We start from the raw sequence: 288,358 nt of genomic DNA, 5'->3' as shown, positions 1-288,358 counted from the left end.
AAGAAACTAAAAGCTATTTACACCACCAGCCTCTCCTCAGTATTTTTCTTATTTTATAAATTTTTAAGAGGAAAGTTTAATTGCACCTTCAGGAATGATGCAAGCATTTTGGTCAGAGTAAATTCGACACATCACAACAGAATCAGGTCCAGAAATTGCCAAAAAAGCATTGAACTGAACTGGCAAGGTCACCCAGCAGTATATGATCTTATTACCTTGACCATATAGCCAAGTTTATTCAACATTAGCATTTTATACACAGAAATTCTGGTTCTTCCTGCACCCACAGCTTATATATGTTTATACAAACCACAGAACATTCAGTAGCATCTAGGCTTTTCAGTATAGAGCTCAGCTATGAGAACATGACTTTGATTTCTGAATCACTAATGGGGGATTTATATCATGTAACTTTAGCTATTTAAAACTGAGACCTTTCACTTAAAGATGCACATCATCATCAGTAGGGAGATAGGTATGTCACAATATAAATTAATTACATTTATCAATCTTTTTCAAGATGAGTGATTACACAGCTGCCTGTTTCTCTCAACTTGACACTAGATGACAATTTACTCTAGTCATCTACCTTCTAAATGCTTGGTAAGGATAAAAGCATCATCCCACCATCATAAGATTTCATAAACCCTATTTAAAACCTAAAATGTAACACACAGACTGTACATACTGGGAAATAGTTAGGCAGGATGGTATCTATACTTGTTTTTTTTCTTAAACTAGGCTTTTTAAACGGTATCTTTTTTACTCTCCTAGGGAAAACTATGCAAAGTAACTACAGTAAATACTGGTTTTGATGAACAAGCTTTTCCACTACAAAGACAAAAAAAAGTAGGACCATATTTCACTCCTTGAAAAGGTTAGCAAACTATTTCCTAAAGTGGTTTCCTTGGGGCTCTCCAAAACAACTGGGCCAGCTCTATGCAGAAACAATGCACAGAAGATATAAGGGGACTGGAATCTTTTGAACCAGCAGCTGTGCTACCTGCGGCTCTCCATAACAAGCAGACCAATTCCATGTGGAAACAGAATGAGCACAAGATATAAAAAGATCAGAATTGTTTGAACCAACAGCTGTGCTACCTGCAGCAGTTAATCTTTTCTGGCAATCTGTTAGAGACACACATTCCTCAGGCTAAGAGGACTAAGAGGCTTTTGCTGACTGCTGTTCCTCTGAGAAAAGCTAAGTCCAATTCCCCCTTCATATTACTGGAACAGTTAAATAGTGGACTCATATATGTATTAGGGGGAAAAAAGTCACTTTCATTTCCTTTCTTGGAAAGGACATTTTTGATCAGTTGCTTTGAATAAGCAACTTTGAACTGGCAGCTCATTTCTTAAAGCAATTTTACTTAAACTAAATGGTAAAAATGTAAAACCTTTTACTATGAAGAAGCTAGAATTGTGTAAGTTGAAATATATTTAATAATAGTCAGGCATAGGCAAAAGAGTATACTCTCCTATGGACCCAATATCTGCAGTGAAGACAAAATACTTTTTTGTACTATTACATATAAATTAAAGTTTATCTTACATTTATCTGCCCTTTAAAATACTATGATGTCCTTGGGCTTTTTTTTTTTTTCTTTTATTCTTTTGAGTACTGTCTCTCTTTTACTTTCATTTGAATAAAACAGCTATATGTCCCTACAATACTTGCCTTCTTTTTTCCTAAGACTCTTATTTCTCCATTTATTCTTTTTCATAGTTTAAGAAGCATATTTTGCATTATGAATAATGATGTAATGCTTCTATTTCTAGCTTTTCTTTTTTTTCAGTTACACAATTTTATCAAATGTTTTGTTGATTACAAGAGGAATATTTTATATTTGATTTGCATTCTAGACATCACTTGTTCAGTCACAGAGCAGAGTAGCTGTCTGGCCACATTTCTTTCAATAACTTTTGAGAAATAGAATAAGGGAAAAGAGAACATTTCCCCCTAAAGTTAAAAAAAAAAAAAAAAAAAAAAAAAAAAAAAAGGGGGGGGAATGGAGGGAAATAATTTTTACATTTGTAATTATCCAAAAAACAGACAAAAAAAGCTCCAGCCCTTGGGCTTTGGGAGCAAGCACAGAGTTATAAATTACCCTTATGATAAATTTCTAGGCTTTCAATCTTCAGTCAGCCCTCAATCACAATGGGAAGCTCTGCTGCTGCTTTCCATTTATGTTCCTCCCAAAAGAAGGGGAGTAAATGAGCAACAAAATAGTGTAACAGTAAGAAATGCACTTTGTGTGTGCCAGTTAAACATCCTGCCCAAGTTCTGTACCTGCCTTTACTCCTCCTTCTGAACAACAGTAAGAAAGTGGAGATGCCTGCAGGCATCAGGGAGCCCATGTATCCTGTAAGATGTATCTTCATCCTAGCAGGTTTCCTGCAGTAGGGGCAGGCACGAAGGCAAAAACAATTATAATTTATTTGTTTTCCATATTTGATATTTCAAAGCCTGTGAAGGCTGTTCTGGAAGAATGAAAAGGAACAGCATATCCTATTCTAAGCATTCTGTGATTATGGCATATTAATTTACTTTCAAGTTCAAAACCAGGTTTTTAAGAGCCACATAGTTCTTAAAAAGAAGCAACCATGAGTTTGTTACATAAGGGTGCCATCAATTAGTCTTTGATGACATAAAAAACTCTTTATTTCTGATTACCTCTCTATCCCATATTTCACTTTCTTCATGTAACAGTGTCAAAGGCTTTCCCAATGCTACAAAACCAAATAACTTTATTGACTTAACACCAAAAAAATCCCCAAACCTTGTCCTAGGTTCTCTCTCTATAACTTTATAAATGCACACCTTTATCCATGTTTCAGTTTTTAGAGAGTACAGTTGTAGTGGCTACTATACGTGAGCTCATGGAAATAATTTGAGATCTATTTATACAAAAGTCCTTATTATATTCATATATATGTCATTTTCTAAATACTTCAGTAAAGAAAACACTGAAGTTGTAAGATGAAAGCCTGTCTAAGCTTTGTTCAAGGAAGGTACATCATTATTGAAGACAAAAATTTCAACCTTTCAATGCAATAAAATCTGTGTTCATTTTGGTCTTGACAGTGTTCTAAAGGACTGTAGCCTAATTTAAACCATTACACAGCCTGCTTTTCCTGGAGCATGAAGTTCAGACACGCTCTATATACTGAAAAAAGCCAGAAGAAATACCAGGGGTTTGTGCCATATGGAAGGATACCAAAGGCTGTTTCAGGTAATTTTTCTCTAGTGTTGAAAATAGAGATCTATATTTGGTATTTAGAAGTTAAATTCTAGATGGATAATAACTTTCTCATTGAAGGACTTTTGGGATATTTTCACTGAGGTGGATTAAGGATAAAAGTGGAAGGAAGTTTTGATAGGATTTGAAGAAACAACATGCATTTTCAAATACCATCCAGTTCTCAAGAATTCAGATGAATCCTCCCATCTTTTGACAACTCTTATGAAACATAGTACAAATATCTCAGAATCTGCATCTTTTTCCAGAAGATCATGTCCCACATTTCTCAGTGTACATTAACATAATTAACATAAATTCTCATAATTACCACATAGGGAAACTCAATCCTCTTCAAGACTAACAAACTAACATGCACCCAAGTAATATGGTGTAATTCTTGTTTCAAATCAGTTTCCAAAAAATACACTAATGAGCATAGTTATTCTTCAATAAGAAGAAAATGACATTTTTATACCCAAGAACTCAGTTTAAAACTCAAAAATAGCACTGTCTCTTGAAGAAATAAGCCATGGATGAAGAATTCCTAAATGTATTATTTATGTATTCTGGATATGAATAATGCTCTGAGCAATCTGATCAAGTTGAAGATATCCCTTCAGGACAGGGGGATTGAAATAGGTGATCTTTAAAAAGTTCTTTCTAACTCATACTATTATATTTCTTTATACTGCATACTGTGTTTTATATTCCATATGGGGAAAGGCTGAGTAATAATATAGGATGCTTAAGTTAAAAGAGATGACTGAGGCTTTAGGAGACAGTGAGAAACTGTTAAAACCTGACTCACTTGCTGTCTCATCAGTTTAAAAAGACATATTGAATGAAATACAGCAGATTCAAAACAAAAACCACCAAAAAGAAAAGTGACTCATACAGCTTCTAGCTATGCTTATGCTATCCACTCATAGCATACTTTGGGTAATAAAACTTCAGATGTATTCAAAGGAAGACCAGTGGATGAAAATTCACTGGAGGTTGCTAATCCTACAGGAAAACTAGAACACCAAGTCTCCTTGAAAATAAATTGTTACAGTCTTGAAAAATGTATTTCCCAAACATCCCCCTTTCTAAGGATAATAGCATCCTCATGCTAGTATATTGTTAGTTTAACATAGAAGTGACTTTTTGGAAAGTCCTAGATGTAACATTCAGTCTCTAGGCAAAAGTTCAGAATTCTTGTAAAAAATATCAGAACACAGAGTTGTAGAAAACTCCAGATGTGACAAAAATATTCAGTAGCACTGCTGTTCAGTAGGTGCTCCCAACACAAGTAGAATAAAAATGCCCTGGGTATTCCAGTGCACCACAGGCTGAACATAAGCCAGCTGTGTGGTGTGGCAGAGGACAAAAGCATTTTGGATGAATTAGAGCCTTTTCAGCAGTTTAAAGAAGGTGACCTTTCACCTTCCCTGGTGAGACACATTTGGAGTGCTGGGTCCAGATCCGGGCTCCCCAAGAAAGGGAGACTTGGATTTACCAGAATGAGCTCAGCAAAGGGTCATGATTAAGGAACTATGGAATGTGTCTTATGAGGAGAGGCTATGAGTGCTGGGAATGTTTAGTCTAGAGAAGAGAAAACACAGGAAGATCTTACTAATGGAAGGAGGCAAAGAAGATGGATCCAGAGTTTTCTCAGTGGGTCTGCTACAGAACAAGAGGAAATTATTAAATTTAGAAACACAGCAAATGGTTCTGAGCATAGGAGGGTACAGCTTTTATTGTGAGCATGGCCAAATTTTGGAAGAGGTTGTTAGGACAGGTTGTAAAATTTCCATCCCTATACATATTCAAAACCCAAACAGAGACCTGAGCAGACCTTCATCTGAGCTGTGGGTTTGGGCTGAACAGTCTCCAGAGATCCCTTCCAAACTCAGCCATTCTGTGAGTCTAGGACTACAGTCTATTAGTAAAAGCAAATCAGTACTTAACAAATTTCATAGATACACACACACACACACACAAAATCCAAGTGCCTGGAATGAAAATATTAACAAATCCTTAATTAGTGTTTTTCTTTTTAATGATATTACTGGTGGGATATGTACCACAATTTAGATTATATTTCAGTTCCCATAGAACAGAAACAACAAATTAGGCCATCTGACACCAGATAATAAATCTGGAAAGAAAGTCAACAACATGTGGGATGAACTGTGATGATAATGTTGAGCTATTTTTTTTTCCTTAGGGAAAAAAGGTTATACAAGACTTAGCTATGCAAACCAAATAGCAGTGAGAGAAATGACAAAAATATACATATTTATTTTTCAGACAAAAATTTATATACATGAGTGTGTAAGACTGTTATGTCTTGTGTTCAATAAAAATATGCAGTATTAGGATGAAAAATATCCAAACATTTGCAATTTTCCAGGTAAGTCTGATTTAAATGATAATTAAAAATTCAGAGATCTAATCAATTCCTCATTTCAGATGAAACATCAAACCTTAGTTCTGTCCATAGACAACAAAATGGTGGTACTCTGACAGATTTTTCCAGTCATGCATTTGTTCTGTTTCCCAAATGCCAAGAATGCTCAATATGCTCAAAATATGATATTTTGGAAGTTTACAAGGCTCTGATTTTTGTGTGTTGGATCAGACATCAAACCAGCATTTAGATGGAACATATGCCATTTTCCTAAGAAATCAGAAGCATTTATTATGTGTACTCACTGTCCTGGGAATGGAGACTGGTCTGTTTTGGAGTAAATTTATGTTTTATATACATGCAGCTTTGCAAGCTTAGCATGCTAAAAGAGCACAGTCTTATTTCTTTGCAACAAAGTAAGCACAAATACTCCAGAGGAAGCCCAAAGTGAGAATGTTTACTGAGCTCAATGTTCTGTTTTATTTAATTATAGAGTAACAGAATCACAGAATTGCTAAGGCAGGCACCTATCTAGGTCACCTTGCCAAACTGGTCTGCTCAAGCAGGACTGTGTAGAGCTGGTCACACCACCAAATCCAGGTGGCTTTTGAGCACCTTCAGAGATGGAGACTCCATAACCTTCCTGAACAGTCTGTTTCAGTGCTTTACCACCCTAGCAGTAATTTTTTTCTTATTTTTAATTGTAATTTTATGCAATTTACTGGAATTTCTCTACTAGCACCCATCAGGTATTTAAATACATTGAAAAGATTCCCCTCAGCCTTCCCTTTTCCAATACAAACAAGTCCAGCTCTCTCAGCCTATTCCTACATGCTTCAAATCCTTAATCATCTTCATATCTGGAGTATGAGAGATTTGCTCTACATTTATACCTACTGAGCTGAAGATGAAACAATTTTCATGTTTCCATATACTAAAATTATTAATGTAGGAATCAAAGATAGTGTGCTCTCACTACCATCACTGTCACTGAACACATTTCAAGGGCTGAGAGAACTTTCTCCTCTGTTTGAAATAAGAGACAGACCCATCTACTCTAATTTCAGGACATTTATCTCAGACTGGCCAGATAATTACATCTAGATGAGAATTATGTATCTAAACATAATGGGGCTTGAAATTTCAGGCAGACTTCCTTTTTGGGGTTTTTTAGGATTCCTGGTGTTTAGTTCATAGTTTTCTGCTCTGCTCACTAGAAGAGCTAAATACTCACTCTACTCACATACTACAAGGAATACAATTTCTGACATAAGAATCTGAATTCTGTATTAGGGTTGAGGCAATGAGAAATTAAATACTGCTTTAGCCAGTTAAAAAATAATTAAGTCTTTTTGGATGAGACTTCTAGCACCTTTAGAGTCTAAAATAGCTGAAGAAAAAAGTGAAGTGACCATTTTACTGAAAAGATCAACAGTTCACCAATATGTGAATTTGCAGAAAATAAGCAAGTATATTTACCATAGTGCATGTGTAAAGGAAAACAAGCACAACCCCTCATACCATGAAAGAGTTAAATGACATGTTACTACCTATAAATATTGACTGAGACAATCCCTTTCATTTTTATTTGGGTTAAATAAGATCGAATTTTCTTCACAGCTTATATTCAATGTTTTCAGTGAAAAAATGCACGTTTTATACAAGTTCTTTATCAAACCATATTCCTATTTACTAGGGAAGTATTTTATTAATCTGTTTGCAAAAGTCAGTCATTTCAATAGGAAGAATATATTAAGTTCAAAAAGAATAAACCTTCTTTAGTATGAGAACAAAGCCTTCATCCTCACAGACATAGAGATATTCAGTAGAGATACATGCATTTGCTTCAGCATTTTGTTTGACAAAAGCATGCTTCATTATTTGCATTAGATTCACTTAAAACTTTCAACATACTTCTCCTTTATCTTTCAGCTACTTTCATGTTTCCATTAGCTTTATATATTCTTATTTGGGATGGATAATGGGAAGCAAAACAGTTATGGGATGGCACCCAACAATCAGCTAAGCTGGGTCTTACATTTTTTCAGATAATCTCTTTATCTCTCACATACAGCAGCTACACTAGACTCTGCTGCAGTTTTCACCTTGTGCTGAACAAGATGCTTAAAGTTTTGAGACTCAGTGGAACTTGCTGCGAAGGAGGAGCACCAGATTTTTACAGAAAATATTCAAGGTTTAAAATGGAAAAGTACTTTGAAGGAAAACTGAACCACCAGCACTTAGGAAAAGGTATTAAAAGGCTTGTTTCAAACAATTAATTTTATTTTCCCTTATTTCTTACTTCTACCTGTGATTAAAGGTGAAAAAGCAGAATTACATACAGCAGCTAATATGATTTCGACAATTTGTATAAAATAACAATGGACTAAAATTATTATTGTTAGATTAAGTTTTGTAAATATTTATGGTGGTTTAGCACCGAGTATTAATTAAACTCTGGGTAAATTACATTCTTCCTTGCAATCAGAGCATTAGCCACTGCTTATATTTTACTGTTTATGTCATGCCCAGATCATACACCCTCCATATGAATGATTGAACCTCTTCAGCTCATTGGTTTACTGCTGTCTTACTCTCTCTTTCCTAATGATAGATACTCTACTGGACATGAGGCAGAATTATATTTTTTAGAAAAATGTTGAAAATTTAAAAGAAGAGAGGAATCAAACTGAAATTCAGTCACAGAGTTTTTCTTCTTCATGGAAGAAGAAAAAGTCAGAGTGCAATGGATTGTAAAAGCTTGAGTTATTACTTCGAGCAATTTAATTTCTGAAAGGCACTGCAGTGTTTTAAGAATCACTTAAAATAATTTTAAAAGGATTTAAGAATTCCTCTATCATTTACTTTGATTAACACTCACTACTTCTTTAGATGCTATCACTGAATTGCTGCCATTACTATTGAACTAAAACACGGATTAGCATATTTCACTTTATTATAGTAAAATTATAACAATTTCAAAAATGGAGCATTTTAATTTAGTCTCTTTAAAAATACTCATGTGGTTATGCTCATGTAGATTAAAAAAAATTACTGTATTTAATTTATACATAATTTCTTACACACAAAAAGATCCCAGAACCTGAAAAATATGCTAGGTGCTTTCAAATTTTTAGACATAATGATATCTTATTCAAATCAGTGAAATTGGACATTTAAGTCATCTTCAGTTTTGGAATTCATAATGGCACATAACCCATTTCTCAGTTTTTTACATAATTTTATCATAAGCAAATATCCCACTTATATGGTAGTTTTCATTGTGGAAGTTCTCAAGCTAGGCTTACACTAGAAATCCAGTGACCATGTGCCTGGCCTGCAATTGTTGGGTTACAACTCAAAGCAGAGGTATTCACTGGGGGAGTGAGATATTTTACATCATAATTTAGAGTCACTTGAATGAAATCATGCCCTACCATTATCTCATCAGTAAAACCATGTCAACCTTCAAGATATTCTCACATTGTAACTTACTTCTAACTTTGCAGAGTTTTGAAATCATATCTGTGCCTGATATTATGTGCTACAAAAAAGTAACAGCAATACAAAAAATATTTTCATAACAGTAATTTAAGTGATGACTTAAATAGATTTTCAATGTTCTTTCTGTACTAATTGACTTCCAAATTAACCATGCTTTGCTTGGCATTAACCAAGTTTTGACTCAAACTGTAATAATTTATTGCAGTAGAAATTCTAGACATTAGTTTAAAATACATGTGTACAAAATTAGGAAAGTAATAAAAATGTGTAAATAAAACTTAATTTGTTTCCTGCAGATCTTAGATATAACACATTACTCCTGATTTGAGATTTGATATTTGATGATTTGAGATATAATTTTCCATACATAGATTTTCAGAAAAAAATATTTGTTCCATAACTTCAGTAGCCTCTCTTCTAGCTGTAAAATGTGTATTCTTTTATTATCTCCTGTTCAGCTTTCATTTGGCTATCATCATGTATAACTAGGACATATCTGCAGTGATAAAAGCCCATTAGCCACCAGAAGACATGGAATAGATGCAATTATTACTAATGATATAAATGCCACCTAGAATTTCTAAGCATTGTTCACTTCTTTCTAAAGGAAGTTTGAATTAATCTCCAGTTTAAAAATATTGAATTTTACGCTGAGCTATAAAATCATTTTTCAATTAATCATGTTTATTTGGTCTTCTCTAGATTTCTATAAAAAGGGGGGTTTGTGGGGAATGAGATCTGAGGCTTCCAAAACCAGTTCATAGTTATGTGGCTGATGCCAATATTAGGATTTTGGGTTTTTTTTTTTTTTTTGCTTTTGGATTATTTTATCTGTTCCATTGAATGTCAACAAGAGGCTTCTTAGGACAGAATAAAATTATGCTCATACTCATGTGAATAAACACACAAGTACTGTACTAAGACACCTGTGCATTATCCTTTCTTCTTTACATTGTGAGATGCAAAATAGTTGAGAGCATTGACCTCAGCAATGAGGCAAAGAGTAAACAAAAGGACAACTGAGGGAAAAAATATCCAAGGAAACAACAAAGCAAATTAAGGCATCTGTGCAGAGAAAAGAACACATGAATGAAAAGTGCATTTTTGAAGGTACTTATCTAAAATAAGGCATGTGGCAGGAGTCTAAACTTGAGCAAGTGCATAAAGTAGGTGTTATGAGATTGTCACTACCCATTATGTTTAACAGCACAACACATATAACATTCAATATAAAAGAAGTGTTCATATGGTAAAACCATTTAATTGTGAATTGTTGCTTTTCTCCCCACATAAAAAAATCAATTATTTTTTTCTTTTGATTACCAGTAAATTTCCTTATGATTGAGGCAAATGTGTTTCATATGTTGTTTATTGCAATTATTAGCCCAGAATAATCCAAACTTAAGTAAAATAATGGCCTCGGTGTCACTGCTACTGACATAGTAACTGTTTAAAATTGAACTGCAGTAGAAGCAGAGAACAATGGCCAAAATTCAGAAAAACAGATACTTACAAAAGAAGCTTCTAAGAATTTTGCCATAAGAAACTCATAAGAATTTTCAGAGATACAGTAACAGGAATCTGTCTTAAGGCCAAATAAAGTGCTGTTCGTAGTATCCGTGTAACAGCAACATTGGTGATTCCTTTTCTCTTTTCAAAAATCCACACAATTATCTAAATCACTAGCAATCAATTTGCAAGCACATTACCAACAAAACTAGCATCTAATCTTTATTAGTCCAATGATTTATGTATGTTAATTTGCTTTATTTTGCAAGCCATTATTTTCACAAATCACTTCTCACAGTTGGAAATGAATGATTTGTAACGTATATTTAAACTGGAACAATATACTTTTGTCATATTCTGAAATATTTATTAATAAATTTATAAAACATGTATTAGCTCATCATCACTATCTTTTTGTTTTTCTCTTTGCTAGATAAGCCTAGAGGGGAGGATTTAATATCAGGATCTGTTCATAAATTGTCCTAATCCTAAATGAACATATCCTCTCCAAATATTTACAAAATCTAGACAGGTTCTTCAGATCTGATCCAACTTTTACAGAAAGAGCTTCTTAAAAATTCTATGTGTAGACATACATTCTCCCTGACTCTTTTTATACATCTAGCTCTATGTACAAAAGTGTCTGCAGAAGGTGGACTGCAGTGGTGAGCAGATGATTTCAGCTGCTCTGTCCTTATGAGGAAAACAAGTTAAAATGGATGATAGATATCTTACTGTTAAGCTCATTTTTCAGGCTGGCAGTCATCCTGTCCTGTTAAGAAAGATAAATTTTATTGCCTTTTTTCAAGATTATACCTAACAATGATGATGACGGTTTTTGTTTTGTTGAATTGTTTTAGGCTCTGAAATCTTGTTTAGGTTATTTTATGTCACATATCTTGGTATTCATCTACCCTTTTTTATTACTGAAATACTTATATAATCTAAATACAGCAAGGCCCATTATCACACATACTGCACAAAGATAGTAAAATGTCACCTTTCAAATTTCTGACACAGGAAAAAAGGATTAGAAGTACTGAACATGTAGGTTAAGAGAAAGTACAAAAAGATATAGCAACAGACATAATGAGATAAACCAGAGGCAGAAATGAGTGGAGGTTGTTTACCACATATTTTTCACATTAAAACATGTTGATTCATTAAACCTGAAATTGCTATCAGAACAGATAGATTTAGACCAATACAGAAGCTCAATAATTTTTATTTGGAAAGAATGGAATTAAAATTATAGTAATTAAACATTTCCATAATATTCTGATGTACCAAACATATTAATAAATGACAATATTTGTCCACCTAGCATTGCACAATACCAATGACCACAGTGCATTTTGTGCATGTAAGTTATTTGGCTGAATATTCTGCATTTCGTAATTGAAAAGGTATCTGAAGCAGAGGAAGGTTGTCACAAGGATAAGATATTAAAGGTAAAGAAACCCAGGATAAGATTAAGGTTCAGCTTCATTTGCCAGAGTGGTTCACAGAAATGTCCTTTCTGTGTGATCAGATGAAAAGGGTACAGGTCAAATGTGTATGCCTCTGAAAGCAAAAAGAAATAGTCATGGAATGGATGTACTTAGTGTCAATTGTCTATTCTTCACTGTGTAAATAGGCAGGCAGCACTGTTCAAGTGGAAGGTGATTCTGGTACTTCTTTTTTAACACAGTACTTTTATACAATGTAGACAGTTTTTCGACAAAAAGAAAAGATACTGCCTGTTACTACTGCCACTGTATTTCAAAGTCATGGTCATAGCCTGAAAACTAAAAAGTTAGAGACCAGCTCAGTCAATATTTACTTCCATCATTTTGTGCTTTTGAAAATTTCATTAGGAGATCATATATCTAAAAGTTTTGTGATATTTTGAAAACCTTCTTGGCTTTTTATAACTTCCATAGTCATGTAAGCTGTCACACCATCTGCTGTCCAGTACAATGTCTTTCAACAATTCAACACAGAATCTGTTTTAGTCTTGTCTCCAACAGTATTATCCAAAGAAATTGAGTGTCATGAAAAATTCTAGTACAATGAAAGTGTCCCAAAAAAGGAATCCATTAATAGGTCTTTTAAAGAAATCATTCTAGTCCAAAAACAATAAGGTATTTCATACTACCATACAGGGGATGCAACTATTCTTAGATCTTCTTAAGATGAAAAAAGTCCACTGGGACACCTGAAAATTTCCTCCTAAACCAGTGGTGATGATGTTTAAAACAGCCCTGCCAAACCCTGGCCTTGCTAGACAGTCAGAGAAATCTGTATGAACTTTTAAGTCTTCAACATTTAAGACTGAAAGAACATGGATATGAGCAACACATCTTGCTAGCAAAAAGAGTAACATAAGAGGTTTTTTCATGCTAAAACAGTTAAAAATCTTTCTTCCTACAGTATCAGTGTGGCAGTATCTGACTTCTCTGATTAGGGATAAAATACTTTATCCGAATTATAAGAAAAAATATTTTAATACTCAGTTTTAAAATTCAAAACCACCTGACATCCATTCCTTCAGGTATCAGCATTGCCCTTTGAGTCATTCATATTGATGAAAACTGAAATTATATCGATACATGAATATTCTCTTTTTATTACTTCTGGGCATTTTGTAGTAGGTTTGATCTGTGCTTACTCTGAATGTTAAAAAACCTTCGAAAACCTTGAATCCTATGATCTGCCATAATACCAAACTAACTTTCCAGTGGTAAAACATTTTATTTTCCTGACTGTATGATCAAAAAGCCTTGTGGTGTGCCTTGCATGCCATCTTCCTTTCAAAGACTCTCTTGTTAAATCAAAGATAGAGTTCTTAGTTTTCATTTGTGATGTAATTTTTCTTAAATAATGTAACATAAATTTGTACTGGGTTTCTTTTCTCAATCAGTCAATCAATGTCATCAATGATAAGGACAGCTGCAGAGGATTCTATTTAGTAATGTCTCTCAAGTTCAGATAAATTTTCTGATTGTATAAAGGTAAATAATTGGTGAGATAAAAGAAAATAAATTGATAAAAGATTTATTTTTTCTCAATTCCATTTTAGTAGATGGCACTAAATACTGGTATTTAGCTGTGCTTTCATATGAAGACAAAAGGATTTCTGAAGGAAATATAGCATGTGAGAAAGATGAATGAAACATTTTAAAGCCCTTTCTCCTCATACAAATAATTTAAAATACTGGCAAGTTTGAACATGAAGACTAAAAAAAGATGAGAACATTTTTATCTTCAGAATAAAACATAATGCAACATCTAGTTTGAACTATTAAGTTAAAAGTTCTCTAACTCAGAAGAGTACTTGGAAACACACAAAATGGAATACTTGCAAATAGTTTTAAAGAAGAAATGCATGTGTTGGAAATTCAAAGTTCACCTAAAAGTGCATTAAAAAAAAACTTCCATTAGAGTCATCATCTTTTCCTTAGCCCAATAAATTCCTTGAACAGGCAACGATTACTTAAGTTACTGACTTGTGACATGAATTGCAGAGTTCTTAAGGAAGAAAAAATAATTCTGAAATCATCCTTCCTTTAGGGGGTGTTTCTTTTATGTAAACTATATTCCTTAATAGACTCATTAATATAATTTCATTTAAAACATAAAATTCAATCCTACCTTCTTTATTAGTAGCAACAGTAATTTACATAGGACCACTTACATTATGAAATGTATATATATAAAACGAAATACCATTCATTATAAAGTGAAAAGGTAAGAAAATTATTATAAGTTCATATTGTCCAATGTTTAATTTGCAATTCTTACCATTGCTAATTGAATTGCTAGTGCTGTTTTCAGCACCAAATTCAAAATTAACTTAGTACTTACACATCTAATCTAAATAATTTAAAAATACCTTAAAATCAAGTTTATAGTAATTATGCCACAAAAAAAAAAGATTTTGAGGTTGTTCTCACTTTCATGATTATTCTGATAAAAATACAGATCATTGAAATTATATATCCTTTTGATTGTATTCTACAGAACTACTCTATTATGAGTTAAATTCAATGCAATAGCTTGTTACAAAATTTCTCAGGGTAAACTTCTCTATCTAACTGGATATTTCACTTTTTTTCCCCCTTTGCACTTGCTGTTTTATTTCACATCACTTCTTTTGACGTTTAAAGCTTAAATGATAAAATTTAAAGAACGTGGGAACTAGAGAAACAGGTTTGCAACCTGAAACATTGCATCATGCTTTCAAAGATCCCCATAACTACAACTCTAGAAACCCAATGGAAAAAAAACACCCATGTTTAAAATTTTTATATCAACAGAAATTACCTGAAACGTTATTATTGTCTTCTTAGGGTTACAAAATCAAACCATTTCAAAGGAAATAAAAAGAGAAAGAAGATCTACACAGGTCATTGTTACAGAACAATAAAATAGAAATAAATAGCTGTCATTTGTGTATTGAGGTGTTGTAAAAAAAAGATAATTTTTACAGATATCAGTGTTGAAAATTGTCTTTGTATAAGTTTTCTGTCTTTTGATAAAAACTAATTTTTAAAAAGCCATGAAAATAAAATTCCTGTTTAATCAGTAAGGGAAAATGTCATCCTAACTAATAACTTTTTTCCTTCTCTTAAGTGCAAGTAGATGAAAACTGAGCTGAAACATTGAGTGAGCCTGTGATGGATGGAGAGCTGATGTGTAATTTTGTCTGTGAGATGTTTGTTGTGTGAATTATTGAGCTAGTCTGAAAAAAAAAACTCCAAGGAAAAATGCACATGGAAAAAAGAGTCATGTGAGAATGCTACTTCCAAGAAAATTTTTAATGTCTGTTAAATGGCAAATAGTCTTCTTGTGCCAAAGTTGGTGAAGGGTCGGGAGCAGAAGTCTCATGAGGAGTGGCTGAGGAAGCTAAGGTTGTTTAATCTGGAGAAAAGGAGACTGAGGTGAGAACCTTATCCCTCTCTACAACTAGCTGCAGACAGGTGGGAGCCAATCTCTTCTCCTGAGTAAAATAAACACATTGTGAGGGAACAACTTCAAGCTGCAGCAGGAGATGCTGAGATTGAATATTAGGAAAAATTTCTTCACAGAAAGGACAGTCAAGTATTGAACAGGCTGCCCAGGGAAAGTGGGAAACTTTAAAAAGTTAGAAGATGTGCAGATGTGGTGCTTTGGGAAATGGCTTAGTGGTGGACTTGGCAGTGCCAGGTGAACAGATGGACTTGGTGGCCTTAAAGGTATTTTCCAGCCTAAATAACTCCACGATTCTATGAACTTAAAACCTCTCTATGGACCAGATACACCATGGAGAAGGCACATATGCTGTTGTATACACACAAAACTAAATCACACAGTCTTGGTGACATCATGAACAAGTTGCAAGCAACATCTTGATAATTTTAGAGATTAGCTTTTATACTGGTTGGAGGATAGATTAGAAATGCTACAGACAGCTGTGAAGGAGACCTGTGTTATACTCAGAGCTGCACAAAAGCAGTGCAGGTTCACCAAAACAGAAAAAAACATCTGAATTTCTTTAGAGGAATAATCAGCACATAAACACAGTGAAGATGTACAAAAACAACCAGACTCAGAGATACTTGGAAAAAGAAGAAGAGTATAAGAAAAACAGCACCTACACACAATAACTGGGATTACAATAAAAAAAAATTGAATACAGCCTTATCTTTGAATCATCACATTTATTTGATTTCTCACAGGTTCAGTGACTCTAGTGGCACATTTTTTACTTACTTGAATAAGAGTTGAAATTCCCAAGGTGATTTCAAATATGTCTTATTACAATGGTGTCATAGAATCAAAATTTGTACCTCAAAACACCACAGCTACCAAGGTATGGTTTTAAGACATATTTTTCCTCTACAGGAAAGAAGTAAGATCCATGTGTCACTTAAATTATGAATTTATTACCTGATTTTCTCAAACTGTCCACAGAGGGAGCCTGTACATATTTTCAATTATGTTGAATTATAATGCCAAAGGTTTATATTGCATGCATAGAAGAATAAACAGGTTGTGGAGGTACCAGAAACACAGAGCTTCTGCAAAGCTTTTTTGGTTTAAAATTTTATTACCTGATCTTCTCAAACTGCCCAACAGTGAAATTGCTAAACAAAACAGTTCCTAATTCTTAGTTCCTAAGTGCTGCTTTGCATTTAGTAATGACTTTATCTCACTTACAAGCCTCACTCTTGTAGGGATTTTTAAAGACAATATACCAAATTCCTCTGTTTCAAACTTTGTCCTATATGTAGAAGTGGATATGCTCAGTCATTAACCAACTGTGAAGACAGAGGAGCAAAAATTAATTATGTCAGACTGCATTTAGGATTCTACACTCTTTACAGCAACGGTAAGTACAAACTCTTGAGTTACAGTTTTTTTGCATGAAAAAGATAAACTATGTTGACTGAAACTCTGTGAAAAACATTTCTCCCAAACACATGCCAGGTTTTAAGCTGAAGCATTTTTACAGACTGGTTATGAATTTCTACAAAAGAGGTTTTTAACATGGACATCCTGGCATACTTGAGGCTAGCAGAGCTGGTTGGACCTGCTATATTATGGTTTTAAATTAAAATTTTATTACTTCATGTTACTAGAGATGAATCAACTGGACATGCACAATAACATGGGCACATTTGGGGTATTAGTCAGAAACACAGAAGTTGTAAACCGATTGTATTTATTGAGAATTATAAAAAATGGGAATACTGCTGTGTCTTTATATACCAATTGCAACTTATATTGCTTATAATTAATAAGTAATTACTGTCACTTAATATAATGTGCTATTGCAGGGATACAGCACAATCACTTTTCTTCATTAATATCTTTTGTTGTGTACTTCAGAAGTAACTTCTGTGAGAAATTCTGTCTGCTAAATTAAGTAAATCAATTAAGAGATTACTTAATATGACCTCTTAAATTTTTTGGAAAAGAATTATTCAATTAGAAACCACTAATACATGAAACAACTTAAAATCAGTTCTTTCTGATTTGTTTTAATATTTTGATTTGTTTTAATATTTTGACTTACAATAGATTAGTCATTAGCAATTAACTCAAACAGCTTCGTTCATTCATTCTCAAATTGACACAGTGAGGTGGATTTTAAAGGATTTACAGATACAATTTCTAATCCTATGAAAATATGCTTCAGCTTTGCCACAGTTACACAGTTTACTCTTCATTTACAGATCTTAGACCTTCTTAAGGCCCCAAACCAGTTGCACAAGCCAGGCCTAGGGGTTCAGTTCTCTATACATTCATTATGGTGATCCAGTCAAACTGACTGCCTTTGGAGATATTTGGCCAATCTGTGACCAGGTTGAACAATTCTCTTAAAGTGATTTTAACAGTAAGAACAGCATACTTGCTACAGGTTTTAAAACTATAAATCATTCAATATATTCTGTCTTACCTCAAGGCTTAATCTCTGCTGATACTGATGTTGAAACAGCAGGCACCTCAGTCTGTTCCTCTTCAGCAATGCACTCCTTTCACTTGTGATACTGTTATTCTGAGTGGTTCTTTAACCTCCTATGGTCAAGAACCTTCTCCTATCCTTCCTTACTCTTAAATCACAAATGCTTTCTGAAGGGTTATTCATCAGTTTAGAACAAATTTATTCACATGGTAAAACATCTCAGTCACCAGATAAATTAGTGTTGCAAATCTACTGCAGGCTACTGGATAAGCCAGTTTTTAAACATTGCAATTAAACTAAATAAAAAGTGCAATTTGTTAAGGCTGCATCAGCACTAAGTTAGTTTTGTGCAGTAAATCCTACCACTCAAATAATAAATGTTCAGTTTTGAAGTAAGAATGACCAAGGACACAGAACATCACTTAAACAGAGATAATCTGGGTTTCTGGATGTGTAGTCTTCTTTTTCCTGTTGTTTCTCTTCTTATTGGGAAACAATCCTACCTAAACTTTTTCATGGCTAAAATAGCATTTTCCCTTGATAAATTTTTGAACTAATCACATTAGCTCTTTTTCTTTGCCAGTGTTTCTGGAATTATATTAAATAAGGGGAAAAGCTTCAATAGATGACACTGAATATAATCCTCCAAACCAGTCCTCACTAAATCATAGTTTAACATTGAGAATATTTTTCTATCTTCCCTATTCACTCACAAGTTCAGGGTTACAGGTTTGAATTCATGCTGGGAGAGCAGGGAACTAAAATTCAGTATAGGGAAAGGCTATATATTGTAGGCTATCATAGCAGAAATGTTGAAACACAATTTGAATTTTTTTAGGAAAAGACGGTCTTTACTGAATTTTTGCTGGATAAAAATCAGGCACTTGTTAACCAAGATGGTTTCCAAATTATAGAAAGAAGAAAGAAACAGTGGCTGTAGTTCAAAGTGCTGACTAAAGCACCTAGGTAGCTGAGAAATAAAATAAAAAAAAGATACCATTCATTCTCAGTTTAGTTATTGGCTTAACAAAATTAATACTGGTGGCACTGGCACATGATCAGCATCAAAACCAAACATAGAAGTTTCATGTTTATGCCAAAATTCACTATTTTCTTAGCTAATGGCACGAACAATGTTACTGAAACTGATAGAAATATTTTTTATCAAATAGCTATGCTATTCTGTGTCTGGAAACCAGCTGATCAACGTCTTTCTTGCACCCAAAACTCGTTAAAGGCCTCCAGAAGTGAACTGACAGGTAGAGTGCAGAGGAGGATAACCTCTGGATCTGGAGGATAACTTTCCTGGGTCTCCTAGTGCTGACCTGCATGTTCTTGACCTTTGTTCAGGGCACAGTGCAGGCTGATGCCCAGCTTTCCATCACCAGCACCTCCCCAAGCTCTTCTCAGCAGTGCAGCTCAAAGGTCCCAGCCTAAAACACTGTAGGAATCCCTTCCTTCACAAGTGCAAGATTTGGTGTTTATCCTTGATGAATTCCAGGAGGTTCCTGTTGGCCCACCTGCCTTCTGAATAGCTGCTCTCAAGTGGTCCTTCCACTTTGGTGTCACCTGCAAACTTGATGAAATACACTCCATAAGCTGCTTCAGCTCAGATTCCTGCAGACTGAGTTGGGCTGCCTTATTCCCTTTCCTGACCAAGCCACAGACACTCAGGTGATAAAGTTAAATATTTACAGTGAATAAGCATTTGTTTATTTGTTGCTTACAGCACCTTTTGGGAGATGTTGCTTTGTTTTATGTCTTCTTTAAAAACAGCTAAAAAACCAAACAAAAAGTAAAATCTGAGAGCGACATTTCAATTAAGTACAAAGGCTCAGCTTATTTTTTTTTTTCAGTTTCTACTGGCAGCAGCAATGCTCCTACTGTCATTTTAAAATCCAAAGAAGCCATCTGCTCTCCAAATACACACAAAGTAAAGCCCAAGATTTTAAAAGTATAAATGAAACAACAGAGATTATAATTGTTCTTCAGGTTTAAAATGGTAATGAGCATAATCCATGAGATTTTACAACACGTCTTATACAAAGCAGAAAAAATAATATTATGAAAGGACTGTCCTTGTGTTACATTCCAAGGAGACTGTATTCATTCATTAAATTCAAATTTTTGGAAGTTGCAAATAATTCTGAAAACTCTTTGCACCCTGTTTCTGTTTAATCAAACAGCTACTTTTAAAATATAACAATGTACTCATATTTTAAATAATGTTTTAAGGGGGGTGCAATAATTTGAGGCTCCTTTTAATAAAGTGTTTGTCAGGTTTTTGTCATGGTTCTGATTATGGCTAACTGATCTATTGAGGGCATGATAAACATATGTATATCCATGCACAATTTCACATTATTCAAACCACAATAATCCCAGATCAGTTCAAATGGCAGTAGCTACTTTTTGAAGGACATATAACTGACCATATGACCTTTAAGCTTTAATCCATATTTGACCAACATTCTTAAGTCTCCTGAATTGTAATAACACTGCTTTGCCAACCATACACCATAATTTACATAAACTAAGAATTGTTGCATGAATCATAAGCAATATTTTTCATTGATCTTAATTCTTCTGTTCTTGAAAGCCATGGCAAAACAATTGACTCAAATGAGAGTGTAGGAGGTCTCAGTCCTTGATTATGAGTCTGAATACCTTTCCAGTTTTATACATTCCTTGAGGTGTAGATCTGTTGATCTACCCTCGTTTCTCTACTGCCTCAGACTAGCTATGAAAATAATTAAACTGAGAATGTATATCTAGAAGACCAAGCAAACAGAATGCATCCCTGCATCACTGTTATAAAACATTGTTGGGGGCACGTAGTGCTGAAATGTTAGTCACCTAAAATGAAGTGTGATAATTCATGCCTAATAAGTTCTGACTCAGGAGTCTTGGCTTGTGGTTCTTAGAGTTCCTGAACCAGTCTTATCAGAATTAAAAAAAAACAAAACAAACAAACAAACAAACAAAAAAACCCACACCAAAACAAACATTAAAAAAAAAAACCCAACCAACCCACCAACCAACCAACCAAAACTTCTTGGAAAATTAGCAGACATTTATCTTTAGAGAGGGCATAATAGCCAGTAGGAAAAATGCATACAGTGGAATTTTTATAATTTTCCAAAGAGGTTTTAGAAGCTCCAGCCTCTAGTCTTTCCTGAACTCAGCTGTGTCCTTGATCTACTTTTAACGTGGTTATGATTTTTCTGGAGTAGAGCTTGCTATGTCAATTTACTGGAGCAAATGGTCCTTCTGTTTCCCTGTGAGATTTCTATACCTCAAAGCAATTTGTCCTCCAACTTATTTTGAACTGTCTCATTTTTCTACTACATTGTCATTGATTTGAGTTTCACGTTTCATGAAGAACCATTTGCTTTTCTTGTAGGAAAGTTTTTCTTTAGAGTTCTTTTGTGGCTTTACTCTCCTGCTGCATAGTTCAAAGTGTTTTCTTCTTCTCAAAGTAGAAAAAATTTAGGTCTTCAGCTGATAAGTTTTGGACTATCACCACACAACTGGTTTTTTACCTTCTCTACTGATGGCAGTCTGCTAAATTGGTAATTTACCCTATGTCTTGCATCATCCTGAAATGCATTTATTTCAGAATTGAAAACCATGCTGTCTCTTTTACTTCACTCAAAGTGATAATTAGATTGCTATTAGAATATATTTTCAAAATTGTTTTAATTTTTATACACTAGAAATTGAGATGATGAATACCTTAATAAATGGTGCACAAAGAAGAATGACCATATCCCTAGCAAACTCAAATATATTTCATTTTCATAGTATTAATTTTGCAAAAGCAGGGATTGTGATTTTCAGTCATGCATAGCAATAAAAAAATGTAATTTTCTTTGTTTAGCTAAGTATCTAGTGAAGGCATTTCAAATAATTTGAAGAATGGGAAAATTTTTTAGTTGTTCCCACTAGATGAGCTTTATATTTTTCCTAATTTTTCATTTTCTTTACTAAAAATGTAAGTTTCATGCCACTTGTGAACCACTCCTGAGTGTATCTTCTTTTTCCCAGGTGACCCTAGAGCTTTCTTTAGCTAAGATCAGGAAGCAATTGCAGTTATGACATTGAAGGCCAATTGTGATTAATAAATAGGCACCCAGCTGGCCTTTGGATCCTAGTCAGAATGCTAGAAACTGAGGGGAGCAGACAAGCAGTTGTGAGAATGGCAGAAGAGAAGGAAGGGATCCTGGGCTTCCTCACTCACCAAGCAACAGAAAATTGAGGTTAGATCCTCACCCCAGGTACAGCTTTCCCAGATGAAAAGAGCATCCACTGCCCTTCCAGAAAATTTCAGATTCTGTAAACAGAGTTTAAACAGAAAAAGATTGAAGCTGAACACTGCTCTGATCCCATCATCATGATAGTTTAAATTTTGTAGAAGGGAGGAGTTTTGAAAACCAAAGTCCACAAAGAACCCAAAGTATTTCAGGCTTGGAGGACAACAGCGAATGGCTTTCTAGAATTTGCATTTTGCAAATGCAATGTAGGACAATGTAGGGTAAAGTCAGTGGCAATTCCATCACAGCAAAGAGGAATTTTTAATGAAAAAACATTGCAAAAGTTTATTTAAAACTTGTTAGCCTAAATGCAAATGGCACACAGCTTAATTTTCAGTGATGGCTGCACACAACCTGGAGTAAGGTTGTTGTGGCAATATTACTACTGAATAGTACAATATAATAAAAGACCAGGGATTGGAAGGTAAACAATTAAAACACAGATCTGACTACAGCCAGTGTTCAAAGACAGAGCAAGTCTGGACACATCTAAGCTAGTGTTAGACACTCTACTGAGGCACTGAAGTTAGATATACAGCAGCCCAAGTATTCTCTGTGGCTGCTGAAGAGATGTAAATGTCTTTAGAGGACACTTAAAAAACTCCTGAGATTTAACTTTCCTTTCAGAACACCCATTTCTTTGCAATGGAAATAGAAACAGCCTTGGGCAAGTGAGCTCCTAATTTCATATTCATGATTGTCTGCCTAAAATAGGGAGATTTATAATCAGTCAAGGATTGTATTTGTTAAAAAAATTGTTGATGTAACTCGGGGAAAAAAAACCCAAAAAACAATTTATACTACAATGTTTTATACACAGTCTTCTATTCCTGAGTGGTCTCGTGAGGAGAAAATAATTAAAATATTTGAGGAAGGAAACAAAAAATGCTTTCTATGTGAAGGAGTAATTCTCACCAATATGGTGAGAATGTCTTCTGTGATGAAAGTGCAAGCTAAATAAACTTATATTGAGGGAAAAAAAGAATGCCTACAGGAAAAGAAAGAAAAAAGAAAAGAAAAGAAAAGAAAAGAAAAGAAAAGAAAAGAAAAGAAAAGAAAAGAAAAGAAAAGAAAAGAAAAGAAAAGAAAAGAAAAGAAAAGAAAAGAAAAGGAAAAGAAAAGAAAAGAAAAGAAAAGAAAAGAAAAGAAAAGAAAAGAAAAGAAAAGAAAAGAAAAGAAAAGAAAAGAAAAGAAAAGAAAAGAAAAGAAAAGAAAAGAAAAGAAAAGAAAAGAAAAGAAAAGAAAAGAAAAGAAAAGAAAAGAAAAGAAAAGAAAAGAAAAGAAAAGAAAAGAAAAGAAAAGAAAAGAAAAGAAAAGAAAAGAAAAGAAAAGAAAAGAAAAGAAAAGAAAAGAAAAGAAAAGAAAAGAAAAGAAAAGAAAAGAAAAGAAAAGAAAAGAAAAGAAAAGAAAAGAAAAGAAAAGAAAAGAAAAGAAAAGAAAAGAAAAGAAAAGAAAAGAAAAGAAAAGAAAAGAAAAGAAAAGAAAAGAAAAGAAAAGAAAAGAAAAGAAGAAAAGAAAAGAAAAAAAAGAAAAGAAAAGAGAAAAGAAAAGAAAAGAAAAGAAAAGAAAAAAACTGATTTTCAACTTATATGAAATGTATTCAAATTATGTCAATAAAAAACTTTTTCTAAGTCTTAAAAAGGAACACCTTTAGGTGATTGAAATACAGAAAAACATCTGTGTTCAATATTTGTAGATATCAAAATTATTAGAGAAAGGGAGCACATTTTTGCACATTCGTGAGATCAGTCTGTTTATTGTGCTGTGCTCAGTAATTCCAATAAAAAATGGAACAATATAAATTTGTTAAAGTCTAGCTAGACAGGAAATATAGGCTATTATTAGCTGAAGTATTTTCAGGTAAAGACAAATCAGATTTATTATTGTATTAGTGTTAGTAAGATAGTGAAAAGTAAAGCTAGACAAGGTTGTTCGTGCACTAGTAGAAATATTCCCATGCAGTATTTCTGACTTAATACAAATGTCATCAAACCAAGTATTGTTTAAATCAATTAGGTGGTGATAGAGACTTTCAGTAACATTTTTTAAAAGTAATATTTTATTTATAGAAAAAAAAAAATAAAAAGAACACAGAGATTTTAAATCCTTACCCAAAGTGGACAGTATCACTTTGAAAACTGCAACACAGTTTATCACACATGTCAGAAATGCAGACCAAATGGAGCACAAAAAACACACATGGAAGAGGGAACATTGTACCTTAGAGAATAAACCTCAGAGACAGAAAATTGTTCCTCTTGGCTGGAGAAAAACAATTGATAAAGCCTAGACTAGTATTTCTACTTCCTTAAACTAGCCTTTCTAAGATTTGTGGGTAATCTGTCAAATCCATTTTCACCAGAGATGGCATAACCATCAAGATAACATTTGACAGTGGAATATAATTTCCTGCACATTAATTGTAAGAGTTGTGTTTTAAACACAACACAGATAGTGACATAATTTGAAAAGGAGCAAAGCATAAATTTGATACATATTTAAGATTACACCACCATGAAAGAGCTCTGATAAAAATGAGTTGCCACCTTCTGAAAATACGTTTGCTGTAAATTAAACAGTACTATCCTTTTTGAAATGATGGACAGAGATGGAGAACCCTGCTTCCCTGATTAGGGTGTGTGGATATTACCAGAAACTCCTAAAATTATATAAATGTTTGCAATGGAAAGTTACAGATCTAGACAGGGTATTAGAATCACAGAATGGTGTGGGTTGGAAGAGATTTTTAAATGTTCCAATCCCCCTGCCATGGACACAGAATCTTTCACAAGACAAGGTTTCTCAAAATTCTGTCCATCTTGACCTTGAACCCTTCCAGAATCGTGGCATCTACAGATTCTCTGGGCAACTTGTTCCAGTGTCTCACCATGCTCATTATAGCAAATATGTTCCAACATAAACCTACCCTCTTTTAGTTTAAAACCCTTACCTCTTGTCCTCCCACTGCAGCCCATGGAAAACATCTTCCTCTTTCCTTTAAGTTCCCTTTATTTATTGAAACACTCCTATAAGATCTGCTGTCCACAATCACCTCCCTGTTTTTCATATGTTTCAACATGTCTTTCAGAGGATCTGTTTCATGATCTTACCATGCAGAGAGGTAAGACTGACTTGGAGTTTCAAATATTATGCCATTAATAGAAGATAATTTTATTCTCATGAATGGCAGCAGCTAATGTAAATAATTTTAAAAGAACATGCAAGTTACTTACACTGAAAAAATACAAACCAAGAAACCTCTGTAAAATGTGCAGAGATTCCACTGACAGATTTATGCTTCATCTGTTTCTTTGTAATATTAATTTGTAGTTTTACCTGAATGCTAATTCTGTGACAGCATAATCATTCTCTATTTGCAGAAGATTAAAGTCTTGTACTATCTAGTGCAGAAATTCAACAAAAAGTTGCTACAGTAGAGTATAATTGTGGTTGGATGATCTTTTTGGTAGCTTCAGAAATGCTTTAAAAGTTTATTTATTCCACATAAGGAGTCTTGAGTGATGGCTTCTGTTTTGTGCTTCATCAATGCTTGGCTGAACTTAAAACTTTCAGAATGTTCAGTGTAATATTCAAAAGTAGCTTTGATGCAGTTTTGGATCAGAAGCTTTGATGCTTAACTGTCAGCAGAAGATTCTCTCAAAGTTAAGCCATTATCATAAAACATTGCTAGAAAACCTTAAACAAAAAGAAAAAAATCTTAAAAGTTTATATATAATATATAAACCTTACTATATTTTACAATATGTGTATGTGTACATTCTAGTGATTTGTGTTTCTTGATACTAAGAAAATATATAGCAAATGAATATGGATACGAAGAGGAACATACACATACATATATATGCATGTGTGAATCAGAATTTGGGTCTATAGAGGTAATCTTTCACATAGTGACTACTACATAGTATGAAAATATTCATCAATGTACAACATTGATGTGAAAATTTTCCATAAAATAAAAATCCCTAGTTTCGATCTTACTTTCCACTGAGAGAAAATAGTACATTCAGCATTCATTGGGCATAGTAGAGGTTTTTAAGTAACATGTTAACAAAATTAACTCTATTCATAATTTGGTTTTAATATTTTTAATGATTTTATTAACGAAAATATAATTTCAAATAATGCAGTGTCTCTGTCACTAGATTATTATGGAATTCTCTTCAACATAGTGATGTTTGAATGACAGAATCAAGTAGCATTCCTGCCAAAATAAATAGCCAATTTGGAGAACATACAAAAAGTTGAAAATTGTAGACATAACCTGAAGTATGAATGAAGAAACTGAGGACAGATTTCCTGAGTGAACTGTTACAGTTAATGGCCAGTATTGTACCTAAGTAGTTTTCATTTCATCATTTCATTTCATCCTCTAACCAATCCATCAAATTCAATTATAGATTATTGAGCTCCAGTTAGTTTATATCTAGACATTTTTAAAGTGGATCTGAGGAGGGCCAGTGAAAGTACACAGGCAGCAGATGGTTTGGGGCAGAATCCATTAAAATGTTTACAGGTTTCAGACAGCTCTAATTACTGTAACATCATGGAGCATAAAATAAAATATAGGATTGCAAAGGGAAATTATTACTGACAAAAAACTTGGCATCAACTCTTATTTAATTGTGGTCAAGGTCTTATAAAAAAAGTTATTCTGATTAAAGGAACAACATAAAAAGAGGCAATGAAAAAATAATATTTAGGTTGCAATTATCAAGTATAACAAATGTATTTTCTAGTCTATCTACTAAAAGCACAAATGAGCATTTCATAATTGTAATTATTGCAATTATTAAAAAAACAAAACAAAAACAAAAACAATGCCTCCCAAAACCACCAACATTTAATGCAAAAAGTTGTTATTTGAAGACTCACTAATGTCTGTAAATGCACTTCCAATACCCCTTGTACCATCAGATACAATTCCACATCCAACTATCATACTCTTTTTACCAAGTTCTTCTAAAAAACTTAATCCATAAATCTAATCTGATTTGTGAAAAAGTATCTGTTAATTTTTAAATATCTGTTTTCTGAGAGTATAAGCATGTCATTCTATTTCTGAGGGAGGATTGTTGATCTGTTCTTTATGGTCAGCTAACATTTTTTAGTGAATTTGTCATTCATTGTTCACAAATTGGTCTGTAAACTCTTCACCACCTGTAAAATGAGTCTTCATTACACCACCTTCAGGTCTCACAAGATTATCTCAAGATAAACCTGTTCCTGATAGTTGAGTAGTTCTGCCTTTAATCCTGTAACTTCATGAATGTTATGTTTGTTAAGTCTGTACCCAGACTTTGTGAAGTCTGTACCCACATCTCTTGTATCACTTACCTGAAAGTATTGAAAACTCTCACAGCTGATTTTTGTGAAATGTTGATGATGTCCCTCTTTCCATTCACAGGGTCTCCATAATAATTGTGTGCTCTGTGTCATCTCTCCCAGATCTTGGTTGTTCCAGCTACTGACAACTTCTCTGGTCACTTGGCAAACATCTATCTATTCACAATGCCTACCAACACTTAGTGACATTTCATAACATGTCTTCTCATCAAAAGTTGCACAGTCAGGTTGAAAACAAGAACAAGAACTGCAATGCATTTGTAACTCTATCCCAGTGATAAGAACAAAAGCTTGTGCTAAAGCCTGAGTTTTCAAAGTATTCCTTAACATAAGCCTTCTAATATCAGAGACTTTCTCTGCCAATTATTGGTTAATAATTATTTTCTCATCTGAGATAAGATGAAAGAATTTCTAATCTAACAAACTGAGGTGTGACTACTGAATAAGACATCAATCTCTTGCTGTTGCTGAAATATACACTGGTTTTATGCTGTGCCAGAAAGTCGGGGGGAATTATATTTCTGATGTTTTTCTAAGAAAAAACTGTCTGATGATGCTTTGCTTGAGCCAGGAAAAAGGAGGGAAAAAAAAAAAAGTGCAAATTTTAAAAATCCTCAATATATCTATTTCTTTGAGGTAGTTATATAGCTAGATTCAATTTTTACCTTCCAATGAGTATTTTAGCAAAAGAGCAAATTATAATTTGGTTTGAAAAAATATATGGTTGGGAAACAACCTGCTGCATCTTATTCTTGAGGGATATTACTTAATATCTTCCAACACTTCAAGTTCTTTTGTGTATGTGGTGCTTGTATGTAATTTCAGATATTGATTCTATGTCATTATCTGACCTAGTAAATAAATCCTAGTGTATCCTGGATTAAAGACTAGACTTTTTCAGGGACCAAGCTTTTTATGTTGGTCTAGGACACACATAGTAAAGCCTACAATTATTTTGATAAGTCTTCAGATATCAGAGTGTCCAAGTTATTTAGTAGTACTGTCTAATGCAAAACTTTTAATATTTGGCCTTTTTATAATATATTTATTGATATTTTTAGATTACTTTAGACAATATGAATACGTTTATTAAATTATTAAAGGCATCTCTAACAATGTTACAATGTGCACCATCAAGTATTAATTTTAAAAGTTTTCATGGAAAATTGGTATACCCTTTTTGCCTGAACCTTATCCCTCTAAAATAATATATTAATTTATAAATGAGCATTAACAGTAGTTTAATCTTCACATACTGTACTAAAATTGAATCATCCCTGGGGAGATTTTTTTTAATATTTGCTGAACTGGAATATAGTAAGATTCATTCAAAGCATAAAAGATTTTCAGTAAATGGCAACCAATTAAAAATGTTTGTATGCATCAAAATGCAATAGTCTTTCCTGCTGTCTGTAGAGAAAAATTTTCCTACCAAAATTTAAATTTTTTATGAATGATGAGTGTGGGAGTCTGCCAAATATGAATCAACTTTTGTTCTCCCAGCTTTTAATAGAAGATGTAAACTGAGCATTCCAACTCAAAGATTGGAAGATATCAGAATTAGGATCATAAGAATGGAAGAATTTTATATGATTCTTGTCCTTATCATGGTCTATTCCTTGATAATAACAAAGAAGTATAATCATAGGTCAATTCCCAGCAACTTTTAGCAAGCTTAAGGCACAGTGTTTAATAATGACTCTGAAGGAGGTTGGGTAAGATCACAGATATCTGTTCTCTTTAAATCCTTGAAACATTCTGTCAAGACTGTCATTTCTGGAACATGGAGAGGAAAATCCAAATGCAGTGTTTCAGGGCAAAGCAAACAAAAATTCTCTAAGGAAGTTAAACATATTTGTCACCCACAAGCAATATCAGAATGCCTATTCCATAATTACACAATGTTTATTTCTAACTCATGTTATGAATTTAATTTAGCATTATAAAGAAATAAGAACTCCAGAAGATTCAATAACAAAACAACAACAACAACAACAACAACAACAACAACAACAACAACAACAACAACAACAAAAAAAAAAAAAAAAACCAAACAAAAAAACAGAGAAAAACTCTATTGGCTTAACAGAAAGAATGTCAGAGTCTTGTTATTAATCTAGAACAAATATTATTGCATAGGAAAACAGAAATGAAATTTTTTCAAGAAAATGGAAGTATTGATATGGTCAAATACAACTTCTGTCTCCAGAAGGATCAGTTTCTAACTAGATAGAGTGGAAGTATAAAATGTTTTTATTATTCTTGAGAATGTTATTTTCTGCTTTGGCCAGATGTATTTTTCTTATTCAAAATCATAAGCACGTATAAAGAATATGTAAAATGTGGGTTTCTCAAATTAGAGGAACGAATTAGAATATAGAAAAAGTTGATGGTGCCCTCTGCAGACACACAGGCTTAGAAGATTCACAAAAATTCTATTTACTGAGAAAATTGTTAGTCTTTTTCATTGTTGGTTTGGTTTGGCTGGTTTTTTTCTTGTTTTTTAGTTTATGGATAGCCCTGGCTGATTTGGGACTGTTAAGAGGTCTGAAATAACAAAGCACACAAACAAGTATCAGTGTCAGGATGGAGCTGGTAACATAAAAAGAAACGGGAATAAATTGCCTGGAATGCACTGAACTGAAAAGAACTGTTGAGACCCAATGTCATGGGAGTATACAAAAACAAACTCATATTCAGATAACAAATACAAGCAAAAGGTATTTTGCTATGAAGAGCAGTGGCTAAAACTAGCAGAGAGCAGGGTGAGTACGGCGATGCTCCGAGGAGAGCTGACCCCCATCAGGTGTATTGTCCCTGCATGGCCAAGGATCTGACCCAAAGCACACACACTGCAGGACTCTCATTCCAGGGTACAAAGAAGAGTTTCAGTGCACACAGAGGGCTCCCAGGTCAGTAAGAGGTGTCCAGGAGAAGACAGTAGCTCAGCCAGGGACAGAGAGGGGCTCTTGGCCTTGTGAAGTGTCTGTGGTGCCATCCCAGACCCAAGCAGAGTTTTCCTGTCACAGACCCACTGCCAGGAGGAAAAGCACACAAAGGGGAGAGGGGACAGGATGGTGTGCTCCTGCCACACCTAATGCCATGTCTATTCTGAATCACTTAAATAGTTTATATCCTTAAATGTATCTAAGACCCACTGTGTACAACTGGAGTCTCTTTGGAGTTAAGGGTATGGTCAAGTGTTTTGCTGAATTGAGGTCTAAAGAAGCAGAAAATTTTATTTGCCATGTAAATCCATTAAACTAAAGGAGAACAACACGTGTTGGGTGGAATTAATAACAATAAATCCAACCCCATTTTCCCATTGATGTTACTCTGTCCACAGTTTATTGTTCTGGGCACAAGCAAGAAGTCCTTTCAGGAACACCATTACATGTTTTAGCAAACTCCTCTTGCAGTATTACATTCCCATCTGTTCTACTTTCTGTCCCCAATCCAGGCACTCATTCTTTCCTGTTGCCAATAGTTCTGATTTTCTCAAGTCTACCACTGTCCCATCAATGACATGGCAAATTTTTCAGGATTAAATGGCAATGAGAAGTAGCCTTTAATTTTCATCTAATAACTGTTCTTCCATGACTCATCCTTCAAAATTTCCACTGAATGGAGAGACTCTGGAGCCAGTTTGTGTCAAGACTTAGCAAGGCTGTGCCAAAAAGCATGACACTGGAATCACAGGATAGATCTTACTTCAACAGTCATATATGAAAGAGTGTAATGGAAGCAACATCCTGGAACTGATAAAGAACTGCAGTTACAGAGATGTAAGATGAGAAGTGTTGTTGGGTGACTCAAGAAGCAGCCTGGGATTTGTAGAAATAAGAAATCCTCAAGGAGAACATTAAAAGGACTTTTCCAGCTACCTGAGGTTGAAAGGCAGAGCAAATGGAAAAAGCAGTCATGGTTGTAAGAGAAAGTGTGAGAAGAAAAGCAAGTGAAGACAGGAAGGAAAATGCTTTTCCAAAAGGTGTTAGGATTAGGTTTGTGGATTTGGCTTTTTTGTTGTGTTTTTCTGTTGTTTAGCTTTGAAGGATCATTGAAATAATTTGTATGCATATAGGTGAATTAGATCTTTGCTTTGATACTTCTCTGAATCATAAAAAATATAACCAAAAATCCATCAGGCTTTGTAACCAGAAGCAGTAGAAAAGGAAACCTCCTTTGAATAGATAGAGGCATAAAAGCCTTGTTAAACATTTGAAATCATACCTCAAGCAGAACCCCAGGGACCATCTTCTCATAAATGAGAAGGTTCCCTACTCTTTAGGGAAATTTAAATGCTCTCCTAGAAAAGATTACCATTTCCCAGGTCCAGTCAGTTCCTAGTGTGCAGAATGTTTTAACTTCTGTGGTGAGTGAAGCTGTTGGTCTGAAATATCTTTTCAAAGTAAGGAATGTGCCCTGTTGGAATTGAGGAGGCTATTTTCTTGTAGAAGACAGATGGAAAGAGACAGTAAGAGATTCCTAACATGAGCCTATAAAGCCTACTTCCTTCCTTTGGCCACTTGTCCAAATAAACAATTTGGAAATAAATTTTAAAATAAATTCAAGTTAATTGTGAGACTATATAGTCAGCATGCATCATTACAATTTGTTTTTTTTCTTTGGAGGATTCAAGCTACTAGAAACGTTAGCAACTTCTTAGCTTCAGATGGATGTTGACACTGTCATGTGAGCATCAGTAAGGAAAAAAAAAATCAAGGAATTGTAAATATTGTTTTTCAGTACCTCAGTTGCTAACTGGGCTGGACTTACTCTGAAACACAGAGTATTAAAGATCTATAATTGCTAATAATAGTGTCATGCCTTCTATGAGAGGAAGTCATGGAAGTTTGTCAAGGTTTTATGGTTCAATTGTTGTATAATGAATATAGAATTATATGGGACTTCAATGATTGCATTCTTTGCTGAAAGACCTAATAATGAGATCCAAAATAGTTGAAAAACTATGTTCTCTTAATCTGATAAAATTGTAAAGGGTTTTTTAAATTATAAAATGTCTTTTAGCATTTTTTTCTGTCACCATCTCATAAGAATACTGTAATCATTACCAATATTCCATTTTATAGATTAGTTTAATTCACCTGAAGGTAAACAATTACACTCAGCTAAAATTCACATTCTTTTAAGAATTTAGACTATATTAACATGGAATAAAGCATTTCAGACTAAATGACAATTTTAATCAATCTTGATGGCAGATTACTCTTGGCAGCTTCCTGCTTGGAATCTGATCTATTGTTTCTTAATTCACAGGCTTCTGTGAAGAATGCAGCATATTTACATAGAAAATCCATTGCAGTCTTGGATCTGCCAATATTTCAGGTATCAAAGATTAATTAAGATATGGTAGTGATTAGAAGTTTACACTGGATATAAACACACTTTGGTAGAGATACAATTATAAAAGAGAGAGCTCACCCTCCCCTACAGATTTCTAATCTTCTATTATGAAATATCCACATCAACATGTAGAACATATAAAGTGGCTTAATACAGGAAACTTACTGTAAGTGTCTCCAAATGGAAAATCTGGTAGGTTTGTTTGTTCACTCCCCACCCCCAACCCTCCACCCACTTCCATTTTTTTTTTTTCTTTTTTTTTTCTTTTGTAAGGGATTTGGCACACTTCACAGACTGTTTCTATTACAGAAGGAGAGATAAATGAAATTATAGTAGTTGTTGTTACATAGAAGAATAAATTACTTTTATAGTTTAAATTAATGATCGATCTTCAAGGCTCAAAACAGACATAGAAAAAGGAGATATTTTTGCTTCAGAAAAGAAAGCCACATTTTTAGCCACTTTTAGCCAATCTTACATCTAACATCTTACAAACAGATGTTAGAAATCCTGTCCTGCTTCTTGCAAAGTTAGACAAGTATTAACAATAAACTCAAAAGAGTGATTTTCTGACTGGGTTATGAAATTTTGTTTGTTTCCTTGGTGAGGAAAAGCCATGGAGTCAGTCCTGACTCTGAAAATGTCTGAACATTAGAGAAGGCAGTCCCAGCTGTTGTCCCATTATTTTCTACTGGCCACCATTAGACAATCTTCTTAGCTTTTTATCTTATGAAGACTCTCTGTTTCAATCCCAATCTTAAACACTTACCTCTCTTTTCACACATTCTGTAGGAGACTCAAAGCATTTTATTTTTAAGATATCATATGAATTAGTATCATTGCAATTTGATAATTTTATAAATATAAATATTTTACCAGTTTTGCTTTGTCTTCCTCTGGTTTTAAACAAATTCCCAAACAATGACATAAAGGTAATTTGGATATACAATGAGATATCACTAGGCTGCATAGAAAGTAGATGCAAAGAGACTTCATTATTATTTAATTGATTATGTTTAGGCTTGTGCATGCACTTGCAGCCTACACATGAAAAAACACATAACCCATTTATTCTGTCCTTCCCAAGCAGATTTAGCAGTGTTTTATTCTGCTCAATAGCCTGTGTAGCCCTGCAGCACTCACACTGACCCAGTTCAGACTCTCCCTAGTTATAGTGAGAAGCAATTTCTCTGCTGTGCTTCAGCTGTAGACAGCAACCAGACAGTAAAAATATCTAAAAAAAAAGTTCAATTTATTGTATTAGTGACTTGAATTTACCTCAGCTGACAGAACAGAAACACAATCAAATGGTGGGCAAATTCCTTCTCTGCCTTAAGGAGAACATAATAATGAAAGGTCACTTAGTAATCTCATAATCAGAAGTTTTACATGATCATGTCAACAGAGGAATGACAAAAGCCATTACATCCCCCTTTCCTTTCTATTCTTTCAATATATCCTGCAGAGATAAAAGGTACTTATCAGAATCCTTCTATAATGTCAGAGTGCTGATACCTCTGCAGAGCAAGAGCATTCTTAGTACACTTAGCACACTTTTATAAATCCAGTATAACAGTGATTTTAAAAATAAACAATGCTTAATAAACCTGTACTCTCCCTAAGTTAAGCTTATTTCTGGTGTTATACTGTTTCTATTTACATACAAACTTAAAAATCTTGCAAGGATTGAAGGATTCTTGCCCAGTGTTTAGACATTGGGGATATGGCCACTGTTGACTGTAAGTTGTTTAGTTTCTCAATAGATACTCTCTAGATGTATCATCCAGCTATCACAGGTGTTTGCAGGCAGCCTGAAAGTGTCTGTCAAACTGTCCCCTTACCCTTCATGCACTTCTAATACTCAGTAAATGTCTTCCTTTATCACAGGAAAGAAATCCATTGCCACTGCATGACCTTGCCACAGACAGAATATCCTTGACTGCTTTTATGTTAAAAACAGCCTTGCAAGACTAGGTCCCCACATACTCACAGAATCCTTTTTCCTAGGCACCTGGGCACCTGCTTGTATGCAGGCTGAATTACCCCCAAGACCACTGCTACAAAAAGTGCATTGTAAAGATGTGATACAAATCAAGCACCTTCTTTTGGTCATGTCACAAATTGCTTTGAAGGAGATAGGAAATAATTTTGAGGGTATGCAGTTCCTTTAGCAAGCTAGCAAATTTTAAAAGAAAATCAGCAAAAAACAAAACATACAAATGTCATTCCTTTCTTTCTAGCTAGAAAATCAAATTAGTTAGTTTATCATCAAAATTCTTTCAACAAGGTGAAGCCATACTTGATCTTGACTGTTCATATGGGACATAAACAGCTAAATTGCCTTTGCACAATTTTTCATTCTTTAATCCTCTTTCTCCCAGCTAAGCAGTCTTTCTTGTATTACTTTCCCCAATAATGGCAGCAGTATTTCCTAGTGAATATTTTCTAACAGAGTTGGAATTGCTGGGAATCTTAGTGACAAATTCCTCAAGTCTCAAAAAATCCCAGTTAGATTACATAATTTCATGTGGTTATGTAGTGAAATGCTCACTCTGAGACTGCTTTCACCAGTGATGTTCCATCACCAAGCCAATTCCAGCAACCCCATTGCAGTCTACTACCATAACCACATCCCACTACCCAAGCAGGCACCCTGATTGTGGCCTCTCCTGGCAGACAATGGAGATCTCTGCAACTGAACAGTGAGCTCACTGACAAATACAAGTCAATAAAACTGCTTGTAGCCAACCATCTAGGTCAGTGGCTGTACTCAGTTCTGTCAAGTTACTGTCCAAGACCAGTAAAGCAAATATAAATGAAGTTATTAGTGACTCAAGTGAAACCTTACTGTTATTCTAGGGGGAAAAATATGCTTAATGCATTGAAACTGCCACCTCCTTCTCTACTTGGGATTTTAGTTCAATGTTGTATTAAATAAATTACACCATTTTGTCCTTTTGAAGTTGCTGCTGTGAAGAGTTTTTTTATTTCTTCCAAATGAGTCAGTCTCTTTAAACCTTTCCTCTGCCTTTATGTTCCCTACTTCTCTATATATTATTCACATATTGGATTAAGTTTTGCACACCTTATGCATAGTTTATTACCATATATGATTCAAGTGCATCAACTACTTTCTGGTTTTTTAAGGCAACAAGATCTTACATTCTGTCTCTATATCAACTCTCACTTTTTACTGAAGTTACCGTTTTCATTTAGATGGAAGGGCAAATTTTTTTGGCATCAAATTTAAATGGTAAAGTCACAGTACTGAAGAGGTGAAAAATATAGTAAATGTTGCAATAACCCTCATAGCTAGAGCTTCATGTAAATGAGGCATTTGCAGAAATTGAAGTCAATTTCAAGGGAGTGCCATTTGTTCTAACTTCCATGTTAGGAACTGGCAAAGAATATAGGAGGCTACTGCTTTTAAGCCAGACCATTAAAGACAGCCTAAGAGCTTCTTTCATCATTTCTGCATTTGACCTCTGCCTGGTGTTTTATAAGATCACTGCCAAAATTCGAGCAATATGAGAAGAAATATTTGTTCACAGCAGGAAAATGAGTTTAGGCTTCTCTAGTTAAACAAAATATTATGAAAGAGCAAGCATTGAAAACTCATTGCTTTGGGAGTCATTCACTATCCATCAGTGATATTTGTTTACAAATATTTATATTTGAGAGAAAAAATAAATATAAATACCTTTGAAATAAACAAATTATTGACAAGAAATGAAATAGTACTGTTTCTGGGGATATAAAGAGAGGTGATAAGGACGTTAGCCATTTTTATTCTGAGTTTCCTGAACATAGTTCTGTCTATTTTTTACTATTCTGAAAGCTTTTGAAGTACATAACAGTGAGTTCCAATGAGTTGGAACCTACTGTTTCACCATTTTGTACTTCTTTTTTTCTTGTCTTCTACCACAGGGCCAGTATTTTTTGGCTTTGAGAAAATATACAGTGTTCAATCATTTTCCATGACAAAGGCAAAATTTCCATTACTTTGCTAATGCCAAAAAGCCACTGGTGAAAAGGAAAATAGTGTATGCACAGGTGCAGCATTAGAGAGGAAAAAAAAAAAATAACTCAAGCAGTGTGCAGATGTGTTCTGAATGTTAATAAATGGATTTGCCTGTGTGTGTCAAGACATCCACACAACCACTGCTGTTATGCAAATTGACAACTACAGAATAGAGAAAAGCCACTCCTGGTTTTGATTATACACACCTTCATGTGGGTACACATGGAAGAAATAGGTTATTTTGCTTCACAGAAGGATTTTAAAAGTCTAACCAAAGTCTCCATTAAAAAAACCCTAAAGTTAAAACCATATATTCCATATGTGCTCTATGCTGTTCTCAACAGCCTGTAGATTTCTTCTGCAAGTTATAATTGGAGACAGCAGAGTACAAGACATATGTGATATAAGTATGTTGGCATTTGCTTCTACTTTTAGGTTTAAGCAAGATTAATTTGGACATGATAACTGACTGCATGACAGAGCTCATATTATTTTCCTACCTTATCTCTTTTTTCATCTGTATGGTAGGGAATGATGCTACCCCTTCCTACAAGGATACTTTGGTATTAGAAGGAACATATTCTTCATGAAGCATGACTGACATGGGATTGCAGCAAAGAAATACTAGGCACACCATGCACTATTACAGTGGAGCAGCCTCAGGACCTACTGAGAGTTTGGATTTCTAGAAACTATCATAATCTAAATACAGTATTTATTAACACAATGTTGGAGGATTTGGTCTTTAAGTGTAAAAACAGTGGCATTAAGAGACTTTAAAAAAATTTCTTGAGCCAAGTCTAATTTCATGTCAAAATGATGGGAATTTATCTCATCTATTGTTAGGTGTCTGTATTCTAAGCCTATTATACTAGCCCTCCTTTAGGCCATGATGAGAGTAGGCACATTTAGGGCACAAAGTCTCTAGCCTGTATTAGTCAAATGAGCTGTGCCTTGAGGTGTCTGCAGGATAAATAAATTCAGATAAACTCCATTTCATCAGACAAAAACACCAAATGAGATTAAGCACTAAATATAGTACTAGAAGAAGCAGATGCTAAAAACTCTCTGGAAGGGATCCTGTGCAGCTGGATTCCATGGTTCTCTAGACTGTGGTATTAGAATTCCAGCCTTACTCCTGTCCTGAATCACATGGTGTGTCATTCCAGCTACCTCTCCTCATGGCACAGAATCAGTTCTGTGGGAAGGAGAAGCAGAAGGTGAGTTCCATGAGTAATCTGAAAGTTGGCCTCCTAAATTTCAGGGTCAGTTCTCTGCTACTTGTTTCTTCGTGCACCTCACAATTTCACAATTACTATAGCCAGTGTTTCTATTATTTATTCTCTCTTATCCTTTCTTCCCTGACTATGAATAGCAGATCAATCTGTGCATTGCCCCTTAGACTATGCAGTACCTGTGTGGAGAACCTGACATTCACCAGAAATCTTCTGGGTCCCCTATGTCTTGTTCTGTTGCCCTTCCAAAAGACATCAGGATGAGCAAGTGTCCCCTGTGTCCCCGATTCCTCCACCCCCATTCCCCAAGAGCAAACAATTTCTGTTTTTTAAAGACCATCTGATTTTTCATCTTGATCAAGTGACCTGAAGCAAACTTTCAGCACATTGTCAACATTCATATCTTGACCCAAAAGAGAAGTATGTTTTATTAGGGAAAAGGTACAGCAATAATAATTCCAAACGAATGATCTCAGCTTTTTGAAAATGTTTACTGTGATTTATTAGATGATATACAAGGCTGCACAGCAAAAAATCTGGAATCTGCGCCCTGCTAGCAATTCACTTGCTGTTTGACCTTGAAAAGCTATTTTGCATACCTGTCTTTAACTTCACGATAAGAACAACATTTCCTCTTTGCTTTCAATTTAAAACAGCACTCAGAAAATCTGACTTACTGTATTTTAATATTGTATATTATACGGAAGCAGCAGTCTTTCTAAAAATTTGAAGGAGCTGTGTGCAGTGAACATTTTAAAAGCTATATTTTTTAGAGTACATTTTGTTCATTTTAAGCTTAAGTGATTACAAAATGTTTGCAAATTTGTGTTCCTGGAGTCTCTTTAGTAAATATGCTTACATCTTTTCAGACCATAAAACTCCTTCTGGCTGCTAAATTAGCAGAATCCTAAAGGAGTACAGAAAAATATTTTCTTTCAAAGGCTTGCCTGGAGTTTATCAAATATACATTTTATTCCTCTGTGAGTGGCAAATTTAACAAATGCCAGTTTATTAACAGGTGGAGTATGTGTGGGATATAGATGTTTCTTTGTTCTGTTTTCTCATTAAATTCTGCATTAGGAAACAAATACAGGTATTTTCTATATATCATCTTGTATATACATATAGACATTTGGATCTTCATCATGAATCAAGGTAAACAACAAAGGCTATGAGATGCATTAATGAAGGAAGCTGAAATCTCAGTTCAACAGTGCAGCAGCAAGCAACAGCAAAATTCTACTTAGTACATGAGAAAAGGTGAAAATAAAGATTAGCCAAGTTATGTCAGACAGAAGAAACTACAATGATTAAATACAAATAATAAAACTTTGTAATATACTATAAAATAATAAACTATTCTACATGTAATATTATTGAAAAACAGTATTTGAAATAATTACCTCTTGATAATCAGATGCCAGTATATCAAGAAATTGTCACTTCATTTCCCTTAATTGTTCCTTTGCCCTTTGCACTTTTGCATATTCTCTAGGTTTTTATGGTTTCTATTAGGTTTAAAGTAAATATTTGATCAGAAAGCAAATAATATTATTATCTGACTACCTTCCTTCCTCCATTCAAAATTCTGCCCAGATAGCTGATTTTAGCTCATTAACTCTAGAACCTGACATCACATTTACTTCATGTATAGAACATATGGGAGAGATCTTTAAGTTAGATCTTTAAGTAACATGATATTTGCAGAAGATTGTGAACATATTTTGAAGGATTCCTCTTTCTCTTATCCAATAGTTACAATCACTTTCATAGAGACATTATTTACTTAAATTCTCTCCTGAGAGTCTCTCCTGCTATTTTCATAAAGTCATTTATTTCTCCAGAAAGTAAGTTAGGACAAAACTAAGTTTAAATATATAAATATATTAATAGGGTCTGAGTACTGAGGGTACTGGCTGATTACATTGTGGAGTCACTCCTGATAGTTTCTGAACAGTGATGACTGGGGAGGATCTCAAAGAGATGAAATGCCATTCCTATCTTCAAGAATAGCAAGGAGGAAGAACTGGAGAACTGCAGACTAGTCAGCCTCACCTCTAGCTGAGATGATGATGGACAAATCCTTCTGAGCAGCATTTCCAAACACACGCAGGACAGAGTGATTCTTCATGGTTATGAACACAAGTCATTTTGTTATGGTTATGAACACAAGACATTAGCCTTCTACAATGTGGTGACTAACTTTGTGAATTGGAGAGTAGTGGATGTTGTTTACTTTGACTTTACTAAGGTTTTTAACACTGTCTCACATAACATTCTCTTGGACAAGGTGATGAAACACAGGTTATTTGAGTGCACAGTGGAGTGATTGACATTTGGGCTGAATGGCTAAGTCCACTGGATTTTAACCAGTGGCACAAAATCCAGTTGGAAGAAAACCAGTAGTAGTGTACCCCAAGGATTGACACTGGGGCCAATGATGTTCAACTTCTTCATTGATGACCTGGATGACAGGACACTGTATAGCCTCAACTAGTTTGCAGGTGGTCCTCCCCCTTCACTGTACACTTCCCCCAGTCCCACCCCCAGCAGCACTGAGAAAGAAAACAGAAAGGAGAGGAACAAGCAAGTTCATGATTCAAGATAAAAACAGTGATTTCATACCTGGAATATTGCATCCAGATATGGGGTCCTCAGCACAAGAAGGACAGACCTGTTGGAGCAAGTCCAGAGGAAGGTCACAAAGATGGTCAGAGGGATGGAGCACCTCTCCAATGAAGACAGGCTGAGAAATCTGAGGAGGTTCAACCTGGACAAGAGAAGGTTCCAGGGAGATCACATTGTGGCCTTCCAGTACTTAAAGGGATCTTATAATAAGGAGGGAGGGACTTTTTATATAAACATAGTGATAGACAAGAGAAAATGGTTTTAGGCAAAAAAAATTTAAAAGAATTAGATTAGATGCTAGGAGTAAGTTATATACACAGAGGGTGGTGAGGAACTGGAACAGATTGCCCCATCCCTGGAAGAGTTCAAGAGCAATTGGATGGGGCTCTGAGCAACTTGATCTAGTAGGTAGTGTCCCTGTCCATGGCCAGGGTGGGTTGCAACAAGATGATATTTAGGGTGTCTTCTAACACATCATGATTCTGTGATTTGTAGTGAAGAAGAAGCTAAGTACATGTATCAGACCTTTCTGTGCTACTGCTTAAGGGTGGCTTTGTGCTCTTTTGTGTACCTCCCATAAACTTTTCTAAATTGTACTTCAATACCAAAACTCATGTTAAATGAATCAAAATATCTGTTATTTACTGATGTGTATTTGGAAGATGAAGTTGCCAGAGTAAGGATCCATAAGGACAAACTCATTCTAGATCTTATCTTCACCAAAAAAAAAAAAATAAATCAGTGTTAAGAGGCCAGTTTGCTCTATTCAGCATAAATGAGACCACAATGTATATCCTTCTATTTTACTACTCACATATTGTGAGTCTTGAGCATAATAAGACTGTCATTCCCTAAAACATAAAACTGTGATAGAACTAATATTCTCCTCCTTTTATAGATATGCTGGTGTGCTGTACGCCTATTGAGCTACACTTATAAAAGTAATGGTTCAGAGGTAGCATGTTTAGCCTTCATCTTATTCAAATAATGGCCACTATCAAACAATTTTCAGGCTAGCTACCTTATTGGTCTTTTCTGCTAGGTCTGCTATTATGGTCTCATATATCAAAAAAAAAAGAAAAATGGTAATAATATTGCAACACCAGTAAACTCTTCCCTAGGTCCATACTAATTTATTTCTTGAGAGAATGTTTTATTCATTTAGATAAATTACATAAAAATGCAATTTTATCTTCCTAGAATATTGAGAAATTGTATTTTCAGATTCCTTAACAGTATTGCATTTTAGTTCCTTGATGATCTGAATTTCATTAATCATTTTCCTAAACTCTGTATGTATTGTGGACTCTTGGTTTCTACTCAGTCATATCCCTTAGTTAATTTTGTTTGTTCGTGTTACAAGGACTTTGCAGAGCTCTGAAGCAGTAATAGGTAAAATCAGGAGACTCATTCAGCTGGTAAGCTGTCAGTCTGTCATAACTTGAATATTGATTTTGGGGGGTTGGTGACATTCCCTAGATGTATGTGTCAAGTTTGTTGACAGAGAGCTCTATACTTAATTGAATGTGATGTCTGTATGTGAAGTGATGAAGTGTGTCAGTGATGTATATTCTCTTCCTCCCCTCCCCTTCAGCCCCTTACAATGCACTCAATGGAGTATTATGAAATTCCACACTGCTCTTGCAAAGCTTTATTTAACTTCATAAATTGAAAAGCTGGGTCTGCTCTAACATGATTTCCTCACAGGTATGTCTTCATTGGCTTGTGAGACAACAAACAAGTCCTGCCCTTTTAAAGTCTCATTCAGTTCTCCTGAATGTTTATGTAAAAGATAAAGGTGGCTTGAGACTCACCTTTTATGCCACTTTTATGAGTGGCATAAAACCTATAGGAAATATATGTTTACCTCAGTGTTCCTAAATCACAGATAATCATCTTACAAACCATTCCATACTTGCCTGTTTAAAGTATGAGAAAGGAATGAGAAGCCAGGGCACATTCTCTCTTTAGATATTATCATATTTGACCCTGCAGAACAATTTAGGTATCTTTCAGCAATACTCTTTTCTGATGATTATTTTGACTTTTACTCATCTAAGTGGACTGTCATTCTTAACCATGAAAGGCAGAAAGAGAACAGTAGCTCATAAAGCTGGTGGAATATTCCTGGCTTGTGTCTAGTCTTCCTTGCCTCAAATAATGAATAAATGTTTTTTAAACTATGTTGTCAGATTTCAATTTATCTTCCTGTATATCAGATTTGCCTCTCACAGATTTCAGAGATTAGATTTTTTGCAAAATGAATGCTTTGTTATATTTAATAAAATATAAATGTACATTTGCAGATATATGCAAAGGGAAATTATGATGCTGCAATAACCTATTAAATAAGAGAATATATGTATCAGAATAATATATCTCTATCTGGAAATGAAGAATAGGCACAGCAGGCAGGTGCAACTCATTGCTTTGGACAGCAATTAATATCCTTTCACAACCCAGGAAAATGTATCATGTTCCAACAGAGAGAAACAAGGACAGAGGGAACCAAATGACTTACAGAGAGCAATGAAGGTAAGGAAAGGAATTATGTTCCCATCATGCAAAAGAAGGAAGTGGTTGAACCCTGCTCCAGCAGAACTGAATCAGCACAAGTCAAAACCAGTCTTCAACAGCTCAGTGAGTGGGGTTAGGAAATGGAAGAGAATATGAGAACACCTCTAAATTAATAATGAAATTCCACAAGGCAGTGGAGCCACCTGTCCAGCAGCATGAATTTCCATTTTCAAAGTTCTTATAGCTGTAAGAGCCCATCAGTATAGCCATCAGAGAATTTTCATTTTATTGGTACACTGAAATGGGAAAGGAATCTTCCTGAAAACAGGAAGAAGTCACAATGTTGGTGGACCTAGCCAAAATATACTACAATGTGAAAAACAATAGCTCTTTAATTCTTTAATACTAATCTGGTGTCTGAAGCTTTGTGTTTAATCCTCTTCAAATCCAAATATAATTTTCTTTCTCAAAATCTGCATTAGAATCTAGGTTTGTTCAGCAAAGGAAGTTTGAGTCAGAGTCATTTTGTATTAATGACTTTTCCTTTCTCTGTGTCTACACTAAAATATTGGTACCTATACTCACATAAGAATTTTTAATTGAGTGCTTAATAAACAGGTGAATTCAACTTTCTGTTGAAAAACAAATGCAAATATTTAACATAGTGAGTGAAAGAATAAACTGCAAGAATTCTTTATTTGATCTGAGTTTGAAAAGACAAAACTTACCTTATTATACCCTTGCTGGCTGAATTCTGAGGGATTACAACTGACAGGCAATAACATTGGCTGAAATTTCTGTGCTGGAGGCTGCACCAACTCTCTGAAGAAAATATACTGTTTAAAAAAAAAAAAAAGATAGCAATTGTACTAGGAATCCAAATAGGCTTTCTAAAATCTCTCTGCTTTAAAGAGAGTCTGACATTTAAAAATCTAACTGCTTTACAAAGTCACATATTTTCTGATGTGTTTAAGTACTTTATGTGTTCAGTAAATGTCATAATGCCATAAATTCTCTTTGCAGAGACCTGCAATATTTTTTCTGTTATCAAGAGGGACCACACTGTTGTGCAACCAGTGCTGTGTTCTGCTGAGCACTGGAAATCTGGAGTAGATTGGCCTGGAAAAATTCAAAACTAATTGTTTGGAATTTAGGACTCACTGAATGTTTAGACCTCAAGTAACAGGGCAAAAAGAAATTTTCAGGTTATACAAATCTTTGTCTTTTTACCTAGTTAATAATTTTGAAAAGCATATCAATCTTTTAAAAATAAATTTGATGTGGAATTTTTTGGCATCTTGGTATTTTCATCACATGACTAAACCAAGAATGTTGCTAAGCAACCTTCTGCAGCCAGGGGAAAGCACAGGCAATCTGAACACAAGATTTATGGTGGTGACTATAATACCAGGAAAAAAATAACAAAATATCTGAAAACCTCCATTGTTTTTTAACCCTTTGAGCTAAACATCAATAATTTACTCTTTCCAAATCAAGAGTCATTTAGAGAAATGTTGCAGCCACACAACTTTTGACATAAATTTCAGGGAACATAAAAGGGTAAATAATTTTTTATATGGTGCTATTGCAGCCTTGAAGTATTTCTGCTCAGTGTTGCTATGGTATTTACAGAAGCTTTTGAACATGAGGATCCTCCTCAGCTAAATGAGGGAGCAGGTAGAAACCTACTTGCTTCTTCTTGAAGTGGTGATGGTGAAAACGAGGATGTGGCAGGTCAGCAGGGCTGAGTGGAGGGTGGCAGCAGGCACAGAGCCCTGGCTGTGCCCTGGGGCTGGGGACAAGGGCTGGCAGCAGCCAGCAGAGCTCTGACCAGCCCAGAGAGCAAGGTCACCTGGAACAGTCCTGCTGCTGGCAAACAGCCCCCTGCACTGAGAGACTGCTGCAGCACAAGCATCAGGCTATGGGTTTGTGATGGGACAAGGTTAGTTTAAATCTCCATTTAAACAGCTGCCCAGATCCATTTTCAAGTCCAAATTTACCCATCATAAACAATGGTAAAACACCACCACATATTCAGATGTGTGCCACCCTGGGCTGAGCATGCTGGAGTAGGATCTGGCTCCTGGAGGCTGAATACATGAAACAAACATGCCAATACAGCACCCACCCCCGGACCTGCAGGCTGGCTTTTCTGGGAGCTGCCCTGTGCTTTGAATTACAGCAGCCTACAAGAATTACACATGGAAACTCAGCTCATGGGATCCAGATCCTTTCATATTGCATCATCCACAGGGCAGGCAACCAGATCCTGTGCAGACTTGGATGGTGGGTTTCCTAGCACTCTAATAATAATATATGTTAATAATAAGACCCTAGGTTCATAATTAACTGAAATTCAATTTACAATAGTGTGAAAAACAGAAGACAAAACAATTGACAGTCAATGAGTGTCAGAGACAGATAAATGAAGCTTGTGAAACAGTGGCCTGAATAGATTAAAACCATTTGAAATTTTAAATAAAATAAATTTCTGCTGCTGATTTTTAATCTTGCTGTCTACAAAAAAATGAAAAATATGTGCATTTTCATTATACATGTACAGGTTTGCAACATTATTTTATTCTCTTTTATGAAATAACTAACACTACAAATTTTGGTAATGACTCAAAAATGTCATCACATCTTGTTAATATTAGTCTGTAGTGAATCTATGAGATACATTTATATGTTCCCATCATTTCCTTGAATTTCCATTGTATCTCTATTTGTTGGTAATTTGGTTGGGTTGGAAGTGACCTGAAATATCCTCTAGTTTCAACCCCCCTGCCTTGGGATGGACACCTCTCACTAGATCACATTGCTCACACCCCATCCAGCCCAGCCTTGAACACTGCCAGGGATGGCACATCCACAGCTTATCTGGGAAACCTGTTCCAGTGCCTCACCATATCCATAGTAAACAATTTTTTCCTAGCATCTAATCTAAATCTACGCTCTCAGTTTGAAGCCATTGCTTCTTGCCCTGTCACTACTTGTCCTTGTAAAAGGATCCTCTCCAAGTTTCTAATTTGCTTTCCATTGGAAATATGCCTTTATTTTCCATAAATATTTTCCATAATTTCCATTTTTAAATATCTAAATTTCTGCAGATCTCTGATGCAAATCAGATGTTTATCCATCTCATGATTACTTTAAAAACAAAGCCCTGTTACTCAGAAAGAGAAGTTAGCTTCATGTTTACTGGGGATGCTCAGTTCAACCTATAACTTCTGAATGAACTTTAGAATACTTTGAATAAATCTGTAAAAGAGTGCTGATGACAAGAGAGCCCTTGCCCTGCTTCCCACTTGTACTGCACCTCACTTCACAGGCCAGATTCTCCCATGAAGTATCTCTGCTTTGTGAAAGACCAAACTACTTTCAATTTCAAGTAGATGAATGCCTAACAAAAGTTAATTAATTTGACCTCAGAAAACCATTGTTTGAGAGAGAAATGCTCCTGAAAACTACCATACAAAGAGAATGTGCTACTTTCTCAAGGTTGTTTGCAGAGTCAGTGACAAGGACAAGAACTGCTACCTCTACATCTCCTGTTGCTGCTGTCTCCAAGATCTGTCACTTCTCCTATGCACTTCAGTGTTTCAGGCAGAACATGTTCTGTCACAGGTCTACCTGAGGTAACCTAAGAGCTAGCAGTTATTTATACAAAGAAATATTATTCCCCTTCTACATGTTGGAGAAATTATTGAGGTGAATTCATTTGCCCAAGTTCTGTAAGGACCTCAGTGACTGAAGAGAAAAAACAAATTTTCTCCCCCCTTATGTGTCTAAATCCAATACTCCACTCTCAGCCACAAAGCACAACTTGCTAAAATGGTATCAGGTCTGTTCAAGAAAAAAATCACCTGGAGGCATACACAGAGGCTTGTTTATAATCATCAGGGACTGGGAGGGAGATCACTAACCCAGCTCTGTACACAGAAACCTGAAAGATAAGAGAGAGCACAGGCATCATATCTGCTCTCAAGGCTGCTTGGTTCTTTAGAGACCTCATTCTGCAGGCTGCCAAGAGGACATCTGGCAAGCTGGGGTCACCTCAGCTTAGCTCCCAGCAGTGTGGTAAATCAGATCCTGTCTATGTACCACAATACAACCTCTCATTTGGAAGAAAAATCTATGCTTAATAATCTATCAAGATGAAGGAAACACTGCAAAGGGAATGCAGCCCTCTGTGCCTGTGAGAGCTGACAGTTCAGCTGGCAGCACAAGTAGATCTAGGAGTGAAGTACACTAGTCCTGCATTCATCTCCCTGAGTGATGATTCTAAAACCTATTTTGCCACCAGTGAGTGTTATTTCTCTGCTGACTGGAGAATCAAAGAAAAAAGGATGATAACACTATAATAATCAGCAACTTTTTTCTTCCCATAAGAGGCTGAGGGTGAACTTTAAGCAGAGTTTTTAACAATGCTTCCATTCTACTGAGTGAAACCCTGACTTTTCTTGCAACCATAAGTGTTCTTGCTGCTGAATTCAGTGGAACTAAGATTTCCCCCATGATTGTTTAATTGTGACAACAAGCACTAGTATGTGCACTTCCAAGAGCTTACTTCTCAGTGCTGGTTTTTCTTAAAATATGTAATGCTTAAGGAGAAATCAGCCCTTTAGAAAATACAGCTAAAGAAGACTACAAAGTTCAAATTGATAAAAGCCTTCTGGCATTTGGATTTGCAATATGTTAAATTTGATTGCAAACTGCAGGGATCAGGAGCTAAAAATGCCAGGGTAAATTCAGTGACAGCTATCTTGTACCCTGAGTCTTAATATCTAATTTCTGTAAATGGTAATAAAGCATTAGAGTTTCTTACTTAACAGAGTTGTACATCTACATGCCAGGGTCAGGTTGTCCAGTTCCCTGCTGGTTTGAAGGGAAGCTGATCTTTGCTGATCATCAAGTGGAGTGAATAAGCATCAGGATTTCTGGCATGCAAAGTAGGGGTTGCAATTTTAAAAAGCAGCAGAATCAAGAAATAATCATAAGTAATGTTCATAAACCTTTTAGGAAAGTTCTACTATGCAAAGAACAACTGGTATTAGAAACAGACCCCTTATCTCTGGAAAACACATTTGTTAGGCTTATAAACAAGATATAAATTATGTATACCCTTGCTGCTGTGACAAAATACAACAAATACATTAAAAAAACATTTCATTAAATTTTAAATAAATTGAAGTTTTAAGTCATGAGGAGATTGTTTCTTTCAAGAAGGCTTTTTTTATATAACTTTGTTTTATCCTTATATGGCAAAAGTTGCTGCCAACTCCTTCAGAAAAAAATATTGCCATTAATGCTGTAAAAAAGAAAAAATAATGACTCATATAGCCACCAGGATATTTTTTTTCCAGTGAAAAAGATTAATGGCCCTCTACCCTGGCCATTACATGGTGTTAGAACAGTAAATTAGAAAAGCAGTCACCAAAATTTTTGAATTTGAAAAATAAAATGTACTTCCCAACAGCACTCAAAGACATTTCAGTCTTCATGATTTTACCAACAGGCTAGAAGGTTGGTTTCTTTTTCCCTCCAAAACACTTCAGTTTTCCTAATTGCTGCTGTAACTCAGCTAGGATAAACCACTTTCCTTCTGTATAATTTAAATCTTATATGACAGTGATATTCAGGTAGTATAAAACTTTATAATTATTTTTTTTCTTTTGGCCGATCTTTCTGTGCTTCCCCTTTTCTCCTCATGTTTATAACTTCTTTCCATCCTCCATATTCTATATCACTCCCTCCAAATCAGAGAAAATTCTCTTCTCTGCCTCTCTTTTTCAGAAAACAAAGACTTAGAGGAAAGTTACAAAAAACAGTAGTGGAAAAACTTGTCTCCAGTGACAGCTTTTGCAAAGAAACCCCAGGTAGTACAGTATACAATATTGCTAGTAATAACTCCTACAAAACCTGTTTAATTTGGGAGGAAAGAAGGCATTAAGTGGATTTTTGCACATTTTGCATGTTACATCGGTTAACATATCATTTTCCTGACAAATTAGGTGCATTTGTGAAAGGTCAGAGGTTCTGGATTGCAGCAAACTGAGGCTGTTTGGATCTTCTGTTCTGACAGATTCCATAGCAGCTGGAGCAAAGTAGGGTAACTAGTTCTGTTATAAAAATATAATAGATCCAAACCATGCTTTCAAATACACAGTAGCTTTATCCATTTAATCTTTTTCACTCCAAAGCAGAACCTTTCAAAGTAAGAAAAAATATTTTTAGGACCATTCAATTGAGTCAAATGCTTCCTCTACATCAAAGTATAATCAATGTTTCATGCTTCTTGTTGTTTCAGTGGTCATATGTACAGCTGAGAAAGGCTAAATACAGTGCTCAAAGTCCTTTGTCATAAAGCTGGAATGAAATTCCCTTCAAAAGAGATTTTCAAATCCACTAAGAGTTGGCCTAACACTTTTTTGACTGAGGCAAATAGACACTGCAGGTGTAGGGTCTCACAGGCAGTTCAGGCTGCTAGGCTGAAGGAAGCCATGGGAGAATTCAGCACTCAGATTGCAGAAAAGTAGTCTCAAGAGATATACCAAAATAAAAAATCCCAGTGATTAAATTAGAAATGCTTATTTGGCAGAAGCATGTCTAAGCACTGTTGATACAGTTCAGAAAGGAAATGTTTTGACCAGGGCAAGTGAGTGTTCCTGTGTGATCCTATGTGAATAACAAGAGTTATGGCTAAAATAAGGTGTTCCCTCAGTACTGCAGAAATCCCTGCTGAGTGCTACAGGGGAGGGAGACTGAGACCCATTTTCTAAGGTAGAGACCATTGCCTTGTTTCAGAAATCAGCAAAAAGATGGTTCATTTTTATTTCTCCAAATAAACTTTAATATTGAGCAGAGGTAATTTGATGCAGTTGCTTGGGTTTATTAACAAAGATGGACTAAAATGTGTAAATTGTTGAGTTTTAGACAGCTCAGTTCAATGCTGTTTCACTCTAATATTCAGAATAGCTAATCTGCAATTTTTACTACTTAAGTGAAGGTTTTCTGACACTTTTCTTGAAAGTAGAATTAGATTTCAAACAAAAGGAAACTGTTAATTTGAAAATTTTGAAGGAGTGGTGTGGAATAATAATTCCAGTTCTTTCCAACTGTTTTACCTGTAGTTAAAGAAAAATATTTTTCTAAGAATTACAAGGAATCTGGAATTTTCAACAATGTTCACTCACTAACAAACAGAAATCCTATGGAACACTGAATGTTCCTTTAAATGTGAAACTCACATAAAAATGTCATTTTTTTCTCCTGGTCTGGAAAAAGAAAAATTATAGAGCAGTTCTAATTTTACAAATTTCTACCTGTGAGAGTATGCAGAATGACCTCCCATCTCTCTGACAACCTTCAGACATTAACAACTCTAACTAGAAAATCTACTTTGAAATGACATTGTGCAGTTCTTCTACGCTGAAATGCAACACACAGGTTTCACTGAAGCATTCTTGACTTAGAGTCATAACATGGAACAATGAATATTGCTTAAATTATTTATTTAGGACAAAAACATAAGGAGAAAACAGACTTTATACCAACAGCACAGAAAGAAGCAGTCAACCAAGAACACAACCAAAACCATAAAACAAGCCTAAAATGTCTAAAGGGGATGGATGGATTTCCTGCAAAGTCTCACAGACTGCAGTTTTCCTTGATTTAGAAAATTATAAACTTATTTCTGCATAAATGAGAGAGAGAGAGAGAGATAAAACCCTCTGGAAACTTATTTTCTTGCTCATCCATCATTCTCAAGTATTGAATACTTTTAAAACCTTTCTTGACATGCCAATATTTGAGCAAAGATTTTAGTATCATTGGAGACAGAAAAAAACATCATTGGGATTTTCCACTGCAAGCCTACAGGTTCTTACCTTCAGCCACCATTAATCTCTGTACCATGGATATTTAGTGGCATAGGTTTTTAACCATCTCAGTTTTTTTTAACTTGCAGAAACACAGTAATTTTTCTTCTATCAATAGTGAGAAAAAAATGTTTCCAGTGTGTGTTTCTATATATATTTTTTTTTCACATTCTATAAAACCTCCTTTCCTTCACATCTGGTGAGGTATAAACTTTATTTTTCATTAACAGATCACTTCTGGGAGTGCTCAGATTGAACCTGCAGCATTTACTTGTCCCAGAGCTTTCCCCTCCCTCCAATATAAATCTAGTTGCAGTGGTAAAATGCTAAAATCTCACACCATTTTAAATCTAATTTCTTTCAACTTCCAAGTAATCTGCAGGTATTCAGACAGAACATATTTCCAATTATCAATTTCAAGTGTTCTAAGTTTATATATATTTTTAAAATTTTTGTTTACTTCATATATTTTTCTATACTCTAGATCTTACTCTGCAATGCAAGTACAGAGAGACAAACAGAAGAGTTTTATTTGTCTGTTAGACAAATAGAAGAGTATTATTTATCATTTGAAAAGAAAATAACCCAATAATATATTGGAACAAGATAGTCTGATTGTAATTTTGGTAATTTTTTAGTATTAATATTTAATTTTTCCTATTTCCAAAACCCTAATCAATTTAATATCTCCCTCAAGATCTTGTGCATGTGCATGAAGTATGAGCTAAGAAACCATGAACTAATTAGAATCTTACAATCTTATTGGCAAATTCCAATTCAGTCTAAACCCTAGTAAATTAGGATCATATGAAATAGGAATCATATTTCCAGTTAACTGTTGTTATCTCTCTGATAAATTAATTTTCAAAGGAGAATAAGATTACTTTTTCCCCATTTTACAGGTTGTTTAACTTCTTAGATGCAAGATAAGGAAAATGGATTATCATAGAACAGTCTGGTTTGGAAGGGAACTTTAAAGATCATCTCATTTCAACCCACATGCCATGGGCAGGGACACCTTCCACCACACAATGTTGCTCAAATCTCCATCCTACCTGAACCTGAACTCATTCAGGGGTGAGGCACTACTTTGTGCAATGTCTCAGTGCTGGACCACAATCAAAGTAAAGAATTTCTTCCTATTATCTAATCTAAACCTACCCTCTTTCAGTTTAAAAGTATTACCTTTAACAATACCTGAAGAACATTCCCTCTGGATCCTTCCAGTAGGCCCCCTTTAGGTACTGGGAGGCTGCTGGAAAGTGTCTCCAGAGCCTTCCCTTCTTCAGCCCTCTCTTCTTCAGCCCCAGCTCTCTCAGCCTGTCCTCAAAGGAGAGGTGCTCCATCCCTCTGACCATCCTCATGACCCTCCTCTGGACTTGCTTGTACAGATCCATGTCCTCCTAAGGTGGAATCCTCAGAATTGGATAAAGTATTCCATGGGGATCACACAAGAGCTGGGGAGAGGGGAAGAATCACATCTCTCAAACTGATGCCACAATTCTGATGCAGTCCAGAACAGGACTGGCTGCATATTGTGCACATTCCCAACTCATATTTTGGTTTTTATCTACCAACATTCCCAAGTCCTTTCTGTAGGGTTGCTTTCAATCCACTCACTGACCAGCCTCTATCCATGTTTGAGCTGCCCTGGCCCTTGCAGGACCTTGCCTGAGTTGAACTTCATGAGGTTTGTATGGTCTCACCTCTCTTCCATGTCAATGTCCCTGTGGATGGCATCCCATCTCTACAGAACAGCTGGAAGTGCACTTGACCCCACTGTCTATATCCCTGACAAAGGTGTTAAATGACACTGGTCCCAACACTGACCTGTCAGCAGGATGCTTATCACTGCTCTCTGACATTGAGCCACTGACCACAACACTCTGAGTGTGACCATTCAGCCAATTCCTTACCCACCAAGCTATTCATCTTTCAAATCCACATCAATTTCAACATAAGGGTGTCGAACAGGACCGTGTCAAATGCTGGGAGCATGTCAAATGCATTTTCAAATCTATTTTCCACCAACCCTACTGTTACTGTAACCCTGAGATTGCCAGGCATCATCTGCCCTTAGAGAAGCAGTGTTGGCTATCAACAATCACCTCTCTATTTTCCATGTGCCTTAGCATATTTTCCAGGAATATCTTCTCCATTATCTTGCAAAGAACAGAAGTGGGACTGACTAGCCTGTATTTCCCTGGATGTTCCTTTTTTTTTCTTTTTAAAACTGGGGGTTGTGTTTTCTTTACCAGTCACTGAGAAGTTCACCAGTCTGTCATCACTTTTTAAATATGATGGATAGTAGCTGTGCAGCTTCATCTGTCATAAAAACCATGACAGGTTGTCATTTGGGGTTCATGACCTGGATGAATCAAGCCACTCCTTTGGTTTCTCTCCTGTCCTGTGTCTATAGAAGAGTTGCCATTGCAGCCCTTATTGACTTGTTCTGGCAGATGTCAAGACCAGTTATATAGAAAAGAATATAAAACTATGACACATAATCTAATATGCAATCATATCATTCAAAGAGGTTCTTCTCTGATCACATATTTCAAGATATTATTTTACACTAATGTTAAATCTTGTGTATTTTACACTTTTAATAGCCAGTGACAATGTTTCTATTATCCTCACACTTGTAAGCTAAAAGCAAGCCATTAATACTCAGTAGTTTGTTTACTAAAAGAATTTATTTAATTTCAGGTTATTTTTAATGACTTTAAAAAGTAAGTTCACCTCTCTCTAGTAATTTTTCTCGATCTGTATTGGTTTAAATACACTCTTTGTCTTCAGCCAAACAATACTGCATGACTCAGTACAAATTATTAATTATCCTGCAGGAAAATAATTTAATGTGTAATATATTCTACTTTGTTGATATTGTATATAGATAACATATAGCTAAAAGATAAAGTTATATCTTAATTGCTCTGTATTATTCATTACTCCACAAAGTTTCTTCTTATCTGAAAAGACACAGCTGTGTGTATATTGCCCTCATCACCGAGGCACCTTGTTAATTTTGCAGCCAGAGACACTGAAATATACCAAAGATGAGAACTGCTCCAGTTCTCTCACAATGTTGTGGTATAAGACTTGGAATTCCCAAAATAATAAAATTACTCTATAATAAATTTTTTCCCTTTCTAGGCATTCTTTCAAAAGTCTCTTTGGTCTCCTCTCTTCCAGAAGAAAACTACATGACATATTTAGAAACTGAGGTAGTAATGAGAAAAATTGAGATATCATATGATTTTCTAAGATCTGTAATTTCAGAAATATCTATCTCATATTGGCCCAGGTCTCACCAGTAGCATTACACTTCTGTTAAATAACTAACTCTGAAATTATAACCCATTTCCTGGAAATGTGAGCTCCCTTTTTTGAGCACTAAATTGCCATAAATATGATGTCTCTATGACTTATGAGTAACAAAATTATGTAGCTCCAATATTTTCTTTAATATTTCCCAAAAATCTGCTTAGTCACAGGCAACATGTATAAAGGAGAGCTTCAGTAAAAGTTGTCATTTCATATTTATCTTTCTTTTAGCACATTGGTGCTGATTGCTAATCACTGTATTATTTCGGGCTTTTTCTGTGGCAAAAATTCATTCACACCTTCCCAGTCTAATTTTAGGATTTTTTTTCTTTTTAATGTTTGTACCTCTTTGAATTTTCTCACCAGTATATTAGTCTTCTTTTGAAACACTGTTAAACAAATATGCTGCTTGAATTTTTTTTTTATTTACAACTTTTCCTGTTTACTGTTGACCCTGATATGATACAGTGCATTTTCAAAGAGAGGATATATTATTCATCCAAACAGAAGAAGCTATGCTGTGTACATAAAAATAAGAAAGTCTTTTTGACACTTCATGAATACCTCTCATTTTACAAGATATTCAAAAGACACAAAAAAAGATCAATGAAAAAGAAAGAAAACACTGATGTCAAGTTTTGAATTGAAAGTGGCTACACCCTCTTTATATCTTAGAAATCCCTCCTGACAATACTCTACACACTAACATTGCTGAACACACAAGCCTACAGTGAAAGCACTGGGGACAGGTGGTGTTGGACTATTTCTCTGAAAAATTAGCTCACAAAAGGGAGGACCACATAGAAATGGTCTGCCTTAGCTATTTAAGAGCTCACACTCTCTTGTAAAGGTCCATCTATCATTATTCATTTGAAGTGGATTTGTATTTGATTATACAGTGCTCCAAATATTATCGAAGAAAAAGAAAGAAATAGGATAATGAAAGAAAGAAAGACCAAAAGAAAGAAATGCTTTGGGTTTAAAAATCACATTCTGAATTGAATTGTATAGGCTTCCATGTCTTTTAAAAATTACACAATGTAAAGTAGCATTCTGGCATGCAGATTGAGAATAGATAAAGGGAAAAGAAAAAGAATTATGTTAGACTGGAAAAAACTGAGTTGTATTATTTCTTCTTAGCATTAAGAATGCTGTAAAAGAAATATAAGGTTTAATAAATGCCTTGTCCAGTTTAGTGCACTTTGTAGTGCTGAAAGGAACAGAAAATGTGTAAACCAATTGCTTCTTTAGAGTGGATGTATATAGGTTTCTGAAATATTTCCTTTACCATTTTTAAAGTATTTAATAAAAATTAGTTCCCTTTTTCCATATGTTTATAGTGTCTTTTTAATCTGTTTGAGCAAACAGGAAACTTGGTGCAAGGAAGGTAAGGATATCACATCAAATTTGTTTTATAGTTATGGCATGGGATCATTGACTTTCTAAGCATTTGGCTTTCTTCTACCTGCCATGGATTCTGGGCTTATCTGGAGAAGATTTCATTCTGCCTTGATGAGGATTTTAAATGGAAAGCCCTAAATAGAGTGAATGCCACTGAATATTCAGTTGTTTGCTGTGTGTCCTTTTATGAATTTACGACGCTTGAATTCTATAACAGAGCCCTGAAAAACAACATTCTAGTTCACAGGAATATAAAAATCATTAGTGTTTTGAGTTAGGCTGAGGACACAAACAAAATACCTTGACTAGAAGAAAACTATAATACCCAAACAATAAAAATTTCCCAGAAGTTTGATTACAAAAAAACACCAAACTTATTGACTAAAGTCAAAATAGGAAGCATTTGGACATCTTCCACTGAAGTAACTTCACAGCATTCATTTTGTTATTTCTTCTTTTTCAGTCTTGCTGGGGAGTAACAAAGTAATTACTCATCTGTTAAAAAATCCAGGCAAAAAGGAGGAGTATGTTTCTCTATTTTAACATAACTTTATGAAAGCAATATTATTTCATATATGGCCAAGTTTCTTCTCATTTTCCTGCAATGCTTCTGTGTACCATAATCCAAACAGCAGCAGCAAAAAAATAAAAGCCAGGTAAAATAGGGGCATGTGTTTGCAATAACACAAAACTGAGCAAACACACCTATCATAGAAGTCTCCTTTTTTTAGCTTTGACTCTACTAAATTTGAAATTCAGCAGATCACAATCCATGCAACCCTTACACAAAGCACCAAATAACCCCAGTTTTAAACTTAGTTCCAGCTTTACATTCTTGTACATGCCTTTATTGAGGCTAACTAATAACAGAGGTGGTGGATAGAGAGAATCTTTGTCAGAAAAATAAGAGGGAAAAAAAAAAGAGAAAGAAGAAAGTCTTTTTCCTTAATCAGCCCCTCTTCTTCTCTGTAGGGATGTTCAAACAGTTAAGAGAGCACCTGCTGTTCATGGGGGGAGGAACATTTGTTCTGCCAAAGGAAGTATTTTGCATAAAGCCTTGTGGATCAAGAGTGGCACCCAGTGGCTGATGCTTTTCCACAGGAATGCAGTTCCAGAGGCTGCTCTTCCCTGACCTCCTGTCTAACGTGCCTTCCACAGGGAAGGAATAGCTCTGAAGACAGCCTGGTTTAATAGAATTAAGCCAAATATTGTTTGGTAGGTTTCTATTTTCTTCTAATAAAGTATTTTAATATTCTGAGCAGCATGCAATGCATGATGTTTTCAAATAGCAGTTTTATATAGGTTTTAGGCAGACTTTTGCTAGTTAGTGCTAAAAATAACCCAGCCAATGTGAAAGAAGAATGATAAAGTCAACGTGAGAGAAAAATTAGGCAATTAATAAAACCAAAATGGCATCTTGGGATAATACTGTGAAAGCATGTAAGTTTAAGCAGTGCTTACATGTAACACAGTGTTATACTAATGTTAATTAATAATATATTATTATCATAATATTAATAATGCAGCAAGATTCCATTATATAAAAGTATGCATACCCATTACTTCTGTAAGAAATTATCTATATGGTTGCACTCACATTTCTTCCTCTGAAGCTCTGATGAAGCCAGTGAATCAACACAAAAGACTGCAGATTCTTCCAGACACAACCTGTGTTTTAAGATTTGTAGGCAGGATTAACTTAAATAGAAAGAAAAGAAAAATTTACTGTATTTAAATTTATGCTTTTCTTTCAAAGTGCTGCAGTACAGTTAACTAAAGGGTGTTCCCTTATTGTTTGTGAGGGAACAAATAATATCTAAATTACTTGTCCTTCAGGGTAATCATTACAAGGATTTTTCCCTGCCTGATGTTGTGGATAGGAGTATTGCTTGCTATGTGACAACACAGCCTATTTTATTTAATTTAATTCTCACTGCAGAACTAGTGAGTTATATATAAATATATATGTATATATATACAGACACACACACAAATCACTATATAACTACACAGATAAACATATCTTACTCTCCCTGGGTCATTTGTTATCCAAATAAGATAAACACTATCCTGTTCAGACTGCTAAACAGCATTTGTTGAATTACTGCCTTCATATGCAATTAGGTAGTGTTACACTGATGGGAAAGAATAAAAATTGTAACTGAAAATCTGCAGTGAAAAAGAACAGAAACTTAGAACTTAAGGTGGAAAAAACAAGTAAGACTGCTCCTGAAAGATACAAACTGCAGAGCAGGTGGCCTAATCCTCAGATAAATTAGGTTTCCTAAAAAATGCAGGTGCATTTGAAAACTGAAAAAAAAAAAAAAAACCAACAAAAAAAAACAACAAAAAAAAAAACAACAAAAAAAAAACACAACCCAATCAATAAACAACCTCACTTTTTTCTTCTAATGATATCTTTGTTGATAAGCTGATGCTAAGGAAAGCTTTTCAATAGGTTTTCTGACATTTTCCTACAAAGATTCTCTTCTAATTGTATTTTCAAATTCAGCCACACAGATTTTTTGGAATTTTGAGTTCGGTTTGTTGGTTGTTTGGTTGTTTGGTTGTTTTTTTAGAAAACAGTATAATACTCTGTTCCAAATGATGTGTTAACTAGTTAAAACAACATTTTTTTTTACATACCAGAAAGATGAAAAATGCTGTCTGCCTCTAGCAGTCTACCTCTTGTCTCTCTCCAAAACAGTTTTGGAGGTACCACTGCTTTCTGTGAAGCAGATTCCTGTGTTCTGGCTGAGAATCCTAAAATGTAGAGTTGCCTGCATATTTTGTATTCCTTCTTTTCAAAAGTAGGAACACAGATACAGCTAGGCAGCCTAACAAAATCTCCAAATTCCTTCTACCAAAAATTACCTGCAAGAGCTCAAAATCCATTACAGCTTGACAGATTATAAGGAAAGAATCCTATGGTGTGGATATAAGGTTAAATTCTAAATTATACATGATTTGTTAATAAAAACTTTTAAAAGTATGCATATATATATATGTATGTATTACAAAATGCTTTCTACAAAAAGGCTTGTTGCTTTCATACTTAAGACTTCAAGAAACAAAAGAGTTGATGGTGTTACCATTCCAAGGAGACATTCTCCTCCAAGCATTCTCTGCACTGCCCTTCTACCTGCCAAAGACAGTCTGATTAACACTTCCCTCTGGGAATCATTTCTGCCAGACCAACATTCTGCTTTATCAGCTCCTTTGTAGCTTAGTGAAACAGCATCCATGACCTTCTGAAACCTCCTTGACCTTATATTAGACTCCTCCATGGCTGAGAAATGTGATCACTTCTTCCAAAAGAATATTTGACAGCTATATTCAGTCACCCCAGAAACACTGTTGTCCCAGTTATCACCAGCAAATAAAAATCTAGCAGCTAGGTGGTATTTGATATAAACAAAGCACTTGCCCACGGCAAATTCCCTCAGCAGACTAAAATAGGAAAGGTTTACATTTCAGCTCATAACCTCTCACATCAGAAAAATTACCCTTTATACAAATATAAATGGCAAACGATGAATGAGGCTCATTATAGGTTTTAGAAGAAGGAAAGATGTAAAAGTAATAAACAACCAGAACAGGATAGTTCAGGATGACTTGACCTTATATTATGCTTGCCATGTTTCAGCAAATGAAGGCCATCAGAGAATGTTTGAGGATCAGGAGAAATTATTTTACTCCCTTTGGAAAAGATGTTTTTTATAACAAGGACATGGGCATTTTCATTTACACTTTTATTTGTGCTATGTCTATTACAGGCAAGTTTTTAATGAACTGACAAAGTTATTGCAATTAACACTGTTCCACACCAGCTACATGGGAGAAACTCACTCCAGACCAAGGAATTGCATTTCACAGTCTCATTTCACAATAGCTATCAGTTCATGCAATTTTTAGGGAGGCATTATTATATACTGAGATATCTTGGATTTCCCATCCCCCTCTTAACTAATCTCACTACTCACAATTCAGACATTTTACCACTGCTATTAAGTATCATTTAACCATTCCAGTTTGATACAGGTGAGCAAATTATATGCTAGAAGTAACCTCAAAATGCCATGCATTAAGTAAAAACAAGCAGTTTTTAATTGAAAGTCACATGGACCTTAACCTTATATCCTCTTCCAGTCTTCAACTTAAACACACAGGTTCTTTGTCCACTGCACTTGCACATGGTAAAGGCACTTTATAGTCCTCACCAAGAAGCCTCAGGTGCTGTTGATTTTTTTGCCAGATGACTGAGTCCTTCATAAAACATTATTTGATGTCTCTTCCTTTTGGGTGGCATCCCTGGAGCAGACACACTGCTGTTATCCAGTGGCAGCCCTTTCACTGTGACTATTTCTCCCTTTGCCTGCCAGCCAGGTACCAGTCTCCACCATCTGGCAATTGCATCACTACAAAACACAGTGTTGTTCACTAAACCCTCCTTCTGCAACAAGGGAAGCAAGCATAAAAAAAACCAGAGAGCACTTCAGAACTCCAGTAAAAAGTATTTATACTTTAGAGCAAGCAAATCCTCTCCTGGCCTCTTGGTCAGTCATAATTTTTCTGCAGCCCTCCAGCCAAGTTAATCCATGTCCTGTAGCTTGTTCTATTCAAAAATTTAAAAAATTAAAAAAAAGTCAGTCTATGGCTGTAAATTAAGACTTAAATATTTTTATGACATGCATGATTTTAAGGAAGTACTCAATGCCTGGAAGGTGTTGTAGTCATGATTAAATTATAGGTGAGATAGAAAAAGCAACACTCACAGATTAATTAATTGCTTCTCAAATATAGTAGTCCTCATGCCCTGATGACAAAACAGAAAACTCAGGAGACTGACTGGCAAATCAATGATAGCTTACAATTGCATTCTTTTACTCTTATCCCAGAAAACCAGTAGGCTCAATATTTTTCAGCTTCCATTACATTTCAGAATAAATTGGAAGAGAGAAATTTGATATTCTACATGGAACAATAACTTATTCAAGCATTCCAATTTTTTGTTTCTACATAGAGCAAACTTTCCACAATAGCTTCTGCTCTGAATTTTTAATTTATATTTTTAATTTAGTTTTCTGTAGGCTCCTTTGCATTGACACATTGTGATTCAGCTGAGCCCAAGTTCACAGTGTTGAATAAGCCTCCCAAGCAAGCTAAAGAATTTTTATGTCTTAGATCCAGTTGAATAGGTTGCTGCATTAAAACCATTGACGTGTGTGAACTAAACCTTACTCACTGTTAGTGTTGGGATAAAATATTCAAGACCATAAAATCTGTCCTCAGAAACTCTGGAACCTGCTTTAGCATTAAAGGTATTATCTACACATACCATAAAATAAATGATGCATGTCTATTCCTACAATATATAAATATACCTATATATTTAATATAAATTCCTTACCAAAACAAAAAAATTACTGTGACAGTCTATATCAGGAACATGAAGGTAAAATCTTTATTTCAGCATCACAACAAATTAATATTTTAACTGGCACACTGATATAAAAAGGATGCCTTTAGAAAAATTAGAATATATATTAAATACCTAGAGCATATCACAGCTGCTACACAGTCATACTGTTGCTTACTTACATTTCAGTAGAAACAATAACATGCAGGAAGATCCTGTCTTTACCAGTAGTTTTTGCTTCAACCAAAGGCCCCTATTGAGAAGGAAGACAAAAAAAACGGAAACATTTGAGTTCCCACAACAACACCTTCAGAAAAGTTATTTTGTATGCTCTGTATTTTCACTTACTCATTCCAATTTCATTTATTTTTTGAAAGATATAGTCCCATCTAATGCTAAACAAGGTAAAGGCTCTGCAACTCCAAAATCAAAGCAGAAAGGAATTTTGGATGTAGCCCCCTTCCTTTTTGGAGTCTAGTGAAGGCAAAGAAAGCATCTTCTGTTTGCATTGACAAGAATGAAATCTGACCTAAGGCTAGTTTCAGAAACACAAGAGCTGTTGATTTTAGCAAGGACAGAGTTTTATCCACCCCTTAGTATTTCAAGCTGCTAGGAGTTTTCACCTGCATATTTACACAAAATATCAATGATCACTGGACTTTTGGAGCAAGCTACAAGTTACAGAAAACATCTAAACTTCAGAAGATAAACTTGACAAGCCTGAGAGAGATTAACATTTTTAGTAACAGCACAGTTCTGGTTGGGCTGTTACCACAGAGTTTGGAAAACACTGAGTTAAGGAGGTTCAACATGTTGCTGATAGTTTTCTACAGCTTTCCACATAAACATGCAGTTTAATCAGTCTGAGCTCATATTTATATCTTCTGCTACATCATGTTCATTCATTCTATAAATTGCAGAAGTTTAAATAATACCACACTCTTTAAAAAAGAAAAAAAAAAAGAGATATAATTATTTGCATGATTACTTTGCTTGCTATAAACTTTAGAATTCTGTCCTCTGGAATTTTAAGGGAAGTATTAGATTTTTCTTCTAACACAACGAATTTAAGATGCAAAATGGATTTTAATTTTTGTTCTCAAGTGTTCTGAAACCTATCCAGCACTGGTCCCAGAGGAGTGGAGAGATGTACATTTGAAGTGTGTGATTCCCAGCTCTCATCTGAGCTTTTTCAGCTTCTTCCTTCTTCTACTACATATGAGAGATCTTCATCTGTATTTTGATGTTAATTTTAGAAGACAACTAAAACAGCCAGGCTGGCAATGGGTGTTCCATCTTATCCGCTTTCCTTCATATAGCGAGGAGAAAACTTTGGAAGAGACAGCTGACTTTTCCTTTCCAAGCATTTCCTTTAAAAGTTTTTGATTGCTGGGCCTGCTGATGCTGCAGATTTTTTTTACAGCATGGCAGCCATTAAAAGGAAGAGAAAACTGTCAGTACTGTTTTTTCCACTAAGGTGCAAACAGCTGAGCCAAACTGAAATTCTATCAGATAAAGTGAAAATTGTGAGACAACCAGGATGTACCTGTACTATGCTTAGTTTTTTTTGTTTCCCAATATACTTTGAGTTAAATATTAATTTTCAGGAAAAGGTAACCTGCACCATAAAATAGAGCTTAAAAAACAAAACAAAACAAAACAAAAAAAAAAAAACAAAAAAAAAACAAAACAAAAAAAAAAAAAAAAAAAAAAAAGAAAGAAAGAACAAGCTATTATCAACTGTGACTGAGTGAAACTAAATGCCAGAGAGCTTAATAGCAGTGCAGTGGTCACAGAAGCCTGGTGTTTAAAAATTAATTTCTAGTTTGAAGCTGTTAGTGCCAGTGCCAAGAGCATACAAAGTACATTTGTTCATCACCAGAGCTAGTTTCAGAGTAGAAAACTCAAGAGAAAGACAATGAGGCCTCTCCAGTTTCTAAAATAGATCTGGGAAATGTTTAAAATCTCCAGGCAATGAAAAATAGATTTCCACAAAAGAATAGCTAAAGGGCAAATTAGAGAAATATTTTGTCACATTTTATATGCCTATAAACTTGTCTACTTCACAAATTATGGCCTCCTATTAATTTGATAAAAAGCTAATCAGATGTTAGTTTTCTCTGAAATAGATATTTAGGGAACATGTTCTGCTCTCTCCACTCCCACTTGAAAGAAAATAGATGCTTATTAGACCATTGACTTCTTAAAACAGAAACAAATATTATACCACTTTTCATGCTATAAGTGAAAAGAGAAACAGATTTGCAGATTCAATAACTGAGTTGTAAATACATTGATGCAGCTACTCACAAGCAGGGCAGGAAGGTTTCATTGTACCCATCCAAGATGTCACCACAGGCATTGAGATGAAGCACTTTGTACTTTCATCTGTGAACACAGCAAACCTGAAATTCCTGAACAACCCTGACAGCTCCTGGCCAGCAGTTCTAATATTTTAACAGAGATATTGAGAATGTGGTGTTTTATCTATCCTGCTGCACTGCCAGCATTTCAGTGAATGAAAGGGGTGACCTAATGAGATAACATTTCACACTGCAGGAGCACCAAAAAAAAAGCAAGTAAGCACATTTTGGAATTATGAAAGCCAAGACTGTTCTAAAGACCAGCTTTTGATGGTTGATAGCATTCTTTCTGTATGAGAAGAGGATGAAAATAATTTTTGCTTTCAGAACAACAGGAAATTATTCATAGTAAACAAAATCTGTGCTGTGTTCAGTTCAGTAAACAAAGATTTATTTATGTCAAAATGCTTATTATTTTGACCTACTCACAGGCAGACAAAAAACATTTTTTGGATTCAGTTGTTTGGTACTCTGTATTCAGGGCATATAAGTGGTCATCTAATACTTAGAGATTGTTTCTCTTCCTTGATTGGTTGGTTGTTTTTAAATGGAAAAATATATTAATCTTTTTACTGCAGAAATACTTATTTGCATGCAAATACATGTCTCTATAAGTAGAGTAGCTATTCTCCAAAAATCCATTGGAACAATAAGGCATTCACATGAATATTTGTAAATAGTAAATAAAAAAAGGGGAAGGAATGTGGTGAAACATGACAGCTCTTCAGAATATAAATTTATGCTTTCCAGCATCTAGACAAAATAATTCAGTTCATCTGATTATCCACTGCATGTACTTTGCTGAGCCATTTACATTTGTGCAAAGCAGGAGCAATGTAGGAATTACCCACTGGCAGACTTGGCTCACCATTCTCATTCCAGTTGTTCTTTTTATGCATCCAGTTTTCCAAGCAATGGTGGGAGAGAGCCGTGCCCCAAATGACTGGCTGCAGCAAGTAATGTTTCATGTGATTTTACAGCACAGCTAGAAATACCAGTTCAGAGTTTAATCTTAAAGTAGCAACAAAATATGAATTTAATTAATAATGGTATTGATAATGAGCTTTCAGCCTAGCTGTCGGCAACATAACAAGGGCTATGGCTGGCAGCTGAAGTTAGATAAACACAGCATTTTAATCAGGTACCCATTTTATCTGTGAGGGGAAATAATTAGAACATGTTGCACAGGTTCCTCTTGGCAACTTAAAAATCAAGATACTATTTTCTTTCTTTGCAGGTGAAAAGTTGAGGATGTCCTATGGCCTATACTCTGAAACTAAATCATCACACTAAATGTTTCTAGTCACTTATTCAAAAAGTCCTTCAAACAGTTACTGGCTTTGCCTTCTGCTAACTACCAGAGCTATTGAAGTTGTAGTGCTGCTGGAATTGTCACAGCTTAAAACCCAAGAGAAATAAAGACTTCAAATAAGAGGAGATTTTTCTGAAAAGGTTAAGTGAAAAGGGGAAACAGGATTAAGGAGACAATATTAGGGTAACATAAACTATTCTACAGGTTGAAATAGGTATGATACATTCTGAGACTGAAGTTAGGAATAGTCATTCTGAGCTTAATTTATTATTCATTTTTATTAACATATTTATTATGCTTGAAAGGAAAAAGGAGGTCTGTACCTTGTCTGTGAAATAGACAAGATTTTGCCAAGTATAAGAAAAACAGAAAATAAAATTATGCCAAAGGTTATATTTTTCCTACTGTGCCTGATGAACACTCTGCAAACTCCAAAATCTGTTCCAGATGTGTCCTGTGTTAAGTGTGTAACAATGTCACAAATAAAGAAAATAAGCATCTTTTCTATTCATTAGTTAGAAAACAGTACCTTCATCTCAGTTTTAGCAGTACAACTTTAATAAAAAGGACAAAGTAGGGCAAAGAAGTGCCAATTCTTTTCTGTACTCACTGCATCAAGGTTTAGTGCACAGGCTGAGGAGAGCACAGATACTTATTAAAGATGCTGACTGTGGCATAAAAGCTAATTACAGTATTGTGCCTCCCTTTATAACAAACAATTCTACTTCCCTATATTAGTTTGAGGTGACTCAAAGTCTTCAATTAGAATTCTCAGGGTTTCTCACATAGGCAAACACTGCAGGATTTGAACAAGTGGATATGCTTACTGCTCATATTGCATACTGCTAACTGTAATTATAGTATTTATGAGTTTAAACCTTAATGACAACAAATGCAGTAGCTACCCTGCTTTTGTACTTGAGATGTCATTTTTAGTTTTTCCTCAAATGCTGTATTAAAATGCATTCAGAGGGTAAAAGAGTGAAGTATTTTCCCTTCCCTCTCTCCATTTTTCTCTATTCAGCTCAGGTATTGGGGTTCTTGGAGAGACATTCATGGAAGTGGAAGGACTGATGCAAACCCTTAAATATTTGTTAAATCTTTCCTGAAAATAAATTAATAAATGAAAAGGAATTGTTTGCAGCAATTTTACCTCTCTCAAGATCTGAACGACGTTTGTGGAAACTGGTGACTGACTACAACCTCTGCTAAAAGAGAAGAATCTATAACCAAGAAGGGCTAGGATTTTGTGAAGAACAAGACTGTCTCACTAATCTCCTAGCACTTTGTGAGCAGGTAATTAAATGCATGGATAAGAAGGATTCAGAGAACATAAAGTATTTGGATCTTTCAGAAACGCTTGAGAAGGTTCAACACTAAAACCTTAGACAGGAACAAAGCTGCCACAAACAGAGTCTTGGAAGGTGGGAGACATTTTATGAGATGACAGCTGATGTAAAGAAAGAAAACAAAGGGTAAAGATTTAATAGATTTTGTCTAGGATACAGAAGAACCACAAGTGATGAGGGATGACTTTGGGTACTGTCTTGGTTGTCTAAAGAGCTGAAAGATGCAGACTAGAGGAGTCATTGCTTTAGCAGGCTGGTGTCCTGTACAGCTGTCCTCTAATAGCTTATTGTCTTTTTTCAGTACTTAGGGTATTTGCATTTATTGCAGAACAGAAAATACATGAGGTAAAAATTAGAAAGAAATTGTATGAAGTGCTACAACAAATTAAAGTCCAGATCTGAATCAGCAATGGGCCCCTATCTAAACATGGGCATGTGCAAGTTGTGCCTTCCAGAGGGCATCCCATGGTAGAGACAGCTCAGCCTACTTTAATTAGAATATCTCTGAGCAGTTTTCAACATTATTCATAATCTCTGTTATTTTGTCTAGGAGTTTGCTTTATTCCTAATATTGCATCCATGAGAGAGGAATATCCATTTTCTGTTGGCTTTATGTTTTGTTGTGTTGGCTTTGTTTTAAGCATCATGTTTTATCCTCCAGCAGCAGTTTAGTAAGGCCTATTACATTCTGACAGTTTGAAACATGAAGCTGTGACAATAAGGTGCTGCTGTAGTGAAAATAGCCATTTCTACCAAAGGAACAGCAACATATTTAATGGTGAAAGGGGAAATGTAGTACAATACATTTTTGCCCCTCTTTTGTTTCTGTGAATGTTATCTCCTTTTTAATTAATTCCTTCTTGTTCTTTTCATAATTTCACAGTTCTGTAGGCCCCATTGAGCAGAGTAACTCAAGCATGTGCATGAACCCTGAGAACAGCCCCACACACAGCAGCAGTGAGGGATGACTGGATGTGGTGTGGCACTACTGAGGTAATCCTGAGAGGCAGCCCCAGTATTGGGAGCTGCAGATTCCACATGTTTTAGGGAATACCTTAATGAAAGGATCACTTCAACAGACACATTTCCAATTTGTCTGAGATTATTACTCCAAGGACTACACAAGTTCACGTGTTTAAAGTATTCATAAATCTCTGACCTCTTTATCTCATAAACTTCCTTTATCTCCTATTCTGCAACATTATTTAGCTAGTTTTTTGGGGAGAGAGAACTTGCTATATTCCTGTTTGTTTTTTTTTAATTTGCCAAATAACTTCATAATGGTATTAGCATGAAGCAGAATTTTAAGAAGTTCTGTGAACATTTTCATTGCTCCTTCTGCAGAATTCCTTTGCCATTTGTTTCCCACCTTTCCTTGCTCCATTTTTGCCCAGGTATCTTGGACAACATGGTCAGACACCTTCAGCAGAGGGACAAGCAATGAGAGTTTTTCCCTGCCCCACTGTGAAATGATGTCCTGCCAGAAGGTCTCTACTATCAAGATGAGTGAATCCAGGGCTGCAGCCACAGCCTGAATGGATCTGCAGCAGCTCTTTACTGTGGAGGTTGTCTGCTCAGTGATATTATCACCCTTACATAAATGTACCTCCAGCAGCTTGGTAGTGCTGTCATGGTCCTCACAGGAATATATAATCTGGTATGTTCTCAATTTGCAATGAGCCTTTTCAGTTAAAAGGAAATTTGAATTCCTGGAGATCTGAGATTGACATCCTATAGCACTAAACAGGAGCATCTTTTGTTCCTGAAAGCTCTGAGAAACAGAAAAGTTATACACAGGGCATGAAAAATAAATAGAAACCCAGAATATTTATGAATATTTTAGATATATGATTTATATACACAATAGTGTTTGAAAGCAAAAAAAATCAAGTACATGATTTATAAAGATAATTTTCCTGCAATTCTTTAGGATTTTTATGATTCTTTGTTTTGCACTTCAATAGATTATTTTGCTTTGTCATGACTATCAACGGATCAAAACTTTTGCTAAAATATTTTAATTTAAATGGGTGTATTTACAATTATTATATCATATTAATATTCCAGTAGGCATAAAATTTTCACTAAATAATATTGAATAATTAAGGAGAAATACATTATTAATCAGATAGGAACAGTTTCATACAATATAAAATGCTATTGTGCTAAGTCTGTGTTTTTAATATCTGTTACAGAAACTTCAAGTTGATATTGGTAAATTACTTTCTGCCATATAGACCAAGGAAATTTTAATTGCAAATTGTAGAGATATTGAGGACTATTGTAGAGACAGAGAGGACATTATCTAGTTTTGTAAATATGAAAATTAACATCAGTCTTGTTTATTCCTCACTCAAAAAAAAAAAAAAATAAAATAAAAAGGAGGAGGTTTAAAGGTTTAAAGTACCTGAAGATAGTAAAATCTAACTTTTCTACTTACTGTACTTAGATTAGTAAGTTGTCTACTTACTGTAACATCTCACAATTCCCTTTGGATCACTGCCCAAATGGATACCTTATCAAGTAATTCATTATGTATAAATGCTATTCTTTGTTATATGCCTTGTGATATTCTTCAGAAAAAGCCTGAAATAAGTATTATGGGAGACCCTGTCAGTGATTATGAAGAGATCATATTCTGAAATGAGGGTAACTGAGACTCCCAAAAATAGTCTGTTGATGTAGAATTTCACAGTTTGAATTTTCTGTGGAGCCTCCTGGTTTCTCTTCATAAATGTTTAAGGAATAGTCTTTGATAATGCTCTCACACAGAGACTTTTATTTCCTTTTTTGGCCCTTTTCTTGAAAAGAAATCTTATGAACAGCAAGCAAATCTAATCAAAGGTGAAGTTCCATCTACGTATTAACCTTGTACCTTCAGGAAATTAACTTCCTGTGATATCATTGTTCCTTTCCCTCACACCTGCACACATTTTCGATCTTGTTTTCCAGGTCTGACTCTGTTGACAGAGGAGTCCCAGAGTCTCAAAGGCTTTTTCCAAACTTGAGGACCCACATACCTGAGCACAGCCCAGCTGGCCCTGCAGTGGCCACAGGGGATCCTCTTCCCAAGGGTGGAGGAAAACTGCACTGCAAAGAGCAGCAGGTGGCTGACTGGTGATTCAGTGGGATGGGCCAAAGAACAGCAGCAGGATCTGGAGATAACAGCAGAGGGAATCAGTAAGAAAGTTAAATATATTGTGGATCTAGAGAGAGACAGATATATCATGAGGGGAGGTGGAACACCTGCCATAAATGCACGACTAGCACACATAAAGTGGATATTTGTACAGATTCTAGTTATTCTCAAAATTTCAGTTAGCATTCCTAACTGTCATGATCTTTGATACACTCAAAAGGCAGAGAATTAGATGCCTGAAATAACATAAATACCAGAAAACTAGTCAGTGCAGGGTAGTGCCAGCAGTCCATCTCTAGGAGAATTCTAGCCTCAAAAACCCTGAGATGCACAGTAGAAGTGGAGAAGTGGCTGCATAAACATGCTGAGGTCTCTTGACAAAGAAATATAATGAGGTTATGGGCCTGGCTGTGAGATAGGAGATAGGCAGTGATTCTTTCTATAGCAATATTCTGCAAACCCTTGGATGCCACCACTGGAATCTGAAGTGACCTGGCAAAAAGTGCTTCTTACTGGCCAAATTTAAAATGTTAGAAACAGCTGTTCATCAGAAATCCTGATGCTGTGTGTAGCTCCAGCACCACAGGAAAGCAGCACAAAGGTATCTCAGTTGAGGTCTGGAAGAGTGGTGATACAAATAATTTTATTTGCCATTCATTTTTGCCTGAAAAGAGGATAATCCAAATTACTCTACACCCTAGAGGGAGTCAAACCTTCTACTTAAAGGTAAACAACATTGACAGCAATAACAAAACTGCAGAGGTAATTATAACTCAATACAGAAAAGCATTTGAGTAAAGATATTAAAAAGCAAAGTGGACTTTGTGTGTTCTGAGTTACACAAGTACTGACATAATTACTCACTCACAATAAAAGATCCCTAAAAATGTTCATGAAGATGGCAGATATTTTAGGGCTCATTGATTTCTCTGCTTTGTAAAAGATAGAATTCTACTTAAAATTCTAATTCTTTCAGTAAAGTATTTGATCAAGCAGATACAGAAAAAATGTACCTAAGCAGCACATAATAAAACATTTTTGGTCTGTATTTCACACAAAACCTTTTGTCTTTTTTTTTCAAGTTAGTTTAACCAGTCATAAATTCTGTTTTGAAACACGTATTTTTACAACATTCTGAGACTGCTATTTACAACATGAAACATCTTTAGCAGGAATTGCATAGCTACACTAGGATTTATATTACAATATTTTAGCACTTAGATTATTGGATTGTGTCTGTAGGGAAAGGGAATGGTTTTCATGAATATGTTTTTTTTTTGTTTGGGTTTTGTATCTTTTATTAATTTCTTTTTGTTGTTTTACTTTACTGGTAGAAGCCAGGAGATACTGTTCGTCTTGCATTTAAGGAAACATGAGTCAAATTTCTCAAGGTAGAATAAATACATGAAAAATATATAAAGAATCCTGAAAATACTTGGACTATGATGGAAATAAATCTGATATAAACAATAACAAATGATTAAACTTTATTTAAAGTATCATTTAAATCTATAGATACGTTATCTATTTTCTTATTCGTCTTAATTTTTTATATTTCCATTGAACTATTAAATACCACACACATAAACTTTTCAAAAACATAACAGCAGGTGGAAATACAGCAACAATCAAAATAAATATGCTCATTGGCATTGAAAAAAATAGTTATGTTAGTTAAATACACTTGGGAATATTATTTTCTCTTACAGCAAGATTATAATTTTACTTTAATCCCTATAGATACTTTAAAATTTACAGAAAGTCCAGGGCTATATTGCCATACAAATGGGAATATTCTTGATAGATTGGGTTACAAAGTGTAAAATTGACTGCAGAGAAAATCCTGAAGATTTTTGCAGCGAGTGAGTCCTGGTGCAGGGGTGCGGGGGAATCATGGAAGTGTTTCTAATATGGCATTTGCAGGTGCTGAAATGTTATTACTAAGCTACCAGCTGCTTTGAGGAGTCAGATGTTAAAAATTCATTTCTGGTATCAGAGGATCCACCACTGAAACAAGGTAAGAAAGAATTTGTATGCGAGTGGCTTCAGTTTCTGCAGAAAACTTTTGCACATCATGAATCCTGAAAGGCTCCTTATTAGGATTCATTTGTAGATAAATGAACATGCTTTGCATGAAATCCAAACAGAAACTCAAGTGAAAAAGCTGCTTTTTAAAAGCCTGGAAGCAATTTCACAGACCTTGCAATGCAGCAGTTTCCAAATAATTTATTTAAATCTCTGACTGTAAGTCCCTTTTTTTCTAATTATGAATTGGAAACTCTGGTTTTCAGCACGTCCTGGTACTGCTGTGCTGAACCTGATAAACCATTCAGTATGAAATTATCATGAAACAAGAGAATACTGAATAAAATCTCAAATCAGTGGGAACAGAATAACCTCAGGTGTTGGAAAAGGACTCCACAATCGCTCCTTTCTCAGAGGCTACCTGCACTCTGCCAGGTCTGTAACTTGGTGTTTTAGCATCTAGCTAAATAAGCTGTAAGTGCAGGAGGAACCATGATCTCCTGCTGCTCCTGGCATTGTATGGTATTGAGCAAAAGAAGAAAAAAATGAAGGTCCCCACTCTGGCATAATAAATATATTTTAACATTAAATATTCAAGCAGCCTCAATGAAAACAAGAGATTACAGAAGAATAAACCACATTAATAAGCTTATCTATATGTTTACCTGTTCAACATAAGGGCATCAAAGAACAGGGATTTGTCATCTTAGCATGTAAGATCAGTGGGATACAGGCTCACTCCTCCAAGGAAGGACATTCTTGCTGGTGGTGGCACCTCAGCCTGGACCACAGGTGTCCATCAGCCTGGGGGAATTCAGCCCTAGTTGCCCAGTGTGGAGTCCAGGCACTGGCAGGGGGAGCAAAGTTCCACAAAGACAGTTTGTTCTTAGGTGTATCCTTCTGATACAGCTGAAGGGACAATTGGAAAAGGCCTTTGCTCACACCACACATTCATGTAAATTATATCTTCACATTGTGCCATGACACACCCTGCATTCATTCTCATACTACTGATTAGTCTTTTCACACTTTGTTTCCATTCCTGGTTTATTCTAACTGTAGAAAATATAGCACACCTCCTGGTGGTACAGATTAAACTGAAACAATTTATTTTCACTCTCACCATACTCCTCCTGGGCATATATAAAGTAGAAGTCAAAATCAGGTCCCTGGTTAGGCCAATGTGTACACTTCAGCCACCTTTGGGGAAACCAGGGCTTCATTCCAAAGGTCTGCATTCTGACTTCAGTTGCCTTTCGTCTCTGAAAACTAGGTTATAGTAAAAGTAAACTAGGTTATAGTTAAAGTAAATAATTCTTTTTACTTAACTGTTTCTTGAGAAGAATGCAGACAATGTCTGTATTTTCTCAGTGTGGTGTTCTGTCTGTATGGTTGATATAACACTGGTTACTACAAACATGCAGGTTACACCTTGCAGGGGAAAAAATATTCTAAGTTTGCATCAAGTCTCTGATTCTCAACCTTTCTCCTTCCCACAAACACCAATGCACTTACATGCCAGCACAGGTATCAATTTATTTCAAGCTGTAATTTGAAGGACCAGTTCACACTGCCCACTGACAATAGGGAGACTCAGTACTGGCAAAGAGCAAGACAGGGTTTGAAAGCTATGATTTTTGAAACCTAAGGAAGTAGTTCCAATAAGGATCATAATTTATCTCACCAGACATTATAAAGAAACTAAAATTGCAGGCAAAGAACATGACATACAAAGGATAGGGGTATGTGTGAAATTCTGCCCTTCTTGATGCTGATGATTTAGGGCTCAAGGGAAACCTTGAATTCACAGTTTAAAACTCTGTCATGGAGCAAGACATCCCCACTGATCTTCACACAGGGGTAAAAAGGTCCCAGATTTTGCTTTTAAGAAAATGACAGTAGAGACTGAAGTTTAGATGTATATTCAAAAGGAGTCAGAAAGGAAGCAACAAAAGAGGATGAAATCTAATGAAAAGTACATGAATAGGCAAGAAAACATTTAATGAGAGATAAAAATGGTGGCAATTGAGAAAAAAAAAATAAAGGAAGGGAAAGATGAAGCTCAGGGGAAACATATTGTTAATGAAAAATAACCTTTTAAGGAAAAGTAATGGGGTCATAATTGTCTAAATAGCTTGGGAACCCTCTGGATCCATTTCCTGTATGCAGTGCATGTGCAGGCAGCACCACAACAAGCACACAGCCAAGGTTTTGATGCTGCAGATTCCACCAAGCATGAAAATTCGGACAGACAGATGTGTAATTATTGCATATTGTTGAAAGAACAACTGCATTACAACAAGAAAGAAAAATGCTGCTTTTTGATAAAAGTATGCACATGTCAGAGAACTGGAAATAGGAATTTGCTGTATTTCTGTTGCTGAGGCTGGTTGACCTTAGTAGGCTTGGGGCTTTTGTTTGGTTGGGTTTTTAAACAATTAAAAGTATAATTTCTTGAATGTCTGATTTTATTTTTGCTTAGATAGTGTTTAGACTGTCCTAATGTCTGATATGTGTGTGGGTCCCTGCAGATAAAATTTGACAATGAGTAAGGCCAGTGGATGAAAATTCCTTGTTCTTGTTTATTGCTCTGTCTTATCTGAGCATCTTTGGAGTACTCAAGGAGATATTTCAGAGTTTTCAGTACAGTTGAAAACTGCCAGGTTTATTTCCACAGACCTTTGCTATAATTTTGTTTCAGAGATGACTTTATGCTCCTGAAACACATTTTTTCTCCTTTTTCTTCACATCCTGTGTTCTATAGTTCATTTTTTGGTCATGTTAATTTTTTTTAGTGATATCTGAGTACTTAGGAAATGTTCCATCAGGTTACCACTGAGCTTGTATACCAGTTAATTTTGAATAAGTATGGTATTATATTTAATCCAGACCATAAAGTAGTCAATGTGTGATACATGAAAAACAATGATTAAGAAAACAAGTGAATCACTATGACACTGTTTACTGTACTTTGTAAAAAACCCAAATTAAAGCCTCTTATATAACTCTAAAGACCTGAAATCTGGAAGAATATTACACTGATCACAATATCAACCCTTCCAGTGCTAAATGTGCCATAGAATATCATGAAAGAAAGAAAAAAGTGAAGGTATTGCACTCAACAGCATGGTAGAGTTCCTGTGCTCCAGCAAGGTACTGAGGTCATACATCTTACAAACCCTCCTGTCTCCTGTGGATTTAGGTAATAACAGAAGGATGTTTCTTTGGGTTTACCTGCCAGATATACGATACACACTTCAAGGAGAGGAATTTTTTTACCTTATTCTACAATGGTGGCTTCAGAATGAATTATTATTTCCAGTTCATCTGTCTTGTAGAGACAAGTCAGAAGTGCTAAAATGTAAAGCTCTTTTTTCAGCTGAACAGATGTACTAAACACTTGTCACTTGTGTATGTTGAAAGAGCACCAATTACAAAGGGATAATTTCTCCTAATACATGTCAAAGCAGGAGAATTCTTTCTTTCTTCAGTAATTTCTTTTTGTGACTTGATTGTTTTACACCAGTTATGAACTTCTATCACTGCCCACATATGGAAGAAGAATGACTAATGCATTGCTACACCTTTTTGGAGTCCAGGAATCCATGGTTCCTGTTACACCTTTATTCTATCCTTCTATCAAAATATAGAGTTTATGAACTCAGAATGGAAAAATACTTGGTAAAAGATTCCTAATAAAGTGCAAACTCTGAGGTTCCACCTCAGCTCAAGATAAAACCTTGAGTTATAACTTAATTCCCTTTAATTTTTCTGGAAGAGACTTACTTTGCAACAAGAGAACAATTTCTTGGTAGACCACACTTCTTTAATTTTCCTAATGATTTAACAGTGTTTGGGGGTTTTGTTGTCATTGCTATTGAATTTTTAAGAAAAGTGAAATTGAAAACTTTCATCAAAATTAAAAAGGCTATTATCCATTTGATTATTAGAAAAATAAGGATTAATAGATTTTCACTGTTATCATAAATATATTTAATATATTTTTTCATCCTGTGAAAAAATAACATAAGTGACAAAAATAATATGACAACATAAAAACTATAAAGATATTCGAGAACTCTCTTTGAATTCCCATAAAGAAAAGATTGTTTTATTCTATTCTCTTACCTTAAATCACCTGCAGGCTCTTCTAATTCTGGGAGATGCACCATACAGTGTTGAATCCTGACTTAGCTTTATTCCTATTGAAAGACAGTAAGAATGAAAATTACCTCATTCAAACTAGGATGCCAAAAATATGTGAAGATATTTAAATCCTGAAAATAATAATAGTAGTTGCAGTAGAGCAAAGAAAAAAATATTGTACATTTTGCAAGCACTCTTCAGAATTCTGGTAGAAAGAAAGGGAGCTTATCAGCCAGAGCTGTTATAAACAAACTGCAGCCCAGGTTAAGACATCCTTCAGTAAGGAGTGCCTACCAAGCAATTTCCTAGTGAAGCATTCAGTAAGTAAAAAAAGTTATTAAAATAACTGATGTTTTTAAACATTCTCTCTGAGGGTCAGAAGTCAATCTCATATGCTGCTGCCTTCCAGAGAACATCAAGCACTGGTAACACATTTCCAGTTTTCCAGAATCTTGCACAGGCTGCCTTCCTTACCTGCTGCAGGCTGATAATCCCTGATCTCTTCTGGAAAAGTAAGAAATAAAGGTGCTCATGTATACATCAAAATCTGTCTAGAAAGAACAAAGCAAATATTAACAATGTTGGTGAATAATTAGCATTTGGGGCCAGAAATGAAACTGCAGCCTCTTCATTCCTAGCTAGGGTAAAAATATGCCAATCCTACTTGCCATCTACCAAAAAAAAAAAAAAAAAAAAAAAAAAAAAAAAAAAAAGTTGAACAGGAAATTAATGGAAATACTGTTATGCATTACTTTTTTCTATTCCACAAATGAAACAGAGTTCCTATAATTTGTCAAATTATTTCTGTCAGACCCATGAAAACAGAACCAAAGCTGTGCAAGCTGTACTTGTAGTGTGACCTCTGTTTCCACACTAATTTGCACGTAGACATAAATCCCTGTACAAGCATATTTGAAATAATGGAGGAAGGCTGAAATCACCGGAGGAAAGTTGTGCTGTCTCACTGTTTTTTGCAGCATGAGGATTAATCTCTTTTCTGTGTAATGCCAGAAACTAGCTGATTGCATTGCAGGAGGATTCCCCTCCTCTCCTTGCTCTCCTTCAAGAAAAAACTTCTTATGAAACACTGGAGATTGCCTATATCTAAAGGCAGCTCACAATGCATGGTTCTGCTGGATTTTTTTTCCTCTCTCTCAGAAAAAAAAGGATTTTAAAATCTGTCTTGGCCAAACATGGCACACTATACCTCCCACAGTCAGCTCAGCATGTGATCCACTGGTAAGCCATTTAATTTTCTTCCTTTTCCCTGTTGCCATTGTAGGGCTACTTTAGGTTAAGCAGCACTAGTCTGTGCTTTACCATTTAGTGTGACCAGTGTGAGACCTTTAGTGTGACTGTCAGGGAAGACAGTTATGGTTTGGATTTGGGGTTTTGTTTGTTTTGTAGGGTTTTTTTTCATGAGTAATTGACACTGTGCTGCATTAGGCCCCTTCCAGCTCTACAGCCCTGTGCTGAGGTATTTAAAAATCCATAAGATTTAACTGTTTTAGGAGCAGTAAAATGATTGTATTTGACTTGAATAGCTCTCCTCCTACCAGAGAGCAACTTTAGCATTACTGCAATGCTGAATTCACCTTTCAATACACATCATTACTGATTACCACCATCACCCCCACCTCTATGCCATGCATTTCTATGTATTCTAGAATGCTAAGACTTAAATTTCTGGGTAAAGCCACAATGAAACGAATTCTAGAAAAAAGTTCACTTCTAAATATAAAACCTACCCATAGATAAAGTTACAAACTTAAACACTGAGTGTCAAAAGCAAATAAATGCATAGTCCCAATTTTATAAGGTGAAAGGACTTAGCATAGTTCTCTGTCTCAAAACATGCCAAAGCCATTGAAGGAACTTGCCATAATTAAGCCACCACAGTGAGTACTTGAAATAAGCACAAGAGGCAGGTGCTAATTCCAGGCCTAGCAGAGGTAAGGTCTGGTTAAAACATCCTGGTTAATGTGTCTGGACAAAAATCCCCACTGTGGCAAACTGTGGAAAAGGAAATAAATGCTTATACACATGCTAACCCAAATTATAGCAACATCTGCAACCACCCTGTGGATAGCTGGAACCTGGATTGCATAAAGGTGATGACTCTGAAGAACTCTAAATAAAATCCATTTTATTGACTTTGGCATATGATTTCATTTGCACCTTAATTCTAACAGAGACAGCTCTCACTAATCAGATTATAACATATGGTCAATTTGAGTAGATGGGAGAAGATAACCAAATTCTAATTCTAATTCTAATCAAATAAGTCAACACCACATTGAAACACCTAATACTTTGATGTTTTTTTGCAACCTATGTAAAGTAAAAGCATGATAATTTGATGTAGTTTTAAATTTATTTTCATTGGGCTTAAGAGAAGGAAAGGGGACAAAATTAAATATAACAAGTAGACAATTGATAAAGTACACTAAGCTCATCAATTCTTCACAAAAAATACTGGGAAACAGCCAAGTTATTTAACTTTCCAGCACAGCTGCTTAGCATCCACAATATTCAGTAACATTGATACTATGAATGTCTCACAAAAGCTCAGAATACTTCTCTTTGGGTTAAAAGAAAGTAATTTGCAAAAGCAGTTCAAAAAAGAAAGCTGTTCAAAATATCTTTGAGGAGTTTCAACCCAGCTCTGCTGGATATACCTTGATTTCCATTTTAATCTAATCCTAAATAAATTTGCTTACCAGCTGATATTCAGTGTAACTTCATGAAGTTAGTGTCTTGCTTGAGGTACATCTGTTAATATCACCATGTCTGCTGTCCCAGATCCATGAAAACAACTTCACCCACAAAGGGAAAACTACAATCCCAATATCAGTATTCTACAACTTTTCTGTGTGTGTGTGTTTTGTCTTATTTTTTCCTTTAGTTTGTTGTTATGGGACAAGGTTTAAAAAAAAGGCTCAGCACCATAACAAAGCCTTGAGCTTTCAGCAGAGGCTGAAATACCAGTTCAGCCACTGCAGGGAATAGGGAACATGTTGTTGCAGGGTGCTAATAATCTAATTCTTGTGTGTAGCAAAGGAAAGCCCTTGGTTCCAGGTTGATTCTGGAAAGGACAAAGGGAGGTATTCTGCTTGCAATTCTGTCATTTTGATCACGACTAGCAGGAGAGGTGGGCAGAGCCATGTAAAATTAACCATTTACCTGTGGCAGGAACAGGGAGAAAATATTACAGCAGGTGATCTTGATTCTTCTTGAGCAAAGTCAGAATGTAGAGTGCAGCATAACATGTTGGCAAGAAAGGCATTTAGCTGAAAATCTGAGCCTGGGAAACTCACCTGATCCATGCTGGTGACTGAAAATCTGTAACTTTTCTTTATCTTGATGCTAGGAACTACATTTTCCAGTAAAACACAAAAGAGTGTATATATATTTTTCTCCAAAGTAACTCAATTCTCTCTCTTTTGAAAAAACTGATGTTTGCATAGTTCATAAAAGCATCTATTTCTTCTAATATCTTCATCTGAGTCCATTCCTTTTGACAGAGTTATCGTGCTGTTTTGAGAACTCTTTTTTCCCTTTTACAATTTCAAAGTTTACTGTGCTGTATTTCTATTGAGACATCTGGTTTTCATTCTGTGAAGTTTACCCTCTGTGCTGACAGACCTCCAAAGCCAGAGCAAAGGCAATAAAGCAACGGCTGCCACAGGAACTGGCTATCACTTGTATAGGAAATTTTCTCTCACCTGAAGCTGTCAGTCTGCTGTGAAAACATGACTGATTTCTCATCACTAGAACTATGAGATATAAATCTTCACATATCAAGTTTACAAAAATTTTTTATTGTTCCTTTACAAATTCTTTCACTTCTTTTTTAACCTAATAACCCAAGACTTCTCATTCTTTTGTCTCATGCTTTTAAAATTCCTGTTATGTCTGTAAATGATGCTTTTTTTTCCTCACTACTAGCTAAGTAAGCACAAGATTAATGGAAAAGGTCACAACCACATTTTGTAGCTACTATATTTTTCATTTTATGTTGATATATGCTAATATTTTTTGTCTTTTTGAGCAAGGGTGTATATAAAATAGAAGTTGATTATTCTTACTACAACACCAAAGAGGGTTTGCTGGAATACATATGAATCATTCAATTTCCATATGAGTCATCTTATATTTTTCCAAACTGTGCACCTGAACTTACATTCATGTTCTGTCATCTGCAGAATTCCTTTCCTTTTCCCATTGTTTCTACCACTAAATTCAGAAATAAACGTATATATCAGAGTGATCAGTGAAGAAAAACAGCAAGGACAATTTTCAAAGACTTCTTTTCCATGATTGCTGGAAAGTTTTAAAGTGATAATATTTTATAAACAAAGTTGAGGCTATATATATATATGGATTATTTTCTTAACTCCACAGCATTAGGCAAGAAAAACACATGTGGACAGTACACTACATGGGAAAACTAGAATTCAGTCTGAAATAAGACAATTTCTCTAAATATCATTAAGAAGCTAGGCAAACTGATGTCTGCATCCAGGAAATATATCTAGTTTTCTGCTCAGTAAACCTTTTCCTTAAAAAAAAAAAAGCTTCTAATTTTTAGCAAACTTAAACAAAAAATATTAAAAAAAAAAAGGAAACCACATGATATTACAGGCTGCCTTGAAAAACAAAAGAGTGAACATGATGTTGGATTATTTTGCTAGTCTCAAGGAAGAGCATTGAGCAGTCAGTCAATATGACCAAAATGTGCATTTATAAAAACTACAAAAAGACTTCCATGCCCATGACAGGAGGTGATTCAACTAGCTGTCTGGCAGTAAAGGTTGTTTACCAGGTTTTGGATTCCTAATTGGGTTCCTAGCTTGTTAAGTAGCAGCTGGTCTTTAATTAGTTGAAAAATTATTATCACTAAAAGTTGCCATAAAAAGAAAGAGAACAATATAATTAAAGTGTTAGAATCCATATGGTGGGAAATGTATCTTCACTTGTCAATAGCTGTTTTTCCTCTCTTTTCCACTCAGCATTAATAAGGAAAAACTGTTCATTTGCCAAAAAGTTCTCCTTTTCTAATTTGAATTGAAAGTAACACTAAATTGGAAGTGTGCTGAAATACTGTACATAGTGTTTCCCTTTGGCTGTGAAGTTATCCAAGGAGCTATTTTCCACAGGGGTGAGTTAGGATTGATGAGTCACCCTTGCCAGCACACCTAATCATGGTTGGACATCATTATCTCACCTTCATTCATTATTTATAAAGTAAAACTAGATGAAAACCTCTTTGCATGTAAGACAGCAAAACACAAATTTTATGCCTGTGATGTATTAAAGATGACCATAGCCTGACATTACAATCTGCACCTCGAAATTTGCACTATAATTGCCTCAAAATATTTTATACACCACTTTCTCTGGTGATTTACAGACCTTCTCTGCACTTCAGGATTATTTGCCTAATGCATGTGGAATGATAAGGCTACATGTGAAGCAATAGGGTGTTAATATAAATAATGTCTAGGCATATTTTTTCTAAAATATTTCAAACATCTGTGCTATCAATTTTAATATTATAGACTATTACACTGGTTTTATACTTACTGTACTTACTGATTTTGTCAAGTGGGAATGGAATGGGATGATATTATTTAGTTTTGTAATAGCTGAATCCAGTTCAAAACCTGGCAGAATCTTCTTGTCCATTAACCATCCATTTTGTGGTGAAGAAATTAATTCAGTAGCTGGGAAGGGCATTTTCTTGTAAAAGGGGTGCAGTATAAAAGGAAAAAAAAAAAAAAAAAACAGAAAAAAACCCAAAACATAAAAAGAAAATACCAACTCTGTTTAGTGTCCAGATTTCCTATAGAAAATGACTAAATTCTACATTGCTCATATTAGCAGTGGATGACCTCCACTTATCTGCATCTATTATTGTTTAAATAAAAGCACAGAAATCTAGAAAATAAAATTATCTTCTGCTCTACAGGAGCAGATTGCCAGTATTCCAAGTCTAGAAAATCTTTCTTAGATGAAGGTAAGATCAGGGCATTCAGCATAAAAGAAAGGAACTTTTGGAAAGCCTAAATTTCCAAGTGACTCAATTATCCTGAACTATCTGCTGAGAGAGCAGAAAATATGTTTTAAAATAGCACTTCACCATAAAATAAATTGATTCTTGGCAGTAACTACATACAGTGGAAACAGCCTTTCATAACTTTACATAAGCCTTTCTTTAAGGTTATGAATTTGCAGACAAAGTAGAAAATATACATCAGATAAGCAGCAGAGAGCAACATGCATCAGCTTCAGTCCTTCACTGTAATGCCTTCCAAAAGCTAAGTCATTATTTTTTCCCTGCTGAAGTGGTGTTTTCTATCTAGATTGTTCCACATTCAGACCTCACTTGTATTAGGTCACTGCAAGGCACCACAAGAGATGAATGTGCTGTAAGGCAAATATAAAGTAAAAAAATTGTATCAACATTCCATCTTTAAATACTTATCACCAGGTCTCTAAATTACATTGCAGGGATTAAGAAAAAAGGTTTATCTAGGAATTCCATTCCATTTTTCTCTTGACTTGATTTTAATAGGATGCTAGTAATTTTCTGTAAGTCAAGATACAAATGGGTTTTTTGTTGAACTTGAATTTAGCACTTATATGTACATAAAAATTGTGATTTCACTTTGGTACATGGGGCTGATGTTGGACTTTCATTTAGATTTAAGGATTGATCTGTTTCAATTTAACTCTTTGAAGAAAACAGATTGAAAATTGAAATTCTTAGTAAATTACTTTTTTTTATAATTCAAAGACTAGTGAAATAATTGTGTTCAACTACTGACTGGGTAATGGTTCTTCTATAATACTTTAAGACAGGACTTAACACTCATGGAGAACTGAGACAATTTTTTTTTTAATGTTTCAGAGACAACCACTGCTTTTTACAGGCAGGGGAACTTGTGTGGGGTAGTGGTGTTTGAGTTAATATATTTAGTTCTTCTCCATTACTGCATTAATGATGGTTAACATTTTTTTCTATCTCTCTATCACCCGCAAATCAAAAAAAACCTCTGTGACATGAAATACATGGGTTGCATTCTTAACTCATTTTATGGTGAAGAAATTCAAGAAAGTATAAAAAGAAAGTGAAAGCATTTGTCTCTTATCTCTGCCTTGCTGCTTTAAAAATATCACTATTAGTGTTTTACACTCATAATGTTCCCACCAATATTTTGGTAACTGAGGTGTGTGACCATTTCCCAGTCTGTGTAGAACAGAGAGGTCTTAATTTAATCTGACACTAGAAATGCATCAGTGGGACTGAAGGAACCTCTCTCCCTGTAATTCTAGGAAGCACGGGAGGGGGGAGCCTGAAGAGAGGGAAGAATGGAGCCAGTACTAAAGGTCAGGTTGGCATTCCTGGACAATGCAATCCACTTGGCTTCAGCAGCACACCTACTAGCAAGGAAACAACAGCAGCTTCAAAATATATTTAAAATACAAATGCATACCAACTCACAGCAGCAGAAGGGGCATTAGAAGAAATAATTGAACTGCAAAGAGAAGTGCCATGATTAATATTTTCATTCAAAATGGACACGTACAAACACAAAAGTGTGTGTGTCACCAGTCTGCTAGATAATAATTTTTTTAAAGTTTGTAATAGACATGCAATAGTGAACTGCCACTTATTTACACTTACAGACAGCATTGTTGTAGTCAGGACCCCATAAGTTTTCCTCCACTTAAGCTGAATCCCTATTTATTTAAGTTTTTCTCTTCAAAACTCATTTTTATTTGAATCTGAATGGAAAAATGTATCAAAATAAGGCATCCTAGCTTCCAGATTGCTGCATGGACCAGGATTCAACCTTCACGTAATTTCCAGTGGCAGGTGATAAATGAAGAGATGAAAAAAGAGAACTGGTACAGAATTCTGATGAACAAGCCCCTTCTAACTTCAATCAGAAAAAATGAAAACTCTATTTGATTCCTATGAAACAGACTGTATATTATAAGCAGCAGCTGGAAAAGAGCTTATTAAAAATGTAACCGTTAAAAGATGACACTCTTATAGTATCTATTTTCTGTGAGGGTTGAGACTCCCTGACCTATCTCACTGAAAGTTCTTTAATCTCAGTAAAGCTTACTGGGGAAGCAGGATTAAATACAAAATAACAGCAGCAAAATAATAAAGTGAGAAAAATCTTTGTTTCTTTAATCACAGTTATCAAATAAAATAATACTATGCCAGCATTCTGCACTAGAGTAGAGAAAGGTACAAATGATTATAATAATAAAAAGAAGTGTTTGATGCTCTAATCTAAAACAAATTCCTGGCTAATGAAATTGATATATAAATTTCTGTAAAGCCAGCTCATACTTAAAATTAGGGGGGAAAAAAATCCACTTGATAGAGTCCCTCAATAGAATTTTGACAAGCTATAAAATTTAGTATTTGTACTTCATAATTTCACTAGATTTTACAAGTGTGGACAACCTTTGTCTTGGTAAGTAGTCAAAGATCATGTGCAAGACATTTAGATATTAAGAACATAATCATTGTAGAGATGTATATTTGTAAAATAGTCTAATACATATCAGTTGAAAATTTTGCAATATATTATTTTCTAGATTGGTTTGGTATGGGAAAAAAAAAAAAAAACAAAACCAAACCAGAAAAAGAACCTTCTTGATCTCTTTGCTCTGTTTATGCTTCAATGAGGTGAGATGTCTGGTGATTTTTCCCTCACAGCTCCAAGTTAATGCAAAGTTGTGAGATCCAAAGACCACAAGGGGCACAAATAAGCAACCTATAATAGCTTGCTTACATTATTCAGCATGGGGTATATAAGCACACATTATTTACACGATTCATTTTACATGCACATTAATTATGGAAAATTAGAGACACCAAGAGAGAGCCATTAAGAGTCGATTAGACACTAAGAACAGGAATGCTGGCAGTGCCAGTAATGAGAAACCTAGATTACTTCCAAAGGGAAGGCAGTTCATTAATATTTTGCTTCTCAACAGTTCAATTATAACATGCCTAATGTGCTGGACATTAGCCTTTGGGGGCCTGAATCAATTTGTGTATCAGAAGGAGATGATCTTACTTGTTTCTTGAAGATGCAGATGAAGCTTCCTGGGAAACTTTTATTGCTGTCAAACCAGTTAATCACCTTATTCTGAAATGTCTTTAAAGCAAAACACCTCCTTCACCTGTAAATGTTTAGGGCAACACCAAATAAATTGATGAGAATTTTTTCTCTTCCACTGGAAACTGGAGGTCCACAACTTATAATAAAGTGTAAACAAATATCAGGGAACACAAGAACAAGCTTTGGTCTCAAAAGGTAGCATAAAAAGTGACAACATCTCTCTTAATTCAATTGTGTAAAATGTATGAGGTGCTGAATGGGGTAGTTGTCAGCCTTCATGAGAAAGCTTTATCATGGTTCAATTAATTGTCAATTAAGTTCAGTTAACTGATTATTAGATTGAAGCAATTCAAGAAATTTTAAAATACTTTTAAAATATAAATCCAGTTTGTTTCTAGAAATCCATGGCAAAAAGTTCTGATTCAGAGAAAGAAAACAATTTCTAGTATACACATTAGTTCAAAAGTTGTTATTGAAAGCAGATGGTGATGTGAACTCTAGCTTCTTCATAAACTACAGTTATTGCCTGAAAATAGAATATATAAATAGCAATGTTCATGAGGCATTTTTTTACTCTGAATGAAGCCTACATAATTTTGCTTGCATTCAGAATTTTTACTCCTGTTGGCATACTAGACATTTTATCTTGATCATAAAAATATAGTGGGAGAAAGTAAGTAATTTTTCCAATCCAGGTAGCATATAAACTGGCCTTCTGTTTAAGACCTAATCATAAATACAGCTACATTCTTTCACTGTGCAATTTCTTTTCACAGTTCATTAATTGCAAAGAGACAACTTGAATGGTGAGTTTGCAATTTTATGATAGGGTCCTGTAAGGCCACGAGGGAAGGATCCACTTTTATGTGTTCATCTCACTAATGATACGTTAGGGAATAGAAAGGTGAATATCAAGAGCTAAGAAGCTGAAAACACTTTTAAAAAGGGGCAGTATACACCATACTGTACTTTTGGAAGCAACAAACCTGTCTTTAATTTTTACTACTTATTTTTCATCTCTGAACAGCTGACAACAGGCAAGGATAAAGATTCTCTTATAATAAAAAGGAGCATGAGCACACCAGAAAACTATTTGACCACTTTTTATTTAACAAATTTTAAAAAAATATTTAAAGGTGTTGAGAATGGAGGTGTGAGGGTAAAATAAGGTATATACAACAACATTTCTTATCTATTCATTGCTTTTGCTTAATGCAATCAGGAAAAAAAAAGACTGCTGTGCCTGTCTATTGAAATGTCTTCTTGAAAAGCCCAAACAAAAGACTTGAAAGTAAAACTTGAATGCATAATGTTAGTTTGTTTGTAAAATCTTTGAATCACATTTTAATTGTAATGAAAGTTTTACTATGAAAACCAAAGTGATGTAAGAGCATCATCAGAAAATGTTACCAACAGCTAAAACATGAGATGATTTAACATTTTCTTGTTTGTTACACACCTTCAAATATACAAGGTTATGTCTACTAGAGATCCAGTATTTGGCTGTATGACATGCCTGATATGCCAAAATAACCAAAGCTCAGGTATCTGTAAGGATGGAGGCTCTATTTAAGGTGAAGGTTCAAAAGGAGAATTCAACACTGTTATAGTTAATGAAAATCTGGACAAAAATCTGGACAGACAACTTTGCCCATTTAAAACATGGCTACTCATTTCAGAATATAACAAGAAAAGAAATTAGGTTAATTCCACAAAAAACTATTATTTGGCTATAGATTTCATTAGTCTCTCTCAAAGAGTCCAAAGTGACAAAAACTCAAAAACTCAAAAACTGTAAAAAACCCTACCTACTAATAAGATATGCTTTTGATATGGCTCAGGAGTGCAAATCTTGGGTACAGTCAGAGCACATGCTCAAATGTGGAAAATCACTGTGTTCTTTACAGAACTACAGTGCCCAAAAGCTGGAAGAGAATTATAGAAAGTACTAAATTATACTACCTTGAATTGCCTCAGGATATCTAGAATAACTGAAATAAAAACTTCATGAAACCATGTAGACAACATTCAGCTTTGAAGTCCTCAGCCAGACACAGGTGCAACCTCCTGCTATTGAATTCTGACCTCAAGCCAAGTACTTTGAAACAATTGCTTGATCACCATAACCCAACCTGATGGAAAAAGAATTATTCTAAAGCAAATAACATCCATCTACTGCAAAATTGATTTGAATTTCAGCATGGGTGCCCTCCCTCTGTTTTGTTAAATGGCTCTCAAAAATAATTCAATAAAGGAAGCTTTTCCAAACATATTAAAGAGGAAGGTTATTTGTTGTAGGTTGTTTGGGTGGTTTTTGGTTTTTTTATTTTGGTAATAAAATTTTCAAGATTAATTTATGGCTGTACATTCTAAATTCTAAGCTAATACCTTTTCTTGAAACCCCAGTAATCTGGAAAAAGAGGAGATGGCTGCAAGAGACTCAACTGGAGATAAATTAACTGCTAACTGAGACAGAGACATCAGATATTCTGTAACTAATTTCTCACCACTGTCTATAACAAATGAAGGTTGCATAATACAACATATTAAGGGCTGTTGAATCCCAATAGCAATATTTTTTGTAATATTGTCAGGTTATTTTTACAAACCCTGGGAGTAAATGGTGAAATACGTAAACTTGCATTTTTTTATTAATTCAGCCATAAGTGGAAAATCTTTTGAATTTTTTCATAACTGACATTAAAAAAGATCAGTAATCATCTCATATGCATTTATCCCAGAGATGGTATTCAGAGAGAACTAAACAAGTTAATGCTGCTATGGTGTAGCTAGCACAAAAGAAAGAAATCTTTATAAAAGGTCTTTAAAAAGAAATTACCTCTAATACCTTTCTTGTATCAAGATTTACGTTTTGAAAAATAATCTTTCTAAATTAAAGTTGGTTACTAATACTAAAAATCCATAGAAAGTTCAAGTTAGTGAGAACTTTTCTCTAAAATCTGTAAGGAAAAAAACAGTGAAAATGCATTTGCTATTGAATGAGTAAACTCAGAAACTTTCTTAAACTAATGGTCAGATTTATTGCTATTTTAGAGATGCTTTATATTTGATTTTCTGTGTTCTAGTTCTTAGAACAGATCCTAAGCAAACACTTTCAAACCTCATTTACCTGGCCAAGCTGTGCTATATAAGATTAAGAAGTGATAGAAAGGAAACCAATCCTACTATCTCCAGGTTATGGACAACCTGTTACTGTTGCTCTCCTCAGTGATTTAACCAAGACTCAAAGATACATTCTCCTACATGAAAATTCTGTAATCTCTCATGAAACCTGATTTCCCCTGGAAAGAAAGCCTGTAAGGATTCTCATGTGAAAAATGTTCTACCTTTAACAGCCTTGGAAGACCTCAGAATTTTTATATGCAGTTTAAAATATTTGTCATCTAATGAGCTTTAACAGTCCCAATATGTAGGATGAATTAGTAAACAGTGGGAAAAAGAGACACTCTGAAAGCAAATGTAAGTGCTGGACACCCATCACATTTGTAATCTACTATGACACAATAAACTAAAGGCTAATGGCTACATCTATTTGAAGAAATTATATTTCAATCATGATTTAATTTAAATGGATATACAAAGCAAAAATAGTCAATGTAATAAAACTCATGCATAAAGCAAACTATAACCTATTAGTTCTTAAACTGTCTGGAGTACTGGACAAATCAGTATTAATAAATTTTGAAAGAAAATACTTTATGTAGCAAAAGGTATAATTTGCAAGAAACTCTGTTACTACCAGGCACAAGCAATTATTATGGGATCATTAAGGAACTGAACTAAAATAATTTTAAAATACAGACAGTACATTTGCCTTAGTTTTCTTTCTGATTTGCTGAGGACTACAAATATAAGTATGTAGAAGATCTTCAGAAGCATGTCTAGGAATGGGTTACAGAACTTTGGAATACCTATTGGCCAACATCTGAATCTCTCTCAGTTACTTCAGTGAAATCCCTCTCTCTAGCACTGAGATCTCTATTAGGACTTAAGAAAAAATGTAACCTTGACATAATGGTCTTGACCATAATGCACATACTATCTGCAAAAAGAGGCAAAAATATATTGAGATGCCATGGAATCTAATCAGAAACCTGTTTTTGAATGTGGTTAAAGTTTGAACCATAAATTAGACCAGACTGGTAGTGTGCATAGAAGATACCTTAGAGATTAGGATATTCCACAGTCTAAGACACAGAACGGGGTCTAGAGCAAAAAGAGGCAGGGCTCAAGTAAAGTCAGGTAGACTAAGCAAATTCTGAACTGCAGTGAAAGTACAGGTAAGCAGGAAGATATAGTTGTGTATTTGGCATTAACATCCACATCCTTCTTCCTCATCAGTACCACAGATCATGACCTTCTAGTGAAAGATGAGTGTCAAAGCATAACAGGAATATTCTCAAAGAAATTTCAGCAAAGACAATAACTAAACCATTAAGCTACAGCATTGGTAAGAGCTAAAATAGCAGGATTGCTTTTTCCCTTAACTGAGGTGCAGATAGATCCCATTTTCAGTGGAGCCACAAGTGAAGTAGTGCAATCTCCAAACTGACTGTGAACCATTGGAAAAACTTCACAAGGTTTTCTGTCTTTTTACATGGAACAGTCTAGTCTCAAGACACAGTCTGTTTGACAAATACGTCATTTTTTTTTGTCAGCACAGAGAATCTCCTCAGCACTTCAGAAGGAAGGAATACCATGTTGAAGAATCTGGAATCTTCCCAGGCAATCTTGCCACAATAGGCTCAGTTTTGCAATTAGAACATATTTTTTGCAAACAATTCAATACATTTGGAATACATTCTATCTATCTATCTATCTAGTTACTCTCTTTCTTCCCCACCTATATATAGTTCAGCTTTCCCAATGTAATTTACTGAATCCACACATTTCTCTTAAGTAGCCCAAATCAAAATTATTTTTCAGAGAATACTATGCTCCAAACAGGAACTTGAGTCAGTACTTTTTTTCTATTTTTTTTTCCAGTTTTCATTTAGACTCAAGCAGAACTGAAGGAAATTCAAGCAAAGTCTGATAGCTGATTCCCCCACTGAAACAGACTGCACTGGAAAACAGGATACAAAAAATCAGAGAGGTGATATAAGAGGGTAGGCCTGTAACAAAGTGTCATAGCCAGTGAGAGATGCACCCCTTAATTCCTTATTCCTGCAGGCACCAACTCTGTCCCCAGAAGAGCATGTAATTTTTTCTTAAACTTCTTAATCTGGAATTTGAGCTGTGGAGATGGTGGTAACCTGGCAGCACTCATAGGAGCACAAACTGTGCCAGCACTGTACCACGGGAGAGAAAAATCACAGCAGTGAGATAAAATTCCTGTAACTTTTACTCTCAGACAAACCTGTATCTCCAGAGCAGTCTAAAAGTACCCCAAGACATGACAGCAAAAGGCACCCCAGGGGTGCCTCTGGCAGACAGAGCTGGAGGCATCCTAACAACTTGCCTTAGGCAGAACAGCCCAGAGCTCTTCCCAAGGAAGAAACAAAAATCAATGATATGGCCAAGCCTTCCCCATTAACTAAAGAAATCTTTGGGGATACCCTTTTCCCACTGGACAGATTCTCTGATAATGTCTGCAAAATCTTTTAATTCAAAAGTTGCATCTCAACCCAAGTCACACAGCAAAGTCTGCATGAACACACTCTGGTGAAATCAACCCCACACTAAAGCAGTCACTGCTGAGGCACAAAACCTACTAGTCAAACTGCTCTTTTGAAATGGCATCCCAAAATAGTACCTCAGAAAGAGATATGTTTTGAAGAAAAATTCTAAAATAGCAGACAATATCCAACTCAAGTAAAGAAAAACTAAACAAAGAATCTAGCTCATATTTCTTCTTGGGTTTTGGGTTGTTTCCCTCACACATCCTAATAAATGTGAAAAAATCCACACACAAACAGAACACAGGCATTATGTGAAACAACAAAAGCAATGGTTACACATCAACTTTACACCTACCTATCATGACTGCAGAAGTTTAACAAGGTAATGATGAACCTGAGAATTACTAAGATTTATAAAGATATTAATCTCAGTCTTCTTACTGTTATAAGCCCATACATAAAATATTGGTCTCCCATTTAACTTCATTTTGCAGATGAGAAAATAAGCTCTTACCAGGTTATTCAAAAGCTTTCATATGGGCAGACACAAATGTATTTTTTTTAACATTCTTACTGATTTTTTTTCTGAAAAAATCCATCACCTAATCATGACAAATAGCATTTATTCAATTACAATTCTCTAAAAGTTACACTTTACCAGTCCTCAATATGGCACAGGAACAACAAAAGATCAGCAGCCATTAAGATATTGCAACAAACCACATTTATTCTGCAGGTCTTAGATCAATCTGAAACGTGTAGTGCAACAATAACGTGTTGGATGTTTAGCTCAAAACTTTGATACCTATTTAAAATAATTAATTGCAAATTTAATTTCTACTATCCCAAATAATTTTTACTTGTGTTAACACTGTAACCATTCAGTGTGCCTCTGTGAATGTGCACATAAATTTGTGCACACATATGTGTTTGCATATGTATACATACAATGCCAAATTTAAACACATTTCATTAAACATCTTGATTTTTATGGCCTGTTAGCAGCAGTTAAACAGATATTTTACCTGTGACATGGTTTTGAAATAGAACAAGTATTTCTGTATTCCTTGGAACCAATAAAAATACACAAACTATTTTCTTCATGGATATATTCACTTCAATGCACAAAACCCTTCCACTGGTCCATTTATTCCATTAGTCAGTGGCTTAAATGATGCATGAGGCTTTCAGCAGTGAAGTGAATGTCATTCTTAAGGTCCCAATAAAAAGTTAAACAATATAAGAACCATAACTCAATACTGAGAAATATCTGCAAATAAAAGTACAACTGTAAATAGTACATTCAAGTTCAGCCTGACAGAAAAGAAAGCAATTTCTCCTGCTGGCATTAGGGCCCAATTCAAATCAGCATTTAAGAATGTGTTTATTAACATTAAGCACCAGCTTTAATCAATACAATTTTAGTTTAGGCTGATATGCTTTCTTGAGATAGGGCCTCAATGATTAGAAGAGGCTCGATTGCAAAGGCAGCAAAACAGTCAATAGTGCACTGGGAAAATTAAAATCTACAAACTTGTTTCAGTTTTAACAACTGGTCAAATAAGGTACGTGCAAATTCTGAAAGACTAGACTTTCTTTGTCAGTGCTACACTCCAGAATACTACTATAAAATACTTGAGTTTGATCTCATTTTCTCTGTGCTTCCTAGCAGAGCTGCCAGATACATTGAGTCACTCATCTAATTTCTTCAATCAAACAAATTATTTTTCCAATTAAGCTGCTCCATGTAATCAAGAATAGAAGTAAATGATGTGAGAAATGTTACAGCACCTGTGACTACCAAAAATAGAAGAGGGAATAAGTGAGCATACTGCTTCTGTGCTTCCTCTCTCCTACTCCAAGAGATCTGGCCAATTCCAATCAAACACTAAAGGCATCAGTAAGTTCTTAAAAAACTGGTGAAAATCTGTGGCAGTGTGACTAGCCAGACCACAAAAGGGACAGCAGCAAAAACAAGCAGATGCTCTTATTAATGCCTCCCTTGAAGCAAAGGTGCCTTGTGAGCTCATTAGTGCTCTGGTCTGTTGGTCCTGCTGCTTACCCAGACAGCATCTACAACACCTGGAAACAGCCTCAGCACAGCAGTGCCTTTTGCCATCCAGCTGTTATGGAACAAAGTAAAAGCAGCAATGCCAAGGGATAAGTGAAGATAAAACCTATAAAACAACTGAAAATTATTTCATTCCTTGAACAGGTTTTGCTTTGAAAAGCCACGCTGAGTTTTATATATAAGGAACTCTGGGCCTAAAAATCAAAGCAGCTGTACTGTGCTACATCACTACCTTCAGGAACTGTCACCTACATACTCAGAAGGCAGCAAGTGAGGCTATTCTCTCAACCCTGGGACCAGACCTCATACTCAGAAGAGCAGTGGTAAAGTGGTAGGGCAAGCATTTCCTAGTCCCTGCAGATAGAATACTATTTACTTTTGCTCTCATGGTAAAGAGAGGGGTAAATCTCTCTCTTCCCCCATTTAGGATTTGGCACTTCATAATAGAGTGTTGGTACTGTTCTCATTTGTTTGCATGGGGACCACTTCTTCTTAAAGGAATTAATTTCTCATTTAAATATAAATATTCATGGGAGGTCAGCAACTGTGTTAGCACCAAGCAAGTTCTATCCAAAGAGCAATAGAAAAGCCTGCCTTTGTCACCCTGAGCTGAGCAAGGCCTGTTTAGAAAAGTACTTCAGCCCACTGAGCTGGGCTATTCTTCTAATTCACATACCCATTAGATGTTGCTTTGAAGAACTTTCTTTTGTCTTCCTCAATAGTCTCATTACTTAGATGTCATAATCAGATGTACACCCTAGAGACACAGTTTCAAGACAAGAATTAATACATTGTCTCATCTATATATTTCTCTCCCTTTTGAGTCTTTCATATGAAGCCATGTCAGAGGACAATTCTATGCAAATACTAATTATCTCCTTAAATAAAAGCATACAAACAAAAACAACAAAAAATCAATTTCAAATCAGATATTACTAATTTTTATAGTGTTAGACAATTAAAAATATTGCAGGCCAATAGTATGAATTTCAGAGTATATCTTGTCCTTTAAAAATATCGCTCCAGTATTTACAAGGTGGTACAGAGTATAATCAAAGCAAAAGTTTTTGACAGTTCTTAGAATCCTTGTATTAAACAAAATCTGAAACAAACAACAACAACAAAATAGACAAAATCCTGGTGTCCTTGCACTGCACAGAAAAACTTCAAATCTGCAGGAGTTTCACATAATCAGTTTTCCCAGTTCAGTCTTAAATTATAACATGGGGCATACACATATACAAAAGCAATAGCTGCATATAAACAAACTATAGTTCCTTATTTCCTCTGCACTGTACAAACTACACACATCAAAACAGACTACTTTTGAATAGAAAATACATACATATATATATATATATATATTTATAAAACACAAGAATATATATATATAAGTATTACACTTCAGGCTCAGGAAATCAGCTGGAGGTTTCATGAAGTGCTCTGTTCTTCTGCAGTACTGTATTTAGTTCCTGAATCACATTTGATGGCAATTTACTATCTAGTTCCAAAGTAGTTTTGCTTGCTTTGCTTTTGTTTTTCTTCAGTGTCTTATGTGATTTTTGATGTAATTCAGTCATCCCTGAGCCAGCATCATCCTCAGAAATCAAGTTTCGATGTTTTTTGGCATGATTTCGGAATTTCTCCTCCTTTCTTTCCAAACATTGTGCCACAATAGATGCTTTCTCTTTCAAGTTTTTTCTTTCTTCCAGAAGTTCATTATCATGATGTTCAGCAAATCTTGATTTTCCAGTCTGTAGTACTATATTCTTACCAAACAAGCAAAAAGAAATAAGTTCATTCGCACCATATTAAAAATGTTTAGATTAGAATTTTTGCTCATTAGTTCACATATATTTTAAAGAAATAAAAATTACTCCAGAGCTGAGACAGTAAAGTCAGTTTTAAATTACCACATTTGTCCTATTATCATTTAGTAAGCATTTTTAGTGAAAAAATTCTCAACTACTGATACTTCTGAAATTTACATAAATCATGCACCATGCCAATGAAGAAATTTCTTTTCATATAATCACAACTTGATTTTTCATTCTACCACAGTAGACTAAATTTTAGTGTTTTACAGAAGATCCATATACTCTTAAAGACTTAGAATTGTTTGATGGAATGAATACAACTGTGTATATTGCAGTTTTGATAATATAATGACTGAGCAACATGAATATATGAGAGACAATTTTAAACAATCACATAAACATTTTCAGCAGCTATTAAATACTAACTGATATGTTAGAAAGACTGGCTTCTTTTTCAATTTACATATTAGTGGGCTGTTTTCAAGTTCTTAAGCTATAGAAAATTAAAGATAAACCAGATGCTACATCTAAATTTGCATTATTGTGTTCTGGCTACTCAGTTGGTGGGGCAATAGGTAGAATATTCCTTTTGTGCAAAGGCATGGTAATTCTAAAGGAAAATTAGGTCATGGAATACTTCTTTAATATGTGGCATCTTTCTTGACAACCAGAAGGTGGAGAAAGCTGAGGGAGACTTTGGGTCTTTTTGTATTTCCTGTGTGGAACTTGTTCAGTTTGACTGCATTTTTATGGCTTTATTTATCCACAGCATATAAGCAGCTTGTTCCTTGGAATCTTAATACCTCTTATATGTTAAAACAAACATTAAAAACTACTCAAAAACCAGGAAGGAGCTAGTTTAGATACACAGAATGGTTTGGGCCTTCTTGCAAGCCTTTCTTGTATGATCTATTACTGTAAGTCAGTGAGCTATTTGATCATGCTTGAAATAAAAGGGTTTTCCTCATTCCTCAGTCTTCTTGTATTTTGAAATAAAATCAAATACTTATGGGAGACACATAGCAATATATTTCTATTTCAATTAAATAATTCTATATGAGAAATATGCATTTTCTAAATGCATTATAGTCATGTGCAACAAGTGGTGCAGAAATAACCAAAATGTTTTGGTTCTATTTGATACTAGGATTCTTAGTTATTGAGTCGTTCAAAACTTTGGTATTATACATTTATCTTGCTAACACACAATAAAACTGCTTCCAATGGGGAAAAATCAGACATATATTTCAGCAAAAAATATTAATATTACACTCAGTTTATAGGTATCTTTGAGCTTATAGTGATTTGGGGCTTTTCACCCAGTCATCTTTCTCTCACAAAGATAGCACTTTTTTCAGTGTTTGGAAAATTTCACTCTCTTTTCCTGCCTGTATAAATTGATGACATTTCTACTACAAGTTACATACTGATCTGTAAACCGACCTCCACTAAACCAGCATCTTTCAGAAAATGCTTCTTCCTCGTATTACTTTCTAATGCTTTAAAACTGAGATTCTTGCATGCTGGAGGAGTACTCAGATTTATGGAAAGACTGAAGGCATGGCCTCACAATGGTACATCTTTTTTTTAAGTGACTGTTACACTGTTGTACAATATTTTCCTTAATAAACCATATCATATACATACTTTCTACCACTATTTTACTGTTCATTCCAGTTTTAGCTTTTCATGTTAAAAAAGCGTTAGTTTTTATTTTTCATTATGTATTTTTGTGTTAACCTTCCTAAAGTACGCAAATACCTTTTGCATAAAAATTCTCTAGATCTAGTCATGGCATAAATAATAAAGATTGTAGATTTCTGGTTTTAAGTATAAATGCAGGCCTCCTCAAAATTGCATTGTACAAAACATTAGAGTCTCCCCTAATAAATTATCCACAAAAAAAAAAAAATAGAAATGCATACAGTACTAAAAGGCATTAAGGATTTTTAATCACGAAGCTCAAAATCCAATAAAACTTTTATCCTAGAATGTCTAAATTTGCAGTCATCTCAAAGAATGTACTAGAGGTTTTAAATGTACTTGCATAGAGAACAGGTAAGAGACCCAGCTAAGGGTTATGAAATTTTTTGACTGATAAGACCTATGATTTACTTTTATGAAAACAGTTTGAAAATACAAGCGCCAGAAAGAACTCATTAAACATTGTAAAAATGCTTTTTGAGAGAAGGTTAAAAAGGACAAATTAAACACAATACAAAAGTTTGTAAACAAATTACAAAATTCATATATTCACATGGTTTTATACTCTTGTAGTTAGGCAGAGCAGAAACTCTTTCTGGAAGAAAGTGTAACACAAGATGGAGTTGTCTTTTGCATAAAGCACTATGCATGCCTTCCTTTTGCTTTTGGTTTACTATGGAAAAAGTCAACTTTACCACTCTGTACCTGAACCACCATCTCAATTAGTGACCCATACTAACTCCTGCTTTCAAAATGTTCTAAAATGTGCAAGAAATTATACTGCTCAGTCAGAGTACCAAGCTGTTGTTTCAACAGTTACTGCTGCAGTCAGGCTAGTTACCACTACTATTCCCAAGCAGAAAAGTGCCTCCACTGATTCATCTCAGTTGGAAGCACAGCAAGTAATTTCTCTCCACAAACATCAATATCTCTCTGTGGATACCAGAAGATAATCTCAAGCTAATATGATAAGGTTCAGAAAAATCACTCGTGCACATAATGTAGCAACAAAGACTCAGCCTATTCAAAGACTGTAACTAAAGCCTCTTAATTCTTCTTTGAGACTAATAATGGTATAACTTAAATGTATCAAAGTTAGTTCCATCTGAGCTTTTCCATTATATTCACAGAGCAGATAATTAAAACAGTGCAGATATTTTAGATGGAAGAAAATATATTGTAAGAGATGCATGCAGGACAGTTTTCAAGGATCTTACTAAATAAAAAACACATACTGTAATAATGTGCATAATATTTCCAGCTAAAAGTCTTATTTACTCCTAATGAGCAATCTCTACTCAAAAAAAAAAAAAAAAAAAACAAGCACAAATATAAATCCATTATTATTTAATGAAGAGCCAGAGAGGTTATGCAAGTTGAGACTACAATAGCTTTTTTACATTAAATTGTCCTCAACAACAATTTTGTCCTTTAATGACAAAATATTGGAAGAGGCATTGATAATAAGAGCATCTGCATTTTATATTTATCCAGCTCTGAGGAGTTGATTATTACTGGACTGCTTATCACAGCATTGTGGTTAGAAGTTCTACAGTAAGTTTAAATCCCACTTACTTCTGTATTCCCTTTGATTTTGTAAGTGTTCTTCTCCTGATGAATTGGAATTAGTGGTAAGCCTCTGATCTTTGGACTTTTAGTTATGGACTGTTTTCTTGCTTTTCCAACAGGTGGCCATATATCTGCATGCTGAAGAACAAAATGATTCCTTATTTTCCATGTGGAATTTCATAAATATACAAAATTCTTTGGTATGTAAAACTCCCTTGGAAAAAGCTATACACTGCACATTACCATGCCCTCCTCTTGTGGTAGAAGAGGAAAAACACTGTGATGCTTAAATTTATGTTAATATTTCTTAAGTGCTGCAGGATGTTGAATGAAAGGAACCAAAATATCTCTACATAATTGTCATGTATTAAACATTTTCCTTCCTTAATATTATTCTCATTATCCTCAAAAAAAAAAGAAAATATTATGAATGTGGCATACATATTGACTTGTTTCACAATTTCTAAAATTCACAGAAGCATGCTTGCAGGAATCCCAACACAAATTTCTGAAATAAGATAAAATTACCTCAATGTGCAAGCATTTCAAAATGTGTTTTGTGTTGAGGTTCAAGACCAAAGTGCAGGGTACAACACCTGGGTCACAATTCTGGGCAGTGCTGTAGGCTGGGGCAGAGTGGTTGGAATGTGGAACCTGCAGGTGCTGTTTGGGAACTGCTGAGCATGAGCCAGTGTGTGCCCAGGTGGCCAAGGAGGCCAATGGCATCCTGGCCTTTGTCAGAAATAGTGGTCAGCAGGACCAGGGCAGGGATTGTCCCCCTGTACCTGGCACTGGTGAGACCACACCTCAAATCCTGTGACCAGTTCTGGGTCCCTCGCTACCAGAAAGATGTTGAGGTGCTGGAGCCTGTCCAGAGAAGGGCAGTGGAGCTGCTTGATTCCAGTTTTTTTCCCAAAAAGGGTGATTAGACATTGCAATGTCACCTGTCACCATCTCTGGAGGTGTTTAAGAAAAGACTCCATGTGTCACCATGGTCTGGCTGACGAGGTGGTGTTAAGTCATGGCTTTGACTCAAGGATCTCAAAGGTCCTTTCCAAAGTAATTGATGATGCAATTCTGTGAAAATTTGTATTAATAATTTAGAGAAAATAATTGCTGAACCTATGATAACAACATGTGTTATCCAAAATATAATCTACAAATAGGCAGATCTGGTTTCAACAGTTGTCTTTGCTTTAGCTCGACTGAAATAGGTCAATTTTAAGTTTCACTCTGAGTGAAAAACGACTGGGAAGAGAAGGGAAGTAAAAAAACCATAAATTACTTACTGAACATTTCAAATTTGAGAACATGAGCTCACAGTCCTGGGGTAATGTTAATGAAAACCAGAAGGAGAGATTTGAGGACAAGGCATTTCCAGACTATTTTAATGAAAAATCATCAACATGAGATTCTGTGAATCAAAGAGAACGACCAAGGCCCACAGCTAAATCAGCACAATTTCGAAGGAAACTGGCAAGCCAGGACTGCAAATTCATGAAGCAAGTCTCTCCAAGACTGTATTTAAAAATACAGTTGTGGAGCTATGATCATACTTGCAGATGATCTGCAAGTAAAAACAGCATTACCATTAAAAAGCCATCAGAATCAGTGATCATCCACTCATGATGGCTGACTAGAAATTGGAAGCCTTGGTTCCAAATTTAGAAAAAGTATTTTATAGACTTGTATCTAGATGGAGTAAAAAATTCTCATGCATGGTGTGACCAGGGTGACGCAAAAGTCTGTGATAAGATTTCTCTCCAGTGACCATTAAGAACATTTTCTTCCAATAAAATGAGAAAGTATTATGTGAAAGAGCAGCTCTTGCCAACCAAAATCAGTTTATTGTGGATCAAGATACAGCAAACAAACGCAATCCAGAAAGTGATGGAGAAACTTTAATCAGCTTCTGAAGAAAACTGTCTGCCTTAATTCCCAGCAAGCCTAAGGAAACCATCCCTGTCAGTTAAGCAGCCTGATTTCCCTCTTGGGCCTGTAACATTTCTTAAAATAGAACTCTGAGAAAGTATATCAGAAATACTAGCAATGTATTAGGCCACATAAAAAATGTATTTATTCATAGTTTTGACCCCTCTGTTCAACTGCACCTCAAGGTAGTATAATATACCTCCAGCTGATCAAAGGCAAGGAAACTGGAAGAATACTGTTGTGTCCATCTTCATACCAATTAATTACTTCGAACTATATGCTATGCATGCTCTTAAGAGATTTTGTACAGAACTATTATAGAATTCAAGAATCAGGCTTTTCAGGATGGTTTGGCATAAAACTAAAAGAAACATTGATCCTACTTCAAAACACTTAGTATGTACCAGGTTGAAATGGAAGATTAATAACCTCTGGGTTAACTTGATCCCCTGTATCAAAGTACTTTAGTCACTAGATTTCAGCAGTATCTACACTTTGTTATTTATTGTTATTATTCTGCAATATTTATACTACAGGAATAAATACTATCAGACAACAGGAAAAAAAATAGCAAGAGTACTACAATCTTATTGATATTAATTACTAATAAAGCTTTACTGTGCTCAAGACTGAGAAACACAGTAATATTGGATTATGTCCCTTTTAATAGCACAAGATCATTAAATGTCAATGTCTTAATACTTCAAAACCAATTTTACGGTATTTTTCAATTCCCAATCTAAGTTATTCCACTGGCAAAGATGTGCTGCCTGCAGTCTCTCTAACATCTATTCAAACACAGTGACAACATAAACAGTAAAAAACCAAGCTGACTTCCCTGAAGATGGCCTCAACTTGAAAATTCTAACTAGAAATAACCTCAGTTGACATTTACAGTTTTCTGGTTTAGAAATGGGATAATGTGGCAATAATTGTCTGCTGCTGTATGATACAAGACTTTAGAGCTCTTATAGTAAGCTTTACCAATGTGAGGCATTGAATTTTTAAGGAGATTTTCTCTGTAATGAACTAGTAGATTGCAATAAGGACAATACACTAAATCTACATTATTAGCACATAATTTCTCATGTAGTTTATAGACTGACACATTTGCTGATGTCCAGAACACTGGCAAAAAAAAAAAAAATGTCCAAAATTTCCACAAAAAAATCAAGCCAAACCAAAAAACTCTTTTAATAATGTATTGTTAATTCATTGCACTATTCATTCATTGGAAAAAAAAAGTTTTAAAAATAATAGTATGAATTTGTAGCAATTTTTTTTAATGTACATAAATTTATTTATTTTTTTTTCTGTTAGGAAGAATTATCCTGGACATTGAGCAATGGCTCCCAGTTTTTTATCTATATTGTGAAAGGAACATTCTACATCTGCCTGAGCAGAATCCTAACAGACTGTCCTTCATTGTGATTTTATGTCAAAAAGACTTCAACAGTTACCAAGCTTGCATGAGTTACTTCTAAGTTTCCTATATCAATAACCTCTGAGCCTATTTGCTGTGACACTGCTCATGTTATGCCCATGAGATGTATGCCAGCAGTTTCCATAGAAACAACAATAGTCACTTCAGTTAGGGGAGCTGAGTAAGACAAGAATTTGGAAGTCTTTCTTTCAAGGCATGCATTATACTTCTAGCACTACTATCTATGCAAGTCAGATTCTGTTTTAGAAAGCTGCTAAGTCTGTTATTCAACAGTCTTATGCTCAGCCTACCTTATACAACACAAAGCACCCAGGTAATCATAAATCTAGCAATGTTTATTCACAGTGATATCTTGCAAAGCTCCTTGAATATCATGGGAAAAAGAAAAATATGACACAGATACAAAATCCTGTTAAAACCTTAAACTATGTTCCAGGCTCCTGTCAAGCTGAATTCTTCCCATCTCGCTTACTTCCACTTCTCCAATGTAAATATTAAACTTCATTTCCAAGAATGTGTTATATGTCACTCAAACATATACCCTCCTTACAATGTAGCAAGAAGAGGAATACTTAATTTAGGATAAAGCTTACCCAACACAATGAATAGTCAGTGTTAAGCTAACCTGGACACCAGAGAATAGAGCCATATTGACACAGCTCTTCAACCGGTCTAGTTCACACCACTATGCTTTTAAACATGACACCCTTCTTTCATGACTACTTTAGCAGCATCCAAACTAGTGAGCACTCATGTATTGTGGCACACAGACACACCCTTTAGGCCAGAATTTCACCCACAAGAGCTTTCTGCAAAGGAAACAACTGTCCTTCCGTACCAACCTTCTCTACAATAGAGTGTGGTGGGAAGATGACACCAGAATCTAATATTCTTACTCACTCTCAGAGCACACATAGTCTTCATGGGCTAAGACACATATTTTGGCCTTTTTTTTTTGCATGTAATATTCCAGAAACTTTGGCACTGAACATTATATATAACACATATATATTCAATGGGATTTTCATAACAACAGAATAAGTTACATTTTTTTATCAGATTAATACCTGTGCCATAAAAATGCTGATCATCCACTCCATCTGCACATCTTGTCCATCACAACATATATACCTAGAACACAATACATAATTAATATGGAAAACAATGGAGACTCCTGTTACAGATAAACATACTAAAGAATAGCTATCTAAACTATTTCAAATACTGCTTATATTAATTCATGCTGTCTATATTTATCATTAACAATCCCCCAAAAAATAGGAACATATAAACACTTCAAATTATCACTTTACCTACTTTGAAGACAATGACTGTGCTTCATTTTAAGCACATGAACAGGATTAAAATCTATCATTCTATCTTTATGACAATAGTTTGCTCTTCGTTCACAAAAGGAAACCAGACACCTAAACCCAAAATACAAACCAAATGTATCAATTAAGTAAGTTTCTTTACTTTAAAAAACAGAAATAAAATTCAACATGAAAGCAAAATAATGCCCATTAGTTTTCAAATATTCTTATTTTGCAATTGAATATTTCAACAAATATTAGACACTGAAGTTAAATCAAGTGTGCATTTCATGTTTACCTACCACTGATGTTTTTCAGAAAATACTGCAAGTCCCCAGCTGAAAGAAAGAAGATTTTCAAAAATTAGTTCAATAAAAAGGGACATATTCCTCAAACTGCAGAGACTGATTACCTGTATATAGTCCTTTTAATTTGAAAAAATAAAATTAAGTTGCAAAGTCTAAACATGTACTGCAAATCCAGAATAAAGTTGTGGTTTTGAGGATGGATTTTGTTCATTTTCTCACAATTGATTCACAGTTAATGAACTTTCTGTTCTAGAGAAAGGGTTATAGCAAAGCACTGCAGATGACGCTGACTATTTGCCTCATTTTTGCCGTGGTTGTGCTTTCTAAAAGGTGCTGGAAATAAAACTTCCTGGTAAAGAGTCTACTAGAGTGTGGAAGTCACAGAGAGAAAAGAGCTATGCTGGTATTATAAACAAAAGGAATTGCATGGTTTTATAGGGATTTGATAATTGCTAGGAAAACGAAAAGGGAGTGGGTGCACAATGAAGCCTCTGAGGTGAAACAGACACTTCTGGAGATCCAGAAGAGACTTGGTAAGCTCTGTTTTTGAAAGTAGATTAAAAATAAACCTCAAGGCAAAAAAAAAAAAAAAAAAAAAAAAAGCCTGCAAAAACTCATTTACATAATCTTTTTATTTCTATTTTGGACCAATATTTTACTCATTCTGCATTTGAATTAAAAAATTAAAACAAAAGCCACGCAAAAAAACACCAATTTCTTCGTTAAAATGGCTAAGCTTTGAAATTCACAGACCTTTTCGGGGTGTTTTGATTTGACAACTGTAAAGGAAAAGTTCAAGCAGATCTGTTTAAAGGCTATAGCCAACCTAGTCTCCCTCTGGGATAAGATCCTATGTGCATTGTCTCAGTATCTCAAAGCTTTGACCAAACAAGAACTAGAAACATCTGAGAAAAACAGGTGTCATTTTTCAATGTTCTTTTCCTGAGAGATAGCCACTGATGTTTGTAAAGGGCACTGTAGTCTTCAGCTAGCAGAAACATCAAAACAACAAAGATCCTGAAAAAGGAAAATCCTTTGCTGAACAACAGGAACTGCCAGTAAGGGCCATGACTAGCTGTTTTTTTCTTCTCTCATTTTACTTGGCGCAAGGAAAGCGTATCCACCAATGACATGCAGGACATATACCACAAAACTAAGTGAACTAGGATTGACCATATCCACAAGAGATAATAAATGCACTTTAGATTACAAAAAGCCAATCAATAAAGTAATTTCCTAGCACAGATTAGTTAACATGGAACATGAAAACAGATAGAGGGACAGAACAAATAATATTACAGGGGATAATTTAATTCAGCACACTTCAATAGGCTTCTTGACTTTTGCTTGTTCCACAATGTTCAGTGCTACTCTTTAGTGATGATACCACAATACTTTTTACACAGTGATTATTTTCTTTTCTATTCTTACTTTGTTGGTGGCTTCATTTTCTTTTTCACTCCAAGATAAAGCTTCAGAGAATTGACAGGCAACACTTTTTCAGGTTTGTTAGCCTGCAAATAAAGTAAGATTCTAATTATTGTATCAGGAATGTGTCAAAGAGAAAATGCCACATGACTGATTACACAGATCTGTTTCCTCCATGGAGTGCACCCTCTTTTCTAGCGGATCATTAAAATACTTTGTCTCTTTCTTTGCCATTAACAAAGTGTACCAATTGCTATTGCAGGAAGCAGACTGATCAAGAACTTAAGGTTTACATGAAATCACAAAACTGAATAAAGAAGATGTGGTGCTATATATGAACAAAAACTCTTCAAGAAATATAGGAAGATGGGAATTGGGATTGCCCCCTGTTAAATAATCTGTTCTATGTAATCGTGAGAATTTTCTTCAGAGAATGATTTGGGTTGGAAGGGACTTTAAAGATTATCTAATTCCAAACTCCTGCCATGAATAGGAACATCTTTCACTCGTCTAGGTTGCTCAGAGCCTAATACAGCCTGGCCTTGAACACTTCCAGTGATAGGGCAACCATAGCTTTTCTGGGCAACCTGTTCCAGTGCCTCACCACCCTCACAGCAAAGAATTTTTCCTAATACCCAGTCTAAACCGACTCTCAGTCTGAAGACATTCCCTGTTGTCCTGTTGCATTACACTTTTCTAAAACATCCCTTTCCGTCTTTCTTCTAGGCTTCTTTCAGGTACTAGAAGGACACAAGTAGGTCTCTTCCAGGTGGAACAAACCCAGTTCTCTCAGCTTTCCTTTGTAGATAAGGTGCTCCATCCCTCTCATTGACCTGGTAGATTCCCTTGGACTCACTCCCACAGGTCCATGTTCTCCTTCCTGTGCTGGACCCCAGAGCTGGATGCAGCCCTGCAGTGGGTCTCACCAGAGCAGAGCTGAGGGGCAGAATCCCCTCCCTCTTCTGCTGCCCACGGTGCTCTGGATGCAGCCCAGGATATGTTTGGCTTTCTGGGCTGTGAGTGCCAATGGCTGGGTCATGCCCAGCTTCTCATCCAGCAGCCCTCCTGAGTCCTTCTCAGCAGGGCTGCTCTTGACCTGTTTATCCTCCAGCCTGTGTGGATATCATGAGTTGACCCACACTTGATCTTGTTAAACCCTCTGAGATTCTCATGGGTTTACTTTTCATGGTTGTCCAGGCCCTTCTGGATGTCATCCCATCCCCCAGGTGTATCAACCACGCCCTCACCTTGGTGTCATCTGCAAATTTGCTGAAGATGCACTCAATCCCTCTTTCTGTGTCATTAATGAATCTATTAAGTACCCCTAGTCCCAGTAAAGACCTCTGAGGGACACCACATGTCACTGATGTCCATCGAGACTCTGAACCATTGACCACTACTCTCTGGATGTGACCATCCAACCACTTACTTATCCATCTAACAGTCCACTCATCAATTCCTCCCCTCTCCAATTTAGAGAAAAGAATATTGTGAGGGACCATGTCAAAGGCTTTAGAGAATTTCAGATAAATGGCACCTGCAACTCTTCCCTTGTCCACTGGCATAGTCAATTCATTGTAGAAGGTCACTAGGTTGGTTAGGCAGGACTTGCCCTTGGTGAAGCTGTGCTGACAGACTCAAACCCACAATCCCCGGTTTAATCAGTGCTTCATCCATTAGGCCACTGGGACAGCTAAGTCAGGATTAAAAAAAAGCAAATGATGTCTTCGAACAACCCACAGAAATCTCTGGATAACATATCCTGACTCTTACGGGACAGGGGACAGGGAGGGCCATGCTTTGTTCTTCCTGATATCTTCAGAAAGGGCAGCCCAGTGAGTCAGAAGGAATCCACCTGGTTTCTGGAGAACACCAGTATTGGGACTTTAAGAGAAAGGTAAATAGGACAAAGAAATGGGACAAGAGGAATCTCATTAAATTTAACAATGATCTATACAAAGTCTTGAATAGGTGTAGAAAAAAATCCCTTCAATGAGAGAAGTGGGAGACTGTTCTGCTGATAGGCACCTGAGCACGTTGGTAGGTGTCAAGCTGGGCATAAACCAGCAGAGTATCCTAACAGCAAAGCTGCTCTCATTTTCCTGAGTTAGCAGAAGCACAGATGGAAGAGAGTGATTCTCCTCCTTTCCTCATTACTTGTGTGACTGCATCTTTTGGGTCCTTGAGAGAAAAAAGAGAATCAGTAATCTGGAGGGGGTTCAGCAGGGACCTACCAAGACATCTGGGGGCTGGAGCACATGCCCTGGAGGAGAGCTGTCCTAAGAGCAGCCTCCCAGCTCCTACAGGGAAGTAACGAAGCAGATTGAATGAGGCTTTTTATATTGTGAGAAGACTACATCTAAGGACAGACAAACCTTCCTCCATGAGGACAGTCAGGTACTGCAACAGGCTGCCCAGAAGTGTTGCACAATCAGTCCTTGGGGTTTTCGATGACTTTAGCTGATTAAAGCCATGCACAACATGTCCTGACCTTGGCTGCTATCCCTGCTGTGCACAGGAAGTCAGACAAGGATTTCCTGAGGTTCCTTGCTTGCTCTTTCTTGAGCAAACTACCTTTAGTCAATTTGCAGCAGACATACACCCACCCCAGGTATGAGAACTGAATGTGACTGGAAGATGAAGTGCTAAAAGGAAGAAATAAATGTACACTATTACAGAGAAAAACTAATATTTAACACAACACAAAAGCATTCCTTTAGTATTTTTAGGTCGAGTGGCTTAGCTTTCAATTTAGAAAAAGATACACCAAACAACTTAACAAATCTTATCATCCTAATACATAAAGCTACTCCCCAGTGTTTACTGTCCCTGGATTCTCAATTTCCCATTCTGCAGCTTTCAATTCCTAACACTCTAGTGTGGGAAAAAAGACACTTAAGAGAACTTAAGAAAACAACAAAACACAGAACAGTTTTATGGTTGGTATTCTCGAGTAACTTCCTGCTCAAAAGAAGGGTACTGCCAGGATGAAAAAATACCCCTGCAGAATATACTATTAAGTTAAACAACTGCATACTTCTCACAATAATGCACCTTAAGGGAGCCATTCCTTTGTCTGTGAGCTTATCTCTTAGCAACAGGACATTAAAGGGGTAAATTATTTCAGTCAATTAGCACAATATAGTAATTTAGCATACACTATTCATGGAAACTTTCTATGTTTTTGATAATTGCTCTTGAACAAGAGAAACACTGAACAGAATGTATCTCCACCTGCTTATACAAAGTTAATTTGCTATTAAGGAGAATTTATAAATTAATTAGTACATGTGGTCTTATTAACAACAATTTTCCATCTGCAATGTCAAGCTTTCCTACTATTAATTTCAAAATATGACTAAAATAAAGCCAAGATTATTAACGATGGATTAATATCTCTCAAAAGAAAGCAAAACAAACTCATATACTATTTGATCAGAAAGGTATTGCCATTTACATAAAAAAAAAAAAAAAAAAAGGAAAGCCATTTAAAAATAAATGTTCAAAGCAGCTCCTGAGTTGGGGAATTCAATTTTTTATAAATTAGAATGGCTGAAAAAAGGAGATTATAAAATGGTACAGCAATCCTGTCATACATTCTTTCTAAGATACTAATTAAGGTTTTATGGACATATTAATTTATTCTCACATATGTGCCAATTTGAGTTTTAGCACTAAATTATAAGACACTATTTTTGACATTCTGGGATCATTCTAATTAAGATTGTATCCACAGCTACACAAAAAGACACAGTGCATTAGCTTACCTTAAATACAAACTGCATACACTGAAACACACTGTTTTAAGAAAACTCCCAATAAATATTTAAAAACTGAATCCTTCCTGCTATTAATCATGACTAAATTCACCTCTATGGAATTCTGAGGGATACCTAACCTAATTATCGATACTAGTTTTTAGAGGACTGAGAATACATCTGAAAATTGTTGTTGGGAAGCAGGGAAATATTTTGCTAGTGTATTGAGAGGTATTTTTTCCTATAATCTCTTCTATCATGAGATGTGCATGTATAAAAGGCCTATTTCTTGGATTTTTAAGGGGTTTGTGTGAAATACCAAGAAAAAAATGGCATGTATTCACTTAAGTTCCATATTACTTCTGCTGCAGCTCTCTATAGGAGGTTTTAATTTAGTGTCAGCACAAAGCACCCAAACATTGTTCTTATTTTAATTTTTAAAGCTTATAGTAAGGAATAACTGCAATAGCTAAAAGACAAACACACACAAACTCCTTCTAATAACACACCTGTGAAACTGCAAGACAAAAATTTCATATGTCAAAACCAGATTCTAGAAGTTGCCATTTAATATGAGAAATGTTGATCTGTTTTCCTTCCTTCTCTTTTCATATAAAACAGAAAGCTTAATGCAAAGTTTGTTGGAGAGTTTGTCTGCTGTACCTTCATATCCTTATACAGAAGCAAGTTTCCTTCCCGCAACACAAAGTAACGGTCCTGAAATTTGTTTCCAGACAGTAGTTTTGAAGGTTCTTCCTTGTACTTCAGATTGCCTGCTTTCACACTACCTTTCTCATTTTTCTCTACCAAGGAAAAAAGACAATTCTGTTAGAAGATTTTACAACAGTGGAAGCTCCTAGTTTTTAAATATTATTGCATATCAAAAAGCTAAAATTACATGGGTAAAATTCATTTGGTATTATGCTATATATATAAAAATAATGATATTAATTATATAAATATACACACATACATATACACTACATTACATTTCAATACATATTGCATATTAATATATTCTATGTTCATAAGGAAGGCATTATTAAATATACACACCATTATTGTTTTAATTACAGGTTGGAAAAAAGTCTTCTGTGTTTCACTTCTATGATAACATGAAAAATGCACCAATAAACTTTAATTCAAAGAATGTTTTCAGAATATAATGTGTAGTTTTCAGCATATAATGTGTATAGTATGACATGGATACTTTGAATCTCTGTGCTTACGAGAGGCAAAACATTTCAATAAAGATCTGATTTTGTCAAGAGTCTGTCCAGATTTTTTTGTTTCTGTTAAAATACACACAAACTTGCATATATTTGGTAAAATTAATAAAAAACTCAAACAAAATACCACCTCCTGTAGTCAGCTTTATAAAGTATTCAACCTTGTACTGAGAAAGTTTTTTATTTACAAAAGAAAAATAGCAGAGCTATCAAAGGCTTTTAGTGTCAAAGACCAGATTTCGCAGTGGTCTCTCAGCAAATCAAAATCCTAAATAAAATAATGCAAAAAAGTATTACCAGTACATATAAACTACTTCACTACCACTTCTAGGTATTTTTAGGTTTCCTATTCTGCTCAATGCACATACATTTTTTCACTACTTTGTCTGCTTTTCCCAGTAAGTGCCCTTCCCCAGCAAAACCTTCTGAGCACTAATTACAGTCATTGTCATGCTGCTATGACTCATGCATATAAACTGAAACTCAAACTAAAATGGCACTTTAATACTTAAAATGAGGAAGAACAAAGGAAAAGACAATAATTCCTACTGTCTTTATGACAGAACACAGAATTCAGGAGAATTCTGAAGTATTCTTTTCTCCCTGAGGTAAAGAGTGCTGGAATCAGACTGAGGACATGAGAAGAGAGGAGGTAGGCAGATACAGCCTTCTTCTCCATTCCACTAAATACCATTTCATCCTGAAGAGGGAGCCAGATTAACAGGGCTAATAATTCCTTTATCCCCAAACACTACAAGCCTACTATTATGCCATATGTTGGCTTTCACCATCTATTATTTTTAGCTAAGCGTAGGTACCTCCTGTAAGTGATTCATTCATTAGGAAATACAGAACCAACTTGTTTAGGAGACAAAAGCCAAGTACTCAATAGGCTTTTTTAGACTTTAGACCTAGATCATCTGATATCAATACTGTATTATTAAGAAGCAGCACATGAAAAAATATCAAAGAGTAAGAATCTAAATCCAGAATCAATATCTTTCAACAATTAAAATCAGACATTACTTAGAAGTCCTCAGTTATAAATGTAAATATACATGCACAGTCAAAAAACACTGATGTAGTCTCTCTTTGCCAATAAGAATATTTATTTCATGTTCAGAATAGAGTATGAATCCTTATCTACCCAAGCAATTTTTCTTTTTCTTTTTTTTTTTTTTTTTTTTTTTTTTAAGAAAACTATACGAAGTGAGAGTAGCAGGATACTTTATGAGAGTAGCAAGATACTTCCACATCTGTATCAAGCTGGAATACATATATGATTGATACATATGTATCAAGCTGCTTACAGCTTGCAACATGACACAAACTCATACTAAACTTCACAGCACTCCTATGGTAGCAAATCTGTCAAACACTTGATACTTACAAAGATATTAGAATAGACTGAAGGAGGAAAAAAATAATTCTCTAAACTGATGATATTCCATATACTTTAGAAGCCAGCATTTCTTTACGTAAACCTAAAACAACAGGGATGTGTCCTAATCAGAATGTATTTTTCAGACAGAAACTTTACAAAACATGCTAAACTTGCTAGAATTTTGCAACTAGGCAGTAGGAGCACTTAATCCTTGCAGGATTGATCCAGCAATGGTTTAGAAGCTTGCATTTCAAAGAATATCTCTGAATAATAGCCCCTGTTTGCAGAAATCAATACTTACCACTCAAATTATACAACACTGTACTGGAAAAATTTCAAGGACCTATATATACAGACTTTATAGTAAATTTAACAAACAAATAATATTTGTTTTTCTAACAAATAAAATTTTAATATGAGAAATTTTTAGTTAAGGAGAAGAAATTAAGCTGTCCTGTGTAGCTCTTATACCCAAATACAGTGCACACCTTGCCCTAGTGACAGCACTTAAAAGAGTGTGCCTACAACAAGCACAAAAAGCTATTCAATAAATTGTCAGGAATGAGTAACTAAAGAGCTGGAATAAAGTAGAAACTCACCACATATTTGCTGAAACATATCAAAATAAATAAACTAAGTCTTTTTTCCTTGAAAAGGTAAGTTGGTTTCGATAACAGAGAAAACATAAATCTAGACCTCAGTACAAGGTTTGGATCATAGAATCACAGAATAGTCTGAGTTGGAAGGAACCCACCAGAATCATAGAGTCCAACTCTGGGTGAATGTCCCACATGGGGCTCAAACCCACAACCTTGGTGTTATTAAACAACTCTAAGCAACTGAGCTCATCTCAGTTTCAGAATGCGAGAAAATAATTCAAAATGGATAAGATGAGAGTAAGTACATTCTTAATTTTGATGCTATGAATAAGGGGCATGGGAAAAGTTGCACTGACAGAGAAGACTATGATACGTTTCCAAAATGAAATGAGGCTAAAAGAACTGTTTCTTAGGCAAGCTATTGAACCAACATTATTTCAAACAACATTACAGACTCAGGAAGAAAAAGGAGAAAAGTGCTGAGAACAAAAATCTCTCATGTAATATTAACAGAAAAAAAGATTCAGGAATATAATAATTAGTCTTTATTACATAAATCAGGGAAGCATGGAATATTCATGGAATTAAATTATAAACATTATAAACAGTCCTATTAACTTTACTGGAAAGTAGAAGGACATCCATTCACTAAGCTGCCCAATTGTATGGGCTGAATCCACTTAAAAAACTTCAAATCACAGTGGTTGGACATCTGGCCTCAGCCCTATTATTCAGTAACAAGGAGTTATCCACATACAGAGTGTAACAGACAGAAAAGACTGAGGTCTCCCCTTCTTCCTTCAAGCTAGCAGTTATTTCTTGTGCACTTTGAGATGGACAGGCCCACCATAACCATAAGTGCCTTGTACCCTAAACACTGGAACATCCCTTCCCCAGTGACTTCATTTTGTATATTTTCTCATTCTGACACTATGTAGTAATGGATTCACAAGATTATTCTCCCAAGTGCAGTTTGCAGACATCAACACAGTAAGTCTGCAATATGGCAGAAATTTTCATTTTCAAATCACTGAGAAAACCAATATAATTTATTTGATAAGGTTTTAATTATTTTAAAACAAATCTAAAAAACATCAATAAATGTAAAAGTTAGAAGACAGTGTGTCTACATCAAGATCAAACTGAATGGAACTGATGCAAATGACTACTGTGATAGGTTGGGAGAACAAATTGATATAAAATCTAGGAGACAGAAATGAGTACAAATAGCAGCAGATCTCTGTTTTACTACATTTTGTAAATTGACACTGACCTAATACTTATGTGTTCCTTAGAGCAGTGATTCACACAATCCTGATGACCCATTCCCTTTTTTGATTATATCTCAACACATATCTAGTGAGTTGATGCGAGTTCATATATCAAGCTTTTAATGAAGTCATTCATGAAGGCCATTTCTCTCCATTCATTATGTGCTCTCACACATTTATTGACAGTGAAGCCCAACCATAAAAGTCATGAACAGCACACTTGTTCAGGCTCGCTCACATTTGTGAAATATGCTTTCACAGGAACAAAGCATGGTGGAAGAAGACCATTACTTTCAGAAGAATAAGCCAAATACCAAAAATTTTACTTCTTGAAATCAAGGTGAGATATACAGAATGGAAAGATTAACATTTTCATGTGTGAGAAAGAGAGGAAAAGATAGATATATTTGAATGAGTCATTAGATGAAATAAGATGAACATTAAACCAGGCATCAGGTGTTACCATCACATATTATATAGTGATAGCACTATATATAGCACAGGATTTCAACTGCTTGAAAACAGGATATAATTTTTGAATTCCTAAACTTCTACTTCTCGCAAATTACACAGGAGACTTAAGGCCAGGTATTATGTGGGGAAAAAATAGACTGGAGCAATGTGTAAACCATATATTTTCCTTATATACTTGATCTATATTCTAAATGTCAGTTCCCTTTTAAAGACCACATACTCTCCAAATTATTCAGTTGCCTGAGTATGCCATTCAAACAAGAACATAATTCAAATGAGAATGTCACTTGGGAAGGGGCAACCCTGGATGTACAGACAGAGTGGGGAATGAGATGCTGGAGAGCAGTGCCGTGGAAAGGGACCTGGGGGTCTCTTTCCTCCACTAGCCAGCAGTGCCCTGGAGCCAGGAGGGCCAATCCTGCCCTGGGGGCATCAGGCACAGCATGGCCAGCGGGGCATGGGAGGGAATTTTCTCACTCTGCTTTGCATTGGAGCAGCCTCATCTTGAATATTGTGTGCAGTTTAGTGCACCACAGTGTAAGGAGGCTCTAAAGCTGTTAGAAAGTCCCCAAAGGAGGGCAACAAAGATAGTGAAGGGCCTTGAGAGGAAGCCCTCAAGGAGTGGCTGAAGGCAATTGGTGTGCTCAGCCTGGAGGAGACTGAGGGGAGACCTCACTGCAGTCTGCAACTTCCTTGTGAAGGGAAGAGGAGGGGCAAACATTGATCCTTTCTATGAGGTGACCAGTGTCAGCATAACAGAATGGTCTGAAGTTGTATAAGGGAAGTTTAGGTTGGATATCAGGAAAGCTTCCACCAGCGGGTGGTGGGCACTGGAAAAGGCTCCCCAGGGCAGTGGTCACAGCACCAGCCTGAGAGTTCAAGAAGCATTTGGACATCACATGCACTCTCAGGCATATGGTGCTATTCCTGGGGCTGTCCTGTGGTGAGGAGTTGGACTTTGATGATCCTTCTGGGTCCCTTCCAACTTGGAATAGTCTGTGATTCTGTGAAATTAGTTTTGTAGTTTAGAGGCATCAAATTAGATAATAGAAATTTCTATTAGCATACTATAGTTATATAAATATATTCAAATAATATGTCTTGGATAAGAGCAGTTTCAAGCTTCACAGCAGAAGTTCACAAAGGGTGAACTGACTGCATACTCTGTACGCTTTTATATTTCAATGGGAGAGCTTATAGTCGGTAGAAAGAAACATTCATAATCTCTGTGTTTTCATAGGGAGTCAACCTTCTGTAAATCTGTAATTTTTATGAAGTAGCAGTAATTTAGTTGTTCTGGGACACTTTGCTCCATGGAAAACAATTGCCATGGTCATATTTCCATGTAAAATAACTAAGTAAAAAAAAGAAATTACATACCACTGTAGAGATTCACCATGTCTACTGTTAGAAATCTCTTTATTATTAGATATGCAGTGCCAGGCTCTGGTAGTGAACTCCAGTGAAGAACTTGTTCTAGTACATTCTCTGTATAATGCAGAGGACGTTCTGAAAAATGCCAAAGAAACCACACAAAATAGAATTCAAGTAATAGAGAAAACCCAACAATATTGGAGGCCCTCAAGTTATATTTGCCTGTACACAACAAGGTCTCATTGACTTTGAGCTATAGAAAAACACTGCTTTCAAAATAAGACACTTAGGCACTTCATTGACAATAATTTTCCTGGCCATGTTTGCACAGGTAATTAATATAAAATTAAACAAGCAGTAGCCAAATGTTCAGCAACTCTTTTGTACTGTTACATATGCAATGTTAAGACACTAAAGCACTTCTTTCAAACTAAATACAAAAGTTAGGACCTATTACAGGGCATGCCTAAATATGATCAAACAGATCTGAGGCCTTCAGCTATACTGTGCCTTATTGGCCTATGCTCAACACAAAAATGAAACATCACAGCTACCAATTCTCTGCAGTCAAAGAACCAAAGAATTTGGAGTGATCACAGTGAAAAAAAATGCCTCCAACTGGTATGGATTATACTGTCTGTTACTGATCAAAGCATATTGAAACAGACTGCTGGTTTCATTAGATTCTTGTTACTAGAGGGGAAAAGCACGTGGTCTTACTAGGTCTTCTCCTGGGTGCTGTGGTTAGGGAATATCCAAACTTTCACCGGTATATTTCAATCTTGTACAAAAAGTGCAACAAGATTCAACTACCACTGAAGGCATGAATAGACTCTCTGTGTGCCCTCCACAACTTCAGATGCTAAAACACATTTTTTTGATAAGCATTATCCATCCTAGCAGAGAAACTCTGAGACCTAGCACAGAATTGAAAAACTGCAGCGATAAGAAAGCCCAGCCAGTTCTCCATACTAACATCAGTCCACCTACCAAATGAAGGCAGAAAAGATCTTGCAAATAGTCCCTAAATCAGCATTACCAGATCCACCTGAAATCTGAGTGTCACATGAAAAACACAGCCTGACACAACACTGATGTGGGTGGGGAAAGACACTCACATCCCTGAAAGCTTTCTCCTGCTCAGCAGCAAGCATCTGCTTTAAATTCATGAACCCAAAAAGCTTTAACAATGGCTTTGTGAGTCCAAATGTAATTTTATCTCCAAAGACAGATTTTTCCAAAATATCTGTGTTCCATTTGCATGCCAATTTATGTGAGTCAGGCCTTGAGAAGAGCTGGGTATGGCTCCTGAAAACTCACACCTCTGTGACACAGTCATGTTGGGTCACACAGTCTAGCCATGTCCCTTGAGTGCTGAAGGGCAAAGTATGCAGCCATAATCTCATTTTTCATTCCTGCTGTGGTAGATGAATGCAAAATGTCAACAGCTGCTTTGGGACTCTCCAGCACTAGAGTCTAGCAGAACATGTTTTCTAGAACACCTGAACACTAGAGCCTCAGAAAGCAGCAGCAACAAATAACACACTTAAGTGACAGAAAAAAACACTGCTATATTGGGATGCAAAAATACCTATGCTACCTTTAGAGATGTGATACCACCTATATAAAGATCTCATAATTCAACACTAAAGCAGCCTAACAAGAATATAATTCTGTAGATAACAGCTCAAACCCAATTTTATTAACACCACTTCTTCTGGCTCTTTTGTTTTAAAAGGCCAAACTTCTAAATTTTTGTGAAACTGTGGACTTTGATGTGATAAAGCTTAAACACTTTAAGGAGAAGAACTTTACAAATCAAAGGCAGGAGACTGGCAAATCACCACATCTTCCTAGAACACTAGCACTCCCACAGTAAACACCTACTGTTTTATTTATAGTTACATTTAAGACCATCTGTCATCATGGATTACATGGTACATAAATCATCATGCTGAAAACCATTAGCTATTTTACTGGTAACACACCTCATTTACAAACTATCCATCAATCACATATTATTAAAAAAATATGTACACCTTATTTTATAAAAGCATATGGTATTAAATATTCTGCATTAGGTTTCAAAAAAACCATCAGTTATCGCAACTTTTCTATATGCAAATAATTTAGCTGATTTTTAAATATTGCAATTCTAGTAATTTGAACAGCAAGCAGTCAACAAACACATTCAATTATCCTTTCTTTCACTTAGGTCATCATATGCCAGTAAATATCCTAAACCAGTAATTTTCACCTTAAACAACATTAACTATTAGTAGAAAATTACTTTCTAGAAAATATGATTCTAATTTCCTTGCTTTCTCAGGGGTTGTTTTCCTGACAGTATATATTTAAAAGTAAAATAAAAACTTGAAAAGTAAAAAAATTCAGAGTTGAGTGTAACAAGCAGAATACCACCATGCACTGGACAGTTAGCAGACCATAGCAGGAAAAGAAGCATAAAATTATTTTTTATCAGAAAGACACTGTGATTACTGATGTACATTTGAAACAAATATGCAAACTTTTTTCTGTCATTATGTTTCAGAATCTCGACTAATTTGTAAATGCCTCAGATGGTGTTTGTCAAATGACACTAGTAGAATCAACTTGCAGCAGCAAAGACTCAAGTAATCTTTTGGTTCTTCGTGTCACATTTGGACCAAAGACTTTACAGAACTTTTCTCTGTGTTCCCACCCTCTGCAAACCTGTTAAGTTCAGCCATAGCATCTACCTAAGTGGATCTACAGGAGTCTGAGTACTAAGTTTTACTACAACATTTTATTTATTTTGAAACAAAAATTCACTTGTTCTGATGCACTGATTCTTCCAGAAAGGGATCCATGAAGAAGCCATTTCATCAACACAGTCTCTACTGACAGGAGTCAGGTGATGAATTAGGACTTAATTTAGTTGCCTTTTTGGCTGGTTGTTTTGGATTTAAAACACTGGTGTGCTATTTCACTTTGTGTTGGAAACTCTTCTTTCAGTAGGATACACTCATATAATACACTCTTCCATAGTTATTGTGTTATGTAGGGCCTCTAGTGTCTCATTCTTAGCATAATTTTTGTTTGTCTTCCATAGTCATTAGCTGAGACAACATTTTGAAACCCCACTAAAATATTAGTTGTTTCACCTAAATACTTCAAGAAGCTGTTGGGGAGGGGACTTACGTTCTCTTGGCCATATGTGGTTTAGTTTGCATGTTCCTGTAAGCATCATATATCAAATTTAAGAAAATAAAATTCACTTTTTTTCCCATTATTCAGTCTAAAGGAATAGGATTTGTACTGCACTTGTAGGAATTATCAGGGCTCTTCTAAAGACAAGAGATGCTAGCATTCTTTGTCAGTTATCACCCACATGTATGAATTTTTGGAAATGAACTCTGTATTACAACTCCATATAGCATCACCAACAGTCTATGATGTGAAGAGGGCTCAGGATGATTTATTTTAAGTTGAAAGGGAGAATACACTTCCATTCTAGTTTTTTATACTGCCAGGCTCAAGACTGAGTAAATAAATAATATTAGTAAAACTGAAGGAATTATTGCAAGCACATCTGAAAACCAACTACAATGAAACGAAAAAAAAATATTACAGCAATATTTAGTAATCTACTTTCTTTTTTTTTCTTGACTTGAAAATAGGTATCTTCACTAGAGAAAGAAACAAGTCTACAGTTCGCTACTGTTAAAACCTCTTCACTATCCATGAATATTGTGGCCACGTGACATTTGCTTTAGTTGGCAGCAGGAACATATTTCAAACAAATTTTTCAAGATTCTGCTAGATACACCACAATGCCTCTTGCCAAAAACACACTTTAAAGTGTGTAAATTATAGACTTTATATCTCTTTTTTTCAGCTACGCACATTAAATATTTGAATAAACAAAATAGAAGAGATCCTTTCTCCTAAGTATGACATATATTTTCTCATTAAATTTTTTGAAAACCATTGTTGCTTATAAAATCAAGTGCTGACATGCTTGTGAAAACAGGGTTTTCCTCTAAGACTTATTGGTAAGACCTACTTTTCCATAGCTGATGATTAATGAACTGTAAAGCACTGTAATATAAAGATCATCTCAGCCCCTAATTTATAAGCAGTTTACAACAATTCATCACATCATTTCTGGCAAAGTGAAGAAAGAATGAAATGCAGGTGCCACAACAACCAAATGTAAAACATTGGCATGAAGGCTATTTTTCTTCTAGTTTCCATAAAGTCTTTAACTAAGCTTTTTATGATATTCACTATTGAAAAAATTAAATAATAAAAGCTGATTGACATGCATAAATTTAAGTGTCACTAACCTAATTCTCCATTTTCAAGTACTTCAAAAGCAGTCCAGACATCATCTTTGCTGGGAATAATGTTTTTGATTCCTAAAACATCATTAGTTAATTCCTCTGCTTCCATCAAAGGTGATACCTGTAATACAAATTGAATCAGTTTATAATACATGTCAATTACTGATTTCTGATATATTTTTTCAAAGTCTTCCTCCCTCATATTGTCCTAAGGGGTAAAAAAAGAAAAACAAAAAAAAAGAAAAGAAAAAAAAGGAAGCAGTAAATATTCGATATATGAGCTGGAAATTCACAAAGTATCTATAAGATTCAAGCAGCTTTCTTATTTTGTTCCATGAGATTGAAGTTATATTTTTCAGATGACTGTTAACTTGGTAGCTCTAAATTCCTTTTCTCTACCCCAGAAAAATTTGGGGAAAAAAAAGCTTTGATATATTTTCTTGGGTGTGGGACGATAAATATTAGAGAAACACCATTTTTTTTTAATCTTAGTGATGCATATTCCCATTTTTATTCCTATTTTAAAAAGCATGTTTTTTGTGCATATATCTAGCTATGTATACCACATACCAGTCATATGCTGAATAGAACAAAAAGGAAACAAAACCAGAGAGGTGTAATCAAAAATAACAGAGCACTACTACATGAAGATGCAGGTGTTTAAATACACCATTATACAGAAAGCTCAAAAAATCTCTATTATGGTTAATAACAAGCTTTGGTTTCTTAACAGTAAAAGAAAGAAGAAAGCCACAGACAAAAAGAAAGGAGGAATGACATTTCAATGACCTGAACTATGAAATTAAACCAACATTCATTATGTACTTGTTAATGCTCTCATGTGTTGCACATGTAGAGTTGGGAAAATTTATATTCCTGTATACTACAGTAAAACTAAAATAGAACATCTCTGCTTTAAAATTGTATAATTTGTCTTAATTTTTTTTTAAATTATAATAATCAGTCTTTACATAATTTAGGCAGCACAGCAAATTCTAAAAAAAATATTTAAAATAATTTTGATAAACATAAAATTCTACTTTCATTGTGTAATTATACAAAAACAATAAATCTGAGATACTTCAAGAAAAAGCACTTCATAAAATACTGTATCATTTTTATACACTAACCCTGATTATAATACTACAGTCTGGCTCCTTTCTTTCCACATAAACTTCAATAAGCAAATCTCCAGCCTGGGAAACCTAAAAAGAAAGAATTTTAAAAAAATTGTTAAAAATTAACATTTTAAATAAGGGAAGTACAATTATTTAACTAGTGTAAGGAAAAAAATACTGATTCACAGATTAAGGAGAAAAATACAATCCCCGAATAAATCCAACAGAATCATATCAAACAAAAGTAGCATTAATTAGCAAAATACACATTCAAGAACAGAAAAACTAAGGGTGACATGGCATAAGTGGAAATTTTATATTTTAGACTACGAAGGCTAAGACATGAATGTATTTCAATATCTTAAACTGCCAGAACCCTAACTCTGATTTGGATGTTAGTCAGGCTCAGTTCAGAATCAAAACAGATTAATAGAATTTAAAATCATGAAAAAGGAATTTAACCCCAAAATGACTTACTTAAAAGTGAGATGAAAACTTATAAATAACAGACTATTTCAGCCACAAGCCATATGCACATATCAAAAAAATAAAAATTTATTGCTAAAAATACCTTGTTTATGATTCTTAAACACAATGAAAACTTGTCATTACCTAATTAAAGAAGGAATTAAAACAAATGCTCTTTGTTAAATCTCTTAAGTACAGCTCTTCAAATCTGTTGGAGTGAAAGCTAGACTTTACACACAATGGTAATGTGGAATAATCAGATAAAGCAAATTTATGACATATATAATAGTTTCATATACTTAATACTAACAAATGTTATTTAAGAATGTCTAACAACATAAAACAGAAAGATATTAGAAAGGTAGTAAATCCAACATTGTATGATCATGAGGAAAAGTATGATTTATGAGAAGGGATGTAATATTTTCCATTGTAACTAGGTTTGCTTATCTATGGAAATAAAATTATCTTCATGGATGAGAAATTACTTTATTTTTCTAAAGTTAAAAATGTCTCATATTTTGCCTGCTCTAATTCCCTTTTAGTATAGTCATAAGCCTCTTCAAAAGATTGCAATTTATCTCAGTCCAGAACCAAAGAATATTTCCTAAAAAATAAGTGATGATGAGAGCATAGGAAGAAAAATTAACTGAGAAACAGGGACCTATCAGAAGGTGTACTATGCTATTAATAGTCAAATATAAAAAATTAATAATAAAATGAACACTAAGATAATAATTTGTGTCCTCATTTCTGAGAATGATAGTATTGATAGTGATGCTACTTATTTACACATTACTACAAGCAGAGGAAAAGGCTAAAAAAGTACATAGAAATTTATCTATAGATACACACATATAAGCAGCTGAGTTTTGGGATATGTTTTGACCAATTTACAGAAGCTAAGATTACACTTCTATAGAAAAATAACTGGCAGTGCTGAATTTTAAAGAACATTAACATTCTGAAAAACAGCAACTTTTAAGTTAGTTTAGCCTTTGAGAATAAAAAACTAATGGAAACATTTGTGAGGAAAAACATTACAAAGCTACTTTGAAGAAAGCTGCTTAATTATAGTGGCACAGACTCAAAAAAGCTCGTTTGGTTATAAAATTTGCTTTTCAGATGATATTACAGAAAAAGGTTGGAAATAAGAACGAAGCTGACACATGATTTCCACTGGGCTCATATAAACAACTGTATGGAGAGAAAAAGTGATGTAAATTACTGCAACAGCTGGCATAAGTATATGGTGGACAGAAAATGAAAAGCGATTAATGAAGTGCCACCTGGAACAGGACTTCAGTGACATTTCAGACATGTAAACTTTGAGTAATTCAGCAGAAATTCAGTGCAGTTGTTCTCTGAACATTCCACATCAGAGATAATGGTAGTGTGGCAACATATATATTTCAAAGTATTAAGTATCTACATCACTGATTTCCCCACACATACGCACACATTTTGATGCAATGATGTCAGACTATCAATAGTTAAATGCAAAGAATTCTCACAATTCTTAATTGTAGCTTGAGACCTAAGTTGCCAATTACCCATGATGCTTACATGATAACAACACTACTGTTACATCACTCAATTGCACCACATCATTAGGTTTAACCCTAACTGGAACCATGGGGAAAACTGCTGTGGAGAACTGATAAGGGTGGCTGAGCAAGAACATGAGCAGACCCACTTTATCTGAGACTGGGATCAAGCATGACTTAGCAACTCTGCAGTGTCTGGGGTGATGCTGTCTCAGTGATGAACAGAAGAGCACTCACACCTATGTACAGAGATGTTAAGGCCCCACCCTCTTTTATCCATGCCTAACTGGACACTTACCTGAGTGTCTTTCCACCTTGTAATAAAACTGTTCTCTATGTCCATTTGTTTGACTTGGTCTTCATTTATCTGTATAAATAAATAATTTTGGAGTGATTAATAATAATTACAGTAACTATTGCCAATACCATCAATCATGTTCTCATAGAAGCAGGTATGTAAAATATTATATGAGACAGAAACAGCTCTTCGTTGATGGGACTCATCATTGTAAAATTCATAGAATACATACTGAAAGAGAGATGAACCAATGAAAAACTGCAAAACAATGTTGCAATGTATATAGTATTCCAACTCAACTCCAAAATGGCTAATATGAATTGCTGCTAGTAATAGCTTTTCTATCCCATTGGATTTAACATTATTTCTGGGCATAAGGAACAAAACAAATTGTAATCACAGCTCAGAGAGTAAGAACACAAAATCCTTCCATGCTTCAGTTCTGAGCAGGCCCATAAAATGTGATTAGAAGCATTATTTTTAATAGTCGTAATCATAAAATTTTCTTAAATTCAGTAAGCTTTTGATGGCAAGGAGAATGAGCATCATTTTGGAAAACAGTAGATCACAGCATCCCATAAACAGTCTTTCCTACATAGGTTAAACTGGGAAATAAAATTTAAAGCAGGCCAAGAAAAATATTCAGTGAATTTGAGTTCAAAAACCCTGTAAATCCTCAGATCGTTGAACTAGTAGGAAGATAATTTTAAAGCAGATTTTATATTTTTGAATTATTAACATCTGAGCAGTTAGGATACATATAAAAATACCTACATGAAAAAGTTGCACATAATTTTTAATTAGATCTTCAATTACATTGATTTCTTCACTAGTTTGGCCTTGAGTTTGAAATAAGCATGAGGAAAAAACCACGGCTAAATTGTGAGGGTTCATTTGATTAATTTCAGAACACTTCTGCACCCTGTTGAAGGAAAAATAAACATATTTAGACAGTTTCATTGTTCCTTTGATTGCCTGAGGCTCTTTTACAGAATATGGAGATCACTTCAAAAACCACAACTACATTAACTGCAATGAAAACGTACTATTATCTATTTAATTTCTTTTAGTCTTTATTTCTCTTTACAGAAATGAAAACTTTCTAACCGCATTTCAAGTGATATCAAAACTATTTAGAATTGAAACAATAAAACCAGAATAGAATATCTGAATTAGAAGGGACCTACATGGAGTGCAGCTGCTGGGTCACTTAAGGGCTGACCAAAAGCTGAATCATACTGCTAAGGGCCCTGTCCAACAGCACTGACAGGCTTGGGTCATCCACCATCCCTCTACAAAGCCTGCTACAACGTTTGACCACCCTTTTATTAGTAAGGAAATGCTTCCTAATGACAAGTTGGTGTTTCTCTGGATGCAATTTTGAAGCATTTACATGCACCCTACCACTGGATACCAAGGAGAAGAGATCAGCCCCTCCATGTCCCCTTCCCCTCCTCAGGAAGCCATACAGAGCAATCAGGTCATCTCAGCTTCCTTTTCTCTGAAGCAGAAGAGCCCAGAGTCCTCAGCCACTCCCCACAGGTGATTGTGATTCCTTCCAGCCCTTTCACCAGCATTGTGCCTTTCTCCAGGTGCATTCAAACACCTTAACATCCTTTAATTGCAGACCCCAGAACTGCACACAGTGCTCCACTGATGCCAAACCGATGCTAAATACAGTTTCACTATATTATGTAATGTAAGTATATTTTATAAACTTAAGCTCAAAGATCAAACAAAATGTGGAAAGAAATTAGGTCCTTCTTAGTTCTTATCCCTATGGCAAAGTTTTCATATCAGTTCTGTTGTTGACATAACATGTCCTCGTTTAGAGGCAAACACTTTAAACAGCCACTGAATTTTGGCCATTAATGCAAGAATCCATACTACTTTCAGAACAGATGCAGCATCATATTAATATCTCTAACTGGATATACTTAGAAACGTCTTAAACATAATATGTAGTACAATCTTTATCCAAATAATGGCACCAGTCAATTTCATAATCACATAAATATTTTTAAATTACATCTGCTATGTACCTGGCAATGTAACATAATTTCTGAACACAGTATCCTGTAAAGAAGGTTTCTACACATTCTATACTCATGCAATTCACCAAAAATATAATTTGATTTTTTCAATAGATTATATAATATAGACTATTTAACCATGACACCTCAGAATCATCCTATCACATATTTTTTACACATTTTCTGCCCCTTATTTGATCTAGGAATAAGTCATAACCTTTGGTGCTTAAACAAGTTTGTGTTTTGCATATTCTTTACCACTATCTCAGTTGTAAAATGAAGCACTGATGAAAAACAGAAAGGGTAGGTAATTCTCAAAGTTATTATGTGCAAAACAGATTGTGGAGAAGGACATTTTCAGTGAAAAAAATATTTTAATTTCAAGAACCATTTGCAACAATGCTCTGGAAGACTAGCAGACTGGAGTAAAATGAAATTGCAGAAAGAAGCTACATCAAAAATTACCCTACTTGGAGACATACACTGGCAGCCTTCTCTCCCTGTAAGGCTGTTCCAATTCATTGATTTTTATAGATACCTACTGCTAAAAATACAACCAAAGAAAAAACGCATTATCAATTAAAGGAATTCAACTGTAATTAATTGCTGCAACTAGATAAGCTTTTGTGATTACTAGTTAATGAAACAAGCCACATTTCATATATTGTAGAGTTAGACTGAGAAAACATTATAAGAATTTCTCCACTACAATGCATTATTTGCAATGACCTGTAAAGATGTTCAATTAAAGCAGCCAAAGTTGCTCTATTGACTGGTGGAAGACTCCGAATAAAAGCTCTGTACTTCCTCACGCGTTCCTTTTCATTCTGCGTATCTGCCAGGAAATAATAATCATTGAGCATTATTAACAATGCACACTAAAAACCAACAGCACTTCTCATTAACTGTATCAGTATCATCTAGTCTTTTAAAATTACTATTTACCAAATCAGCCTCTTCTTCATAAAGGCAATGCTGACAATATACTATTTAAAAAGTCTGTTACAGCACACCAGTTCAGGGAAACAGTAATAAAGAGGGACAATTCTATATTCAAGCACCATTTGCCACCATTAAAGACTAAAGCCCAAAACAGCAGTTGCATTTTCTCTCAGAGCAAATTTAGTCTGTAGTTTGTGCATGTACATGTGTGAGTGCAACTGCGTAGGCACAAGTGCACATGTACTTATAAGAATTCCCAGAAATGAGAAATTCATATTTTAAATATTTGCTGGAAAAGTGTCTGAAGGCACAAAGTAGTTTAAGGATATAAGTGTGTATGTATATATATATATAAGACTGATTAGAGGAAAGCAAGGGGAAAGGGCTGGTAAATAAGCTGTACCAAGTTACAAACAGCTGAAAAAAGGCAAGGCCAATGGCAGGAATTCCAGTTTTGGGAATGACAGATTCTAAAACACAACCACAGCTCTCTACCTTAAGTCTGCCTCCCTGTGCTGCTTATTACCCATTAAGCTCAGGGCATAAACAAAGTTAATGCAGCTTTTCCCTCTCAGTACCTTGTTTCTCTCAAGTTTCTGAAAAGGAAGGCACAGAACTCTTCTGGCTGATTGATGGTGCTCTCCACTAACTAATGACAATGCTTTGGTTTCTTTGGTAATTGGAAAAAAATAAATAAGAAAACAACAGTTTAAAGGTCTTCTAGTCTATTTTCTTAAATGTTTTAGTCTTCCTAGAAGTACCTTCTGTATCACTTAACAGGACAGGGTTCTCTGTTGTAAAGCTGAACTAGAATTTTAGCCATGTGCATATATCAGGAAGTGGAATCACTATAACACTGTTGCAAAGAGCTGACCTAAATCTAAACTGCCTCAGAACTTTTTTGGTTTCTGGTGAGATTAATGTGGTAAGTGAATAAACTCTTAATATATTTTCCTCTAGTTTTAGAAATTGAGTTTAAAGGCCAAAAATTGTAATACTGATAATATTATAATTTCCTGAAAGTTAGTGGCCCACATTAAAGCAACATCCATATATTTAAACTTAAATAAAATCAGTGAGGAATATGCTTTTAATAGATTTTTTTTAAGACAAAATGTGCCTCACAGTAAATAAGTCTATGTAACTCCTATGCATTAAGATAGAAATTAATGTTCTGTCAGCATTTCCCGTGTATCTCTTACTGTTGTGCCAGCAATTTTATAGCACAGTTTGGCAGGTAAACCACTTGTTTCTTGCAGTTTTGCAAATATTGCAAGACAGAAACTAATATTTTCACAGAACATTATAAAAATCATTATAAAAATCATCTCTGATAAAATGCATCTATTGCAGCCATGTCCCAAATATTTTTTCCTCACTACATTGTTTTGCCAGTTATGAAATAACATAGGTTGACACAGAGTAATTTAACAAACCTCTCAAAACCGATATTGAAAATGTACATATAACCTTTATTGTATTGAATGTTATTGAATACATTACCTAATGCAGAGATCCAGAATGGATAAAGTTCTTTAGTGAGAAGTGCATCATCTATTTGAGAAAGAAAACTTTTCAGTACATCAGTCACATCTTCAAGTTGATGTTTTCCTGCTCTTAGTTTAACACTTCTTGCATCCTTTTTGAAGCTTTCCAGCAGTTCAGCCGCATTGGAAGAATCACCATTCTTAAGATAGATTTGCTTGCTACCTAAACCTAGGGCACAAAAATACAGGAGAGAAAAATAAATGAATGCAAAATAAAGTATTCTTTTAAAAATTCCAGGTATCATTCTTTGAAAATTATATGTGCCCGCCAAACATGTTGTATTTCCTAACAAAATTTTTCTGATCTTTTACTCACTTTATTAGTAAAAACACTGCCAAGTCTTCTTATACCTATCTAGACCTCTTTGCAAAAATACTCATCATCATAGTAAGCAAGCCTGGGATCACTATTTCAAGCGTACTTTACGGGCATTTCAAATCCCCAAATCTCTTCAGGACTTCCTAAAACAGTACTTTCAAAAGGCACAGTAAAGACAAGTTTTGATGATAAGTATTATATTACACATAAACCACAGCTTTCTTCATGAGAAAATTCATTTTATTACTCTATGGATGAACTTAGCTTAAGACCCAAAGTATTATTGCATTCATCCAGCCTGAAATATTTTATACTTAAAAGCCTCAAGATTAGTAGAAAATACCGTTTTTTCTCATTTTTCTCATGTTCTGGAAGACATCAGTCAGCTACTATTATACACAAAAACAAAAACCACGAAAGTCAACTTAAAAAAGAAAATCTATAGTTTAAAACAGTGATGACTACCTTCAATCACTGCATATGTTATTGTAGTCAAAACCTTTGTTTTTTGAAACTTGAGGAAGCTTGGCACAGATGCACAGTGCTATTTATCTTTGTAGGGGTGATTTCTGCATTCACATAACTAGAAAGAGGATGGTACTTTATGCAAAATCCTGCTTTTCTTATGCACCTGTCAAATTAAATACTCTCTCAAAACCTGTGAGATCATGTCTAATGCTTTTTCAGTTCACCTTTCCTGTAATGCCCACAAGCACTTCCATTTGGTACAGCTTTTGTGGTGTTACTGTCAGGAACAGCCCAGGACCACAATAGCATCTGTCCTCTGCAGACTACAGCTAAAGACAGAATCTTTACAAAGATGATACAAAAGATGTATGCATGCAAGTAATGCATACAAATAATTCCTTCAATTTTCAATTGAGCATTTTAACAGCTACTAATGTTGATCCTGAAAAACAAAGCATATTTTTGATACAGATTTAATAGATTTAAACGACTTTTGGAAACTGAATTTTAATTGAGACTACACAATTTGTTCGAAGTGGCAGACATAATTACCCTGCTTTAACAATTCAGTGGATGAAACGATGCAAACTATACTTGGAATAATTTTTATTGCCAAACATTAAAAATAATTTAGCAAAAGCTTTTTTTTTCTTACCTTTAGGTACTAGGTGTAACTCCATACAATTATTTACAATAATGCAGTGTTGCCATATCCAAAGATTATTTAGTTATACTTCAATGACTCAAATAGAAATTAGGTCATACTGACAGAGGTTACAGACACGCTTTTACCAAAGATTTGTACAGGGTTGATATGCATGTAGCAACCTCACAAGAAAACTCATGAATTTGCAGTAGAAAAAGGACACACACATCATCTGCATATAACCTAATGCCACAGAAAGTTATGCTGGGTAAATTTTACTTAAATAAATGGCAACCAACTATACATCTTTGTTGTTGTTTCACTGAAAAAAAAGCAGCCTAAGACTGAACGCAACTCCACAGTTAATGCCAGCTTTCATAATGTGTACAGACCACAGCTTTTCCAGGTTTGCAGACTTAATTTTTTGGGCTGAGTTGTCTACACTAGGGCAGTGGACCCCAAGGCTCAATTTCAGAAGGCAAACAATGCAATATTAAAAAAAATAAATGTATCTATAAAGGACATTTACCAAATTGTATTTCTCCAAACTGTCCTTTCTCAGATGTGTGGTAGTGTATTGCACCATCTCATTAAAGAATGGCTAGGCTAATGAGGGGCATGGTTTTACTTTAAGTAATATATAAACTCATTTAATAGGATCTGGTGCTGGGGGAGCTTAGGTATTATACAAATTATCTTAGCTTGAATAAAATCCACTCTACTTACCATACTGTGTAACAAACGCTATGCAGCTGTTCACTATAATAGGAACATCATTTTTGCTGAGCTGCTGATCTTGTAATGCATTACCATCTGTACCTGCTGCTTTTTCAATTGCAGTATACCAGACCATGAAATCTAGCTTTGTGTGGCCATGGATGTATAGTGTTCTGAAAAGTATAAAAATATTTTGCGTTCAGGAAAGAAATAAAAAACTGATGTTATCGTACCACAGCAACAAAGCAGATGTTCATAACAGGAAAACAAGAAAAGCCCAAAAAACCCATACTTGGAGTAAGACATCAAGGCACCTTTCACCACCTAAAGTGTGAAGGTGGTCTATTGTTCCAGCATCTTTTCTTTTTCCAAATTCATTTGTATTACCAGTGCCATAAAAAATGAAAGAAGATCCACAAACACTGTCACAAGCCTTTGAAAGAACCTGCCAACATTTTAATTACTCTTCTTCAGTCTTGCTCCTACATTATGCATTCATATGTCCAAGCCATGGCTAAGCAGGAAACAAATGTAGAGACAAATTTCAGCACTGTAAAAAGCTTTCCTTCTTTTGTATTCACTTCTAAACACCCCACATACCCACCAGCCTCTTCTATAGAGTAGCTGAGACATACTGACCTCCCCTCCTACACAAGCACCAAAAAGATCACCACTACCACAAAGCTAAGGAACACACATGAAAAAGCTATGAGTTGAGGCAGAATAAGTTAGTTCAACACTTTGCCAGTACCTCAAAGCACAGCCTTGTTCTGACTCTTTTATTTAAGCATGCCATAGTAATCTGTGTGATACCCTGACAAGCAAGCTCCTAAGAGAGAATAGCAAAGTTGAAAAGTTTAAGGGGTTATCTCCAACCATATGCATGTGTGCAATAAACAACTGTTTAAAGTGTTAAAATAGTAAGCAAACTTTTCTACATATATTCTCTTATCTCTCACTAAAGACATGTAAGGGATCAATTTTCTCTAATGACCATTTTTTTGCTAACTAGGAAAAGTCAAAATGCTCTACTGAACTTCTATTAAAACAGTTTCATCAAAATAGGAAATAAAATTGATTATTTCATTTTTGGAAGGGGAAAGAAGCATTTAATATGATGAGGGAATACTTAATTTCATTTCATTACTTAATATCTTTCAACTTTGCTTTTATAAATGTTGCCATTCTAGCATTCCTGTCTTGGTAGGAAGAGGGAATGCAGTCAATGTGTTACATATACACAGCTAGGATCTGGACTCTTCTCAAGACCCACCATACAGACTGAGCCATTCAGCAGCAGAGTAGATGACACTAAAATATTTCATCCCACTCAACCATGTTTTTAGGAAGTCTTTACTTCACGATTTCAAATGTCATGTTAACTACCACACATGCCTGTATAGTGGGAAAACAGCATCTTTCTTCCACTAAGAAAAAATATATAATAATTTGCATAAAGTTCTCCTATTTTTGCAGCAAAATGAGTGAGCCTAATTCAATGCTGTCAAAAGTTTCCTTAAGACTAGTCAAAACAGGTAGTTCTCAATCAATGCCTTCCAAAGCATACATCACCATATTTTCTGGTATTGCTACTGCCATTCATATATAAGGAAAGTAAAAACTTTGAAGTGAGTACAAAAAAAGTTTGACAGTGCATGATACTCTACTCATTTCCTACTATTATTCACAGATCAGAACAGGTTAGGACAATGATTTATAAAAGATTTATGGTGCTTTCCAACACAAGAAATGTACATATAAATGCATATTACTGTGTGTTTATTTCCCCTGCAGAACACAGGATTCACATTATGGTATTATGCAAAAGGATAAATGGAAATCTCAACAGATTTTTTTTTATCCAAAGAATTACGATATATACAGGAAGCAGCATACTGTAAAGTGAAAATATTATTACTTCTAAACAAGAAAAGGGCAACTCTGCTGCATATCAATGAATTGATATGAGAGAAGGAGAGAAAAAATACCGTACTGAACTTCAAAGGTCATATAAACTTATCAGCATTTTTCAGAGAGATACGAAAGTCTAAATCATGTGCCTGTCAATCAATTGTTGTGATATATGAAATACCTAAAATATGTGGAAAAGATCACCTTGTATTTTATGTATCTTTCCATTTTCCCATCAATGCATCACATTAGAAAAAAGGTATCAGAAGCACAAAGTGATGATGTTATTGTTTTCTAAAATTTGAGAAGCTGTTGAGCTTAAATCAGTTACAGAGGAAGAGGCTACTTAATAATTAGCAAAGAAAATGTAGTATTTATTTAACTTGTAGTCCCAGAGGACCAACATAGTCATAAAAGAGAAGTTGCTGGTAAAAATATAAATGTGAAAATCTGGCTGCTATCATGGAACCTGGATTGTTCACAGAAGGCAATTAATTATTTTTGAAAAAATTATTCTTGCCTAGTCAAAAATCTCCAGAGTGGCGGCATCAAAAATTAAGATAAATCAGAGACGCATTTTCATTACAATACCACAAAAGTGAAGAAGGGAGAAAAGGAAATAAACCAGTGCCAGGCATATTTCAGAACTCAGTCAATTTCCCACAGAAGTGGCTTAAAAAGCTCATCTCAAACCTCAATAAAGTTTGGCTGAGAGAGAACACACCTGAAGTAAATTTAAATCAGAAAAACATAAAACAATTCAAAAATAAGATGTTTAAAGCAGTCTTTCTCAGTTTAGTCCTTATGAACAAGCTTAATAACTTTTTTTTTTTTTTTTTTTTTTTCCTAATTGGAAATGATTTTTTAATCTCCTTGAACCTCGTAGCAATGAAAAGGAAAGGGGAAATAATTTCCAGCAGAAGAGCAGAACTTTCCTCAAGTACAGTATGTCTTCAACAGAATTTAATGAAGCGATGGAGATAAGTTTGCAGATTTAGCCTCTGTGTTCAACTCTTTCACACAGTTTTCAGACATAATTAATAACCAATGCCTTTCTCACTGAACTAATTGTAACTATAAAAACATTAAGTTATGTTAAATCCAAGGTTTAAGACTAAGCATAAACACAAGCTGAAACACAGTGATGTCTCATGTAGCACAAAACCAAGGAATTAGAAGCGTTTGTAGAACTAATCATGTTTGAAGGAATTTGTACTTTATTAAGATCTACCATGCCAATTACCAACTATTATCCACAGACTCAAGCAAAATGCATTCCTTCAATACAAATGCCTTCTATAGTATGTTTATGTATGTGCTATCTTTCCAGTTCTAAAAATCGATAAAGATCTCACATTTTATAACAAATAGTTAGCAATAGTGAGAACATGGTGAAAAATGGCAGAATTTTTGCTATGTTGTGTGAAATACATACAGTCCACAGCCAAGAAATTAATAATTTAAGTTCTCAAACAAACAAGGCAGCCTGCCAACGTAGATGTCTGCCTTAGTGAATTGAGAGAATTGAATTGAGTGACTGCAGGAGATCAATGAGTTTCAACATTAAGGAAGCTACTGTTACCTTTACAGCTTTATTGACTACCAGCACATCCTTCTGCCCCAGCAGTCAAGACAGACAACATACATGACCACACTTCATCCACAAGAGTGCAAAGGCTTCTCCTTAACCCATCCTGCAAAGTCCACTAGCTCTAGCTATATCTACCATCTTTGCTGCACAGCTGTGCAATGGGAAAGCAGTGGTACTAGGTGATTTTGGGTAAGGTGGGCAGGGAGAGTGAGAAACAGACATCAGCACAACTCAGTGCCCTCTGGTAACTACCATGTGATTTTAATCATTTAGCTGCCTGAAAATAGAGCTACTAGGAATGTAAATATTGATATGAAATTATTTTGGAAAATCAAATTGCAACTGAAGCATGGACATTCCATTAAAAATAACTGTTAAATGTGACCAAGCAATATTTCTTCAAGGGACCCTTCAAAATGTCTTACATCCAGCATATAGTATTGAAAGCACAAGTCCTTTCACCTGACTCGTTAGTTTCTATTAATTCTGGATTTTAGAATTTTGTGCCCATAACTGCATTTTATGAAAAACTTACTGCTATCATCAAAGGGTTAAGAAGAAAGAATCAGCCTAAAGAAATTGTGCCAGTATGGAGGAAGGTTTATTGTCCATAATAAGAGCTAGCTACATCAGAATCATAACAGGTGAAAAAAAGCACCATCTGGATTACATTATGGCCTGGAAGTATTCACTGACACCTAAGAGAGAGCTTAAATTATTGCACAAAAATATAAGAAATGTGTGAACCTGAATTATCTGCACAACTGTTTATTTAAAGTGTAGCATTGGAGCTTTTGCATTAAATTCTGCATATAGAAGATATATTTCAAAACTACTATATACAGATGTTTTCAGACAACTTTCCTCTTTTTATTGTGCAGATCCCTCTGTTGGCCTCTGCAGAACTACACAGGAGTAGCTGTTTCACCAATATGCTACACAACTTCTGTTTGGATAGCAACAGGACACCAAGTATCACCAGTCACTTCAAGAATTTTAAAAATACAGAGATCAAGGGAAAAAATCCAAACTGAATATGGAATCAGGGGACACCTCTGTATAACAAAGCGAAGCCTCAAACATAGAAAACTTTAAAATGGTTTGCCATTTCTAGTAAGAAGTCAAGAGGTATTTCAACTATGAAACTAGAATATTTCAACTATGAAAGTGGAAAGCAAGAAGAGGCAAACAGCCATCTAATTAGGGTGTAAAACTATACACCACAGTGTTGTGAAAAGTCAAGATTTCCAGCTGAGTTAGATACAGTTCTAGCAGCCCAGACAATATGCTCCAATAGAAACCAGAATGCAACAAACACAAACATTAACATGTCTGAGATCTGAAAAAAATAATAAGGTAGAATTAAAAGTCATCTAGAATTATCGTGAAATTTACATTGAGTTTCAAAACATTGAGTACATTGAGCTTCAAAAAAAACAACAATCTTCAAAAGAGAAGCAATCTTGTGGTTTCAGAAATCTTTTAGTGTGGTTCAGTCTCTGATGATATGCTATTACCTGGTATGATTGCCACCTCTCTGAGCTGATAGATGTCATCAGCTGAGCATGTCGTATAGATAAAAAATGAACAGCAGGGTGCCAAGCAGAAAGCAGGGTAAAGGAAGAGGGGGCAAAAACAGAAGAGGTAGGAGTGGATTTTATTAATACCTAAGACATTCTGTGAAAATCTCACATGCCTTTTTTGGTAGTATTGTATCTAAATTATTATATTTTATACAAGCTAGAAAGTATTACATCCATTACAGTCCAAAATCAATTGCAAATTCTTCTTCTGAGTGGATAAGTATCAGATGAATGCTATATTTTTGTATCCCAAAATATGTTTTAAAGAACAAGAATTCATAGATTTATTACATTGTAATATGAAGTTTTTATAGTTTCTGAAAACATTTACTTGCATATGCAATCATTAAGTAAAAAGTCTATTTGTAACAACTGAATTAATTCTTTTACCTACAATAATTTTAAAAAAAGGTGAGAAAGATATATGACACATGTAAACATGTGACTTTTCCTAATTAATCAGCCCAAAGACTGAGACTTGAAAAAGTATCATAAGGCATAAGTACTTGTAAGAAATAGAAAGTCAGTAGAAAAATACTTCAAGGAATTTTGGTAATATTTTCTAATAAAATTTAACCAGAACTTTAAGACATTGACCACATTTATTTTTTATGTAAAGGAGGGTGGCTTTATTTCGTTTGGTTTATGGTCACTGGGTTGTTTTATCCTCCTAAACTTTTCCTAATTCTGGAAAAATCTTACTTGTTTTATTTAATTCTTTCAATACTACTTTTTATTTATTTTATAATTTATCCTGCATTTAAGTGACAATAAATTAATAACAAAGTCATCAGCTACATAGAGGCTCTTCCAAGGGATCAGCCTGTGCCAAAGTTGACATTAGATAAGTATACAACAATCATCAGGCCAAAGCCTATACACCCACATGGCTTTCAATGTTTAACGTAATTTGAAGACCATGCATTTGAATTCTTTATGGCAGATTAAATTAAAATATATTCAGATCCACCTTAAATCAGACACTGTGTCCCTGTTGGAATTATTTTCAAATAGCTCAGAATTTCCCTTAAACTATTAAAGTGGTTCAGGGAAAACTTACTCACACTTGACAGAAATATTATGATGTAATAAATATTAAACCCTGACTTGGAGCTAAAAGTTTTGCTCAGCATTAATACCTATAAAATTATATGCACGGTTTATATCCATCTTTTGGATGGCTCCTTGAATAGAATACCTCAGGCTGCCTGTTTGGTGTATGTAGCTACCTTAATGCTGCATATTTCAATATGCTTTTCTAAAAAAACAAACTTAACACAAACCAAAACAAATTAAACCAACAAACAAACAAAAAAAACCAAAAAAATCCAAAACAAACCAGAACCCCTCCCAAAAAGACAAGAAAAAGTATTTCCTGCTAACCTGCATAGCCTTACTCAGCTCTGAAACATACAATATCCTAGAAAGAGTTAAAACTCAGAACACACAAGTTACAATACATTTCTCACAAGTTATTTCAATTCTGAATAGATGTCAAAGGTATCTATGGGTTTTTTTTTCTTTGTCAAAGAGAGAAACACTCTTCATTTATTAACCTATTATTGGCTGTTTAAAAGACAGTATAAATACTGCACCCCTTAAGAAGTATTCTTTCTTTTCCCCCATCACTACAAATATGACACAGTCATCTCCACCAAATATTACCTACTTGGAAGCAGATATGGATGATGCTTGTTTCATAAGTATTGCTTTTTCCTAGATAGAACATTGTTAGCTGAGAGCAGCCTATTACAATAAGATTAACCAGAGGACTCATTCATATTCTCTCAAACCTGACCTAGGCAGATTGAGACACAGAATTCTGAGACATAAGAATGATTAAAAAATCAAGAAGTTAGTAGTAAATGCTCTTAAGAGGTATTCTTTTTTTACAGGGTAAAAGGAGTTAGTTCCTTTTGAAGAAATCATTATTGGCAGACTAATCTGGGGATAATTTTCTCAGTGGGAAAACTGTTTTTAATTAAGTAGTGCTTGTTAACATTTCGTGACACAGACATAAAATGTAATTAATGTCCAAAGATATTCCCTCCTTTAAAAAGTCTGCAAATTCACTCTCTCGCTAGCAACCCCAAGTGAAAATACTGTTGAACTAACCAACGACAATTGTAAGGTATCAATATAAAAATAGAAAAAAGATTTCTTCCGATAGGAACCTTACCTTCCTTTTTCAACAAGCAGCAGGACATCTATTCTCTCTCCATTTTGCATCACACTACTGGTTGCTGAAAACAAAACACATACACATTCATATGGCCTTCACAGACACATACTTATTACAAACACATACATGCACACACATATAGACATGTTTTTTTCAAAATTATGTCCTGTGCCAAAAGGAGTGTGGAATTCTTAAACTTTGCAAATAAAGAATGCTGCTGATAATAGAAAGGAAACTCCACAAAATACCAAACCACATTTTCATTAAAAAAAACCTAACACAAAACATTATCAAGAAAGTTTAAACACGTACTTTTTAATGTGAGAATATAACACAGTGGTTTATTATACTAAACTTGTTGTAGAAGATGTGAATCAGAAAGCTGGATTTTGGAATCCATTAACTTTTTGCACCTTAGTGGCTGGACATATTTACAGTAAGATAATGCAAGTTATCTGTTTAACATAAAGATCAGTGCCAACCTTCTTTATGTTGCCTTATGCTATCCCTGCTAAAAAAAATTACCCTTTAAAACACCTACATTATACATAACACAGCAAATACGTCTGGATAGTTTCCAGTTGCACTGCTTAAAATACCATACTGTGAACTATACTAAAACCAGTATATTAAATGTAACCTGTTTACTAAATTGAAATTCTGAAAACTTAATTTCTCAAAGTGAGTGTCATAGATAATCCACACCTTATTTCAACTAATTCACAGAGAGAATAAAGTCCTAAATACCAATGAAACACGATAAACACATTGCATGTTATATGATGTTTTTGTATCACACATACTCCTAGCCTCATCTTCATTTAGTGAGTCAAATATCAAGAAGGTATGTTACTATACTTCCACAAATGATTCATTATTTTTCAATTTTCATTTATACAAATCAATATTAATATTGGAGAAGATATATTCTGGAGAAAGCAGAAATCAAAGAAAAGAGTATGGATATATAATATTTCCAATAAATAAAACTAATATAAAAAAACCCAAGCAAAACAAATTCTCAACTGAAAGTCAAAAGCGTTTCATTTTTGTACATGAGATATAATATACACAAATTTTGCATGCTCTTATGCTTCTGGCAGAGGCAATTACTGTTGCATCATCAAGAAAAAGATCAGGAACAGATCTCCTACTGCCTAATATTTTAATTCTGAATTAGGATCAAAAGTATTCACAAGTTAAAAGACACCTAGAGTCATAAAAACATTCCTGATTAAAAAACACCTTCTTAGTGTTGTTCACACCAAATATAAGGTGGCAGTAAATAAAAAGTAGAAAGCCCAATGGCATTTAGGCAAGCTCCTGCAATTCTGTCCACAATCTGTCAGCATTTATAAAGAGGATCATCAATAAAGAGCTAAATTCTCTTCTCTATGTTACTATATTATAAAACTCAAATCATATGTATTTTTCTATGTAACAGACTGCCTTGTTCAATATAAAAACAAGCAGGGCAGATATACTTAAAAGAGGATTCAGAGCATAATTACAAATAATGATTGGCCATAGAAGACTATTTGTACAAATATTCTTATCTCTCCACATCATGATATTGAGATAACATATATATATATATATTTTTTTTTTGTATGGGAAAAATGTCTATTAGTCTGCAAAATAGCTTTCCAGGAGAATTATAATTCTCCGGTATGTTTAAGCATTTAAAAACCAGACTGTCAATCATCTGAAGAATGTGTTCTGCAGTATTTCTGCCCTGTCAAAAATATGAAACAATAATCCCAAAAGGTTATATATTATTATTCAATTCTGTACTCCTGTAAGAAAGATAGTGCTGCAACTGGAACAAAAATTGTCATCATTCATTTTAAAGCTGTGAAAAATTTCCCTGGCATGTGCCAAAAAATAGGAAAAAACCCCAAGACAAAAATTAACCAACTCCATATTTAGATAAGAGTTGGAAGAACATCTGACATATGTGAAGGAATAGTTACTGAGCTTCCCAATATTTATTATTTTGAAATGTAATAGAAATGTCCTTAACAGTGAATCCCATAGGACATTTTCTGAATACTAGATGTTCTTACTTAGTTCTTGCAGCCTCCTTAGATATATGGAATCTTCTTCAACGTCCTCCACTTCAAGACAAAAGTAAAGGCTCGACTTCTCTATAGCAAACCAGCCTTTCCTCCACTGATCCAGGTTATGGCAATCTTTGTAGTACAGCTGCCCAATAAGGTCACAGTCTCGCTCTAACAGTGATTCAGCCACCGGGGGAACAAAATGCTGCCAAAAGAGAACGGAGTGAGTCAGATGAAGAAAAAAACCCTTTGCCCCTAAAAAACAAAATCAAAATATTGCAAATCTATAGGATTCTAGGATGAAGGTCACAGTAAAAAAAACAAAAAAAACCAAAAAAAAAAATCCTTTGATATATAAAACCTCCACTCATAAACCCATAGATACACTAAATTTAAAATGTAAAATCAAGTGCAACATTTTTCCATTCATGCTCTACAATTCAAATATTTTTGTTTTTTAATTACCATTGACTTAATTAGTAATGTGATTATTATCATTTTGAACAGTATAAAATACGGTATCGCTTTAAGAATTCCATTTCAGAAAATAAATTCAATAGAATTGCAACCATAAAAACTTAGCTGAAATATATTCATACAGTATATGTCTTTATACTAGAGCACATTTAATATATTCTTCGGGTTGGCATTAAAATGCTGCTTCAACTCCTTTCACATTTTATTTTATTATCTTGTTTCAAACGCTAAATCACAGAAGTTATTTCTTTCTGCTGTGCAAGAAACCTTTACACGCAGGAGAGATCAGTATTCATCAATAGTGGCTTCTCAGAGGTTTTAAGATAACAATGGAATTTTATTATTTGTGCAAAGGCTCCTGGCCTAACTGAAAAAGATAATTATCAGTATTACCTTAGCTATTGCTGAAGTCCATTTTCTTTGTGAATATGCCGTTTCAGCTCCAAATAGAAAAACACGTTCTGACATTAAGTATATTTCAAATGTAAAGATGTCCCTAAAGCAAGCAAGAGAAGAAACACAGCTGTATTTAGTTTTCAAAAGAGTAGACACACATGAGTTTTATTTCACTGTTTTTTCATTCTGTCATACATATAGAATGGAATCCATCTGCATTTCTCCTCCAATATTACAAGCACAGTAAATCTAATAATAAAGCACTTTACAATACAATGGGATCATAGAACTTTGCAGGTCAATAATACATGTCTAAAGGGTGTGGTATAATAGTTTTTTGAATAATTTCAAAATGCATTAAAATGTTTACATATAATCATTAAAAATCCATAGGGATTTTTTTGCTTTTGCAAGCTCATGTTCTTTGATCAAGTATATTTTTGTGAAAATATTTTCCTGTATGTTTAATAAAAGCAGAACAGCTAGTTGAATGGGAAGTTGTAAGTTGAAATGTTGGCTCATAGGGACTTTTAGATGTCATTTGGTCTAATCTTCTGCTCAAAGAGGGATTATCACAATGAGAAGCCTTGAAAACAGTCATGGATGGAGAGTACTACTCTTGTCACCAACCTGCTCCTGCCCTGCACCTGCCCTCTAATTGAAGAGGCTTTTCCTGTCAGACAGCATCAATCTGCTGGGGTGAAATTTGTGGTCACTGTGTATCACCTGCCATGACCAAGATGAGTAGAAAGACTTTGAAGTTGCTGTAGCTCCAAAGTTTTCTTAAGGGAGGTTCTTGGTTTTGTTTTCTTTTTCCTTTTAAAAATTGTACCACTATTTAAGCAGATGAACCCTGTTTATTTAATTTTTAATGGACAAACAAGGACAGTAAAAGAAAAAGCAAACTAGTTTAAATTTGTGTGCAATTTGGAAAGTAAATATCATGCTGAAGCTAGGGTCGGTCAGTCTTTAACTTACAAATTATGGTTCACCAATTTATACTAAGATTTTGTCTGTGATCTCTCATTAGATGCCAAATAGATGGAGTATGCTTTTTCCTTTCAATGCTGAATACTGAAATTTATCTAAATGTGGAGAACTGAGCATGACTCACTTCTATCATTTTCAATAGCCACTTTGAAAATTATATAAACACTTAGTTCTGACTAACAGAATAGGCATTTTTAAGGACCAGCAGTTTCACTACATGAAATATCACATCTAAATAAAATTTCTCATAAAACTCCTCAATCACAGGTAAAGCACAACAGGAGGTTAGTAATTTCCAAAGAGTGAAGTATTCAGCCAACATGGTATTTTAATTTAGGTATTACCCTAAAATGGAACCATTTGGAAATGAAGCAAGGAATAGGTTAGATTTGAAGACAGAAGAAAAAAGTGATTTTTTTTTTTCTGGGTATCACAGAGCTACTGCAGAATAGTGAAGGTCATTTCTCTGTACTTGATAGCATATTGAGACATCACCATGTTTCAGGATTTCACTCCCCTGTAGTAGTCTAAGTTTTTTATTCCCATTATCTTTTTCAAAAGCTTACTGAATAGACTATGCTTTCTTTGCAGACAATTTTGTTTTGTAACTAAAACCATTACAGTATTATACTATAGAAAGTTATTTTTATTTTAGGTGCATATACACGTCAAAAAATATAAAGAATGTGTTATGCAGTCTGTCAGACAAATACAAAGTACATTTTAAACAAAAATGTTGCACTAAAAGAAATTGAGTATCACTGGAATCAGATGTAGGTCAATCTCCATGCTATATTTTTCATGTACAAATGGGATGTGAGAGAGTTATACAAGAAAAAACAAGACTCTATTAAAAAAAATTGAAAAAATAAAAAAGCAAGCTGGCTTCTTCCAGCTAAAAGTGTTCATCAGTTACACTGCTGTCCTCAGCTACAGTACCTCTGTGACCAAATACAGAAGCATCATGGAGTGCTGTATTAAAAGGATAAAGCAAAGCAGGAATTTTGGCTTGAGGCAGAGGTCAATCCCAGAAAGAAAAATGAGTATTAACTGTCCAATTTATGTGATGTAACCTTTCAAGCACTGAGAGTATGCATTACAGATTCAATAAGAAACAGATGTATTGAATTTAAGTTGCCCTTTTAAATTACCCTAATATTTTCATTCTATCACTATGAAAAAAATCCCTAAATATCACATAGCACTAATTTCTTGATGTCAAATAAAAACAGCTTTTTTCTAAAATGCCTATTCAAAATTTAAGAAAAAATTAACAGTTTGTTTACTAAAATATGAATTCAGGATCTTACCCTCTATTTAAAAAGAAGTCTGACTTGTGTACTACAAGACAGATAACTTCATTGATGTCAATCATACCATTAGGAGTAGTAGTTTTATCATTTTCATAGTAGCTCAGAAAGCCACTTTCCAAAGTGCACCATCTTTTGTTGCAATCTGTGATTAAAGAAATAATAGAAAGGTCAGATTTTCTTACTTTTTTTAAAAAAATAAGTAAATACAAGATGGAGGAAAAAGTCTGCAGAGCAACTTCAATGAATTATTTGGCATATTTAATTCCAACTAAATGTTTATTCCCTCTTATGACCTAAAGTATAAATATAACACATAACATAGCATAGTAATGTCTATTTGCTACTGAAAATAGTAATGAATTACTTCTAGCTTATGTCTAAATTTTAGAACAAAATTTGAGGTACATCTCTTTCCACTACTGCAGACAAGTAGATCCTAAAAGAAAATACTCTTTTTATTTTCCACAGTCTTAAAATTCCTATACAGCTGGCAAAGAATTTGGTAAAATAGATCTGGCAAAAAAAATTCCACAAAAATCAAACAAATAAACAGTTGCAATTTGAAAATACCAACAATGTTATCTGATATTCCATCCAATTACTTTTTCTGTTGTTTTCTATATGGTTTATATAAGTTTTATAAATATTTTGGTACTATTTATTAATATTTATTTGTATCATACTATTTGCTATCTAATACTATCTCGATTCTGTCTAAATACACATGTTAAGTACTAAAATAAACATAATATAAGTAGCTTGATAACAGATAGGTTGACTGGAGCTGAGCATCAAATTTTAAGGTTTTGAATGTTCAGGGGTTTTTGTCCCCCAGCTTCTCTCATCTTCTAAAATCCAATTCTACAAAACAGTTCACTACTTCAATATTCATTAAACTATTAAATTCTCAAGGACAATTTTGGAATATCAAGGCTTTTTGAAGGGTTTCATAAAAACTTTTACACTAGAAACAAAAGCAAAAATCCAACTCAAGCCCCTAATCCTCGAAGCTTTACTTTTTCATCCACTACATCAGAATACCACCAACATTTGAGCTCTCTTCCTGCTGATATCAACAGCTGTTAATTAACAACAGCTCTCCTCAAAATTTACGCACCCCTGCTGAAAACACTGATGCTGCTGTCATGAGAAGTACACACAGAGTTGGCTCTCTCCTGTACTGAAATACACATAATGAAAAATGAGGCTGTATTTCCAGGTGTTCCACCTGGTTGGTATAATACCTTGCTTAATTCACAGCACTGAATGATTTCTTCAGTGTTCTTTTCCCATTAGGGCCAAGCCTACAAAGGGGGAACAGTTTTCTGTGACAGCAAGCAAGCACTTTCAGCCCTTGGGGCTGAAGTCACAGCTGTCAATTGCCTCAGGGATTCCTATCACTGAAGAAGAATTTAATTCTGTGTACAGCTCCATAGGATTCTGAGTTGGACCCCTAACCACACACAGCATTATTAAAAAAAAAAAGTGCAATTTCAGAGCAATCCCAGAAATTGTGCTAACCTGTTCAAACAGGTGTCTTGGTTAAGTACTGCAAAGTTGTTGGGAAATGCCAGTGATCAGGCATTAGCTCAGTTATCACCCAGTGCTTTCAAGCATTTGGAGCCACAAACATATGGATTATTCACAGGCATCTTTAAACAGGAGTTCTATGCTTTAGCATGCTTTTAATGTCCACTAAGGATCTTAAAGACATATGTCATGAGAATATGGACATAATCATACAGAATTATTTATACACCAGTGTAGGATGTCATATAAGGATTTTAGGAGCAATAAATTCAATCATAAACCATTAATCATAAATCACCACAGATTTTAAAATCCATGTTACTTGTATAGATGGAAGAAAAATTTAGGAAGACAAATGGGAAGAAAAAGGGGAAAAAATTACCTAATAACACCTCTCTCAGAAAAAAAAAAAAAAAAAAACAAAAAAACAGAAGACTGGTATGCACAAGAGACCACATGTGATATACATACATTATCATGCCACAAAGCTCATGTTGTCATAGAGTTGCTGTAGATGCTTAATTCTACTTGGAAGATTCTGTAAATTGAGCTTGAGAAATACTCTACTAAAAAGTCAGTGTTACTTGTAAATTATTTTGTAATAGAATCACTTTAGATGAAAATTAATTTTTGGCATTAATCTGAATATAATTAGAGCAAGTAGTGTTTCTATTTGTTTTTTATTTATCAATTACTGTGTAAACTGAACAATTTTTCAGAAGTTCAGTCTTCTTCCTCTGTCAACTACTAAATAAAGAAATCAAGACAAACAGTATTTTCTTTATCTGAAAGAGGGCTACTGAATCAAAAGAGGACATGTCATATCACAGACATTTTATCTCAAAAAAGTAATGCAAGAAATTAAAAAGAATAAAATTCATCCAAATCATACATATTCATGTGTTATTCAAATATATAAATTAAAAGTTAAATACCTTCTTTTAATTTCTTCTCTGTAGGAAGCTTAGCTGCATTAGAAGAAACTTTGTACAAAAATTCACAAAGAAAGGTGGAATGTGTAGAATCTTCAGAGAAGCCACTTCCAAAACAAGGATCATAGTTTGGGAAATCTATTCAAAGACAAAGGAGTAGATAACATACAGATCTTCAGTTAAATCTTCAGTTAAAGCCATTTTTCCATTTGTCTTTCTAAATGCATGTCTGTAAATATGCAATTGCTCTGCAGTATCTTTACTACAACACTGATAAAACTTACTGGTTTTATTTTTATAATTAGAAAACACATTAATTTTAAAAAACTGCTTCACATTTATTACAATGTTGCCATTGTCTACCACTGCTTGCCAAGATAATATAAAACACGTTTCTGATGTACCAAACTTGGATTTTCATCCCTTGTGTAGGATACTTCAACAGAAGGAGATTGCCTCTCTTGAGGGCTACGTAGAGTTTACCAGCAACCCTGGCAACAGACAGACAGTGACTCTGGGAACCATCATCAGCATGCACTGATCTACCTTTTCCTAAAGATAAAAACATGATGCTGCTGCCTTGGCTGGAGGGCCAAAAGAAGAAAAGACAGGGACAAGACAAAAAAACTTCTCTCTCTATAATCTTGGGACCACTTGAGATCATGGCTAGCAAAAAAAACACCCTAGCTACATGTCTGCACCTGACTGAGCTCAACATCCTACGATCCAGTGCATGGCACTGGCCTGAGCAATACTCAGGCAGAAGTTCAGGCACTGTATTTCCCCTTGGAAGCCTTAATTCATTCCTGTGTTTCCCACTGAACCTTTCTTTGCTCAGCGTATACAGTGTCACTTTGCAGAGTGACACAAGCCAATGGAAAGTTTGTCCAGGAGCACATAGTGGGTTTTTTTTTTAGTGTAGGTCTGCATGTGAACTTTCAGCCCCTGATGGTTTCAGACACTTCTAGAGCTTTTAAAAGAAAAGCTCAGTAGTACCCATGCACCTCAATATATTTGCTGTTAAGAGCAGCTTTCTATTTTCAAGAGCCTGGTAGCAGCCACACGCTGCAAACAGAACTGTTGACTTCCAAGCCAAAGTTTATCATTTGCACCAAGCTGCAATGAACCTCTGATGGGAAAAAGAGGTTTCTGGGATAGATCATACTGCAGGTTCAAGAGGTGAGTTTTATTTCAGGACGAGAGTTTGTGAAATAACAGCTTGGTATATGTGTAATAAGATTAGATATAAATTTAAATAATCTTTAAGAAAAAAAAAGCACTAGATAAATTCTTCAGACATAAATTAATGTACCCTTTTTTTTTTTCTGGTAAAAGACTGATAATATTGGCAGAGAAGGTGATGGGGTTTTTTCTGTGCTATAACTAAGGGTATGAGATCTATGACTTATCATTGTGTTGTCTGGGGGTTTTATAAGTCCTAAACATGATATCTGAGCAAAATAGCAAATCTGCACACAATTGAAACTGTGCACTAATAAAACACAATTAATGCCATCACAACTGCCCCTTTGCTATACCACTATTTTTTCAAAACAAAGCAAATTTTGCTTTTAAATTATTTTCTTCCCTTTTTCACAATAGAAAATTAGATCAAAAGAAAGAAATGCATCATACCTGAGAACTTGTTATGGTACAGGAATTCCATTTGCAGCCTTTGCCCAGCTTTCTTGGCTAGTAAGTATGGGGTGCTGTAAACAGGGTCTCCAGTGGCACACATAGCATCAGCCCCACTGAACAGCAACATCAGAGTTTCCAGCACATCTTGCTTGACTACAGCAGCACACAGGGCCTTATCATAGAGAGGGGAATTAGGAAGTCTGTCTAAATTGAAAAGTTACTGGCAAAAAATACATGTAATGTAGATGTAAATCCGTTCACCTCTGACATAGCTAAACCATAAGCATTGACAAGTATCAGCAATCATGAGGTATGGTCTGAATCTAGAAAAATGTAGCAACAACAACAAAAATATCACAAAATATCAACCCAAACCCAGCAAAATGTTGCTTTCACAAATTTCACTTGGAAAGGATAACATGAGTAAATACAGTTGAAGGGGAAGCTTGCTGTTTATTTATATCAAACTCCTAAAGAAAAACTCTTACTATTTCAGACCTCAGAAGTTCAAGCAAAGAGACGAGATTAGATTCTTAAACTCTGCTCCTAGGACATAGATTGAAATTACACGGTATTTTTTTTTAAAAATGACAGTCAGTCAATAAGGCAAACTGCTCTTTTTATTAAGATGTATCTTGATACCTGTTCATCTTCCTTGAAATTTAAACATCTCACCACATCCTAAGGCATAAGTCTCCCTTTATTTTTATATACACAAACACAAATATAATAAACTTTCTTTTTTCTTTTAACCTTAAAACAAAAAATAGCTACACTGTTACAGCAACCTTCACTATTAAAAGTTCTATGATTTAATATTTTTTTGGTTTATTTAATTAATGACTGGATTTTTCTTAAAGCAAAAGTCACTCAAAATAGGAAGATTACTCCTATAAAATTTAGCTGTTCTAAGCATCCAGGAAGCACAAGATAACAGAGTAAACAGTTCAGTAAAAGTTCTAGAATTACTTGGCCATGAATACCTTATTATATGGTAATTTCATGTCTCTTAGAGAATTTGATAACTTTTCCAAGTATTTAAATTATTATTTCACATATATCCTTCCCCACAAAAAACAAACCCCACAACCTCTGAAAATCCTTTGAGACAATCTGGCTCCTGTAATGGAATGCATTAAAATTTCACAATGTATTAAAACTCTTCTGTATTCATTATCCCTGAAAAATCATGACTCAAACCATCAGGTCTTAAAATTCAGTCAAATGGACATCAAAATTTACAGAGATATGGATAACTAAAATTCTCCATTTTACAACTATAAAGAATTTGTTATTTTAGTAAAAGCAGAGAACACACATTTTCCATCATTAATTTGAGGTTTTTTCATTTCTAATAAGATACAAGCTACTATGTAAGGGTGTATGAGCTATTTGCACAATTGATAACAATGAATCATCTACTGTATTTAAATGTTAGATGTCAGACGTGGGATATAAAAGAAAACATGTAAAGAAGTAATCAAAAGAAGTGAAGTGGCACGTTGCATCCCTAGACTACAGTTGAAGTAAAACAAAGTCCTATATTTTGATGGCTAAAGAAAACATAGGATGAGCTACAATGACCTTCTTCAAACAAACTAACAGGAAAAACAATAAACTAAGTAGTCATGAAATGACTTTTGCAAAGGCTCCTAAATAACCCTTATTCAACTGGGTCAGAATGTCACTCAGGATGCTGAATTAATTTCTCACCAGTTAAACAAGATGATCAAACTGCACACAGATACAATAAAATCCAAAACACAGTATGGGCTTAATCATGCTATATTACCTTATTCAGCTGTTCCTTGGTTTTGTAGTGAAAAGGTGTTTTCCTGAATTTTCCCTCCTTATATTTTTGTGTAATGAATGCTATCCTTTTTTCTGCAGGGTCATCAATGTGCAATTCTTCATCTGGAGGAAGATTTCCAGCCCAAAAACTGTTTGCCCTCTTATTTCCAATGACAATAAACAGCTGGTTGAGATGCAGGGAAATAAATTAGCAAAATAGTATGGAGACATGAAGCTAGCCTCTAAACAGTTGTCAGCTGCTAAAAGTTGAAAAAGAAAGTTATTAAAGTAAAATTTCCTGCAGGAGACAGAAGCCTCTCCCAGTCATTGCCTGTGGTCATCTATAAATGAATAAAAAACCTGCAGCCATCATTTACCATCAATAGCAACTAAGTTTTACAAGGCTAATCAGTTATTACACTTCATTATATATTTAGTAGTTAAAATTTAGAGAAGAGTAGCATGTGTTCTAAAGAAATCACTGATGGCTCCTATCCTCTCTAACAAGACCACTTTTTATCACCACTTTTTAACAACCCAAGCAGCTAAGCTGGCAGTGACAAGTTTCCTCTATTTTCCCCTTTCTTCATTATGAGTGCTCTCCAAAAGCATTCCCCCCTCCCCCCCACAAAATATTAGATACTTGGATAAATACTAAGAGAAATCGTCCATTTTTCCAGAAAAACAAATGAATATTTGGAATTACACAGAGGTACATGATGAACAGAAATGTCAAGCTTACTGTAACAGCACCATATTGCTTAGCAGTTATACGTTGTTTTCTTGTGAGTAAAGCACTAAATAACTCCTTTTCATGCAATAGGTTTCAAGATGAAAAAGAGAGTTAGAATATCACAACATACCTCAATAAGTTCATTGCTCCAAATGCTGGCATCCATTTTTAGACTCCGGACTTTTGAATCTCTTGGTCCTAAAGATCTGTGCTGTCCTGAAAATCCAAGAGCATTACTTAACTAAGGCACTTAAAAAAATGTGCCGAGGCCAGATTTATTCTACTTGCTATTTTTTTAAAAAGTTTGGTTTGACATTTGAATACTAAATAAAAGCATCAAAAATACACCTCTTTAAAAAAAAAGTTAATTTAATTTGACAGTAATGAATAAACAAAGTAGGCAATCTCACGTACACTATTTCTGGAAGAGTTTGCTTTCAAAGAAAGCCTAGAATTATAAATTATTTCCTTGAATCTACCACTTAGGCACATATTTCAATATCAAACATGACAGAACTGTATTTTGAGTAGTATCTGAAAAAGCTATCCCTATTGGCAGTAAAATATGTGCAGATGTAACAAAATTAATAACCAAAATTTATACACTAAAAATTGATATTCTTTGGCATCTAGCCTTCCAAAAGCCATTCCTTTACCATGAAGAATTATTGTGTCTTAATTTCCACTAATTGTGAAGGATGATTCATCTGAGAGAACTCAGTCACCACAGACATATCATTTATGTGTGGAAGTGCTTTAGAATAAGGATGCCCTTGGTATTAAAAAAAAGTCATGCTCACATTTTGTTTCTCAAAATTTCCACAAGGATAACAGTTCAAGAATTTTAAAAAAATAAATAAGAAAGTACCCATTCAGGGACATACATAGATATGCAAACATGACATTTTGCAGAACCCACATAGCTTGCCATTAATTACTCTACCTGCACACTTCTTACAAATGACAACACAGAGATTGATGGATGCCCAGTCAGGACCGGGAGCTTTACAGTCAGCGCAGATCCTGTTGGACTCATTGAACCAAATCTTCTCAGCTACTTCATAATCAGATAGAGTTTCTGCTATTGATTGCTGGAGTGCTTCAATCCAGTCTTGTTTCTCTCTTTCTGACTCTGCTGTAAAGCTGAAACAATTGACTTTTCTGTGTTATTGATCTTTATTTTAAAGCCCAATTAAACATGGTCTTTAGTCTCCTTATTTATAACATTTACACCCAAAATCACCATCAAAAATCTTCCTCCACAAAGATATAAATCCTAAAATGAAATGTATTATTTTGTATTTTTAGTCAATGAAACTCCCTCTGTTTTAGTATTGTTTTCAACAATACCACTACTAGTATAATAGTGGTACATAGCTTTTATAATATTCATCTAACATCCCAGAGTTAATTTCAATCTTTTTATGTTACCAGTTAACCAAACTTAAAGACTGAAGTGCAACAAAAGCATAGAATGTCATAAGGAAACATGGAGAATTAAATGAGAATTTTACATTTCAGTTTATCTTTTTAAAAATTCCATACTAAACAAACATCAGCATGGTCATATCTTAAGAAAAAAAAAAAATCAAAGAACTAGCTACCAACTAGCAACAGATTCAAATTGCTGATCAAGACTAATTTACCTGCTAGTTGACTGAGAATGAAAGTATTTGCTAACATTTAATAAGTCCAAGAGAATGAAGAAATTTCTTTTTCTCCTTCATTACATCTAATTTAAGAAACACTACAACACTTAACAAAAGGCTTTTATTAGCAAATACTTTCATTTTCTTAAAAATCATTACAAGCCTCAACAATCAGCCAAAGTGAAACTTTCAACTGCTTTCAACCAAGGATTTCTACAAGGGATAGCACATTGAAGCTTCTTTTCAAATAAAATGCATAATACTAAATGGATGCAGCATTATTTCACTATTGCAGTTTATTATTCTTTAGGATGAAGTCAATTTGTGAAAGTGGAGGAATTCATTTCCCTTTTATTTTTTCCTTGCACAGAACAAAGAAAGAAGGCTACATAAAAGTACAAATCTGTGGGAATAACATGCCAAGTCAGGAGCTAACAGATGAAGCACACAACTAAACAAATCAAAGAAAATCCTCCCATTTTTCTAAAAAATTGTCCTAAATAAAAACATTACCTTTTCATCCAAACTAGCAATGGTTAGTATGAAACCAGTATTCTTTAGTGCCTTAGTTAATTGCATATTTTGTAAACATTAAAGGTCTTACCTAAAGCTTTTATAAGGAGTAATTATTTCAAAAGATTGCTTTGCAGCCCGATCCACTTGTTTTACATTTGCCACATTCATAGGGATTAAAGTGATACCAAATCCTGTCTTAAAGTCCTACAAAAATGATAAAAAAGTTTAGGAGGTTATCATTCAAAAATAAAGCATGTAAAGAAGAATTATTTCATCATGGTCCAAAAAAACAAGACCAGAAATAGACATCTTTCCCATAGCATGTAAGCCACTTCTAATTTATTAATGGCTAAACAAACGTCCACTAAATTTTGTCCAACCACTATGTTTCCAACTGCTAGAATGACCTTACCTAATTATTGGTAGGAGAAAAAAATGAATGCTCAAGCAATTAATAAGGGAAAGAATTAAAAAAAAAAGTTTAAACAATAGATAGCATTAAAATGTGAATGCAAAATTATGGAAGGATCTAGCTTAAATCATGCTTTAGCACCTAAATGAACTTTATACATCTAGATCCTTCTCACTGACAACAGTTTTTTGTGCTTTAAAACTGAGTGTTTGACAAAATAAATATGTATAAAACTCTTTCTTAAACCTTTGGTTCCTCATGATTCTGATGTAGTGCATGAACTAAACATGTCTTTGAAGAAAGGTCCTATACAGCAGCTAAAAGGGTAAGTTGTGACTCAATTGTAAGAAAGTATTTTTACTTTAAACCAAGCAAAGTGGTTTGGGGTTTTTCTGCTGCATGGAAAAATGTACTAAAAATAAAAATACATTTTGTATTGACAGAATTGGGAAATAAAATTTGAGCTCACACTGAGCTCCTGTGAGGGTCTCTCAAACATATGGATTTTGGAAACACAGATGAATACACATGTTGTTTCTTATCTATTTGGAATACCATCAACATTTCCTTCTTCAAATTTATTTAGACATTCATCTCAAGGCAGAGACACTTCCACAAGTTTAATTTCTGGAAATATTAGTATACTCCTTGAAAACAGTAAATAAATCAGAAACAAAAGCAAACTATGTCACCTAAGCAAAAAGCCAAATTCACATATCACTTGCATATTCACTGTTACCTTCAGGTAACAAATAGCTGGGTATAGACTGATAAAAATAAAAGCACTGAAGGGTAAAAGTTTCAGAATTGTCTGCATCTGAAAAGAGAATTGTTTTTCTAGTTAATACATACTTAAACCTCCATCACTGACAATTTTCTCTTTTTAAGATTCCCAAATTTTTGAGCACTAAAGCCTACATAGAGAAAATACTTCAAAAAACTCTTTTAATTTTATTTCCCTGTTTCAGGTATAAGCAAATAAAAATATTGTTTTAGCCAGGACTGCTAAGGCTAAATCTGACAAAAGACACACATATATGTCTGTGTCTATGCACAAGCAGAAGTATCAATTGTATCACAACAGGAATTGAATAGAATAATGCCCCAAAAAGCACAATATCCATTACAAGATGAGATTTTTAGAATGACAGAATTCCCACTGCTAAATATACTGTGAGATAAGGCAGCTAATGTTTCCTTGCCAAACTTCTTATTAAGAATTTTTGGGAGCTTTTTTTCATGCTATTACCTCTGACAGTAACAGTGGGGAACTAGGTGTGGATTTCAACACAAACCTTTATGGAAAGTAGAAGCTTTTCAATAACTAACTTGGCTTATAATTCCTCATCTAATTTATTTTAGAAAATTGAAAAAAATAGAATTATTTTTAATTATTTATACTTTTCTTCTACACTCTTATCCTGTAACCTAGACACTTTTGTCCTCTCCCCTCATCTTTGGTCCCCACTCCATTTTCCTATAAATCAAGGGGTTTCATACTGGCACGTCTGCTTTAGAAGAGAGCAGAGAGTTCTGTTAAGCCAACACAGTCCCTAATTCACCCTCTATGGGAAAAGAGTGGGCAGAATAACCTTTTTTTGAGTGTAAACTTGACAGTATCCTCTGTAGCAGTGAAGCATTCTTAACTTCACACCACCAGTGAGAAAAAGAGGAGCATGAAATAGTTAAAAAAAAAAAAAGACAGATGATAGAAAAATACAAAACTTATTTCTATCAATGAAATGAAAAAAAAAAAAAAAGAAACCTAACCAAAACAACCCAAAACCATAAACTTAAATGGTCAATGCTTCTGAGATGTAAATTGGATGAAATTTTCATTTTTTGATTCAAATAGTTCAAATTATTTAAAATAATTTGCCTTAAGAAATCCCGATTTTCAAAGGAGAGCCCATCCTCAAACCTGCACAGTCAACTCCTTGTTTATTAAATAACAGCTGAAAAAACACCAGAAGCCATAGTTAGAAGGTGTTCAATATACTTCTAGGTCCAGATTAAAGTTCACTGAAGGTAAATGATTAACAAAGATGACCAAAATAATATCTACCTCATTGAGCTAGAACAAAAGTTCCCCTGCAGAGTAGCTTCCCTTTAAGGTACTTGCTACTGGTGAAGGTCATAAAAATAATTCAAATAAGAAAAGGTACATGCTCATCTTCCCAAATAAGCTTCCAGCAATCTAAGCACTTAAAAGGCCCCTAAAAAAACAGTTGCAGCAAAGAGAATTATACTTACTGGCCATTGACAGACACATCCTCAAAGAATTAAAAAGCCCAACAACAACAACATGCTTTGAGGTCTCTGCAGGATCTTACTTCATAAATTTCCCAAATACTGGTTGTGAAAAAAGGAGGCCCTTTTGCATACGTATATTGCCACCTGATAACTGAAAATTTTTAATTTTTTGCCTAAAAACTGAGGATTTCATTACATAAGAGAAAATGCTAACTAAACTTCATTCACCTACTTATTCCATAATGTTCTTTCTTTATTTATTCTACGTTCCTTTCAGTCTCTCTCTTATGCCTTCAAACAGCTTGTTGCACCTCCTTTCCTTGGAGCAAAATGGAGCAAGCTGCATGGAAGCAACCTGTCACATGGAGATCACACACACACAATAATGTCTCTGAAAAAAGGCACCAAACTTTGTTGCACTACATTTAACAATACAGAGCCAAGAAAGCAGTCTCGAAACAAAGTGCATTAATTTGAAAGTCTTTACCTCTAGGTGCAGCACCAGCCTTCCAAAATTTGCACACGTGCCCAGTGTCTGAACAATCCCATTCAAGAAAGAATAACTCATTATGCTTTACATTCAGCAAGGGCAAGAGAACTTACAATACTGAACTACAGTGGAATGTGAGAAACGTTAAGAAATTAGAATCCACTTTTCAGAACAGAATACTGTGGCAAATTAAGCAATTTCATTGGTACATTGAAGTCATTTCCATAATGGTCCAAACAAACTCCTTAAGGAAACTGCACAACACTTGGCATAAATCTGGCTTTGTGAGTGACAGGTACACTAGAATCTAATTTTCAGTGCTCAGAATTATATGCTTTCAAGAGTGCAGTCTTCTTCTCTACTTCAGAAACAGAAGTGGGAATTGGTATAGGGAAGAAAGAAGTGCTCCACTTTGAAAGATGAATTCATTCACTTTGAGTGCACAGAAGGACAATAGGGCTATTCAAGAACTATACAAAAAATATCGACAGCAAAAGCAAGCAGTATTTTCTCAGAATAAGAACTGTCTTGCTTCTACCCACTGAAAGCTCATTGTTTCAGATACACTGAACTGTGCTAGGTTTTCTGACAAAGGAAGAAAAGTTTAAGATTTAAAAATGCACAGAGAAAGATGAGAGTTGGGGTTTTTTGGGATTTTTCTAAATTTAAATATAGATATGACTTAAATGTCTATAGTTAATACTATCTTCATGAATTCTAAAAAAGGTTGAAAAATGAGCTGACAATAAGAGCTTTAAAAAAAACAAAAAAAAATCTTTATAGATATAATAATAGATCAAAAGTATTCGCTAAACAGCACAGTTAACTGGAAGCTAAAAATACTAAGATGAGTACTGGCTTTCTGATTAGCTGTTGTTCCTTCCTGAAGGGTGAATAATTACAATGTGTGAGCATTGCTGTCATTATTACTCATCTGAAAAAGACAGAACCTATGAAAACCTGTCATCTGTCACATAAACCATAAAATTATTTAACTTGTGTTTTTAAACGTACCTTTAACATGTATCTATAAAGCACCTCTCAGTGTACAAAACTGCCTTCTCTATTATGCATTATCTTTTCATAGGCAAAAGCTGCCCTGACAGGCTTTACTAACATCTATTCTATTTTGGATGAAATTCAAGGAGACTCAAACCTAGTCCCATACCATTTCTAATACACCACCAATGTTTTACAGACACAGAAATGAACATCAAGGTTAAGGAACACTAAAGTATATATGTATAAAATCATGTTACTATACCTGAACAAGTGAAATTTTCAGAGCTTCTGGATACCTAACTTTCGGCATGTTGTCTTAAAAAGACAGATTTGGGCACCTTTCTGCACACAAGTCATAAATAAATTTGTAATCAGGGGCTAAACCCTTGGACTCTCAGTTAGTGAATGTCTTCACAAAACAGACCTTCTAAAACAATTGTTTTCCTATCTAATTAATTTTTTTTTCTATTTTTTCCCTTACACTTGGTTTTATCCCAGTAACACTAGGGCTGGCACTCTTAATGGTTTAGTCAAACCAAAATTCATCTGAATGCAGAAGTTCTAGAGATGTTACTTTTGTTCTTCAGCATTTACTGTTTCAGCAGCTATTATCATGTCTTTGGCTGCACTGTCTTTCATATTAGAACTATCAATCCATATTTTTATCTCTTTTGGTGAAGGACTAAGAGGATAGCAGCAACAACAGAGAAAAAGGAAAATTGCTGACATGAATTCAAGAGACTATGTTTCTACATATTCACACATACATATACACACATAAGTATGAACCTTAATAAATATATGTTTGTAGCTTAGTTTGAAGTGAAAAAAATAGAGAAGTACAGAACTCTGAAGTAAAGAAATAACACTGATATATGCTGGGAACACAGCACTTTTGGAAATTCTACATCAACAAAGTAGTCTCACTGCACATCAGTTTCCTTCCTGTTTATTATGAGATCATGGTGCATTTGCTTTTTTTGTATTTGGCTGTCAGATCTTGAGGACATGCAATATTGAAGTGCGTGCATGCACACAAATATATATAGATATATATGGACAGATATAAAATAAAGCTCTATCAGTGGTAAGAGGTAACAGATCAAGAATATTACACTACATATAAAGATATACTACATATAAAGATATACACACATAAATCTATATGGATCTGTTTATAAATGCATGGTTTTTGTTTCCTTTTCAACAGGTATCTTTCATACCACCCTGACACTAATTTATAAAGACTATTCATATTTCTGAAACTACTCTTGTCCTCCTACCCATACACAGAAATTCTTGACCGTTAATCACAATATCTCTGATCACAGTTCAAAAATAGGACCTTATATGGTCCCTCGAATTTACCATTTAATTTGCAACAGCTCTTTAGATTTACCTTGGGGAAGTTAAAATGAAGCTTGTGACAATTACACTATTCCTGTAAGATCTGAAAATTCCCTTAAAAATTAAGCATGATTTAGTCTTTTCCATCATTCTTACCCCATAGCATTTGATTCCTTCCAAACAATCAAATTATTCCAGAGAGATTAAAAGCAGTAACTAGAATCATTCAGATGAAGCATTCATATTTTCTTTCCTCTACTCATTATTTGCAGGCATTATACTTCAGCCTTTCCAGCTATTAAGGAAGGCTAATTTCTGCAACAGAAATATGGGGGAAAAACTGGCTTCCATATTAATGAAAAATTAAGACCTTCTTATGTTTTAAAGAGTTTGAGAAAGAGTGACTAGTAATGCAGCAATTGCTTTGATGATATTAAGTTTACACAAGCTTATATGTACTGAGCTTAGCACCCCCAGTTATTTTTTTCAGGCTTCTCTACATCCCTCATCACAGATCAAAACCTTTTAATATTGATTTCCAGCGATATTTACATGTTGTGGATTGTAATACAAACCACCACGCATGTGCTCTGTCTTACAGAGCCTTCTAAAGAGATAAATAAAAAACCACAGTGAAGCATTCAATATATAATTACACACTCAAAAAATAATGTTACAATAACACAATAAGGTTGCTAACTCAAGCCTTGATGAGCAAGGAGATGCTAGAATTCCACTTGTCTATGCATGTTAACTCTGTAGCTCGATGCTCATCTGTTATGATATGTGAGGTAGTCACATCATCAGTTTTAAGTTCTTCACTTAACTAAGCAAAATTATTTCCCCTATTAGAGAACCGCTTGAAAATGATTCATGCTATTTTTGAAAAAAAAAAAAAAAAAATGATAACCTGTCATCCAAAATTTTGGAGGTTACAAAGAAGGAAGACAGCAAAAGATAAGAAGGGAACTTAGATGAGCTCTAGTCAGCGCCATGTCAGCCTCTCTGCAGTGGAGTATCCAAAATACTCCAAATACTGCTCGAGTACATCCCTCTCTGTATCATTCCACATAATTACTTTATTAAAAAATGTAATACCTGTACTTTGAATGATGAAAGCAAATGCATAAGAAGTGGGAACAAGTAAGATATTACTTTAAAAAATGCATTCCTGACGAACACTCTTAAGGTAGCTACAACCTTAGGTGTAACTTCTCATTTAAGTTACAGATCTCTCTATTCACTTACTACAGGAGCAATCCAGAATCCTCACTTCAGCAGCTATGTGTATGTATTTTGCAATATCAATACAATTTTATATTGCTTGATTATGTACCATCAGGCCCATGCCTTGCTTTTTGTATGGGATGGATCTAGGACACATGAAGATGAAAGCTCCCTTCCTTTATGGGCTGCAAAAAAAAAAAAAAAAAAAAAAAAAAAAAAAAGAGGAGGATCACATAATTAAAGTGACTGAATACCTGAATACTATACTGGAGAGTTAGCTCTTATCTTTGCCTTTTCCAGTTTCTACTCAGTGTAAATCAAAGCCTTAGCATACAGTCATTTCACTGCACATTTTTCATTTCCTGGTATCTGACTTTATGCTCTAGGGTTTGATTTGCAGAATTGCTGAGCAATTGGACTTTCAGCCAAGACCTATGAAAGCAGTATTTTGAGCAGGTATAGTTTGACAGAGAACTGTTCCCTCCCAACCACCCATAAAAGACTGGAAAAACAGAGAATACAAAATATATAGATATTTCAATCCTTCATTCTATTTCTCAGAACTGTGTGGTCATACAGAGGAGACAATCATGTTCGTTTATCTTACAGGAACTGATTAAAAATAAATTCCTCATAGCTCCACAAATAAAATTTCTTTTTCAGTGAAGCAATCATTTGAATGTAGGGCACTTTCCAACAGTGCGCTATAAAAAAGTAGCATGGGCTACATCATGAAAAGAAATTAAAATTTCAAAACAATTACTAAACAGACAATGCACTGAAAGAGGTAGTGATCCTGTGAAAGGAAATATATTAAAGTATCTACTCCAAAGTATTATAATCAGGTGAAATTAAGAAATAAGACTTGGAAATAAGACCAGTTTTCCCACGATTAGTGGGTGCAAAAATCTGTAATTGAGGTAATATTAACAAAGGCTTTTACCTGAGTTCTTAAAAAAAATTAGGTTTACAGAACACAGGAACATCTGTCTCCCCATGTAACACTAAGTAAGCTCTTACTCTAGATAGATCCTTGGCTTCAATCAATTTCAACATAATAGCAGCAATGAATCTTCAGGTCTTAGCAAGACTTAGGGAAATCAGAGATCAGAATAAAGAACACAGAGTCTATGTTTACCCACTTCTTTACTGCCTAGTTCCATAAGAAAGGCTTTAGTGTATGGTCTCAGTGAATTGAGAGAAGATGATGCAATCTGGAAGGAGATGTTCAAAGTAAACAGCTACAAACACATAAACATAATTTCAAAGCTTCTATTTCCTAGTCCTCAAAAACAAAGAAAGAAGAAGACAATGGAGTAGAGAAAAGATCATAATTCCAAATATTTATAAGTTACTCACTTGTGCTGAAACATGCTAAAAGGGAAGGGGAAGAAACACTCCATGCTGCAACCATGCCTTGCCATTAAAAATAATTTGCATGTGTGGAAATTATGCACTTCAGAAACAACATGTGCAAGTGAATTATACATAAAGATGTAAATTTTAACACAAAGCATTTTAAAAGTATTAGTGGAAAGATTTCTTGACTTAAAGGTACCATGGTAATTTGCTTTCCTGCTTTAGAAATATACCGAAGAACCTGAATTCTTCAACTATTCTACAATTCAGAGCTCAGCTTTCTGAATCACAGAAAGTGTGATTCAGACCATATTCCATTCTTCAGACACATGCTTTCTTTTTCCTGTCACTCAACATACTAGGAAAGCAAGTGTCTCTCATCTGAGGCACACAAGACAGAACCAAGCATCAAAAGCAAGCTGGTAATACTGCAGACAAAACTTTCCTTGCTATCTTCCCAAATGCCCTGACAGGTATCAAGCAAGAGAGACAAATCTGCTTTCTGTGTTGTGTCCCCCATTCCCCCACCACACACACAAAAGACAAATGTAGCTGAAGTTCCAATATGAACAATAGCAGAAACTCCCTTCCAGCAGGGCTTCTCTGCAGCATGGAGCTCACTCAGAAATCAGCATCTTAACAGGTACAGACGCTGAAGCACTGCAGCTGCCTGGGCTATCATCTTTACTTTTGCTGCTTTATGAAAAATTGTGAGATGACATGAAGATCATACAGCTAAATAAATATATAAATAAAAGTCAAAGCCTGTCAGGAGCAAGTACCACCTATTTTCAAGGCTTTCACCTTTACTTTTATTCCAATAGCTACTCACAACATTGTCTCGTATTTAGAGGCAATCATGTTCCTTAAGACTCACGACTTCTGACACACAGAAACTGATTCCATTTTAGAATCCATTTCTTGCTACTCAATTCACATATTTTTCGTGCCAAAGGGATACAAGTTTAATATATGCAAATTCTAAAATTACATGGAAATGCCTTAATTTCCCTCATTTTAGTGTTTGAACTCTTCTAACTTTTTTTTAAATTTATCTGAAACAGTTATCCCTACAGTCACCATCTCAAATTCACACACCATTTTAAACGCTTCCCTGCAATAAGCACCCAGAGCAACTCCTGTTCAGTCAAGGATATTTTTAAGCATAGATATTACTTCTACAATTTTAAGTAGCCATCTGGACTCTTCTTTGGAAGTGCTTCACAAATGGAAACCTTCTTAGATTTAGCACGTCTGTTCTCTGGAGACCAGAAGGATCATTGAATTTTAAGATACCACATATAGCCATAATTTTCTGAATTCTTATCTTTATAATCTTCTTGCCAAAGCTTTACATACACACCAAAGATCTTGTCATGTATTCATAATCCAGAAAAACTGGTAAAAAAGTGTTTGAGCTCTTACATGTCTACATTTTTGCAATACCACAAAATCTACAACAGTTGTCATGCAAAAACGACAAAATTTTTCATAGGACTTTTAGTACAGTTGTCACTAGATAAGAAAGAAAACTGTTAAGATGTTCACACTGCCAAAATTTCCCTAATGAACAAAGAAATCCTCCAAATAATGGAGTGCCTACTTTCTCCCAAAATTTGCTCATGGAGATAAACAAATATGATAATGACAATAAAGTACCATTGACCAAGCATAGTGAATTTACTTAGTGACTACAAACAGTAAGGTGTTAAGACAAATGTTCCTCACAGTAAATATGAAGATTTTTTGTTTTATTTACTACCTACTTCTTTAAAAATTTGAAATTTAATTGTATGATGTGATATTTCACATGTGGAAATAATTAATAACTAACATAATTCGTAATATTTCAATAACCACAAGGAAAAATAATATTTCCTGATGGAGAAAATTTTCCAAAGCTTTTTTTTTTACTCACAAACTTAAACTCCAAGTAATCTGCATGACTCAAAATATTTTCAAAGGGAAATTAATTTTAAAAGAAAGTTTTAACAGTTTTTAAAGTACTATACAAATAAGACTACTTAGTATAGACATTTCCATATCTTAAAAGAAAGTGGATTTATGACTATCTGATTATATTACATGCATACACCATTTTATCATAGCTGAATCTCTATGGGATTTTCCAGCTGATGTTGATAAAATGAACAGTTTAGATTTCTGATCCTATCAAACTGAATTACACTTCTGAGATGGTGTATTGCAACAAAATATACACACACACACACAGACACCCCTTATAAGAATAAATGAATGAATTACATGAATTATAGAGAGCTCTGGACTGTGCTAACTACTTTTTCCAGCTTGAGAGATTTTAGACACCTTCTGCTTAGAGAGCCATGAAGAAAAATGTTCCACTTTAACAGTTTACATTATGATCTTAAATTTAAAAGGAAAAAAATAAGCTAAAAAGATTACAGACCCTCACAAAAATTTTTGGCCAGTCAGTATAAACTCTCATCTGCTTAAGAAATGTTCACCTTTGCAGGAATGAAACATCAAAAGCAATAAAATTTCAGATTTGATTAAAATTTGAAATTCAGAAATTTTTGGATTACCTAAACCAAAAAAATACTGTTTTTTCCTTGTGAAATACATAAATAAGTATATAGTAGAAGATTTAAATTTTGGGAGTGTTCACAACTTTTCATTAACTTTGAAGAATGTGTCAAGTACCAAGGAGGTTCAGGCCTTTTCTGGAAGCCAACATAAAGTATAAACTTCCCACTAATACCTAGAAACAGAAACCTAAGGAGACCAAATTATGATTTGTGAATTCTTCCCACTTCTGTAATACTTATTCTAAAACAGTGAAGGGACAGTAGCACCACCAGTTTTCCCATACATTCTTTTGTGCCTGGACCAAGAGAGGGCTGATGCCATGACAACAGCAACGCTGCACCTCAGGTTTTCATAAGCCAAATTTTCCTAACACAGTCATTTCAGTATTATCTCTCCTGGGAAGACATCCTCCTTACATTTAGTTCAGCCAAAAACAGAGTGGGGTGGGTTTGGGGTTTTGTTTGTTTGTTTTGAGGGATTGGTTTCTTTATTTCTGTTTATAAAGAAAATATTTTCTTCTGCTGGCTTTAGATTCACTCATAATAATTTGCCTCTATGTGACAACGTTGAAAATAGAAGATAAATGCAGAGAAACTGTTTTGCATTTTGTAAAGCAAAATCACTTATAGACACACATACAGCTATTGCTTAGCTGCTATTCATTTTCATACTTGCCTAGGCTTTATGCCATGAAGGTAGTGATTTCACATAAAAAAACAGTTAGTATGAAAGTAAATACATAAAAGAGAGTTTCAAGAATCAATACAGTTTACAAATAAGCAATCTACTTCTCACTACATAAATACTGAAGTAGTTACAGTACTAAATACTTTCAGAGATTACTGAATTCCTAGCATTGTAAATAAGTTTTATCATGAGTAAATGTAAAAGCTATTGCCATTGGATTTTAGTGATTAATTTTTTTAAAATTTTGATTTTAAAATGATTAAAGCAAAGATAGGCTACTATCACAGCTAAGGAAGGATCCAGCTGTAAAATATGTGCACTATACTTATTTTCCAGAACTGAATGTAGAATTAATATAGGCTTCCAAACAAACAAAATGCCTTCATCATAATGAACGTAATCTAATTTTTAATGAATATTGCCTCCCATCACAAATTATGAGCTTGAAGCACCTTATTTAAAATAAATTCAAGCTTTCAATTTAATTATTTTCTGCTAATGAGGAGCAAAGGTTAATATCTAACAGAAAAGGAGAAATTATTACAAAAATATGGAGCAACCATTCTCTAAAAAACATACTTGAACAGATCAGAAGTTAGAAGCCAAACAAAATCCTTAAAAAACCCCTTTCACATACATCTTTCAAACAACCTTTATACTCCATGTTACTATCTAGAGAGCTACTTAATAGAAAGAACACTAAAAATTAAATCTTTAACAAATTATCTCCATTTACACATTTATCTTCTGCTTGTTTCATTAAGCTTCCAGTTGTCGTCCACTGAACATTACAGGAAGGTCTTTTAGGATCCACAATAAGCTACGTGGCTCCTTTGTAGCATACTGATTCCATCTGTCTACCACATTCTTTTCACTTCTTCAGTCTATCACTTATGCCCAAATCCTTGCAAGCAAGAAATGAATCTCACTCACCTGAATTTAATGAAAAACTTAAAAAAAAAATTTTGTCAACAGCAATATTAACTCATGACTCAAAGCACATTCTTGGGTAGGGGCAACAGGCCTAGATTACAACTTATTTCTTTCCTGAATGTTGTGTAGAAAAGCCTTCAAAATCACAGTATTAAAAAAACTTAATTTCTGAAACACATATTGCTATGTTCACATTAGTCAAGATGCTTTATAAATCACTGATTAGTGAAGAGCAGCACCTGTAGTGGCAATTTGTTCATGGACAGTGACCAAAGCAAACATGGAAACACTGATTTACAGGCTGATCATACAGCAACATCCTGACCTAGACAGCAGCAAACTGAACCCACTTCATGTCATGGGGAAGCACAATGGTAAAAATACTATTCTGGCTCATAACTGAAACTATGCAGATGCATCTCACCACACACAAGTTGCACCAAAATTGCAATGACTCGATCAAGATAACACATTAAAGAGAATCTCACAAACAGTAAAAATAGACCTAGAATTACAAAATCACTCCAATTTAGGGTATTCAGAAACCCAGCAGCAGCATTTTGTACCATTTGTGGGTGGGAAGGGCTGTAACATGCTACAATGATTTTTGAGAACAGGAAATCTACCAAAAAACCCTTCTATATTAGTAGAAATGGGCAGCTGCAATCTGGAAACACACTGAAGTTACAAGAAGGTATATTTTCTCAGCATGAACATGTCATTTAAGAAACTAGGATGAAGAAGAATTCAGGAATGAAACAAAATACCGCACTAAAATGGAAAACTGGCAATTGACATGAATGGCAAAGCTCCAACTGACATTCAAAGAGATGGAAATTCACCCCAGGTATCTGTGTACAGATCCTACAAGAAACAGCTTTTTTTATACAGCCCCATAAATACTCAAAATGCAACACATCTTTAACTTTTCTATTTAGAAAGACAAGCAGCTGCAGCAAAATCCATACATGCCTTTTCAGGTTCATTTTTAAATAGATCTACATGCAGTATAGGAGAATGAAATTTAGGTGTGAGGATAAAAGACCTGCACAATTAAAAGACCTGAACCACGGAATCACATAGAATTGTGATAACACCCTCTGGTTTTGTATCTACAGTGCACTCTATTAACCTTTACTTTTTCTTCTCCCTGTAAAATTCCCCCTACATCTCCACTTGCATATATTAAGAAATGTGTTTCTTTATATTCCCTACCACATCAGTGAGAGATGGATGAAGAAACAGTTTGTGTAGATGTAACCTTTTCATTCCTACTTGTAATGCTGTCATTTCTACATCACTATTTATTGCCGAGAACACCAACAGACAAGTGTCACACTGCTAATTGTACATATCTACCATAAGTACCTAAGGATCATCTAACTGCATATTGTTGTAGATCATCCCTTTTTTAGGTGCAGCACACACAGACAAAATAACTGATGTATTTATTCAGGCTGAAATAAACCCTTTCTAGGTAAGTCCCATAAAGAGGTTCCTGCCTTCTGTTGTGTGGTTGGCTTGTTTTTTACAAAATAAGATGAAAGATCATAGAACCCCCATTGCTTCTCTTTGTGAAGAAAAAAGAATTGCAAGGTGAAACAAACCAACCTGGAAGCCAGAAACCACCTCCCACATGGGCATCAGTGGTGACCAGTCACAGCACTGTCTCCTTCTCTTCTTTTATAGCTACTCAGGACTAATGAATTTTGCCTTGATCAGTTTCTCAACTTTTGCTATGACTCCCATCTCCTGTCTCATCAGTTTTCTTGCAGCTGCTCAGTTCCTTCAGGGGAAAGAAGCAAGATCCAATTGTAATAATGGGCTGCAATTACTCCTGTGTTGCAGGAACTGAGCTGCTGTTGCTGACTGCTGTCATTTTATCTGCCTTTGAACTTCTTTATTACCCCACGGCAAGGAATAACAGCCCTTGGCTGGAAAAAGCATCATACATGAAACATCCTGCAGAGCCTCTCAAATAAGTGCCAGACAGGCTGATTGTGAACCAGGAAGCAGGACACAAAGCCAGATCTATTATACCAATGCAGCCACTCTGCTTCAAATCTTTTTTAAACCTCACTCATGTATCTCTAACACAGGTCTGCATACTGGTCTTAAAAGCACAGACAAGGGTAAATGTGGGCAAATGCAGTACACTGGATATAGACTCCTCCCTGCCTGCCTCCGTCTAAAATTTAGAAACTCTGGCTGTCAAGACAAACAGTTTTTGTGATAACTGAAACAGAGTCATATCCACAGACAGCAGGAGTTTTTGTACTATTTTTTTAAGAGCCTAACTCAAATTAAACAAGAAATGGACATATAGTCTATTTAATGTAATAATTAAATATTACATACCAGAATCCCCAAAAGGATAAGCAAAGTCAACAATGAAAGTGTTTATCTCCATAAGTAAAACACACTCTTCAGCCTTTACATTATTTGGCTCAGCATTTTTTTAAAAGTAATTTTATTGAAAATGACACAGAAGTACAATAAAAAGGTCTACCAGGAGGAAAAATGAACCAAGACAAACAAGGCAAACCAAATAAAAGTTGCTTGAAATGCTCAAAACATACTAATGTACATCATTAGGCATGACTCACAATACAAGCAAGATTATTTCTACATTTATTTCCTGAATCATAGCTTTCCATATATTTTCCTGGATATGTTTTTCTTTCAACCATTGTCCTGTGCAAATGGTTCTCTGGATGCTCACAGCCAAGAGTTCTGTTGACCTTCCATCCTAAGTGAAGTTAACAAAACTTGATTTTTTTGTGTTCTACAGTGCATGTAAGACTTTACACATGTTTCTTTAACAGCATGAAATATCAATCAGTCAATCATTCTGATGGATCTCTGAGGGGTCCTGACCCATATACTGAGATGGAAGTAACTTTTGAGTGAAGTTTTCTAGAAATATTCTTAAAATATTGATTTTTAAAGAATGAGATTTAAACATGCCATCCTTAAAAATATGTTACTTTGTATGCAAAATATTTAACAGCGAGATTTTAATTTAATAACCAAAGTGTTAAAGTGTTTCCTGTAGTAAGAATTCAGTTTGAGTTTATTAAGTTCAGATTTGTTGGTCTAGCAATTTATTAACTAGGGACAGAAGTTATTGCTGGGAAAGCACACTGGGGTATTCCTCACATTCATACTAAGCTGTAAATAATAAATTAGCTTCCTTTTGCTATAAGGATGGTTCATTTATTTAGAATAAAATTTTCAGATATGAGATAATGGAGTAGAGGAATATTGTTTATTACCTGAACAATACCCTACTTCTCCAAACAACATAAAGAAACCAGCACAGATGAAGAAAAGTAAAATATTTATGGCCCAAAAAAATTAAAATGTCACTTAAGCTACAATGATATTAAAGATCTTAGTATTTTAAGGATCATCTCTATAATTCTTATTTTAAACCATTCTTTTTTGCGTAACTAATGAAAACTACAATAGCATAATTATTTTAGTAGTCCAATGGCAACTCCAGCCTGCTCTCTCTGCACTGCCATCAAAGCTACTGTCCCCATTTCCAGCAAATGCTGTGCAGAAAAAAATAGTTTTGGAGCACGTGTCTATTGAAGAATTAAACATTTGTACAAAAAGAGGTGGAAGCTGAAGAAGTATGAAGAGGAAAAAAGGGAGGGGGTACTACAAATTCTGTGTGTTTTCAAAGTTGCAATGGTCCTTACTCTGATGAACTCCAACAGAGGTTGAATTAAGAACACCCAATCTTGAAAATCACCACTGAGTAACTACAGAAATCCATGAATGCCAAAACTGTTTTCTTTATGAACACTGTGCATTTCCTGCATGATCAGCTATTGCAAGCTAAATGCATTATGATCAATCACTTGCTTTTAAGTGCTTGGTGTTCTAAACATTAGTGTCAGCTACAAGGCACATTAATGAATTGCAGACATATTCTTTGGTCTCCTGCTGGTGCACACAAATCTATTTTATTTAGTTTTGCAGCCAAGGGGAAAATTTTAATCACCACAAAGTGACTTCCAGTGCTCACCTGATGACACTTGTCATAGATTAGGCAAATCCTCTTCTTCAACAATATTGCTTTTCCCCCTCAGACTGGACAAAAGAATAGCCCTACCTGTTACCTTGCACCAAAGAGTATCCATACAACTGAGCCCTTTATCATATAGGCAATGTACCAAAAGATAAAAATATCCTTTTGTGATATTACTTGTCTGAGCTCTGCCACAGGAAGTATAGACTGAATTCTGAAACATCTACAATGGAGCTGTAATGGATTTCAAACCTTGCAAATTGATAACAGAAGTTATATATGAAACAAAAATTTGCAATAGCATATTATGGTATTTTTAGCTAATTATGACATGCAATTCACATGCAGTATCATGCAAGTCTGGTAACAACAGATGAGGAGAAAACTGAGATTTGAAACAGCCAGCTTGCCTTCATCAAGGGAAAGTCTTGCCTAAGTAACCTAGTGGCCTTCTATGATGGAATGACTACATCAGTGGACACGGGTAGAAGTCACAGATGCAATTTTTCTGAGTTTCTGTAAAGCCTTTGACACAGTCCCTCACAACACCGCTTCTCTAAACTGCAGAGACCCTGATTTGAGGAGTGGACTGTTCAGTGGATAAGGAATTGGTTGGAAAGTCAGTAAAAAGGTAATCAGTAAGTGAAACCAAATGTGGCAAATGCATAGAAATAGAGGATGGGAAAAATGTGGTTTACATTGTTTTTGATTTAAAATTAAGGCAATTAGGAGAAAAAAAAAAACAAAACTACTCATGTTTTTCAGCATGTTTCCTATGAGAGCTGACTAATATGCTTACAATTAAACAGAAATCAAACCATGTTCTAGCTGCATTTAATTCTACAGTATATTGAGTTATGGAAAGACAGATTCAAGTGTTCTTGAAAAATACTTTCTTTTTCAGTTTCATTGCTGCCTCAAACTTTCTTGTTACACACACATACAAAAAAAGAGGACTTTGTTATTTAAGTGTGTGTATATAAACACATATATACTTATTCTACAACTTTGCGGATTAACTGAATGCAGAAATAGCCTTTTAATATGATTTAAAATAAAAAGATAAATGCAAACCCAGTCTACAAGTATAAAAGGAAGTTCCCATAAAAATGTTGTTTCCTGTATTTAAGGCTTTTGATCCAATACATTATTTTACCATGGAATTTGAAGCCAAGCTAGTAGTTCTTAAAACGAGCAATGAATATAGGGATGGAAAATGGTCTTGGGAAATTCCAGGATTCCTAGAAGTAAATGGATTTCCCCAACATTGCATAGTGTTAAATCCTGAAACCTCCTTCAACTGCTTATGTGTGTGCTCTGCCACTCTGTAAAATCTTCATGATATTCAAACAAATCCCATTTTACTTCACTGTTAATTTTTAAGTGCTTAAGGTAGCTGGCTATATATGTATTAGTCATCCATAAAGTTTGATGGAGCATTACTGAAAAACTGACAACTTTACTCCAAATCAGATTAATCAGGAAGCTTTTTATCATTATGGAAGCATTAGGCTTTTTACCATGTTTCATGACTGCTTTAGGTGTACTTACATCTCAACAAGATTTTAGCATAAAAACAAATGAACAGGAAAAAATCCTCAAAGTTTAAATGCACGTAGAAGAACTTCACACTAACTCTTACATCTTTTTTGGGTTTTTTGATGGAAGTTCTGTTTATGCCCTTCTCTGTGCTCTTTAATATTTTCCATAACCTAGAACAATATCACAAAAAATTATTTTTTAATGTAAAATGCAGATCTTCCCTGTAAAGGTGGTCATTGACACATTTTTCTTCTTTGATTGAGTCACTTTACCAGCATATTATTTTAAATCTATCTTTTAATCTTTTTTGAAGTAGGGGTGCAATTAGTTTAAAACTGAAGAAGTAGTTGTCATAAAAACAACAAACCTTATCCCCACTCAACATGATTTCTTGCAGTCATTAATTTTGCATTATAACAAGCAAAAACAAAGGATTTAAAGCTTTCTTACACAATTCAAGTTATCTCCTGTTCAGTTGTTCCTTATGTCATGTACAGCAATTGATCATTGCTATGTTTTTGAGTGTGGAAAATTGGAATGAATTTCTCGAAAGGAACTGCTAGAAAATCAGGGATATGACCTTAATCTATCATCCCAACCACAGCTTGATGCAAACAACTATATTTAAAAGAGGCTGGATCATTCGATTCCACTATGAGTCACCAATGTAACAGTATATTTGCCTTAAATCACTTCTTCATATTAATCTTTCCCCCTCCAATGTATTTGGTATGTTTTGGGGTTGTTCCATTTCTGCTTTTCAACATTTGCTACAGATTTGTATCGTTATGAAGGAAGAGCAAAGTCAGAATGAATCAAACAACAAAGAGCAAATATTTTGTTTTTCTGTTACCTCCACCTATTTAAGGAATTCCAGGACAAGCTCAGCTGTATGTTTGTAACCGTGTTTGATCACAGTCTGCAATAGCAATCAAGTACAGCACAGGTTCTTTAGAGTTTCCCAGCTACTACAAACAATAGCTTTTTATCATAAAATCTCTAAAAGCACACATATTCTTGGGGCAAGGGAGATGAGGATGTGGGATGGGGAACAGAAGAAATACAATTACAAATACTGCACTGCTTCTTGTTTTATCATTCTCAATAACTCCTCCTTCCACTGCCACATCCCATACATATCAGGCACTTCTCTCCCCTCCTCTATCAGCCATCTGAATGGTCTTGTTCCTCCTCCTGCTTCCTTTTGTTGCCTTTACTCCCCTATCTTTTTCCCTAGCTTCCTTTTCAGAACTCAGTTGCATTTCTCAGGGTTCCTCATTAGATCTCAAAACTTGTAAGTATTTTCCTTTCTGCTCAACTCCTCTCCCCAGTTTTCTATTGTATTACTGTGTCCATCACCTTGTACTCATTATATTCACAAATATAATCATGAAGATACACCAAAGAATTTACATACATTAAGAAGAATTTCTCATGATGCTTTAGCATGACAACCAATCATTACTACTCATCTTCAGGACTTCATTTAACTGCTCTTTGGTAACCTTCCATTATTAAACACTTTTGACTGTTCTTACTAGATCCTTTTTTAAAAGGATTTCTCTCTCATTCATCATGTTCTTGATTATTAATCAAGATTCCGTTTTCTCCAGGCAAAACCAGAACATTTCCTAAGGAACAATCCCCTTTTGAGAGTATCATTACAAATTCCCATTGCTGTATACAAAAAGACTTCCAAGTCTGTCCCTGAATCCCAACCACAATGCCTATGGCACTGTATTTCATAGTATCATAGAATGGCTTGGGTTAGAGGGTACCTTTAATCATGTAACCCAAACCCCCTGAAACACATATCCAACAGGGGCATCTTTCACTAGCCAGGTTGCTCAAAAATTCTCCCCTTTAAGCCTGTGTTTCTTAACAGAGATAAGAACAAATCTCTGCTCTTATGCAGAGACTCATGCACATATTCCTTCTGCTTCTTTCCACTAACATTCACACTCATAGGGTGAGTCTCACAAGCAACAACCATAAAGTCAGTCAACTTCATTCTTTCTAAATGCAAGAGCACCTCAGTGAAATACAGTGTCTCAAAAAAGAGGAGTGGTGTTTGCATCTTCGTTTTGTTCCTGGTTGGATGTTAGATGCCCACCAAAGCTTCTCAATCACTCAACCCCTCCCTCAACTGGACAGGGGAGAGAAAATATAACAGAAGTATTGAGGGACGAGGTAAAGACAGGGTGAGATCACTCACTAATTACTGTCACAGGCAAAGCAGACTCCACTTGGGCAAATCAGTTTAATCTTTATTTTATATTACCAATCCAACCACAGCGGGATAATGATAAATAAAATTTACCTCTCTTTCAACATGCCAATGTCAAGCATCAGTTTTGGCTTGTCCTTTCAGCTATCCTTGTATAGTTCTCAACATTATGGCACCCTTTGCCATTTTCTGCCTATTTAATATCCTTCCTTGTGATGCAGCCTTTGGTGTTGTCCAGTTTCGCTTTAAATGCACCATTAGCATTACAGAGAAAATCAAAATTACTAGGCACCCTTAACTGGTTCATTCAACATGAATAAACATTTCCATCTGCCACAGAGCAAATAATTTCAATCTTTGATAAAACAAAACACCCTCTGAAATCAATAGGAATATTGAGCCAAAATGAAACAAGAGGTTTTTAATAAGTAATGTATATTGTTGCCTACACATAACAGACAGAATACTCATCACCATTCTAGCTTTAACTTGGAGTCAGGCATGGAGAAAATGTCACAAATTATTAGGGGAAACACAGTCATACCAGTCCCCTATCTTTATATTTGGCAAAGTTCCCTCAAATACCCCAGGTAAATACATCTAGACACCCAAAGCAGTAACAAGAAACCCCTGATTTTCTTTTCAAAGTCAAATTCTAGTGCAAACACTCTGATACCAAGGCCCTCCCTGATATTAAATACCAGTAAATCTAACAAAGGATCCCCTTTATATTCAAGCAGACCAGACAATAATTTGTCAGAGCCCTTCTGGTGGTAACCAAGAAAAGGCTGTCACAGGCACTGCAGACTGGCATTTCAAGCCAATGTCTGAACTGCCATGAATGACCAGATTACATGTTTTTATTTAAGCAAAAATGACTCTGAAACAGAAATGGGAATTTCAGCAAGCTGCAGGTTGAACAAATTGATTCTGTATGATTTACTTTTCACTTTTGCTCAAGAGAGGAAGTTTAAGAAATTTACACTACATGAGTCAAAGAAATTGATGGTTTCGTACTAGCACTATATCACTGCCACAAGTTCAAGCTAAACCAATCACTTTTTAACTAGAAAGAGGCCTGAGACATGATGTTCTGATCTCAATCTGAACTTCACAAAGTTCATAATGGTTATGTTACGATTTGGCATTTGGCTTAGGATCTTCTCCACTTTTAACACTGAAGAAATTTTTTTTTAAAGTAACAGCAGACTCTCCTCTATCAAGTTTATTAGAAATCAATGAATAAGCTCGATCCAATCTCATTTCAACATTGTAAGAAGTCTAAATAGGTGTCTTTTAGCACTGCAGTTATAATAAACCCCTCTAAGGCTCTCCGGGAGCCTGGTATGGATGTGAATTCCAATATGAACAGGATTTGAGGACATCCCTGGGCAGATTTGCCTGATAATTACTGGCTCAACAGCAAACTTGAGATAGGGAAGGATTTTTAGATCAACAGCGCCTTCTAATGGATTAGTGCTGTATTGTGATGGTTTTCTTGAGTACTGCAGTAAAAATCATTTTGTTTTCCACTAGAAATTAAAACACAAATGTAGCCAAAGAATTGCAGACTTCAAAAGCCTAAAGACAGAAGCTATTTCTTCTGATTCACAAACATCCAGAAATTGCATGAAGAAAGAATATTGTCCAAATGCAGAATTGGAAAAGAAACGTCTTAGGACCATTTCAATTTTCTGGGGGTTAGAAGAGTAAGCTTTGGGAAGAAAATTGTTTTGCACCATTATTTGCAATATTCATACACTCAAGAGGAGTTAACAGGCTGAAAGAACATCTAAACATTCTGTTTCAGGGTTTGATTTTGGTTTGCCTTCTGCTGCACTGCAGTCAGTGATCTTTGCAAAGTACCCACTTGATGTGAAAGAGTCTCCTTTGTTAGGGTTATATTTAAGATTTAGGAGTATCTAACATCAGGGAGGGCCTCAGTGTCAGAGTGTTTGTGCTAGAATTTGGGTTTGAAAAGAGAAGGGAACAAGTATTTAGTAAAAGGGCTGTATAAGGATGTGCTTTCACGATCAGCTAAAGCAATTTTGAAATGCATGATGTTGAAGGGCAGAGCAGATATAACCTGCCACACAACAGCACAAACAATAGAAGCAACACATGTGAACATACAAAAAAAATTTTAAAAATCTGTAAAAATAGAAAGTGACGGGGGATGGAAGCAGTCTTAGAATATCTGAATCATACAATCTGCACTCTGAAATGCAGAAAAGAGCAATCAAGAACCCTTCAAGAGTAAATGGCCCTGTTTTGTATCAACATACAGCCAGAAAAATTGATTCAGCACAGTGGGCAGAGCTGCGAGTGCCCCATTTCAACAGAGGAAGTTCAAACTCAAGGCAAGAAAGGTGCTCTCAACAGTTATATCCAAGTAGAGAAAGAACAAAAGAAAAAAGCAAAAATTTGATACTGGTACTGCAACTCTCAAGAGAGACATAACTAATTGCAAATGACCTATAACTCTAGAGAAGAAATTCCTCCACAAGTCTGGATATCTATGCTCCTCAATCAAAAAGCTCAGAACATCCACAAATACCACTCAAAAATATTCAGGGACATAAGATTTAAAAAGCATAAATTCTGAAAGGAAAAGTGGCTTGCTAACAATGCACATCCACAAAAAGATGATTTTCATGGATGAGAATGCTTTCCATGGACCCTCAATGATAAAATACCTGGAAATTCCATGATGGAAGAGTGAGATTGAGCACATTCATAGTGCAAGTCTCACAAGCAACAACCATAAAGTCAGTCAACTTCATTCTTTCTAAATGCAAGAGCACCTCAGTGAAACACAGGGTCTCAGAAAAGAGGAGTAGTGTTTGCCTCTTGGTTTTGTTCCTCCTAAAAGATGAGCTGTGAACTTAAATAAACATGCTAACTGACAGGTCACCTATTCATTACAATAACCAGGCCTGAAGATTTCAGTATATATAAAGAGTACTGTGCTCAGCTATGAAGACAAATTTCTCTCCTTGATGCTCATTCAGCAAAACACATGCTGCGGGCTTAAATTCAAATGACACTTTTGGTATCATCCTAAAAATCTAAATAATTTATGGAGTTTTGTTATAGTTACAGAACATCATAAATCCATAAATGATATCATGTTTGTGGTGGGTTGATCCTGGATGGATGTTAGATGCCCACCAAAGCTTCTCTATCACTCAACCCCCCCCTCAACTGGACAGGGGAGAGAAAATATAACAGAAGTATTGAGGGACGAGGTAAGGACAGGGTGAGATCACTCACTAATTACTGTCACAAGCAAAGCAGACTCCACTTGGGCAAATCAGTTTAATCTTTATTTTATATTACCAATCCAACCACAGCGGGATAATGAGAAATAAACCGAAATCTTAAAATACCTTTCCCCCTCTCTCCCTTCTTCCTGTTCTTAACTCTGCTCCTGATTTTCTCTGCCTCCTCCCCACTCAGCCCCTTAGGGGGATGGCAAAGGGGGTTTGCAGTCAGTTCATCATACTTTGCCTCTGCTGGTCCTCCCTCCTCAGGTTTGCCATGCAAACCCAATTACAACATTCTTGCTTAGTTGGCTGTTGACTGACCTCAAAGAGTGTATGTACAAGTAAAGCTTCCTTGAAGTACAGTAAGCAGAAAGAAAAACAGATCTTTCTCAGTCTCTAATTTCCTGCCATACTCTGGGAAAGAATGATCAGATTTAATGGCAAGCATTATGTGGACCCTCAAGCACACCAAAATAATTTCAAACAGAGGATAACAGGAGAGGAAGCAAGACCAACTCCAAGAGAGACCATTCACATTTGAGACAGGGATTTCTTTCTTTGAAAGAAACAGAACAAGGCAAGCATGTAAAAACACCTCCCCCAATTCCACCTCAGGTTCCAGCTACTTGTGGGTAATCAATGGCCTCACAAAGAAATAGCACCTGCCATTTATTGCCCTGCAATAGATTTTTCTTCCACTAGTTCACACAATTATTCACTGAACCCAACTACCTCCATTTATTCCCTGCCTATGGCACTCTAGAGAGTTCATCTTTATATTATCATATAGTCAAAACAAAACTAAAAGCCCTAGATTTTGGAGGTTGAAAAGATAGACCTATTTCACATTTTTTTAATACTGGATTTGTTTAAAATATTACAGTGCACAACAGAATCTGGCCAGTCTCTTCTTGGAAACAAAAAAATAATTTCTGAACATTTCCCTGAAGTATCAGTTAAATATCATGATATGTTTCTGTATAGCACATTTTCCAGGGCACTGTTTTATAAAACACTGAAACCAGTGCACAAAATAAGCCTTCTGATTAAGTTGAGTGCTTATGGCCCACATTTTAAGAGTGAATTAATCCCAGCCCTGACACTAACATGTTTTGACACTCAGAGCTTTTCACTTCACCTCACTATATATTCACTTTTTTCTATTGTACAACAGACATAATGATTCTTTGCCTGCTTTGTGAAGCCTTCTGAGAATTGCAGCAATAAAGTATTACATATAAAGAGATATGCATTTATATTGAAATGCACCTATTCACAGAGCCATCAATTTCCAACTTGCTAGTTAAACTATTTTTATATGCCTTCATTCACAAAAAAGCACATGAAAAATTTACCTGCTCATTTTTGCAGATCCATACAGTACTCCCCTGAAGTAGAATAAAGATTTTGGTTTTGTATCCTTTCAGGTCAAGATATCCGCTTTTCTCAGGGGTGGCAGAAGTTCGAGACTGAGAGTTATTGTCAGACTGCAATTTCAAGGCATTGAGCATTGTATTAACCCAGTCATTTCTTTCTTCTAAACAAGAAAATAAAATTGTTCAAAGACAGTTAGTTAAGCAGCAGCTTCATTCTTCTCTACACATTGGTTTTCCCAGTATTGTTGCTACATTGGTTGATGGTATAGCTATGCCAAATAAGAGAGACCATTCACATTGAAGAGAAGGTGTAAATAAAAATAATAAGAATCTGTATCAGTAGAGTTGTTAGAAGGACAGCCATCCAATTAAATCCCAACAATTAACACACCAATCCAAACAAATTGATGATCAAGATTCTTAAAATCATGACTACTAGTTCTGAGATACTTTATTCCAGACAGCTTAAAGACTGAGGTGGCACATTCACCTTCTGGAAGCCAGATCAATGGGAAAGAATTACAGCAGTTATGTAAGCAGAAACCAGGGAGCCTAAATATCATCAGTCACTGAAGAGGCAAACCATCACCAGTGCTATTCCATGCTTTGCCATGCTTTTCAGAAAAAAAAAAACTTGGTAATTTACAATCTATTCCATTAAGGTGTGCTGTTAAGCTTGATATTGTCAAGGGTACTGAGTAATTAAGAAAATGCGTGTTTGAGCATCTTCACATGCATTATTAATGTAACATCTTACAAATACATGAACACAAGGAGGTGAAGTAATAAAGTTTTGCTCAGTCTCATTCACTATGTTCAGACATTTCAGCAGACTAAGATCAATATACTTTAATGCTGAGTAGTCTGAATGAATTAGGTTTGCCTTATGCAATTGGAATATCATTAATATTTCAACGGTTTGCTCTGAAAGAGCCAGATCACAAAATATATTGGGGGGAGGAGGTGGGAGTGGGGGAGGGAGGGATTGGAAGTTCTATACACAGTATGTACAAAGCTGGCAAAATTAGAGTGGAAGACTGCAAGGACCACCACTGAAATAATAACGTGCTTATTTCATAAATAGCATGTGTGCAACGTGAAGGAACAAATATACAAATTTAGGTATCATAAAATATTTTGCAGAAAAGGAAGATAGCAGCCTGACAGATTAGCACAGGGAATGTGATCCAAGTGTTCCTGTAAAAAATGTTGCTTTAAAATACATATATGCTGTCTTGAAATACTCCAGTAATCTTTTTAAAGTACTTTAGTATAGCTAAGGGCATCAAATTCCTCTAAAGTGGGGTTTTTACAATGGTATTTCACTCTGGTGAAACAAAATCTCACTGCATCTGAGCAAGTTATGCTCTAATTCACTGAAATCCCTTGTTTGGTTATTTATTTTGCCCCCAAAAGCCCTTAAACTTTCCAAACCATTATATATAGTGTTTTTCCCTTTAGATATTTAAATCAATCCAAAAGAAATGCATTTCTGATATTTCAAAATACATATAAAAGTATCCATTTCAACATCTTTGAAAGAAGTTAAGTACCCTATGAATAGTCCCAGAACAATTCTCAACTACAAATCCACAGAAGTAATAGTATCAAGTAACAGTTTTGGTTTTTTTGCACATAACAGAAATCAAGCACGGTTATTTACATACTTTTCTGGGAATACATCATTCAGTTCTGGATACAGTGAACAGCTTTACAGACAGGTTACTATGTCCAAAGATGGTTATATACTATGTGAAAATGGAATTTCATGTATAACAAGTGGTTTCTCTGAATATATTTTATAAGTCAGTATAAGATTTTAAAATTTTTATAGTATCCAAGGCAAAGGTCCACAAAACAAATTTCAATCCTTCAAAATGTATTGCACCAAGATGGTCATATTCAAATTTATGAAAAAAATTAAAAATAAATTTGGAAAAGAAATGCAAAAAATAATAAAGAAATGCATACTTTTGAACTCAGCTAAGAGCATAAAAATGACTGAAATTATTTGAGCCAAACCTGATAAGAAGGATTTGTTCACTGATGCTGCACTCCTGTTACAGCCTGCAGCAAATGTTTACACCCAACTCTAACCCATAAAATTGGGATTTGATAATGGAAATGCTGAGAGACCCTTAGCTATAATGGCTCTGGCATGTACTGCTGTAAATATTGTATGTATACATGTAAATATTGCACAACACTTTTTTTCTAGGCATTCTTTTTCATTTGATTGTTTCCATAAATAAATCATACATGCACTGATATTGATTCCACATATTACAGCTGTAGGTTGATAAAGCACTCAGTTAGAAGGCATACTAACTTCCTTGCTACAATTTACATTTGTAATCTCTATCAATACCTGGGTGAAAATACTGTATAGGACAGAAAACCTCAGATTTCCTTTGATCACAGCATCACATCCCAGGGATCATTCATTGTCTGTCAATTTTTTATCAAGTGGTGACTCATAGAAGTCTGAGAGCACACAGGCTGTAAGAGCTGCTAGTGAGATTTGAGAAATGTTCAGACAAATTAATCTTTGGGAAGGATGGGGAGGAGGCAGAAGAGTTGGGAAAATAGTCTTCTCATTTTGATATTTCAAAAAGCCATTGCCCAACAATTTCCATTGCTCTTACAAAGTTTAGTTATCTCCAGATTAACAAAGGAGCTTAAACCAACTGGATTCCAAAAATATTTCTCATAATATAACAAGTTAAATTTCACAAACAGAATTTATCAACAGTGATTACACAGCTTTTTGGCAATTTTCAGAAACACACATCTTCTACTTACCTTCTTTATCCACACGGAAAACAAAAGTCCTATGGGATGTGACAACTTCAAACTTATTCTCCCCATGAACTCTTACTGTTGCTATTGCAGAGAGCAGTATTATTCCTTTTGAGAACACTTCCTGTAATAAAAAGGCAGTAAAAATATTTAATTCTCATGGAATTTTAAATTCCTCTGATGTTACACTACTTGTCATGATGTTTAGGAAGTTCATCACACTTAATGAAACTGAATAAGTGAACCCTTTCACTATTTACCTATCACCAACTTCACTCCTGGATCTATGCACATCTACTATCTTCTAAAATAGAGTAAAATCCCATGATGAGATAGACTGTGCATATTTGAGATGCAACTTCTTAAATTATCTCATGGCATTAATATTACATTAATTACATTAATATTACAAAACACCACACTTTAATTTACAATTTTATGCCAAAGTAAATTACGTTTACTATCTCACAGAAAAATAATTTTAAAATATATAATTATTATGCTTGTATGATAGAATCAGATATGGGAAAAATATTATACTTTCTCCAGGCAGAGAATTCCAAATAGTTTTGCTGTTCCCCCTCCACCTTGCCACTTCAGTGGGGACCTAATAAGAAAAGTAAATTCACTGATTTTATCCCTAAGTTTGAAGAAAAGAAGGACATCACACTGGAAAAATATACTGTCCTGTCAGTGCTAACAAGAATGCCCCAGCTTTGATCAGGTATATGCTTTTCTGCTATATGTGACACACAGTTAATTCCCTTCCTAGTAGCTAGTATGGGGCTGTTTGGTGAGAAATAGGGTTCACAACACAGGGATGTTTCAGCCCTTGCTGAGCAGAGCTGACACAGAGTCAAAGCCTTTTCTGCTGCTCGCCCCTCCTCATCCCCGAGGAGGCTGGAGGTGCACAAGAATATGGGAGGTGACACAGCCTGGACAGCTGATCCCAGCAGACCTGAGGTATATCCATACCTCATGGCATCATGTTCAGTACATAAAGGTGGGGGATGTAATCAGAGATTGTCTTCTCAAGTTACCATTAAGCAGAATAGAGTCCTGCTCGCCTGGGGATGGCCAAACATCTGCCTGCCCATGAGAAGTGGTGTATGAATTCCTTGGTTTGGTCGTGCACAGCTTGTGCTTTAACTTCTAAAGTGTCTCCATCTCAACCTACAAGTTCTCATGTTTATTCTTCTGATTCTCTCTCCATCCTGACTGGGAGAAACGTGAGAGGGTGTGGGGTGTGGTTGCTGGCTGAGGTTAAGCCACAATAATTGTGCTGCTGGGGTCAGCGCAAATTTTCCCAATATTTTTATATTTCCAACTAGGTATTAGGACAACTGAATAGAACACAAATGCAAAATAGGAAAAAGGAAATGCTACAAGTACTTCCTTCAATTTTAACCTAATTAACCAAAGGGTTTGGGGTGGGGGTTGGCAGGAAGGAAAGCTGAAGCAGACTTGCTCTTCAGAAATACATTTGCATTATTTCTGGATTCCAGAGTTAATGCTGCTCTTGTCTCCACTATGCTTTCATCAATTCATCTTCTGACCAAGACAACTCAGATATACTGATAAAATTTATGATTCAGAGGCAGTAATAGTCCAAGAGTCAGCTGCCCATAAAGAAATTGTGCTGTAATAACTTCCCTCCCAAAGTATAAATTATTATAACAGACTTCATACAAGCACTCGAGGAACATTGTGAATGTGAAGCAGAAAGGATCATTTTTTTATTTACTGAGTTTAATATACTAATGTTGTTTCACTTGGAGGTACTAATACATGTCAGTAAAGGTAGTTTAGTGGGTAAATAAATAAAAATATAGAAATATAGCAAATGCATGCATGTTACTACAGTTACACAAAAGGAATAGTCAGAATGACCATAGATACAATTCCATTCTCCATTATGGCAATATTTGTTAAAAGAGTGATTTTAACATACATTAACTACTGATCCTTCCATGGTAAAACATAATTTTTACATATACTGTTTCTGTAGGTGCTGTTATAAATATGTTATGGTGTTTGCAGGCATCTACTGGCTGTGTTTGGTACTACCACTAGAGAGTAACAGACTGCTGGAAGTTACAACTTTAATTTGCTAAAAAAAAAATAAAAATAGTCAATTTCCTTTTCAACTGAGCGTAGTTTTGCTTTGCTATTTAAACAACCATCCATCATCCTTTTTAAAGCTTTGTTCTCCAAGGCATACATATTTTCAAATACAGTTTAAAACATAATAATTTATCAATCTATCTTTCTTGTGCAGCAGCTTTTCTTTCATGTGCAAAAATAATGCCTGTTAAAAAGCTCTTGAGGATCAAGACACAATATCTCTCTTTGAAATACTCCAGATTAGAAATTAGGTGAATTATTTAAGAACATAGAAAACAAACCCAAACAAATGCTGCAGCCAGGAACTTCACAGCTATTTGTTCTGTTACTGAGTGGTGTAAAATACTTTGAGAGCTGCTAAGAATTCTCTGACAAAAAAAAATTTCTAGCGGGGAAAGCAAAATGTTTGGGTGGGTTTTTTTACATCAGCTGGTTCAACATAAACTTTTATTTTCAAACAGAGCATCACTTCTTGACAGTTGTGATTCAGAGATGAGCTAAAGGATCCTGGAATATACCATTTTGAACTACTTTGGTTTTACTTCCACAACAGATTAAGTATGACCTATTTCAAGAATGACAAGTGATTCATCTGTTTTGGAGTGAATTTTTCTCTCTGTAATGTTCACTTGTACTGTGACACAAAATACTGAAGTTCTTCACTTGAAGAGTGAAATCTTTTTCCTAAATCAAAAATATATTTGTCAGGAATGCTAAGCTGTTTTAAACAAAAACTTTCAACATAACCAGCAGTTTTTTACTTACTATAAAGTGCATGGCAAAACAACAAAGTTGTGCCAGAAGTAGGAAGAAATTTGACAAAAGACCTTGTGCATATAGGGTAGCTGAAAAAAATTCTCCAATTCTACCTTCCCCTCTTCAGTTAACCTTCCTCTCTGTTGAGACAAAGCCACATGGGATGTTGCTCTGATTACAGCAGCTTTCTCAGGACCAGGAACACAGAAGAAATGAGAGCAACACAGATTGAACCCAAAACCTTCCCTAGGTCAGATGCTGCTTATTAAAAGCTCAATCTTTTGTCATGTATGCAGATATGAAGTAAAGATCTCCATCGAGTAGAAGTTGATACACAACTAAAACAAGGTTAGAGAAGTAGTTATAAAATTGGTGTTTAAATCATTCAAAGAAGCATTCATTTTCAGGAATAATAATCTGTGTCTCCCCTCTATAGTCTCCAGTAATTTCACTCTTCATTAGCCATGTAGTACACTTCCCCTTCTTGAGAACCTCACTCCTCTCTAGTTCCTAATTTGAATGACAAATAGAGCTATTTAATATTGGTAGTGTTTCTGGGTAAAATAAACAGTTCCATTCCACTGAGTCTAACCTTCTCTGCTTCTAATAAGAAGAAAAATATCAAGTATGGGTTGGTTTCCTCCTGAGAACTTACTTTAATTGATACAGGAAACCAAAAGTATAATTTCTTATAACATGCTTGTCTGTGTAGGAACATCCTAAGACAAACACAGATTAGAATAGACAGAATTTGCCATTAAGTTTTAAAATTAAAACAACAACTTCCCCACTTAAATATACAAATGGCCAGCTATGTTGGTAGGAAGGGGAACATGCAAGGCCTTGCAAGGAGCTCAAGTTGCATGCAGGTCTTGATGAGTCTGCAAATAGTTATTTATAATGTCAAGGTAAAAACACACAAGAAACAGCAGGAAAATGCTGATATCCATCTCACATGAAATATGAACACCCAAACACCATAGGTGTGGAGTGTTTGCAATCAGTAGGCACAAATATCAATGTAAATAATTTTTGAGCTTGTTCTTAGCTCCTCAGCCCCTCAGAAAATTGTCTCATCCTATTTCAGTTCTTACATCCCCACGCCATCATAAGGCATCTATAAGTCTCTAATCACCAATCAGCATACTGCTTCAGAACTTTTACCTGAAACTGTATATCTTATGTGCATCTTCAACAGGAAATGGTTTCCAAAATTTAAAATAACACACATGCATGTGGAAGAGAACCTCAACTTCCCTTAACATGCATACTGTACTATCATTTATCACTTTTAAGTCTAAGAAGAGGAAAAGTCCAAGAGGAAAAATTAATTAATAAACCACAGAGCAATAGAAAAATAATTTTGTAATGCTCTGAAGGGTAATTACATGGAATTACATGAGAATTACAAGGAATACACGTTTTGTTGAAAGCCATGATTTACAAATGCATTTTTGTATCATAAATATGAAGTGAACTACTTTAATCAAAGCAGTCTGCAAATGTTTCAGCAAGATTAAATCCTCAGCTACAGAAACAAAAACAGCCACATACATTGTGGTACAGTGCTGTTTTTGAACACTCCCATTCAAACCTAACCTAGTTCCATGACATCCAAGTATTCATAGAAGACAAACAGGAAAAAGACATTTTTTTAATCAAACCGTCAACATGCATATAAGTTTGGGTTGTTTGGTTTTTTTTATTAATGGTCTTCTATGCTATCTTTAATTTCTCTCTCACAATCTCCAGCATGCTAGGTTCCCATGACAAGATGCTTTGTAAATACCATCAAAATAACCTCTCTCAAAAGTGTTTAGTATGATCCTGTTCTGTTCTGGAGACAACAGTAGTGTCAGTCTCTCACTAAATTAAAAAAAAAAAAAAATCTGATTATATCTACCTGGAAAAATGAGCAATACAAGCCCTTCTAGGAAAGAAAAGGATGAAAAATACATGAAGACAAGGACATCTTAAAATATTTAATTATATCTCACCCTAGTATTTTAGAATTGAAAACTAACTTAAGATGAATATTCATTTGTAATTATTCAATAATTTATTTATAGTACCTTGTGTATTACACAGATGCAAACATTCCAAACATGACCAAAACAAGTCGCTTACCTTCTCATTGTTGTAATAAGAAATGCTGTCTCCATCAAATTTAACCCAGCGCTTCTGAAACATACATTTGCTGTGAATCAAAAATTAACACAATGAATACACAGCTAACACCCATTTTAACAATGTCTCAATCACAAATTACAGAAAGGTCAAATCTTGTTTAGCTTTCTGTTCAAATGAATATTCTGAACACAGAGCTACAAGTGCTACAAGCTCTATTGAGATATTTTCCAAAACTGAGAGCTGAGAACCTTCAAATGACCTTCTCACTGTCATGCTTATGACAAGGACATCTCTGTTTACAGGCTATGGTACCTCCAGTCATTCAATACATCTCCCCAAGACTCTGCTTTCTGGCCAATGAACTGACAGCAGCACATCACATCTCCCAACAAGTACAACACGAAATTTAATTTTCAGTGTGTTTTATCAGCTGGACATCATTAATGAGAAACTTTCAGTGTGCCATTAACTCAAGCTCTGTAAAGATCTAAAAATATATTTCTACATCAACCTGAAGTAGTCCATTACACTCATTAAAAATGTTGACAGCTTGTTAGTTATCTATAAATGTCTCAGTTCTAAAACCTATTAAACAAGTTAATTAAGCAAGAACAAGACCCCATAATATCTTCTCCCAATATTATTTCCTTTCCTTTTAAATGAGTGCTCTGCTTTAGGATTAGTAGACTGTGATAGCTTATCAAAACTTTAATCAAATAGCAGCTCTGGCTTAATTAACTTATATTATATGACTACAATAAATCATCATTTTTCATAACCTGGAAAGGCCAATGTACCATCTATTTTGCATTAAAATGTCAATAAACTTCAAGACTATAGAGGGACAAGCATAGGGAAAAGTACCACATACAATATGAGCAAACTAAATGTCTGTACAATTTACAGTGAATTAACTAAAAAAAAGAGAGGCCCTACTCTAATGCATGTAGCAGTTTAAGAAAACAGTATATATTCTTTTCCCCAAGGAGTCACAAACAGCTGGGTGTAAATTGGAGCTTTATATAAAGAACGGGAGCTGTAGAACAGAATGAAATATTCTGTTGATGGGAGTTGAAATAAAATATGACAGTTTGGAAAAAAAATATCTTTTTTAAATTTGGTTGGCTTTTTTTCATTTTTCAGATGTTTGTGAAGTGGTATCGTAAGAAAAATAAACAAAAATGTATCATTCACTGAACCACCCCTGAGAAGTCGTCCTTGAAATGTAGCAGTGGAGTGTCACTGGATCAAGGCTAATGACCATGCAACTGTTCTACTCTGTACTAACCACTACTAATTTTATGGTTAACTCATTATCTCTTCCAAGTAAAACATTCTCACACGGCACTTTCTTGAAGTTTTCATAGCTTGTTCTCAACTCTATCCCTTCAAATGGAGCAAGACAAGACAGCTGGAATCAACAACTATACTTTTCATCACTGCTAGCTAACTGCCAGAAGTGTTGTTTAAAAAAAAAAATCCTGTAAGTAAAATAAAACAAAAGTTATGACTAACTGCAGCTCTCCAATAAGTCAGTACCCTAACAATTCTGGGGGAAAAAACGGAGGGAAAAGGGAAAAAAAAAAGGGAAAAGGGAAAAGGGAAAAAAAGGGAAAAAAAAAAGGGAAAAGGGAAAAGGGAAAAGGGAAAAGGGAAAAAAAGGGAAAAAAAAAAAAGGGAAAAAAAAAAAAAGGGGGAAAAAAAAAGGGAAAAAAAGGGAAAAGGGAAAAAAAAGGGAAAAGGGAAAAAAAGGGAAAAGGGAAAAAAAGGGAAAAGGGAAAAAAAGGGAAAAGGGAAAAAAAGGGAAAAGGGAAAAAAAAGGGAAAAAAGGGAAAAGGGAAAAAAAGGGGAAAAAAGGGAAAAGGGAAAAAAAGGGAAAAAAAGGGAAAAGGGAAAAAAGGGAAAAGGGAAAAAAGGGAAAAGGGAAAAAAAGGGAAAAGGGAAAAGGGAAAAGGGAAAAAAAGGGAAAAGGGAAAAAAAAGGAAAAGGGAAAAAAAAGGAAAAGGGAGGTGGAAATACTCTGTGTGCAATTATTCTTCGATTCTTTAGAAAAGGTGAACAATGGCAATCCACAAATGTGGATGAAACTTTCAAAATAACTTAAAAAGGAAAGAAAATAGTTTTGAGCACATTGAAATTCTGCCATGGTAGAAGTTTTATTAAGCCTATTACTTCATCCTGTTAATTACCTTCAACAATGTATTACTGTATCAACATAAAATCAAAATAAAAAAAAAAAAAGCTATCATGTCAAATTAGATTCCTTAGAAAGGAACAAGAAAAAAATGGAAATTGCTATACAACAGAATTGCTTCCAGCGAGTTCAAATCAGATTGTATCCTAAAATAATTTAATTACATTAATTTCTCACTAAAAAAAAAAAAAAATTATATACTGAATCATGTTGCTGATGATTATTATGGCAACAAATAATCAAAGGAAAAGCCAAATGCTTTAATACCTTTCAGCACAGTTGAATAGGACACAGTCCTAAGAAAAAAGAACACAGATCTACTAAGGCATGAATAGAAGTGCAGTAGATGTATTAAAGCACTAATAATAGCTTTAATTTCTAGATGCTAAGTCCTAGTGAAGATCAGAAACAGACTGAAAAAGTAAAACTGTGCCACTCTCAATACAAAAAAGGATTCATAGAATTCATAAGAACGTAAGTCATAAGAACAAAGAGAAACTGAAAACTACAATTTAAAAGGAGGAAGTTAGAAGAATTTCATCAGAGTTTGCAAGTATTTATAATGGAAGATCTGCTAATGAAGCATTCTTTAGTAAAAAACAGTTTAATGACACCTGGACTTTAAAATCAGTTAAAATAAAACAAAAAATTTAAACAGAAATGAAATATAATATTTGTTGTTGTTATAGTTGTTCCCATCTAACTTTCAAACATGACAGAGAGAATTCATTATTGTGGTCCCTTCTCCTCATTATTTGAAATCTTAAGACTTGAGCTCAGATTTCTCCCATCAAATTTTAGGCACAAAAATAAATAAAACTAGGAGGAATTCATCCCAGGTGAATTCTAAACTCAAAGCTCAAGTAACACAAACAGAAAGCAACAGGGCTTCCAGTCACACTAATTATTAAATTATAATCCATGGTCAAATTAGTAAAGTAGTTTTCAGAATCAGAGCTTGTTTTCACTTATTTTGTGGCCCACAAAAAATCAGCAAAAATGTAGCTACTGGAAATACTGGTACAAATTCATTCTGTATTTTTCCAGTATAGCTCACGAGTGGTGCTCAACAATTTTAAGAAAAATATTTTTCCTGAGTGCATCTCTGAAAGAAACTTTAGGATGGATAACATCACTAAAACCTTTTAAATTCACAAAAGCTTGGTGTTCTTTCAATGAAAACAATTCCCTTTTCCTTTCCATTACAAATATTAAGCAGTGACTAAATACAAATATAATATCTCTCATGCAAGCATACATTGCCACAATTACACAATAAGTACTGCAAATACCGTACCCTTGAGGGGACAATTTATCCAGCCATCCTGCTTTAACCTTCTTTACTGATGGTCCATAAAAGCAAGCATATGGTGCTATTGATTCATTTCCAATCAGAGTTTGATCTCCACCAAATTGACAAGAGTTCATTTGTTCACTGGCCAAGCAATCAGAATCTCCACTCTGTATCACACTGCAAGATGCTGAGTTTGTTTTGGTTTTCTCTTTCTTTTTCTTTAAAGACAAAGAACGTTGTTCCACAACAGAATATACAGATTCACTTTCAGATTCTTCTGGTGTTAATGATGGGTCTTCCTGAGACAAGTATTCATTTTTTGAAAATTCTTTTGTCTTGTCTTTCTGATTATTAAAGTAACTGGAAAGAAAAAGTGAATTTTACTCTTAAAATGTATTACTACAATGCACAAATACATAAAATTAGTAATTAGAACAAATACTGGTAAGGTATATTATAAGTATGTTTATAACTTGTATAATCACAGTGATAACCACAGACATGCTAAACACAACGTGTCTTAATAACTATGACCATCCTGAATCCCACTCTCTCCATTCAACAGGAACAGCATCAAGATAACACTACTGTGGAAGCCTGAACAGAAATTAAAAATTAATTTCTTCTTCCTCAGAAAACTAGCTTTGCTCTTTAGAGTACTATCAGTGACTTGCAGTATCACCTCTCTCTCCTCTCTCTCACCTCAGCAGGAGCCTGGTGCAGACTGCAAAACTAAGAAGCACATTAGCTCCCATTTTATCAAGCCATTGGCCACTGTCTCATTACAGGAGTGGTGAATGTGTTTTAGTTTTGTGTTTGTTTGGATGGGTTGCTTTTTTCCTAATGATGAAGTAAATTATGAGAGCACTCAGATGCAGTTAGCTACGAGACATACAAAAATGGGATTTGGTCCTCCTCATTCTGACTGAGGAAAACAGGGACATTCTCCAAATCCACAAGAGATTCTGAAATCTGGTTTAAACAGTTTCAGAGCAGCCACAGTAGGATGAGGTAAAACCTCAAATAGAAGAAAAATATATAGTCATGGTTGTGCCTTCAGAGCTAGAGATCCACTTGTGACAATGGTAAATAACATTTTCTTCTTCACACTTTGAGTTTCTCAGTAATTCTTATTTAATACCATAGATTCTTGGAAGAATATTCTTCATTTATTCCTAGATCCAATTTATTTTCACAAGCCAGGAATTCATTTCCATGAAGTTCCTAGAAAAGAAATATATTGTAACTAACATTTGTACTGAAGGAGTGATATTTAAATTACTGTAGATATGAATCACACACAAACAGCCTAACTAGCAAAGCTGTTCTCTCCCACATTTTCAAACATGCACTTGAAAGCTGATTTTTGTATTCTAAAAAATGTTACTTTGAACATTTAAGCAAGGCCCAAAACACCTGATGCAAACAAATCAGATAAAGAAATTCAGTGCAAAGAAATACCACTGCTCTGATTTTTCTCAAGGCACCACTGACATCCTAGTTTTGGCAGGGATAGAGTTAACTTTCTTCCCAGTGCTGGTACAGGGCGATGCTTTGCCTTTGAGAATGAGGATAATGTTGGTAACACACTGATGTTGCTGGGTACAGTTTACTCAAAGTCAAGGACTTTTTAGGTTCCCATGCTCTGCCAGCAAGCACATGCACAGGAAGCTAGGAGGGTGCAGGGCCAGGACAGCTGACCCAAACTGGCCAAAGGGATGTTCCATACCACAGACCATCATGCTCTCTCCTTTCCATTAGTCATTATCAGCATTAGTAGTAGTATTATATTTTGCTTTGTTGTAATTATTAAACTGGTCTTATTCTACCATCTAAGTGGTTGTTTTCCAGTTATCTTCACTGCAGTGGGAGCAAGCAAGCAGCTGTGTTCTAGTTACCAGTGGGTTAAACCACAACAACTGAATATTTTTTTTAAGCTCAAGAGCCACATGTTACATGCAGCTTAAGCAAAATTTATGATTTGCCACTGCTAGCTTATCTTTCATAACAGTATTTCTTCAATAAATGTACAGACTTCATAGAACACTAAAGATAAAATAATAGCAAATTCAAAATCCTAAAGCAACAGTGAACTCAGCAATACTGACTATATCTCACTGGATTTTGGGGTTTTTTTTTTTCGCCAAGATCTTTTCCCTAAAAGATTCATCTATTTATTAACTTTTGCTTAGAAATCTTTATCACAAACTGCTTGAAGTGTACAAAATGTCAAGGTTAACACTGCTCATGAACACGATATTTCACACTTCCTAAAGTTAATCTGACAATCATATTGCACTACTAAGCTCTTCATGATGTCTTTCTTCCTTTGAAGAAAACCTAAAATTAAACACTTCTGTCAGAAAGCATGAAGATGTTTAATTCACTCATTTCAGAATTTATGTGTACGTAACAAAGCTGAACAATAGCAGAAACAAACTGGATAAGCTTTCACAACATTGCCATTTGTTTTCTGAGTAGCAGCATCTAATCTTGTACTTGAGGACTGTACCTTGGCAAAGTGGCAAGGAAAGACTAAAAAAAGGACTTAGTTCAAAGCAGAGGAAGTGTGCAGCAAAAATACAGAAATCACAGTCTGATGCTAGGATGTATCTGGGTGAATTGTGTCTTCCTCTGCCAACCAGACCCATTATAAAAATAAAAACCCACCAAAACCTAACCACACATCACGGCACACTGTGTGTGTATGGTGCTGTAGCAACAAGGACTGAAAAGAAAATTAAAAAAAAAAAAAAAAACTTAAAAAAAACACAATACCACTCCTCCACACATCAATAAAACCAACCAACCAAACTCAACAAAAAACTAAGTAAAAAGCATCAATATACCTTGTAAATAAACTAAATAGAAAACTCAAAAGCAATCTATCCATTTCTTATCAAATACTTGCACTGCCTGGAATATCCCAAAAAAAGGAGAAATGCACAATAGTCAAGAAGCTAATATCACAGTGCATTAAACATCTTGAGAGTAAAAATAGTTAGTATCCTTTATCTCCATTTGTTTATCAGGATACAATTGCAAACCATACCCATTAAAGCTACATGGTAGTACCTCTTCCTGCCTGTCAGGAGCCACTACAATTTGATGTCCTGCTTGTGCTCACTCCATATCTTCAGTGCTTGAGCAAGTGAATTTAGAGATCCTGATAACTTCCAAGCAATAACTAAGAAATGCATTTCTATTGTCAGTAGAATTTAAAATGTAGAAATGCACAAATGAAGACAGGTTGTGGGTAAAGAAAGTTCTATTTGCTCACAAAAATCTATTTCAAACAACTTAAAACCCAAACATTTGCATTTTTCTGTTTACAGAAATACCCTTCAAGATGCTCAGGCTCAATACAAGACAAAATCCACACCTTCTGCAATACCTCCTGTGGTATTATACAAAGAGAGTAGCATTTACAGAGAGAAGCATTTCTTCTGTTCTTATGCACAAGAGCACCTATTGTTAAGGAAGAAATATGGTTTCTGGATGCCAGACAGATGGAACTGCCTACTCTCAGGCCTGTATAAAAACCCTCTACTTTAGTCAGGAAGTAATTCAGATACACTTATGGAATTAGCTTTTTCTGACAGGTAGAAATCTTTCTGATTTCAACAGCAAAACAGGAAGCCTGAAAGCTAAAACACAGACTGCACAAAGGGTGTGAGGACTGAGCCTATATTAAATGCAGACACAATGCCATTGAGGAGAGGCATCTTCCTCAGGAGATACCACCTAAGTCTCCTACCAAAGGTACTGTCACACAGCTAGGTTGATTAATGAATCATGATCTGGCAATACAACTTTGTAATGGGTCCATGAAGATAAAGTCCTCCTCTTAAAATATTAAGACTTCTCATGTTAAATTGGTAAGACTTGCAATATGACCAGCCTTCCACAGTATCCCAATGCCCAGGAGCTCACACAATTTACCAAGTTCAGATAGCGTGTTCAATTTACTCCATCTACAGCAAGAAATAAAGCCAGTATTTCACTCATGAAGCCTACACTCATTAGAATTCAGTCTTCCTCTGGAGGAATTCTAATATACTTGACTCTTTTGGTTAGGCACAACAATAAAATGTCTCTAAAACACTTGGATTTTTGTGTTATTTTAAAATCAATATTAAAAAAAAAAAAAGTTCCTTCTTCAGGTTGCCCTTCAGAGGTTTCTCTTTCTACTTATCTTTCGTCCTGACCCAAATTAAAGGCATATTTTCTTTATGATCTTCATTCCCCTGTTCTCTCATGCTCACTTACTTCCAGACTGTAGTGACTCATTACCTATTTCTACAGGCACTTCCTTCATAAAAGCCTATAGAAGCCTTTTCTTTACACCAGTGAAACAGAAAGAAGGGTGATGGCTAAAATATAAACCCTTGGAACAAATTTCAGTCAGTAAGCATAGCAACTTGACACCTTTTATTTTATACTATGCTCTCGTGACTCAACATGAAGCAGCAGCAACAAGCTCCAAAATCTTAGATACTTTACAGTGCTATCTAAATATTCTTATTTGTTTCTAGGATACTTGCTCCTGCTGAAAAAAATCTGAAAGTGAAATGTATCTCATTGCATGTTTGTTTTATAGTTCTTCTTTATGACCTTTGCCCGCAATTAAGTGCTAATGGAACTAAACTCAGCTATGAGGTTTCCAACAGGTATGTGATAAACACAATGCAAGAAACTGTTCACATATATGAAAGTGATATTAAAATCCAAATCTTCAGATCAGGTAAGGGATGTTATAAAATACTGCATTTATCAGGATTCTGCAACCAGCAAAATAGCAATTTAGTTTCAAGCAGTTAATCCAGTCTAACAACATGGTGTTTCTGTACTTTGTGCCTTTATAAGATAAGAAAGAATGCAGACAACCTTTCTGGCTATGCTTTTTCATAAACAACCATTTCAATTAAATGTACAGAATAATGCCAAGAAGTAATAAGAGGACTAGGAAACTTTAGAAAATCATTGAAATAATGAAAAAGAAGTTAAATTTTGAATTTTTAAAGACATGGGCACAGACAACAACAACTAGTACAGACAAGACATTGCATTCAAGGAAAGAAAATGAACACTCAAAAGTCAGTTTTGCATGCACACGACAAGTAGGAAAGACACATATGATTTTATGTGTACTGTGTTAAAAGGTCAACAACAACAAATAAGCATAGTATACTGCCAAAAGAAAGCATGCATCAAAAAGAGATTACTTTTATCCCTATAAAACTATTCTCATTAGAAGATGAAATTTGAACCACTTTTATTAATCAATTCTTAAGAAATTAGTACGGGAGAAAGAAAAACCTCAGACATCCATCTGATGGATGGTTTTTATTTTAGTCAATAGTTGACAATTGTTTAAAAATGAAACATTAGATTGAAGACCAGGACAGAAGAATTTTCTCTTATCTTTAATTCTGTGGCTTGAGACTGGCTGGGAAAAGTATAAGTAATCACAGAATCAACAATTTCTGCTCTGCTTCCTGCTGAGACAGAAGCAGGAGCTGGAAATTCACAGCATTTGGTAGATGCCTCACTAAGCTAATTTACCTCCCATATCTCCCTCCACATAATTCAGAAGTCTTTCTGCATGTCACGTGTGCATTCACATCATCAACTAAACCCCAACAAAAATGTTCACTTCAGAGAATCCTAAAAGAAAAGTGATTTTCTGAGTATACAGCAAATTTAGGAGGTGCATGAAAAATATCATGCAAGAGCTAAAAAGTCATGAGAACTTTCATATACAGGAATTGAAAAAGGGTATGGTGAAATGTGACCATCATATCACCTAACTTAATGTGCAAGCTGCTTTCACAGGATATGCAAAAGTCTCTGCAGAGATGCCCAATCTTGAGCTGCAATTCTCAGACAAGAAAAAAGCCACTTTTACCCTTCTTAGTAAATTCTAACAGTTTCAAATTTCAACAGCTTAACCTCAGTAATGCAAAGGATTGTACCTGAGAGCATAAATATGGCAGCTCTGGCCAGTGGGGTTTAAAAAAAAAAAAAAAAAAAATCAGTTATCTGTCCTGAATGGGTTTAAAAAAAAAAAAAAAGAAACAACCAACACACACACTGCAGCTTCCTATTACTATTGAACATACCAAGTGTCTCTAGAGATTACTAAAAGTCATTAGTCCTCATATATTTACATCATAAAGCCTTTCCATAAACCTAAAAAGACAGAAAAAGTACAGGCAACTAAAAGAGCACAAAATTTAAAAAAAAAAATTATGGCCAGTATGAAATACCTAGCACGAAGATTAAAGTAAAGACAGACTATACACATTCTAGCGTCTCAACTTACTTGAGCATCTTTAGTGTTGTCACAAATAAAGGTTTCCCCATACGGAGAGATAACAGGTGGCTTTTCTTCCATGAAATTATCTTAAAGCAAATAAATAAATAAATAAATACAGTCACACAGTGCTCTACTATGAGTCAAAAGTCATAATAAAATCAACAAGGGACACAGATTTTTCACTTTGTAATTTCTCTTTCCTTCCTAGAAAAAAACTTTGAGGAACACGGAACAATGTCCTATTTCTATATGAGCTCCAGATATCTTCTTTTCAACACAGACATTATCACTATTATTATGCAATTTGAATATAACTTGCATATGGGCATTTTGTTGTTTCTTACCCTGCATCAAGTTAAAATAAAAAAAACTTCAGTTATCTAGTCTAAGAAGCAATAGCTCCAAAGTATTCTTTATTCTTACCTTTAAAAAATACCAAAAATAAACCATCACACAACTCTTTTGTGGAAATCTTCCATTTGTCACCAAGTATTTGCTTAAAATAAATATACATAACTGCAAACAAGACATATTTTTCAAATATGAAAGAAGTTTCCAGCTGACTGCAGAAGACTTCTAAATGCTTCAGTAAACTATTAAATACAATAAATTCCCTGTTCTTTCCTGGAGCTACGAGCACTTATAAACAAATTAAGCACCATTAGTCAGGAATACACTCCTTATATCTTTCAAGAAGTTAACTCTGCTTAAAAATTCTGGATCTAATATTAGAAACTTAAAACACTAGACTAAAAAAAAAAAGTATATTTAAATAAATGAGGCTTAAAGATTAGGTTTCCTGATTTTTACATTATTTGATCATAATCAAAAAATAAGTAAAATGCAGAAGTGATTATTTTAAATACTCTGCTATCACATAAATAAATTCTTCTAGATCTTTGAGATGCCCAATATTTTGTAAAATATATAAGTAATGTTTATTTTAGACAACTGGTCCAAGTTTTCTTTTTCCTTAATATTCAAGATGCAAATATCAGCATGCTTAACTCACTGTTTTGTGAAATTTGCCTCCCAGTGCAAGAAATATTTACAAGGTCCATATTTCTTCTTCTCTGAAGGGAACTTAAACAAAACAAAGCAAAGAATTAAAACATTACTTGAAATTACCCAGAAAATAAGCAAAACCATCCCATGCAGTTAAACAATTAAAATTATATACAAATATAGAAACAATAGATTTTAAATCTTGGGAAATTTTTTTATTTATTTTAAAAGCTGCACAACAATATGTTTTCCTCGCCTTATGACACTGAATACTTCTCTGATCTTAGCAGACATCCCAAAATCAGAGCGGGGGGCAGGATTGCTCTGAATTGACCTTAAAACCATTTAGATTGCTTGAAGAATGGAGATCCCAGAGTTTCCCCCAAACATTTCTTTCCCTTCTCCTTCACAATGATTACCAGTAACTGTATTTAAAAGTGTACTATGAAAATCTACTTTAACATTAAATTCTTAGGGGGCCTGAGAATCTAGCCAAAACATGCTCCCAACCACTAAAATAAAAATCACTGTAAAGTTTTGATTTCCTAAGGTGATTTATTTCCCCCCACAAAGTTTTAAAACCAAGAGGTAAATGGCATTGCACTTCAACTGCCTGTAACAACCCTTACACATTTTACACGTGGGTCACAATGTATCTCCATGCACAGCAGAAAAGTCATTTTATTACCCATGTGCTGGCTCCATGTATTTCAGTAATCTCAAGCATAGTACAATATTATTGCCATTATTAATATTTCAGGCAAAGACAGCTTTATAACCAGAAGGTAGGAAGAAAAATGAGTGCATTAGAAAATTTCTAACCCACCTTCACTAGTCCAGCAGTCTGTATTAGAGGTCTTTTCAGTCAAGCCCTGAATTCCCACATTAACGTAATTAGAAATTTTTCCTCTTAATTTCATTTTCTTTGCTTAAAATAAGAGTACTAAAGGTTCTCATGCATCCTTATAGAACATTCCAAGGCTGCTAAATGCCATGTAAGAACCTTATTGGTTTTCCTAACAGTTTGTGGGCCCTCCATCCTTTAAAGTCAAAGCCAATTTTCTTCTACTAAAAATATCGATCTCCTAACGTTTGTTTTCCCATTTAACATATTGAGAAACTTTATTATTTTAAGATAAGCTTCACTTAGAACTTTAGACCTACTGCCCCATGAAGTCCAACTTGAATTACTCCTAACTACAAAAATGTTCTTTGTGACAGAAGGCAGGCATTCATGAGCTACACACCTAAATCTGCCTCAAAAATTTTATTAGATTAAATTCAAGATAGAAGCCACACCTTTTAAAATTACTTGACATTTCAAACATTATCCAGGTTACATAAACTAAGTTCTCTAATGATTACTTTATGAAATCTTGGGTTTAGAAAACATAGGGTGAGCTTGGCCAGTGAAAGTAGATCATGGCCTTGTTCCCACATATAATTGCCTACTCTCCTGAGCCATAATTACAATAAATACACAGCAAATACTTTAAAAGTCTATGTTTCATCATACATTTTACTAAAATTCATGTAGTTATACCTTTTGAAGCTCCATTAGCAAACTAACTTCATGTGTTTGTACAAACCAAATTGTAAAGAACTTAATATGCTTAAAAGAAAACAAAACCTAACCTAGTATATTTCAACACAGATCAGATTTTTTGTTGTTAGGTTAGTATCTTTTGAAGGGTATTAGCAGCATTAAACTAAATTAAGACTTAGAGATAAACAGCTTTGACTTGAAGAGCTTTTAAAATTATGGAGGCTTTCCTTGTGAAAAACAGTGAGTCATTTGCTTTATTTCAAGGTGAATAGATAATTTCACCAGGTCATGAAAAATAACAAGTCAGTTAAAAAAAAAAAAAATCCTAAGAAAACAAAACAAAAAAAATCAACAAAAAAACAACCAAACAAACAAAAAAAAATCCCACACACAAAATATCTTCCACTTTTCTTTTAAAATCCATGTACCTTTCAGGATTTGTGTATTCTTTTTGATAATGTACCTACATTTATGTATACATGGCACAAAATCCTGCTAAAAAGCAAACTATAATCTTCTATTCCAGCCTTTAAAAATACAACCTCTTTGTCATTTTTGGAAAGCAAATTTTTAACTTATGTATATTAAAAACTGACTTAAGATATAAAATAATGAAATATATAATAATGAAATGAGCTCCTTTGAATATCTGCTTGAAAGATTATGTGTCATTAAAAACCTACAGTGCAAGCTATACAATTATAATAATTTGTGAATTCTTAATAGAATAGTAAGCTAGTTGTCGTACAAATTAAATATCTGGATTAAAAGAGAGAAAAATACTGAAGATGTCTTTTGGAGGAAAAAACTGAAAAAAGTCTTATAACTACATCAATCTATGACTTTTTCTCAGCCATTTCAGAAAGTAAACAGCTCTTCTCTTGAATTTTTTTTCAATTCAAAAATTGAGTACCTCAAACAAAGAAGATTGATGATGCTCTTTAATGGAAGGTTAGTGCAAGCAGTCTGCAAATCACAAAGTGCACCAATTTTTCAAATATATAATAATAATTTTAACTATTGTTCAATGTTGATTTTGTTACAACTGTGGTGATTTAGACTCCCTGTTTTCATATATTAAGAGTACCGGATGCAGCTCAGCCTGCATAGACTTTTCTAGCACCCCATATTATGCATAAACAGGATGAAAGGATGTGATGAGGCAGTGACAGGTCTTGCTAAATGCTGAGAGGCTGGAAAGCTAAAACTTCACACAGAACTTTGTACCAAGCCAGTTTATTCAATATACTCCTGTCACCTTGGAAATAAAGTGAGGGAAGGAGGTCAGTGCAAGCAGTCAGTGCCTCAAAGTCTCTACTGGCATTCATCTGCTGAGAGTTTTAAATGAAAGAAGCTTTTGTTTTCAAACTCATTCAAGACATGTTTTCTTTTCTATCTATCTCAAGATGCAACCCTCCCACAATGCAAACACATCAAAACTGCTCCAGCATGCTGTGTTAAAACTTTGGGGTTCATAGACTCATAGCAGAGGTAAAGTTAACAGCAATACTTTACCACAGGAAAAAAGAAGGAACAGCTTCTATCTTCTAAAAATTTATTTTGTGTCACAGAACACAGTAGAGACACAAAGCAACACCAGCTTGGCACCTCATTAGCAATCTTGACTACTTGTATGTTAAGAAATGGAGTATAAAGGATATCAGCACCAAGCAAGAAATTCCAACTGTAGGATCTGCCAACTGCATAAAACAAATGGTGCCTGCTAGGGCCAAGCACATTATCTCTCTCACTTATTCATGTCTTCCCCCATATGCAGGATGTTGCCCAGACATTTCGGTCTAGTTTTTCTTATTTCTCTTAATAAAGAATCAGAACAATGCCACTACTGCACAATACAAGAAACAAAGAGGGGTGGCATGAAAAAATATAGAAAATTATAGAATTCATCAGTCTGAAATTTTACCTGCATACTATTCTCTTTAAAAAATCAGATCTACCATATTCTAATTCTGCTTCAGCTTTTTGTTTGAACAGATTGCTCCCCGGAATGATGCAATGGTAACTACTTCATCCAAGAGTGACTGCTGGTTGATCCAAAGTATCCAAAGTCTCTAATACTGTTTCAAAGCTAATTATCTATAATCTTATCCTAAAGACACATTAGTGGTTAGTTCCATCCATTGCAACATTTTCACTATTTTGTCTTACAAAAACCTTCAATTTTCACTTTGTGATTTTCAACACCTTTTGACCGACCTTTACTATCTCTTTAACAAGAGAGAGCTCACGATGATATAAGGAAAAGCCTACCTGAAAATAATCTAGTATAACTACACATAATACTGAGCAACAAAATCCAGTACTAAAATCTAAAAAATAACTTTATTATTACGAAAATTGTGTAATTGTCAGGTTTTTTTCTTTTTTCTTTCAATACTGCACCCCCCAACACTACAGTGATACCACACTGTAGTGCCATAATTCAAAAAAGAAATAAACCCAAGATATTTTCAACTTCTAAAATGCTATAATGGCTTTCCAGATGCCAGCATGCTTTGTTACAGGCAAAACTCAGCAGCAGAATTGAGACATGGAAAAGCAGCTAAAATTGCAAGGGAGGTAAGGCATTGCAAGGCATTATCAATAATAAAAAATGACACGATCACAGCTCTACCATGGGGCACTTGGAGACCCCCTATATGAACTTTCTGTGCTGAAAGCACACAGGAGGTGATGAGAAACATATTCCTTGCATAAAAATTTAATGACTAATATCCACAAATGACTAGAAGGAAATGCTGAGTTTCCCAGATTTCAGCAGGATTTCACTGTCTCTATGGAACAGTCTATGTACAATGTAGTAAGGATGAAACTAGCATCTGTCAATAAGGCCCGTTGAGGCTGTTTGCCTATACAATTCTGTGAGAAAGACAAATTCTTTCCTGAGGTTAAAGATGTCTGCACAATGCCATTTTAAAGTTCTGTATTAGTTCTGTGCCCTATGAAAAGGTTGTCAGAAAGGTTATCAAGAATGTTTCTGTGAACTTTAAGTTCTACTGTGAAGTTCTGGTTTAACCTCGATCTGGCAGACAGACTGGTCCCTCAGGATTGCAATATTGCTACAACTGGAGCATAAAGACCAAGAAAAGATACTGGAGTTCACCAATCAAAATGGTGGGCAATGAAGTTAGTGACCCAGTCCCATATCAATCACTAGCAGACTGGGATTTGGAGGATTCATTCCAACAGTGGGAAGACTACAAACACAGCATATTCTCTCAACTGGATGATTGTTTCTCAACAGACAATGAGAGTACTCTTTTTGTATGTAGTTATTATATTTTAGGTTAAGAATCCCACTTCGTGTCAGTATGAATTTATTAAATGAAGTAGGGATAATCACTCTACAAAAGTTAACAGAAATCTGCTACTCACTGAAAGATATGCATACTTAAGTTTCAATGAGCACAATTTTTTCTGTCATTTAGAAGGAACCAATGAAGCAGTTTTTAAGGCACACAAAAAATCACTAATTGTTTCAAAGAATCTTTGACTCTACACCTGTTCAAACAATTGTATTACAAGATTAATTTTGACATCTTTCAGTAATCTAAAAAAATGTATAAGTGCTGGGAAACCCCTGTATTTAGAGCATGTATAAACTCGATGGTGCTTTTAACTGCTGAGATATGCAGATGAAAAAATCCAGATAAATACACAACATTCTTAGACATGTCCCTTCCAGGCATAGCTTGTGAAAAAAAAAAAAAAAAGAAAAGAAAAATGTAACCTAATGATTTGGATATGGCTACACCAACAAAACTTTGCACATACCTTTGCTAAGTTTTTCTTCTGTTTAAGACACTTAGCCAGCATGACAACTAAAACTTACTTAATAGATCCAAAAATACTACAAATTAACCTGTGTGGAGATATTTTTTGCACACAGGCTGTAATTTTATAATGTGATTAACTACATATTCAGTGCCCATTATTTTTAACATTCCAACAATTATACTTTTATTAAGATAGGTCTTGAATAAAGTCCCAACAGCAGATGTTTTTCTCAATATTCTGTGATATTTTTCCAAGACAAGTATACAAGTCTTGGTACAGGTTGTACAAGCCTACGACGACTAATGTTTATTCAAGAAAGTAAGTGTCACTCAGCAATTTGTGGATGCAAATTATGAACTCAACCATTCTGAAGGAAGAAAAACACAGTCACATCCCTTCAATACTTAGAAACAAATTCAAAGATTCCATAAACTCTGAAAACTTTCCACATCAAACATCTTTGTTCCCTTCTTTTTCCACTCTTGTTTTCCTCTGTTGGAATGTCTCAAAAATATCTTTATACTAGTAATATCATTAAAAGCTATGGTTTTGTTGTTATGAGACCACCAGCAGAAGCCAACACATAACATGAATAAATGGTTGCCTTCATTCTCCAAAGCTAACAATTAAATGACTACCAGTTTAGAACTTAACCCAAAAGCATCTTGAAGTACATTCTTGCTTATGCGTTATATAGTTGCTTTTAAGAGTTATAGCTAAAGCAATAAAGATTCCTTTCTTTGTTAATAGGTAGATGCAGAGAAAATTGGGAGGTTATAAGGACACACTGTTCTAAAATTTCCCTTTACACTCTCATTTTTGCTTTTAAATTACAATGAAGCTTAATCCTTTTTCAATTAATTTGGCAACATTCACATCAGATCCAGTGTATTTACAGTTCATATTAAAAAAAATCTACACTGAAAAAAAAAAACAAAAGAAAAAGACAAAGTAGACAAAAAACCAAAGAAATCCCAGACTGTTAGTTCTACCATCACAGTAATTTCTCACTAGTAATGAACAGTAATTACCTTGATGAAGGTTGAACTTTACTTGATTCTGGAATTTCTGGTACAGGTCGATGCCTTAAGATAAAAGATCGGCTTGCCCTTGGAAATACTTTCATGCAGTTCAGCGTACAGGAATCATACAAGTCATTGTCTATCATTTCTCCTTTAAACTTATAGAATGAAGAATCTGGTTTACTATCAGATAGATCACCCTCATCTGGAAACCTCTGCTGTTTGTTTTCTTTGCATTTTGTCTCGCATGAACGAACAAATGAAGGAGGATCACGGAACACCAAAGGGCCAGTCAAGTGCTCATCAGCTTGGTATGCAGCAGCTTCTGCCAGTGATGCATCTGGCTGAGTATTCATCTTGATATTTCTACTCTGACTGACAGCTTCTAGTATGCTGTCTGAATTCTGGTATAAACTGGAAAAATCCAAACTTGTGAAGCTATCATCATTTGCCTCCATTGAGTTTTGCTCTGCAAGCTCAAACTTTTCCTTATTGACGTAAGATTTTTTAAGAAGTTGCTCTGATGATGTTGCAGGTATCAAGCCAGTCCCATCTACACTTGAATTGCTTACAGGAGATTCCTGATCTGAGGATGAATATTGCTTCTCTTCTAAACCTTTCAAGTCTTTGAATTTTAGTTTTTCACAGAAAAGAGAATATCCTGGAATTTCCAAAAGACTGTCTAACTGTTTAAGAATCCTTCTGCGATGTCCTGTAGGCAACACTCCCATCTGCTGAAGCACACTATTATTTATTCCCACACAATCCATCACAGTGTTATAGCCATAGTTTTTAAAGTTAGGAAGATACTGTGCAAGGTTAATGTTGATCAAAAATTCTTCAATATCAGTGTCATTGCCTGTAGATGACATGACTTAATTCCATATATTGCCCCACAAAGTCATGTAGAAATAGTCAGGTTGCATGCATGTTTACTAGCAAGAAAACTCTCAAATTTGGTGTCCACCAGTCAGCAGAAAATATCCGTTTCCTCACGACACCTCTTCAAGTTTCTTCAGTTTGGTGTGATTTTTTTAAAGACTGCAAACATATGGAAAAGAAAAAGGACATTAAAAAAAAAAATCTCGCCTGAACCTCACAATTGCCTTGAATAAAATTGTGAAAGACTCCTTGACACTTAAACAACAATATTTTTAATTGCCTGTATACAATAATTTCAGCAATGGTAAACCCAACCTTTTATCTTGGCATATATTAAAACAAATAGCAAAATCAAAGTCTGAGCACAAATAATACAGATTTAAAACACATATTCCTAGTAGTTAAACATTCAGATGAACTATCTACACACACACACTCTTATTACACAATACTTGGATATCAGGGAAAGAAAGAGTTATCCAAGACCACAACTGGAATCTAAACCTTTGCTATTTCCACACTACCACCAATAAATTACAGAACAGGGCTTCTACACCCTTACCTTTCAATCTCAAAATCCTTTTAGCATAGAAACACACTTGCAACTGAACAAAAGAAAAATTACTCTCTAGAGCATTCCATGTGATCTGTGCATTTAAAACCTCTTCAACTGAGAATCCAACCGAACAAGTGCCATCCTCAAGAACATGGTTTGCAACAGTCATCCCTTCAAGCAAACTGCAGGAACACAGAAAACAGGTAACCAGCATCTCAACTCTGACAAGGAAGCAGTTTTGCCTTGGCCACAAAGAGAAAAGGCATGAATCCATAGGCAAGTTCTGGCTGTCCGTGAGTTTTTCCTTAGTACACTCCAACTCAGCTCTTACACTCCAGATTTCATATATTTGAGTTATTGTTTCTTTCAGGGCCATATCTAAATTCACAACTTACAAAATCCAGATGCTACTCTTCTGAAGGTGTATGAAACAGCCTGAAATAATATTTCTTCAAAGAAGGTTTAAGATCAGCAACACTCAACAGGTTTTTTCACCTCTCTCTCTCAGTATAAAGAGTAATTTGGCCTTAGGGAAACCTGCTGACTGTAGCAGCTGTCCTGGCATGCAGGTACTAGCCTTAAGCAGCCTGGAAAAGAAAGAACAGCCTCAGTGGAAGAGCATTAAGATTTAAGTAGCATTTAGAAAGAGGAGAAATCTTATGACCAGAATTTGTCTGTGGTAATAGGCATTGATACCTAATTCTTCAAGGTCATTCATGACAAAAAATGGAGTACTCATGGTCTAGAATTGAAGCTTAAAACATTACCTACATTTTTACTGTATCAATTCCTAAATAAAGGATAAACCCTCTTCCTAGGAGATTCCTCCAATGTCCTTTGAATATCTAAGTCATTCATTCTTCAGAAAAGTTGTAAAAAATAAATAGATAAAAAAATATTTATGCATCTCCTAATTACCCAAAGCCACATATAGCTAAATCTAAATTTAAAATAATGTACTGCATGAAGCACAGCTGTTAGCACTGCTATTGGCAATTGTACTTTATTATGATTATGAAATTAATTATTAACTACCTCAATCACTGGACTTGTTTTCTTGCAAAATTTTGTAAATATCTTCATTACTCCCACACTTTCATAAAGTGGTAATCAAAACTGAGGAAAATAATCAGATTCTTCATACTTACACCATGCAAACATGTATGTGGCATAATAATAAGAAAAAAAGGAGATGAGCACACCTACATTATTCTGGAAGATGTAAAAATCAACATAGTATACTTACTATAAATGTTCCTTTACTTAAAATAAATAATTGGATTCTCTCTAGTTTCTAGCTTCATTTTTCTGGATATATTTTTATCAGCTTCGATCACCACCCACAAGTCTGAGAAGTGACTTATCTTGAATATTAAATTGATACTATTAAAACCTTTTAGAGAGACAACTTCATAGGTCAATCAGATATCAACCTCTCAAGAGAAATTAACTTTATTATGGAGTTAACCCTCAATTAAAGATTCTCAGGTAATTTAAATTCAAAAAGCCTTGGATTGATCTAAACTGATTAACAATCCACTTTTGTATTTACCTTTGTCTCATTCTAACTTGCATGCTTATATAAACTTCCATTGTTCCTTTAAAAAATTGAAAACTCAGCATTTCCTCAAAATTTTCATGGCAGCCTCCAGTCATAAAGGATAAAATTCAACAGTATGGCATCCACTCATCTATAAACCCTGGAAAATGTCAATGTATATTCACTTAAGTAGCTGAATATATATTCTCAGGTTCTGAGTACAGAATGAAAAAAATTAATACAGAAACTATTTACTGGGGGAAAAATATTGGAGAGGTACTGCTTGGACCAGAAAATAGTCTTTCAGATACTCAGTAATTAAAAAAAAAACACAATCAAACACACTGCAAACAAAAGGAAAAACAAACAAGCAAAAAAAAAAAAAGAATAAAACACCAAAAAACAACAAGCAAATCACACACATATTCAAGTATATAAAACCTCTACAGTGTATGCATATCACTCTAAGGCTTTTAAAGTTGCAGTTGCAGCTGGTTATCTCAGCCATTTCCACCTTCCTTGACAGTTCTGGGTTTCATGGTAGCATTTGGCTATTTTTTCCCTAAGGTGTTACTGTTCACTTTCAGACAGTATCATCTTCTCAATCCCTCACCTTTCATAATAACACAAAACATACCTAGGTACACAGCTTTAGATATATATGTTTTTATATAACATGTATATTTATTTATGAATATTTATTATATATTTATTAAATAATAATGTTTTGAAATATAAATATATATAAATATATTCTATATAATTATATATATTTATATTTCTATATAAAATATATAAATATAATATAAATATATTAAATATTTATTAAATTTATAAAATATATTATATATTTATTGAATATTTATTATTAATATTTATAGTCACACATTCTTTCTTCTCTTAATACTGTTTTTTCTACATGCGATAGCTTTGCCTACACCTTATTCTGGAACATCTCTAGTGTTGTTACTTCAGGAACTCAAATAGCCATGTGCTATCAGCTATTTGGATTCTAACCCATCTTTGTATAAACCACATACCAATGCAAAGGTTTACCTAGCAGAGAACAAACTTTGATTCCAAATCTGTAAGAATGGTTATGTTTTACTGTGTATTTTATGAACAAAGCATGTAGCAGAGGAAGGAAGTAACTGCTTGCTGAGAAGACATTTAGACCACAAAATGCCAACAGTGCCAGAAGATAAAGCCCAGGCCACTTTCTGTTTCTGTAGTTGTCTATGGCAGAAGCTATCAGTGTATCCATCAAGATTTCTGAAGACATGCTATAGATCTAGCCTAGCTATGCAACTGGTTAAATACCTCTAAGATTACATATCATTTTGTGGGTCTAAGCAAAAGGTTATACTGACAACTGGTTTAGTTTCATTACTTACACAAAGATTAACATAACAAACAGCTAAACACACTGGTGAGTGTTTTGCAGGCTAGAACATAAATATGTTCATCTCCTTAAAATATTTTATAAGGTTTGAACTCAAGAAGTATACAGAAATGCAGAACTCAAGGACCACCTTATTCAATACATTACTCTGTTTTGATATGACTGTTACCAATTTAAAAAAGAATTTAATCTCCTCCTTAGCTTTGATTACAAAGTAAGTCATAATAAACCCTAAAGAATGTATGGTACTAGAAATGGAGTGTCTCATACACATTTGTACAAATTCATTCTCTTTCATATCCATATTTCTACCACTACGAATTCAGCATTTGTAAACAACATTAGTGCACATGGTTGCATACATTCCGTAAAACTAATCTCCTCCCAGAAGCAAGGCAAAATAGATTTTCCTACTTAGAAATATATCGCAAAAAAAAAAAAAAAAAACCAAAAGCCAACAAAGACACAAAAAAAAAAAAAAAAAAAAAAAAAAAAACAACACAAGGGGAATTTAAACCTGCTTAAATCAAATTTGTTCTGGTTTTATGTTACCTTCTCCTAAGTAGAGTAACCAAGACAAAAATCACCATTGTCAACACAGTTGCTAAAAATAGGAAAATGCTATAATGGTTATTTAAAAAAAAAAAAAAAAAAAAATCAAGCTTCTTGGAAGACACCTGACCATTCTATTTTAACAAAATAGGGACAAAACACCCAAATTGCTATGTGAAAAAAGCAATATAAGGAAAACCATTTGGGCTTTCCTTCTAAGAAAGAAGTTTTAGCAGGAGATGAATTGCAATGTATGTTGCACATCCCTAGCCTTCTATGGCATCATCCAACTTTCTTTCATAGAAGATGTTTCTCACACTTCTTTAGAAACTGACTGTCAATTTCTTCATTTTGCCATCTTATGGAAGAAACTTCGACAAAAAGTGGCAACAAAAACTCAGAGTGGTCTAACAGTTCTTTTATTTTACTAAAAGCAACAGCTCAATAGCATCAAAGAAAAATGGCAATTCTAACTCTCAGAACACTTCCTCACATGGAGGGTAAGCACCTGCATCTAGCATTCTGGAAAGCTATATCTATGAATTTTAAAATTCTTTCTTCCTAAGATTTTTCAAGTTGAAAAGTCCTGAAGACGAAATTGACAGGGAGATAGACAAATCCTAGTTGAAGCAAGCAAGCAATCCAAATTTTAATAATAAAATGTGTGAACTGTAGGTTATAGGTGAACTCAAGCAGGACTAGACTTTTTTTTTTCTTTTTTTTAATATCAATACAGATAAAAGCCTGAAGAAACTGTCAAACTTTTAAGAGTACATGGTAAGATAACCACGCTGTGAGCAATCAGTTCAACAAACATAAGCAAGTTCAGGCTTGCTCCCAACTTCTGCTAAACCACCTACTACATAAAGATCCTAATGAATATGTTAAAAAAAAAAAAAAAAAAAGCAAAATAAAACAGTACAACAGGTCTTACCATGGAGCAAAATGAAATCTGCAAGTAGTAAATTTCACATTCACATTGTAATTGACTCCATACAAACTGACAAGTTTAACATAGAAAACACTGTAAAGATCTTTTCCAAAACCTACATTATACAATCAGCATATTGACTGCAAGGAAAAAAAAAAAAAAAAATACAAACACCCAAACATTCCAATAGAGCTATTGCCTTATTGCCTTTACCAATACAAGGAAGTTACGAAGCATAGGTCAACCTAGTGGATAATTACAAAATAACTTTAATTACACCCTCTGTCAAACTGTTTGTCTTTTTTCTTTGTCTTTTTTTTTTTTCTTTTTAAAATTTCAGAGCACTTGCCTTCTAGAAAAAAGTTCAGCAACCTTTGTTACCTCCGAGTCAAACCTCATACTGCAAGAAATTCCAGTGGAACAACTTGCAGAGTCGCAGGAGTAAGGAACTGCATGGCATGAAAAAACTGACTGAAGGTGGAATTGGAACTTTGGGAAGTTGCTGTGGCCAAACTCGGGTGCTGTATCCTTCACTTCGTATTCTCGATCCAGGACATACTACAGCTTCTTTGACTTTCTTAAATTTTCTGATAAAATTTCCAGGTATGTAACAGCAGCTAACACGAGGTCTGTTCATATCCGACCTCACAAAAACAACTCATAGAGTAAATAAATACATAGTAATAAAGCACTGTTCTTTAACGTGACATTTACCTACAAATCGTTAAAACAATCGAATCTACAAAGAAAACGGAGAGCAACACACGCCTTATTCCCTACCTGCCTACCTGCTATTTCTCCCCGATCGCCACTCGGTGCCTGTCGCTCTGCGGGACGTGTCCCGTCCCACCCCCCGCGCCCTCTCCAGCCCTTTTCCAGCGCGGGGCCGGCTGCCGGCGGCTCGGGGAGCGGAGCATCCCCCGGCCCGGCCCTGCCCAGCCCCGCACACCCCGCCGAGCCCGCTTACCTCCGCAGAACCCCGCGGCTGACCGGGACGGGCGGGCGGAGGAAGGAAGCGCAGGGCTTTAGCTTGTTCAACTTTCAGTTCTCCCTCCCCGCCGGCTCGCTCACTTTCTTGCTTTCTCTCCTTCCTTCCTTCCTGCCGGGCTGGCTCCACACCCCAGCCCAGCCGCCCCCGCGCCGCTCCCCGGCAGGCCGCGCCCGCGGAGCTCCCTCCCTGCCGCAGGAGCAGGCCGCACCTGGGCGCGCCCGCCGCTCCGAGCCCGGCGCTGCGGCTCGGGCGGCCTGGCCGGGCCGCGCACTCCCTCAGGAGTCCCTGGGAGCCGGCAGGCTGCGGCTCCGCACTGCCTGTGCCCAGCGCATCCCGTCAGGAGTCCCTGGGAGCCCGCGGGCAGGCTGCCTGCGCCCAGCGCATCCCCTCATCCCCTCACAGAGCCCTGCGCTGCCCAGCGGGACTCCCCTTCCCGGGCAGCGGGCAAAGGGCGGCCCGGCGCCACCTCTGTCACCCCGCTGAGGGCTGCGAGGAGACACACACCTGTGATCGCTTGCCTAAAACAAACGGAGCTTACAGTAATTTCCAGGAATTCCCCAGTTCTTGCAAGTGCCCTGTGTCTGTGAACAATGTGATTCAGATAAAACCAGCGTTTTGTTACACAAAGTGATACAGAAAGGATTCTAATGTAGTCCATTGGCGGACATCCCCATCTTTTACTTGAAGTGTCAATTCTCATCTTTTCTAATTAAATGCAAGGAGGTTTCGGAAGGGTTTACAGTGTTGCAGCTGAAGTCTGAGGTCACGCTGCTGAAGCAAAACAGAAGCAAAGATGTAGTGAGAAAAAGAGGCCAATTATTAAAGCGCTGATTTAGGACTGCTTCCTACACACTAAGTATAGCCTTACTAAATCGCCTTACTAGCAGAGGGGCTGTTAAAAATTGCTGGTGACATGGTACTAAAGTGAGGTCTCAGGATCACAATTTTGAATGCAAACGCCTCCTCCATTCTCCAACTTTCAGTCAAAACTTCCAGATTAGAGGTTTGCAGTTCAGTTCAGTTACAGCACCAATTCCACCAGTGCCAAAGCACTTTTGAAAATCCAGCCACAAGTTCTAATTATTAGAAATTTAATTATCTGTGTACCTAAAGAAATGCAGTTAATTTTACCTCCTAAACTTTTATTTTGCAAGCAAATTTTTGGATTTGCCTTTTTTTGACAATCTAAAGAAATTTATTGTCTTCTCGCTAGTCTTCTTATTAATGCTTTTGCAGCGTCTATCTCAGACAAGGAATTGTCATTCCCGATTATTTGCTAAGGGACTGATTTGTTTCCAAACCAAGTGAGTGCACAGATGTGATTCAGGTAAGTACACTAACACCCTTTTTTGTCATGGCCTTTCTAGATTGTAACCTCATGACTCACAGAAACATCTGATCACAGATTTGCCTAACATTTCCAGCTAAGCCTAGCTTCCATTCAGAACACTAGGAATGCCAATGAATACTGACTTTGAAAAGGAATTTTAACCACAGTAACTTAAACTATTTGAAAGATTAAGGCCCTGTAAACAACAAAAGATCGGCCTCCTTTGCAAGGCTTACCTCACCATGGAAAAATTCAGTTAATTAGCAGTTTGTGGTGGGCTAGAATTTCTTTCTGCTCAAGTCTAAGGGTATGGTCCTTGATTAAAAACCCTTGTGCTCCTTTCTCTGTCAAGAATTTCCCAAGTCCTTCCATAAAGCCCACTTTTCTTCCTCTTCCAGGGACCCGTGTGATTTGCCTGTGTAGCTGGGCCAGTGGCAGAGACCGTAGATAACAGTCCACTCAGCATTTGTCTTTAAAAAACAGGTGTCAGACCCTGACACGGAACACACATGGAAGGAGATTGCCCTCAGCACGTTTATAGCTGTGCAGTGGTATCTTCCCTCAGAGCACAGACACTGCACCAGTACACACTGTGTCTCAGCCAGAGTTTTACTTACTTAGTTTCCTTGACCACAGTACTGTATCACGAGAACTGAAAAAATATTTTTCAGTGTGTTTCTTTGGGAGAGGGCAAGGAATGGGAGAAATAAGCATTAAACACATACCCAGTTGTGCTTACTTCTTTCTGTTTGCATTATGTCCAGAAAAATTGCAATATAGATGAGATAATTTTAAGTCACATTGTGCTATTAAGGGTTTAGGGACTTTTCTTGACATTTTTCTTTATCTAAATTACATTATCAGTATCACACAAATCCATATGATGTTTTATTCTTTGTTAGAAATAAAGTAGTAGAATTTGATCTGCGGTGTTTTACTCTTTGTTAGAAATCAAGTAGCATAATATATCATCTTTCAAGAAAACTCTTAAGTCTCTAATTTATCTACAGCATATAGTTCTCTAATGAGCATGGGATGGCAGCTAACACTACAGTAACAAAAGAAGTCTTACAAAAATCTAGCAGGAAATTGCATCTTGCTAATTTTGGTGTAATTCAGATATGACATAAGGAAGAGTACTATTCTAAGACTTGTTGATAAGACTGGGTTTTAAAAATCTGCTGATAGACCTGGAAACTGCAGAAGTTTTGTTATCTGATAACTTCCTTTGAGTTTCTCTGTTGCTGTCATGAATAAGTGTTAGGTAGGCAGGTGTTTTTAGTAGATCAAGACAAAATTTCAGTCTAGAAATTAATTATAAATAGGAGCTGCATGACTTCTGCTATATTCTCTGAAAGATATTTGGGCTTCTGTACAGTAAAATATGTTTAACCATATAAGGTCATTCATAGTGAATATGCTAATACCTTCCAGCTCATATTTGTCATTACAAAACCCTTTAAAAAGCCTGTTTTCCAGTGATTGATAGTGACCTGATTTTTTTTGTTGTTGTTTTGTTTTTAACAACATAAGAATAACCCTGTAAGTCTGTGTTTAAGTAAAGATGGAATAATATAATCAAACTGTACAAGAACTAATTCTTAAGATATAAATATATATCAGATTTCCACACTCTGTGTGGTTTGTCATATACCAGAATAGATGTTTGCCACATTCCTTATTCTTCATTAAGCTTACAATGAAACTGATTCAAACTAGTCAGACATTTTCCAAATTCAAATATTGTAATTTCTAGATGTGTATATTTTTAAAACTACATATCAGTTCTACTTGCTGCATATTTATTATATTTAAAAGCTCCAAATCCAGCTGCACAAACAGCCAATTGATAAGATAAAATAGGAAAAACATCTTCTACTCCTTCCTTTACAGGTGACTTACAAGTAGCTCTGATATTTACATGAAGTTTGTCAGCTACCTAAAAATGCACAGGAGACCTGAGTTTATTTGTGACTTTAAATGAGATTATTTCACTTTCTCGTGGGAAAAAAAAAAACAAATAATATTCTTATTAAACACAGTCCAAGCAAGGTTTAAGTTCTGAACTTGTTCTGTGATTGGTTCTGTCTCATTTGCTCCTCTTCAAAGCAGAGGTAATAGAATTAATCCACCAGTCTCCTCAGGGTGTTGAGAAGGTTGAATATTTAGATTTTGGAGCTTATGAAGCATCATAGGAAATGAAATGTTAGCTACACCTCAATCAACCAGCAGGTGAATATCTAGGCCTTTTATGATTTGAGCCTCTCTATTACTATTATGGTATAATATTGATGTTATTGTTAATAAAATATCAGGAAAACTAACCTTAGAAATTAAATAAATCATTACAGTTTTCACAAGCAGTGTTCCATCACAAGCTAATATTTTTCACTCAGGGTAAAACAAAATTATACAAAGTTTCAGAAGAATGATAGGACTGCAGATAAGAATAATCACTAGATCTAAATTCAGTTTTTGCATTTTCTGTCAGCAGTTTATGTGTCCTTGGAATTCCTGTCATCCACTTACTCAATGCGTTATAAGTCAGTTACCTTTGTATGTCACACTGGATACCAGCCTCCATTTTTACTCAGACAGACCTGTAAGCCAATTTGACCCATACCTTATATTTTAATGTAATTAATAATCAGTTTGATTTCTAGGAAGCTTTGTAAGATAGTTCCCTGTACCATATGATGGATTTTTAAACTATCATTTTATAAGCTATTAATGTAATTTTATATAGGTATGATAACACAATTATATTCAGTTTTGCCATCTTCTTTTAATGGCTGTAAGTTTGAACTTAATGCAGCCTATGTCTTGTTAAAACTACTGATGGACTCATGAAGTAGTTCCTTTAGCTACTTTGATATTGATATATGACTTTTGAAATAAATGTGTAAAAGTGATACCACAGAGTACTAATTACTTTTACAATGTATTGATGTTTTTCTTTCCTTTACTAATTGTGGTCACAGTTAAATCTGAATTAAGTTTTTGGCTTACATATTGTACATAACACTCAACTGCACATGCAAAGTTCTCTCAAGAAGTTATTAGATTAATTTACATGCTCTTAATTATCATAGAACTACTTGTAAACCAACGGTAAAATTTGCTCTAATTAACACCTCTCATATAGTGGTGATGGGTGAATTAGAAACATTGAACTTGACTTCACTTTCAACACAAGTCTGCAAACTTAGCAATCCAAAATACAACGTGAGGTTCCAGGAAGTTCAGGTTCTGTCTGCTGTCTTTTGCCAAAGCACACAATACTGGACAGACATCTGCCTGGACTAACCCACTCCAAGTCCTCTCCTAGGCCTGCACCCAAACCTCTGGATACAGCCCTATGGGCTGGTGATCCCCCACTTCCCTCTGTATTGGTACATCCATTAACCTACAGGGCTGAGAATCTTTCCTGCAGTATTGTTTTACTGCATATTTATTTATACTGCTTGAATTCACAAGCCTAGAAATGAAAGCAGACAATTTATTCTAGCAGTGCAAGGGAGTTAAGCTCCTGCTGTAAATGAAAGGTTTCTAGTTGCTGACTAGGATTTCTGCATGAAATCTGTCACTAGAAAATCTAAATCTAGTGGCTTTAATACTTTTGTCAAAGCACCTGTGTTCCAAGTGGGACCTTATTCTAGCACTTCTGCCTCTCATATTTAAATGTTTTCAAGCTTTTTGAGTACAAATGCATCTTCAAAGCATGTGGAATGTTCAGGGTTTTTTTTTATTTCTTTGCTATTTGTCTCATTTAGGGGATTTGGTTACCTTGACATAGCTTTCTGTCATCTTTGAGAAGTTTAATGGAGCATTGTTTAACTTACTTGAAAATAAATCCCTCTGAGGAAATTTCCTGTACATCAAAGTGGTAATTTTTTCCCCATATTTATCTTTGTACAGTTCATTGAATTATAATGAATCACACATCATTAAGATTTTATCTCCACAGCATTGCCTAATTTGAATTCAACAGAAACCACATTTGACACTTTTAACAATGCTATTAGATTTAAAGGTCACCATTTCAGGCACTTCCTTCTCTCTTTCATTTTACTTGTTGCTTAAGCAAATTTGTCATGGAAAGTAACGAAATATAATAAACATCACAGAACTATTTCTAGAGAAAAAAATTCCATAGTACAATCACACCTGAAATTGTGTATAGTTAAACACAATTTCACACTGTTATTTAGGTCTGATGAATTCATATTATCATAGAATCTTAGAATTGTAGAGTGGCCAGGGTTGGAAGGGATTTCAAAGATCATCAAATCCCAATCCCTTGCCATGGGCAGGAACATCTTTCACCAGAGGGGGGTTGCTCCGAGCTCCATCCAAACTTGCCTTGAACACTTCCAGGTACAGTGTTCTTTGGAATAACATCTCTGAACAACTTGTTCTCTCCCTTCTGTTTTCTCTTTTCCTCACTGCTCTCTGCCCAACCAAATAAAGCAACTCATTATAGCTGACTCACTTCACAGCATTCTGATGCTATCAAAGGTGTTAAACTGGAAGCTTACTGTATATACAAATAACACTTCAATAGAAAACTTAATGTGAAGATACCCCATCTGTCCATGAATAATTTCTTGTAAAGTTACTAGGTTAAGTTAGAAGCTGAGTGGTATCAAGTCTTTGAAGTTTTACTGTATACGTCCCATTTCACCAACAGTTTCCTTAGCTTTCTGTCTCTTTTCTAAGTAGCAAATTGAGCAAGAGCCTGAAATGTACAATGCTAACTGTTTAAAGTAGACAAGCTGCCTGGGTAGTATCTTACTATGAACATATGACATAAATTCTATGGCACAGTGCATCTGTAGCACTTTCTTAGTTTTTCTTATACTTTTTAACTTGGGCCTTAGAATACCAGAGATGGGGAGAATAACCATTACACGTTTTCAAATATAAATAGATCAATAAACACACCAAAATGCATTCATTGTCACATACTGAACTTTGCATTACATGCAGAGTATATAGGAAGAACTTATTGGATCTGCACCATACACTCTAATCTCTTTTCCTAGCAGAACAAAGTCCACTTCCTTTGTTATCAGCTATGAAACACTTCTAAAGTATTCTGAAAAGAACATGAATATCTGCTAAAGGGTCATTTAATTTAAATGTGTGATTTCATCGTTGTTTTTCTAAATTGGATATTTTGTTCTTCCTGCATCCAAGGCTAGTAATTAATATGGATGAAAAAGCACTTTTTTAAAAGGACTTTTCAAATACTTAGAGAATATAGTTAAATGTGAATGTAACCCAGGAACAGGGATTATTTTAAAACAAAATCAAGCACAGAGCTAATTTTACTAACTTGTTTTTTTTCTGCTGATGTAGCTTTGTTGAAGATTGCTCTTTTAAAAATCACATTTCTGTGGATAACTAAACTTTAAGAATGACTGCACAGGTCTTTTGTTATTAGTTCTTTCACATATAAATAAATAACATCACAAGACCTGAAAGAAACAAAATCTAGTAAAAATTCTATATTTATCACAATTAATTTTGCACTTTTATTTCTTCCATACATGATATTCATTTTCTTCCTTTTGTGTTACATTACCTACCTGGACCTACTTTAACAATTGGGTTGCTGGACACCTATGTCTCTTTTCTTGTGAGTCTGTTGTAAAAGTAACTTACTCATGTCTATGGGCAGTGGATAATATGACAGCTTTTGTCTTCATCCTACCACTACAGGTCTGATTTTTTTCAGTTAAAGGATGTGTTTCAGGCAGGGATTTCCAGTGAGGCTGAGGATCCACAGTGGCAAAATCTTAGAGAGTTACTTGTGATCAGATATCCCTGGACTGGTTTTGTGTGTCTCTTTGTATATCTGTGTCTTTTTTCCTCTGCTCAGATTTTCTGTAGTAAAGGCTGAAAGAGAAAACTATACTTTCACTGTTAAACTTGACTGCTGGAGAATAGAATAGTACTGTACTTATCAAGTCTGCTTATTCCTAAAGTCTCAACATCCTCATTGTAACTGGTGAGCTGCACAGTACACCATCTCAGTAACCAATCCAGGGTGAACTAAATCCAGGATGAATTAACTTCAGAAAAGTACAAGATTAAAGTGACTCTAGCATTTACCGTATGATATAAATTTTATTCTATCTAAATAACCTTTATGCTAAATTCTTTATCATATTGCACTGAATTCACGTGTGATATCACAATATTATTTTCTTGGGTACTCTATACTATATATTAATATGGGCAGTCATATATTTTCAGAAGATATATACTGTAGTGCATTTGAGTAACTTGTGTTGCCTACTTTATTTACTCTTCCTGGCTTCCAATTATAATATACTAATTGCATCAACATTTTCTTTTACAATCTGTAGAGTACAGAAAGCTTCAAAGCATGCCACAGCTTATCACCTGCACTCACCAGGTGAGCCTGATCTGGACCACGGAAGCCCATGGGGGTAGACAGAGCCCTGAAAGCTACTACTGCACCAGCTTGATCTCTTTGGGCAAGAGTTTGTGTCAAGTAAAAACCACATGATTGTTCCCAAAGGCTTTATAGTTACATTATCTAATGCTTGTCAATATGGTACATAAACACCAGCCTTAAATTATAAGACTATTCAGTGAACAGCATCAAAGGTTAAGAAATTCCATTTACATAATTTATCACCTTCTTCAACTAAGGAGAAACAGTGAATTGATAGCAAAATATAATAAATAGGTTTTCATAGGCCAGCAGTGGCACTGAAATTAAGATAGGATGCGGAACATACTTTTTTTTTTTTCTAACTAAAACAATGGTTTTCCTATATGAATCATTGAATTTCAAGACCTTAAAATGCTGATCATCAGATCATCAGACAGCCTAAATATACATTCTCTTTAAGACTGCTGAAGTGTAAAAAACCTGGAAGAGTCAACTGTAATTTAAGTGGCCGTTACTGACTCATTTATTGTCATGGGATATGTTTAAAAATTAAATGGCTGGGGGTACTGCTTGACAGCCAAGTGGACATGAGCCTGCAAGGCCCTGGTGGCCTAGAAGACCTACAGCATCCTGGCCTGAATCAGGAATAGCGTGGCCAGCAGGAGCAGGGAGGTCATTCTTCCCCTGTACTCGGTACTGGTGAGGCCACACCTTGAGTGCTGTGTCCAGTTCTGGCCCCTCAGTTTAGGAAGGACCTTGAGACACTTGAGTGTGTCCAGAGGAGGCAACAAGGCTGGTGAGGGGCTTGGAACACAAACCATGTGAGGAATGGCTGAGGGAGCTAGGGGTGTTTAGCCTGGAGAAAAGGAGACTCAGGGGTGACCTTATCACTCTACAACTTCCTGAGAGGTGTTTGTAGTCAGATGGGGATTGGTCTCTTTCTCCAGGCAACACTGACAGAATGAGAGGATACAGTCTTCAGCTGTGCCAAATGAAATTTAGGTTGGATGTTAGGAAAAACCTTTTTATGGAAAGAGTGATAAAGTACTGGAATGGTCTGCCCAGGGAGGTGATAGAGTCACAATCCCTGTATGTGTTTAAAAAAGACTGGATGTGACCCTCAGTGCCATGGTTTAGTTCAGTGTTAGGACACGGGGTGGACTCGATGATCTTGAAGGTCTCTTTCAATCTGGTGATTCTGTGTGTCCTGTCTGTCATTGTTGGTGAGTATATAATTGTAAATAACCATTCAAACTTGATTTCATAAGTACTAATCATTTGTAGCCACTGAAGTAAGAAATTGCTCAGATATCCTGAAATTTTAAGTCACTGCTGCATAACTGAGTTACATAACCTCCCTTGAAGGTGTGTGGTGTACATTGGCATCTCCTGGCAATACTTACCAGTAGTTACAGAACAGCCACTCCTTCCCATCACCTAGTAACTTCTTAATAGTCAACATCAACTCAGAGTTTCTCAGCTAGAGTTTGGTTTGTGGAATAGAGTACTTTTAAAATTTCTGTTTAGGCTAGAAGTGCTAAACAGTGTAGTAGCCTGACCAAGGACAACAACTTGTGGAAGTGTTTGAGCAGAAAAAAAAAAAAAATTGTATTTCAGCATATTCTGAATCTAAAATAGATATGGCTGAAAGTAAGATTCCACCTGCAGGGAAATCAGGACAAGTCCTAGGAAAAATCTGTTACCTGAACTTTCTGGTGAGAGACATGCTTCTGAAAAGTGATCTGGATAAAGGAGGTTTGGAGGAGTATGTGCTTGGACTGGCCTCTTTAGCAAAAGAGCTGAGCAGATCTCTCAGTCAGCAGCTCAAGGATGTTACAGAAATTGTTCAAGACACCTGCCAATTGCTGAGTGCTCTCCATGATAAATACAAGGAATTGACTGGAAGTCCAGGCAAGTATGGAAGGACTTACCTATAAGCAGACACACTGGGTATATTAGATTCTGAGTTCTGCTGTCTGATGATGCTGGGGGACCTTAATTTTAATTTGATAGTATTTCAGTACTTGGTAATTCATTAGACCAAATTAATTAATATTCCCACTTTGTATTACACTGTTTTTGAGTCATTCCATGAGATCCAGTGTGAGACTCATAATTCTCATTATGTGTTCTCATTATATTCTCATTATAATTATAGAAAAAGGCAAAATTAACTAAATAGGCTTGTTTAAAGTTTTATGTGCACTATACTTTAGTGGAGTTATCTTGGCCAGACACCAGATGCCAACCCAGTAACTTACTACCCCCTCTTCAACAGGAAATGGAAAGAAAATAAGATGAAAAAAATCCTGAGTTGATATACAGAAAAACATTTAAAATTACCATCATGGGAAAAATAGACTAAATTTAGAGAAAAAAATAATTTAATTTATTGTCAGTTTAAATGGATTTGGATAGTGAGAAGTAAAGTCAAAACATTGAAATAAGACCTTTTCTTCACCACTTTTTTTTTTCCACTCTCAACTTTAGTCCTTGATTCCCAATTCTTTTACCTCTTCTCCTTCCTGAGGAGTTCAGGGCAATGATGGCAAATGAGGGCAACACTCTGTCCATAGCAGTTCCCTCTACACTCCTTCCTGCCTATTCTTTACTGTGCTCCACTGTAAGTCCTTCCCATGGTCCTCAGTTCCTGTCAGGAAAAAATGGATTCTAAACAGCCTGCAGTTCCTTCAGGGAATATCTACTTTCCTTGGTATCAGGTCCTCCCCATATCTGCTCCAGTCTGGGCTCCATGGGCTGCAAGGGAATCTCTGCCCCATGTCTGCAGTACCTTCTCTTCCTTCTTCTCTGACCTTGTTGTTCACAGGACTGGTTCTCAGACTTTTTTCCTCAGTCCTCAGTTTTCTCCTTTCTTAAATATCTTTTCACAGGGGCTTTGCTCCATGCTCAGCTCAGTCCTGCAGTAGGTGGACATCAACATGATAATGAACATTTATCAAAGAAGAAGAGAAAACTAACATTTCTATCTGAGGTCTATCAGCGTTAAACCTCAAAAGAAGAGTCTCTAACAGCCAGGGAAGGTGATTCTCCCTCTCTACTCCACCCTTGTGAGACCTCACCTGAAGTACTACTAAAGCTCTGGAGTCTCCAGCACAAGGATATGGATTTGGAGCAGGTCCAAAGGAAGGCCATGAAGATGATCAGAGGGATCAGAGCATCTGTCCTTTTAAGAGAGGTTGAGCAAGCTGGAGGTGTTCAGGCTGGAGACGGCTCTGGGGACACCTTGTTGCTTTCTTCTAATCCTTAAAAGAGGCTTTCAAAAAAGAGGAAGAGTGATTTTTTTTTTTTTACATGGACAGTATTACATATAGTGCTAGAACACGAGGGAACAGTTTTAAACTAAAAGAGGAGAGATTTAGATTAGATATTAGGAAGATGTTAGGAAGAAATTCTTTACTTAGAGAGTAATGAGACACAGGAAGAGGGAGAAGAAGGCAGAGAACAGGAAGGCAGCCCCATTCCTGAAAGTGTTCAAGGCCAGGCTGGATGAGGCTTTTAGCAATCTGATCTACTAGAAAGTGTCTCTGCCCATGACAGGAAGGAAGGTTGGAAAGAACCTTAAAGATCATCTCATTTCAATTCAAACCATTCTGTCATTCTCATGATTCTATGATGCAAAGAGAGAAAGAGATTGCAGACAGAAATGTTTACCTATGCTTATGTTTCTGAGTCTTGACCTACAAATTTATAAGTCTGTAATAACAAAACATTTGGCTTTTAAAAGCCTCCTTCTAGGCTCCAAACAAGCTAACTCTCCTGTTGACCTCATAGTTTATGTGATTTTTTTCAATTTTTTTTTGCCAGTTTCCAAGAATCATTCTCCTTCCAAAAAGCACTGGGCAAAGAGGTTTGGAGACAGTTGCATATAAACTACTTCTGTATTCTAAAGCTGTGTTATCAAACATCAGAAAAAGCACAGAAAGCAAAGTGTTAGAAAAAAGATGGGGGATGGGAAAAACACAAAAGAAGACTTATTTCATGGTTAACCTTGTAATTGAATGCAAAAAGTGTCTTTCCATGTGACACAATTGGATAGTATATGGTTACAAGGCAGTATCTTTTCTTGCCCACATTAGAAAAGTCACATTTACAGCATAGGAAAATGCCATTGTTTTGAATTACCCTGTTATCTTCAAATTTGATTTTAGGGAAGTTTAAGGGACTGTACAATTTGTTTGAGGATTTTTTAGTTTTGTTTAGAAAATGCAAAAATCAGGGGGGAAATGTAAATTTTCGTAGCTTTGCCTAAACTTGAACTTTGCCTTACAGTGAAACTGGGAAGTGGTCTTTTACAGCCTCTTCTGCAAACAAAGCTCTGTTATTTCCAATCTTTTGTTTTATTTCTCAGACCTGTTAAACTGTTAAACTGTCAAGAATTTCTTCTCTACTTTTTCAGTGCCTGTGGAAAAACAGTAAAATGATAATTCTTTTTAAACTACCAGTGCAAACAATATTTTTAAATGTATTTGCTTCCTTTTTTCTTTATTTTTTTTCCAAATATAGTCAAAGTCTAATAAATCACTTGGAAGTATTAGAAGGGAATAAGTTTTTGACCAAGTTAAATAAGAAAAAAACTATTCTGAACTGTACTTTTTGTAGTTTTGAATTAATCAGATATAAATAGAGATGAGAGGCCTATCTAGATGACATAATATCACTCATTGATATGTGATGGCATTCTTAATAAAAGTATTTTCCAAGCTGAAAACGTTGAGGTATTTATTTACCTCATATGACATTGTTAAAAACATGACTGTTAAGACAAAGACTTCCTGTAAGACTTGTAGCAGCCCTTTCTGTTTTCCTTTCCTTGTGTATATCTGCACATTGCAAGTGGATAGCACACCACACTGTGTACTATTGTTTTATTTTATTGACTTTCAGGAGATTTAGTCTTTAAAACAAAATTATCCAAGATCTCATGCAGCAAACAGAAATAAGCAAAAAATTTTCCAATGTTTGCAATATATCTAACTAATGAAGATACCACTACAGTTATAGAGGAAGGCAGCAATAAGATGTGGGGAGAGCTCTAAGTAATACATTTTAAATCCTTGGAGAGAATATCTGGAGTAATTTCTAAGAAAAGGTGCAAGATAAGAAAAATAAGACATCATAAAATATAGGTTAAAATCTTACATGAATGGCACATAGTGATTGTGTGCTTTTTGTGCATTCTTCTTCACAAAGTGATTTTAATTACATACAAGGGCAACCTTCACCATTCCTATACTGGATATTACAAACTACTGAGCTTCAGCATTACATGCAGGCTGGTGGTTTTGTGTTAACATCTGTTCTTCACAGCAAAAATTCAGAGCTGCTAAGGTCTGAGTTTAAAATTACATTCATGTATAACAGCCTTGCTAGAGTCCTACACATTAGACTTTGCAGGAAATACTACATTTAGTTTTAAAGATCTTGCCAAATTGATTGGACCATACTTTATCAATACCATGCTTCGCATTGATTGTCATTAAGAATTCAGCTAGTGTCTGATCTTTAGTTGGCAGAGTAAAACTTTGACAAATATACACATGGTTGTTCATAGACAAGTACAAAAATGTACTTGTTTATATTCAGTTCTTTAGAAATTGACTCCACCTGAATAGCAATAGATGTAAAAATACAAAATGGAAGCCAGGAAATAGGGTGTGCTTCATGTATTGAATGGTTCTGTGGGACTATGTGGAATTCAATAAGGATGTGTATAATCGTTTTTACATTTTTGTCTACCTTTCATGGCAAAATTTAATTGGTTATTTATTTTTTCCCTCAGAATACAATGAAATTATAGATTATCTGCAGAAAGTGAAGGAGTACTTGACAAATACCATCTCACACCTTCAAGAGGCAGAAAATAAATTTTATGCTGAAAGCTGCAGACAAGATAGTGGTTCTTGGAACCAGACTGGTGAAAATGCTTTTAGAGAAACAGATGTGCATTATTCGGAAGGAGAAGCAACAGACTCTGTGCAAGCATCTTCCAGTTCCTGTCAGCAATTCCAAAGAACTCCTTCCCTGAACAAGACAGAAGGTCAAAATGTTAATCAAACCCACACAAATGAAATTAAAACTGTGGGAAAAGTTGTATCCTTAGCTGAAAATAAATCTGCTCAAGAACAGGACACCAGCAGAGACTCTCCAATGAAAAAGGAAGATGGTGAACACCAACTACTGACCATCTCTTTTACAGAGAAAAAAGAGTGCAATGAAAAGGATAAACTTCATGGAGATAGCTCTGTTACTGAAAAGCCTCCAGAACTGGCTTTTCAGGATGCTCTCACAAGCAGTGAGGAAGACATTCTGTCTGGAACATTGAAAGACATTAATGGCAGAAGCATCATAAATTATTTTGAGGAAGAGAAAAAGGAAGTAGTAAGGGACAATTTAAAAGGGCTAGAAAGTGAAGAGCACAGACTGACAGAGAAAATAGAAGACAGTAAAATGGAAAAAAATAATGACATTTTTAGAAATTACCTAAGTACCTTCACATCTTCAGCACAAACCTATGATCTTACTGATGTGAATCCTTCTGTGAGTGATTCAGAAGTACAAAAATCTAGATACTGGATGAACAAAGAGTAAGCATATATTCTTTTTTTTTTTTTTTTTAAGAAGAGATATACATAATTATTGCTTATTACCTTATAAACATGTGTGGGTTCAGAAACTCAATATACAAGTGCGGAACACTTGCTGGTCACGCACATAACAAGTTTACCATTTGAACATGTGCAGTGAAGATCTTTCCCTTTGGCCTAAAGTAAATGCTAAGGTTCTATTTGCATAATTTTTTTTTATGCCAGAGAGGGACTGAGTTACTGCCAGTAAAGTCAATAAACCTCAGATTGTTGGAAATTAGTAGGAAAAGACTGCAATTCATCAGATTTACAGTACTTTGTAAGCTCTTCTGAAACAGGCTAAACATAAAAATCTTCATGACTTTCTCATTTATTCATAAATATATTTTTCTGAATTATCTTCTTATGTTTCATTATAGCACATCATTACATTGAAGTATTTAATTAAAAATATGAGACACTACCCTACTCTTTTTTTTTTTTTTTTAAATAGATTTCTAGTCAAAGGGTGTGGTAAAAATAAACAGGAAATAGCTTGTTTTATTAAAGCCCCTTCAAGTGTTCTGGAGAATCTGAAGTGTAATATACTCAATGACAGTAGTTCCTTGGTGGTGGATGACTCTGAGGAGCTGGTCAGCAATGTCATCAGTATTGAATGTAATGATTATGAAAAACTACTTTTCCCTATCAACATTGCAATCCCATTTACATCATGCTTCAGAGGAAATTATCGGGAGATTATGGTGAAGGTGACTGATATGAACTTTCAGTCAAACTACTTAACTCCTATTTCTTTGCAAGGACACCAAGGAAACCATAAGGTGAGTAACCCTTATCAAAGCATTGTAAAAGCATCATTTCAGGTTCTAGTTATGTCTCTCTGGAATTTTTCAAATAAAGTTGTCATTATTAAATCATATTGCCCATCATAATATGTGGTTAAACAGAACTTTTCTTTCTACATTCTCAAGCAGTAATTCTATTTGAGAACTACTATTTAATAACATTATTTTTTTTTCACTAGCAATGTTAAGCAAGTGTTAGATCCCACAATAATAATGGTTGAATAATATTTCATTATTATTGTAAATAAGTGTAATTATTTGCATTATTTGATAAAAGTAAAGCTTTGGGGGAATTACTGTGCATTTAGATCACAACAGAGTAACACAGTTCCATAAGTATAAATTCTACATCAAATGAACACAGGCTGGTTCTCTTTTTTTAAATTAAGAAGTATTGCATTGGACCAGATTCATGACCTAGTTTAAGCTTATTTCATTTCACCCTAATCACACACTGGAATTTGAATATCACATGATGACTAGGGATCACTTGGGCCTGCAGGGGGCAATAATATTCTATTTATTTTCATTTCATACTTTGCTCTATAGAGAATGTTACCTTCTCAAAGTGTGAAACAGCCTCCTTTCCCTCCAATACTCTAACCCCACATTCTCTTTACTCAGGAAAGCTTTGCAGAAGTGAAAATTTATCATCTGGGTGTTTTTTCTGTGTTATCATGCTTAAAGAAGGAAACATTTACTGTTCCAAAGATAGGACTCCTACAAAAGCTGAACATGGATTCTAGAATCTCTTTCCATTACCATCCAGAAGTATTCAGTTCTCCAGCACCTATGCAGTTAAAGGTAAGCTTGAAACATGTGATATTTGTTCCATAAGCCTGTTATATGATCAGTTCAGAAGTGAGTATGCCAATGATGTTACAGTGCAATCTCTTCCAATATCAGAAGTTGACAAGAAGTGGTTGCAGCTTCACATCCTGTACATGCAGATTTCCTGTCAGCTTTGTTAAAACCACATGTCAGGGATATCTTTAGCTAAAAAGATCTATCTACCTTTGTTTGATATTGTTCTGAAAATATAGTTGTTTTTAATAAAGATGTGTCAACTCAAAATTTTAATTGCTTGTCCCAGATGTTAAATTAGTGGAACCATTTTTCTCACTTGACTTCATCTTTCATGCCAGCAAGTGCAACAAAAAGTTTTTATCATGTGCTAGTCTTAGGTTGAGTATAGTCTCAAATTGTGCTTCAGTTATGTTTCTCCCTTTCTCCATTAAGATGTTAATTTGGAAGTATGAAGAAACTAAAATTATAAAAAAATACAGTTTAGAAAAATTCCAGAAATTTTTCAAAATCTGAGGAAGCTCATGAGTTTCAAAACTTGAACTCTAATCAGGAACAAAACAATATAAATATTTTAGGCAATAAAAGTTCTAGTTTTTTATGACTTTCAAGCATTTTTCTGTGCTTTGTATAAAGTGCTGTTACTTGGGTAAGGCTGTTCTTGGGTTAAAGAGAGGAGTCTGACTTCTGTGATATTCAAAAGATAATCTAATTTCTAAAAATATCCCGACATGTAATGGAAGAATTTTTTTGCAAGTTGATTGTACAATTTATTTCTACATTTAGGTTCAGCCAATTGAGCCATCATTGATTTCAGCATTGAAAGCAAGGCATGATATGTATCACTCAGTCATATCTACTAGTGTAATGGTTCATGTCCAGCATCCTTCAGGCCAACCCTTTAACAGCTCAGTCACTGTTACTCTACCCTGTCCTCCAAACCCAGACAAAAAAAGGCGAGGAGATGAGACAGGGCACACAAGAGCCATTAGTGCTACAGTGAAGAGGGTTGCTGCAGCATACCATCCCTGGTAAGAACCTCACTTCAAATTCACCATTTTTTAAAACATCAAAGTCAATTAATTTTAACAGTTGTTGGTTTATAATTTCTTGTATTAAAAATTAAAAATTGTTCTTGAATATAGACTGCAATAACTATGAGCATTGTTAGAAACACTAGAGCAAACCCTCAAAATCTTAATGCTGTATTTTCACCAGAAAAATTAATACATTCTTGGATGTGTATTCTTTAAATATGCTAACCACTATATTTCTAGCAAGAGTCCGAATGAAGACTGAGGTTTTTTCAGCAATAAATATTCAGGCATTTTCAACAAAGTCAAATATATTGAACACAAAGAATAGACACGACTTAAAGCTGCTGTGTTTGTAACACACCAAGCTGATTTGAGTCTGACTTGTGAATTTTCTCATCTCTACTTCTACACATTTCAGGGTTGCCTGAATCAAAATGCATGGCACAATGGTTTATACTAGGTCAGTTTTACACACTAGATAAAGGTCCCGATTTTTCTAAAGTATGCAGTACAATATTTCTAAAACAGGCTTTTTGGCATGTCTTTAAAAAGCATTAAAACATGGGAACTCCTAAAAAAAATTATAATCTCTACATTTCAGCAGTTTCTGGAGAACCGAAAAAAAATTATATCATTCACATACTCTGGAGTATATTTCCAGATACTGATTTTAAGCAAGGTGGGTAAACCAGAAAAAGTCATCAGGGAAAGCAGAGGGGGATATAAGGTACAAACACAAGGTTACTTTTTCTGCAGAACTATTTTCATGTTGTTTTTTTCTATAGTTACTTGATTTTCCAGGGCTGTGAGCACTTCTGTGAGAAAAAGTGGGGACAATCTCAGTGATACTTTGAAATTATTAGGTCATGGAAACAAAGAAGAGGGGTGGAAGGTGTTTGATGATGTTATAATCCAGAATGCACAGAATGGGCTTGTATCTTTTGAACTAAACAAGCATTTAGAAAGGTAATGTATGAATAATTTAACAAAATTTTATTTACTGAAATGTTTAGTTCTGTGTTCACAATTAAATGGAAATTAGAAGTGCTAAGAAATCATCCATTTTTAACCATTAACTTGCTCTTAGGTTTGTTGACCATAATTACAAAAAAACCCCAATTTTTCATTTATAGAATGTATACAATATAGTTCATAGAAACTGGAAACAGGAAATGCAGATATCAGTCTTAATTGGCAAATGTGATTTGGCTCTCTAACTAAAAAAAACCCCAATTTTTAAAAAAATAATTCTTATGAAATATTAACTTACTTTCATGTAAAATTCATATGTATTCGAAATCATACCTACATATTCAACTTAACACTACAAACACAAGCAAATTTCCACCTTTTTCTCTGTTGGAAACAAGGATGAAAAGAGAGTAATAAAAGTTCCCATAATGTTTATAACAATAAATTATTTGCAGTTGATAACGTTATTTAAAATAAAGTTTTTAAATTTAATTTTCTTTCCTATTTTTTTCCCCTTTTCATACAGCTTTGTGGTCGTTCGCCTTTCATTCCTTTTGGAAAACAACTATCTTCTCCTCTTTGCTCAGGCTCTGGAAGAAGCTCTCTGTAGCACCATGGCTAATGTGATACTGTATCAGAAGAGAGAAAACCCGTATAAAATAGTGGTTTTGCTATCTGCCTCCAAAGAATTGACCAATGAACTTCAAAATCTCCATGAGGAGGGTTATTTTGGTCCCCCAGAACCTACACATCAGTTCCCATTAAGACAAGGAGAGCAGATTCATTTTAGATTTAGAGGAAATATTTCTGCTTCAGGTAAGGCAATTAATTCATGCACGTGTATGAACATTATCAATTACCACAGCTATTTAAAAATGCTATATGGGGACACTGGTAAATTGAAGTTAGTCACAGTACAATTAGTTATTTCAGTGTTTTGTTTCTTGTCAAAGAAAGGAATGTGGAGATTAATGGGAAACTACTCCAGCTGTAAAGAAAATGTACTACCTGAACGAGTTCCTGAGCACTGTGCTCAGGTGACCCTGCTTTCAGAGTTGGACAAGATGATCTGTAGAGATCTCTTAAACCCCTGTAAATTCTGTGAAACCTGGTCCCTCAGAAACATATGGTATTTTAAGTATTATTTTCAAATTACAGATTTCTGTCTGCTGTTTTGTCTGTATAAATTCTCTTAGAGTGGGCAAGAAACCAAGGCAAAATATTGCCTGTTGTGAGTTGCACTGTAAATTGAGATGATGAGAGAGAGAGGGTGATGCCATTTCTGCTAGCAGCCTAGAAAGTTCCATGTAGTGGCTGCCACCATTCAGAGACTTGCTTAAAGGGAAAAAGAGATAAGAAGCCTCTGGAAGGTTTTCACCCAAAACTGCATGTAACCTCTTTCATCTGTTTTAGATTGAACATATAAATATGTATTTGGCCCTCTGAACATTTTGGACATAAACTTCCATTGAAAACTGCATGTACCCTAAAGAAAGGAATATTCTTCAAAAATAGGAGTCTCCAGCCCCTGAGAAATGTCTGCTGATATACACAAAGAATAGTGTATTTAGATGCATCAAATAAATGGGTTTAGAAAACCTTGAAATGCATCTACCCCTCTACTGTCATTCCTTTTTTTGTTACAGATAGACATCCATCCTGAATAACCAGAAAGCATATTCTTCTGATTCTGTTCACAGCACCTTCTTATTTTTTTATATTCTTCTCTATGTTATACCTCCTTTTCTGTTCTTGTAGCACAGCCTTCACCACTTACTCTTTAAGCCAACTATTAAAGAGCTAGGAAAGATAGCTGCAAAGATATGCCTACTGCTGAAGCAGACTGATCTCAGACATAAAATAAAGTAATAATAATAAAGAACAACCAAGGAACAACCAAATGTTATGTGATTACCTTTACTTGACTTATGCTGATGAATTATTTTAGATGCTGTGCATCTGAAAAAAAAAGAAATTAAAAAAAATTTTTATATGGACTGCAGAGAATGGAGAAGACTTCAGGAAAGCCTACAGACTGATATTTCATTCACAAAGACAGCCAAGGATGGAGCTCCAAATTAAAGTAGTGGATGAATATGGTAACTACAGCTCACCTCATTACAAAGGAACAGCAGTGTTTTATAAAATTACCAGAGAGATGATACCAAAGAAATGGGAACAAAACTTACCATATCATGAATATCAACACCAGGCTCCACTGTGCAAATTAGCATTAACATTGCCAAAGGTGCGTTTCTCACTTGATAATAACAGAGACATTTCCCTTTCTGCCTCACCATATATTTATTAGAAAAAGGATCTTGGTATGATTTTTGATTTACAGATAAAATCAGGAGTTACTGATGGACTTCTGGTGCCTCATCAATATACAAACATTCTCAGGATTTCTCTTAGCTGTAGGGAGGGACCTGTATCCAAGTAGAAGCATGGAAAAAATTCTAGCAGAAAATTTTCACCCATTTACTCTTCCCAGATGTTATGGCACTGTGAAATTATTACTGAAGTTTCAGTTATATCATCCTTGTTTCATCATCTTGGGAGCACAGAATTGCAAGTTGTAGGATCATTAAATACTTTTAATTAGTATTAAATAGTAACCTGTCTTCCACCTATCACCTGATTATTCTATTATTCCTGATTAACCTTTGCAATACAATCATGTGGGAAATTATCTCAATCTCTGGTGAAAGCTAATGCCATATAAATTAATCTTTAATATTCCTGCAATGAAATCTCACTGTAAACTTCTCAAAGAGCCTATGTACCAGCACACTATACTGCACAAAATGCTTCCACTAAACTACTGCTATCAAAGTTGAAAATATTTTAGTATCAAATTATCTACAGAAACACTTGGTCTAAATCTGTGGTGACAAGCAGTAGCATGTCTCTCTTTTTGAATTTAATTGTCTTCACACTTTTCTCAACCAAATTTCTTTTTTTCTAGATGATAATTAAAAGAATCTGGAATATCTGGTTTTGGTTGTGACAACGACAGATGGAATCTTTTAAAGGCAGCTATTCTGACTACTACATTTTCACTAATTTTTTGTAAAATTCCCACCTAAATTTCTTTTTTAGAGAACTATACAATCATAAGCCATTTTTTATATGTAAATGCCATCATTATCCACTTACAAATATATTTGTGACAGTGGTCAAAATAGTGGTTTTTTACTTTGTATACAAACATTCACATCAGTTTTTACTTTAAATATATATTTTTACAGAATTAGTCTGGATGATTCCTACTTATGGTGCTTTCATTTCCTCAGCAACAGAAAACACTTGTTCCTCTAACCTATTTTGTTCAACACAAGCCAGATATAGCACATTAGGTTCTGATGTCAAGTACGTGTGTGCATATCTACTGATTTCAAAGATTTTTGTATTTATGTGAGACAGTGGGCTAAGGAGGTAAAAGATTAATTTCTCCTTTTCTGTCCATCCTGTTTAATATGCTACTAGGCTCTGGTCATGTCTGAGAGATCCATTTGACAGAGCACATCAATGTTACCGGCTGGGAACGCTTTGCAAAAATAGATTGCTGTAATACATATAGATATTATGTAATTACTATTCTGCTGAAGTTTCATGTCTAATGACTGTCTAACAGCAGAATAGCATGCTATCCCCTGCTTCTGAAAGGCAGTTGCTTGGCTAATTGAAGGGCTTTCCAGACTAGAAAACTGCTTTGACTGCTAAGAGTATTTTACTTACGCTGTCAACCAGAACAGCAGGACCACATGCTAGTGCAGCTGAACCATGGGTGAATTTAGCACTTCATCACAGACACTTAATCTTTAAAGGCAATTTACTGTTTTAGATCTAATGCATTGTATATTATTACACTATTTCTGGACAATACTAATTTTCAATTCTTACAATTTTTACTACTATTTTAACATTAGGCATCATAAAGTGGTTCAGATTAAAGTCAGCGCACGAATAATTGAGTTCATCTACAATAACTCTGAAAATCTAATACAGACCTTTGAGGTAAATTCTCATTAATAAATGAAAATAGTTTAAATACAAATGCATAATGAAACAAAGCCAGAAAAAAGCTGAGTCTTGGAAGAAAAGCAATGCCCCCTTCTGGAAGAACTTTATATTCCTTTTATTCTGAGAGCTTTTAAGCAATGTCATTATATTTTCACACTGGGGCACATCCAATGACAGACTTGCTGTAGAAACGTGCAAAATGAGCTAGATTCAGATCATAGAATGATGTAATAATTTGGGTTGGAAGGGTCCTTTGAAATTCCAACCCCCAAGAGCTCAAGAGCAGTACAGCACAGGATGGTTTACACAGTGTGTAATGTGTGCATCTTGTGCACACTGAAATCACCTCCCAGGATGACTGTGTACAGGCTTGATGAAAAGTTGTTTAATTCACAATAGGTAATGGTGATGAATACATTGACCTTATGGCTGTGCAGTTCACTACATTTGAGACTCTCCAAATACTGAACAATATTTAAAGTCTGTATTATCCAAGTGAATAAGATAAGCTCCATGATGCTCAGTATATCAGAAAGAAAAGAATAACTTTTACAGTCAGAGTTTCATGCTCTTAATTTCCAAATGAAAAACAGAAGATCAGTGAATAAACCTCAGGCAAATCCCCCTCGGGGAGCTGTGAATAAACAGCCAGGTAACACAACTGAATGTGTGTGACAAAAATAACATAGGCACTGAAAGAGGATAATTTCATTTTTGAACAAAAAAAAATCTGAATTTTACTTCATACAAACTAATCTCTTTTTTTGCTCAATGCTTAAGTAATTTATTGTTCTATATGCAGTGTTAACAACACTAAAGCCCAGAAGACTTTAATCTTTCTCAGCCATAGCTAAAACAGGACAAAGAATTTTTTTCTTTCCACTATTTGGAGGAAGAAAGAGGAAAAACTTTCTACTTTATAATGGAACTTATCTTTGGAATTTTGATGATTTTTCATGATGTTTTATTAAAAGCTGAACAATCTAAAATTAATAATTGTAGCTACAAATACAGTGTGGTTACCCGACCTAACAAGAACTACTGCATATCTAAAAATTGTTCTTTTCCTTGAAAGGAAGGCAAAGGTAATGCAGTATTCAAAATTAGAATCTGTAGCATCTATGAAGGTTCTATGCAGATCTTCTATACACCCAGTTTCTATACATTACTTATGGCATAATGCTATTAATCAAACATTTGTAAAATTTCATGAATGATGAACTTTTTATAAGAGATAATAAATATCCATTTGATAGATGAAAATTTTACTAATTTATTTTAATAGCTATATACTCTTTTATACTTGCTGATGGTGTTAATTGGTTTTTAATAACAATGAAAACATTTTATGTAAGTAGAAAAAAATATAAATGCTAAGAGTTAAAGCCCCAGGATTTCACTGCAGTCCACTCCCAAATCATATGCCTCACCTCTTACTCATCATAATTTCTCTTTTCTCAACATATTTTCTCTAATAGCATGAAAAATTGATCCACCATCCACAAAGCACAAAAAGATTTTTTTCTGATTCATCAGGTAAGAAAACAACCATTAAATTAATATCAATATAAAAACAGAGCTATATTTACTATTTTTTTTTAATTCTAAGATTTGTTTCAGCTGTTACTGACACTTGACAATACCAGGAAGAAAATAGTTAATGTGTTAAGAGATAGTCAAAGGTAAAAAGGTCTGTTTACCAGGAAATACAAAAGCTCTTGTAAGATACTGTTATGGTGGGATTCTTGAATAGCATATAATTTTGTCAATAAGGAAATTCAGTTTGTACTGGAAAGCTCCATTTTAATTTATGAATCAGTTGCAGTAAATATTGAAACCCTTTTATTTTCTTGCTGAGTTTCCCCATTCAGTTCCAAAAGAAGCACATCATTGCTAAATCTGCTCTTGACTGAATCCATTTCATACTGCAGAGCAGTTAACAAAAATGGCATCAGAAATGAGATAGGATGATGGTTTCCACCAAAGTATAAAACACACCCTGTTTATTTGGGGAGCTTACCCACTGAACCTCCAGCTTTAAAAAGCTTTTCAAAAAAAAAGGAAGATTTATTCTTACTTCACTAATTTTTGCCCTTCAGAGGCCCAGTGGGACAAGTTGCTGTTCTGGCTTGCAGAAGAGCTTGCAGAAGATAACACATCATTGTGTGCTTTACGTTTACCTGTTCGACGGAGCGTACTTCAGCTTGTTCGGCTGAAGTGCCCTGATAATTTAACACACCAGATCTATGAGCTGCTTTGCTGCTGGAAAAAGACCCTTCCAAAGTCGGCTGATAAACAGCAGCTGCTGTCTCGCTATCTGCAGAAGAGTGGCAGAAGTGATCTTTCAGAAGAACTTTGTTTAAAGTGGCAAAATAAGGTGTTCACTTGACAGAATCACTGGCAACTCACAGCCCCATTTGTCTTCTTTCTTGTTGAAGTGTATGAATATTTCCATGATACTTCTGGATAAACAAGTGACAGGGACATCAGTCAGGATAAGGCCATTTATTTGTTACTTTGCAACCTCTTTACTAAAGCAAAGTATAATAGCCATGGCCTTGCTTGATAAAAGTGACTATTTCTTATACAGAAAAGTGAGATATTGAAAATACAAGTATGAAGAATTATAAACCTATCTGCACAGATTTCTGAGGACTTTAACTGTTTGCACATGCCATATTCAGTCAACACAATATTTCTACATATCTTAAACATTAGAAATTATTCAATATCTCAAAATCATATGAATCGTTCTATAATATATGGACTACTCTATATATTAATTACTACAAAATATTTCAGATGTACTAATGTACAGATAGAGGTAACTTCTTCCTATGTTCACATTTGTTAGTACTTAATTCTACTTTTATATTCACCATGAATATTTTTCATCCTTGTGAATATCATACAAGATTTCAGGGTTAGCTTTCCTGAATTTATGATATTTGTTGCCTCACTTTAAACTGTCATTGTAACAGTATTTTAGGTTACCATCGAATGTGTAAAAATAACTATTTCTTCATAAAAATTTTAAAACTTATGGCTTTGACATTTTGTTTGTTATGCTAAGTTATTGTATTGAAGTCATAGATAGTAAACCAGAAGTATTTGTGTCATTCCTTATTCATATTTTCAATCTCTAAAAAAATAATTTATTTCCAAAATACATAATAGGATTAACCTTATTTTAAAGTCAGAGCAAGTGAAAGGTTCTATAATGGTGTTTCTACTGAAATAATATTTAATTTACCATCTTCTGCTATTTACTTCTATATTGCAATCCACCTCATAAAACACACCAGAAATTTATCTAAACACTAAGCTGACTTCTGTTAAAGGCAAAAAGTAGCTGGCAAGAGTCAGTGAAAAACAATTCTGAGAGCAAGATGACTTCTTGGTACTTACTCATATTGTGATTGCACAGGCTGTCACATCTGTGTGACTTCCCTTCTGCTTCAGCAATGTGCAACAGATGCCTCTTTCTTCAAGTCCACCTGTGCACAATTAATTACTGTTACTCTTCTGGTACCGATTTGATGCACCAATTATTTTCCTTTTTCACCTCTCCTTTAATCGTATAATATATTATATAAATATTAATCTCAATCAAAATATTATTAATCTAAAATTTATTCATTTTTGGGCTATTTAGAAATCTTGTATCTCTTGTTGGCAAATCTTAATTGTGATACACAGCCGTGTATTTTATTTATAGATGTCATATATTTGCAGCATTTACAAATTCCTACTGTAAATGTGAAAAATGCTTGGTAAAAGAAAAGATTAATAGGAACAGTATTAATTAGTAGTTTTGTTCATCTAGTCACTAATGTGTCATCATATGTTATTATAAATTTTTAAATATAAGACAAATATATGAGTAATTTAACCCCTTCTCTGAGAATGAAAGATAAAAGCCATCCTTTCTTTTTTTTTTTTAATAAAGAGGGTCTTTTAACTGTAAGCTGACATTCTTAGATGAAAGAATTATCACTCTTTTCCCAAAGCTGAACACTTTTTGCCATCAGGCATTTATCATAAGTGCCTTCTCTTAAGGGCTAAATATTCACTTGCTAGCTCATCAGATATCTTCAGTATGTATGTATATTAGGATAATGGTTCAATGGACAAACAATACTGGAAATATTGCTAAAAATTTGACTTCGTTTCTCCACCAAAATTAAAATTGTTTGATACATCTTCCAATATTCGGCCACAAGATGGCATCTTTGTCTAACAAAAAGTACAATGTATGTATTTCAAATGCTGAAAAATATGTGCATAAAACACTGTTAAAAAGTAAAAGCCATCTTAAAGGCTTAGATACACCACACAGTATCAGACACTGAAAGAGGTTGCCTAGAGAAGCTGTGGGTGCACCATTCCTGGAGCTGTTCAGGGCCAGGATGGGGCCATGAGCTAGTCTAGTGAAAGATGCTCCTTCCTATGGAAGGAGGGGGGATTCACTTGTGTTCTCCCAAGTGAATTGGGAGGGAGCCCACATGCAGAGCACTTTGGCAGGAGAGCCGAAGGAAAAGCCTTCTAGCTTTTCTCAGTAGCTCATTTCAGTGAGCAGGTCTTAATTGCAGTGAGATAACTCTCTGAAAACGCAGGGGCACCCAGGAAAGTGCCATAAAATAGCTCAGTTGAAATAATTCACTCCTTTCCATAATATCTCTGCACTTTACATGAAGACACAAGTCCTTGAGCACCTCCAATACAATTAAAAAAACTGTCAACCAAAGAAATGCAATATTAGCAATACCTCAAAAAGATTTAGACTTTCTCATATACTATTAGAGATGACCAAACTACTTATTATAGATTAGTAATTTACTGTAATATTATATTAAATCATAGCAAAGTTCACAAGAACAGAAGAACAGAGTTAATGTTCCACCCTTTCTCCAGAACAATGAAAATGTCATAAACATAAGAAAAAATTATTCTATAAGAATGTAAGTATATAAGACTTTTTTCTTATTTCTAGTCTACGTGGAAGACAAGAATTCATCATTACTACTGTAACCCTATTCTTAGTCCTTTAAAAAAATTCATATGCTTTTTGAACTCTTCATTACGTATATAAACTCTTTATTTATATCCCCTTGATAGATTTTTCAAAGCATTATATGAAGTCTTACGTGTCACTCACATTTTTTTGTTCTTTGAACACCTACCAGACCATTGTTCTCATTAAGACCTTTTGTGCTACATCTTCCCAAGTGGAAAAAAAAACGGTGCCTTCTCAACTTGTTCTTATACTTTGAAATCCATACAAAACCTTTTTCCTTATTATACTCTATTTAGAAGTCCAATTTTGATAGTATTACTCCCAGAAATGTCCTTTTGTCAGATTTTGACCAGTGCAGACTAATTATTTACCAGAAACTGAAAGAGTTTAATAGAACTGGAAGGATTCCAGCCAGGATTAGTATTACTATGTGGCAGTTTCACACTGCAAGTGCCAATTCAGCCAGCAGATATCGCAGAAGAGCTTCTACAAAGACACTATTTTCTGTATTTTCAGACCTAAAATCAATATGTAAAAAGTCATTTCACTAAGACAATGAAAGACAAACTCCTGAAAGGCTGTGCACTATTCACTTGTCTCTTAATGAGTTACCCCACTTTAGAGCATTTTGAGGTCAAGGGATACAAATAATTTAAGATGCAGATATTATGCAATCAGAAATGGGAATCTTTTCATTCTATTAACACTAATACTTTGTTAAAATCAATGTCCATGCCTGAAGAATTAAGGAAATTAATAAAAAAGGGTTGAAGTAATAAAAAATGTTTGAAGTGATAGAGAATTAAATATTTTGGATTGGCTGTTTCTAAAAAGAAAGAGGAAATTATTTTAAAGTGAGGAAACCTGTAACAAAATCAGAGGACTTTCTTCTTCTACAGAATTCCAAAGATTTTAAAAATTAGCAAACTGATTTGAGCTAAGTGAATAATCACTAATGAAGAAAGCAAATTTACATTCTCTAAATTTTTCTTATGAAGTTTAGATGAAATGTCATTTCTCCTAGAAAACATGATACTACAAAAAATCTGAAAGTTTACTGGGAATATTTGCAAAGAAATTAATTAAGCTGATACAATAACTGATTTGATGATACTTCTAAAACTAAATTCAAATGAAAAATACTTAAGCTCATCTCCGTTTACACACAGAGAAACTCCTAAAAGTCTAGATTTTTTGTCAGGCTGGAGGTAAAACTGTGAAAGAAAGGATCCTGCTATTTTTTTTTAACTACGTAAACAATTTACAAAATGTTCCTGAGCAAATGTTACCAAGAAATGTGCATACAGCTGAATATCTTAGAAGTAAAGAGAGAAGACAAGATTTACATTTACTCAACATGTAAAGTCAGGAAAGCTAGTGTGGGTTTAGTCAGCCATTTCTACCCCATTTATTTTGCCCTCAAGCCTTGGTTAGGAGTATTTTAAATTCATTTGTTGCATACAATAGAAATACTGTAAGCTTTAATCAATTCACATTTTTCTCATCATTGCTGTTCAAATAGAAATAAAATCCCAGTAAGTACTCAGAAAATATTTCTAAGAGGGAGAGCAAACTCTCATTGCCAGTCTAGTAGAGGTTGAGGAGATGTCCTCTGCAGCGTGGTACATGGCCCTGCTCAAGTATTTTCAAACAGAGTGAACTTAAAGTACCAAATATTTGCTGAGCCCTTCTGTAGAGATGGAATAAGTAAAAGAGCAGGGAAAGGGAGAAAGTTTCTTCAAAGAAAACTAAAAAAAGTTTTGTTTAGCCAGGGAAAAAAAAAAAAAAAAAAAGGAAACTGTAAAGTTATTTTCAATGAGATAAATACTATACTGGTTGCAGGGCATAAACAGATAGAGGATTAGAAGTACTTCCCTAGCTATCAAAATCTTCCAGCAGGATAAAGGGACTAAATACTACAAGTTTTTAAAATGCAGTTTTTAAAGTTCATGAAAGGTTTTAGAACAGCAGTCCCAACAGTGGAGAACTGTAGTCACAAGGAAAGGCATTCTTTGTACATTTTTGTGTTCCTAGACATAAACTGGACAGGAATCATCAGCATATCCTTTATACTGGTTTCTCAATCCACCTCCTCTTGCAAGCAGGTTCCAGCCACTCCTTATCACATTACAAACTGTGTACATGGACAGACACACATACACACTGCTAAACCTGACAGGCAGTAGCCTCAGTTCGTGTCTAAAGCAGGTATAAAATCAACCTGATTTGTGGCTTCCTGGCTGACAATAAACTGCTGTCAAATCTTTGTCTCCTTTGTTCTTCAGTGACTGGTAACCATGGATACCCAAGGCAATAAAGTTCACTGATCCACAATGCTGTTATTCAGGGTTTGTTGTAGCTGGTTTTGTTATGGAACCCCCAGAAGATACAACTAGTAATTCAGGGTGAAATGGAAATTAGCTACTAGTTAAAATTTTGCTTGTGTTTTAATAATAATAAAAAAAGCATGCTTTGTTGAACAGCATAATTACTTTGCCTGAATAATTTATGACAGCCAGTCTGCCCCATGAAATGTTCATATTAATTTTAATGAGCTTGTCAAAGCTCTTCTAGCCATTTTATATTGAATAGATTTAGCTGGGATAATATTTTAACCCATTTCTCCTTTTAACAAAGATAAAAATCTGTTTTATATAAATTTTTTTTTCAATTTATAAAATATAAAATATAAAACATTTATCGTTCATTCAAATAGTAGTAACACAATGATTCTCTATAATACAGATTATAGTTCCATGTCAATTTAAAGTTTACTTCTGAAGGAAAGAAAAAAAAAACCTAGGAAAAAAGATAATTGGACTAGAGGGCATAAGTGTTACAAGTGTTTGGATGCAATGTTTGCACTTACATTAGTAGTAAAGTTTTTTTCCAAACTTTAAATTTAGAGCATCTATAAATTTTCACTTTATTCTGAGCAGACTGTGACATAACTGATGTGCATGATTTTGTTAACTTCCTATCACTGCAATTTAAACTAAAGCTCATGTCTGAAGAACTGATTACCCATAATCTCTAGTATAAATAGGAATATTCTTTGAACACTTCTCCCAACACTTTCCCAGTTACCGTGGGTACTAAGATTGGCATTGGGAAATATTCACTGAGCAGCTCAACCTTCTGTCACTTCTGGAGAGTGAGTGATACACTAGAATGCATATTTCTACATGTATGAAAATTTAAGATTATTATTGACAAACAGATGTTTTTCCATGGCACGATGCAGTCACTTGGCCATTTCAACTCATTTTTCACTTCTGTTGAATTTAATAGGATTCATTAATCACTATGACTCCTCAGCAGTAGCCTTGCATCTGTGTAGAGTGTTCAAACACTTGATGGGGGAATGGATCCTCCCTGCACAGCACACTCTGCCACTCCACTCAAAGGATCATTAAAGATGGTTCAAGGTTATTCAGTGATATACAGTTCAGCCTGAACTGAAGTATTGGATTTTAAAAGACATTGCTAAAGTTCAATAAATATTTTCTTTCTTCCCACCGGTCAATTTCCCTTTAGAAGTTTTGCAGGAAAAAAGTAAGAAAAATAACCTCTTAATAACTAAATAGCTCTTTTTTCTATATAAAACATTTTAGCAGGCATTGATTTTGTTCTTCTCTGTGGTAGTCTCCCAGATTGATGTGCTATTCTGGATTCAGAATTTAGAAAGATTGACACTGCTCCCCACCATCTTCTAAAAACAACTAATTGAAAAATGAAAACTTCCAAAATAATATTTGAGAGAATATAGGACCACTCAGTTATCAGATAAGGCCTTTTATCTAGGATCATGTAGGTTTCTGTTAGCAATCACTGTGCTTCAAGGGTAGCTAAGGATCTAACCCACAGCTCCTTTTCTTTGTAACATGCTCCACATTTTATTTCCTACATTTAACTGGAGGTCTTTGGCATCCACAATCAGACATTCCTGTCTTTATATGCAAGCAACTTAGCCACCAACCTAATTTCCTCTCACACTAAACCACCAAAAATCACATAAGAATAACTATTTAAACATGAATATATGTCATTCTCTGTTCAAAATCATTAAGCATCATCTTCTTAGAGCACTCATTTTTCACCTTTACTCAAGCACCTCCTCACATCAACCTCAAATTTCACTGACATATACAATGCTAAAGAAAGTGCTTACTCAGTGAATAGAAGGTGATGCAAAATACTACATCTATTTCTTCCAACCAAAATCCAGGAAAATCATTCCCTGAATAGCTGTACCAAAAAAAAAAAAAAAAAACGAAACCACAAAACAAAACAACCAATGGAACCTACTTGTATTCTTCATTTGAGGAAACAATTGTCATTAAAACAATGCTGGCTGCGTCACGGACACCACAGGACAGAAGTATAAATGCACTTTTTTCCTTTAATCACATACTTTAAATCTATCTCAGAAAAAAATTACCAGTTTTCAAGAGACTCTTCTAAAGGAAAGAAACTACTTAGAAAAGAATTTTACATATTCACTGATCTAAAAATAAACCAAAACACCCATAACAAAAACCCACCAAAAAAAAATAAAAACCCCAACAAACAAAACCAAAAAGAAACCCACAAAACCAACAACAATAACAATAAAACAAAGTTTAAGCAAAACAAGTTTAAACAAATTTATGGTTCAGAAAAAAAGAAACAAGTGTTTCTGAACAGCAGCAATGTAAAATATTCAACTAAATTCAGATCTTTAAAAAAAAAAAAATTAGGGGACATTAACCTGTAGCCTCAGTATTAATTGCTTTACATCTATTTAAGCTTTTAAGGTCTTGTGCTGAGGCAAAGTTCATTTTCTTCAGTCACCATCATACACTACAGGGTGCTGCTTTCCTGGGGATAGCTGAACATCAGCTTACCCATGGGAAGCAGTGAATGAATTCTTGGTTTGCTCTGCTGTGTGCAGAACCTTTGCTTTCCTTATTAAACTGTATTTCACTCAGCCCACAGTTTTCTCACTTTTACCCTCATGACTCTCTCCCCCATCTCACCAGGGGGAGTGAGCACAGAACTGTGTGGGGCTGAGCTGCCAGCTGGGCTTAAACCACGACATGTATAAACCCAGAACCACTGAAGGAAGGAGATGCATTAGATCCTGTCTTTTAATTAGGCTCTGAACTTTCCAAAGGCTTTCATTTGTCCTATAGATGCTGATTTTCCACTTTGTTTAAAGGCTTCCTATAATGTTATGACTTCATTAATTAAAATTATTGAAAGAATGGGATAAAAAAGAACAATTGTTCGTATGGTATTAATAAAATAAAATCATAACAAAACAAAATCAGAAACAGAATTAATTAACTTGAATATCTGATCTTCAGATATCTGAGGGCATAGGCTATTGCAAACTATTTTACTAATTGGAAATAAAACAATACAGTTGTTGGACCAAATAAATCTCTAAGAGTACACAGAGGATAAAAATGTCTAGTTGACTTTGATCTTTCATTTATGAATTTGTTCTTCATTATGTTATTTACACAGGAGTGCCTTTGATGTTCTAAATGCCAGAAATAGATATCTGCTTACAAAAAGATACATAAAAATATATCCTTGTCTTCTGTAGGAGAAACATAAATGATTCCTTGTTTTAAACATGTAGCTCTGTACTAGACTACATTTTGTGGACCCATCAGGAAACTGACACTTTGCAGAAAACTAAAATAAAATTTTCAAAGTACAGTCTAGCTAGCAAATGCATAAAGATATTAAATTATGTATGGGGTCTAATACTGGAAGTTTAATAAACCTTAAATTCTTAGAAAAAAAGATAGCAAAGGATAGGTAATCAAGATTCCTTCCATCCCTCATTCTCTGCATACTACCCTTGCTTTAAGGCCAGTTGCTTTTTCTGGGAGGTGCATTTAAAAATATTCATGAAGGGTCAGTTGGAGTTGTAGTCCTTGGGGGACTTTGATGGGCTTCTTTTCTTCATTATGTAACATGTACCTGCATAAGATGCATAAAATGTAGTTATCAGCTCTTTCATATTGAAACTTCCAGCAGGAAAACACAGAGAATTCTCAGGAATGAAAGTAAGCCTTGAATGTATTCTTTTGTTAGGAGAAAGTGTTTAATGTACTGAAATCTTGCAAAAATATTTCTGAGTATGAAAAGCCTCAAGTTTCTAGGGAAGTGACAATTCAGACTGAAGTATTTCTGAACTTTCTGGTCAAATCTTTCACCAAATAAAACATGAGACAGGATATTATTCAGTTCACTATTATATTCACCCTAATATATCATTTTAGGATAAATAGGTATTTAAGCACATATCTGGATTATTTAGAGGGAAAAAAAGCCACCTTGCATTCCCATGGGGAAAATAATCTAAGTGTCATCAGTCAAAGGTCTCATGTTGTCAGTATCAGAAAGATTGTTCTAATTGTATAAAACCTGATACAGGATTCAAGAAATAAGCAAATAAAGGAGGATAATATAATTACTTCTAATCAACATGGCTACCTCGAAAATTGATCTTATCAAAATACATTAGTATAATTTTTATGAAATTATAAATGCATTTGATAAAAAATATCAAGGCATGAGGGTTTAACAACTGAGTAATGTGCATCTCAAATCTCAAAATGCTATGCAAATAGGGACCATCATCAATGGCTATTTTTCTTTCATCACATTTTCTTGGGAGTGCTTTTACATTTATTTGTATTTTCATAGATCTGAGGACAAAAATAATGCAGTCAGTGCTGATAAATTTGGTTGTTGATTCAATGAGTGATTAAAGAAGACAGGATCGATCAATGAAGGAAAAATTCAATATGGTAATATCTGCATTTATGAGCAGAGGATGAGAGTTTGACAGAATCAAGCTATGCAGTGATAAAACATGGTTTTTAACTGAAAGTGGCAGGTTTAGATTAGATGTTAGGAAGAAATTCTTTACTGGAACAGGTCACCCAGAGAAGCTGTGGATGCCCCATCCCTGGAAGTGTTCCAGGCCGGGTTGGATGGGGCTTTGAGCAACCTGGTGTAGTTAAAGGTGTCCCTGACCATGGAACTGGATGATCTTTAATGTCCCTTCCAAGCCAAACCTGTCTATGACTCTCTAGGCAGGACTCAGATATATCTAAGAGACACAACTCAGTCTCTTGGCCTTTCCAATCAGCCTGAGTATCTGAATATTTCCCCAGAGATCTCAATGCATGATAAGCAAGGACAGTTCATAGAAACACACCTGGACCCAGTCCCAATGATAACAGAAAGGGATGCAACAGTGACTGTCAAGGAAAAGAGGTGACACACAAGGGCAGGGGGGCATTTCCATGGGTCTGAGACTGGAAATGAAGGATTACAATGCTCCTATATTCCAAGGGGGAAGCTGTTATAGTACTAAAAGCCCTAATTTTAAATTACAGTTAGAAGGAACATGGATGAAAGAAGCACTACAAGAATTAGTCAAAACAGTAGAAGTCATTTAATGTGTTATAGAAAAAATACCAACAGACCTCAAGAATATCTGTCAGATTGTCTTAAAGGAGGGAGGCAAATTGAGCAGCTAGAAGTGCTTATACAGCTCTTAAATTTAATTCACTACAGGTGAACATAGAAATTAAGAGGGAAAAAGCAAAACAAGTCTTTTCAAGTGTAGACGGTTAACTACTGAAATGACTAGTGGGAGAACACTGCAGGTGAGAATCTTTGTGGGTTCTGAATCTTACATAAGAAAACTCTGGCTTAGGTTCAAGATAACTATTGTACCTGAGGGAATATGTTCTAGTTCTAATTCCATCATTACACAGAAAATCAGGAAGCCACAGTCTATTCTGGCTAGAAGCGGTTTTGAGCCAAAGAGTGTTTTTGTAAGCCAAAGAAATACCTTGCTCTATATGCATTTTTTTAGTTATATTTCTTCATATTATAAATCAGAGAATGTCATCTTCATTTATGTGAAATCATCTCATCCTAGATTTTCAGAACCTACTTTAACCTTTAGGCAAACCTTTATTGTCAAAAAAAAATTCTAAACTGTCACAGCAACACAATCTAAATGTATTCTTTTCAAATACATAAAATATGTTTACTTCAGCATATAATCTGGACTCAACATGATTACAGATTTTTCAAATTCTTGGGAATAATCGGCTAAAAAAAGAAGACTTTTTATTTATTTATTTATTTTTACTTTTCTGTATATATTGTAGAGCTATTTTAGAGAAATAACCTACACCTCAGAAAAACTTAAGAGTTTTTTTGTGTATTTGCAAGTTACAAAGTAAGGCCAGATCCTAGGAGGCAAATGGCTCACTACTAATTAAAAAATGGAGTTTAAAAAAATTTTTCAGCATTTCATTTTCAATTTTATATAGTTAACCTCAGCTGGCTTTAAAAGGGAGTAAAACTTTTTGATGGAAACAAGACTTGAAGTAACCTTCTGAAAATGTGACGTGCATTCTGTTGCCTACAAGCATTCCTACCTCTCTAGAAAAAAGATGTTTGCACTTTTACACCTATATCTGTATTTTGGAGCAATTGGAGATGGAAACTTGGTGGAAACTCACTTTTGGAAAGAAGTGAATGTAAGTTTTCTATTGTGGAAGAGACATCTTTGAAATTCTTTGAAAAAACGTTGTTTTCTTTTTAAAAGGAATCAATAGTTTTGTAGATCATCAGATCATCAGACATATAGATCTCTACATGTAGATCTCAGACCCTGGAATGGAGCAGAGCTAGTAGCATATTTATCTCTGTAATGGCACTTCCCAGCCATTCCTCCCTCTGTGGGAGATGTCCTTGAGGATGTCCACCAGCTGTAACCACAAATACAATCTGGATCTATTTTTAAGAGAAGTGGGCAAATACACTACTTAGTACAAATGCTTTAGCTTTCCATAAACCATTAGAATTATTGCATGTGAATTAAAAGATAGCACAGGCAACATGTGGAGTGGAACACAACACTGAAAGATGGATGTACTAGCATAAGGTTTCTGGAATTTCCCAGACTTATGAATACTACAGAAACAACTTTATCAAAGGCATGGAAATATGTTGGAAGCAAACTTATTGCCTGGCTGATGCTGAGCCACGAGCTGACAGAGCTGGAGTGGAGGAGCAGGCAGCCCAGCCCAGGCTCCCTTGCAGAGCTGCCCCTGCCCCTTGCTCACTCACCAAGCACTCACTGTGCTGCTTCTCAGCTGCCCTGAGCCCAGGCAGATAAATCCCCAAGAAGGTCAAGGCAAAACCTGGGCCCTGACACCAATCTCCTAAAGTGACTCAGTTCAGTGGTTTCTTTGGCTTTACAAAGGGAGAGCAGCACCACTGTGATCTTGTAGTTCTTTACATTAGGCAGCCTGCCCAATTAATGATTGCATGGGAATTGCAGCATGTTTCCTGTTTCCTGTAAACAGTTTTCATTAATTTTCTGAACTCCTACCTTTGTAATCTAATTTTTCAGGCAGTAGTATTTTCCTGATGTTGTGAGACTGATGACAAGATACTATGATACTAAATGTTTAGGTCTACATGCAGGAGGAGGCTGAATTCATTTATCAGCTGTCATCTGTCATCAAAACTCTTGGTTTAGAAAGTATTGCCATTAATATCTGAGATCTGAATAGAGGATGCAACATTGAATAGTTACAATTAGGATCAATACTATCATTTATCACTAAAACTTTCTTAGGTCTCTTCATTACAAGAGCTCATCTTCTCAGTTCTCTTCCACTGACAAGTCATATTTGAAGGTATTCTCTATTTTTATTTGAGAGAAATTTTGCTATTGCAAAAATAAATGTAATTTTGAAGAAAAAAATGTAGAGGGTAAAAGAAAGTCTGATGACCTTTTCTTTTCTTTGAAGTCTGGAATGACTATGCTTTGAAGGAGAAAACTCAAGTGTGTGGCATTTTGTCCTAGAAATAAGAAGCAAATTTCTGTTCCAATAAAAATGGCAATGTGACATGAAATTCCACGTGGTATAAAATATGTGGGAAAAGAAATCACAAGGGGAAACACAGTGGTTAACTGGCAGCTGGAATCAATGCTTAAACCGGCAGGGAGCCCAGCAGCAGGTTCAGCCACCCAGATTAGCAGGATGTACTTTGCTGGGAGGAAGATACTTCCTGCTGTTACTTAGTGGTTCTTAGCCAATAAAGTAACATTTGAACACTAAAATAATGAACTCCAACACACTTGAGACAAGTTGTCAAAGATATTTGCAAGAAGGATAAGACTGAAGCCTGCACTGGAGTTTTTCTAGCAATAACCTTCTTTGTTGCAGTATTAGGTATGGAGGATGCCCTATGCAGTTTGCTGGAAAATACTAAACCATTAGTTGAAAATGTTTTATTGGCAGTTTTGTAATCTGTTTGTATCTGAAAATAGATCTCACATGATACTAGGCATTCTCTTTAGACTAGACTGTTCTAGGTTTTGTTCATTCTATGTTGCCTAACACCCCTAGCTCAGCTGCAGAATTTCTCAGAGACCAGGAATCTACCTGAAACCAAAGATATTTGTAATTCAGATTTACAGAACGCATGTACTCTGAAAAAAACCCAACATCTTAGACATTTCCAGTTAAATACTTCTTCACCATGTAGATTTGACACTAATGCTTTTATGTCTTTGATCCACAGTCTGAAAATACCTTTCTTCTTTACCTTTGTGTGTGACCATTCAAGAAATGCACATTCTGGAGTGAAGCAATTTTTAGAAAAGAAATTTAACAATAGCTTTGTTAGAGGCAGATATTGCATAATGCATGGCAAATAAAACATAGAATCATGGGTTGCAGAATGATTAAGCTGAATTATAGAGTAGCTGTTCAGTAAGAGATAACTGAACTATGAACAAGTATACTGGAAAAAAAGCTATCATTATTTTAAAACAATATTGTAATTCACACTTTCATTGTTGGTTTGTGCTTAATGCTGGAATTGATTTTGGCAAGGCTTTACTTCACAAGGCAATTTCTAACTTTTTGTTGCAAATGGTATCTGAACAAGATGCAGCACACTTCATTTTAGCTTTTTCCTAGCTATTGTAGTTACTCTAATTAAGTTAACATACTGGGAAAAGAGGAACTGAAGCAATCAGTTTTCAATCAGATCAATTTTTGATCACATATGCATTTGTTTTAACAGGTAGCTCAGGAACTGACAACCTGTTCACTCAGGTTCAAATAGTTCAGCATTACTGAAGGTAGAAAGTCTCACTGTTGAGGTAGATTAATGCCAAATAAGTTATGCTCAAATACAATAATTAAGAAATTAGAATGAATTAAAAGATTAAAATACAGATAAGACACTACCAAGCACTAGGCAAATTCCTTCTTTCTTTGGCTGGATATTGCTAGTAACTAATGTACACATCATGGACAACAAACAGGAGAAATTGGAAGCCACTGTGCTGCTGAAAAGACATGACCATGTTGCTATTACTGAAACTTGATGAGAAGAATCCAGGATTGGAGTGTGACTGTCGACGGTTCAGGAGAGAGGAAGGAGATTGCCCTTCTGCATCAGGGGCTGGATTAAATGTGAAGAGCTGTCTCACAAGAACAGCTCAAAAGCCCATGGGTAAGAATCAGAGATCAAGGTAACAAAGAGAAGCTAATAGCTGATATCTGGTACAGACCAGCTGATGCAGGGGAGCCTGTTGATGAATCCTTCTTGCTCCTGCTTCGGGAGGCATCGCACTGACAGGCTCCTGTCCTGCTGGGACACTTCAACCTCCCTGACCTCTGCAGGGAACGTAGCACAGCCAGCTGCAGGCAGCCCAGGACAGTCCTGCAGTGCATGGAGGATAACTTCTCCAGCCAGTAAGAGACAGCCCTACCAGAGGAGAGGTGATTCTGGGTCTGTTGGTGACCAATGCAAGTGGGCTAATCAGGGATGTCAAGATTGAAGCAGCCTGGGATGCAGTGTGGAGTTTGCAATCCTGAGGGATATGGGTCAGTTAAGGAGTAAAGTCACAATCATGAACTTTAGGAAAGCAAGCTCCCAGCTCTTCAAGGCAATAGTCAATAGGATCCCCTGGGATACTGCCTGCAGGGATAAAGGAGCTCAATGGAGCTGCCAAATCTTTAAGAGTGTCTTCCATAAAGAGCAGCACCTGGCAATCCCAGGAGCAAGAAGCAGGGCAAAGAAGGCAAGAGACCAGTGTGGCAGAGTAGGGAACTACTGGTTGAACTAAAGGGAAAGAAGCATTTAAATGCACAGGTGGTGGAAAGGATAAGTAATGTACACTGTTAATAAGTTGTAATCTTGCTGGGCGAGTTGAAGGGGAAAGGTTATTGGGTTCACTCTGGTGGTGCACAAGAGAAGCATCAAAATCATCAGGAGATTTAGTAACAAAGTTTTACTTGCAAGCTTTAGAACAGTAAGGTAAAATAAGGTACTTGGCAAATTTAAAAACAACATCCAGTTCAAAACAAGTCACTTCATAAACCTTATCTCAGGAAACATAGAATTACCCAACTTCAAGTTATCCAGACACAGCTTAAAACATATTTCAATAAATTAGATAAAAGATACAAAGAAAAAAATAGGAAAAAATAGAAATATAGATATAGATATAGATATAGATATAGATATAGATATAGATGATATAGATATAGATATAGATATAGATAGATATAGATATAGATAGATATAGATATAGATAGATATAGATTAGATATAGATATAGATAGATATAGATGATATAGATATAGATATATAGTCAATGCCTTAGATCCAACACGGCCTCAGCTATCTGTAAATCCAAGGCAGTGGGGCTCATCAGCATCACAACATTGTCATTGTTTTTTATCTTTGGTCTCCCAGGGCCCTCCCCCAGGTACATGCCTGCACTTTAACATACCCCAGGGTGGTATGTTAAATACCACCACGTGGCCATCAGGAGCAATTTTGGGCTGTCAATGTGCCAAGTGGCTTGGCAGACACTCTAGGACCAGACCAGAGGCTCCAGGAGCAGGGTGTGGAGCACTGCACTGTCCCACCTATACAGAACTTGCCCTGCCCCTTCCCTAACACACAAATACTGTCTACCTAGTTGTTTTTAGTCAGTCTATCAATTCTCTGGTCTCCTGTAGCCAGCAGCCCAGAAAGCAAAGCATATCTTGGGCTGCATGTTTGGCCAGTAGGTTGAGGGAATTGATTCTGCCCTTCTGCAGCAGGTATTACAATTAAACTGCCCCTACATACATATTTGCCAGGATGTATTTTTTAATTTTTAGAAACTTTTTATGATACTCTTATCTAATATTCATATTTGAGTAAGAATTGTCTACAAATGTTTAAAATAGCACCCCAGAGAAGAATTATTGCAGCAGTGAGCAGACTGTTTTTATAGCAGCCAAATTCTACAAGAGGAATAGCACAGAGAAGTGCCCTACAACAAAAGAATTTACATATTTGAATTTTTTCAAAGGGCTTTTCTTTCAATTAGTTAACCATGTTCATTTAAAATTGCTGGAAATCATGCAGAAAGTGATATGATATAGAGGCACAGAGAAGCACAGAATCCCAGACTGTTCTACTGGTATCTTGAGCTTCAAATACATAGATGGAGAATTTTTCCTAGGAGCAAGAACAAACACGATATTTGAAGACTTTTTCTAACTCTAATCTTATAACAGAACAACATATAACAGCACCTCTCTACAGTTCTAAACAAGCATCTGCTATGCTCTATGAACAAACAGTACACAGATGCTGGAAATCATCTGGGAAGCTTGATTCAGAGTTAATAAACTAAAATAGAAATCTGCCCATAGGGAAAAATAGAAAATGTGCTGCTTTTTTTTTTTTTTTTCTCCAGAGAAACCTCTTACAAACTTAGAAAGGGTATTTCTGATGCCTAACATATGGCTGTCCATTTCTTTAAGATGGAATATCTAGTTCTATTTAAAGAGAAAAAATATACTTTGACTGAGAAACAGTTATAGGACTCCCAAAACCAGAATTGTTACCTGCATTAGAAAATAACCAAAAGATAGTTGTGTCAGTTGTCTAGCAAAGCTGCTAGCCTAAAACAAAAAGTAGCTAATTATCATACTTCATCCCTGAAAAACAACACAAATTTGTTAGAATAGAGTTCTTGACACTTATACTTTTTGGATATTTTGTTCTTCCAACAGCTAGAATCCAAATTTCACCCAGTTTTTCTACCCAACAATATCCCCTTTATCAAGAGGACATAGCTTCTCCAGACTTTGATGTATTTCCCAAGCAGTAAAGATTTTCAGGTATATCCTCTATCTGAATTAGACACTTCATCCATTCTCTAAGCATCCTGCAGTAACTGTCATCAGGCCTAGACTGTTTAAGACTGCTTTAATTAGATTTTTCCTGGCACTGCTTCACCTAATTGAAATATCTAAGTTTTCTTTTGTGCAGCTGCATCTCAGCAGTTGTAATTGTCTGACTCCATACTGCACAGATGTGATTCCAGCTGCTGAGTTTAGCTGCAAGATTTTGATGGCAAAGCCAGGACTCCCTGATCTGTTAGTGCACCTCCTTGTACTTCCAAATTTTATATTCATTTCCTCAATTGTACAGTTTTTTTGTCTTCTCCAGTTCTCCTCTACCATGTTGTTTTATTAGTGTACTTGTCATTAGACTGCTTCTCATTTTTCTACTCTACTTTGAAGTCATTTGCAGAAATGTTAAGCAAGATCTTTGTTCAGAATAGATATTGGTGGCTGCTCTTGTGACAGAACTGTTCAAGGAGTGTCTGCATTCCCAGGAATCAACATTTTTTGACGTGTGTGTAAATGTGTGTGTGTGTCTATGTCTATGTGCCACTCTTTGCAGAGATCCATACCACCATCAGTCTGTTCTATTTCCTGCCTGCTGGCTGCACAGTTACCCAGGCTTGATGTGAGAGGGTCACTGAATCAGTCAAATGCTAAAAGTCAGTACAAAATGTGCCTTAAGATCTGCCTCGTGACAGTGTCACTGTTTACTTACTGACCTTCAGAGAGGTCAAGATTTGATGCTGCTTTGCTCCTCTTCTCTTATGGCAGCAGCTAGTAAGGATTCTTCTGAATTATTGTATCTACTCAATTTTTTTGCCATATTGGAAAAGAGAAGTCTTTCTCAAATGGTCTGGGAGTTCATGCCAGCAAAGGTCAGTAAGGTAAGTAGTAGATGCAGACTAATTATTTCCTTGGATGTGTTGGCTCTCCTGTAAATATGTGGGTTTCTTTGACAAGTAGATCCAAAACTATTCACTGCAGAAAGAGAAAATGGATTACAGCCTTGAAACCTACTCCCTATCCTGGATCTTACAGCTGCACAATGAGATTGATGCTCCACTACTCCTGGCTGTTAGGAACCTGAAGAGTTATCTGATCTTTTTGTGTCCTACACACCACCTGCCAATGTTGTTCCCTGAGTAGCAGGAATAGGACTCTGGCACTGAGTGTGAATGGCTTATCTGTATTTTAAAATAAAATCAAAAATTCTTTTACACTTTATTTTACTATCTTTGCAAGATGTAATTCTCCTTGTACCTTGGCAATTTTCATGTTACCCTTGCATATGACCTCTGAGAGTTAGCAATTTTTCCCTGATCAGATGATTTTTCTGTTCTGAGTAAGTTATCAGCTGGTTTGGCATTTCACAGATGGTAATTCAGGCTAGACCTCAATTATACAAGCTCTTTCCACACCCCCTTTGCTTGAAATCCTGACTCCTTGTGGTTTTATTGATTTGTATAGTCTTGTACAGTTCTGTACCAGCTCTGTATCAACTAGTCCCTTAACAAGTTGATTTTACTTAGTTCCCTTGATGAATGAAAGAATGCCTTTTAAAATTGAGAACTTAATGGAAGGGGTATATGAATAAGTATAAATCATGCAGCAAAATCCAACATCAGCCTTTTCACAGTAACCACCTGTACCTTGTACCTGCCTAATCCTTCACTAAAAGAAGAGTAAATTGATGTGACTTTATAGTATTACCATAAGTACCATAAGTACAATTGACTACTTTGCAAGTTTTCATTTCATTCCACCATAACTTGCATTTGAGATTTAAATATCTTTCTTCATTTAATATTCCAGTGTAATTAAGTTGTATTAACTCATAATTATATTCAAACCATTCTGTTGTGTTATTTGCTCATTGTATTAAGAGATATTTAATGTTGAATTTTGCTACAACAGTCATCAATATCTATACCTGTTACCACATTACTAATTCTACTGTCTAAGCAATGCAGCAGCATAAAAATCCTAATATTTCTCAAATATTTAAATACATTTCATACAATTAATTTAAATACATTACATACAATTTCATATAGAGCTACAGAATAATTTGTTACAACCAAAAGTGGCATTAGAATACCTCACATTAAATTAAAATTACTTTTGATCATTTCCTAAAATTGTATAAACCTGCAAAGATCTTTATCCCATTCTGTCTTGTTTCTTCAGTAGATTGTTACAGTGTTCCTAATTCAATATCACCCTTATATTTCATTTTTTGTCCCAGTAGAAGAAAGGCTTTAAAAATAGGTACCATGATTATAATTCTGTCACGTTTTAGTTACTTCTTTAATAAATCTCTTCATGTCATGAAATATTGCAAATTCTTCAATGTCATTTCATGGTAGAATCATTTAACAAAGATGGAATTCATTTAACTACTGCTTTCAAAAATATTATTATCTTTTTGGATGGTGTCTGGCCAACTACTCAGGAAAATCCATCACCCATTTGTTAATTTTTTTTTACCAACTTTTCTCTCACATTAGCCCTCAATTTCTGTAATCTCTGAGCCTGATGATGAGAAGGCAGTTGGAATATGCTTTTTCATTCATAGGTATGTGAGCTACTGCAAGTGAGGAAAAACTGGTTTATGTGTAAGCAGTGAGCATCAAGATTACTAAAGCTGGACTGAAAGCTAGAATGAGAAGAAGGCTGAAGAATTAGATCTCTTAATAAATTTGGTTTCTAAATAAGTTATGACCACACCTTGTAGGAAAAGGAGCTGATTCTTACCAGGATTAGAGACCTCACTGGACTCAGGCTCAGCACTGTGTGGCTGTAATTATCAAACTGTGATTACTTGCTAGGAGAGCAGCTTTAAATGGGAAACAGTTTGACTACACCACTTATCAATATTGCTTAAGACCCCTGAACTATCCTTTTGGCATTTAGCTCTGCAATGCCTGTGATAGACAAAAGGAAGGTGGCAAACAGGGATATCAGTGTATAGCTCCTGAGTGTGCTGCAGACACAGTTAAACAATCTGTATTGCCCTTGAGGGATATGTTTGTGCACATGGTATCTATAGAAAGAAGATGCCATTAATCTGATTCTCAGGTTTTCTTTGCTTTGTGTATTCATTTGCATCAGGAGCAAGTGCAACATTCAACTGAATCCAAGGAGCATTCTTTAAAACCCAGTTAGTACTCTAAAGATGTGAAATTACTACAAAACCACAGAGCAAAGTTAGAAAAACATTTAAGACAGTTTGGATCTGAAACAACATTAACCTGATGCTCAGTGTGTATCTTTCAGAGTGAAAGATTACTGGCCAACTCTGTGATTCAATTATACCCTTATTCTATTTGTGTTACAGGGAAGGAAGTTTAGAACACCTTCAGTGGCTAATGAATGCTGGGACAATGTTCTTCATTACCACAAGGTGTCACTTTTACGATTCTTGGGCGAGCAACAAAGTTTAAAAGTAAAATATTTGGTGAAACCATTCCCTACTTCTTCCTGAAATTGCTATGCTACTTTTTCTAGTTTGCTTATTACATTTGGTATGAAAATTGAATTAGCTACATATTAGATCTGAGCAGACATCTCATGAAGAATTATCTGTGTAGTTTAGTAGCTGTTTCTGCTTTTGGAATCTTAGGAGCAAACTACAGCTTCCTTCAGTTTGCAATTATTCAGATTTTTATAATATTTATGATAAAATTAATATTACTCCAAGTTTAAGTATTGCACACTGGATATTAGTCAGATAATACTGCAAATATTTCTGCCCTTTGGCTAAGCACTCGTGCATTTATAGAAACATAGCTGGGAATATTTTTAGATATGGATGTGACTACTGTTCTTTCAAAAAAAAATATCAGCAGTAATCCTTTTTCTATTCACTACTCTACAAATTCACAGACTTACATGCTCAGTCACCTCAAGCTCCCACAGAGCTGCAGCAGCCTCACCCCTGCTAGGCTGCTGAATTCAGCAATCCCTAACAATTACAATAAAAAATGTGTGTGTCCTAAGCCATTGTGGGTCAGTAGAAACATCCCCATGAGCTTCAACAGACTTCAAATAAAACATATCTGAATAATTGTGGTTTATTTAAGATCACAGAAGAGCCTAAGTAATTTCTTAAGCAAATCTATCTAAATAGTTGCATGATTTAAAATTTCAGTTTAAACCAGAAAGACAAATTAAAGCATCTCACTATTGCTGTTGTTACAAAACTGATAAAGGAAACAGGAAATATACAGAACTGTTTTCCGGGAAGGTTTTGATCTTAAGTGGACTTGGTATTACAACTTTAATGGAAAAAACCCAAACGTTTAATTGTAAGGGTTTTTTAACTGTGATTTCTCACTCAAAAAAGTAAGCAAGAAATGTTTTGAAGAATTTAAATGTTCCTGTTTTTACTATAAACAGAACTTCTTAATCTTCTCTCTGCATACTTTGTAAAATTATCAGCTACAGTGATATTTTTAACAAATCACGTATATCTATAACATTTCTCATCAATTTTAATAAGCTGGTGTGATTTTATAATTGCCTTGTAATCACTAATGTGGTAAATATCAGTGCATTTCTATTTGGCAATTACTTAAGAAAACATTTGCTGTGATATCCTCTTTTAAAAACCTGGAAGGTCTGTTCTGTCACTTATATACAAGGTAAAACCAGTTCATTCCAATGAAATATTTAACTTTAAAAAACCCCACCATCATTTGTCTCGAGAAGTGCCATTTCAGAAAAATTTTTTCCCAGATTTGAACTGAAGCCTGTGAGGGAAAATGCAGATTAAATGATACTTATCATAAAACATTTATGCATTTATAGTGCATGCTTTTAAATAAAATAAATCAAGGAGCATCTCTCAAACAGAGGCCACGAGAACAAAGAGGAAACTGGTTGAGATAGTTGATCACATATCCTGAATGCATTTTGATATATTTTAAACCACCACTCCAGGGTGTCTGAGATCCATAAATGCACTGACAAAGATTTTGGGGAAATGAAATGAAACTGACAGTTTTTCCTTAAGTGATCATCTAAATTTAACCACAAAGGTCATTTAACAATATGCATATCTGCATAATGACACATAGCCTCAGACAACAGACAACTAATTCATAGATGAGTAGCTGGTTTCAAAGTCTGGCTGACAAAGTAACTACTTCTAACAGATTAAACTATGAGTTCTAGAAAGAAAAATAATTGCTCTCATTCTGCTGTTGTTATTTTCTTCTTATTGCTCTTATTCTGCTGTTGTTATTTTCTTCTTTTTAAGAGAGAAGTTAAATTTATTTTAAAAAACATGATGATTTGTGTGAGGTGTTGCTGGTGAGAAACTGATTATAAGTCTCAGACTACACTGTGTGAAACTGTCTTTGAAAGGTCACAACCTTTTAATATTTCTCCAATGCAAACACTCTTTGCTCCTGCAGGATTCAATACACAGTGTTGGCATATTATACATTGCTATTAAATGCAAAACCAGCAAATTGGTCAAAATTCCTCACTTATACCAGAAACTTATAACATATATGTTACATATTAAACAGGGTTATTTTAGAATAGATGGAGAGTGATTTTTGGACCAAATGTCTGTGATCTTAGAGCTATGAAGCCATTAGACATTGTTACCAAATCCTGAGGAAATTATCACAAAACATCTTAGTTTGTTAAAATTTGTTAAGTTGTATCTTAGCTTTGATGAAGCTCATTGGAGAAAAACAGGACCTACTGATTAAAATTCAAGCATGCACGTCAAATTTTCCTAGGGTGAAAATGCCCAGATCCTTGGTTATAATTCAGACCAATGTACACTTTAGACCAAATTACCCATTTACAACAACAGACAGGCAAGGAAGAGATAATTGGATACTGTCCTGTAACATACTTGTATATTAAATTTTCCAAACGATTTTTAAATTATTGTGTTCTAACTTTGTGAATAGTTAGTGAATAGTCTGACTAATCCTTTTGTTTCAAATTAAAGGAAAACAAATGTCAATCCATTAACCTTCTCAATGAGAGGCTGTGGAAATTGCTATTGTACAAAAAAATTTCATGAAAGATTCTGGATTTATTTGTTTCTGTATAGTTTTTTTACCAAGCACAAACATGAATAAGACTGTATAATTCAGGTTGCCATTTCTTAATTATAATAGAAAAAAAAATTAGAACATATTCAAAAATACACAATAGCTTTAGTTCTTTAGATGTGGAGAAACAACAGTCCATATTTGAGCACTATTTTCCATAACTGATATCAATCGTGTACGTATGGGAAAAAGGAGGCACCTCACTAACTCTAGGTTGCAGAGGTAATTCAGGAAAAAAAATAAAGACAGCCATTGATAATCTGGAGGATTTGATTTGGATATTTAAAAATATGTCTGTTAACATCAACATGCATATCTTTGCTTAACAATTATAAAGGATGAGGTAGGAACATGAGCATTTAAAATCTCTAAAAGTCAGCACTTCAAAAAATGTTGTTACTATTTCTTTGGGTACATTACCAAAAACTTCAGAGATAAATTTGATTTACTAGATATTTAGAAATAATAAAATAAAATATCAAGTAAATTACTTTTTTAGCCCAAGTATTTACTCATATTGTCAACTGGAAAACTGGCAGCTGTAGTTCCCAGAGAACACTATTTCTATTATCTGAGATATCCATGATTTCTACTGATGCTGAGAATGATCCTTTGGGGCAATCTGGTACCCTTTGAAGGACAAACTCATGTCAGCTTTATATAGCACTTAGTTTTAATGCTTGGGTCTATCCTTTTTACTTCAATGGAATAAGTTCTATTTATGCTATTGACAGCAAAGAATAAAAGGAGTCCATAGTGATTGGTTACCTCCTCAAGTAAATGTGTCCATTCAAGTTTTTGCAGCTGTACTCCTGTTAACAGTGAAGTTAGACATAAGCCAAGTACAGGCTGATGGTCCAGACCTACTCCTCTACTACTTTGTCCAAATAGCAGCCCATTACTGTCACCTGGTGCCTCTTTTCCTCCCTTCATGCAGAGAATTCAGTCAGCTTTGATGTGCTTCAGAGATGAAGGACAGAGTAAATGGGTTTTTTTCCATTTTAATACCTGTAAATTAAAATACAGCATTTAAAATACATTCATTAATTCAGCTGCATTTGTTCTTAGATAATTCTTGAACCTGGGTTTAGAATTCCAATGAATCCATGTTAGTACAATCAAAACATGCCAGTATTTCTACCATGCAGAGCATTCACTCATATTTAGCTCTCTTCTGTGGGGATAAGGTTCCCTGACATTCAGCCACACAACCTATATAGACACTACACAGAGAAGTATGTAAGATTTAAATCTATATCAATGTGACTCAACCACAATGGCTTCAATTTTTTTCTCTTCGAAGGTACATTTACATCTTCATCCCCTCCCACAATTTCTTTCTTGCAGCAAGAATCAAAGAGGTTTTACAAGACTGTTACAAATATAAAATATTCACCAGGAAATCATAAACCTTGCTCATCTGTGAGATATAAACACTTCCAATTAACTGAGAAATTCAGCCTCAAGATCTTTCCTTCCTCTTCCAGCAAGTGATTTGCACAGGGTTTTACACACTAGTCTGTGGCTTTATAGGCACTGCAGGAATAATACCCTTCTAAAAATTGCTGCACTGGCATGCAAACTGCAAAATGGAAACAGCCCATGAAAAAAATGCATAAATTAGAAAGACCTGACAGCATTTTTCCCTTACATTTTTCTCAGTAATTCTGATTTTAGAGGAGGTTCTAATAAGACAAATGCTTTTCTTGAACTTGAGATTGTAACAGGTGCTTTCCTCTCAGGCTTGTTAAGTCTCACAGCACAGACAGCTTCTTGGTTATGAGCAAACTGGGACATCTGAACCTGAGCAAGCAAAGCAGCTTTATATAACCAGTCTGTTGATTCCTTCAAATGCAGAAGTAATTTTAGCATATAGTGAGAAAAAAATTACGAAAGGTAAATGTTGATTTTACTCCATTAAATTGTGTGAAAGCAGACCTATATGCACTAAGTCTTAATGCTGGCAGCATGAAGAAATAAACATGAGCTTTAAAAGGAAAGAAGGATTTCAGTTAGCAAATCTCTTAAAGCACTTTAGAGGCATGCACAAGATAAGAGAAATGCTCTTTTGAAATACAATAAAAAGCTGTTATAAAAATAGTGTATATGGATATTGAGACATTAAACCCTACCTTGAAAAATATAAAATAGGTCAAAATAAATATCATGGTGTAAATGATACTTGTAATCCAAATATAACACCACAAAGAAGAGTATAATTCCACTTGCTCCATTTCAAACCCCATTAAGTGAGTGTTACATTCACTGAAGTGAACAGCAACATTCAGATATTTACTTGTAACTCACAGTATCTTTGAATTTCACTTGCCATTAATTTCTTGCTTGCTTGTGTTCTAATTCTACCATCAACAAAAATTTTTGGTGACTACTGAATGAACCCATAAAGTATGAAGTACAATATTTCATATCCAATTGATAAAAACCAATCACTGGAATTACCATCCCCAGCATTCACACCCATATTCCCAAAATCTCAGACTCTCAGGAATTATTTCACATTGGTATTTGTTCTTTTAAGTTTTAGATTTCTTTGTCTCTTTTCCAAGAAGAATACCTTTAACAACAGATGATCTATTACTCCTGGTGATTAATACAAATAATTGCAAGACAGGTAATTGAATGCAAGTTAATTATGATTTTACAGTAAACAATATTTAGATGAGATACACAAAGAGTTCTTGGAAGACAGAATAGTAAACTGCCAAAGTAGATAAAAAACCCAAAACCATAAGTCAAAACTGCTACAAATAATTTTGCATTTCTCTTTTACAGTAACTTCAGTTGCATTTTTTATGTTTAATTGAGTAGCATATGTGTTTTTTAAAAAATCTCAAACAGATAGAATTCCTATTATATGTTTGAAATACCTCATTGGTTTGCATTTAAGCAAACCTGTGTTCTCTTCTGTCTCTGATTCTACAAACGAGGTAGCATTTTTCAAATTTTTTTTTTATCTCTTCAATCTTTTATCACCATTTCTTCAATACATTTTTTCCCTGTTCATTTATGTGGATTTTGCAGCAGTGAACTTACTTTAAGTATTTTAAATGGAAATCATATACTGTGTCTGGAGCAGGATGGCAACCACTTCCATGTTTTGCTCTTGTGATTCTTCATTTATTGAACTTTCAACCCTTAGCAATTGCAACAGCAATGAACATGTCTGAAGTTGACTTACATGACCTATTACTCTTTCATTTTTTGCTCAAATATAAAAATTGAAAAACTCTGGACAAAAAGAAGACAATGTAGGGTGAACACTTGCAGGTTCAGGCATTGGAGACAGTGGAACTTGAAAAATATCTGTGATAAAGCAGCAAAATGGCACAGAGGAAAGAAAGCAATGAAAGTCTTCCTGAGGGAAGGCAAATTTAAAAGTTTCCAACATATCAATCAGCAAAGACATTTCTGATCCCTTGCTGAAATACTGCTGGCAAATAGTTCAAAGAAGTCAGAACATCTTCCTCTGTGTGGAGCCCTCCAAATGTGTTGAAAAGAAGACTCCAAACTTGTTTGAGACAAAAAATGCATCAAGAACCATATAGATACAAAGAAAAATTCTTAGAGAAAGGGCAGTAAATTACCATGTATTTCATTGCTTTCAAAAATAACTAAAATTCACATAATCAAAAATGAAATTTGCATTGTACAAAATGTGGTTTACTGATTAAAAGCCATTATATTTGCTGCTATATTGAGATTATTCATGGCAAGACAGATTAAGAGAACAATTCTGATTTACAGAAGATAGATGAGATCATTATGAACATAAAATTTTATTTCACATAAATAAGCCAGAAAACTTCTACCTGTTACTGGGTAGATTAATGATAATCCAAATAGCCTTTGACCAAAAAGAATTAACTAATGGTTAGACAACCTTTCCCAACCACCAGTTTATTAGATAATTTTCATCTTATGTATAGTCAAATAAATAAAATGGAAATTCCCTTCTGAGGTTGATCAAAACTTGCAGTCAGCCTTGGAAACCTAGCTTGCCATTATTTCAACCTATATTAATGCTTGTTTGTGAACTGCAATACCAGCTTTAACAGGTTCTGTGGTAATACCCTCTGCAAGCACAAGTCCTCCAGCCTTGGTCTAGGAAGTCTTTTTTCCTGAACTCTGCATCTATATCTCAGGATGTGCTTGCTCTGGACAAGAGAGCATATGCTTATTTTTCTTTATTTTCTTCAATGGCACCTTTAAGATAGGCAAAATGTAGACAGACAAATACACAATTTGACAATTGTATGCATGATGCTCATATATCACAGCATTCTGCAGAAAAAGAGAAAATGAAAAGTTCTTCCCAATAACTATGAAAATCTGTCAAAGGGACAGTTTAGACTGAGATTGGCCAGATGCCAGTACTATAAATTACACAGTGACACTGGGTTTTAAGCTGCCTGGATCTTACACTCAAAAGATCAGTCTCTTACACAAATTCAGCTTCTCCTATGTGTATTTACAATGGAAAATTGAATTTTTTACACCACAGAAATTGCCTGAACAATGGAAAGAAAAACGTTTTAATAATATCACTTAGCTTCACTGCATAGACATTTTTTGTTTAGTTTGCTGCATGTCTTTGATGTCTTCACTGGCACAGCTCCTCAGCAAAATATTTCATTTCCAGATGATACTATGAACTCCAAAGGCATGAACTGACAGAATAATGAAAACAAAAATAGAGATTTAGATGATAATGGAAAATAGTCTGTGGTACCATCTAATGGTAATTCCTTCTCTCAGGAGTACAGAATCAATGCATTTTCTGGAAAGGGAGAAGTAATTTTTTCCTTACAAAAGAATAAGTGCAAAATTATTTTTTAAATGAAAGCAATGCATGAACCTCACTTGTAAGGGCTACCAGTCATACATGATCCTAGCCTCTTGCATCTTTATTTACCCAGGTAAGTATGACCTCATTTTAGCTGAGAAGAGGGATTCCCCCTCTGCATTCATCTTTTTCTTTAACATACACTTTGGTGTACAATTCTGAGCCATCACTTTTCTTCTCCTCCCCTTACAATAACACAGCTGTCACTCAAGATAGATTATTTGTATGAAAAAAAATAAAAACAACACTATTGGAATATGTTGGTTGGTATAATAAGCATTTATGGGCAGCCAGTAGTGATAATATGAATTTTAAAAAATTAATATGACCCACACCTTGCACTTGCATGCTACATCAGTGATATCAAGAACTAATATATTTTGTACTTCTTCTCAGCAAAGAAATTAAGAACAAATAAAATCAAATTATTTTATCCAGTGACATTTAAAACCCAAGGATATTGTACTTTTAGATTTAATCAGTGGAGAATTTCTTCTCAAAACTTTAGTTTTCCAAGCTCAACCTAAATAATGATTTTCATTTTACTCGTCCTATGAAAGCATAGCCTTTTTTTTTTTTTTTTCAAGGAAGGGAAGCAATGTGTTAAATCCATCTTCTTTTTAAAGCTGTGTAAGTGACAATGTTTGAAGCCAAAGATCAGTTTTCTAGGCACTTTCCAGACAATGCAGTGGCACTAATGTATAATGTGTGACATTGTGTGTGACGTTGTACTCGTGCAAATTTCTGCAAAGCCATAATAACTTCTTCAACCAGAATGCTCAAACATCCTAGCAACCTTTCAAGAACTTTATTGACTCAATTGTTCTCATATGTACACCACTACCTGCTCCATTTCTAAATGTGTTTGTGGCTTGTAGAACTGATTAAAAAGCCATCCACATGCATGACATCCTCATCTGTACCACTTAATGTGCTAAATTAAAGAGATGATGTGAAATAACCCCATGACTTATGCATAAAAATGCATGTACAATTTAAGACAGGCTGGACAGAAACTTTTGGCTGTGATTGTAGCAAGAGATCACTGGGACATTCTGCTCCCTTTTCTCTGACTGTGGGTTGCCAAGACTGTTTCAAAGAAAAGAAAGAGGTGAGGAAAACAATGTTCATATCAACAAATCCAAGTGTGCATTTATGGGAAGAACAGACTCCAGACAATTATTTATATGTTAGTAAAGGCAAGTACACATACCTGGGAGGGATGGACTCCTTAGGGACTTGTTATCTGACACAATTGACACTATGGAAAGATGATTCCAGGTGAAGCCTGTGGGAGCAGCACATCCAGCATCAGCTTAGCTCATTGCAGACAGCTTTTCAACAGAAGGACTTTTCCTTTTTTTAGGATAAACTTAACCAGATTTCTCAAAAATATATTAATAATTTTTCATGGCATCTGTAAAGTTATTTTAATTGGATGATTCCTGACAAATCGAAAGAATGATTTCATAGCAAAAAAGAGATAGTTATAAGAAAGATATCTAATTATATAAAAATTTGAGCCTGCTAGTCTTTTTAGGCTTTCTGAACAGCATGTTTAGTGAAAATTAATTTATATAAGTGTGATATAATTTATCTTATTTGCAAAAACAGCATTTAAAAGTGGAAAAAAATTGGTTTTAACTTTTGAAGCTTGGCATTTTTAATTCTATTTTTGTATTATGCTAGCTGTAGAATAGTTCTTGAGACTGCAAAAACTAATATTCATATCAGCTAATCCCTAGAGATCAACTGCAGCTTCCATTGCATGAACAATTATTATCTTCATTAGTGGCTTGTTTATTTTTCACAATTCCTTGCTCTTTTTACAGTTTTAGGTAATCAGAACGGAGACGAAAAAGTGAAGCATTGAAAAATATCACTCAGGATAATCCTGCCATTCCAGGTGCATACTAGGAGGTAGAAGTAAGTATTTTTTAACTTGTAAACACTTCATGCAGTTGTGCTACCTATTTTATACATGTTTGCTCTGACAAGAATATATATGAAGATTTTTTGGAATGTTTATGCACTAAGCTGCAGAGGATTGCATCTCACAATCAACCATGGCCTGACAGAGGCTTTTTTGTTAGTACAGAATAACTGTGGTTTGTAAAGCCAGGCTTGGGACCACTATTAAAATATATATCTGTATACAAACATCTCTTTAAGCCATTTATTACTATTATTTGGTCTACTGGAAAGCGTATTAATAATACTTTTACAAATTTATTTATTTAGTCAGATACAAACCTGCCTGAACAATCTGCTGTCTTTTTTTGAAAAAAATGAACAGATTTAGTTCGTTCTGCATTATGGGACTAGAACAGATTCCATTTGAAAACCAGTGTGGGCACTCTGCCCAGGCTGAGGTAGAATTGGTTGGCATTTAGAGATTACTCAATCAGAACATTTTATTTAAAGTTTACATATAAATTTACTCGTGTAATTTTCTGCATAGTTTCACATAAACATTTTGACTGTTTCAAGAACAGACTTGGACTACTCTGAAGCCCCAAGTGCAAGCTGATAAATGCCTAGTTACTCCACTTAATATTCCAACAGAGACAAACTGAAATTTGTATTTTTCAATTGCATATCTGTGTGCAGAAAAAGTTTCTCTGACTTACCATATTCCTATTTCACCATCCTTGTGAAAGTATTAAAAAAATAGTCTCCCAGTTGAGGGGCAATCCCTGTCTGCGAAGGAGATAATTAAGATTTAATCCTCTTCCCTGCCTCACTTCCAGCCTTTATCCTAATTGTGAGGGTTAGGATGCTCTTCTCTCTTTTGCACCAGATGGAAGCACACAGATTTTTGCTTTCCCTGTATTCAAAAAAAAAGAGGTTGCAGTGATTTTTATTGCTTACTGGTTAGGGTCTTCTCCAAAGGAGAAGTTTCAGCTGTGACACAGAGGTATAAAGCAACCACAAATTCTGTCCTGCACAAGATTTTTAGTTAAACCATAATGACCTAATTAAGAGAGTGAAGATTAAAAAAAAAAAGCATTCTCTGGAAAAATTGAAATTCTTAGAAAAATTTCTTATATAATTGGCATTAAAAAGATTTGGAGAAGGAATTTATTGTCAGAATAATCTGAGGGAGAGAGACTATTGGGATCTACCACAGCTGATCAGTCTGACTGGTCTGAAAGAAACAAATACCCTAAAGGAGGTCTTCTTATAAGAGGATGGAATTTATACTATCTCATTTCTGTGAAAACATAGAAAAAACTGCCCTGTATTCAATATAATACCCCTGCTAGAGGCTAAGGATGCAATACATTAGTGTTTCAGTTTGCAGCAACAGTGTCCTTTTCAATGTAGTGGTCATCCACATCAAACATGTTTTTAGGTTACAATGTGGAGTGCACTTGGAGCACATAAATGCTTTTCTGTTAGCTGAAACAGGAGTGTAAGATCTGGTCCAGGTGCTAACTTACTGCATTCCAGCCATTCACTCCACAGATCAGACTAAAGCTAGTACAAAAAAACTATTTTAGTCTGCACTTGAGACCTCAGCATCAACTGTTTCCCTTTGCAAATCTCCTCTCGTAGCAGAGTTATTGCTAATACAGATGGAACCAAGATGGGAAAGGTCAGGTCAACTTCACAACCTCACAATTCTCTAAAAAGCTTTGTTATTCACATATGCTTTTGGGAGGGGAAAAAAAAGGCAATCCCAAATCTCACATCCTTTAAAAATTGTTGTTGAATCTGAAATGTGCAGTTGATAATATTCTATTTTGCATATTTGGAAACTGAAGCTCAGTTAACTGGCTCATTAACATCATACAGGCATTTTTGTGTCCGAGCTGAGAATTAATCTGCTTCTTCCAACTCCCACTCATACATGCAAAGAAAGGTGACTTTACTACAACATAAGAGAATTGAAACTCTGGTATGAAAAACATGCTTGTCCTCAGATATATTTACATATATCTTGTATCAGTAAGGCAAAAGCATTTCTTCTCTCTTCATACAAAAGATGGAAATAAATAGATGTTTGCCTTAAATATGTGTACAGATCTAAATAATTTAGGAACTGTGCCACTAGCCATAATGACATGGTAAAATTGCAATTCTCCAGGAAGTGAGTAAGATGCAGGTAGTGTTCTTTCTTTCCTGGTCCCAGAGACATCTGGGTTCTGCCAAGGAGTCTGATTCGCAAACACAAACTTCTGTCCCAAGCAGTGAATTATGGAGAGGAGAAGGAGTGAATAAGCATTATACACTGCTAAGATCCACAAAGTCCAGTAAAAATATTCCTTCTGGGTAGATTTTAGGTGATTTAGAAGCCTCTTTACAGACTAATTCACATATACTTTTTAATTTTTTAAATATACTGTATTCCATGCAATAGCATTTTTAGCACAATTCAGTTCCTGAAAATGAAAATAAGATCAACTTATTGATCATATAAGCATCAACTGCTGTGCTACAAGATCTCTGATTCACCCATAGCACCAAAGTTGGTGTTGCAATGACTTTAACTAGGAGAGCATCAAATGAAAAAGGATTTTCTCTGAAAAATTCACACTTACTGTGGTAATCACACTTACCTGAATATTTTCTTCAGTCAATGAACAGGTATGTTCAATTAATATTGAAAATTCCTGTTACGAATACAGGATAATATTTTAACTAGAAATAATGACCTATGCTAAAAGTACTTAGAGAATAAATAATTTCCACCACTGAATGAAAATCTAAAAATGCATAACATGTTCATTTCATAAATTGTGGCATAATTACAGGGGCGAAACATGAAGTCAGAAATACTTGAAGCAAGATGAGCTACAGAATTTCTGTTTGTAACCTTATACATAACCTTATATAGTCATATTGTGAAATAATTGGATCTACTGACATTGTGCACTGTGATGGAAAAAGTAATCTGTTAAGAAGGATTTTTCAGAGAGCATCTGTCCTAGAGATTACATACTGCACAACTGTATGTCATTTACACCTTAGGCATTTCACTGTTTCCTTGCTGTTGATCCCTCTGCCAATATAATTAAGGCTGTGCACATGCATATATTTTGTCTGCAGCATATTTGCAATAGGTCAAACACATCTAATAAAAATGGTTGCCACAACTTTAAAAATATTAACCTCACAAAGAAATTTCTCAGTCTACACAAGTAATATTTAAGAAAAAAACCTCAAGCACATAAATGGCTTAAATTCTACACGTTATATTCTCTGTCCAAGATTTGAGACTGAACAAGGTGATATACAAGGAGAAAAGTTAGTATATATAGTAATGGGAATTACTATATAGGGCAGTCCCATACTAGCTTCTGTAAATAATCCTTTGGCTCATCTGGTCATCTAAAAAAATAAGAGTGACAAAAACAGCAAGCAAAAAGTCAATATGGAAAGAATTTTGCAACAGGATAGACTTGTGGGTAATTAATAACCTTCTTATTTGAACATCGTTCATTATAAGACCTGCCAGTATGATGCTGGGATATCAACATTTCACATGGGTCATTTCTCTGTATTTCTTTCAGAAAAGAAAGAGAAAACCTGACTGGTTAAAATTTTCTAGTGTACTCCAAGACTCACAGGATATAAGACTTTCAACAGCACAAAGCAAAGTTCAGAACCTGAAGGGGTTTTGCTCTTAACTTTGAGTCTTAATTAAGCATGGTGAACTTGGCTTCTGACTCCTTGAATGCATTCTATAACCCTAAGTGCCCTATGCACATGCTTTAAAACACATCATGTATCAGCTGAGGCAGCCAAAACAAATGCTGAGGAGATATTTCTTAAATCCTGCAATTTTTGGGCCATGCCTTGATTATATCTATCTCCATGCAGGCCTTAAGGTCTGTATTTCAGTATACAGCTCTTGCAAAATCAGTCACTGTGCCCTGAGCATTCATCTGAGGACAAAGATCTGTCTAATCTCAACTCCTTACAAGAAATACTCTCAGGCAATGAAACATTCCAGCCTTCTTGCAAGGTTTTCTAAGTATCTTCATTCAATCTCAGTGGCTAACTGCAGATTTGGGGGTGAAGTGGGAAGCAGGTTTAAACACAATCTACATAGACAGCAGATAACTTGAAAAGTAGAATCCAGCCCCTCTGCTCACAGTTAGGGTCAGCTTCTACCTTAGAGCCAAGACAGCAGAACTGTTCAAAACTCACTGATATTTTTGTCATTTTGTACCACTACTGCCATGAACAACATGGCCAAGGTAATTTTAATGAGAACACAATGTGTGGGATGGGGAGCAATGTAGAGTGTGTGGGGTTTGTCACGTGTAGCAGGTTTCCATGACCCTTTTTTCATAAATGTTCATGTCAGTACAGTTTGTACTGATGTAGTAGAGAGCTCTTGAGCAAAGTCAATCATAGTGTGAATTTCTCTGGTAATACAGGTACATAATAACAAAAACCAAAACAAAACCTAATAACAAAAACCAAAAAAAAATAAAAAGCAGAGGGATATGTAAGAACAATTTACAAATATTTTCAATTTTCTAAAGTATAACAAGAATATTTTTGTTTCTTTAGTACTGTTTGGATAGCAAATACCCTAAAATCTTCATGTTTTCTATTTTATTGTTCTCCTAATTCTCCCATACATTATTCACAAGCATGTATAAACACAAACTTCAGAATAATCCATGGAGGTCCCCAGAAACTACAGAGTTAGAGCTGCTACTGGTTTAGTCCCTGGATGGAGCATGGAATTCAACCAATGGCTCAGTGTACAGTTAATTGATGAAAGAAAGAAAAAGTCAGAAAATACAGATGTAAAATAGTCAGAGAGGGTCTATGAGAGGCAAATGGTGGACATATGAACTATTTTTCTCTGTGAGGAAGAGAGGAAGCCAAAGGATGTCTTGTCTAAGAGTCAGTTTAGGACTGAGAGGAAGGAAAGCCCAGAGCTACAAAGGAAATAATAATAAAGAATAGCTGTCAAAGGAAATTGGGTATTTTTAAATAACTATCATTTTGTTTCTAGATGAGTCAAAGGGCCCTGGCTCCCTGTAGCTCAGCCTAGGGTAAAGAATGAAGATTAAAGAGAGTGTATGCTTAAAGCTATATACAAGGCTGGGAACTGGGAAGAATTATGTACAAACAGCCAAGGGCTGATGCTAGAAGTCTCCAGTGGAGAGTTTGGTTCCTGAAGGGAGAGGGATCCCCTGGGGTATGATAACCTATGTATGGTTAGAGATGGGGTTCAGAGCAATAGAGAGCTCATAGCTACAGCTAATGGCACTTGGGAAAGGGGCTGCCAGAAGAAATATCACTGAGGAATTTTTGGCCTTGTGGAGGGCAAAGGTACCTTGCCCAAATTTCAGTGTAGCAATTGGAACTAGGGAAATAATAAACTCAGAACTGACATTTTTGGGGGAGTTATGTAATACTTTTCAATGTCAACAAAGGGTTGATTCTTATATTCTTCTGTGACTGTGTGTTCTCTGGACAAGATAATCTATCAAGGACATTTTGTTGCTGGACATTTTGTTGTGCTACTGGGCCAAGGAAACTAGCACAAATATCTGAAAACATTCATAACAGCAAATTATGTAAATCCAACTGAGAATGGAGACGAAATTAAGGAGGTAGATCTTGGTTTTAATATCTTTAGGAGAAGGTTATTCCAGTTTAAACTAGAGTTAACATACTCTAGAAAGAAAAAAATCTCATATGTATAATTTTTGCTTATTTCTTGGTTAAAATGTTGGACTGACATGTCTGCAGAAGATGTTTCTGGGCCTTCAAATTCTGGCTCCATAGCAATACAGTAAATTTGGAAAGCAAGAAAACAAAGCAGCAAAATAATATCAGTAGCTAAAGAACACCTCATTAAGATAGTGGTGTGGAAAAAAAGAGTAATTTTGTAGTTAAATTACAGCAGGATCCTACAGGCTTCTGTTACCCCAGCAATAAGATAGATGAGGTCATATTTATAGGAAGGAGAGATGACATGGGCTTTCTCTGTGATAGAGCAGGAGTGCTGAAAAGAGCACAATGGATCTGACCAGCACCTGATTAATCTACAACCATTTCTGAGAAATAAGAAGCATTTTAGGTAACCATACATTTTGTGAATAGACTAATTTACCTTAACTGTACAGAACATTGTCTGGGATTATTCCAATTAATTTTTTTCTTGAACTATAATACAATTTGTAATACTATAGATGAATCACTATTTTAAATCTTTTTTCCCTAGTGATTTTTAGTGAAAAAACATACAACCATTACAGTTTCTTTCCCCACTATCAAAACATCTTCCTCTTTATATTGCATTATTTCAGGGAGCTTTGCTACCGCCTTCACTGGATTTCTAATTAATTTTCTTCTGTCTTTTAAAAGTGATGTTTTGCTGCATAAAGAATGTTTTGCTGCATAAAGACAGTGATAAATCTTAGACCACAACTGCTAGTTTTTAGGAAATTACTTTATTGGTAGCACCTTGGCAAATCCCTGAATCAATAGTAAAGTGACTCATGCGTCTCGACTTTGTCTTTGGAAAGGCAGTGCAGACTATTAATTTCTTAGTGCTGCAGATTTTGAGTGCTCATGCATATGGAAAGGACATTCAGGCACACATGAGCACACTCTCAATGAAAGCAGAAGACTCTAGCCTTATTCAGAGCATAGAAATTATATTAATTAAATTTAGCTCATACAAACATCTATATGTTCTTCTAATAGTAATAAGCCAATAAATTAGTAGGAAGGATTACTCTTTATCACTCTTTCTGTACCTGAATTCAAAAGGCTGCTTAACACAGCAACTTTTTGCATTGCTTTGACTTCTGGTTCAACTGAAGAATGGAAATTCATGAGAAAATCTTTTAAGCATTTTTCTGTTTTCTACCAGGAATACCAGCTAAGTGCTAGTATTCAGGAATGGACAGAGAAAAAGTATAATAATTTATATTCTCAGAAAGTATAGTGTTTTACTTTTCCTACAATGTATGAAGTAATTGCCATTATCTTTTGGGTTTGACTTCAGTGATTTGGGGTTAAAAATGTAAAATTTTATTATATATATATTTTTGTCATTCTCTGATTGACTACTAAAAGCAGTTGTGTAGCTTCAAACTCTGGAGATGTAGGTAAAAAAAAAATTAAAATATGAATATATGAATCTTAGCATTTATTTTATTCATCTACTTACAATGATTTATAGTTTCAATAAATTTAATGAAAATGGGGTGGCTACTGAGATTGTATCATTGAAATCAAAGCAAATTGGAAATTCCAACTCTAGATCAAGGTATGTATAAGAAAACCACTAAATTAGATCATAGATTCTTAGGGAAGCTATATCATTCAAGTCTTTAGAACTGATTTTTTCAGTTGTGATACTATGAAAAACCTACAGCTGGTAATTTTAAAGGGACAAAGATCTATCTGTAATTCAATGAAAGCATTCTTTTCAGACTGAAGACCAAGGATAACAAAATAAATTAACCAGTTCTCATTTATTATATTTTGAATTTTCTCCTTGAAGAATATTTCTAAAAGCTTTTTTGTATCTTTTGGGCTCCAACTGAATTTTCTTTGGGTCATGCATGTGAAGGTTAATAGAACTTTCATATTTTGTTAATTCTTGCACACCTTCCAGTTTGACAAAAGTGAAGAAAATCTTTGCTTGGAATAATCTACAGACAGCAGTAGTTTTTCAAACACAATCAAAATGACAGTGCAGGAAGAAGCAGGGAGAAATTGATTAAGTAAAAAAAAAAAGTACCTGGTAACTTTAGCTGGATGATTAATAGTGTATCACAGAACTCAAGCAACAGATGTTTATTAATGACAAGAGGAATGGAAATGCCAAAGAGAAAAGTGAAAGGAATACTAACTCTTGAAAGCAGAGCTGTGCCAGGAGACAGGGGGGACAAAAGGGAGCCCTGCCAGGAGAGGAAGGACATATGGAAGCTGCTGAAGTAGTGGCATATCTGTCATTCTAAATGTTGGAGGACATTTGGACTTACTTGGGGTAAGCAGTGATTCATGTTCAGAATAGAAAAAGCTGTTGGACTAATGTAAGACAGCTAAACCAGGGAGATGTGTATTCAGAGAAGTTTGGATGATGAACTATAACAAAAACACATTCAAAGGCAGAAATATCCTTGACTGGATCTTGCATTTCATTCCTCAGCCAGTAAGGTCTAAGGTAATTCACTTAGAGATGCTCTAAGGAGGGCCAAAATAGGCAAAGCCAGAAAGAATGAGTCCTTTCCTGGACTGGAAGAGCTGCTGTCTCCACAGTGTTTTGCATTTCTTCTTAATCCTTCATTGGAAGGAATAAATTAGTTTCACTAAAAGATATAAACCTATAGAAGGGAAGTGCAAAATTGACTCACGTGGTATCCTGGTTCTTGGAAGCACAGGGCAGATCTGCAGGATTCAGAGAGGAAAAATGTCTGTGTCCAGGCAGCCATTAACTTGTCCACTCAATTCCAAAAACGACCTTGGATGTGAAAGCTGGAGTTAATGCAGGGCTTTCTGCCCAGACATAGCAGGTATCCAGCACAGTGCTGAGGCTGGAAAGACACATCCCCCAAGGCCACTGACCATCAACCCCACCCACATGCTCTAAGTCTTTCAGTGCTTAGTATCCTCATATTTAATGGCAAAAGAGTTATAAAAAGTTCTCAGAGACAGGAAGCAGCACTTATTCTGTATCTACATATATATTATTCTACATCTTGCATTAAGTTTTAGGGGCTTTTTGTGTGTTTTGTCCTTCATATTTGGGACCTCCAGTGTGAAGTCAGTGGTTGATTTCGTGTAGTAATAATTGGCTGGTGCAGTGCCCTTTCTATGTGGTTCATAAGGGAAGTACTGCAGTTCGATCCCTAGAGACCTCTTGAACTGCTACTACTACTTGAAAAAAGACAGATATCCACACAACCAACACAAACAGATTCTGGTGGCTTACCACACATTAAGTACCATATTAAATTCTGGCTTTCATGTCACCATATCTTTGCTTTTGCCTAATACTTCTTTCCCTGTCCTGTATAATTTTTGGATTTTTTTAAATCTGAAATTATGCAGGAGACCAGTAAGGACTTATGACTCTCCAGTTCCAATTATCTACCAATGTATTAATAGCTTAGGTAATGTAGTCATCTAACAGACTGTCTCAGAGAACTGCATGCAGAAATGAGATAATTCTGTATTCACCTGTTTATCAAAGCACAAGGCTTGGTCAGCTTATTCACCAGAGACACTAAAGTCAAGCAACTTCAGACCTCAGTCACCTTAACTGCAATTTTCATTGATTTCAGGTAGTCTTTTATGTGACAGAAGGAAAAACAGAATGCCATTCTTTGAAGAAATGGAAATCATATTAAAGTACCTTTTGTGCACGCAGTAATTTTAAACTTCAGATGGTTTGGGCGTTCTTGATATTTGTAAGCAATTGTTTAGTCTTTAATCATTGTTTTCTCATCCTAATTGAAATGAATAAGTCATAGTTTGATTATATATTAATTTTTTTAAGTTATTAATGAATCAGACTGCTTCAAGAAACCTAGCAACAGACTGATATTCTTTAGCATTGCTTCAGGGAGTTTGAATCTAAGCAAGTAAGATATACACTGTTGAGGGATGGACACATGAGAATTTTCAAATATGATAGCAGCATGTACAATGTTAATTTCTTAGGTAAAAAGAAAACAAAACAAAGCTTGGTAGCCAAAAAATTAGAAAATATCTATGTGAACTGAAAAACCATAACAGAGATATCAGAACAACTTATGAGATATAGCTGAAATTCTTCTTATAAATTGCAACATGCGGCTTCATAACCCAAGACTTAAGATCTTGTTTGGGAACAGACAGAACTGAAAGGTCTTCTTTCAAGAATGGTTATTCATAGAATTTTGTCCAATAATCTATTGGACAATCTCATAAAAATTTCTAACACTTTAGATTCAAGTTCCAGGGAGTTTACTTTGTATTAGATCATAAAGGTTTGTTATTGCTCCATCAACAGTTCTCTCTTCAGGTCCCTCACACTGATACTTTTATGTCTGTCTACTAGAATAATTTTGACTGCTTAACAAACACAAAAATACAAGGAAAATTACTATTTGATCTTTTCTATAATTATGATGTAAAAGATGTGTCAAATGGCATTCAGTACAGAACAGAAATTTAGGAGAAAAGACTAAATTAACAACTGAAGTGGGCTGGAAAGCAAGGAATTTGTCTGTAGAATATTTTGCTTACTAGAATTAAATAAACTTTCATCTGAAGAACATGGCCAAATGGAAAAAATGGCACCTTAGAGCATGTGCTGATGACCAGAGGCAAACACATAAAGAATAGGACTGGAAGAACAATTCTAGGAAAACTAACATCACAAAATGCTGAGCAGCTGGGTAATTGCTATGCTCCAAATCCATCCATTAGAATGATGAAATCCCACGTGGTGGAACACTAGGTTTCTTAGCCTTTTCTCTATTTTTAATAGTAAAAAATGTTAAATTGCTTTTATTTACCAAGCATCCCAATAGATGAGTTTATGTGAGTAATAGCACGTGAGACCTTGAGCTGAAGGTTCCAGTTTGTTTGACCTCTCTCCTTGGGGAATTTATAACTTGTTTTCCAACAGAAATGTTGCTCTGATACATATAACTGTAATGAGCTTTGGGGAGCTTTTTAATCCTGACAGAAGCTGGAGCTGGGTATATTAAAGTTCACTACAGTTTTATCAAAGAGGATAAAAAGATTCTTAAAAATTACAAAAATGTTAGAATTTCTTAGTGTCACCCTGAATATATAAGTCCACAGTAAATTCTCCAAGAGCTAAATCATATCAGCTAAGGTCTACCAAGCTTTTTACAATACATTGCAACTTAACATTTACATTTCCAGCAATCTGTGTGTACAATATTTTGTGCACTAATGTTAGATCAATCCTCCAGCTCTTCTATCAGAGATGCTGTATGAACCCTTGCTGTGAGGAAACAATTTTCCTGAGAAAAGCCAATTGCACTAACAGATGCATGGATGCATTCACTGTAGGAGTTCTTTGCTGATATTATTTTATGAAAGTGCCTGCAGCAAGGAAATGGTTTTCTTACATACATACATACCTGAAGGCTTCCAGAATAGTAATTCTGTTGTAATCACAAATCAAATATTATTCAATTAGCATATAGTAAGAAATAAGAATAGCAAGAAAAGCTGTATCAGGTTAATTGTGTTTCTTTCAGGAGATAACTACTGATGTTTTTTGCTTGGTGACTGTTTAATACAACTACTGACATTTCGGTGTTCCTGTTATTTCAAACCACAGTTCATATCACTTCCACTGATTAAAAATTATATTCTCCTTGCATTATGGAATAATTTCTTGCTTAAGAGACTCTCTGCCAATGATAGTCTTTTCAGGTCTCAAATATAAACCTGTGTGTGATCCAAGTTCAGCTAAAGCTGACCAAATATTTTAATTTCTCAGCTGATTTTAACTTGGATCCTTTGTTTCCCAGCATCTCAGTTCTGCTTTTGTTTAACAAAATTAATTATACTATCATTTCTCAGTGGCATTAGTGCCCAGTGGGGCACTCAAATATAACAAAGCAGTAGGAATAAATTGAGCATATGGCTGAATGGCCCTAGCTAAAACTTGAACTTTTATCAGTCTGAAAAATAACATTGGGATCTGTACTTGATGCAATACTATACACTACAATGTCTGCCTCAAATATACTTACAGAGTTGCACTACATAAATAAACGTTCCATTTCACTGTAAAGGAACAATGTATCAACAGACTAAAAGGGTATGATTTGCAAAGTAGTTTGCAAATTTTCTGGATGGAGAGAATTAGGGTTATGACAAATTCTGCTCCTTTCTTAAATTAATGTTTTAACTATGAAAGTAAATAAATATATCTAACAAGAAAAGATAATCAGTTAGCTTAATTGTCATTACCCAATTTTTCAAAGTAAAAGCCAATACTTTTGCAAAAAGTTTGTAGGAATAGTTTTCCCGGCTTATCACTGCATTTTCCATAGTATTCTTAAGGATTACATGTCATAATCACAACTAAAGTTACTAATGTATATTAAGATGTAAAGGAATAAAGAGAGTAATGGAAATCCAATTAGTATTTCTTTGCTAATGGGAGAAAATTTGGTCAAGTTTCTGTCTGTAGAATCTGTGCCATTATGTAGTCATTTTTATATAGATAGCCTCTGAGACCCTACAACTTAATTTTTCTTTGACCAGGAAATAGTCTTACTGTGGCATGAAGAAAAGCAGCAGTGTGAGAGCAGAACTAGCAAATGCCTTGGTAATGAGAAATGTACTACCTGTCGGGTTCACTGTTGCAGAAGCAAAGAGTTAGAAAAATTAATTCAGAAGGCCACAATGGAAAGGAAATCTCTTGTTCATTCAGGAGACTAGGCAGGATCAAATATGAGGTTTGACAGGCTGATGCAAATGTGAGTGATTTTATGCAAGCTAATAGAATAATACACTAAAACAGAGTTTGCCTTTAATTAGAGCTGGCAAGTTGGAAGGAAAGCCCATTAAGCCTGGAAGCTTGTAAGGTTCACGGTGTGTTAGACCATCCCAGAGAGAATTAAATTTTCAAAGACTTTCTACTCTTCTAGTAGTTATCCCACATCAAGAACAAAATTGTTCAATTATCAACTATTTAGAATATAATTGAAAAATAATTATATATTCACTTTGTATCATGATTGATTAGTGCTCTGGAAAAAGCATAGTGTTTCATTGTCAGTGGTTGTCCCTGACCATCCACAGAAAAAAAAGTCTCCCACAGGGCTCCACTTAAGATACTCATCAGTAGCCTTCAGGTCTGAAGGAATGAATATTGAATCAGATCATAGGGTAATCAGCAACAATTTAGAAAGGAATAGAACAAACTTACAGAAATGCTAATCCTCAGTGGAACTACACAAACACAAGTGAATTCCATCTGATAGTCACTCCTGTGAAGACAGAAAATTTGAAGGCAAATCTCAGAAATCTGTGCTTAACTCTTTTATACTAAGTAGTGAAAATGTAAAAGCCATGAAAAATAAATGGAACAGATATTTTAAGAGCAGATAGCATATCTCTCCACAGATAAGGGGATAGATAGTGTTTCCATTAGGCTTAGCAGTTTGTAATTCAGAACTGCCAAAGATAGTCAGCCTAGCTAGATTATTTAGCTGTTCAGCCCAGAAGGAAGACTATTTTAGCAATCAAACCTCAGTTGTCCAGCAGAACCCAGCCCTCCAGCAGTGCTACAAACAATATGCAATATATGTATTTGACAAGAGCATAGGCATGTCTAAGCATCCATAGATGACTCATGCAAATAGCCACAGATTCTGTCTCATGGCATTGGTTTAAAAATGAGCTTGGTTTGCTCCACAAGGAAAAAAAACTGAAATCTTGGAAATTACCTTTCTATCAGGACTACTGTTTCTTTGTTTTTCTGTCAAAAGCAAATTGATTACAGGTGTGGTTTACTGAGGGACTTTGATTCTCCTTCCTCCCTAATGGGTCCCTGATGTCACAGGCTCTAAACATCACACAGATTCCCTTCCTCCTACACTCCAAGATTGTACTGCAGCCATCCTCACAGCACACTCTGGAACCTCCCAGTCCATAGACTGAATAAAGATCTGGAGCCAGAGCAAGGGAAATTATAGCTTCAACTTACTGCCAGCAGAGAGGAACAAGACAAGTGAGTAGTCAGAGGACAGGACAGGCTCCATGGGGTTTGTGAGCAAATCAGCTGTGGTCACTGACAGAGATCCCATTGACAGCATTTCTCACTGCTGCTTAGGATTTCAAGCTCCTCTTACACTATAGGGAATGCCACTCGAGATGGGAGCTGTAAGCAAATGTCACACACACAGGGTGCTCTGGGCAGCTCTGGAGATGTCAAAATGACAGTCTGTAGTCACCATTAAACACCTGCTGTCCTGGATGTTAGTCTGCCCTTGGGTCTGACCAGCCAAGAGCATGGCCTAAGGCAGTTGTACTGCAAAAATAGCTAGCACAGCCACAGTGATTATCCCCCTTTTCCTGCAACACCTGGAGTCTCAGAATATTGGAATGGAATAATCTATTAAAAGTCACTGCAAGGCTTATTGCCTGTTTTGTGGCAAACTGTGTTTATTAATGTCTCCTAATGCCTTAATCTCTGAGAATTTATCATTTTAGGCAAACATTAAGAAATGCACTATTTGAAAATTATGGCAATCAAAGGGCACATGTGTGTATGCAAATCAGCCATGATCTTTCCTTAAGAAAAAAAGCAAATTTAATCCCTGTCCATCATATGGCTGGGTAAACATTTAGATCTAAAGAATGTTACCCCTCATCTAGGCAATGTAATTCCATATAAAAAGTTTTGGATAATAGGAGAAAATATTTAAAACCTCAATTTACAGAGAATTGAAATTTAATACATAGCTGAATCAGCTACTTCATAGGTCCCAGAATGCCTAATTTCAGAGACAGTAACCTTTATAAATCTTAGACTATTACATCTACATTGCTAGGAAAGAAAAATATAAAGAATTTATTTAAGCCAAGAAATGCTTAAAATATTTTAAATGCATTCTGGTTTAGATATAGTTATGTTTTAATCTATCTGGTTGGCCTTCCCCATATTAAGGTATTATTAAACAAAAATTTTTATGAATTTTAAATGTGAAAAATTACAAGCATTTATGCCTCTCTCAGCAAAAATTTTTGTTTAATAGACTGGATCATTTAACACAGAGATGTCTAGTGTTTCTTATGGTTTAATGTATTAAAAGGGTACAAAACATATATTAAAACACAAAATAAAAATCTCTTTGGCCTGAAGAAATTTAGTAGTTCACAGCTATGTTCATGGAGAATACAAGCTAAGGTTGTAAGTAATTAATGAGATACAGAATATTTGCTTAAATTAGATCAATCAGAGTCAATTACATGGAGTAACTAACAGGCAATTTACACATGAGAATCTAAATGCAATTTGTGGCCAGAAGTAGCTCTGAAGTTTGGAAGGGTTGGGACATTTACAAAAGAAAATTTGGCTTCATCTCTTTCAAAACGCAGGTTAATCTTTTGGTTTGAGTAAAACTCATCTGTGATTGGCATTCCTAGAAAACTAATATCCCTTAGCTACTCCTTAAGAACATTGTGATGGTTGCATCACATTTGCCTGTTTCCAGTGTATCATAAACTGTTATTTGTTTTCAAATGTATGTGTGAGGTCCTTTATGTTGCTTGTTTTGTCCTGGGTCAGCTGAGAATCTCTAGAAGAGATTCTGTTGGAGTCAGTGGGCCAGGAGTCTCTCTGAATTCTTCAGGAGAAATCAGAGTGCAGGGATTGAATTAAAGCCTTTGGATGGATTGAATTATATTAAGCCACTCACACATAAAGTAGAGGTGTAAGTTTAAGTTTTAGGATAAGTAAGTGAGTCAGTAAGTAAGTTTAAGAATGAGCTTAAGTGCTTGTAGTGAGTAAAAGGTCTCAGATGTCAGAGTAGAAGTACGAGTTCTAGTGAAAGTTAAAAAACGTAGTCTTAAACACTAGTGTTTTCCATGGAGGCTCCAGGAACATAGTTTTAAACATAATAAAGCTATAATAAGAATATTGCTTACATTTTTCAGATAGAACAAGACAGACCATATGGCGTAGTTTATACGTAGCCTGGCAAGTTAAAAAACTAGAATTCTAATAGGTTAAGGAGTGGTGGTCTGAGTGTGTGTCCTAGCTTGTTAAGAGATTCTATATAAGAGCATGCATTGAGGAGAGCTGCTGCTTTTTGCCAATGTGTTTTTATTTTGCTCACCACCATCATCAACACCCAAGAAGAAAACAGGAGCTGCCCAGAAACATCAGCCCCGCTGGGACCCCCTGGAGCAGATTCTGCTTCTATTTGGGACTTTATACCAAAACTTAGCATGAACCTAAATGTCTGTGACTTTGCTTTTGAGACTGATGTGCTTCTGCAATAAACAACTTTATAGCAACTATTAGCTGCTTTGCTCATTTAAGAAGGTAACTCGACAAAGTTGGTGCCTAGAGCATCAGAGGTTTAACCACACGAGTTTCTCTTCTTGGACAAAACCATGTGTCTTGGTTTAAGACAATTTAGAGAGGTGGATACTCTAAAATGAGTTAACGTCCCCTCAGTTTTAACCAATCCATTGCCACCAGTATGAATACGAGTAGATATAAGTGAAAAAAAAGTGAAAAAAAAGAAATTAATAACAAGCAAATGAGCAACAGTGAATAATCCCTAGATACAAAGCTGCTAAATCTCAGAAATTCCAGGAACAAAGAGACATCCAAAACGCTCAGGTACCCCCTTCCAACATGGCAGCCCCACTGCCGACCGTGTGTAGGGAGACAAAGGGAGAATGGCATCAGGATGGTGCCCTCCAGGCAGCCACACGGCCCAAGAGGCAAAGGGAGGAGGTGGTGGACAGACAGAAAGCTCTCCTGGGAAGGCAGGACTCATGGAGCAGTTCTGGAAGGTGCAAAGTGCTGGGATCTGTGAGGTCAGCACTGCCACCCCTGTGGGTGCCGGAGCCCGCGGGTGCCGTGTGCGCGTCAGGAGGAGGAAACCAGGCACCAAAAGGTCTCTCCAGACCCAGCTCACTCTGCCCAGCCTGCTCGGACAGCCCTGGCTCTCTAAAGGGATGGGACCTCCTGACCTCATGATTCCAAAAGCAGGCCTCAGATCGAAACAAAAGGGGACCTTCAGACCATTCCGGTAAGGCCCTGTGGAGTTTGTGCAGCTAGGAAAGCCTTTGAAAATTAGACTTTAAAGAAACAGATAAAGAAGTTTCTGCCCTAGAAAAGACACAGGTGGCAAGTAAAAAGATACAATTTCAGGCCTTTTGTTAAGGCAGGCCTCTCTCATCTTTTTACCACGTTACAATCAGTGCAACCTTAGGCCCTGATCTAACTTTGTAACTGGTCCTGCCTTGGAGCAATGACTAGAAAAATTGTCCAAACTTCCAGCCTAACTTATTCTACAGCCCTATGGCATTTGATGGGCAGACTTGCATTTTTATTCATAGCATGAATGTAACACAACAAATTGTAGTGGAAATAAACAAATAAACAAATCAGCTCTATGGATTCAATACATGTAAGCTTTTTAAAGGACTTGAAGAACATGGGAATCCACTTATTGGTCCACGGTAAAGCTCCTACCACTATAAGTGAGGATTTCCCAGCACCTGTGAGTGTAGGTTACATTCTCTACCACCAAAAGGACAAACAGATTCCATCCTCTTAATATTCAGAATATTCAGAATATTCAGAATATTCAGAATAAGGTGGAAAAAATCCCACCCAAATGTTTGCAAGCTGTACTATACTGGTATACTAGAAGCTTCTGTGCAAATACTTTCTCTTAAAGTCACTGGATCAATTGAAAAAAAAAAAAAAAAAGGGAAATCAAGAATCTGTTAGACAAATCTACCCAATTAATTTCATTTAAAGTGCCTGTGAAATTTTGCATACTGAATATTCACATCTATTATTAGAAATATAATTGAGACTTTCAAAGCTCTCTATTTTTAACATGAGAATCAGCCATGCCCTGAAATCTATTACAGAAAGGTTCCTCAGGAAACCATTGGGTCAACAGGAAGAACAGACAAATTAAGAAAACTGTTATATAAACTGTCAGTGCAGTGATGGAGTATTTTGCCTAGTATAATTTTAAATTACTGAAGATACAGAGATTTGTTTCTTCCACTAGAACACTATTCTAACTTCCTGATCTGACTGTAATGAATTTTTTTCTAGTGCCAAGTTTAACTTACAGAGTTTCTTCCCATATAAGAAGTCGAATTAATTAAAATAATCAGGTAGAGGTACTGGAAGAGGAAGCAGTGAAACAGTAACTTATTTCTCAAAGTGCTTTTATAGAAATTAGAAAGGAAAGCTTGCAAAGCTTTAACACTATGCGTGGGAAATAAGCATATTTATTTGATGTTTACATCCTCTACATTTTTTTTCCCCAGAGAAGAGCAGTATCACTAGATAGCTCTCAGGAACATATGGAAAGGATAAGATAAGGTCCCTTTCAAGGTCTAATAAATTGCAGAGCCAGTCTATGGTCTTGGCAAATGTTCACCAGCAGGAAGCTGAAAAATCTCACTGAAATTGCTTCTACACATAGAAGCAATACCTTACATGGAAAATAAAGCATATAAAATAATCCCACCAGCTCTGGACTATGTGCTACATCCATAAACCCCAGTGACAATGACTGTTGAGTAGGTATTGCCTACATTCCTAGATGCCTGATTTCCACAGCTCAAGATCTTTGGCTTAAAGCATTGGCTCCCTACTTCGTTTATGTAGCGAGGTGTCTCAGAGAGGGAAAAATAACAAGTATGTTCAGTAACAACTTGCCAAGATTCAGGCATAGAACATGAAAACAAGCTGAGCAGAATTGCTATATCTGCTTTATTGTAAAAGCTGGTGCTTCACTTATTGCTTCAGAATAAAAATAAACATCAGTTTATTGTATTGGGCCCCACTTGTAACACAGAGTCAGGCATTTCTACAGAGAAGCGGTTTTTAAAACCTATTTCTCTCCTCAGTTCTTCACTAATCAATGTACCCTGTCTTTGAAACATACACAGAGGACAACAGAATTCCTCCAACCACTCAATAAAGCCAGAGATTTTTCCATTTCCTCATTCTGCTAAGAGTGGAAATATTTCAAAGGGGCAGCTTGAGAGTAGTGTATGATCTTAAGTTTCACCTCTGTCTAGGGAGGTGGAGATGTGGGCTTGAAGCATTCAGAGGCAAACACTACTCTCTGCCCAGGTCTCCTGTAAGCTAAAGGGCTATTTGGAGAGAGAGGATAATAGTCCACATTTTTAGAAAGAAGAAACGCCTATGTAGACTTACTGAGTTTGCTTGCTTTTCTTAGCTTTTGCATATTACTGAAGGGTGTATAAATAGGCAAGTGGCACTGTGTGCTTGTACTGAACACCAAATACATGTGATGTATCATGAGCTCAGATCAGACTGTAGAATAGGTATTTTCAGAGCACATCTGATTGTGTGCAAATTACAGAGCACTCTTGCTTATTTTTCAAGCAAGAGAGATAAGAACAACTCAGTTTTCAGATTCAGATTTGTCTTGTATGGAGGTAAACAGTATGCAGTCATGTCAAGTCTGACAACATTGTCACAGCATTTGTGTTCCTGACATAGCTGTGCACTGTCTGAGAAGCAAGGTAAACACAGAAATCCCTTTTTCTTTGACAGCTTTGCCAATGGTGACTTACATCAGCTTTAACTTGCAGCTTGCTCATGTCTTTCTCTACAACACAGCAGTCACTTGTCTGCCTGCATTGTGAAGCTGAACATTACACATCTTTGTAGCACACAGGGATAAGGATCTTTTGGCTCTTCAGAAACCTGTGTGATCCTCAAGAGCACTATGGTGCTTACATGTTTCCAGGGCTTGGCAGCTATTAATCAGGATTTTCAGGCTCTTCATCTGGGATTGAGGGATCTCAGTTCCTTTAGCAAAGTCGTTTTGGCATCTAGCACTGTGTAGTACTGAAGCTGAGTAAATGTTAGATACTCTCATTAAGTTATAAAATAATAGAAAATTTTAGTAGCAGAGTTGAAAAGAAATTGGAAAGATCATACAGTCCATCCTATTCCTTTAAATTAGGATCAAGTCTAAATGCACCATTTTTAACATTTGTCAGGAGTGACTTTAAAGTTCATCTGTTACTGAAATTACATGACATTTCTACGCAGTCCTATTTCAGTGCTTGGCTGTTCTCACCATAAGAAAATGCTCATTATGCTAAACTAAATCCTTAATGTGACTAGAGACTATACTCAATAAATTATATAATTCATATACTTTATCATGCAGATAATTGGTTTTTTGGAATAAGCTTTGCTTCTTTGGAAAACTTTCAAGTACTTTAATTTTGTGCATTTCTTTCATACAGGCTTTTTTGATGTGATCCAAATTATTTCTTTCAGAAAGTTTCTTCATTTAATTATGGGAATATTCTCAATAAAATTTACTATTTTATGCCAGTGTATTCTCATAATAATACAGTGTGGGTTTGCATAAGAAAAATAACAATCCTTGTCCCAAAATAGATTTCAATATTTCAATAATGTTTTCATAAATTTCTGGCAGCCTGATTTAACATCTCCGTTTCATTTAGGATTAGCTGTTATCTAACAGCTGTCAAAGGGATTCAAAACTAAGGTCTGATTTACTTACTGAGCCATCTTTTACAGTGTAAGATGAAAAATGGATTTTTTTTCTATCTCACCAATGGCATTACACATGTGTATTATTTTCATGTCTATCATCTCCCTCAGAATTTGAAGGAACCTAGTCCTATAATCTCTCTCTGTATGAAAGTTCTTTAAGTTTGGACAGACATATTTGTTTCTTTTTTCCTAGGTAGTCCAACAACTGTAATGATAGATCCAAATATTCCCATGTCTTGTTTCTAAAAAACAGCCAATAACAAATAATTAAGAATATATGAATTAGGAAAAATACAGAAATATTTTTTCATTTCTCTGTCCTTTCTTGTTGCAGAAATAAGACTATGGCTCTGCCTGACCTGCTCTCCTTAACTAATTTTCTTAATCCATTTACTAGTTCCATTTATTCTTTAAACACCACAGCTTTATGAGCAAGTTTCACAGTGAAAGTATACATTTATAAAAATAGTTATGACTGTTTACTTAAAATGTCCTGCCTGGCACCATCCTTGAATACAACTATTTAATTTTAAGAAGCGACAAATGTATTTTCTGTGTAAACCCCTTTCCGCATTATTTTAATATTTCAGAGTCCTTTACTATATCTTCTCTCATTCAGTCCTTGTACTACAATTATTGATTTGAATACCTATTTAGAAGAATGTAAAAACAGAGAATTTCATTTTCAGTATCTATCTTGCTTATCATCTTGTTATTGTAGTTTTCCTTTTATATTGTCACATTTTGTTGAAGTGAATTTGTACTTGTTTCTAGCTTTGTTGTTTTGTTGGGTTTCTTTGTTGATTTTACTTGATGATTCAAACAAGAGGATAAATAATTTCTGCTATTGCTGTGCTAGTGAAAAAATTTTGTAATTTAAGAATTTGGCAATGGTTTTTTGAAATATTATTTCAGTATCTGAGTGAAAATTTCAAATGTGAAAATTGATCCTGTAGCAGAAGGATATTATACTTATTATGGCTGGTTTTAGCATTAGTTGTTGAACTAAGAACTGTTATTTGCTTGAATAAAGGATTGCACCATTTGACAAAACAAATTTAAATGATATCAGGTTTTGGTCATTTAAAAGCCATCTATTTCCCTATTATCTATCATAACTTTTTTTTTACAGTTATAACTGTAGCTATATATATATATAACTTAGCTGTAAGTACATTTAAAATGTTACCAATATCAACTAAACTCAATTTCCCACAAAGTCAAGAAAATTTGAAAATATCCATCCACACTGCTACATCTTAGAGAGGACAGTTTTGGTGTTCTTATTAGGTTTTTCTAAGAAGTCTGTGTCCTTTCTAGCTGCTTTTCTTCAAATTAAGAGTGTGCAGAGAACTTCATGCCTACTAGATATAAAGGAAACAAATCTGTCCCATTCAGGTGTAATATATCAACAACAAAGTATTTGGGAAGGAAACCAAAATGATCAGTCCAATTTCTAGAATATTCATTGGTTTGTTACCTAATGTAAAGGTGAAACTCAGCTTTAGAAATCCTCCAGCAGGTTACAGTTTCTGCTTCTCTCATTCCTCTCCTTTCACTCCCCACTTGGCTCCAATCCAGAAAATCTTCAATGCAGAAAACCTTATATAAACAGTGTTTATACTATTTGTGTCATAAGTGGTACAAGAAATTAAGTCAGAACAGTACAACTCCTCCAAAGAAACCTTTCTCATTACTTCTATATCAAAAAGACAAGTGTCTGTCTCAATGGGGCTTTAATTTGTCTAGTCAATTTTTGCAGCAATCTTGGAAGATTGGGTGTGTTACTTTGATATTACTCCAGGGCATATATTTAATGTTGAGATCTGCTAGTGTAGATACTAGACCATTTTAAATATCATTTATAATGAATGTTTATGTATAGGAATCTATTATTAAAAAATAATAATTCAGAGGATACAATAACCTGCTTTATCTAGCAGAGTATTATCACAAAAGCCTAATTTTAACAATCTCAAAAACAAAAAGCATTTTTTCCAAGACTACACAAGTAGAAAAATATGAATTCTGCATTTTTTTTTAATCTCAATAAGTCTTTTTCCTACATTGAACTCAAAATACAGGATGTATTATACATGTTCAGACAAAACACCTCTCCAAAGGCAGTAGGTAATAAGGGGATTCCATCTCCATTTTCTACTGTTCACAGGTTGTTGAATATGCTGAGAAAATGGCATCATCAAATTTGAGAAGGTGTATTAAATTTTAATGGCCTCTTTTTAAAACAATTATGAACCAACAGACACCTTTCTAAATATTTGCACAAAGGACTAAATCACCAGAGTACCTCGGGTCATTTTTTTAGTATTCTGCTATCCACAAAGCAGTAAGTCATTGTAAGGAATACAGCATGTATTAAAGTTTTCATGGGAGATTGATAAGAAGAAAAAGTATTTTTAGAATTCTTTTCTAGGCTAATTAATCTGCCTTGAGCAGTCTATGTATGTAAGTAGGAGGCACTTAATCATCCTTCCTGAAGCAGAAAGTGCAAGTTTTGTAACATGCATCCACTTGACAAAAGCAACCACGCACCTTTGAAACAGAGCCTTATTTTTAAAGCTGAAAAGATGGACAGCCCTGAGCTGTCTAAGTGAAGTACAGGAAATTGAAAATAAACCTAAAAATAGTCCACTTAAATAAAATTAAGTGTCCAAATCTCTGCAACTCCATTCTTGTTGCTTTCTACACCTCTACTATTCTGAAAACTTCCAGTATAAGGAGGGCAAATCAGATATATTCGTTGGCTTATTAGAGAATGGAAATGCCCTTAGCTTATTGCCTAACTTACCATGTAACAGGATTAATGTATCTTTTTGTATCTCATGATATCGGCATAGACAAAAATAGTACACAGATGTGTTTATTAGGATTTGAGGAAGTCTCTGAAAATACCAGTGGCATTTGCCTTCAAGGTGTGGGAGGATTATATTCATAAAATTACATATGTTCAAATAAATAAAAATCACGTTTCACTTAAGCTTCTGAATTTAAAGTCTTACTATTTTAGCTTTCCTGAATTTCTGTACAAAATCCTATTATCACTATGGAAAGAAACACCAGCTTTATTTTCCTTCAGGTCTCGTAAGTCCTATGTAGGGATGGTGATGACATACATAACTCCAAGGCAACAGTTTAAGATAAGATGCAATTGGACAAATAGATACAGAAAGTGTGACTTTTAGAATGTAAAAAGAAGAAAGAAATGTTCAGGTACCATAGACTTTTAAATGCAATCTCCCATAATGCAGAACGAATGTATTATTTATTAAACACTACAGCTGGAATGTCAAAAAGGTAAGAGGTCTAATATTTTAAAGGATAAAGGACATCAAGAAAAGTGAACCCATGTATCTGACTTCTCATCTGCCCAAAATTTACTCTACACTACCTCTTGCAAACTTAAAATAGCAGAAAAGGGTAATTATTACAAACCCAAGGGCATGGATAAATAGTCTCTGCCATCTTACACGCACTAAATGTCAGAGAAGAGAGACTGAAAGCACTGACTACAAGAACTGATTCTCATCCTGTTAGAACTTTGCAAATACTGAATAATGAGTATGATTTCTGTAGTGATTAACATTACACCTCTCCTATCCATTTTTCATTAAGAAGTGGTACACAGAAGAATCTCAGGGGTACTGTATGCTACAATCCATGTAGCCACAAAGTCCTACACAATAACGAGGGAGATTTTTATCTAAACAGGTTGATAAACAACTACGCTGTTTTCATTTAGGGGGCAGAGTGGATAACTCCATCGGTATATGTCTTAAACTAAATTTCTGTTCTCTTAACTCTAGAGGATTGTTCAGACACTAAAGAGTGATAGACATGAGCTTAGCCACAAAACTACTAATTAACTCCAGACACTGCCTTGAATTTTTCCTGAAGAAGCCTACTAATTATTTTTTCTTGATTTTAATTGGTTTATTCTTCTTTAGTTTTGAAAAGGATGTTGCAAATATTATTTTTCACCCTGTCGTGAAACATTTCATTTTCTTTAGACTGAATTTTCTTCTGTGATATACTAATAGGAATCTAAAAAAGTCATGCATATCAATCAGGAGTAAAAAATACAAGCCTTTGGGGAAAACAGAAAGCAAATATGACTTGATAATGCAAATCAAAGAACTTTTTCGTCCAATTCAACTTTTACCTCTGTGTTCTGCAGGGTGAGTTTCAGTTGCATGTGTTGCATGACAGTCTGGAAGCCTTGGCATCACATATCCTGTCCTTAATCCTGGAGCAGGAGCAACACCCAGGGATATAATTTTCAGTGGCCAGTGGCATAATTTTCTTGTACATCTTTCCTACAAGAAAGCACAATGCTCATCTCTCTTGTAGCTGCATTTGTTTACCAGAAATAGCTGCTTAAGCAATTAGATTTTCACAGTGTATTTTCTGTATTTTCCCTGAAAGCAGGATGACATGTGATCTATGTAAGCAATCAGCCATTATATTAACTAATCACAGAAGCTAGAATGTTTTTCCTTACTACAATGTAAATGATCCTGATTGAAGTTTTATTATGTATAGAGCATAAACTCCAAATGCCAACTTGCTACACTCCAGTGTGTTTGTGCACTGCTTCCTTAAGGCAAATTCCATCCCCTTGTCTTCTGAACCAGCATGAATGCATGGAGCACCAGATATTTTCATTTTATTACAGCCCATTTCTAGTGTCTTGATTCTAGCACATTGTTGACCAGTGTCATGTTATTACCCTGCCATGTATGGCAAATATTTTCAGCTTTTTTCACTGAAAAACTGTTAGGCAGTCCATTTTATAGACAGATATTTTATTAATTAGAATTAGTTGTGAATGAAAATATATCATTGATATCATGAAATGAAATCATAATTAGAGAACACACAGGAGAATTTTAGGGGAGAAATGTCTACTTCGAGAATGAGAGTGTGATTAATCTTAATATTGGTACTATAAGTACCAACAGGCTAAACTAAATTCAACAAGTAGAAAAGAGATCAAATTTACTCTAATGTCCAGCTTTTTTTCTTTCCTTGTCTAGTTATTTAAGAAATAATTATTTTGATTGCATCTGTCTGCACTAATGAAATAGGGCTACAAGCAAGCAAGTAGAATGGTCATAGTGACAGCATAATGTTTTTTTCAACAAAAAAAAAATTAAGCATCCTTGATGCTTTGAAACTTACAAAGACCAACTTCCTTAAGGAATAAATCTTGTGTTTCCATGCAAAATCTCCAAGCTCTTCCTCACATAGAAATGCATCAAATTGGAAAGTCTCACCTGTCTTATGATGCTAATTCTGGATCATTGGTTTAATTTTTTGGTTCACAAGAGCTATTCATTAAACAATACTGTAAAGGAAAGCAAGATATATAAAATATTATTAGATAACCAAGTCATCGAACTTTTAAAAATAAAATTTTCCAAAGTATAAGCACACTGATCAATTAGGCAGTTTAATGAACCTGCCATCTTGCATCAGTAATATTTTCTAAATGAAGTCATATTCAATATAAAAGCCTTATTATTATTCAGAACACTTCTCATCTACAGCTGTAAGATTTGATTAAATCAGTATGTGCCTAGTAGGAACAGTTGAGAGAAGCAGTGTGAAAATACATGCCATGTTCACAGTTCAAGAGGAACAAAATGCCAGGCTAAATTCCACAGATGAAGTCAAAGTATGTATTAAACTCCACCTTTCTGAGATGTTTCCTATATTAAAGCAAAGTTTTTCTCAAGTATAGCTGTTAAAATTACCAAAAATAATATAATTTTTTGAGATTACTGTGCATATAGTCTTGCAGAATTGTCTCTGTCTGTTTTTGCTTCCTACATACCATAGCGTGAAAGCTGGTATAAAATTAGAGGAATGAGAAATGAGAGGCCATTGAATCACATAATGGTGGAAATTGAAACACACCTTCAAAAGTCATGTTGCTTAAACCCCCTGGTCAAGCAGATCCATTTGGAACAGGTTGCTGAAGACTGTGTCCAGGCAGCTTTTCAATATCTCCAAGGACAGAGATTCCACACTCTTTGGGGATCCTGTGCCCATGACCAGACACCCTCACAGTGAAAAACTCTTTCCTGATATTAATCTTGAGCCTTTTCTGTTTCAACTGGCATTCACTGCCTCTTGTTTGGTTACAGAGCACACCTGAAAAGAGCCTGACTCAATCCCTTGTGCACCCTCTTGTCCATACTGCTGAGAGCACCCCAAGGTTTTCTAGGCTAAACAGTGCCTGCTCTCTCAGCTGTTCCTAATACAATAAATACTTTAGGCCATTCACCATCTTTATGGCCCTCTGCTGAACTCTCTCTAGTATGTCCATGTCTCTCCTGTACCAGAGAAGCTACTGGAGGCTACCAGAACTGGATGCAGCATTCCAGTTGTGTCCTCACCAGGGCTCTAAGCAGAGGGGAAGGGTCACTTCCCTTGACTTACTGGCAGCACTTCTACCATTAACACTCTTTGTTCCAAGTGCAGATTGGTGGCTCATATTCAGCTTCACCACTAGGATCTCCAAGCTCTTTCTCAAAGCTACTTCCCAGCTGCTTGGTCTCAAGCATATGTGGATGCCTGGGGTTGCTCCTTCCCAGGTGCAGGACTGCACTTTGTTCAACTTCCTGAGACCTCATTTCCCCAGCCTGTTAGAGGTCCCTCTGAATGGAATCATGACCCTATGGCATATTAGTTCCTCCAGCCAATTTTGTGTCATCTCCAGAATTCAATGTTCATTCATAACACTAGGACACAAAATTCTCATCAATCTAATATCAAGTGGTAACAGTTTCAACTAGCAATGTTAAAATTTTATTTGGATGTGCAGACATTTTCTTATTTACATCAAAACGTCTTATTTACGTTGAGAACACAGAGTTTCTGGCATTTACTGTGCAAAATAGGCTTTCAGGAACAACCACTTGTGATTAAAAGTAGGTGCAGGTCAACAGGATCGATACCTAGAATTCCTAGAAGATCAGCACACAGAACATGGAAGTTATGATATATCTAAGAAAGGCCCAGCAATGTACTACACTAATGTGGGTTAGAATCTTTTCCAAATTGGGTATGTATTTTTTGAATCATTATGCAGGTGTTGCTAAGAAACTGAAGCATATTCTTTTTATGTTTAATATGCAGGATCTAAAGTTTTGTGTACCAATTTCATGACTCCTCTATTTTACCATTAAGTTGCCTTACTTATAGG

At 35.1% G+C, this 288,358-nt stretch overlaps 2 protein-coding genes across 3 annotated transcripts; one reads left to right on the top strand and one right to left on the bottom strand.

The window, feature by feature from the left end:
• Positions 1-91,195: 91,195 nt before the first annotated feature.
• Positions 91,196-206,893, bottom strand: ARAP2 (ArfGAP with RhoGAP domain, ankyrin repeat and PH domain 2). 2 transcript variants are annotated; one of them, XM_056490319.1, is made up of 33 exons: positions 206,617-206,892; positions 199,796-200,827; positions 193,428-193,498; positions 192,422-192,501; positions 187,238-187,320; positions 186,100-186,456; positions 182,606-182,675; positions 177,602-177,722; positions 174,779-174,960; positions 150,160-150,275; positions 148,850-149,049; positions 148,037-148,122; positions 147,175-147,357; positions 145,380-145,554; positions 143,748-143,882; positions 141,280-141,424; positions 138,977-139,079; positions 138,113-138,311; positions 136,044-136,107; positions 128,789-128,952; positions 126,586-126,798; positions 124,870-124,975; positions 122,882-123,029; positions 122,108-122,176; positions 119,807-119,881; positions 118,680-118,797; positions 114,358-114,486; positions 108,684-108,823; positions 104,266-104,348; positions 102,829-102,864; positions 102,281-102,344; positions 97,844-97,975; positions 91,197-94,516 (listed from the first exon to the last, which is right to left on the bottom strand). In XM_056490319.1, the coding sequence occupies exons 2-33, from the start codon at positions 200,656-200,658 to the stop codon at positions 94,166-94,168; spliced, it is 5,061 nt and encodes a 1,686-aa protein (XP_056346294.1). In that variant the 5' UTR covers positions 200,659-200,827; positions 206,617-206,892; the 3' UTR covers positions 91,197-94,165. The 2 variants fall into 2 exon arrangements, with proteins under 2 accessions (XP_056346295.1, XP_056346294.1); XM_056490320.1 differs by lacking the exon at positions 97,844-97,975 and having other exon boundaries at positions 91,196-94,516; positions 206,617-206,893.
• Positions 206,894-220,104: 13,211 nt separating this feature from the next.
• Positions 220,105-231,727, top strand: DTHD1 (death domain containing 1). The gene is given in 10 exon segments (XM_056490854.1): positions 220,105-220,189; positions 220,192-221,002; positions 221,496-221,823; positions 222,472-222,651; positions 223,438-223,682; positions 224,490-224,654; positions 225,187-225,476; positions 226,664-226,908; positions 230,165-230,222; positions 230,786-231,727. Coding segments are annotated over 10 exon segments (2,697 nt in total). The 3' UTR covers positions 231,076-231,727.
• Positions 231,728-288,358: the final 56,631 nt, after the last annotated feature.

This window comes from Oenanthe melanoleuca, chromosome 4, assembly GCF_029582105.1.
Source record: "Oenanthe melanoleuca isolate GR-GAL-2019-014 chromosome 4, OMel1.0, whole genome shotgun sequence".
Classification (NCBI taxonomy): domain Eukaryota; kingdom Metazoa; phylum Chordata; class Aves; order Passeriformes; family Muscicapidae; genus Oenanthe; species Oenanthe melanoleuca.
The sequence above is the reverse complement of the archived record's forward strand: the minus strand, read 5'-3'. Positions and strand labels throughout refer to the sequence as shown.

Excerpts from the sequence above, each read along its gene's own strand:
- ARAP2 (XM_056490319.1), bottom strand. The coding sequence starts at position 200,658 with ATGTCATCTACAGGCAATGACACTGATATTGAAGAATTTTTGATCAAC. Across the intron at positions 141,425-143,747 it reads AGAGAAGAAATTAAAAGAAG|ATTGCAACAAAAGATGGTGC; the intron begins GTATTTAACTTT and ends CTTTAATCACAG. Across the intron at positions 119,882-122,107 it reads CAAGGTGGAAAGACACTCAG|GTTTCCCAGGCTGGAGATTT; the intron begins GTAAGTGTCCAG and ends CTTTCTTTTTAG.